This window comes from Macaca mulatta, chromosome 4 (genome assembly GCF_049350105.2).
Source record: "Macaca mulatta isolate MMU2019108-1 chromosome 4, T2T-MMU8v2.0, whole genome shotgun sequence".
NCBI lineage: Eukaryota > Metazoa > Chordata > Mammalia > Primates > Cercopithecidae > Macaca > Macaca mulatta.
The window spans coordinates 139,678,251-139,923,253 of NC_133409.1; the positions used below are offsets into that span (position 1 = coordinate 139,678,251).

At 45.9% G+C, this 245,003-nt stretch overlaps 1 protein-coding gene and 1 pseudogene across 50 annotated transcripts; both read left to right on the plus strand.

Annotated features, from left to right (window-relative positions):
- The first annotated feature begins 15,543 nt into the window (after nt 1-15,543).
- Nucleotides 15,544-243,032, plus strand: TRERF1 (transcriptional regulating factor 1). Of its 50 annotated transcripts, XM_077999930.1 has the most exons (20): nt 15,906-16,356; nt 16,769-16,853; nt 95,899-96,011; nt 108,171-108,253; nt 170,154-170,265; nt 198,897-200,590; nt 202,944-202,990; nt 203,886-204,036; nt 205,166-205,414; nt 208,836-209,217; nt 210,361-210,427; nt 211,455-211,594; nt 211,726-211,829; nt 213,929-214,004; nt 223,206-223,294; nt 225,398-225,511; nt 228,998-229,084; nt 232,706-232,909; nt 235,863-236,110; nt 240,075-243,032. In XM_077999930.1, the coding sequence occupies exons 6-20, from the start codon at nt 199,154-199,156 to the stop codon at nt 240,397-240,399; spliced, it is 3,720 nt and encodes a 1,239-aa protein (XP_077856056.1). In that variant the 5' UTR covers nt 15,906-16,356; nt 16,769-16,853; nt 95,899-96,011; nt 108,171-108,253; nt 170,154-170,265; nt 198,897-199,153; the 3' UTR covers nt 240,400-243,032. The 50 variants fall into 50 exon arrangements, with proteins under 50 accessions (XP_028703402.1, XP_077856054.1, XP_077856059.1 ...); XM_028847569.2 differs by lacking the exon at nt 95,899-96,011 and having other exon boundaries at nt 15,544-15,924; nt 205,166-205,474; XM_077999928.1 differs by lacking the exon at nt 95,899-96,011 and having other exon boundaries at nt 15,544-15,924.
- Nucleotides 57,205-57,284, plus strand: LOC114677952 (small nucleolar RNA U3; annotated as a pseudogene).
- Nucleotides 243,033-245,003: the final 1,971 nt, after the last annotated feature.

Consider the following 245,003-nt stretch of genomic DNA (forward strand, 5'->3'; position numbering starts at 1 on the left):
CACAATTATAGTTGGAGATTTCAATACTCTTCTCTCATTAATAAATGAAACTAGACAGAAAATCAGCAAGAATATAGAAAAGATGAACAACATCACCAAACAACTGAATCTAATGTACATTTGTAAAATACTCCACAAAATACACTCCAGAATATACTCCTATGTGTATTTTGAATACACATAGAAACTTCACCAAGACAGACTATATCCTGGGCCATAGAACAAAGTTTAAAAGAATTGAAATTATATAATGTATGTTCTCCACTCATAATGGAGTTGAAGTAGAAATCAATAACAGAAAGATAACTGATAGATCACCACACCCTTGGAAATTAAACAACACATATCTCAATAACCTGTGGGTCAAAGAAAAAGTCCCAAGGGATATTAGAAAATATTTTTGACTCAGCAAAAGTGAAAACACTCACATAGAAATTTGTGGGATGAGGTTAAAGCAGTGCTGCTATGGTTTGAATGTATGTGTCTCTCCAAAATTCATACATTGGAGCTTAAACCCCAAGGTGACAGTATTGAGAGTTGGGGCCTTTGGGAGTTGATTAAGCCAAGAGGATGGGACTAGTGTCCTTATAAAAGGGATTGAAGAATTTTTTGCCCTTGTTGCTTTCCTCCATGAGGACACCGCAAGAAGGTGCCATCTTGGGAGCAGAGAGCAAGCCCTTACCAAACACCAAAGCTGCTGGTGCCCTGATCTTGGACTTCCCAGCCTCTAGAACTGTGAGAATACACATCTATTATTTATATATTATCTAGTCTGAGGTATTTTGTTATAGCAGCAGGCATGGACTAAGGAATTGGTACTATAACAAGTACCTGAAAATATGGAAGTGAAGTGGCTTTACAACTGGGTAATGGGTAGAGGCTTGAAGAACTTGGAGGTTCATGCTAGGAAAAGCCTGGATTGCCATGAACAGAGCATTAAGAGCAATTCTGGAGAGGGTGCAGAAGAGAACTGTAGGGAGAACCTAAATCTTAGACATTATCTAAGTGGTTGTAAATAGAATATTGGTAAACGGCAAATGGCAATTCCACTGAGGTCTCAGACAGAAATAAGTTATTGAGAACTGGCGGAAAGGCCATCCTTGATATAAAATGGCAAAAAACTTGGCTGAATTTTGTCCATGTCCTAGTGCTTTGTGGAAGGCAGAACTTACAAGTGATGACCTAGGATACTTGGCAGAAGAAATCCCTAAGCAAAGTGTTGAAGGGGTGGCATGGCTTCTTTTGTCTGCTTACAGCAAAATGTGAGAATAGAGGAACAAATTAAAGACAAAATTTAAAATGAGAAGAGAAGCAGAACTTAAAGAGTTGGAAAATTCTCAGCCTGGCCAGCTGAAGAATAAGAAAGCATGCTCCAGAGAGAACACCAAGAGTGTGGCCAAATGACCTTTGATAAGGGGATTAGTATGGGTAGAAGGAAGTCAGATGCTATTCTCAAGATAATGGAAGAATAAGCCAGGTATGGTGGCTCATGCCTATAATCCCAGCACTTTGGGAGGACAAGGCAGGTAGACAGCTTGAGCTCAGGAGTTCAAGACCAACTTGGACAACATGGTGAGACCTTGTCTCTACAATAAATATAAAAATTAGCCATGTGTGGTGGTGGCATGCACCTGTAGTTTCAGCTACTCAGGAGGCTAAGGTGGGAGGATCACTTGAGCTCAGGAGGTTGAGTCTACAGTGAGCCATGATCATGCCACTGCACTCCAGCCTGGGTGACAGAGCAAGACCCTGTCTCAAAAACAAACAAATGAACAAATGAAACAATAATGGAAGAAGGACTCTGAAAGCATTTTGGAGTCCATCAGGGCTGCCACTCCCATCACAGGCCCAGAGTGTCAGGACCTGGAGAGCAGAATGACTTCAAAGAAGAGGATCAGGGCACCCTTGGGAGCTTAGACTTGCTGCCCAGGGCCACTTTACATTTCTGTTCCAAGCATTCCAATGCAGTGTTCTTTAGTCACCACAGCTATGGCTCAAGCTAGCTACCTTGTTCCTCAAGGTATTTTGTTAAAGCAGCAGGAACAGACTAAGACAAGCATTTAATGGAAAGTTTGTACCATTAAAATGTTTACATTAAGAGAAAAGAAAGGTCTAGGCCGGGCATGGTGGCTCACACCTGTGATCCCAGCACTTCGGGAGGCTGAGGTGGGTGTATTGCTTGAGATCAGGAGTTCAAGACTCAGCCTGGCCAACACAGTGAAACCCCGTGTCTACTAAAAACACAAAAATCAGAAGAGTGTGGTGGCTCATGCCTGTAATTGCAGCTACTTGGGAGGATGAGGTGGAAGAATCACTGGAACTTGGGAGGCTGAGATCGCAGGGAGCTGAGATCAAGTTACTGCACTCCAGCCTGGGCGACAGAGTGAAATTCTGTCAAGGAAGGAAGGAAAGGAAGGAAGGAAGGAAGGAAGGAAGGAAGGAAGGAAGGAAGGAAGGAAGGAAGGACAGACAGACTAACAAAAAGAAGAGCAAAATAAAACCCAATGCAAGCAGAAGGAAGGAAATAATAAAGAGGAGAAATCAATAACATTGATCACAGAAAAACAATAGAGAATATCAATAAAATAAAAAGATCTCCAAGCTCAGATAGGTTCACTGGTGAATTTCCATGAAACTTTTAATCAACAAATAGCACCAGTTCTACACAATCTTTTGCAGAAAATAGAAGAGAAATGAACACTTCCCAGTTCATATTATGAGGCTAGACAAAGACAGTCCAGGAAAACTATAGACCAATATCCCTCGTGAACAGTACACAAAAATTTTCATGAAAAATTAGGAAATTGAATCCAGCAATATATAAAAAGAATAACATTTGGCCAGGTGCAGTGGCTCACACCTGTAATTCCAGCACTGTAGGAGGGTGAGGTGGGTAGATCACAAGATCAGGAGTTCGAGACCAGCCTGAACAACATGGTAAAACCCTGTCTCTACTAAAAATACAAAAATTAGCCAGGCATGATGGTGTGTGTCTGTAATTCCAGCTACTCAGGAGACTGAGGCAGGAGAATCGCTTGAACCCAGGAGGCAGAGGTTTCAGTGAGCCGAGACTGCGCTACTGCACTCTAACCTGGGCAACAGAGTGAGACTCCATCTCAAAAAAAGAAAAGAAAAAAAAACAACATTTCATGACCACGTGGGGTTTATCCTAGATCCTAGGAATGCAAGGCTGGTTCCATATTCAAAAATCAATTATTATAATTCACCATATTAAAAAACCAGAGAGTAAAAATGACAAGAGCATATCAAACAATGCAAAAAGAAAGCATTTCAAAAAACCCAGCATCCCTTAATGGTAAAAACCCTCAGCAATCTAGAAATAAAAAAGAATTTCCTTTATTTGATAATTTACAAAATACCAAAGTGAACATCATACTTAATGGTAAAAGACTGAATAATTTCCCCTAGGATAGAAAACAAGGCAGGGATATTCACTTTCACCTCTCCTATTCGATATGGTACTGGAAGTCCTAGCCAGTACAGTAAGGCAGAGAAAAAAAGTAAAAGGCATACAGATTAGAAAGAAAAATACTGTTCCTATTTGCAAGTGATATGATTTTCTATGTAGAAAATCCCAAGGAATATTCAAAGAAACTCCTACCCTAATTAATGAATTTATTACAGTCCCAGTATATAAAGTCAACTCAAAAAACATCTATCATGCTTCTGTATACTTTATTTTAAAATTTGGAAACTAATATTTTAAAAAATACTAATTAAAGTTTTAAAATGAGAAATACTTAGGTATAAATCTAACAAAACTTGTGCAGGATATCTGTATGCTGACAACTATGAACATTGATGAAAGAAACCAAAGAAGACATAATAAATGAGAGACGTACTGTGGGTTGGAAGATTTAATTTAGTTAAAATGTCAAATTCTACTCACATTAATCTATAGATTTAATGCAATTCCAATAAAAATTCCAATAGGACTTTTGTAAGTATATGCAAGCTGATTCTAAAAATTATTTGGAAAGGCAAAGGGTTCAAAAGAGCCAAAACAATTTTTAAAAAGAAGAATAAAGCAGGAAGAATCAGTCTACCCGATTTTAAGACTTGCTGTAAAGTAACAGTAATCTGGATAGTGTGCTATTGGCAGAGAATAGATGCACAGGCCAATTAATAAGGATAAAATGTCCAGAAATGAAGTCACAAATGTGGATTGCTGAAAAAGGTGCAAAGGCAATTAAATAGAAAAGTGACAATCTTTTAAACATGTGGTATTGGAACAACTGAACATCTGTATACAAAAATATTCCACAAAAAAAATTAAAAACAGGCTGGGAACAGTGACTTGCACTCATAATCCCAGCACTTAGGGAGGCTGAGGTGGGAGGAATGCTCAAGCCATGAGTTCGAGACCAGCCTGGGCAACATAGAGAGAGCTCATCTCTACTAAAAAAATAAAAGGAATTAGCCAGGAGTGGTAGTGCATGCCTGTAGTCCCAGCTACTTGGGAGGCTGAAGTGGGAGGATGACTTGAACCTGGGAGGTCAAGGCTGCAGTGAGCCGAGATTGTGCCAGTGCACTCCAGCCTGGGTGACAGAATAAGACCCTGTCTCAAAAACAAACAAATGAACACATAACAACAACAACAACAACAAAATTAAAAACAAAAAAATTTCATCTCAATCTCACACCTTATATAAAAATTAACTCAAAAATGCATCATAGATGTAAAAATAAAATGTAAAACTATACAGCTTTTAGAAGAAAACAGTAGAAATGTGCATGATTTGGGATTAGGGAGTGTTCTTAGAGCTAACATCAAAAGTACAACCCACAAAATGGGAAAGTAATAAATTGGATTTTATTAAAATTAAAAGCTTTGGCTTTGTGAAAGATACTGTTAAGAGAATGAAACTGTAGACTAAGGGAAAATATTTGCCAACTGCATATGCAAAGGAGTTGTATCTAGAAAAACCCCTCAAAACTCAATAGCAGGAAAACAACCAAATTAAAAATCAGGAAAACATCTTGTTAGTTTAATACCTCTCCTCTCCTCTCCTCTCCTCTCCTCTCCTCTCCTCTACTCTCCTCTACTCTCCTCTCCTCTCCTCTCCTCTCCTCTCCCCTCCCCTCCCCTCCCCTCCCCTCTCCTCTCCTCCCCCCTCCCCTCCCCTTCCCCCTCCCTCTCTTTCTTTCTTTTTCTTTCCTCCTTCCTTCCTTTTCTTTCTTTCTTTCTTTCTTTCTTTCTTTCTTTCTTTCTTTCTTTCTTTCTTTCTTTCTTTCTTTTTCTTTCTTTTTCTTTCTTTCTTTTTTTCCTTTCTTTCTCTCTCTCTTTCTTTTTTTCCTTCCTTCCTTCCTTCCTTCCTTCCTTCCTTCCTTCCTTCCTTCTTTCTCTCTCTCTTTCTCTTTCTTCTTTCTCCCTTTCTCTCTTTCTGTCTGTCTTTTATTTTTTTTTTTTCGAGGCAGAGTCTCACTCTGTCGCCCAGGCTGGAGTACAGTGGCACGATCTCGGCTCACTGCAACCTCCGCCTCCCGGGTTCAAGAGATTCTCCTGCCTCAACCTCCAGGTAGCTGGGATTATAGCCGCCCACCACCATGCCCGACTAATTTTTGTATTTTTTTAGTAGAGATGGGGTTTCACCATGTTGGCCAGGCTGGTCTTGAACTCCTGACCTCAAGTGATCCGCTGCGCCGGGCCTAGTTGAATTCCTTTTTTTTTTTTTGAGATGGAGTCTCGCTCTGTCACTCAGGCTGGAGTGGTGCAATCTCGGCTCCCTGCAATCTCCGCTTCCCGGGTTCACACCATTCTCCTGCCTCAGCCTCCCGAGTAGCTGGGACTACAGGCACCTGCCATCAAGCCCAGCTAATTTTTTTGTATTTTTAGTAGAGATGGGGTTTCACCGTATTAGCCAGGATGGTCTCGATCTCCTGACCTCGTGATCTGCCTGCCTTGGCCTCCCAAAGTGCTGGGATGACAGGTGTGAGTCATTGTGCCCAGCCTACTTTAATTCTTATAATCCTTAAAGCAAGGATTTTACATCTTGATATTAAACATCATGATAGAAAGCCAATGACCAATGACTTTGTTTCCAGTGCCTTTGTAAAAAATAGTACTTTAAAGATAATTTATGTCAGTGTACACGGGATATACAAGTAATTGAGATTTTAAATTTTACTCTGTTTAATATTATGGGAAACTTATAAGCTAGATATTTTATTCACTTTGGTTTAATGCAAGTGATTAGCTCTTTCAGAAAGTTTTCTGTGACTTTTTTTTTTTTTTTTTTTTTTGAGACCAAGTGTGGAGTTCAAGACCAGCCTGGCCAACATATTGATACCCTGTCTCTGCTAAAAATACAGAAATTAGCCAGACATGATGGTGGTGGGTGCCTGTATTCCCAGCTACTTGGGAGGCTGAGGCAGGAGAATCACTTGAACCTGGGAGGCAGAGATTGCAGTGAGCCAAGATCATGCCATTGCACTGCAGCCTGGGGAATAACAACAACAACAACAACTACTACTACTATATATATATATATCCTGAATAGGTAAATCTAGAGACAGAGGCAGATTAGTGGTTGCCAGGGGCTGAGAAGAAGAAATGAGGATTAACTGCTTTATGTGTAAAGGTTTCCTTTTAGGATGATACAAATATTTTGGAACTAGATAGAGGTGACGGCTACACAGGATTGTGAATGTACAAAATGCCACTTAATCATACACTTTAAAATGGCTAAGTTTGTGTTCTGTATACTTTACCTCAATCTGAAAAAAAAGGTTGTGTCTCTGGAATCTTGTTTACGTTTGTAGAAAAATCTTTATTTTTCGGGCAAATTATAAAGAGTCAATCTAGCTGTGCCCATTTCTGAGTTAGGAACTATGAGTGGAATCCAAATGAATCAGTGCTATGCTGTTTTTTGAAAGTGAACTGGATAGCCTAATAATGTGCTGAGGAATTGAGTGGTCAGAATGGTTACAAGTTAGCATAATGTATTCCCATTACACCGCCTTTTCAATGCTCTTCATACGTAAAAGGTACCAATAAATATATAATTAAACCAAAATCCTCTTTGTTGAAATATATTCTATTCAGCTGCTGTTGCCCAAGTGGCTCTTGCAAGTCTTGGGATGCTGTGCCTGTGAAAGCATTTTTTTATTGTGATGGTGGCCTCAGGGTGAGAGAAGTGAGGATCAAGGGGAGTGGGGTATTTGCAAAATGTGGCTCTGGGGCCTGGAATGTTTACAAAAATTTTGAAATCCCAGCCTTCTCTTTTCATTAGTGATGACTCTTTCGAACACCCAAGCCTCTTTTCTTGAAATTCTTAATCTTGTTTTTCCTTTAAAAATGTGTAAAATCCCATGCATGATACACGCCAAACGACTGTCCTTTATCATTACAATGTACAGTTCTTCACTGAAATTTGTGATATTTGTATTTTATTTACTCTTAACCATGATCCTGAAATTTTTAGGTACAAATTCTGGGCTGGAACTTCTCTGATTGCTCTTTACAGACCTACTTGCTACCTTTCTCTACTGTACTCTATGCTCTGGAAGGCTGACCTCCATCGATTGCATCAATGGGCTCCCATACCCTCTGGCTTCCTGTTAGGTTCAGCTGTGGGAGGCACAAATGGGAGATCAGAGGGTAGGAAGAGAAATAATTTGGGATATGTATTTACCCACCTCCCTCTCTGCAGGCTATGAATTGGCTGCGGTTGTGTTCTTCTACTGAAGACCACAGCTCCGTTTAGGTGGGCCTCTCTTATAGCTATACCTGTGGCCACAACTTCAGCAATCGCTCTCACTCCATTGCAGATATTTTTTTTCTTGCCGTTTCTGAACTAGGAGTGGTAAAGGCTCCATAATTGTTTTGGTCCTTTGGTGCTATACCACCTCTTGCTGGCTTCCAGTAATACTGCACACACGTAATTTGTGGGGCCAGTGCAATGCAGGGTCCTTTACTGAAAAATTACAAAGGTCGGGCAGAGTGGTTCACGCTTGTAATCCCAGCACTTCAGGATGCCGAGGCAGGAGGATTGCTTGAGGCCAGGAGCTTAAGACCAGCCAGGGCAAAATAGCCAGACTCTTCCATTTCTATATACATGTTTAAAATTCCAAAGAATTTCAAGATGGGGATTGCAAAGCATTAAACTAGTGTGTGGCCCCTCTAAGTCTGAGGTCCAGTTGCACAGGTTGCACACCCATGGAGCTTGGCCCTGCCTGCACTGTATTGTAAATACTACTTACCTTAAATGATCTGCAGTTATCTATTGAGAATACCGCCTGTTTCCTGCCAGAATTATTTCGATACAAGGTCGCATGTGTTCTCTCTCCCACTTAAAAAGAATTGTGGCTCCATTAGGGAATCTGGAAAACTAGCTGTAATCTATACTCACTGTGCAATTTAAAACTTTAGTAGATTTGCATCTGCAGTAGGAAATTAACTAATTCTCTTTTTTCCTCACCCTCACAGCTAACAAAGCCACTCATTTGGGACTAGCTTGAAGCTGGGAACTATTGTGGGCCACCATAGCCCTTGCATGCCACCTACTATTGCCATAGGTGAAATGTGTGACTCCCAAGCACGCCTCCTGGGCAGGTGCAGGAAGTTTTAGAGTTACCCAAACCAGTTGATCACTTTCAGTTTTTGTATTGGATACAGAATCTACTAAATAGCTTAATTTAAAAAAAAATGGCTTAAACTGAGAACCTTCTCATATCCTGGAACCTATTTTTCTCTCTGGCTAGAAACTTACCCTAGATAGCAATCTCTTAGTATTACTAAACAAATATCAGTTAGGCCTCTGGTCTTGAGTAAGGCCAGCTCTCTCAATACCATCCTTAACAGAATTGAGGGTTGAAGTAATTACAATAAATTATGCTGCTTTGTTGGTTTCAAATGGGAGTTCCGTAAACCCTCCTGTGCCTCCATTTTCTGTTTTTGTTTTCATTGTTTTGGTTGCTGCAGATTCAAGGATGGCAAAGAAACAAGGGTTTGAGAAACACCCTACAACCCTATTGTTCCATTGCTTTCATTTGCCACTGAAAGTGAACGACTCACCTACCTCTGGATCACTGGGACTGCTTCAACAACTGCATGAATTATATCCATCACTCATCCCTAAAGCACACACTTGATTTGTGCTATCCCCTTTGGTCCTGTTGCCTCTCTGAGCCTTCATTCTGCAGCAGTGGGTAGAAAGGCAACAGAGGTGGTATTTCTCCCTCCTTGCTCTTGTCTATTTTTCCATGCCTGCAGTTTGTCCAGTTTTTAAGAAGCTCTCCCAAAGCTCCACCTTTAATATAAAGGGAAATATTTTATAGAAGGGTTCACTTATTTGAAGAGTTACAAAATATGTTGTCTTATCTTTTCCCCAAAATGTACACTTTCTCTTAAAGAGGACAAACTTTCATTTCAAAACGAGGTCATATGTAAAAATCATTCCAGCTGCTTAAATCCAGAGCATGGAAAAATTACTCCAAAAACAATACACAAGTGCTCACTGGGCCTAAAACGTTTCGTTTGATTATGAACTGGATACATTTCCATTCAGCTCTGATTTGTTCCTGAGATAGGCAAATAACAAGTGTAGCCTCAGAAATGATCATTCTCTTGGGAAAGCCAGCAGCATTGTGGATAGTCTAGACAACTGGAAGGAGCCAGAGAGGTCTAGCATCCAAACTGCAAACGAGGGAAGTCAGTCACAGTTCTGGACTGGGTGGTAGAACTGTAAGCAGAGTTGAGAATTTCACCCAGTGCATCTGATTCCACGTCCATGCATTCTTGAGGCGTCTCTGCAGTGATGCACATTTTCAGGGAAAACCAGCCTCTAACTTTAATTTGCCTGTTCCTGTCACCCAGTCCTTCTGCCATTTATCTTCCTATATGCTGTCCTCTGTGGGATTAAATGAGTCCTTAACAATTACCTGTCTACCTTGCTCTTTTCAGGGCTCAGGTCTGACTTACATGCTACCCTGAATGGCTCATGGTGACAAAAAATGCCATTTCTGGATGCCTATTATGTACTAACACTGTGTTTTGTTAATTTAAAAAATGTTAGGCTGGGTGCAGTAACTCATGCCTATAATCCCAGCACTTTGAGAGGCTGAGGTGGGAGGATCGCTTGAGCCCAGGACTTTAAGACCAGTGTGGGCAAAATCGTAAAACCCGTCTCTACAAAAAAGAAAAATTTAGCCAGGCACGGTGGTGCACAACTGTAGTCCCAGCTACTTGGGAGGCAGATGTGCAAGGATCACCTGAGTCTGGGAGTTCGAGGCCGCAGTGAGCTGTGATCGTGCCACTGCACTGCAGCCTGGGTGAAAGAGCAAGAGCATACCTATATTTCAAAAATATATGTATGTAATTATTTATAACAATAATAATTCAACAAGCCTCATAATTTTTAATTTTAATGCTTAAAAGGGTTATATTTATTTTACTTTGAAATTTATTTCATTATTTTTCAACCTGATCATCTCAGACAATAAATTTATTTCAAATGTATTCGAAACATGTCAAATATTCAACAGCAGTAGGGAAACTAGTATGAAAAGTTCCGTATGGGAAACAGAATAATGAATAACTTCAACAATTTTCCATATTTTACTAACCTTGTTTTATTTATTTAGTGTTTTGGTGGGGAGGGGATGGAGTATTGGAAAGCAAATCCCAGATATATTTTCACTCAAAATGCCTCATTATGTATCTGTAATAGATAAGAACTTAAAAAAACTGCAATGCCATTATGTCTGAAAAAATGATTAATTTCTTAATATCTGATAGTAAGTCATTTTGTCTCAAAAATGTCTTTTAAAAAAATCTAATTTATTTATTCAAATCAAATCCACACAATATCTAAATATTGTATTTATTTGTTACTAACATTTTAGAATGTTATTTATTTTAGAAGTCATTTATTTACATGCATTTAACCTTCATATTAAACCAATGCAGAAGGTATGGTCCCAGCTCAGAGAGGTTAAGAAACCTTACAGAAGTCTCATTGCTGGCAGGCACCGGACACATAATTTGAATTAAATCTGCTTAACTCCAAAGCCTCCATGCCACTCCTTCTGATGTGGGCTACCAGAATTTTTCCTGTGTTGCAGAGAGGCAAAAAGGCCACTATTTAAGAGACAGGGTCTGGGTGTGGCGGCTCACGGGTGTAATCCCAGCACTTTTTGAGGCCAAGGCAGGCAGATCGCTTGAGTCCAGGAGTTTGAAACCAGTCTGGGCAAGATGGTGGAACCTCATTTCTACAAAAAAATACAAAAATTAGCTGGGGGTAGTGGTGCACACTTGTAGTCCCAGCTACTGGGGAGGCTGAGGTGGAAGGATCACTTGAGCCTGAGAGGTTGAGGCCGCGGTGAGCTGACTGCTAACCCTGATTGCCTTCCTAGATTGTGCCACTGCATGCCATCTTAGGTGACAAGAGTGAGACCCTGTTTAGAAAAAAAAAGGAAAGAAAAAAATAAAAAAGGATAGGGTTTAGGTTCAGGTTGGCCTGGATGCAAATTGGTGCAAATTACACAATCTCTCTGAACTTTCATTTCTGTCTGCATCTGTAAATAAGGATAATTATGAAGATTTGGGGCAGATTAAATAAGAATATGCATGTCTAGTATTCAGCACAGTGCGTGGCACATGGAAAGCACTTGATAAATGTTAGCAATTAATGTAGAGGAGGAGAAAGAACCACAAAGTATTTCATCATTTGCTTTTGTTAGTAGCTCAAGGAAATGGTGGCTCATCATTGTTAATAGAGCCTGCTCAGGATTGAGGCTGAAGAGGGGAAGGGTGGGAGTGGGGATAGGATAGGGGAGTGGCTCTACCTGGATTGGAGAAAGGAGTCCTAGACATAAAGATTTAAATTGGTGTCCAGGGAGTTCTCACGAGGCCTCGGCTGGAAAACAGTTAAACGTGTCTTCTGACCACTAACCCAGGTTTCCTCCAGAGAAGGAAAACCAAGTGGGTGGCAGACAGGGTGGGAGGGAGACTTCTTGCTGTTTATTTGAATTTGGAACCATGTGAATGCATTCAACCTATTCCAAAAGAATAAATTACATTTAAAAATGATCTTTTGCTATGGGGATAAGTGCTGAGAATGGTAAGACTAGGATCTAATGATAGTAATAATAATAATAGTAATTCCATTATACTTTGTGCAGCCCTAGGAGGGCTTCAGTCATGCAGGACAGGTTTTGAACTAAGATTGGGACTTTTTCAGCCTGACTCTGATTTCAAAGATCCAAGCTAATATTTTAATTTCAGTCACCATCCTTCTGACCCTGTTTTTAGAAACAGTACAGACCCAGTGCTCATGGACTTGGTTTATTCAACCTGTGGATTGGCTTCAAGAGTATGCATTGTTGGAAGTCAAGTCTATTGGTAAAATCAGGGATGCATTGTCTGTGCATCTGCCGGTGCTTTCCCAGTCCTTTAGGTGCTCTCTCTCTCTCCCCCCATATATCTATCTATCTATCTATCTATCTATCTATCTATGTATCTATCTATCTATAATTTTATTTTTTGAGACAGAGTCTTGCTCTGTTACCCAGGCTGGAGTGCAGTGGGGCAATCTGATCACTGCAGCCTCAACCCCATCATCCTCCTGTCTTAGCCTTCTCAGTAGCTGGGACCACAGGCATGCACCACCATGCCTGGCTAATTTTTTATTTTTTAATAATAAACGTGGAGAGGGTCTCTCCACGATGCTCAGGCTGGTCTCAAACTCCTCAGCTCAAGTGATCTGCCTGCCTCATCCGCCCTAAGTGCTGGGATTACAGGTGTGAGCCACTCTGCATGGCCCCACAGATTTTTTTTTTTTTTTTTTTTTTTTTTTTTTAATGCTTCAATCAGCTAAGACTCTGGGACTCTGGCGATCTGTTTTTCCAGAGTCCTTTGGAAGGTGGGGGGAGGGTACACAACCCTATTCACAAATATTAGTAACTTGCTTTAAACTCTGTTCTAAGGCCTTACATAAAATAACTAATTTAAACCTCACAATAACACTATACTGAAGATATGAATACTGTCATTCCCATTTTACAGGCAAAGAAACTGAACCAAGTGGTTAAGTAATTTGCCTAAGGTCAGAGCCTGCAGAGCTAACCATCTGGCATTACTATCCCTCTGCTGGCAATGAACAGAGTGGGCCAAGAGTGTAGGGTGTAAGGGGTCCTTTGAAGATGACAAAAACGTCCTTGGCTATGTAGCCGCAAATTCCAAATCCCTCCTTCTCTGCAGCTTCCGGCTTAGGAGCTGGAAAGACAGGCTGTGAATTTCCACATTGACCTGGGGCAACTAACTTACTCTCCCGAATAGGTTCCTTATCTGCCTCGGGGAGGAGTTTTAGATTAAAAGGGTGTGTGTGTGTGTGCTGGGTGTGGGAGGTGGAGGGGCCGAGTTTTCTGGGCGGTGCGATTTTCCCAGGTCTCGTTTTGAGGTTTTGTCCTAGCCAGCTCCCGCTCAGGTCCCCGGGCGGTGATGGTGGTCAAGCTTAGCTTGGCTGGTCCTTCTCCGCTTGGAAAAAGGCCGCCACTGGGGCCATCTCCGGCCACAGCGCTGCAGCCAGGAGACCTATCGTAGGTCTTTTCCCCTGAGGTAGTTAGAGACCTGGGTGTACCCTCAGGAAGGCATCTTGAAGTTACTGACAGTTGAGTCAAATCTTGAAGGTCCAGCAGGAGTTAGTAAGAACAGGTGGAAGGGGAAAGGTTAGGCTCCCCTTCCTCCACCCCTCGAACAAAGAAAGCTCGACGGGGCTTACAACATCCGAGGAAGAGCTGGCCGGGTGAAGAGGTCTGTAGAGGCGAAATCACAACTTGGCTTTATTCTAAGGGCAATGGAGTAGGGTTTTGAAGGCTTTAAAAGAATGTCAATAGGAGTTTTAGGAAGACCCCCTCTAGTCGCTTGGGAGGAATGGGTCGGAGGGGGACAGGAAGCTATCGCAGAAAGCAGCCCACTTGGAAGATGACCGAGGACTGAGGAAAGAGGGCGGGGGACGTCGAGCATCTGAAGTCTTTCCCAGTCGCCGCCAACACTGTGCGCTGTCCCTCAGCTTTGCTTATGTGGAAGGGCTCCATAAAGGGCTGGGCACGCGCCAAACGCTCATTAAGCGAAATAGCCCAGGTCCCCTCCTCTTTCAGGGACTCTCTGGTCCACGTGCCCCAGAATTGGTAGGGTAGGCGGGAGGACTTTCCACTGCTGAAGATGGAGAACCGTTACCCCTCAAAAAACACAAAAACCTCGGGTGCTTTTGGCAGCAGTCTCCTCCGCCCATGACCTCATGCTTTAAGCTCCCATATAGCCTCCCTCCGCCCAATCCACACCCAGCGCCCGGGTGGGGGTGGGGTGGGGGACACTGGCGAAGGTCTGGGTTGCGGGAGGTCATTCTTCTTGCGCGAGATTTTGGGGGAAGGGGCGCAACGATTTCCCCCATGGAAAAAAAAAATGGATGGTGTAACTTTCTGTAGTGCAAAAAATACTGTCTTGCCCTCGAGACAGATGCCTCGAACCCGGCTCGAGGTGGTCTGTTTAGCTGAACTACCTTTGGCTCACGTTTCCACTGACCAGGAAAGAAGCTTGGAAATGCAGGGATATCAGGCCAGGTTCCCTGGCACCTGGGCCGACCACTGCCACGCCTTCGCGGGACCTGGGGGCAGTCCTGCTGTTGCCCTCCACCCCCGGCCCGCACCGCCAAGGTTTGAACCTTTGGCTCGCCTTTCAGCCCGCGCCCTGCCCCCTCCTCGCAGCTGCTCCCGGTTTGGGTGCAGCGGTTTCCCCCGCAGAGGAGGAGGAGGCAAGAGCGACGGAGCGACTCCGGGCTCGGGTTTCCGCACCAATGCCGAGCAGCCCCGGGCGGCCCCCGGCGGCCTTCCCTCCTCCCCGGCACCACGTTCCACAGTCATGGCGCGCGAGGAGGGGCGAGCGCGCGCGGCGGCTGCACCCGCGCCCCCTCTCCTCCCCTCCCCTCCGCCGCCCGGCCCCTCTCCTAGGCAACCTCCCTCCCTGGCCTGCTGCGCCCGCCGCGGCGATGGAGACCCCTCCCCAGAGAGCTGCTCTTCCAGCGCGGTCTACTGCACCCCTTCCCCGCCCCCATCGGGGCGGAGGGATGGAGACGCGCGCTTCGCGAACCTCCAGCCCCTTCTCCGGAGCCCCAGCCCTCTCCCAGCCCCACCGAGGCCAGGGTGCAGTGGGGGTGGGCGCGGACCGTCTCCTCGCAGCCCGCCTCGACCTCGGCATCTTTGCAGACCCTTAGAAAAATAAACAAACCCCCTCCCAAACCCCAGTCGTTTGCTTGCAAAGCGCGTTACAATAACCGGGACGGCTACGCAGGAAGCAATCCTGCACTGGTCTGGGTTTAAGGCGGCAGCTTCCCGGCCACGCTGCCTTCTCCCCGGCCTCGATTTTCCGGCCACGCCGGAGAGTCCGCTGCACCTCGGGGCTGACAGGTCCCGCTCGCGCAGGGCCGCAACTGGGCCCGTGTCCCCCGTCCCATCCTCGTCCAGAGACTCGCCAGCCTACAAAAGGTGCAACCTCACGCACACGCAAAGCGCACAAATAAAGTCAGCAGCGCACCGCCGCGAAGGCTGCGAACAATGCGCCGGGCTGCCCGCGCCCGCCGGAGCGCTGCGCCCCGGGGGAAAGGGGACGCGGGCGGGGGCCGCGGCGGAGGACCAGCCGGCCGCGGCGCTGGACACCTTACTTCCTGCTTCCCCGCCCGCGGCCAGACCCAGCTCTGCGGAGGGATATCTCTCCCCTCCTCGGTCCCTCTCCCTCCCTTCCCCCGCCCTCCCCCCTTTTTGCTCCTGCTCCCCCCCCCACCCCGCCTTTCTCCTTTTGCAAGAAAATAATTTGACAGTCGATTTGCTGACAGGGGAGGAATTTGCATCCTGGATTTAAAAAAAAAAAAAAAAAGGCCGAGAGGAGCTTGGGAACGGTTGCTAGGGGTGGGTAATGGGTGAAAAAAGGGGGGTACCGGGGAGCGGATAAGGAGGGTTAAGGGAGGGGGCGAGGATGGGGAGCAATGCAAAGGTAAGGCCAGGTTACCGCGGCTCGGCCCCGAGTGGGCTGCGGCCGGGGGAGGGGCGAGAGATACATATGTATTTCTGTCTCCCCAGCACACCCCCTTCCCTCTAAGCGATGGCTGAGAGGCGGTGCATGCAGATGGGGAGTAAGTTTCCTGAAGGGGAGGGTGGATGCACGCGCGCAGCCCGGCGCTGCAAATTTCCACCGGGGAGGGAGAACGGCTGGATGCGGAGAGTTTGGAGTTGCTTGCGGCGGAGGGCAGGAAGGGGAACAGGGCTGGGAAAGGGGGCTGGCGGGCGCTATATCTGGGAGTAAGTTTCCAGCATCAGGAGAGCCTGCACGCTTGCTCACTAGTAAGTTTCTGGCCGGGGAGGGCGCATGGGGAGGAGGAGAGGGAGGGGTGCATGTATATAGAAGGGGGGAGGGGGGGAGCAGATTTCCTGCGGGGAGGCTGAATGCATATGGAGAGTAGATTTCCTGAAGGGAGGGTGGAGGCGTAGACGGACCGAGTAAGTTTCTTGCTGGGGTGGTGGAGGAGGTGGTGGGTTGGTGCTTTGGAAACCCAAAGCTTCCTACCCCGGGTGGGGGAGCACACTCTTGCGGCGGGGCGAGGGGCCAGGTTCCCTGCTGGGGAGAGGGGCTTGCATCTGGGGAGTATGTTTCCTGGCGGAGCGATATTTGTTTACAGGCTGAGGGCAGTACTGTAAGTGAGTAGCGCTGAGAGAAGGCGGCTGACATAAATTAATATTGAAATTACTCCATCAGCTCTGCTCGCCCCCCATCTCACCCCCCAAGCGGAGACTGGTCTTCTCGTCGGATTGCCCATGCACTTGTTGCAGAAACAGCCAAGGTAGGCAAGAAGCTTATTAAGTTTCATTTTTAAAAAATTAGTTTGGGGATGCTCCTCTAGAAGACGGGGGTGGGGCGGAGTGGGGAGGGAAGAGTGGGGAGACAGAGAAGGAGAAGTCTCCCCCCCTTTACTTTCACTATGCAAGCAGGGCCTTCTCCCTTCTTCCCTTCTTCCCTCTCCTCTCTCTGGGCTGCACAGCATCCCAGCAAAGGGGGAGGGATGAGATGGGCGCTATAACTGGCAACCCTGGCTTAAAGGTAGTGATGGTGGGCTTGCATTTGAGATTGTGATGTTATAAAGGCTTCATTCTCCAGCTCAGAAACCGCAGGACTCTGCCTTTTGGGGTTTTTGACATGATGCATATGTGTATGTATACGCGCCTGCGGGCTCTGTGGGGGCTGGGTACTCCCCAGAAGTTAGTGTGGCCACCCAGATGGGAGCAGCGTGTAAGGGGGTAAACCTGTTCCTTCATTCCCCAACTTCAGTTTGGGAAACTGGGAAGTTACTGCCGGTGGTCTTAAGAAACAGATACTAAAAACCAAACCAAACCACTCATTCACTGGCGGAGGCCGAGAGCACCTGGCAGGCAGCCTCTGGGCAGCACTGGACTGGAGCATGTGCGCCTGCCATCCTTAGCTTACAAGAAAACGCTTTCTGGTTCCTCCGTGTGCCTTCCACTGGCCTGTTAGAGCCAGCTTTGTGGAAACTCTTCCCCAGACTGGAGGCAGCTTTGGCAACTGCCGGTGCTGAAGGGGGTGTCTTCAAGTCAGCGTGGCCTGGGCTGTCTTGTGAAGTGCGTGGAAGTCGTGCTTAGGAATGACTGCCCGGGAGTGGCTGAAGAGTTCATTAAAAAATGTCTCCCGAAAACCGGTCCAGGTGCACTTTTCAGCAGGTCACGGAGGAGAGCTTTAAGAAGGGGAGTTTTAAGTTGTCCCAGTTAGCACCCACCTTCTGCATCACTGACCCTTTTAAGAAAGGAGTTTGGCTATAGGAAGTGTGGTGTTGATGCTCACTAACTGGAGAGGATAACAGCAGGAGTCCTCAGCGCTTAACTAGTTAACCAGCAGCCTTTGCCTCTCCTTCCCTCTGTTTTCTTGGTCCTCAGCCTACTGGTGTCTGCAGAATAGTTGTAGGTCTTGGCTGTCAGCTACCTTGATGATGCTGGGAGTTTTAACTTTGCTAGGATAATTTTAGCATCTGAGGTCCAACCCAGAGACGTTTAGTAGGGTTAGGGAGTAGCCACTAGGCAGTGGGGTTAACTAAGGTTGGTTAAGCTTTCTGCAATTCTGCAGACAGGCTCTGTTCTAGCAGGGTCGAGAAAAATGGGTTTTAAAAAACTCACTACACATTGCTGATGGAGAGTGCTTTTTTTCTTTCCTAACTGTCGTCAGATTTCCAGATTGAGGGTTGATACTTGGCAGTTTGAGAGTTGAGTTAGTTGGGAATTAAATATTATTGCTGCTTATCAAATGTTCCTAACTAGGCATTAGTTAAACAAATTAGCTATTATTTTTACCTGATGAAAATCTGAGTCTGGTTGTTGTATTTGCTGGGAGGGTAAACAAAATCTTTATGTATGTTCATTCCAGGGTGGAATTATTTACATGCCTAGCCTCAGAGCCAAGAGCAGTCATTCAGGTTTTTTTCCTTATATTTATGAGATTTATTTTATTGTCTTGCTTTGGCCATTAATCAAGTCACAGTAGGTTTTTTTTTTTCTCTTCTACCGAGAATGTTCTTGTGGTAATAAAGGTTTGAAGGCCCATGAATCATAATTCATTCTTTTTAAAATATTGTGGTGATTGTCAGGATCTGATTTATAGGAATTGATACCCAGAGTGACACACCTTTCTGGGCTCCGCCCTTTTAGGCATGTCCGTTTTCGCCAAAGGATTGTTTAGAAGCCAGCTTGACATCCCAAAAAGAGCATTTCCCTTCTGCTGTAGGAGAAGATTAATTTTGCAGGTTCCATAGTAAACATGGGTCTTTTCACAGCTTGGTAAGCAGGCTTCCACATAGCAGGCATGTGTTATTATCACATAGCATTTATGTGAGCTTGCTGTGAAAACAGTTGTTCTATGAACTGTGTGGAAAGTACTCAGTTTTGCCTCCTTTAACCGGCTTGGGCCTGTGGTTTTTGTTGAGTTAGGAACTTAAAGTGTAAAAGAGGAGACAGACTAGTGTTTTTTGCTGCTTATGTAATAAAATGTGTGGTCACAAAAAATAAAGCTTGTTTATAATTTTCTTTTTCTCCTTCTTTAATGGGTGGGTTGGTCATAATAACCGAAAGCGGTTTTTTTGTTTGTTTGTTTGTTTTTTGTTTTTTGGCAAATGTAAGGATTCTCCTTGAAGTTGATTAGCCAGGAAGTGTTAAAATTGTCTTGTGTTCAATAGTTGGCTCAAGTTTACAGTATTTGGAAAGTGACAAAGAACTTAAACGTGGTTCATGCTCAAGACTGGGGAAACATCACTGGAAGGAAAGGTGGGGAAAGTACCAATTTGTAGCCATTTCTGGGCTTTGGATTTTTTATCTTAAAAGTGCGTGGTTTGATCCGTGAGTTCCCTTCCGGCTCTGAAATTCTGTGTCTTGTAAACGAGGTCTCCAGAGGTCTTGACAGTCTCTTCCTGAGCCAACGGCCAATTGCTTCATGGACTTGGGTGAGCTGACTAACTTCTGTTTTTGTCTTTTCATGGAGAAAGTGGATTTGATCCTTGGTATTCCAGAAAGGATTCTTGAGTGGCCTGGTGATCTTGACCATCAAACACAAGGAAATAGTTGTGAATAAAGTATTTTTGACAATGCCAGTCAAAAAAAAAAAAAAATGCCAGTGTCTTGGACAAAAAAAAATCCCAATTCTATGCACTAACAGAGAGTAGAGCATGTATATATCCTTGGCACCAAAAATAATTTCTGTTCATCTTAGAAGTTTCTTCTCCAGCCAGCTGGTTAACTTGTCTAAGGTCAAGTCTAAGGTTAACTGAGTTCTTATTCCCGGGCAGCAGGAGGAGGTAGCTTTGGGGATAAGCGGGAGACCAGAAAGCCCAGTGTGCCTTTGCCTGCTTTCTGTGGGTAATTGGGATTTGGCTGAATATTTGTGATAAGGTTCATAATAATGATATAGTATCATTTTTTATCACCAGGATTCTCTGTATTTCACTGTGGGCATTTTTGGGAGAAGCTCTTGATGTTTTTATTGATTTTGGACATTGACATGGAAAGTAAGGATTTAGGGCTGGGTGCGGTGGCTCATGCCTGTAATCCCAGCACTTTGGGAGGCTGAGGCAGGCGGATCACCTGGCCAACATGGTGAAACCCTGTCTGTACAAAAATGCAAAAATTAGCCGGGCATGATGGTGGGTGTCTGTAATCCCAGCCACTTGGGAGACTGAGGCATGAGAAGCACTTGAACGTGGGAGGCAGAGGTTGCAGTGAGCCGAGATCACGCCATTGCACTCCAGCCTGGGTGACAGAGTGAGACTCTGTCTCAAAAAAACAAAAACAAAAACAAACAACAAAAAAAAGAAAAGTAAGGATCTAGGCAAGTGGCTCATGCCCAGGTGGTATAAGTGGGTGCTTGTGGTCCTACTCTAAAGGCAGTTGAATTCAGCTTATTTTATTTCTGACCTCATAAAACCGTGTGGCTGAGGGAGGAGGGAGGATTAAAATCATCTGGGATCTTGTGGATGAATGATATTTCTGAATTTGCATGTTGGAGGGAAACCAATGAAATAAAGGAGAACTAACATATAGTTGATTTCTTTTGTGGAGAGAGGAGGACAAGAACAACTGGATTCTAGTTACTGGCGTGCGTTGCCGCAAGGGTGCTGTGGGCATTTTTAAGGAATAGTATAGTCTCAGTAACATGAGTTTGACCCCAGGGCTCTCTTAATAAATCTTTTCTTCTGGGCTAAAGAAAACACACAACAAAAAGCCTCTGTGGTATTTTCTAAGAATTTTAAGTTCTCAGAGTAGCTGCTTGTAGTAATTTGGTTTACTGAAGAAACAGATGATTCTTGGTTTTTCGTCATGGAAGACAATGAGTTGGCAAGGAGTAGCATATGCTGAGCTGTTGGGGTATTGGTTTAGCAACATAAACATTTCTTTTTAAATGTTTGATAGGCCGGGCGCGGTGGCTCAAGCCTGTAATCCCAGCACTTTGGGAGGCCGAGACGGGCGGATCAGGAGGTCAGGAGATCGAGACCATCCTGGCTAACACGGTGAAACCCCGTCTCTACTAAAAAATACAAAAAACTAGCCGGGCGAGGTGGCGGGCGCCTGTAGTCCCAGCTACTGGGGAGGCTGAGGCAGGAGAATGGCGGGAACCCGGGAGGCGGAGCTTGCAGTGAGCTGAGATCCGGCCACAGCACTCCAGCCTGGGCGACAGAGCGAGACTCTGTCTCAAAAAAAAAAAAAATGTTTGATAGAGCGGGAAGGGGACAAAGAACCCATGTGCCTAAATAACAGTGATAACTCTGGGCTCAAAGAACGAGGGTTTTATTCATTTGTTTGTTTGTTTGTTTGAGACAGCGTCTCACTCTCTCACTCAGGCTGGAGTGCAGTGGCTCAATCTCAGCTCACTGCAACCTCTGCCTCTTGGGTCCAAGTGAACCTCCTGCCTCAGCCTCCCAGGTAGCTGGGATTACAGGCGTGCGCCACCATGCCCAGCTATTTTTTATTTCATTTTAGTAGAGACAGGGTTTCACCATGTTGGCCAGGCTGTCTTGAACTCCTAGCCTCAAGTGATCCACCCACCTTAGCCTCCCAAAGTGCTGGGATGACAGGCATGAGGCACCACACGTGGCCATGGAACAAGGTTTTTTTTAATGCCATAAGCAGCCCTGGTTTCTTTCATACATGCGGCAGCTTCTTATTGAGGACTTACTATTTACCAGGCACTATGTTAAAGCTCCAGAAATATACTGATAATTAAAAGAGACATAATCATCTCCTTCTACCCATACCCCTACCCTTACCACCTCACTTACAGTCCAGAGGCAGCCATATAAAGAAATACAGCTTGCTAGTTGTGGTCAGTGCTCTGATGAAACCACAAGTCCAGTGACTTGGATGGATTTCATTAGAGTAGCCTGGAAAGGCCTCTCTGAGGTTTGGGGGTGGCGGGAGACAGCACATGAAGCAGAGGAGAGCCTGTGCAGAAGGACTTTGGTTTTGAGGAGAACTCAAAGAGGCACAGGTGGTCAAGGATGAAGGAGAGAGGGTGGCATGAGATGATTGTGCGGGACTCTCTGGGCTTTGAAAAGGTTTATATTTCATTTGAAGTGTAGTGGGAAGCCACTGAAAGTTTGGAGTGGGGTTGGGCACGGTGGCTCACACCTGTAATCCTAGCACTTTGGGAGGCCGAGGGGGGCAGATAGCCTGAGGTCAGGAGTTCCAGACCAGCCTGGCCAACATGGTGAAACCCTGTCTTTACTAAAAATACAAAAATTAGACTGTGTGGTGGCGGGCGCCTGTGATCCCAGCTCCTTGGGAGGCTGAGGCAGGAGAATCACTTGAGCCCAGGAGGCGGAGGTTGCAGTGAGTGGAGATCACGCCACTGCACTCCAGCCTGGGTGACAGAATGAGACTTCATCTCAAAAACAACAACAACAAAAAACCAAACAAACAAAAGAAAGTTTAGAGTGGGAAGCAACAGCCCCTAACTCATGTTAAAGAAGATTGCATTGGTGGAGAAGAAAACAGAGAAAGGCAGAGCACAGTAAAGAGGCAGGCTGAGGAGGAGGCGAAGGAGGTGCATGGAGAGGAGTGGGTGGGTGTGAGATACTCATTAGGAGTAGAATGGGCAGGGCTGCTGTGGGGTGGGGAGAAGTATCAAGAACTCCGAGGTTTCTGACTTGTGCAGTTGAGTAGATGGTGCTGCTGTTCGCTGATACAAAGATTGGGAGAGGGAGGTGGGCAAGATATTTTTGTTGGGGCACCGCTAAGTTTGAGGTGCCTGATAGACTCAAAGTGGAGATGTTAAGTAGGATAATCTGATCTACCACCTAGCCTGAGATAAAAATATGGGAGCCATCAGCATGGAGAGAGCATTTAAATGCAGGAGAGTGGACAGAATGCACGAAGGAGCCCATAGAGAGAGAAGGACAGGTAGTGTGAAGGGGGTTTGTGCTGTGTGTGCATGTGCGTGTGTGTGTGTGTGTGTGTGTGTGTGTGTAGTGTTTCATGAGGCTGATAAGGCCAGAAAAGTCACCATTGGATTTGTTTCTTTTTTTTTTTTTTCTTTTTTTTTTTTTTTTGAGATGGAGTCTTACTCTATTGTCCAGGCTAGAGTGCAGTGGTGCAATCTCAGCTCACTGCAACCTCTGCCTCCCAGGTTCAAGCGATTCTCTTGCCTCAGCCTCCCGAGTAGCTGGGACTACAGGCATGCGTCCCACGCCTGGCTGGTTTTTGTATTTTTAGTAGAGATGGTGTTTCAACATGTTGGCCAAGCTGGTCTCAAACTCCTGACCTCAGGTGATCCACCCGCCTTGGCCTCCCCAAGTGCTGGATTACAGGCGTGAGCCACTGCGCCAGGCCCTGGATTTGGCAAAATGGAATCTGTCTGTGACTTGTGAAGAGCAGTTTCAGTGGAGTGAAGGATTGGCTAGGACCACGATTGGAGAGGGTTGGGAGGGGATCGTGAGTGAGGAGCTGCGGACAGCATTTGTAGTCAACTCTTTGGCAAAATTTGATGAAAGGCGAGGAGCAGAGAAATGGAGTGCGAGCTGGAAGGATGTGCACAAGGGAAAGAGGTTTTTTGGAAGGGTTGGTAATTTGTGTGCTGATGGGAAAGATCAGTGGAGAGGGAGGGAGTGATCAAGAGAAACGAGTTGGGTCAGTTGAGCAAAAAGCCCGTGAGAAGGTCTGAGGGGAAGATCTGGCCTTTGTAAGGGGGTGGGGGATACTTCAGGGACTTGCTTCATCATGACAGGGGAGAAAAACTGATAAGGGGGCAGATGCTAAGGAGTGGGCAGGCAGGGGACTGTGTGGAGGGCCGAGATGTTCTGCCTCCCCAGGCTGAGGCCGCCCTGTCCCTGGGAAGGAGTTTGGGCTTAGGACTTGACACCAGCCAGAGACTCAAGGGTTAAGACTGCATCAGAAATGGTACTGAATTTTTCTGAACATTTGACTGCGTTACTGAGCAGCACAGAGGAAAGAGTGAATTCTTTAGCTTGGAGAAAAGAGTCTTCAGTTAAAATAATTAGGGCCTCGCATTAAATTTATTTGAAAACTATGATTAGAAAAAAGACTTCTGTGATTTTCAGCCCTGTTCAGAGTTGGTGGGTACTGTCATAGGTTTTGAGCAAGAAGCTCAAAAGAAAAAAAAAAAAAAAAAAAAAAGGCAAAGGCTGCCTCTTGTTTAGGTTGTCTTTTACAAAAAATGTCCCATGGACTGCCAGCCTCGGTGGCTCCCAGCTGTGGGGTCTGCAAGGGAGGTGGGTGAAAGAGGAGAGAGTCAGATCTGGATTGAGATCCAGCTCTACACCAAGGTTCTGAATGAGTCGACCTCTGAGCCTGTCTGTATCTGTAAAAAGAGGGCTGGTACCATCTTCACCTCTCCTCTTCCAGTTGTGAGGGGGAATCAGATCATGTATGGAAAGTGCGATGTCAACGGTAAGAGGCATAGAACACAGGCAGCAGCAAGGCGGCTTGATCTTCAGCCAGGTCTCCTTTTAAGATAGAAAATCTGACAGCTAGCGAAACATTTCCCTTGTCCACTCCCACTGTTGTTCCCTACATGTAACTGCCTTCTATTTGGGGTTTTCAAGTTCTCTGTGATCCCTTTAGCGAAACTGCTCTTCTTGTCGGAAGGCTGCCCTCAGAAATGCTGGCCGTGCAGTGCCAGTCTATATAGGTTCAAATTCTGATTCCATATTCAGAATCTGGGACCTGCTCACCCAAAGGGCCAAATAAACTTGGTTTGCTCTGCAAAGAATCATGTGAACTGGGTGCAGGGGAACCTTGAACCTACCCCCAAGAAACCCGACTGAGGTTCTGCAGTCTTGGCCATCTTCATTTGCATTCAGTGTTTGTTTTGCAAATAAGGATTGTGCTATAAAGCTGAGTCTACCTAAAAGCTGTCATTAGCCCTTAGTCTTACTGTGTATGCTGGAAAGTCAATTCTCATTTTAAAAAGATATCCAGTGCTTTTCACTAATCGGGCTTCTGGCCTCTGCCTAAGAAGGTGAAGCTTTATTTATTTATTTATTTAAAAATTATCTTTATTATGAAAAATCTTTAAACATACACAAAAGCAGAAGGACTAGTATAATTAACTCCCTTGTACTCATCACCTAGATTTAGCAATTATTGAGATTTTGCTACACCCATGGATAATGGGGCTTCTTCCTGTATTTGTATAATAAATATGTGTTGTTGATTTTGAAAAGCAGTAGAACTGATACCAATTTAGTTTCATAGAGAGAAGGAAGAAATCAACGAAAAATCAGAGAGAGAGGAAATGGAGGCCATCACTGAAATAACTCGCATTTTATAGTTCCAAAGCCTCTTCGACATGTCTTATTCGTGTCCTGCAACAACCAGAGAAGGTAGACATCCTCATTTTGCAGCTGAGGAAACTGAGGCTCGAGAAGTAAAATTGAAAAGTAAAAATAAATGATCAACTAAGAGTCACCTGTTCAGCCAGCATCCAAAGCCCTGATTTAATGCCACAATTTGAATGGTGTCCAAATTTTGTGCGCTCTTGAAATAGATAATGCTATACAGCGTTAAGTAAAAGAATGTGGTACAGAATATATGTAAAAGATCGTGGAAACCAGAAAGATCATCTGGGTGTTTTGGGCTTACAACTCCAATGAGCGTAGTTGGAAATACTCAGATGATTTAAGCATGTTTTTGGCATGACATTTTTGAAAACTTAAATTGTCTGCCTCCATTATTCTGGAGCACAAAGCTTTAAGGCTGCCTTATAATGAAGGCCAAGACTTGACTTTAACACATGGGGCAGCTATTTGCCATCAGTCTCCTACTGTCAGCTCTGTCCCTTCTGTGGGGCCCCTCAGCAGAGGGACCTGGGTGGTCTAGTGGTCATTTCTAGATGGTGCGGCCTCTAGCCCCTGGGCTCTGACTTTGGAGATAACAGGGCCCTGGACAGCTTGCTCCCTCAGAAGGAATCCTTCCTCAGGGCCCCAGGGGTCTTTGTCATTACAGAGGCTGCTCCTAGGGCCTCTCTTGGTCTTTGGGAAACTGCCCCCAATCTAACTCCTTTGAAAGTTTTTTTTCTTAAAGAAAAAGAGAAAAAGCTGGAGTTGATGCCCAAGGAGTTTTAATAGGAGTGTCGTTTGAGTTCCCTCTGTTGTCATTACAATAGGAGATACCAAGCTCCCTTAAATTCAACTGAAGGACACAGTAATGAGGCTGATTCTGAAGTATTGGGGCTTGAGTTCGCTTTTCTTTGTTAATTGGGTGAATACATGCGAGTTGAGGGGTTTTCAGGGGGAGCCACAGTAGGTAAGGACATTTAGGGGCCTCTTTCCTTTTGAAGAGTCTGAGCTTCTTTAGAAGGCAGTATGGAATTCAAACCTCGCAAACGCTCATTCCTTAAGTCTTTCCTGATGGCTCTGTGTGCCTGGGCCTGGCCAGGGCAGTGGGTGGGCTAGAAGGGGCCATTCCTGGGCTCCTGCTGCCCTTGGTTTATAAGGCTGCTGCTGTCATGCTTATGGTGGGACGTGTCTTTCACCTCTCCGGACTGGTAGCTTGGGGAAGGCAGAACTGGGTCATCACTCATTTCTGTACCCCCCAGCCTCTAGCACAGAGCCTGATACTAGTTAGTGCTGTAAAAACGCTTACTTAAGAATCAGCTGGGTTTTGGGGTTTTTTTTTTTTTGTGTGTGTGTGTGTGTGTGTCTGTGTGTGTGTTTTAAACCTCTGGTTTTCTCCCCATTGGTTCTTGATGGAAGGAGAAATCCAGGCTTCTCTGCTACCAGGCCCAGTCCTTGCAGCCACTGAAGAAGACCAGACCTGAGAAATATTTTCTTCCCCCTTGCCTTGCCTTGGCCTTGCAGCCTTTAGCTGGGGTGGTTTAACTGAGCTCTCGAATGCAAATGCTGTCCCATCCCCCATTCCTTTTAATAAGTGACATTTTGTTAAATCAGTTATTCAAGGCCTTATCTATATTTCTGTCTGTGCTGGCTTAGTCAAAATAGGAAAGAGACTGAATATTAGATTTCTTCACCCACCCCCTCCTCCTTCCCCTTTGAGCAACTCTACGTAAGATTTCTGATAGAGGCGGGGTGATGTGTCCTTGAAGAAGTAAATGCTGCGTGCAGAAAAAAATGTAGAGGGCTTTGACTTGTAGCAAATGCTGTTTTTCAGCAGCTGTGATTTTTCCATTTTTCTTTTTCTTTCTGTTTTGATTAGTGGAACTCATTGTGCTCCAGGGTTGGGATTGCGTTGGGGGAGGGTGCAGAGGGAACAGCATTTACTGGGAGAGCTCGAGTTGGGGAGGGGAAAGGAGAGAAGGGATTTATTGAAAATATATGTCTACTTCTGCTATGATAAAGCGGCAGGCATGTAAAAATGCAACCGGGAAATCATTATTGTGGTAATGTAGGCAGAGCTCGGCTTTCTCATTAACAGAGCTTAGCCCACGTGGAGGAGGGGGCTGCTAGGCTACTTTGAGAGTTGGGGTATTCAATAATAGCAGAAACTCAGGGGATTGTCTCCATCCCCCTTTCTCACCCCCTCCAGCTGCCTTCTCCTTTCTTTCTTCAATCAGTTCGTAACCTTTTAAAAGCTGCTTGTTGGATTTTGTGGTCTTCTTCCTCACCCCTGCCACCCCAAAATGCTGTAAGAACTGTTTAATTTTTAAAGTCAGAGGGAATTAAAATACGTTTTCTCTTGGGAATTCGAGGAGAATTTTGGCAACATATTGTGAGTCAGAGATTGGATGTCTTTTGCCTCCCAGAGTACACCAAAAAGAGCCTATTTAGGGGCTCAGGAATTTGCATAGGCCGTGGGGTATCAGAATTAGGGCTCCAGATCGCTTTAGTAGTAGTAACTGCTATATATAGAAAGCTTACTATGTGCCTGGCCTCGTGTGGATATTTTAGTCATTTCATTCTCCTACAATTGCAAGAAGCAGATGTGATACCCACTTTACACTTGAGGAAACTGAGGCTCGGGGGGTTTCAGCAACTTGTTTAAGGACAGGTGCTGCATGGCAGAGCTAGTATCCAAAGTCAGGACCCGCTCCAAAGACTGGCTCCTGATCCTTAGACTATGCTGCCTTTAGAAATTGCCTAGTCACTGTATGCTTGCTATGTACAGACCTCTAGACTCTAAGAACCTCAGCAAAATATCTAGAGCTGCCAATGAGGCCTGCCGTTGACAGCTACGGGTAGAGTGCTCAGGATGTTTAAGAGAATCTTTCCTGAGTTCCTGGAGTGAGCTGTTATTCTAAGGAAGGTCAAGGGTCTCATAGCCTTGTTAGAAGAGATGAGTGCCCTGCCCCCATCCCCTGCCAGGCCACGGTGGGTGGCTTTGCTGACAACTTGTTCATCAAGCATTTATTGAGTGCCTGCCGTATATCAGGATTGTCCCAATGGCTGGAAATGCCAGGACAAATAAGAGGAGCTCAGAGTCTAGCGAAGGACGGTCATGTGAACATGGAAATATGACACACCGTGATGCCTACCAGAAAAAGGCAGAATTTCTGAAGAAGTTCACAGGACATACTGTCTGGAGCAGCTAGGCTTATCCCTCTGTCTTTGTTTGGGCTACTATAACAAAAATATAATAGACTGAGTGGCTCAAACAACAAACTTTTATTTCTAACAGTTCAGAAGGCCAGGAGGTCTAAGAACAAGGCAGGGGCAGATTTGGTCTTAGATGGTCATCTTCTCGCTGGGTCCTCACATGGCGGAATGGGCCAGGGCGCCCTCAGAGTCCCTTTGTTTGTTTGTTTTGGAGTCTTGTTTGTTTATTTATTTATTTCTTTATGAGATGGAGTATTGCTCTGTCGCCCAGGCTGGAGTGCAGTGGTGTGATCTCAGCTCACTGCAACCTCTGCCTCCCAGGCTCAAGTGATTCTCCTGCCTCAGCCTCCCGAGTAGCTGGGACTACAGGCTCCCGCCCCCCCCAATCCATGCCCAGCTAATTTTTGTATTTTTAGTAGAGACCGGGTTTTGTCATGTTGGCCAGGCTGGTTTCAAACTCCTGACCTCAGGTGATCCGCCCCATGTCTCTGCCTCCCAAAGTGCTGGGATTACAGGCATGAGCCACCACGCCCAGCCAACTTCCAGCTTCTTAAGGGTATACCATGTCTTATTTATTGTGTCCTCAGCACCCATCCTGGGGCCTGGCACGTACTGTCTCACAGACAGTTGCCAGATGATGAGACTGGAGAAGTGAGCAGGGATTGGGCAGGGAGAACCTGATGTCATGTTACGGAGTGTAGTCCTGACCCTGCAGGCAGTAGGGGAGTCACTGAAGGTTTTGGAGTTAGGAAGTATGTGTCGGGGAATGGGGTCCAGTCTGGAGGGGTTGAGTCTGCAGGCCAGGAGATCACTTAGGAAAGTGTTGGAAACACAGAGGCAAGTGGCAGTGATGTTGAAGGAGAAGCATTGCCATCTTTCTACGGCACGGCCTGCCATTTCTCTCTCCATCTTGCCTGCTCTTTTTCAGTTTCTAAGAGGCACTTTCACTTCTGTGTCTGTCCCCTTTTCTTCCTTGAGGCCCCTGGCCATGTACTCTGTGACACTCCCTTTCCACTCTCCACTCTTTTGGTGGGCTGCCCTCCTTCCCCTCTCCTCCCATCCTGTGCTTACCTGTGTGATTCCCTTCAGGGCAGGCCGTATGCTGTGTCCTCCCCGTATCTTAACCCTCTGGTCTAATCTGCACAGAAGCACAGAACACAGAGCCTGGGGTCTCAGCCTTCTGTCCTCCTCAACTCGTATCTGCTCCTTCTGTGAGGACACTTTTAGGGGCTTAAATTTAAAAGCTTGGAAAGAGTTTTAAAAAGGCAAGTAGCTGAGATGAATCTAGCCTTAACCAGGATGGCAGAAATTGGAAAAGCATACGGGGTTATTTTCTTTCTTTCTCTTTCTCTCTTTCTCTCTTTCTTTCTTTTCTTTCTTTTCTTTTTTTTTTTTTTTTTTTTTTTGAGACGGAGTCTCGCTCTGTCACCCAGGCTGGAGTGCAGTGGCCGGATCTCAGCTCACTGCAAGCTCCGCCTCCCGGGTTCACGCCATTCTCCTGCCTCAGCCTCCCGAGTAGCTGGGACTACAGGCGCCCGCCACCGCGCCCGGCTAGTTTTTTGTATTTTTTAGTAGAGACGGGGTTTCACCGTTTTAGCCAGGATGGTCTCGATCTCCTGACCTCATGATCCGCCCATCTCGGCCTCCCAAAGTGCTGGAATTACAGGCTTGAGCCACCGCGCCCGGCCTCTTTCTTTTCTTTTTGACAGAGTCTTGCTCTCTTGCCCAGGCTGGAGTGCAGTGGTGTAATCTCGGCTCACTACAACCTCCACCTCCCAGATTCAAGCAATTCTCCTGCCTCAGCTTCCCAAGAAGCTGGTACTACAGGTGTATACCACCGCGCCTGGCTAATTTTTGTATTTTTAGTAGAGGCGGGGTTTTGCCATATTTCCCAGGCTGGTCTTGAACTCTTGACCTCAGGTGGTCCACCTGCCTCAGCCTCCCAAAGTGCTGGGATTACAGGTGTGAGCCACCGCACCTGGCCAGGGGATTGTTTTCTTTAGGAAGGTGAGGCAATGTGCTCTGGCCATGGCGACCTCACCTTGTATATGTTGGGGGACAGGATACATTTTAAAAAGTAATAGCTGCAGCTGCTTACCTGCTCACAGTGACTCACTCTTGTAATCCCAGCACTTTGGGAGGCCGAGGTGAGCAGATCACTTGAGGTCAGGAGTTTGAGATCAGCCTGACCAACATGGTGAAACTCCATCTCTACTAAAAATACAAAAATTATCCAGGTGTGGTGGTGGGCACCTGTAATCTCCAGCTGCTCGGGAGGCTGGGGCAGGAGGATCGCTTGAATCTGGGAGGCGAAGGTTGCAGTGAGCCGAGATCATGCCATTGCACTTGAACCTGGGTGACAGAGTAAGACACTCCGTCTCAAAAATAAATAAATAAATAAACAAACAAATTAAATAAATAAATAACAGCTGCCTAGTGCAGATGCACACCATCATTTTAGGTCTGTTACCCCATTTAACCCTCAGAGCAACTGCATGAGGAAGGCATTCTTATCCTTATTATACAGGTGGGGAAATGGAGGCACAAAGAGATGCAGAAGCTCTTTCAAGGTTGTATGGCTAGTAAATTGCAGGGCAGGGATCCAGACTCAGGAACTCAGACCTGGGTGACTGTAAAATCAGATTCTTTTCCCCCTTGCTTATCCTACCTCCCATTTCGCCTTACCAGACAGCATGGCCTGAGTTTCCTTCAAAAATATGACTATGATAATATGGTGGAAGGAACACCACGCCAACCCTCTGGGGCTATTCGTGGATAGCAGTCTAACTCTTGGAGCCTCATTTTCCTTGTCCTCTCAGTACCTTTGTTTTACTGACTGAAAAGGTTTATTTTGAGAGTAAAATGAGATTTAAAAAAATGCAAAAGTGCTTTGAGAACTGTGAAGCCATATTCTTTACTCTTCTGCATAATCATTTACTGAGGGGGTGAAACTCTGTGAGGGTGGGATCTCAATGCCGTCCCTGGGCTTTGGGCACGATGGGTGTGTGGTTCACACACGTTGTTAGCTTCCAGAAGTGTTTGGGGCTGAATGGGCTCTCAGGTCTGCCCCAAATTGTTCCACATGATTTGGGGGAACCGTTGGTGGCTGGGCTGCAAGTGGGAGAACCTCCAGCCAGAGCTGGAGTGCCCTTGTGTGTCCTTAGGAGGATCACTTCACCTTCCTGAACTCTGTTTCCTGAGGTGGTCACATCTACTTGGTTATTAGGAAGATTAACTAGCAGAATGTGTGTAACAATCCACACCTGCTAAGCAAGATGGTGATGACATATTTGTGGAACAGAAATCATGGGCTCTGTAGTCTCTGGATCAGGCTCATCAGCCTTCCCTGGTCAGAATGTTCTGCCTCACATTTACACCATAGTCTCCTGCTTCTAAGGCCTGGAGCAGACATAATTGAAAGCTTTGTTAGCATTAAGACTTTTTCACTGAAATTGTATAAATGGTAAGTGAAAGTAGTTCATGTGTGTGTATGTGTATATATATGTATGTATATATATGTGTATATATATGTATGTGTGTGTATATATATATATAGTAGAGGGAGATTGCAAATAATTCATAGTGATTATAGAGAATTTGGAAAATACTGACACAGATAAGGAATAAAATAAAAATGGGCTTTAATTCCTCCCTGTTAACATTTTAATATATTTCCTTCCAGTATTTTTTCTAGGCAGTAAAGTCTAGTGATTAAGAATTTAAGCACTGGGCTGGGCGCAGTGGCTCACACCTGTAATCCCAGCACTTCGGGAGGCTGAGGCGGGCGGATCACGAGGTCAGGAGATCGAGACCATCCTGGGTAACAAGGTGAAACCCCGTCTCTACTAAAAATACAAGAAAAAATTAGCCAGACGTGGTGGCGGGCGCCTGTAGTCCCAGCTACATGGGAGGCTGAGGCAGGAGAGTGGCGTGAACCTGGGGGAGGACGGAGCTTGCAGTGAGCCGAGATCGCGTCACTGCACTCCAGCCTGGGCAACAGAGCGAGACTCCGTCTCAAAAAAAAAAAAAAAAAAGAGAATTTAAGCACTACAGTCAGACTGCCTGGGGCTGTGCTTAGCAGATAGTAAGTTCTTAATAAATATTAGCTATGATATTATGTTTTCAAAATCATATTAGGGTTCTTTTGAATGTGATTTAATATTTACTCATTAAATATTTCTTGGAAACTTTAAAAAAATTGCTTATTATCCTTTTTTTTTTTTGAGACGGAGTCTCGCTCTGTCACCCAGGCTGGAGTGCAGTGGTGTGATCTCGGCTCACTGCAAGCTCCGCCTCCTGGGTTCACGCCATTCTCCTGCCTCAGCCTCCTGAGTAGCTGGGACTACAGGTGCGTGCCACCACGCCCAGCTAATTTTTTTGTATTTTAGTAGAGACAGAGTTTCACCGTGTTAGCCAGGATGGTCTCGATCTCCTGATCTCGTGATCCATTTGCCTTGACCTCCCAAAATGCTGGGATTACAGGCATGAGCCACCATGCCCTGCCGCTTATTATCCTTTCATATGGACTCTATGTTCAACAGATACTTATGGAGCACCTACTGTTTACAGGGCACTGGGTCCCATAACTTATTTTATTTATTTATTTATTTATTTATTTATTTATTTATTTATGAGACAGAGTCTTACACTGTTGCCTGGGCTGGAGTGCAGTGGTACAATCTCAGCTCACTGCAACCTCCGCCTCCCAGGTTCAAACAATTCTCCTGCCTCAGCCTCCTGAGTAGTTGGGATTACAAGTGCCCCCCCACCGCCCCACGCCCAGCTAACTTTTGTAATTTTTTTTTTAGTAGAGATGGGGTTTCACCATGTTGGCCAGGATGATCTCGATCTCTTGACCTCATGATCTGCCCGCCTCAGCCTCCCAAAGTGCTGGGGTTACAGGTGTGAGCCACCATGCTTGGCCTCCATAACTTATTTAACTAATCCCTACTATTGGGAATTTGCCTTCTTTATCATTTTTTAACTATTATAAATAATGCTTTGATAAATATCCTTGTACATAAATCTTTGAGTACATCTTAGATTCTTTTTTGGGGGTAAATTCCTAGAAAGGAATATTACTCTGTCGCCCAGGCTGGAGTGCAGTGGTGTGATCACAGCTTACTATAGCTTCTACCTCCTAGGCTCAAGCAATCCTCCCACCTCAGCCTCCTGAGTAGCTGGCACTACAGGAGTGCACCACCATGCCTGGCTAAGTTTTTGTATTTTTTGAGGAGATGCACCCGGCTCTGTATACATGCCAGCCATGTCTCCTCAAAAAATACAAAAACTTTTAAAGAGCTTAACCTTAATTAATATTTTCACCATTTTCTGGACAATTCAGGCCACTTACAACACTTAGGCTCTTTTTACCTCCCTTATGCCTTTTGAAGTCTTGTGTGTCTTACTTCTCTCTCTATTAAACCCCAGAAGACATTATTTTCTTATTTGTTTGGTTGGTTTTCTTTCTTTCTTTCTTTCTTTCTTTTTTTTTTTTGAGACAGAGTTTCGCTCTTTTTGCCCAGGCTGGAGTGCAATGGCATGATCTCGGCTCACTGCAACCTCCACCTCCTGGGTTCAAGTGATTCTACTGCCTCAGCCTCCTGAAGTAGCTGGGATTACAGGCACCCGCCACCACACCCAGCTCAGCTAACTTTTTTGTAGTTTTAGTTGAGACAGGGTTTCACCATGTTGGCCAGGCTGGTCTTGAACTCCTGACCTCAGGTGATCCACCCACCTTGGCCTCCCAAAGTGCTGGGATTACAAGCGTGAGCCACCATGCTCAGCCCATTGTTTTATATAGACAATAATAATTTAGATTAATCCACATACGTACTCTTTTTGCTGTTCTTCATTTCTTTCCATTTAAGCATGCTTCTCTCTCAGCTTAATTTCCTTCTACCTGAATAACTCCTATTAGATGTGTGTGTGTATGAGTGTGTGTAATATGTGTGTGTGTGTGTGGTGGAGGGTGTCCAGTTCTCTCAGTTTTTGTTTGCCTGAAAATGCCTTTTATTCACCTTCATATATGGGAGATTTTTTTTCCCCTGTATATAGACTTTGGGCTTGTTTTATTTTCTTTCAGTCCTTTGGAAATGTCATTCCATTGTCTTCTGGCTTCCTTCATTTCTGTTAAAAAGTCATCTGTCAGTTTTATTGTAGTTTTTCTGAAAGTAACATATCCTTTTTTCCTCTTTGGCTTTGTTTTTTTAGCAATTTGACTATGACGTGCATAGGTGTGGTTCTCTTTGTATGGATCCCCTGTGGAGTTTGGACTGCTTCTGTAAATCATGGCTCTGTGTTTTTGGTCAGTTTTAGAAAATTCTTGGAGCATTCTCTTCCAATATTGCTTTTGCCCTTTAATCCTGTCCTCCCCTTCTCAGACTCCCGCACATGTTAGACCCTTTCATGGTATCCTACATGTCTCTGCAACTCATTTCTGTATTTTCTGTGCCTTTATATATTTTTTTCTGCTGACCCATCTTCCACAACATCAGCCATTTCTTCTACTATTCCTTTTTGTTGTCAAGCCCATCTATTCAGTTCTCTCTTTTTTGAAAAACAGAGACAGGGTCTTGCTCACTCTGTTGCCTAAGCTGGAGTACAGTGGTACAAACTTGGCTTACTGCACTCCCAAACTCGTGGGCCCAAGTGATCCTCCTGCCTCAGCCTCCCGTAGCTGGGGCTATAGGTGTGCTCCACCATGCTTGGCTAATTAAAAAAAAATTTTTTTTTTTTTTAGAGATGGGGTCTTGCTTTGTTACCCAGGCTGGTGTTGAACTCCTGACCTCAAGTAATCCTCCTGCTTTGGCCTCCCAAAGTGCTGGGATTATGAATGTGAGCCACCATGTCTGGCCCTTGTAATTTTAAAGTTCTGGCCGACAACTTCAATATTTGGATACCTTCTGAGGTTTGTCTTTATTGACTATATTTTTTTTCTTGGTTTGGTCCTATTTCCTGACATGCTTGGTGATTGTTGTTTGAGTGCTGGGCATTTTACCATGGAAAATGTAGAGGCTCAGTTAAGGCTGGTGTATTTGTTATTTGCCCTTACTTGTACAATGGTACAAGGAGGCCTTGGTAGGCCCTGATTTCAGAGTTTTGTCTGCCTGCCACTGTAAAACTACCAACATCTCTGCTTAATGCTGCATTAGTGTTTTAATAGCTTTTTTTTTTTTTTTTTTTTTTTTCTGTTTGGATTCCTAGGTTTTAGCTCTGTACACAGAAGACTTAGGTGTGTGTCAGTGCCTTGAGGAGAAATCGCTTACGGAACATTGTACTCATTTCTTTGGGGTTCACTTTTTTATCTGGTATCTTGGTCTCCTAAATCTTGGATATTTTCATAGCCCTGAACTCCAGTTTTTGTCTTTTCAGCCCAGGAAGAAAGCTGCTGAAAGCTTTCATTTACTGCTTTCTGTTTTACCTCTGTGTTCCTTGCACCAAATTAGCAAGTGTCCTGAGGGAAAACAGTAGCTACTAATACATAGCTCACCTCTCTGCATTTCCCTTTCCTCTAGGAGACTGGTCCCTCAAGTCCTAACTGCCTTGTTGTATTTCCACACCTTCAAAACGTTATTGTTATAATTATCTTGTATTTTATCTATCTTATGTAGCCATTCTGTACCAGAGGACTAGTTTAATATTCACTGCCCCATAATACCTGAAAGTGAAGTCTAATTTTGTATTCTTTATTATTTAACTTTAGAAGAATTTTCCATGTCTTTAAAAATTCTTCTTTAGGTGACTTTTTTTTTTTGAGACAGAGTCTCACTCTGTCTCCCAGACTGGAGTGCAGTGGCATGATTTCTGCTCACTGCAACCTCCACTTCCTGGGTTCAAGTGATTCTCCTGCTTCAGCCTCCTGAGTAGCTGGGACTACAGGCGCCTGCCACCATGCCTGGCTAATTTTTTTTCTTTAGTGGGGACAGGGTTTCACCATATTGGCCAGGCTGGTCTCGAACTCCTGACCTCAAGTTATCCACCCACCTCGGCCTCCCAAAGTGCTGGGATTACAGGTATGAGCCACTGTGCCTGGCCCATCATGTGATTTTTAATATTTGTACATAACTCCCTGTTATGGCTTTTATGATCATCTCACATTTTCTTCAGTTGTCAGATACTTAGGTCATTTCCCACAGTTTGCTTTTATGAATAATACCACCACAAATGTCTTTGTATGTTTTTGCCAAAGCATTTTATTCATATTTTTAAAGTGTGGAGTAGAAATGATCAGAGTTGAAAATACCAATCAGTAGTGATTGTTTTTATGCATATAGCATGTACAAAAATAAAACTATAGACCTTTTCTCTCTTGGATGGTTCAGAAAGAAGCTTTCCTTTTTAAAAACTATTTTTATTTCTTGAGAAATATTCATATAATGCTCACCACGTGCCAGACATTCTTTTACATGCTGTATAATACTGACTTTAATTCTCCCAGGAGCCCTAGGACACAGGTATTATTACGGGTCCTCTTTTTCAAGAAGAGGAATCTGAAGCATGAGGGAATAGGTCGCTTGCCCACGGTACAGTTGTCAGTGGCAGAGCTGAGCCATGCATTCTGACCTTAGAGCCTGTACTGTTAACTGCTATAGTATACTACCATGAGCTCATCGTTCTAATTTATTATTACTTTCTTTCTAACCATTTTAGCTTATTTCAGGGCTTCCTCAGTCTTCTCTTAGTTGGGCTTTTTTTTCTTTCTCGGGTTGGGGGATGGGCATGAAGGTGGGGACAATTTGGGACAGAAGGTTCTATTGACAGAAGGCGCATTTGGGACCTGGTCTCAGACGGGGCGGCTCACTTCTTAGCTTGAGCAGGTAAGGTTGCCTAGTGGCTTATATTGTATCTGTTGTGGGGTGGGGGGCATAGTGGGGGGTCCCTGGTGTGTATTTCGTGACAAGGGAATTTCTGCTGCCACCTCTGGCTTGACCGGCTAGTGTTGGCTGGGCCACTGCCTTTGCAGTTTAGACATGAAGAGTAATTTAATCTGTCTCTTCCCTCCCTTCCTCCAGTTCTACTTAGCGTAAGGATAAAGAGGTGTAAATAGAGGGCCCACTAATTGGAGTATCAGGGCAGCCACAGGGCAGTAGGGAATGAAAGGATTAAGCGCTGGTGCTTTGGACCTAATAAACTGCAGGGAGTGAATGAAGAGTAAGAAACCTCAGACCCTGTGTAACTTCAGTTCCTTTTTCTTTCTGCCTCTCTGTTTGGAGGCTTCTGTACTTTTCCACATATATCTCTGTGTTCCTCTCTGTATTTGTCATTCTATTTTCCACTCTTGTCTTTCTACCTACCCACCTTCCCTTTTTTTCTCCATCTCTCGCTTTCCTCCTTTCTATTAATTGCTAGTTATATATATGTTAAGTAGCCTGTATTTTAAAATGTCTTCTACTTATTGAATACTTTTTTCCATTTTTAGTCTAAAAACAAGCTTTTTAGCTTTTGCCCTCTCAAGAAAAAATTTGCTGAATGAGATTACTCTTCCCTTGTCTTTAGTTATTAATTAACATTTTCTTTTTTGGGGGGGGTCGTGGAGTCTTGCTCTGTCATCAGGCTGGGGTGCAGTGGTGCAATCTCAGCTCAAAGCAACCTCCACCTCCCAGGTTCAAGCCATTCTCCTGCCTCAGTCTCCCGAGTATCTGGGATTCAGGCACCTGCCACAACACCCGGCTAATTTTTTTTTTTTTTTTTTTTTTGAGATGGGGTCTTGCTCTGTTGCCAGGCTGGAGTGCAGTGGTGCAATCTTGGCTCACTGCAACCTTCGCCTCCTGGGTTCAACCAGTTCCTCTGCTTAGCCTACCAAGTAGCTGGAACTATAGGCACGCACCACCACGCCTGGCTAATTTTTTGTATTTTGGTAGAGACGGGGTTTCACCATGTTGGCCAGGATGGTCTCAATCTTCTGACCTTGTGATCCACCCACCTTGGCCTCCCAAAGTGCTGGGATTACAGGCGTGAGCCACCACACTCAGCCAACACCCAGCTAATTTTTGTATTTTTAGTAGAAAGGGGGTTTCACCATGTTGTCCAGGCTGGTCTCAAACTCCTGACTTCAAGCGATCTGCCCGTCTCGACCTCTCAAGATGCTGGGATTACAGGCATGAGCCATAGTGCCTGGCTTATTAATTAACAATTTCTATTTCTTCTCTGGGTCAGCAGCTCTTAATAGAAAAAAGATTCAACTCCTTGCTTTTTGGAGTGAGGGAAGATGGTCTAATATTGATTTAGGGGAGCAGTAGGTGTGGGACTTGCCAGTTTTCTTAAGGTTGTTTGAGTTTATAACTCATCGCGAGAAGTCAGAGAGGGCTTTGAGCCATATTTATTAAATGATATCAAGGGAGATTACCAGGAAGAATGATGGGATGGGGTGGCAGAGAATGACAAGGAAACCTGTCTCTCTCCTGCTTACAAACCATCAGCGGCCCCCGTCAGGCGGTACAAGCCAGAGTCCCTACAGTGGTCCGGAGCCCCCCTGAGGCCCTGTCTTTCTACGGCTCTCCTCCTCATTCCTCCTCTCTAGCCCCACACCTGGTATGCGCTTGCCTCCGGGCCTTTGCACAGCCGTCCTCTCTGCTGGGGTTGCTCTTCCAGAACCTAGATACCCATCTGCAATGCTCCCTCCCTGCCCTCTTTCAAGTCTTTGCTCAGAAGTCTGTCTCTTTCTCAACAGGGCTTTCCTCACCTCCCCAGTTAGCACTGCCCTGGGCCTTCGCCCGAATGCCCCATCCCCTTTACCTGCTCTGTTGTTCCTTTTCTCCCAAAAAGCTTCAGCCTGTTCGCATCCTCTGTAATTTGCTCGTTCGTTTTCTTTGTTGCCTGTCCTCCCTCTCCTAGAATGGGTTTGTTCACTGCTGCATCCGAAGCCCTCGGAAGAGTGCCCAGCACACAGTAGGCGCTCCGTAAATGTATGTCCAGTGCTGTGTCCTTGGGGGCTCGGGAGGGCGCCTAACTCAACAGACTTTTATCACATCTCAGGATCTGGATAATCTCTTTGCCTGTAGGAATTTTTTTTAATTAAGATTTTTGTCATTGTCATCCCCTTCCCCCTTCCAGTTCATTTAAGACTGTTATGAAACAAAACTCATTATGCTTCAAAATCTGACAGAGCTAAGGCCCTGGGGAAAGTGAGAGGAGGCGGTAGCAGGGGGTGCTTCCTTCCATTTCCCCCCCTCCGTGGTTTTCTCCTGTGGTTGGTTCACTTAGGATGGCCTGGAGCTTACTGGGTTAGGTGAGTAGGGCTTCCCAGACCTCGCAGGGTCCATCCACAGGAAAGTCTGTTGTCAGCCAGAGAAGAGAATGCTACCTTCCCAGGGTAGGGGTTTCTCCAGACACCAGTGCTCAGGATGGAAAAAAAAGGAAGCAGACTGGAGAGGAGAGGAGAGAGAAGTGAGGTGTGTTTTGCATGCCTCAGCTGGAGGAATAATGTCACTAGAGAAATTAGGACTGTGGTCCTCCTTGGGTGTGACTTAGTTTTCACTTAAAATAATGAGTGGCTTTCATTCATTTGTTCAATAACATTCACCCAGTGCCTGCTGGGCACAGAGGGGTTGAAGGGCCTGTGGGCCTGGGACCTGAGTCAAGTCTCCAACCACAGCTCAGCCTGCTGCGAGAGGGACAGTGCCAGGGGACCTTGGGTGTGACCCAGGGCTCAGAGCCAATGTATTGGACTTCTCTATCTGTGGGTTCCTGGGAAGTGGGAAGGCCTGCTGGGAATAATTAATGTGTGGAAAGGAGGGAGAGGAAGGCAGGGCTCCATGAGGAAGTGGCTTAGACTCCTCCCAGCATTCTTTTCTAAACATTTCCCTAAATGAATCCATCCTCAGGCTTTTCGGAGTCTGGGTGGACCTGTCTTCTGACTTCTCCAGGCCAAGGGTTGGTTCTAGGCCTCAAGGCTTCAACTGTTAATCTCCTTTGGAGTTTTGGTTTTTCCATATGAACAAAGGAAGGGAGCTTAGTGATAGTCTTGGATCACTATAGGGATAGGCCAGTATCACAGAATTATTTACAGACTGTCAGTGTGCTGTGATGTAAGATGTGTGAGTCTGATAAAAGCTGCCTGAAGAGAGCCTCAGCTCTGGAAACCTGGGGTTTCACCCTTTAGCACCCCCTCCACCCCAATCTTGATGTCTCATCTGCTAATAAAGTAGCAACGCCCACTGATTTGAGTTTCACCTCCTTTCATTTCCTCTCTCCTGTCTTCGGGTGCTCGGGCCATAATGAGCTTCAAAAAACCAACAGCTGAATGATCAGCCTCTGAATAATCAAGTCTGCAGAACTAAAAATATTCAGTTACATTATAATGCAGATGGTACTGATAAATTAAGGGGAACATCATTGAGCCTACAATTGTTTTCCGATGCATTGTCCCTACCAGAAGTTACATAGAAAATAAATGAAATGATTTCACCTTAGTCAGCCTGGGCCTGTAGCTTAGTTGCTTAGAATATAAGGCTCAGGAGGCCAAAATCCTACTTTGAGCCCCACTTGGGATTATTACAGCATTTTGATTGGTTACCCAGACTTGACTCCTATTTCTGGCCCTAGATGTCATGCCAAGTTCTTATCAGCTGTTTCCCACTGCAAGCAGTGGCTGCATGATACTTACCCTAGCTCTAGGGTGTACATGACTTGGTGTAATCTGTCTCTGCCATGGAATAAATTGTTCAAGGCATACATACCTCCTAATGATGGTGTCAAGAGCCTGATTTTTTTTTTTTAAATATTAAAAAGAATGTGCTGGGTGTGGTGGTTCATGCCTATAATCCCAACATTTTGGGAGGCTGAAGCGGGAGGATCATTTGAGCCTAGGAGTTCAAGACCAGTCTGGGCAACATAGGGAGACCTTGTCGCTACAAAAAATACAAAGATTAGCTGGGTGTGGTGGCACACGCCTGTAGTCCCAGCTACTCAGGAGGCTGAGGTGGAAGGATTGCTTGAGCCTGGCAGGTGGAGGCTGCGGTGAGCTGAGATGGTGCTATCACACTCCAGCCTGGGTGACAGAATGAGACTTTGTCTCAAAAAAAAAAAAAAAAAAAGAAAAGAAAAGAAAAGAAAAAAAAGTAAGGAAGGGCAAGGTGGCTCACACCTATAATCCCAGTGCTTTCAAAGATGGAGGCAGGAGGATCGCTTGAGCCCAGGAGTTCAAAACCAGCCTGGGCAACATAGTGAGACCCTGTCTCTACAAAAAAGTTAGCTGGGCATGGTGGTGCATGTCTATAGTCCTAGCTACTTGGGAGGCTGAAGTGGGAGAATTTCTTGAGCCTAGCTGTTTTGAGGCTGCAGTGAGCTATGATTGCATCACTGCATTTCAGCTGGGTGGTAGAGTGAGACCTTGTCTCTATCAAAATTTAACAAACAATAAACAAAAGAACGTATTTCTCATTCACTACACATATATGTGCCCTAGGTGAATAAACCTTAGTTCTTTTTTTTTTTTTTTTAAAGAATGTATTTATTTATTTTTTATAGAGATGGGTTCTTGCTCTGTGGACCAGGCTGGTCTCGAACTTCTGGCCTCAAGTGATCCTCCCATCTCAGCCTCCCAAAGTGCTAGGATTATAGGTGTGAGTCACTGTGCCCAGTCCTTAGTTCTTATATATTACCTTGGTTTAGGTTAATTGAAGTCAATAAACCTAATAATAATTTCATGTAAGGTTTTAAATTTATATAATACATTCATAAGTTAGTTTATTAATTCAATAAGTATTATTCCACTATATGCAGAATTCCAGGCTAAGCATTAGATCAAAGATTGGCAAACTTTCTATAAAGAGCTAGAGAGTAGATATTTTTACTTTGTGGGCAGTATCTCTGTCCTAACTACTCAACTCTGCTGTTGTAGCACAAAAGCAGTCATAGATCACTCATAAATGAATGAGCGTGTCTGTGTTCCAATCATACTTTATTCACAAAACCAGGTGTTTGGCCAGGTTTAGCAGCAGGCCATAGTTGCTGATCCCGCGTCTGATGGCTTCAACCTCTGCATTGGAGAGACAGCTGTGAACAAAATAGATGTGATCATGACCCACATGGAGTTTTCATTCTTGTTGGGAATAATTCTTTGTAGCATTGCTTTGAAACCACACCTGTTATAAATAGTTGACAAGTAGCTCCTGGGGGACATTGGAACTCTAGGTAACTTTCCTGAAGAAAGATTGTCATGAACACCCATTTCTATTTCTATTATCCAGTGGTGTCTGGGTGGGGGTACTGTGTTTACTCACATCTGGCATGGAGCTACTATTTTTGAGTTGCTTTCTTTTCACTTCACAGAATTTCATGTATATTTACATGTGTTGATCTGGATTATATAATTTTAGTGGCTACATACTATTTTTTGCTGAGTTAAGACATGTCGTGTGCCCGGTGTGTAGTAGGCATTTGCTAGATGTTTACTTCCAGTTTGCAGTAAAAGCCTTTCAGAGTTGGAAAGGGATTGGTTTCTGCAGAACTGAAGGGGAAACCTTTGACTTGGGAGAACCCTAGGAGAGACAGGCCTGGACGATGTCTCCTTGCCAACTTGTTGGGTGACACCTAGCATCTTGCAGCCAGGGAACTGTCAGGTAATTATGTCAGTGCAAATGTTAGGGACAGACTGGAGGGTGACCTTGTACTCCAGAGCACTGCTCCCCATGTGCAGGGAAAGTCTTTGTGGGATGTGGAGCAAAACTTGGAGCCTGGGGAGGTTTGTGGGGGCGGGTGGGGAGGAAAAGCACCCCCATGCAGAGAAGATAAAAAGCCCAGGGGGCCGGTGGGGCACTGGCTCACGCCTGTAATCACAGCACTTTGGGAGGCCGAGGTGGGCGGATCACGAGGTCAGGAGTTTGAGACCAGCCTGGCCAACATAGTGAAACCCCGTTTCTACTAAAAATACAATACATTAGCTGGGTGTGGTGACTGGTACCTGTAATCCCAGCTACTTGGGAGGCTGAAGCAGGAGAATTGCTTGAACCTGGGAGGTGGAGGTTGCAGTGAGCCGAGATCGCACCATTGCACTCTAGCCCTGACGACAGTGTGCGACTACCTCTCAAAAAAAAAAAAAAAAAAAAAGCCTGGGGGCCAAGTCGGTTTAGGTATGTGAAAGGGGCATGGGCTCTGGGGCCAGACTGGACTTGATTTGACTCTGACTCTGGGTTTGCCCTTTATGTGCTCTGTGACTGGGCACTTTCTTTGCCTCTCTGAGCTTCCATTTTCTGTGCTGTAAAATGTGGGTGGGGGGGTGTCATATTCATTCCATAGAGATGTTGTGAGGATCAGATGAATAATCCAGTAAGTGACAGCATGCTGTGTAAATGGTAGCTTTTATTAGTCAGTGTGAAGTATGTGACCCATGCTTAGCTTGCAATTCACTAAAGCAGTTGTTTTTTTACTATTACTGTTTTTGAGGAGGCATGGCTAATCACCCTGGTTCCAGAGTGGACTTTGCTCCCATCCTCTCTGGGCCCTTCCCTCTCTTCAGTCCAGTCACTTTTACCTCCATGATAACTCAGCTGGGGAGGTCAAACCCTGAGTCATGAACCTGGGCTTTTAATAAAATCAGGTCAGAGCCTGAAGACTAACTGAATAGCCTCATGTACTGGGTTACCGGTGCATTCATTAATTCAACAGATACACAGAGGCTCTACTTTGTGCCACTTGTGCAGTATGCCGTGGTGAAGAAAATAGTGATGGGCTTTCATCAGTTAATCCCACAAATGTTTAATTATGGATGACAATATGAGCATGAAAGAAAAGTATAGGGAGTTAGGTTGGGAGAGGATCTCTTTTTATGATGAGACACTTAATTTCATTAGTAATCAGGGAATACAAATCACAGTGACATTCCATTTCATCCCTGTTTGATGGGCAGATGTGAAGAAGCTGTGCAGCAGCAAGCATTGAAGATGAAGAGGAGTTAGGACATTATGGTCATTTAGGAGCTGCTGGTAGGAGTGTAACTTGATGCAGTTGCTTTGGAAAACAGTTTGGTAGTACAGATTGAGGATCCCTTATCCAAAATTCTTGGGACCGATTTTGGAATATTTGAGATACTATAATGCACTTGTTATATATAAACAAATGCATAAAATAATTTTATGTATGAAACAAAGCCTTGATCGCATTTCGATGCAACATGTCATGAGATTGAGGTCAAGTGTGGAATTTTCCACTTGTGGTATCATGTTGGCATTCAAGAAATTTATGATTTTGGAACATTTCAAGTTTTCAGGTTTTCAGCTTAGGGATGTTCAACCTGTATCTTGTAATGTTGTACATTCACATGCAGCATGTCCTGGCATTTTCACTCCTAGGTATATAATCATCGTGAGAAACTTGCTTATGTGGGCAGCATGTATACATAACATATACTAAGAATATTTCTAGTAGCACTGTTCATGATGGCAAAACACTGGAAACCCAAATGCCCATCAGCTGGAGAATGGGTACATACATTATTGTCATGTGATAGATTGTTATACAGCAGCAAAATGAATGAACAACATCTATATGTAATGGTTTGAGTGAATTTTAGTAATATAATTTTGAATTTAGAAAAACAAGACTTTGAATATTCCATACAGCATGATATCTTTTTATTACATTTTAAGGTCAATAAAAACATAAAACTATATTGTCTAGGGATACAGATTATCTAAGAAAGCCATAAATGTTGGGGGGCAGGTTGTCAAAGGTTCCTCTTGTGAGAACCACTCCCTTAAATGTGTTTGTGACAAACTCCTCAAGTACAATGATACAGATGGGATCAAGGAGGAGTCAGCTTGGGTTTTGAAGGCAGAGTAGACATTTTTGTCATTGCTTTGGAAATGTTTTTAAAAAAATAACCCAAATTACAAAATGTTAGCAATTGGAGTATGATATTAGGTGCATGTGTGTGCATATTATTTTTTCTTATTACCACGGATGTATTTTTTGATCACTACAAATACAGATAGGATATGGGAAACTGTGGCTGCATCTGATATCTATGGTTTCCTGCCCATGCAAGGTGGTGCTGGGAGATCTCAGCTCTGAAAGGCTGCGTTTGCAGCCAGGTGTGCGATTCCTTGTCTCGGGGCCGCTTTCACCGTAAGGGGGACATAGATGTGGCTGGGTGGTGGGGCTTTCTTGGTTTGGTTCCAGGGTTAGCAGGCAGAGCTAGTTTAGAAATGAGTAAGAAGGGGGCACTTTCTGGTTGTAGGTTTTGGCTCAAATATGCGTACTAAAATTCTTCCTCACTTTCGCTTTTCTTATTTGATGAGCCCCAAAGGCATCCTAATTTGTGGAAGGACAAAGAAGGAACACATTTATATGAGAGAACCAGCTTTCCAAGTAGAGTTACGGATGGGCTGGAAGAAACCAAGATGAGTTCCTCTGGAGATGGATAAAGCATCCTGCATGAAGGTTCAAAAAGTTGCCCATGGCCGAGCACTGTAGCTCACGCCTGTAATCCCAGCACTTTGGGAGGCTGAGGCAGGCGGATCACCTGAGGTCAGGAGTTCGAGACCAGCCTAACATGGAGAAAACCTGTCTCTACTAAAAATACAAAATTAGCCAGGCATGGTGGCACACGCCTGTAATTCCAGCTACTCGGGAGGCTGAGGCAGGAGAATTGCTTGAACCTGGGAGGCGGAGGTTGTGGTGAGCCGAGACCATGCCATTGCACTCCAGCCTGGTCAACAAGAGCGAAACTCATTCTCAAAAAAAAAAGAAAAAAAAAGATGCTCACGCCAGGCTGCTTGAGCTGAGGCTGTGGAGAGGCCATGGGAGAAGCAGGGCAGCTGCTAGAAGATCACGGCCATCCTGGATGGCAGTGATGGAAGAGGCACAGAGTGCAGGGGAAGGAAGGAGTTGGGCAGAAAAGGATGGAGCGAAGGTGGATTGGGCAGCCCCATCTCATGAAATGACTGCTTGACAGAATGAAGAATGTTTCATATGTGAAAGTCTGAGGTGGAAGATGGAGCAGAGTAGATCTGTGTGGTTCCAGAAGGTAAAGTGAAAGGTGGAAGGTATGGCAGGAGATTCTTTTTTTTTTTTTTTTTTTTTTTTTTTGAGAAAGGGTTTGGCTCTGCTGCCCAGGCGAGATCTTGGCTCACTGCAACCTTTGTCTCCTGGGCACAAGTGATTCTCCCACCTCAGCCTTCTGAATAGCTGGAGCTACAGACATATGCCACCATACTTGGCTAACTTTTTTTATTTTTTTGTAGACACAGGGTTTCATCATGTTGGCCAGGCTGTTCTTGAACTCCTGAGCTCAAGCAATCTGCCTGTCTTGGCCTCCCAAAGTGCCATGGTGCCCAGCTAGGAGGAGAGATTTGGTCTTAGTATAAGTCAGTGTTATTCTTTTCTTTTCTTTCTTTTTTTTTTTCTTTTCATTTGTTTTCTTTTCTTCTTTTTTTTTTTTTTTTTTAATGAGATGGAGTCTCTGTCACCCAGGCTGGAGTGCAGCGGCACGATCTCGGCTCACTGCAACCTCCATCTCCTGGGTTCAAGCAATTCTCCTGCTTTAGCCTCCCACATAGCTGGGACTACAGGTGCACGCCACCACGCCTGGCTAATTTTTTTTGTATTTTCAGTAGAGACAGGGTTTCACCATGTTGGCCAGGTTGGTCTCAAACTCCTGACCTCAAGTGATCTGCCTGCCTCAGCCTCCCAAAGTGCTGGGATTATAGGTGTGAGCCACCGCATTCAGCCAGTGTTTTTCAAACTGTGATTTGCAATCTGTTTGTCAGTTGTGCGATCAAGTTAGTGATCAAGACTAGCAGTTTTAATTAATTAATTAATTAATTTTGAGACAGCATTGCTCTGTCGCCCAGGCTGGAGTGTAATTGCACCATCTCAGTTTACTGCAACCTCTGCCTCTGGGGTTCAAGCAATTCTCCTGCCTCAGCCTCCCGAGTAGGTGGGACTACAGGCCTGCGCCACCATGCCCGGCTAACTTTTTGTATTTTAGTAGAGACGGGGTCTTGCTATTTTGCCTAGGTTGGTCTTGAACTCCTGAGTTCAGGCAATCCACCTGCCTGGGCCTCCCAAAGTGTTAGGATTACAGGCGTGAGCCACTGTGCCCAGCCAAGACCAGCAGTTTTTTGTTTTTTTTTTTGTTTGTTTTTGAGCCGGAGTCTCGCTCTGTTGCCCAGGCTGGAGTTCAGTGGCCCGATCTCTGCTCACTGCAAGCTCCACCTCCCAGGTTCGCGCCATTCTCCTGCCTCAGCCTCTGGAGTAGCTGGGATTACAGGCGCTCGCCACCACGCCCGACTAATTTTTTGTGCTTTTAGTAGAGACGGGGTTTCACCGTGAAGACCAGCAGTTTTTAAAAAGGAAGTGAATAGAAAGGAGAGGAAAGTAGGAAAAAAAAGTCTGAGTGGACCAAATGAACATGGGTCAGCATTTGTTTCTTGAAAATATTTGTCTAGTTTGATATATTTATGTGTATATAGAGATATTTTATGTGCTGGGTCATGATATAAAGTGTAATTAATTGGTGAGAGTAAGAATGGAAAAAGTTTGAAAGCCATTGTTCCAAGCTACCATTTAATAATAATACCTGCTGTTTATTGATCACTTAGACTACTGTGGAAGGCACTTTGCCAAGTGCACGCTAGACATTTTCTCATTGAAATCTCACAGCGACCCAATGAGGCAGGCATTATTGTTACCATTACAGAGATGAGGAAATTCAAGTTCAAAGAGGCTGAATGACTTTCCTAGGGTCATGGAGCATGTAAGAGGCTGAACCTGGAATTGAACCTGAGCCCAACTTTCTCAAAAGCCTGTGCTTATTCACTACCTTCTGCTGTAGGAAGAACCGTGGATGGAGCTGTCCTCCAAGATGGCCTGGGCTGTCTGGAGAAGGGCTGAAAAAGCAGGAAGTGTTCAGGTAGAGGCTGGGTGGCCCCCTGTCAGGGACAGTGGAAACAGAATTCTTGCCTACCTTCTTCTACCTCAGTGGGAGATTGGATTGGATCATAGTAATCCCCCCATGACTTACATGACAGTGTCCAAGACTCATCCTGTACAGTCACTCTAAAGTCAATCCCAACTCCTGGGTTTCTTTGATTCTTGATTGAAATATGATTTAATTAAATATATTTAGATTTGTTTATAGGTAAGATTTTCTTTTAATAAGTTTCCTGATTTTTCTGTAACCAATGACATTTATTTTATGATTTTAAGTTATTAAAAATAAAATGTTTTCTGATTCTCTCTAATGAGCATGAACTAACTATAATTTCTATAATTTAAAAAAGTCATTGAAAATAAAATACCGCAATGCAACAAAAAACCTCTAATTAAGAATTCTTCCTGGCAAGTTTTTGAGAGGCTGCTGGCAGCATTCTGTTCCTCCTCTTGTGTGGGCTGGGGAAGCTCTGGGTGGACCATGGGAGGCGATTGGTGGACGGGTTCTTTGTGGACTGGAGCTTCTTATCAGGTGTGTAGACCAGCCCATCCTCCCTGCACAGACCAGGATGAGGCAGGGGCCATAGTTTAGGGAGCCTCTTTTCTGTTTTACCTACAAAGTGAAGTGCCTATTGATTCTGCTTAAAGCTGGAAAGGATCGGGCCAGGCGCGGTGGCTCACTCCTGTAATCCCAGCACTTTGTGAGGCCGAGACGGGCGGATCACGAGGTCATGAGATCGAGACCATCCTGGCTAACACGGTGAAACCCCGTCTCTCCTAAAAATACGAAAAATTAGCCGGGCGTGATGGCGGGCGCCTGTAGTCCCAGCTACTCGGGAGGCTGAGGCAGGAGAATGGCGGGAACCCGGGAGGTGGAGCTTGCAGTGAGCCGAGATCGCGCCGCTGCTCTCCAGCCTGAGCAACAGAGCGAGACTCCGACTCAAAAAAAAAAAAAAAAAAAAAAAGCTGGAAAGGATCTGAGAAAGTATCTCCACTAACCCCTTCATTTAGGGAAAAGGAAACGAAGCCCTTGGAAGGGAGGTGACTTTACTTTGCTGTCCTCCCGTCTCATGGATAGCAGCAGAACAGGAGCAACTCCTAGGTGGGTTAAATCACGTTGAGGGTGCTGGAGGTTGGTTGAAGTTGTGGGGAGAATAAAGAGCAAATAAAAGGCAAACCTAATGCTAATTTCATTGAGGAATTCCAAAATGGAGGAGAGGGGAGTGGGAGTGTAATTTAGTGGAAAGAACCTCTGCTTGGCAGTTGGGAGACCTGAGCTGTGGTTTCAGCATTAATACCCAGCGTGTAATCTCAAGTGAGTTACCCACCTGTGGCCATTGTAGGACAGGTTAATTCTTGTTCCTCACATTCTGCCCAGTCAACACCACGGCAGGAGTGCTTACCCTGAGCAGGGCACATCCTCAGCCTTGTTTCCTTCCAGAGCCAATGACCTAATCCCCACCATGGAGTTGTCATTAGTTATGTGCTGTAGAACTGGGGGCCCAATATAGGACATTCTCCACATCGGTGGGTACCAGCCACTGGGGACCTTAAGGTTTGGTTGCTACATAAGCTTGGGGTGCTGTATCTCCCCTTGTAGCAGCCTCTCAAGTTCAGGGATTATGTCTTGTGAATCCCCCCAGTGTATAGTAAGGTGCTGAGGTTCTGTACACTTTAGAACCCTGATTTGTTGGCACGTGTGGGGGGATGTGTAGGGGGTTTAATTTTGTGGATCGCATGGAGGTGAGGTCCAGGTCTGCCTTCGGACATGCAGGCCACAGGCATGCGCTTGAAACACAGGCTACCTGATTTCAGAATCAAGCCATGATGGGGAGCACTGTGATTTGTGAGGGGGGTTGATCTGAATGGGTCACTGTGCATAAGCAGGTGACCTGAGTGAGGAGAGGGGAAGATGGGGGAAGGGGGAAGGGGGGAGGGGGGAGGGGGAGGGGGGAGGGGGGAGGGGGGAGGGGGCGGGGTGCGGGGGCTGGGAAGTGGAAGCTTCTTCCAGGTTTTGATTTATCTAAGGAGATGGAGACAGGAAAGAAGTCTCTGGGATTGTGGCAGGTCATATCAGTTTCCAGAATCTCCTCAAATAGTTCGTTTAAAAAGCTACTACTTTTCTCTGGCATGGCCCATCCTGGATATGGGATTCTCACTGGTTAAGTGCATTTTCCCTTGACCTGGGTTGTACAGTAAACGTTAGCTTGACTGATGGCCTCAGCTGGGAGAAGTGAATGCATTGTTGTTCAGGTTTGTTTTACACTCTGTTATCAAGGCTAATAATATGATGCTTTAAGGCTTTACGACTTGATTAGTGGCATCAGTACTTGAAAGAGCTGGCTTAGGGCTCTGTGAGAGGTTACATGAAGGTAATTAGACAGCAGTTGTGAAATGCAGGGGGTGGTTTCCATTTACTAATGGCTTTAAGGCAGCCCTGCCTGTTACTGAACCCCCAGCGTGAATCTTTTGAATAGAAAATGAGTTGATTAGTTTGGGTGCTCTGCCGCAGGCCACAGGCAGCCCCCAGTTCTCTCTCTGCCTGTGGTTAATGCCCTTAATCAGCTGCCTGCGAGCCCACTACAGCCTTAGTATAATCTAGTACTCAAAGCATGGCCCCTGCACCAGCAGCATCACCTGCGAGCTGCCTAGAAATAAACGCAGGGCCAGGTGTGGTGGCTCACACCTGTAACCCCAGCACTTTGGGAGGCTGAGGCGGGTGGATCACCTGATGTCAGGAGTTTGAGACCAGCCTTGCAAACATGATGAAACCCCATGTCTACTGAAAATACAAAAAATTAGCCGGGCATGGTGGCATGTGCTTGTAATCCCAGCTACTCAGGAGGCTGAGGCAGGAGAATCGCTTGAACCCGGGAGGCAGAGGTTGCAGTGAGCTGAGATCGCGCCATTGTACTCCAGCCGGGGCTACAAGAGCAAAACTCCATCAAAAAATAAAAAAGAAAGAAAGAAAGGAAAGAGAGAGAGAAAGAAAAGAAAGAAAGAAAGAAAGAGAAAGAAATGCAGAACCTCTGGTCCCATCCACAGTTGTGGAATCAGAATCTGCAGTTTTAACAAGACCTTCAGGTGATTGGGTGCACGTCAAGTTTGAGAAGTGCTGGGCTAGCACAGATGCCCCCTGAGGTTAGAGATTTGTGGCAATGTGGTTTTTATTGTGTAGTGCAATAAATGATTTAAGCCCTAGTGCTGTGGTATGATTCCAGTCTGCTCTCTGTCATTAGAGCCTGGAATTGTGTGTGTGTGTTCATTGTCACTTGTGGCATCAGCGTAGGGTTGTGGTTTATTCACCCCCTGCAGCTCACCGAGTTCTTGGCACAGCTAGCCATTTCTTTGAATGCAAGTCTGGCATCATAGACTGTTGGTGTGACAAAAACACCACTTTCTTCCTGTTACTCCCTGGAGCCCATAGGGGCTCTGGTTGTCTGTCCAAACCTCTTGCTGGGGCTTCAGGGCCCATGTGTTCCAGGTTTATTTATCTGGCCCCTGCTCTGGCCAGGCAGATGCTGGTCTTCAGCCTTGCCCTCTGTCTCTTGCTGGATGTGGGTTTCCTGGCCAGCCAGTCGTTCCTCATCTTTACACCCCGGGATCACTCTCTGCTGCACTGTTTAGTGCCTGGTCATTCTGGGCTGCTTCCTGAGGGACTTATTGTTAGTTGTGGACAGGTCTTCACCCTTCATTCGGGTAACACACTCTTAGAGGGCAGGACCTGTGTATAGCAGGTACTCTAGCCTCTGCCGGGTGCCTGGTGGACAGGCATACACATGGATCCCTTCATACTGTGCGTAGGAGGCAGAGGATTTGGAGTGAGTGGAGTGGGGTGGGCTGCTGGCTTCAGCCATGGGGTAGGGGCTGGTGAAGGCTCAGAAAAAGAAGCCCACACAAAATTGAAAGGACCTCTACTGAGAGGGGAATGGGCCATTTGGCTACATGAGAGAAAGTAAGGCGAGTTTCAGCAGTCCTTCCCTGATGGCACTGGAGGTGGGGTGGACAGGGGTAGCCCCTATGTTGCTGTGGATTGTATTTCTAGTTTGTTGCAAACCTGTCTGTCCTCTTTTTTTGTGAATCTGTTGGTGAGAAAAGATGAGGCCTTAAACAGGGCAGAGAGGAGGGGTGCAGCAGCTAGGAACCAGGCTGGTTGGGCGTTGTCCTGGTAAGGTTTGGGGTGGAGACTATATTTACTTCTTATAGTGATGCTGGTAGGATCTTTTTCTATGTTTAGAAATAGTTTATATAACATGAAAGTATGTGTTCTTAAAAAAACACACACAAAAAACCCAGACACTAGAATAGAATAAAATTTAAACAGACCAATTACCATAGAAGAAATGGAGAAAGTTATCAAAGAGCTATTTCTTAAAATAGTCCCAGAACCAGATGGTTTCACAGGTGAATGTTTTCAAATATTGAAGGTACAGGTGATTTTAATGCAATTTACATTGTCCTAGAGTAGAGAAAGAGCGCTTAAATTCTTTTTATGAAGCTAGTGTAACAAAATGTGACAAAAAAACAGGTGTGCACACAGAGCCACGAAGTGGTCTCCGTTTTGAACACTGAAGATGCAACATTCTAATAACATAATTAGAACCCAGCAGCCCATTGAAAGAACTCCATGGTCACGGGAGTTCCAGAACAGGAAGATAAGGATAGGTTAACTTTAGGATTTCTGTTAATAAAAATTCATTGTATTAAAGGATCTAAGGAGAAAATAAGATGCTGAAAAGGTTTATGAAAAATTAGACATCTGTTTCTAATAAAAACTGCTATAGGAATAATTGGATACCTCCTCAACATGGGAAAATACATTTTTGTCAAGCAAGTAGCCAAAATTTTGCTTAGTATTAAAACGGTGAATGCTAGATGCATTCCCATTAAAATCTCGATTAAGCACCATAATTACATAACCTTGTTCTGGTGGGGAGAAGCTGGTATAATTAGATAAGAGGTATAAAACCTAGAAGGAAAAGGCAAAACTAAAAGACAAACAAGAGAATTCAGTAAGGTAGTTTGGTGCATAATTAATGCACAAAAATGAGTAGTACTCCCCCATAAATATCCAGCTAGAAAATATGATGGAAGAAAAAAAAATCCCACTTGTATAAGCAACAAAAGAGATAAAATATCTAGTTATAAGCTTAATAAAATTATATTAATATATAACCTCAGCACTACCAAGGGGCATAAAAGACTTAAAGAGAAAGATAATGTAATCTTGGCTAGAAAGGGTCAGTGTTATAAAAATGTCACTTTTCCTATACATGTAAAGTGTGATCACAATAAAATTACCACTAGGATTATTTTGGGTGTAGAAAAGCTGGTTCTAAGTTCATATGGAAAAATTAGCATGCATGAAAAATATGAAAAAGAAAAAGTTCTAGTTCTGATATATAGTAAGCATTTAAAAAAACTACAGTAACTAAGATCACTTGGTACTAATTGGCTGAACAAGTGATGGGACAGAATAGCGAACCCGAAATAAATAAGGGCATGTGTATGTGTGTGTGTATTTTGTGATAAAGGCACTATTTCAAATGTATGGAGAAATATAGGATCTTCACAACCAGATAGCTATCTGGGAGATAAGAAAGAGCAGGATCCTAATTTGTGCTTTAGACAAGAATAAGCCTATCAAACATAAGTCAAATGGTTAAATAAAGAATGAAAGTATAAAAGCCATAGAAGAATTTTTCTGTTATCTTGGGAGTAGAGAGACCTTCCTAAGTTTGACACAAATCCCAGAAGCTATAACATAAAAGATTGATACATTTGACAACATCAAAATGAGAACCACTTCATGAGAGTACCACCATAAACAAAGTCAAAAGATACATGATAATCTGAGAAAAATAATTTGGAAAAAATATGATAAAAGGAGTTACTTTTCTTCATATACAAAGAGCCTTTAAAAATAAATAAAAAGTGTTATTAATTGAAAAATGGGCAAAAGGACATGGATAGAAATTCACAGAAAAGAAGTGTAAGTGGCTCTTAAATATATGAAAAGACCCACAACCCTCTTATAATAAAAAGTACAAATCAGAGCCACAATAAGAAGGCATTTGTAATCTATCAGATTGGAAGAGATCAAAATATTTAATAATACACTGATTTCGTGACAGTGTAAAGAAATATTACTTTCATACATTGCTGGCGAGAGTAAATGGATATAATTGCTTTGGAAGGCAATTTTGTGATATTTATCTAAATTATAAATGCCCATCTCTTAGAACCCAGCAGTTCCACTAATAGGTATCTGTCCTAGAGAAACATTCACATGTACAATGTTCATTGGACATTATAGTAATCGTAGAAAATTGAAGACAACAATGTAAATATCCATCAGTGGGAGATGAGCTAAATAAAACCTGAGTTGTTCAGATCTTTAGTGGGTCAATAAAATACCTTAGTGGGTTTTGACACTGTGTGAAACAAAAGAATAGAAGATAATGGAGTGCATTGCACATAATGTGGCTGAATATTTGGTGAGCTTTTGTTTCAGTTTTGTGTATTCACAAATGCGAACTGGATTACAATATAAAGTGTATTTCTTACTGTGTGATTCAGTCAAAAAAGTTGGAAAACACTGCAAGAGTAGTTAAAAGGAATACATTCAGTTAGTAACTAGTCGTAAGACTAGATCTCAGAAACGTAATTTTGAGTGAAAAAAGCAGGTTGCAGAGTGATAGGTACAGGGTGACACTGTTTTTGAAAAAGAAAACACACAAAACAATATCATATTTTTGACAGTATAATATTTTTAATGGAATCACTTATTCATACAAAAGAGGCCTGAAAGCTGTGAACCAGGCTTGTAACAGAGGTTTCCTCTGGGGACAGAGTGGTGTTCAGAGAGGCCTATGCTTTATGGCACATTTTTAAAAAATGTGAATGTTTTGCCTGTATAAGTGGCTAAAAAATGTTTACACATTATTGAAAGACTCTCCAAGGATGCTTTAAGTCCAGGTGTTTTCCCCTTGGTTGTTTTTCACTTACTCTAATTTGTCTTCTGTTGCTGCTCAGTTTGTGTCTTTCCTTTTGCTTTCATTTGGGTGTCTTGTAAATTTGTAAGTACCACCCTGTTGATTTTGCCTTTCAAAGTTATTATCTGAAGATTGCACATAAAATTCCTTGTATCAGTGGCTTTTATTGGGTCTTTGTGTTTCTTTTTTAACTTTTCCAGTTTATTCCTTTGAAATAAATTGGGCCCATGGTTTATTAATTTCATGAAAAACTTTTTTCCCCACAGGGCCCACTTTTGGCTTTCCTTCTCTTCCCTGACATTTGCTCACATTCTTGTTACTTGTATTTTCACTTGTAATTTTTCTTTTATCTTTCATTTTTTCTTCTGTAAATTTTGGCCAACGCAAGTGCAGCAGTACTTCTTAAACTTCAAGGTGCACATGAATCTCCTTGGGTCTAGAACTCTTGTTAAAACACAGATTTTGGGCCAGCCGTGGTGGCCCACGCCTATAATCCCAACACTTCGGGAGGCCGAGGCGGGCGGATCACGATATCAAGAGATCAAGACCATCCTGGACAACATGGTGAAACCCTGTCTCTACTAAAAATACAAAAACTAGCTGGGCGTGGTGGCACGCACCTATAGTCCCAGCTACTCAGGAGGCTGAGGCAGAAGAATCACTTGAACCCGGGAGGCGGAGGTTGCAGTGAGCTGAGATCGTGCCTCTGCATTCCAGCCTGGGTGACAGAGGGAGACTCTGTCTCAAAAAAAAAAAAAAAAAAAAAAAAATGCAGATTCTGATCCAGCAAGTGTGAGTGAGGCCCCAGATGCATTTCTAACCAGCTCCAGGTGGGGCCTGCCTTTGGGGAGTGGGAAAGTAGAGGAAATGACACCTGTTCCTCCATTGATATTAGGGCACTAAGTACCCAAGTATCCAGTATCGAATGAATCCACCAAACTGTTGTAAAGATGATCTTCTATTGCAATGAAATTCATCCTGTTTTCTATTGAAGTAGTGAAGATGAGATGCCCAGACCCACCCAATCACTTTTTTGGCTTCATTAGTGGCCATATCCTTTCTAGATGGTCCAAGAGGGTAGAAGAGGGTTTGTGGCTACACAATTTCTTTGGGCACATTTGGTCAGTTGAGCTGACTGCTATGGCTAAACATTGCTGTCCTAGCCTCCACTGATTTAGCTGAGTTGTTTTTTCATTTTTTTTATTTTTGACACAGGGCCCCACCCTGTCGCCCAGATTGGAGTACAGTGGCACAGCCATAGTTCACTGACTCAGACTCCTCACAGCTTCAAACTTCTGGGTTCAAGTGATCCTCCCACCTCAGCCTCCCTAGTAGCTGGGACGACAGACACATGGCTGTCATGTCCGGCTACTTTTTTGTAATTAGTTTTTTTTTTTTTTTTTTTTTGGAGAGACAGGCATCTCACCATGTTTCCCAGGCTGATCTTGAACTCCTGGCCTCAAGTGATCCTCCTGCCTCAGCTTCCCAAAGTGCTGGGATTACAGACATGAGCCATCATGCCCCATCACTGAGCTGACTTTGTAGGTCCATTTGGATCAGTTAGTTATTCTTAACATTTTTGGTGGCTGACAGACGTCTTTGGGAATATGATGGAAGCCATGGACTTTCCCTTCAGAAACATTCCCCACTTCTGTATTCATGCACACCAAACTCCCAGTTTTTATTTTGCCTGTGTGAGCTGCAAGCCTCCTAAAGCCTAGCTAGCTATGACCATACATAGGACCCCTGATTTAAATGGTGCTATTAAGACTGTACTTTCAGGAATCATTTCTATAGTTCACTACTAAAGAAATTTCTCTGAACATGTAGAGCACCAGGAAATATTTTAAAAGATTTTTTTTAGGCGGGGTGCGGTGGCTCATGCCTGTAATCCCAGCACTTTGGGAGGCTGAAGTGGGCAGATCACCTGAGGTTGGGAGTTCGAGACCAGCCTGACTAACATCTGTCTCTACTAAAAATACCAAAATTAGCTAGTCGTGGTGGTACGTGCCTGTAATCCCAGCTACTTGGGAGGCTGAAGCAGGAGAATCGTTTGAACCTGGGAGGTGGAGGTTGTGGTGAGCCGAGATCGCACCGTTGCACTCCAGCCTGGGCAACAAGAGCAAAACTCTGTCTCAAAAAAGAAAAAAAAGATTTTTTAAAAAAATTCAAATAAATAGTGTTGTTAAGACAAAGAATCCCCAAATGAGAAACAGAATCCATAGTGTCTGCAGAAGTCATCTGGTCCAGCCCTGTTTATTTACAGATAAGGAAACCAAAGGCCAAGATTTTCAGACATTTATTCAAAGTCAGATTCTCCATGTTCCACAGCCTCCCTCCCATTCTGAGTGCAGCTGATGTCGTAGTGGGAAGCCTGTGTGACTACACGTTGGTTCTCTGTGGGGTCTGTTGGGCTGAGTGGTGTACACCCATCCAGACCTTGCCTGCCTCATCTTTGGTAAGGGCAGCTCCATGGGTTACTTCCTTCAGCCAAGCCCTGCCCTCAGCTCTTATAGTCATGTCTGGTCTGAGGAAATGGAGACTCAGATCCCTTCTGGTTAGGATTCTGGGCTCAGACACTATTCTGGCTTTGACACCGCAGGGCCTCCTGCCTCGTTACTGTGTCCCGTTTCCTTCTCTGAGTCTCAGTTCTTCTAAGAGGCTTCTGTGTTAGTTCCTGTTCTGCTAATGTGCCTGATATCCGGGTCCCGAATTGGGACCGAGACCTTGTCCTGTCCATTTGTTAGTGATAACCAGGTGTGGTGGGGAGACATGGGTTTGAATTCCAGCTCATGTCCTTACTGGCTGTGTAACTTTGGGTAAATTGTTTAACCCTCCCGGGCCTCAGTTTCTTTATGTATAAGACAGGAGTCTCATAGATATATACCTGACAGGGTGGTCATAGAACTGGTTTTTGATAACTAGTGTTAACACAGTGTTTATTGATAAGTAGTAGCCAGCATCACTAGTCCTAGGGGTTGGAGTCTTGCCCAGTCCAGCCAGATGGATGGAGCCTTAGTAACCTTCAATAGATGTCCTGATGCCTGAGTTGCAGAGGGTTGCCCATCCTGACCTCCCCCATCATAGAGCTTTGCCCACTTGTTGGGACTATTCATAATTTTATTCTAGGCTGTCCCCTTCCCCACAGCCCCTGTGAGCCCAGCCAGCTGGAGATTGCCAGCATCTCTCCAGACAGGAAGCCTGCCCACTGGACCACAGCTTCTCTGTGTGTGCTTGGAACTGAGTGGACTTGTCCATGCCCTGCTCATCCCAAGAAGGAAATTACAGATCAATTTCATGTAAACACACAGCTGCAGAAGTTATCAGTGGAATAAATAAATAGGTGAATGACCTAACTAGGAAATGTCTATTGCACATCTACCATCCAGTAGCCATAGTAGTTAGCCCTGGTGATATACCATGTCTCTGTCCTCAGGGCACTGAGTCTTGAGGGGAATCAGACACGTGGCCATTGATTGACTGCATTACAGTCCCTGTGATAAATGAATGTGGTGATGGAGGGAGGGGGGACTGTGGAGCCTCTAACTCTACTTCAGAAAGGCAAGGGTAAAAAAATAAAAGTGAGGTTTGGGAAGGCTTCACACAGGAGGTGATGTTTGATTTGGGTTTTGGAGGTTGATATCTCAGTACTCTTTATTAATTTTTCCAGATGAATTTTATGATCACTGAATGGGCTCTTTAAAAAAAGGAGTCTTGAGATCGGGTGCAGTGGCTCACACCCATAATCCCAACATTTTGGGAACCTGACAGGGGAGGATTGCTTGAGCCCAGGAGTTCTAGACTAGCCTGGGCAACATAGTGAGACCCCATCTCTACAGAGAGTTAAAAAAAAAAATTAGCCGGGCACAGTGGTGCATACCTGTGATCCCAGCTACTTGGGAGGGATTGCATGGTGGGAGGATTGCTTGAGCCCTGGAGGCTGAGACTCTGTGAGCCCTGATCATGCCACAGCACTCCAGCTTGGGTGACAGAGTGAGACCCTGTCTCAAAAAATGAGTCTTGAAAAATTACCAAGCAAGGCTCATCTCAGGAATGTAAGTCTGATTCAACACAGAGAGACCAATATTAATAGAAAGAAATCATAAAAATCAGAATACCTATTATTTAGCACAGTGCCTAACATATAATCAGTCAACAAATATTTGATGGATGAATGAATTTGGTCTCAGTGGATGTAGAAAAATACTGGAAATAATTACATATGCATTATAAAGCATCAGAAGAGTAAAAAATAGGTGTGTTGGGGGATTTATCCTTATGTAGGATAAAGAGCCTGCTTGTGTATAACCATGTAGCAATCCTTACACAGGGGCTGCAGATACAGAGTGGGGAAATACTAGAAGTGTGCCCTGAAAAACAGGAACTAAACCAAAATGCCCCTTATCTCTACTCTTATTTAACATAGTTTAACAGATGCTTGTCATAACAATATAGGAACAAAGAGAAACTAGAGGGATTGGTATAGGGAAGGAAGAGATAAAAATATCGCTGTTTGCAAATGACACAATTTCTATTCAAAGAAAATTACAAAATCCTACATGGCTGCTTCTGATCAGAAATTAAAGCATTAAAGGGTCAGCATTCCAAAGTTTATGCCTAGATTTCATGCCCTTTTGGCAGTTAAAATTCCAATGAAATACTTCATAATGAAGGAACATGATAACTATAATAATAGTCAGGAAAAATTGGTGGACATGCATATCAAAGGATGTTTTGAATATCTTTTAGGAGCAGGACTTCTCTAAGCAAACAAGGCAGGCAAGCAGTAGTTATTAAAATAGTACAATAGTAGGATAAAGCAGGAAAATGGAAGATCAGTACAATAAACAGATCTAAATAAATGGAAGACATTTATTTATTTATTTTGAGACTGGGTCTCACTGCACCCAGGCTGGAGTGCAGTGGCGTGATCACGGCTCACTGTGGCCTCAACTTCCTGGACTCAGGCAATCTTCCCACCTCAGCCTCTTGAGTAGCTGGGACTACAGGCGTGCACCACCATGCCCAGCTAATTTTTTGTATTTTTTTTGTAGAGACAGGGTTTTGTCATTTTGTTTTGTCATGTTGTCTGGGATGGTCTTGAACTCCTGGGCTCAAGTGATCTTCCTGCTTCAGCCTCCCGAATTGTTGGGATTATAGGCATGAACCACCACGCCTGGCCTGGAAGACATTTATATATGACAAATTTGGAGAGGCAAATAATAGTGAAAGAAATAATTTTACAGTAAATGGCTCTTGGGAAAAACTAGATAACAATGTGGAGAAAATGAACTCAGATTTATATCTCACATCATATATTATATATTTTAGGTGTATTAAAAAGTTTTACAAACTCTTAAAACTCAGAGGAAGCAGATGGTATTTTTATCCTCGAGATCAAATGTGTTTGAAAATTCCATAAAAATGATCATTAATGGAATGAGATGTGTTCAACTATAAAGGAATAAAATCTATAAGATAAAAATAATAAAATCATGTTAAAAGATGTCAGGGTGCGGTGGCTCATGCCTGTAATCCCAGCACTTTGGGAGGCCAAGGTGGGTGGATCACCTGAAATCAGGAGTTGGAGATCAGCCTGGCCAACATTGCAAAACCCCATCTCTACTAAAAATACAAAATTAGTCAGGTGTGGTGGCACGCATCTATAAATCCCAGCTACTTGGAAGGCTGAGGCAGGAAAATCGCTTGAACCTGGGGAGCAGAGGTTGCAGTGAGCCGAGTTTGCACCACTGCACTCCAGCCTGGGCAACAGAGTGAGACTCTCTCTCAAAATAATAATAATAATAATAAATATATATATACACATATAGCGAAGTTAATGGAAGAGGGAAACAGTTGTAATAAACCAATGGATAAGACATGTTATCAAAGTTAAGCACAGAACTGATGAAGATCTTTAAGCAAATACTTAGACTATATTGGTGAAAAACCCAGGCATAGGAACACATCATTTTGTATGAAGCCTGGATCATAAACTGAGAGATACAAAGGTGTTTCACTTTCTTTTATTTTTTATTTATTTATTTATTTGTTTTTGAGACAGGGTCTTGCTCTGTCACCCAGGCTGGAGTGCAGTGGTGTAATCATGGCTTACTGCAGCCTCAACCTCCTGGGCTCAAGCAGTCCTCTGGCTTCAGCCTCCCAAGTAGCTGGAACTTACCATGGTGCCTGGATAATTTTTGACTTTTTTGACTTTTGCAGAGATAGGGGTCTTGATGTGTTGCCCAGGCTGGTCTTGAACTCCTGGACACAAGTGATCCTCCTGCCTTGGCCTCCCAAGATGCTAGAATTACAGGCATGAGAGACCACACCCAGCCAAAGTGTTTAGCTATCTCAACACAAAAGAAATGTAGGTTAAGCCGGCTCTAAGGTGACACTTCAGTTTGCTTGTCATGTTAGCCAGAAATGGATTACATTTATAAAGCCCACTCTTGAGGCCTGTGAGAAGGAAAACAGAGTACCACTAACGTTGCTGTGCGTGGAGCTGGTTTTCTGGAGAGCATTGTGATGCCGGACAAATGGGCCACAGGAGCCGTGGTCCTGTTCCTACCTTTTTACCAGCGTTTTTACTTTAAGAATAAGTCCCACAGAAATAATCCCAAGAGGAAGGAAAGCCACTTATCCAAAGATGGCAAAAAAAAAAAAAAAAAAAAAAAGACAGAAACAAACCCCGGAAATAATCCAAATGCAGGTAATTAGGGAATAGTTAGGCAAATGCTGTGAAAACAGTACAGTGGAGAACTTAAACACTTGATACGAGATAGACAGAGCAAGGTTAAGTGGGACAAGAATATGGAATTGCTTACCTGTGCTGATGATGACCTGGTAAATATCAGTGCACACACGTCCATAAGGATCTGGACAGGTGTAGGGCTTATTTGATGTACTTTTGATTAGGTTTTTTTCTTTGTCAAATTCTTAATATGTCATGGAATGCTGGTTTTTAAAAGAAGAAAGGGGGGGGAGCTTCTGGTAGTAAAAAGAGGAAATGTGTTGCGGTGGAGAGACAGCACTGGGAAGTCATCCACATGGAGCTGGATTTGAGTCACTACGTTGCCATGTAGTTTTGGACAAGTCACATCTCTCTTCTCAAGCTCCCAGTCTCCACCCTGAGAGGAGGTAATGGTGACACCCACAAATTAGATCACAGGAGTTTTTGGCTTCTGAGCAAGCACTCTCTTTGTCGAGCCGGTTTTACAGAGTCCTGGAGCCCCTTGTCCGCTCTCCCTCGTTTTGTCCCATCTCTGCAGAATGTCTGTAGTTGGGGGGCAGATCCAGGGCTAGCGTGACAACAGACACGGGCAGGCAGACAAACACAGCCCCAAACAGGGCAGCCAACAGAGTCACTGCGAATAACAGTGAAAAGAGAATGCAACCTCCAGCAAATAAATATGTGCCCCTTCCATTTCAGATCTGGAGATGTGGCCTAAGAGGAGAAGACAGAGACTTAAAGAGAACATTTTGTTGAGCAGACTTAGATTTACCGTGCAGTTGAAACTTTTTGTAAGCCTGGTTTGTGGAAAAAGCAGAAAGGAAAGGAGGCCAGCCACTTATCTGGTGTGTTTAGGACACTTTGGGGCATAACTAATGAATTCTAGTATTGAGCTCCTTTACTTGGGAGCAAGATGACCTTGAGTTTCTTAGTCCAAGCCCCAGTTTCCTCATGTTGAAATGGGAGTAACCTCTGTGTCTCCCTGGTTTGTTGTGAGAATGACTTAAGATGTCATGCTTAAATGTTCTTTGTGCTTTTCAGTTACTATTTCTCAAGGTTTCCCCTGGATGCATGCCAAAACAGACACAATGCAGGATCCCATAGGGGATGTGGATTATTGTCCCTGCCTTTGGGGAGCTTGTACATCCAGAGGGAGTGGTTACACAAATCCCTGCAGAGGCTGAGGAGTAGGGTGTATGGGAGGTAAGTGTCATGAGAAGGCAGCAAGGCCAGGGATGCTGTTTTTAAGACAAGGGACATTGGGGCCACTCAGGGCAAGGGGCTAGTGACTGGGCAAGATACAGTATAGGGGATGCCTGAGAGAGGCGGCATTTGTTGAGGAAGGTTCCAGAAGGCATTAGGTAGATTTGAACAGTCATCTAGGATATATTGGACATACCCATGTCTGTTACCTCATTGGTGCCTGATTGCAACCTGTGAGCTGAGGGAACTGGAGTGTGCAGGGACTTGGGTGTGAGCTCCTTTCTGGACTGACTTGGGTCCAGGACAGAGGCCTCTGCCTGCTCTGCCTGTGATCCTTCCTCTGTACCAATGCCCTTTCAACAAGAGGAGTCATGGGCACTGGCCAGAGTTCATCTTCTGTGGAGTGAGGAGAGGGGCAGAAGAGAAGAGGGTGAAGGGCAAGAAGATTCTGAGATGAGGAGGGAAGAGGAAGGTCAGGAACCAGGAAGGGGGCCTGCCTGATTTTCAGGAAGCAGTTGATAGGATGTGGGACCTGGAGTTAGTCACCTGGGGCCAGGTCCCAGCTTTACAGCTGCCAGCCTCCATAACTGTGACCAAGTCAGCCAACTTTTCTGAGCCTCAGTTTCTCCCTCTGTAAAATGAGGATGACTAACTTACCTCCTAGGGATATGGGGAGGACTAACTGAGTTGTATCTGGAAACTGCTTGGAACTTTCCAAGTCTTCTATACACACTAGCTGTTGCTCTTGTTATTTTTGTGATCACAAGGGATTCATGCACAGGGGCAGGGCACTGCTTCCCCCTCTGCCTGCTTCTCTCTGTCTTGATCTTATTCTGTCCCTTCCCCCCCCTTTTTTTTTTTTTCCCAAGACAAGGTCTGGCTCTATCGCCCAGGCTGGAATGCAATGGTGTGATCTCAGGTCACTGCAACTTCTGCCTCCCAGGCTCAAGCAGTCCTCCCACCTCAGCCTCCCTAGTAGCTGGGACTACAGGTGTGCACCACCACGCCTGGCTAATTTTTGTATTTGTTTGAGAGACAGGGTTTCATCATGTTGCCCAGGCTGGTCTTGAACTCCTGACCTCAGGTGATCTGCCCACCTCGGCCACCCAAAGTGCTGGAATTACAGGTGTGAGCCACCATGCAGGACCCGTCTATTTTCAATTTGAAGCAGCTTATCTTTATTACACACCTTCTGTGTGCCAGGCATTTTGCTCTGTAATTTAACATACATCATCTCATTTAAATCCTCCCAATAACTCTTGTGGGTGGGGCTAATCATTCTTGTTTTTCAGATAAGGAAATGGAGGCCTAAAGAGTCCTATAGGAGGAGATTCAAATTCTGTCTCCATCCCTGAGCACACATCAGTATAACCCTGTGTGCTGGGGCCTCACATCTTAAGGCTGTGTGAACCAAATTCCCTCCCTTCCTTGTAAGTGACCTCACTGGAACACAGCTGGGATGGTTCTTAATTGCTGCCTTTTCCCTTCCCAATTGTAAGACTTTGAGTCAGAGTACTTAACCCCTTAATGCCTCACTCTTCTGTCTATAAAGTGGCAGTGATAACAGCACCTAGTTTGGTAGGGTTACCACGACGATTAAATAATACCCAAAGTTTTGGAGCACAGCTGTTAAGTGGTGGTTGCTGTTACATTGGTCTGCAACTTTGAGCACTATCCAACCCCCTGAGAAACTGACCTATCTGCTGACTGTAGCCTGGGGGTGTGGGTATATTAGCTTTGACTAAATATGTAAAACTTTTAGTGACCCTCCAATCTCCCTGTCCCACCCTTGGGCAAGAGGAATTCTCTTAATCCTGCAAATGAGAACGTTCTCCACTTTGGATGAATACAAAGAAAACCCAAAGCGAGAGTTTCCTAGTAAGAGAAAGCAGCAGCCCTAAGGTATTAGCTCCTTAGGGCCTTAGATTCTGCACTTGCTTAGCTCTGATAGGAAGCAGGAATCAAAGCACACAGAGCAGTTAGAGGGTAGGATCAAGATGTAGGAGGAGTGTATCCTGCCGGGGTGAGAGGATAAGGAAATGAGGTTGGGTGGGGCTGCTGACGGGGTTAAGGCCAGTGAATCACCAGAGGCCCTTACGCTGGGTGCACTGGGGCTGGAGGTAGCTTTTCTGAAAGCCGTGCTTCTTGGAGTCAGCATTGGCTTCGCAATCAAGATGACTGGATTGGGGTGGGGGTAGGGGAGAAAAGGGAGAGTCTTAGAGGAATGAAAATGCATCATGTGGCCACAGCAAGAATCCGGAGAGGAAATGATGGGAATTGTGCTATGGAGTGAAAAAGGGGGACTAGAATGGAGAGAGAATTTTGTAGTTCCCTGGATGTGGAGGTGTGCAGGGGAGTCTACGCTGACCCCCAGCTTTTAGCATGTTACTGGATGCTTGGTGGCACCACTGACAAAGATGAGGGGGAACCCAAGAGATGTAAGGGGAAAGATGTTGAGCTGAGATTACCTTTTGACATGTTGAGCTTGAGAAACCCATGAGAACTACAGTTTAGAGGCATCTGCTCAGAAGAATGTCCTGGCTGGAGTCGGGCACCATCTGCAAACAGATTCTGGTACTTGAGTCTAGTACTCAAGACTCCCAAGCACAACATGTTCCCTCTTGCAGGTGGGGTGGGGTCGGGCAGAGTGGTGAGTGGCTGGAGAGGCACTCACGGAGTGTCCCGTACATGCCTGGCGCTAAGCTGGGAGCTAGGTTCTCTGCAAGCCGGCTCTGTGGCAGGGCCTGGGAGGTCTCATGGAATTTCAAATCTGTCAGTGCGGATGAGCCCAGCAAGAAGAATGTGGGCAGGGAAAGCATGGACAGTGGACAGTGAAGCCCTGGAGGACACTAACTGTTCTCAGACTGGAGGCCATAGATTTGAAGGATATAAGCTCCAGTTACAAAATGCGCCTTGGGATGTATCCCATTCTGCTGCTTATAATCTGCCCCACACCTGCAGGGTGGAGTGCAGACTCCTTCACACAGTGTGCATAGCCTCCTGGAGCTTGCCTTGTCTTAGGTTTCTAGGGCTGCTGAAACAAAGTACTACAGACTGGATGACTCAAAGCAACAGAAATGTCTGCTCTTGCGGTTCTGGAAGTTTGAAATCAAGGTGTTGGCAAGGTTGGTTCCATCCAGGGGCTCTGAGGGAGAAACTGCTCCATGCCTCTCTCTGGCTCCTGGTGGCTGCTGGCGATTCCGGGTGTTTCTTGGCTTGTGGCAACATCACTGCAATCCCTGTCTCCATTGTCACGTGGCATTCTCCGTGAGTGAGTGAGTGTGTGTGCGTGCGTGTATCGCTATTTTCTCTTTTTATAAATAAGGGCACCAGTCATTGGATTAGGTGAGCTTACGATGAGTATAACCTCATCTTAACTAATTATGTCTGCAAAGACCCTATTTCCAAATAAAATCACATTCTAAGGTTCCGGGTGGCCATGAATTTTTGGGAGACAGCCTAGCACCAGCCTCATTTTTACCTGCTTTTCTGGACCTTGTTTCCCTACCACTTTCTTTTTTTTTTCTTTTTTTTTTTTTTTTTTTTGAGACGGAGTCTCGCTCTGCTGCCCAGGCTGGAGTGCAGTGGCCAGATCTCAGCTCACTGCAAGCTCCGCCTCCCGGGTTTACGCCATTCTCCTGCCTCAGCCTCCCAAGTAGCTGGGACTACAGGCGCCCGCCACCTCGCCCGGCTAGTTTTTTGTATTTTTTTAGTAGAGACGGGGTTTCACCGTGTTAGCCAGGATGGTCTCGATCTCCCAACCTCGTGATCCGCCCGTCTCGGCCTCCCAAAGTGCTGGGATTACAGGCTTGAGCCACCGCGCCCGGCCTTCCCTACCACTTTCATGGCCTCTTTTGGGGAAGATGTCCAGAATCCTACCCTAGCTGAGGTTTGCTGTCTCTGTCTCGTGAGCCTCTCCCTCTCTGCGAGCACCCCAGTACTTTCTTTTTTCACCCCAATATTTTCTTCATTGTCCCTGTCCTAACTAGGCTCCAGCTTCCTCAGAACGGGACTGGACCTTGCTCCTCTCTCTGTCAGTAACTTGGTGGCTGAGAGCCTCAGCTTCAGGGTGCCACAGAAGTGGGTGTGAGTCCAGGCTCTCCACTTAATTAATGTGCGACCCTGGGTGACTTCCCTGACCTCTCCTAGCCTCAGTTTTCCCATCTGTAAGATGGATCTATTCAATGAGAAAAGGTATGTAAAGCAGCTAGTCTGGACTTAGAATCTCCATGAGGGCAGCATTCTAGCTTGTTTTGCACACCCTTGTGTATCTGGCACTTAGCGTAGTGTCTGATGTAGTAGGTACTCCGTTAATATTTGTTGAATCAGTGACCACATGGGGAGACTTAGCTTGATAAGAAATGACTTTATAAGAATTCAGAAGGGTAGACATTTGGTAATAACCAAATAAACAACAATAACAAAAGAAATGACTTATAAGAAGTGAGTTCTGTGTTTATGGATGTGACCCTTCCTTAGAAACCCCCCTTCCCCCTGCCTTCAGTCCCGAAGAGCTGGGTAATTACAGTTTGAATTGCAGCTAGATGCTGACGAGTAGCGGTGAACAGGGGTCTCAGTTTGAGTCAGACTCACAGCCCTGCACCCAGTGTTTCTCTTTCATGTGGATGGAACAAACTTCGGCTTATTACATTAGCAGTACATATGGTGGCTGCAGTAGATGAGTCACCATTTACTGTAAAGCTTTCAGATGCCCGGCAGATGCATGCCAGTTGGGACTGACAGGGCCCTCTCTGCAATACAGGCAACCCAGCCTCAGGGGTCTAAAAAGACACAGAAAATCCTTTTTGTGGCCCCAAGTAGTACCGAGGTCTTGGGTGAGGGTCCATAGCCATCTTAACTTCTTCATTCCTAAATTTACTACTGGAAGTTAATTTTGGTCTCCAAACAGTGGAAGGCACATTTTGGAGCCAACTAAACAAGTCTGTGCAAATTGGTGTTTACTTGCTTCTAGACTGGAGGTTTATGTTGTGTCTGTTTTGTTTTTATGTAAAATATTAATTTTTAATAAAAGGACCTACCCTATTTCTTCATTATCGGCCACTGAGAGGAATGCTTCAAAGCCCGATACCTTTTTCCTTAAGTAGAAATGTAGTTGGCTCCTCTCTGCCTGCAGGTGATCGTTTTCTTTTCAAGAAATGAATCTGTGAAATTCCATTTGGTCTCCAGTGGTACACAGGGCTTGGGGCATTTCAGTCTTTGGGAATGAACTCAGTTGTGAAGAACTGAAAAGACAAGACTCCCAGGCACAGCACGTTCCCTCTTGCAGGTGGGGCGGGGTCGGGTAGGGGGTAGAGAGTGGTAAGTGGCTGGAGAGGTGCCCACGGAGTGCCCCGTACACGCTGGCACCAAGCTGGGAGCTAAGTTCTCCACAAGCGGGCTCCGTGGCAGGGCCTGGGGGTGGGTCTCATGGAGTTTCAAGTCTGGTGGGGTGGATAGAATGTTTTTGTGCATGTCTGTATGCTTATCTGTGCCTTGGAGCTCTGGTTAAGTTATGTGGCCTCTCAGCCTCAGTTAGCTCATCTGTAAAATGGGGAGAATAACAATTTTCCTCAATTGGGTGGTTTTAAGGATTTGGTGAGATATTTAAAGTACCTAGTGTAGGCCTACAGCATAGTAGGGCTGAAAAGGTGGTAGTTGTAATGATGAGAAGTGTTGTGAATCTTTTATTCTGAGAGCACGGATGGTGGAGGGAGCCTTTGGTGAAAAGAAGGTTGTTGAGATATTCCTTCTGGGTAACTGGTAGTTGACGGCCTGTTTTTTTATGGTAATTAATTCAGTATCTCAGATTGGCTTCTGTACTCATTTGGCTGGTTGCTGCCTCTCCACAGAGGTATTTGCTGCTGGCCCCCATAGAATACCTGCCCTTCCCACCCTCTGTGGCCTGTGCCCTCCTCTTGGGCTTCTCGAATGATTGGCCCCAGATGCTTTGACAGGGTGGTGCTTTTCTGGTGCGTTGGGAGGATGGCCAGGGGCCCCTGCAGTTTACTTCACACCCCTCCACCTTTCTCTGGCCAGTGAAGCAGAGGAGGTGGTGAATTCTGTCCTTTCCAAGGCCCCAGTTGGGACTCGGGTCTCCTAGACAATCTTGTGTCTTCCTTGGGAGCAAGACCTGTCAAGAACATCTATCTTAGATTCTGAAGTGTGGTGCTGTCTGGGACACAGCCAGTGTTTATGGGAGTGGTGGTGACAGACTATTTGACATTGGGACTTTGGGGACATTCAGGATAATGGTCGCCATGGAAGGACACCCTTTAAGCCTGCCTCCTTCTTTATTGCTGGTGTCTTCTCCATGAGTCCTCATCTCTTCCCATCCCCAGCTTTCTGGGGAGGTGATTGTCCTAGAGTAGAGCCCCCTTGCTTCTGGAACCCACAGTCTCACAAGGATGCTGCTGTTCCTCCAGCTAGTGTTTACTGCCCTTCTAAGGGCACAGGCCCTGGTGGTGGTGGGTGACTGGGGGGTGGGGAGAAGGTTGTGTTTTGTTTGCAGCTTTGTCCCCAGGCATACCCCCAATAAGCAAGCCAGTGTCAAGCAATCGTGAATGAATGAAGTGCCAAAGGAAAGCCCCTCGCAATGAGACAGGGTGAAACTGCAGCCCCTACCCCACCCCACAGGATAGTTATATTTGTTATTCTCTAGCTGTCATTTGGGTTGTATCACATGGAGCTGTACGAGACCCCTGTGCTTGGTTCTCCATTGTGTAGTAGTGGTGCTTCATTTAGGGTGTAGCTGGCTGAGGTTAGGTTATGCTCTGTGACTGGGACCAGGAGTATTTTTCTCCACACAAAAGATGCAGGTCCTGTGACTCCTGTTTGGATACGACTGGATACAGTGAAAGCAGGCTTTCCTCTGGGGTGCGTTCCATTGAGTAACAATCAGGATTCTCACACAATTCTGATTCCAAAGAGTATGTTCTTCGCACAGCCTCACACTGACTCCTGGAATACCAGAATGTTCTAATACAATAATTCTATCTATTTGAGGTCCTGTGGGACCCTCTTGGAGGACAGAAAGAGTGTGGATTAGTGGTGGGCCACAAAAGTGACTTTCTGCATTCACTACCACACCATAGAGGATCTGACCATGGGAGAGGGATAGGAATCAGAAACTAGGGTAGAGAAGCTGGCCTCTGTTCCCAGAGCATTCAGTTACCACCAGACATGTTAAGAATGCCACAGTTCTAGTCTCAATGACCCACTGGAGTTCTTCTCTCCTCCCTACTTCCCGTTCGTCCCCATGGTCAAGTTCTGGTTACTTCAGATCAGCATTAGGCCTGGAACAGACGACAGCAATGCATGTGACTTTTCTAAAGCGTTAAAACTGGAAGAACTTGCTTGCTCCAGTGTTTTAGATACAAAGCTACATTAGGATTGCATTGACCAGGGACCCCAGCGCTGCAGCCACTCCAAGGGCTGGGTTCTTTCCTGGTTGTGTGCTGGCATTCGGATATTGGCTTCCATTCAGGAGTGCGTCTTCCTTTCATGCAAGCAGATACCTGAAGAAACCCAGGTCCCTCGCTTGGTAGTCAGGAAAGATTAGACCTCACTTTCAGGGGAACTCTGGGGTAGAATTTAGTGTGGTGGGGCCTATACTTTCTCTTTGATCATTTCAGGTTTAATATGTTTTTGTCTGTAAAGGGAATGATAGCTCGAGCTCATTACTATAATTTGACTACGGTATTGGTTTAATGAGAAACTTACGAGAGGGCCCTACTTCCTTCTGATTTTTGTTTTATTTTTAAAAAATTCTGTACATTCTGTTTCATTTCTCTTCCTCTAGAGTTTTCTTTTTAAAAGTCACCAAACAACAAAACCATTTAGAAAATAAAACTGGACCCTGGGGACTATGTCGCATTTTTCTCTCCATGCTGCCTGCCTTCCTTCCATCTGGTTAAGTCTCTCTCTCTGTTTTCCAGGCGGCAGGAAGTGAGATGAACAAACTGAGGCCCATAGAGGGGATGGGAACTTATTGAAGTACCCACTGGATCAGGGCTTGAATCAGGCCTACACAGCGTAGGCTCCAGGCCAGTATTTCTGCTACTCCCCAGAGTATTGGTGTTACATGTGGGATGGTCTCCCTAGCAGTGCATGACCTTCTTGTAGTTTCATTGGCTTACTTAAAATGAGCTCTCACTACAGAATTGCTTTGACCATGCATTTTTATATGGTATCAGGACAATCTTGAATGGATTCTTTCCCCATACATTCGTCCATCCGTCCACCCATCCATCTATCTATCTATCCATTTATTCATCCATTCATCCAAAATCTTTCTTGATTTGCCAAGCACAAGGCAATGTGCCAGGCCCAGAAGGTTTGGGGGATGAGAGAGACAAGATCCCATTTCTGAAGAGTCTTTTCTTTGGAGTTGGAGGGGCAGAACCATAACATAACTGTAATACCCAGGAGAACAAAGTAAGCACTGTAATAAGCATACAGGCAAAATGGAGTAGTGGAAGTGGGGGTTAATTTTTGTTGAGAGATGCAAATATGGCATTGGATCTGAGTTTTGAAGGATGAACAGAATTTTGGCACTGGGCAAATTATGGAAAGGTGCTTAGGAAAATAGGGACCAAGGGCATGTGATGGCCATACTCTGGATTCCTTATTACCATACTGCACAAACACAGAGGTGATTCTTTCCTGGGTTTAAACGGTACTTGCCCTATAATGGTTTTACAAAATATTCAGACCTGCTTCACTTTGGGGGTAGGGTTGGAGATAGAAGGAAGGCATTAGGAGAGGGCTGGTATTTATTGAATATTTTGTGTACATTTATCCAGTCTGCATACATCATCTAATCAAGAGCACACAGCTAGCAAGTGCTGGAGCTGGGCTTTGAACTCAGGACTCTGAATTCGGGGCCCCTGCCCTTCCCATCCTGCTAGCCTTATCACCTTCCTGGGGATCACTGATACTAAACAGTCATTCCTAAATAATAATATAGGACTCAGGTTGCAAAGTGGAATTGGCTTCTGACCAGCGGGAATGTTTGTTAAAATATTTTGCTATCTTAACTCACATCACTCAGACTTTCTGTGATGAGTGGAAGGAATATTCTATTTTGGCCATGCTTTCTGGAGGACCCTCCACAGTGCCACTCCTCTGTAATATTGGTCTTTGGCTGGTTTATCAGACGATTGCTATATATATTATTTCTCTAAGAGCAGGTATCTTCTGACCTATGACCTGCCCAAACTAGCAAGTCATACACTTTTTTTGTGTGGGTTGTTAATGCATTTCTGATGGAGACAAGCTTCTGAGCTGGCACAATTGGCTGGGTGTCCTTCTGTTTAATGGAGTGGGGTTTTTATTGGTAAACAAATGCTGTTCATGAAACCTGAAAGGACAAACAACGAGGATGAATGAGGTGAAGAGTGGTGGCTGAATAGGAGGTGGCATTTCCTGGGGCAAAGGCATTGGGCATTTTGGATCTATTTTCTCAGAAGAAGTCTTGGGACATAGGGGATTTAGTCAGGCAGGTGAAAGCCATTCAGGGAGTAGGGTGAGTGTTTGAATCTTAATAATTTAATATTAAATAATATCTTAACATTAATCAATAATATAATATTGTCATTCTACAGTACATCCGACAGTGCCTGTGTGCTGTCATTTGACCCCTCTATCCAGGGGTTTGTATAGAGGACACTTTCTGGGGAAAGTGCCTGAGGCTGTTGGTTTTTGTCTCACAAATGAGATGTAATCCTCACGAGGTCCCAACCCAGTTACACATCAAATTTCTTGTCTCCATACTCGGATGATGCCCTCTGTCTCCTTCCTCTCCTTTCTTTCTCCCCGTTCTCTGCTACAGTGTAATTTTAGTTTGTAAGTTTCTTCCAGGGCTGCAGATCAGTTAATCTTAGAATCCACTGCTCTGAGAGCATCTTGCCTTTTATCTCTGTTCTCTATATTGGGGTCTGTGATTCTGCTGCTAAAAAAAGTTTGAAAACCAAATGCTTGGATCATTTCTGCAGTGTTCCTTGTCTGCAAGGGTGGCCCAAGGGGATTTGTGGGTGAGGGCCACAGCGCCTGCTGCAGTGTGTGGGTATGGGTGTATACAGGGGCCTAGATATGGTAGGGGACTGATGTGTCTGTCTTGTTGTTCTTACTCTGCTTCTGAAATCTGGGTCCTTCTAGTTCTTGGGGTACTTGTAATTTTCCTCCTACCATCCCAGGCTGCTGAAGAAAACAGTTTGTGGGTTTCATTGTGGAAATGAATGAATAAATCCCAAGTTATATATGTTCTCTCTTATAATACACTGTGTACAGACTAGAAATCTCAAAGAGGTTGAGTAACTTGCCTGAGGTCACACAGCTACTAAGTGAGAGGGTCTATATTTGAATCCAGATCCTGATTTCAGAGTTCATGATCTTCACTACTATCTGCATCAGCCATACTTTTACAGTAAAATACTTTTTTAAAAAGTATTTTTTAAATATTTAAATACTTTTTAAAAAAGTATTTTACTGTAAAAGTACTGTATTTACTTTCACAATAAAAGTATTTATTATTCTCTATCATTTCCCCCTCTTGGGAAGATGGGCTGGGTAAATTTAGCACTGTGTAAATTAGTATAATATGCATATCTCACTTTTATTTGCCTTCAAAGTACTACCTTTGGAGGGTGGGGCATTCTGGGCTTTGAGTTGGCCATGGTGGGAGGAGGGGTGGGGCCCAGATTTGGGGCTCTTGTTTCAGTCAGTCAGAGCAAGGGGAGAGGTCTGGGAGGTTGTTTCTCAGCTCCTGAAGCAGAATAGTAAAGTCACACATCTGAGAGCTTCCGAGCACGGAAGCCATCAGTTTCCCTCCACTTTCCTCTACGTCTCCTTTTTCTGACCCTTTCTGATTTTCTGCTGGATTCTGATGGAGTCCTTAGAGGGTGGCTCCAGAAGATGAGGAACTGGGAACAGACCTGCTTGGGACATTCCAGGTGTGAAGCGGGGCAGGGCCTGGGGAAGACCAGAATTGTGTGTGTGCGCACACATACATGTGTGCATGGCCATTGATCAGATGACAGTTGCTCGTCCACTGATTGCAGGAATTGGAATCACATGTTGGTTGAACAGCGCGGTTAATCCACAGGTCTCGAGAGCATGAGGTAGTTTGATGGCATCTGTAGTATGGAGATGTGAACTATGCATTTGTTAAGGCCGTGCTTCTCCTTGAGTTGTAAATGGTAATTGTATTCCCCTTTTCCAGGGTGTCCCATTCCTCTGCTTGAGGGGTGATTATGGACCTACTGGAAGGGCTTAGACACGTTCATGAAACACTGGAAGAGAACCTTGGAAAAAAATCCATGGACTGGGTTGCTGGAAGAAAAATCCAGCTAGCTTGTGGTCTCCTCAAGCCTCAGTTTCATCCAGAAAACTGGGGAGAGTGTTCGTTAGCTAGTAGCTTCTCTCTTTGGTCTCTTCTCTGACCCGATCACACTTACAAAGCCAGGTATGTCATCAGGGACTCAGTTTGTTGAGTCCCAGTGGGCAAAATCTCTCCGATCTTGCCTGAATGGGACCAAAGGGTGGCCACAGAGCCTTCATTGCCAAAGTCTTCCTTCGGGCTCAATCCTCTGTCCCCCTCCTGTTGCCAGAGATTTCCTGAGAACTGAATACTGCAAGAGCCAGAGCTTAAGAATGACAGCAGCCCCAGGTCACACCACCAAATTTAGCCCTGCTCCACCCACATCTTGGGTTGCTGCTCATTCTCTGGGTGTTGGGAGTTTAGCCATAGAGCTGTACATTTAGTTGGGCCTTAGCGCTCCTTTTAGTTAGTCCACCCTGACTTCGTAGAGGGGAAGTTGGCTGTCACAAGGTCACACAGCCCCATGTGGGCTGAGCCTGGTCACGGAACCAACTCTTTGCAAAGGGCTCTTCCGAGGCACGGCCCGGACTCCCCAGAAGGATGCCAGCCCTGTCTACCCCACCTGTCCTGTTTTCCTGGGAACAAGTGCCGGTGTTACAGATGAGAATTTTATGACTTCATTTCAGAGAATGCGGCTGGGTACAGTTTGCCTGGTGGGTGCCTAAATTTAAACGAAGTGGGTTGTAGTGGGCGGTAGTGAAGAAGATTGGCTTGGTGCTTTCATTAAAGCACAATGTGTTGGGGGGAGGTTGGGTTTTTATTTTTACTTCACTGAATGAGGGTTGAGCACAGAGCTAAGGTTACCCCCCCCTTTCCTTTTCTTTCCTTTAGAACTATTAAATATCTGTATTTTTATATTCTCAAATCAGGACTGGTGGTGCACTTTCAGCCTAAGTGTAAATGAAAAGTTGAATTGAAATGTTTTTTGCATTGGTATTGCTATATTATTAGTATTTTGCATTTCCTAATGGCCAAGTGCAGTTGTTGGGCAAGCCTCTTAAGCATCTGTAGACCAATTCTGGTTAGACTTGGTTTTTATTCCCAATCCTGGGCACTCGCTTGGCTAAATGAGCCTGGATATTGTTTCTGAACTTCAGTCTCCTCCCTGGAAAGTGTTGGAAGCAATGACAAGGTATTAGAATGAATGTGTACATCTATAGTCCCATGTGTGAAGCCCCAGCGTACTGCACAGCACACGGAAGGTGCTCATGAATTACTGGCTGTGCCTGGCTTCTCTGCTGTGCCTTCCAAGCCTTGCCCCCCACCGAGGTGGGCGTTGATCAGGGGAGGGTGTAGACAGGATAGCCTCTTGACAGAGGGAGCACGGGGATGGTATGGAGGGATGTGCTGTTGTTAGTGTAATGTCGGGGGAGAGTTGCAGTTTGGGGGTGACCTGGCTTGTCTCTTTGGGGTATACGGGGAAAGTATCAGAGGCTTGAACACCTGGACCTTCACCCTAGAGGGGTGTCTTCCTGGGCGTCACCTTACTGACTCTTTGTAGTTAGTCTTCTCAGGCTTTGAAAATCCAGATTTAAAAATCTAGTCTGTTTACTGTTTTATGGTCATAAAACCAACCTGTTATAGAAATAAGTTGGAACATATAGAAAATCATAGAGAAGAAAATAAAAACATCCATCCTTCTGGAAGAAACCAGTGTGAGGATTTGGAAGTTTACATCCCAGTCTTTTTTTTTTTTTCCTGCATATATACATTGGAGAGTTTGCCTGCTTGTTCATTTTTACAGAACTGGAATCATACTGCACATATTGTTATATAATGTGCTTTAAAAACTCTATTGTAAGGATTTCCTAGTTGTACACTGCTCTTTTAAAACCTGACTTTCTGTGGTGGCACAGCATTCTATTATGCGGAAGTTCGATAACTTATTTAACCAGCCCCCCTATATTTAGTCATCTAAATTGCCTTCCATTTCTTTTGCTCGTTCACCTAACACTGCAGTGGATTTGGGAATGCAGATTTTAATAGCTAGGTCACTGTTTTAGGAAAGAAATTCTCTGGTGAAGCACACTGAACCTAAATGGTTGCATTAGTTTCTGGTTTTGCCAGGCCTTGCACACTCCCGTGACCTTTGCACTCTGCAGTGAATTCACCATCTGGATAAGCGCTGTACCTCTCCCGAATCTCTGTTCTGCCCTTTACTTAATTCTCATCATCCTTCAACCACTTCTCTGAGAAGCCCCCCTTCTCAGTGGCAGAGGGGATGACTAGAGGCCTTGGCTGCCCCAGAAGATACTGGTTCAAGTCCTGACAATGTCACTTGCAGAATGACAGTGAAAAATTTGTGGTACTTTTTTGAAACCCAGTTTATTTATCTGCAAGATGAGGGCAGGAATGCCTTTCTGGCCAGATGGTGAGGATGAAATACAGTAATGACCTCTGATGTGCTTTGTAACCTGAAGTACTACAAAGATGCTGGTTGTTAGCACTGACCACTTGGTCCATAGCCCTTGACCTCTTTGAGAGATGATTGACAATAGGACCTAGACCAGTGGTGTGTGTGGAAGCTGGCTCACACCAGCTTATGGGAGTTGACTGTGCACTTCTCTTCCCAACTCCACGTCCAGTGGCCCTCGCATCGACAACTTAAAACGCCATAGTGGGAGTATTTATACCATGGAAATTGACCACCGCATTATGTGTGTGTGTGGGTGTGTGTGTGTGTGAGAGAGAGAGAGAGAGAGAGAGAGAGAGAGCTGCTTGTTAAACATTCACCTTACCAGCATTTCTCAGGACTTCGTCTCCAGTGTACTCATTTGACATTTGACATATGTTGTCTTGAGTTTGAATTTATAGTTCTCCTTTCATATGTTAATGTCTCATTTCCCCCAGCTGGACTGTAAGCTCTTGAGGACAGGAATCAGGTATTTGAAGACTTTAATTGCTGGGATGATGCTATCAGAGACCCATAAAGCAGCCTTTGCGCAAATGAGCTTATCACTTTCAGGGACATGAAAAGATTTTCTGCTAAGACTGATGCTCTGAGGGACCCATAGTATCTATGCAGTCCCATGGCTCAGACCTCTCTTAATGATCCTTTCTAGGTAGGTCTTACACACACAGAATTTCAGTTAGCCTAAAAACTGCCCAGGGTATAATGAAGAGGCTTTATTTCTCTCTGTTTCCATCAGTGACTATAATAATAATAATGGCTAACAAGTAATAGCTAACGTTTATCGATGGTTTGCTGTGTGCCAGGTACCTCCTAAATGCTCTTATGATCATTTTCTTGTTTAATGCTCACTCCAGTCACATAAAGAATATGTGATTATTATCTTTGTTTTGTAAATAAGGAAACTTAAAGATGTTAAGTGACTTGGTCGTGATTGAGGCACATCCAGGATCGACTCCTCATTCATTCACTCATTCATTTCTTCATTAATTTAGCAGGCATCACACCCCTGTCATGTGCCAGGCACTGCCTTGGCTCCCAGGATAGACAAAGCCAGCCCCTGCCCTCATGGAGCATTCCTTCCAAAGAGCAAGACAGATAATAAGTAAACGTGTACACATCTACTACAATGTCAGGTGTCGATGAGGTCTGCGAAGAAAATCAGTCATGGGAAGGAGATAGAGGCTGATGGGGTGAGGCTGGACTTTGGCTGTTTGGATTCCAACTCTGGATGTCTTTCTCCCAGTCCTTGAGACACAGCCCAGCCTGACCCTGGCCAAGCACCTTGCCCATACAGGCCTTCATCACATTTTAAGTTTTATTTTATTTTGGGAGCAAAGCTTTACTCTATGGGAAGGATTCCAGAAGACACTTTGAGAGCTCATGGTAAACTCGAATTAGGTACAAATGTACATAGAACCCTCCAACCCACTGCTCCATGTTCTGAGGGCCCACAGATGTCCTAGGCAGGTAGAGTAGGCGAGAAGGCTGAGGGTGAAGGTAGGGGCAGAAGAACGAGCTCTGTGGTGGCCAGCAGACGGGAGAGTATAGGCTCTTAGGATCCGAGACCCATAGGACCAGCGGCTTTTTAGAGATCATGTTCAAAGGGTACACGTGGATGCAGGAAGGCATGGGGGAGGGTGGGGTGGGGTGCAGGAGGACTCCCTGAGGCCATCTGCTGAGACTCTGTTCATCAGAGGCTGGAGCCCAGCTTTTCATTCCCTGCCCTGTGCCTTGTACGACATCACCCTATCTCCCAGAATTGTTCCCACCGACTGGGAAATAATGGCAGATGGGTGCAGCAATGTAGCTTAGGGACCTGTTGAAGGGCAGTCCTTAACCCTAGGCATTTAAGAGCCAGAGCAGATTACAAGGACAGGCTACTCTAACCCCCAAAATATCTTCTAGAAGATGGGACCTCCTGGTATCAAACAGACAAAAAGTATTTTAAGGTTGCCCTCTCTGCCCCCCATGCATTGCAGTCCAGTGTAGCTGAGCCAACATTTATTGAGCACCTGCCCCATGTAATTTGAGAAGATCTTGAAAAGCCCTGTCCTGGGAGATGGGAGAACTGGGATCCAGTACCTGGTCTCCCGTGAGTAAATTAGCTTTGTGATAACAGCTCTTGGTCCTGGTGTTCTCTGTAACAGGAAGGGGCTGGCCAAATGGTGTCCAGGTCCCCCTTTTGTTCTGACCTCTGTTCTAAGCTGGAGATAAGACAGGGTCCCACTCACAAAGCATTTCAGTCTTTCAGTTCCTTTTCCCAGTGGATCTCTCCCTGGAGTGCGGGACTTGGGCAGGTGTTTGGAGAGGCCCGAGTAACCTGCAGAGCCGGCTCGTGTCTCCTCCAGGGTATTTCTTGGTCTGTGGGTGTCAAATGTTTTTTCCCCTTGTTCCCAGCTGTAAGCCACTTGGTACTAACTAGTGGTTAAGTGACCATTGCCCACACAGTGCGCTCCCCACAAAGTAAAGCTTGCCCACAACTGTTTTCCTAGCACCCCCACGTTGACGGGAGCAGTGAAATTTTGGCTGTACTTTCCTGAGGGCCGGGCGGTTGTGATTTCTGTCTTTCGTACAGTCCTGTGTGTCTCAGAACAGTACAGAGCCTCCTCATCCTGGTCTCTCCGACGGCCTCCCACTGAAACCTTACAGTGATACCAGTGTGAACGCATAGGCTTCAAAAATAAAAAGTTACGAGGTGAGGAAGCAACAGGAAGTGGGGAAGCGAGTAGAACAAAGCTTGTGATATGTACTCAGAACGCTGTTGACCTTTTTTTTTTTTTTTTTCTCTTTTTAAAATCACATAGCTCTCTCAAATGGTTGGGGTAGAAGTTCTTGTTTGTTTTAAATGGTTGTGCCTCTTACGAGGCCTGTGGAGAGAGTGAGTAGTGAGTGTGAAACAAGTTTAGGGAAGATGTAACTCCCCCTCCACACACACAGAACTTGGCAAAGGGTATGCAAATTCGTGTCAGAGGCTGTTGATCCTTTCACTCTACTTTGCTTAATTAAAGGCTGGGAAAGTTATTTAAATTGTCCCTCTTGTATACCTTCCTTTGTATGACTAGATTAGCTCCTGGACTTGAAGACGTGGGGAAAGCAGAATTCTCCCCCGACACTTTTTCCTTCTTTGCCTCTACCTCAGTTTTTCATTTCCACCTGATGACTTGAAAAAGGAGAAGCAATTCAATAATTAGTTTCAAAGACTGTAAAGAGCCCACATATATTAACTTTAACAAAACCCCGTCAAACTTAAAATGCCTCTTGTCGGGGAAGGCACATTTCACACATACAAGGGACAAGTCACTGGCTGGCCAGATGGAGAGAGAGATTGTTCCTTTAGACAACTAGCTTTTCATTTGAAGAGCAAACGTGGTCCTGAGAAATGAAGCTTCTGATAGGCACTCCCTCTTGGTAGGACTCTTTGTAGGACTAGATTAGCTCTTGGACTTGAAGACGTGGGAAAGTAGAATTCTCCCCCGACACTTTTTCTTTCTCTGCCTCTACCTCCATTTTTCATTTCCAACTGATGACTTGAAAAAGGAGATCACTTAGCTCACTTAGCTCAGGTTGAGTTAGTTCTGTAGGGGCTTTGAGTGGGTTTGAGCTCACAGTAATAGCTGTGCTAATGATAAGAGCTATGTGTTTGTGTGGGCTTCACCTGAATTGCCTCATTTTCCCTTCCTATCAAGCATTTGGGAGGGAAGGCATTATAGGTGCTTAATCAGTGATGGCTGGATAATATTAATAATGAAAGAATGAAAACAGGAATGGTGAGCCCATGCTTGCTGGGCACATTCTTTGGGGTTCAGAGTCTCTGTGCTAGGTCACTGGTCTGGTCTTATTTAACGCCAAGGGATGCCAATGGAGAGATGGGCAGTGGAGGCCTCCAGCAGTGACCCGAAGTGATGGAGCAGTGTCCTTCCCCTTAGTTCACTCGTATCACAGCCTGCGTCTCCCACGTTGCCTTCACTGGCATCAGTTTCTGAGAGGGCTGTGCTTGGGGTGTGGTCTGTAGCCTGGCAATAGAATGTCTCTCTAGGGCCAGCTTTTCCTTGTCCAGGACACATCCTGACCCGGCATCCTCCAGCTTTGCTGATGGATAGGCAGACTGGCCACTGACACACAGAGGTGCACCTCGCTTCCTGCCTGTGCCATAGCCTTGCAGATTTCAGTGTCAACTGTATTCTACTGGAAGTGCACCAGGGAGTGGGCTGTTTTAAAGAAAAGCTAATGGTTTGTCTCGATTTTTTCTTTTTTAAGTACCTCCTCTCCCCATTTCTATCTTATGTCTGTGGTATTTTGGCTTTGTCATTCTCAGATTGTGTTTAAGGCCTGCTCTGGGTGTCTAGGTTCCAGTCTTGGTGGAAGGATTCAGTAACAGAGGCTGTTTTCACCTGCAGGACCCTCTAGACACACAGTGCATCCAGACTGATCCACACTGGGGCCCATGACTTGGATACCTGCCTGCCTCCCTGTGGTTTCATTTCTGTTTTGTTTTGTTTTGTTTTGTTTTTTTGTTTTCCTCTAATCTTGTTTGGTGGAGGCATGGAAGCCATAAGCTGGACTGTCTGCTAATTCAGTGAAGTTGTACATGATGAATGGAACACGCAGGACATGAGACTGAAACCTTTTTTAAAAACCAAGTGGATTGCCTCCAGTGGCTGTTTGACACTCCTGGGCTAATTCTGGGAGTTCTAATCAACTTACTAACGGCATCCCCACCTTCTGAAATACCCAAGCCTTAGGTGTCTCTTACTCTGGCAGTGCCACCAAGCTGCTTAAAGGTGTGCTAGGTGATGGTAACTGGCATTTTTCAGGTGGATGAAACTTGGGGATATGCTTTCAGGCATATCTTATGGCAGTCTGATTTTCAGCTTTCTATGGAAGCTGTACCAACTTGACTGTGGTTGGTGGCCACTGTGCGGACTTGCTGCCAGGCCAGCCAGCACTGAGTTGAGACTGTGTAGGTGTGCTAAGCTCATATTTTTCCTGCTCTTCTGGTTTTGAAGGTTGGACATCTCTACCTGCATGATAGATAATTAAAAACAGATGAAAAATAATTCGAACCCAGCCTCACTTTAGTATTTCCCATCCTGTTCCAGTCCTGCCTGAATAAAGTTGCCTTAAAAAAAACCCACAATGAAATCAAAACTGCATCTTTTAACAACATTTATTTGAGTTCAGCCCAGGTTCTCTTATCTCCAAATTGGTTTTGATGCCCTGATAGCCAGGCAGCTCCCTGGCTAGAATCTTTCGTGTTAAATGTAGTGTCTTGGGCTGGGTGCAGTGGCTTACGCCTGTAATCCCAGCACTTTGGGAGGCGGAGGTGGGAAGATCCCCAGTCTGGGCAACAGAGTGAGACCCTGTCTTTACTAAAAATGTAAAAATGAGCCAAGCGTGGTGGCATGTACCTGTGATCCCAGCTACCTGGGAGGCTAGATGGGAGGATGGCTTGAGACTGGGAGGCAGAAGTTGCAGTGAGCTGAGATTGCGCCACTGCACTCTCGCCTATACCACAGAGCCAGACCCTGTCTCAAAAAATAAATACATAAATAAATAAAGGTAGCATCTTGGTTTACTGATGTAAAAATTCTTGTGGGAAATGTGGCCCCGAATGTGAACATATGAAATTGGCTTTTTTCCCCCCAATTAAAAAGTGATTCACTATCTTTGTTTGATTATTGAAGTACTATAATGAATTCAGTGTTCAGCACTGGGGAGGCGTTGCCTCCCACACTCACCCATGAACAGAGCGAGTGCATTTGAACATAAAATTAATAGAGTTTGTGGCTTAGAAAACCACCTTGTCATTAACCACCAGTGCATGCCAGCCCGAAAGATGTTCTTGTGCCAGAGTAAACCACAAGGTTGTGGAAAAACGTAAAGGAAATGGGGGGTAACTTAGTAGTGAAAGGTAAAGGCTGGTAGGTAGGGGATATGTTGGAGGGGCTGCAGAGTAGAGAAAGAAGGAAGGAAAGCTAATTCTGGCTGGAGCTTCTCGGCCCTTAGGCAGGCTTGGACTTCACTAGTGAGAGGTTTGCAGCATGTGAGCTAAATATTGATGTTCTAGTTTCTGCATTTCCTTAGATTTGTATTTTGAAACTTCTCAGAAAAGGCAGTGAAAAGGAAATAGATTATGTTTGTTGGGGCAGAGTGGGTTTACCCTCAGTGACCCACCTTTGTTAAATTAGACTTAATTCTTAGATCCTGTGTAAAAAACAACAACAGAATTGTTTTTAAAGCCCCCAAAATAAATAAAAATTTAGACTTAATTCATCTAGGACAGTAGTTCTGAAGTCGAAGTGGTTTTGCCTTCAGGGGACATTTGGCAATGTCTGGAGACATTTTTGGGTGTCATAATTGGTGATGGTGGTGATGATGGTAGGGAGTGCTGGCAAGTGATAGATAAAGGCCAGGGATGCTGCTAAACATCCTACATGTGCAGGAACCCCCTCCCCAACAAAGAATGATCAGCCTGAATGTCAATAGTTGTGAAGTCTTGACCTAAGAGCTTACTTGCTGCCCATCTCATCCTCAGAGAGAGCAGTGTCTCAGCACTGGGCTGTGAGAGGAACATCCTTCTGCTGAAATGCAACCCCCAGCCCTGGAGAGCTTCCCGCTCCGAAGATCCGGAGGGCTCCCAGGAGTTGGCTTCTTGATCCATCTGTGATAATTTTGCAGCTTAGAGGTGTTTCCACCTTTTCCTTCTAACATTTTTCCGTCATGTCTTGTTGCTACACAGACCTGTCCCCAGCATTAATTCTCTAATCCAGTGCTTTTTGTCCATGCTCCACGCCAAGTGCTACAATTTGGTTTTTTCTTGCTTTTCTATCTATTCCACCCATTGGAGAAGTCTTTGGTCCTCTTTAGGGAATCTGCTTTTTTCTTTCTTTTCTTTTCTGTTTTGTTTTGTTTTGTTTTTTGTTTTTTGGGTTTTTTTTGAAACGGGGTCTCGCTGTGTCACCCAGGCTGGAGTGCAGTGGCATGATCTCGGCTCACTGCAACCTTTGCCTCTTGGGTTCAAGCGATTCTCTTGCCTCAGTCCCCGAGTAGCTGGGACTACAGGCACCTGCCATCAAGCACTTTACTAGTCTTTACTAAAAATACAGTCACTGTATGTCAGAACCTGAGACATTTGAACTGGTAACATGGCAAAACCCTGTCTCTACTAAAAATACAGTGCCTGACACAGGGTTTCGCCACATTGACCTCAAACTCCCGACCTCAGGTGATTTGCTCACCTCGGCCTCCCAAAATGCTGGGATTATAGGTGTGAGCCACCACACCTGGTGAGAATCTGCTTTTTTTCTATCCCAAAACAGAGGTTAATGAATCTCTGAATTGTTATTCTGCATAGGACATGCTCTGTGTGCCATTTCCCACCATATAGAGAATTAGAACTGTGAACTATTTAATAAACTATAGGCTTACCGCCAGTATGTGTAAAACACTTACCTCTTTCAGGTCACTTTTTGACAAGTTTCAGGTAAGAATGATAGCATATTAAATTATTAGGCAGTTTTATGACTGTGCAGAGAAGATTTATCCTTTGATGAATAAATATTGCCGTAGCCCAATTTAGAACTTGACAAATGCTGATTTACAGCTTAAAATATAAGGGTTATTTTATGATGAATTGGCAGTGGTGGTGGGGTAGGTTTAAAAGTGATGTCAGTGGCGCCTTTGAGTAATATGCCATTAAAACACTGCCACAGGCAGAGCTGCAGGGAGGATTCTCAGGTGACTTCTAGGGGTGCCTGCCGCTCCTGATAGGTTTCGGGGTTCAGGTCACTTTGTGATGTACGGTCTCAGCTGATAGTACTTGGAGGCATTATTGAAAGCGTGAGTGCCCCTGCGTCCCTGGCAGTTGTTATTACAGTGCACCTTTTAAAGGGTTCTGCCTGCCTGTCCACGTAACTTCAGGGTGGTGGTGGCCCCAGTGTCAGTACATTTTTCAGATGATGGGAAGGTAATTTTGAGGAAGAACATTTTCAAAACCCTGTTAAGAAGAGAATCTGGTGAGCTCCTTGTGTGTTCTTGTTGTGTTGATCATCCTACTTTTGAATCAGAAAACCAGGACCAGGTCGGGTACAGTGGCTCACACCTGTAACCTCAGCACTTTGGTAGGCCGAGACAGGCAGATCACTTGAGGTCAGGAGTTTGAGACCAGCCTGGACAACATGGCAAAACCCCGTCTCTACTAAAAATACAAAAATTAGCCGGGCGTGGTGGCACACCCTGTAATCCCAGCTACTCAGGAGGCTAAGGCAGGAGAATCGCTTGAACCTGGGAGGCGGAGGTTGCAGTGAGCCGAGATCACACCACTGCACTCCAGCCTGGGCAACAAGGACATGGTGAAACCCTGTCTTTACCAAAAATAGAAAAAACTAGCTAAGCATGGTACCAAATGTTTGTAGTCCCAGCTACTCAAGAAGCTGAAGTGGGAGAATTGCTTGAACCCAGGAGGTCGAGGCTGCAGTGAGCCAAGACTGCACCACTACACTCCAGCCTTGTTGACAGAGTGAGACCCTGTCTCAAAAAACAACAACAAAAAAACAAACAAACAAAAAACTGAAACATTTGAACTGATGAGTATGGATACTTATAGGAATAGAGGATTTAAAATTATAGCTGGCCGTAATGTGTGTTGCATGCATGCACACATGGTGATGGTAGAATTACATCAGTTACTTAGAAACTTTTTCCTTTTGCTTGCTTCCTATTGATTGATTTAATAGTTGAGGTGTGTACATGATATAAAATTTGCAAGTTATGAAGAGTCTAAAGTGGGTTAAATAATTCTTTCTGCCCCCAGCTACCCATTTCTCCTCTCTATAGGTAACCACTTTTATTAGCTTTTGGGATATCTTTTCAAAGATAATCTATGCATATAAATGTGTATATGAATACATACTATTTTTCAACAACTGTTGGCATACTGTTCATGTTATTCTGTGGCTTGCTTGTGTTACCTAGCAATATACATTGAAAATTATTCCATATTATGACATAGAGGATATAGAGGATGCCCTCATTTTTTTTTTTTTTTTTTTTTTTTTTTTTTTTAGACAGAGTCTCTGTCTCTGTCGCCCAGGCTGGAGTGCAGTGGCGCAGTCTTGGCTCACTGCAAGCTCTGCCTCTGGGGTTCACGCCATTCTCCTGCCTCAGCCTCCTGAGTAGCTGGGGCTACAGGTGCCCGCCACCACGCCCGGCTAATATTTTGTATTTTTAGTACAGATGGAGTTTCACCATGTTAGCCAGGATGGTCTCAATCTCCTGACCTCATGATCCGCCTGCCTCAGCCTCCCAAAGTGCTGGGATTACAGGCATGAGCCACCGTGCCCAGCTGCCCTCATTCTTTTAAATTTTTTTTTCCTTTTTTCTTTTTTATAGCTGCATAACATTCCATTTTACAGAAGAATCACAAGTTATTAAAGCAGCCCTCCAAACTGGATATTGTAGTTATTTCCAATCTTTTGTCATAAATCCCACTGCAGTGAGTATCCTTGTATATGCTTTATTTTGCATATATAGGCGTATGTCTGTAGGATAAATTCCTAGAAGTCGAATTGCTGGTAAAAGCATCTCTACATTTGTGATATTGATAGACATACTAAGTATCCTTTCAAGGAGGTTGTAGCAATTTACACTGAAACCATCAATGAATGAGACATTCTCACCACTTGTTGGTGAGGATGTCTCATTCATTGATGAGTTACCAGTAAGTTGTCAGACTTTTTTTATCTTTGCCTATCTGATGGATGAAAATTGGTATCTCAGTTTTAATTTGTATTTCTTTTATGAGTATGGTTGAGCGTCTCACAAGTTTAAGATTCATTTGTATTTTCTTTTGATTCATAGTCTGCCCATGTTTCTGTTGAGTTGTTGGTCTTTCCAAGTCTTTCAGATTTGGTATCTCTTTGACCCATTTCTGTATTTGGTGTAGCCCACTCTGGGGACTGAGGCAGGCTGTGCATTCGAACGAGGCTTTGGTGAGTGGGATGGATCAACTGTCTGGTGATGAAAAGGAGTCCATTTTCTTGGGTGTGGCCATTGCTGTATTGGAGGCTGCTGGGGGCTCCAAGCTTGGTGGTTTCTGGTCCTCGCCCCTGCAGTGCTCATCAGAGCGGGGAGCTGTCTTACTCACATGGAGAGCAAATGCCTCCTGGTGGGTTGAACACGTGAGGAAGGGTTGGTGAGGAGATGGACATAAATGAGACTAGGAAAGCCAGGGCTGGGAGGACGAAGGGGGTGTTGGGGGGTATCCAGAGCACGGAGTATTGGCATTTAGGCAGATTCATAGGAAAGAGGCATGATAGTGACACTGGAGATTTTCAAATACACAGTGTCCAGGAAGTCGGGAGGGTAGGATACATTTGGATTTAAACAGTATGTGAGTTACATTTTCAAAACTATGCTGGATATGTTGTTTTGTTTTGTTTTGTTTTGTTTTGTTTTCAAGACAAGGTCTCACTTGGTCAACCAGGCTGGAGTGCAGTGGAGTGCAGTGACAGAATCTCAGCTCACTGTAGCCTTGACCTCCTAAGCTAAAGCGATCCTCCTACTTCAGCCTCCCTAGTAGCTGGGACTACAGGCGTGTACCATCACACTCAGCTAATTTTTTATTTTTTGGAGAGCCAGGGTCTTGCTATCAATATGTTTTTTCTCCCCAACGTCCAGACAACTTTTGAGATGTTTAGCTAAACACAAAGCAGTGGTTCTCAACTGGGAGTGATTTTGCTCCATACCCACTCTACCCCCCAAGCCCCAAGAGGCATTTGGCAATGTCTGGAGACATTTCAGTTGTTGTGTTTTGGGAGAGATGGAGAGGAAGGAGAATGCTACTGGCATCTAGTGGGTGGTGGCCAAGGATGCTACTAAACATCCTGCAGTGCAGAGGACAGCTCCCTATTTTACCCCAAATCCCATGTTCAAGACATGAAAGCCCTGATGTAAAGCAAATGGGGTCTGGTTGTTAATATGGAAAAAAAAAAAAAGCATCACGAATCCACTGTTTCCTTCTGTTTTCAGACATTTTGGACACTCTTTTATGGCACAGTGGGACTCACTGATTTACATTCAGAAAAACTTCACCTGAAAAGGCGTGGAGGCCTAGGAAAAACATGGAGAATTTTAGTTGAAAGTGCAACCAGCACACTGTTCTTAAAATAAGTCAGTACCCTGTGTCCTAACTTTTCAGACTGTGAGAGCTGAGACCTGTCAGTGACCACTGGCTCCACCCTACTGCCTTCTGCTTGGCAGCTTTTTTTTTTTTTTTTTTTTTGGTCATGTCTTTGAGAAGGCTTTTGCTAAGAGGATCACTCTTTCTCTTAAGGATACTCTGGACACAGGAGATGGGATTTTTTAACCTGAGGCTGAAAGGGTCTGAAAGCGTCATTGATGCATCAGGTGGCATTTTCAGTGTGTCCGTGCTCCCCACATGGTAGACCCTGCTGTGCTATGAGTCTCCTGTGCCCTCAGGATGCCCGTCTCTGGGTGGCCTTCCATGTTCAACCCTGGAGACTCAGAGGAACCGTAGAAATACCCAAGGGTTTGGGCACCACACTCGGGAACCACACTGCAGGGTTGAAATCTTCACTCCTCACTCCTCACCTGTTCATTATTTTGGGCAGGCCTCCGTTGCCTTGTCTGTAAAATGGGAATAGTATTAGTACTGTAATGAGGATTAACTGAGTGTGGGAAGGTGCTTAGAATGGCACCAGTAAGTGTTAGCTATTATAATTGTGATGATGATGATTATTGGTTGCAGCCACTGGCAGTTCCAGCCTTCTTGCCCCTCCTCTTCAGTCCTGTGGAAACCCTTTGCCAAGATCAGCCAGCACACTAGATTCCAGGGGAGCCTCTGATGGCATCCCTGAGCCCTGCTGTGCTTGAATACTTCTCCCCGAGTCCGGGATGGGCTCTGCTTTTCCCAGGATGAAGCTTGTGCTGAGCCAGTTCCCCTCCCTCCTCGCCCACCCTTCCCTCCTCGCCCACCCTTCCCTCCTCCACTGAGGAAGGAGTGGCCCCGCCTCTCTTGAGATGGGCTTCTTATCCCGCAACCTAAGAGGATGGTTGTAGAACCCAGCTTCAATCAGGGCTGGGCTGGCGGGCTCCTTGCTCTTGGTCCTCAAGGTGCATTTCAGCTCAGTCTCACCACAGTCACCAGAAAGGGCTATTTATAAAACGAGGACAGCCTTTGGTCCGACCCTATAAACAGTCTTGCTAGGAAGTCATTAGGTGAAGCTGATTTTTCATTTCTTTTCATTCAGCTTGGAGCTTCATACTCAGATAGGTTAATGGCTAGGGATCACAGGGTCTTATGCCTGGGTGGGTGGTCCAATCCCTGTATTTGGTGGTTTCTTAAAACAAGGCGCTGGTTGAACCAGCACCTTGTTTTAAGAAACCACCAAATACTGAGACACCTTATGAGATGCAGCGAGGTGACAGAGGGAAAGAGGCAGATAAACCCTGTCTCCGGGGAGCTTGTAGTCCAATGGGGGCAGCACAGCCCCTGCCAACAGGGACTCCCAATCTGTTAGGGAGACACAGCCTCTGTCCTCAGGGAGCCCCCGTCTGAGGGGGAAGGCATAGGAGGAGGTGCAGGATGAATTCAGACTGATGGTGAAACAGTTCATGTTCTTCAGGAGCTCCCAGTCTGATGGGGGAGAGACAGACCCTGCTCATCCAGCCTGATGGAGGATACTTGAGTCTTGCTTTCTAACTCAGTTTGATGATGTGTGATACAAAGAGAATCCTCATGGAAATGGATGTTTCCATTCTTAAACCCCTAACTTACTTTCTCCCAGGACGGAAGTGGAGGAGGCAGGAGAGAGTGTGGCAGCCTGGGCAGAAGAGATGTAGTGGTGCCTGCTGATGTGGCCCCTCTATGGGCCCAACCCCCCTCTGGAGCCCATGCAGAGGCTGTGCTATCTTTAGTGGTTGCCCTTTGTAATCTTTAGAGGACATTGCTGACGTGGCTCTTTCCTGGGTTGGACCTTTTCCCCTAGAGAGCCATGCCCTTTGGGGAGTGAGAAATTGCTATACAGTGGGGTGGGCGCTGGGGAATTGTTGGGGGCTTCTCGAACTTGGCTGCTGTTCCCTACTTTCTCTCAAGTCAGGGGGTGAGACTTTTAGACCCTTTGGGCAATCTGTCTTAGGGTCAGAAAAGAAGACTTTTGAAGAAGAGATACAAAGTATCATCTAGCCTGACCTTCTCATGTCACAGAGGAGAATATGGAGGCCCAGAGAAGGGAAGGGTTTTTATCAGCATTACACACTGCTTAGAGGCTGTGTCCTGGGCTTCAGCCTGGCTCCTGAGTCTATCGCTGTCATTGGCGTGCCTCACACAGGCTGCCTGGTAATAGCAGTGGTCAGGGAAGTCCTGTTGAGGCTTGGTCAGGTCAGTTATTCCCTAGCTCAGAGTCCTGCATGCTCCATCTCCCCCAGAGAAAAGGCCAAGGGCCTAACTGGCCTCAGGGCCGGTCTGCCCTGGCTCTCACTGCCCCTGCCCACCCCTCACATTGCTAACCTGCCCGCTCCTCCTCACTCTTACCACACTGAACTCCTGGTTGTTCCTGAGATTCCCACCTCAGGGCCTTTTGCACTTGCTGATCCTCTGCCTGGAATATCTCCCCCCAGGTATCTGCATGGCTGACTCTGCTCCTCCTGCAGAGACCCCTGCCCCGACCATCCTAGATAAAACACCCTCCTTCCTCACCATTCTCTATCCCTCTTCTCCTGTATTCCTTTTCTCTAGAGCCTTTATCATCATCTGGCATGGCATATATTTATTTAACTCTTTCTTTCTTTCCTCCCTGTGGAATGTAAACACCAAAACTTGTTCTGTTTTGTTCACTACTCTGTCCCCGGCACCTAGAATATGCCTGGCGCAGGCTGGGCATGGTGGCTCACACCTTTAATCCCATGTCATCCCAGCACTTTAGGAGGCCAAGGCAGGTGGATTGCTTAGGCTCAGGATTTCAAGACCAGCCTGGGCAACATGGCAAAACTCTGTCTCTACCAAAAATACAAAAATTTTCCAGGTGTGGTGGTGCACGTCTGTGGTCCCAGCTACTTGGGAGGCTGAGGTAGGAGGATCACTGATGCCTGGAAAGTCAAGGCTGCAGTGAGCTGTGATTGCACCACTGCACTCCAGGCTGGGTGACAGAGCAAAACCCTGTCAAATAAATAAATAAATAAATAAATAAACATGCCTGACACATAGTAAGTGTCCAGTATCTATCTGTTAAAAGAAGGAAGGGAGCAAAGGTTGCGGGGAGGGAGGAAAGATAAACACAAATGGAAATGAAAGGCCTCCAGGCACTTGGTATTAAGGATGGTTTGATTTGGTTAGTCTCGTCTATAGGAAAAGGACACAATGGGCTGGGGTGGTGGAGACTCCATAGCTTTCCAGTGGCCATCTGGATCCATCTCTTTGGCATAGTAGGCTGGCAGCATTTTCTGTCGACCCTGATCTCCATTCATCGTGCATGGTCCTTGTACCTACCATGCCTAGACTCCCTTTTCTGGCAAGGAAAAGGCATGTAGTAGAAGATGAGCTGAGGATCCAGGGAAAGACTGTGGGGGACAGTACACACAAAATATATTAAAAAAAATTTTTTTTGAGATAGGCCCTTACTCTGTCACCCAGGCTAGAGTGCAGTGGTGCCATCATGGCTTACTGCAGACTCTACCTGCTGGGCTCAGTTGATCTCCCACCTCAGCCTTCCGAGTAGCTGGGACTGCAAGTGCATGCCACCATGCCTGCCTTTTTTTTTTTTTTTTAATGTTTAGTAGAGACAGTGTCTCACTATGTTGTCCAGGCTAGTCTCGAACTCCTGGACTCAAGCGATCTGCCTGCCTTGGCCTCTCAAAGTGCTGAGATTAGAGGTATGAGCCACGGGCCCAGCCTACAATATATAAATTTTGATTGTGTTCATAAAATTGGGAGGTTGGGAGGGGAAGCTGAAAGCTCCCAGGTTTAGGTCCTGCCCCTTTTTTTGTGGGTGGCCTTGGACAGTTACTTCCCCTCTCTCAGCCCCAGCTTCCTCATGTATAAATGAGAATTGGACTAGGCATCGACTCTCCTAGGGATCCATGCAGATGGGCTTTGGGGGTCTTTGTCTCAGAAGGGCCAGTGATCTAGGTTGTTCCCGAGGTCCCTTCTAGTACTGACATCCGTGTAGACGTCTGCATTTGAAACTCTGCCCTCTTTGGATTGAATATCAGCTTTTTGATGAAACCATGACTTTCTTGATAAGCTGAAAATAAAGGTGACAGTTAAAAAAAATAAATGTTTAAAAAGTTTTCTCAGTGCTGGTTACTTTAGTAAATGTGGGGTTTTTTTTTTTTTCTTTTTTCTTCTTGGTCTTAACCTATAAGCAATCACAAGATCAAACAAGTTTCAGTTTGAGTTCATTCTGCTTGACAGTCTGAGCCTGTATCGCCTTGACTTATCAAGTTTGCTTTCAGCTAGTCTGGCTGTTTTGGGGAGGCCTTATCAGCCAAGTGTTCAGCCCTCAGAGTAGGAAGATGTGGTCTTGGGCTTTCTTTGGAAGCTGGTACCCCTCACCCACTTATCTCCACCTCCCCTCAACCCTTCACCTGCCCCTCAACCTGGCCAATGAGCTGCTATAACACAGTAGTAACAGTCCTACTAACTTTGGAAAGATCATCAAATTCTTCCCCCTTCCCAAACCCTTCCCCCTTACCCAGAACTAGATACGTAATTTACTGGGCCCAGTGCAAATGAAAATGTGAGGCCTCTTGATTAAAAATCATTAAGACTTTTAAGATGGTGACAACAGCACATTCAGCAAGCGTTGGGTCCTGTGAGACTGCACAGGCCACACGTCCCTAAAGCCAGTGCTGCCCTTGCCACTTTCATCTTAGGTTACCAGGACCAACCATGGAGATGTATATAACACAATTTGAGAGGCACTGAACATTCCCTCAGAAGGAATTTGAGTTATTTCTGTCATGGCCTGTGTGATTCAGGGCTGCTATCCTGAGCCACTGTGTGTTTGGAAAATCCGTACAACTGGGTAGGGAGGATTTGGATGGTGCCCATGAGTCCTGGTAGAAGGGGCAGAGAAGGATGATTTATAAATGTTTATACTGCCCAAGCAGCCCCACGGGTGCTGAGAGCATCATTTGTTCTGTCCTTTAAAAAGTATTTTCATAGATAAATGAAATGTGGTATATCCATACAATGGAATATTATTCATCCATAAAAGTGGTTAGAGTACAATACATGCTACAACATGCATGAACCTTGAAGACATTATGCTGAGTGAAAGAAGCCAGACACAAAAGACCACCTATTATATGATTCCATTTGTATGAAATGTCCAGAATGGGCAAATCCATAGAGATAAAAAAGCAGCTGTCAGGAGAAGAGAGGAAAAGAGAGTGACTGCAAATGGGTGTGGGGTTTCTTTAGGATGATAAGAATGTCCTGAAATTAAGTAGTCACAGTAATAGTTGTACCACCTTGTGACTATGCTAAAAATCAGTGAATTGTACACCTTAAAAGAGAGTGAAGTTTTTATTATGCTGATTCAATTTTGATTTTTAGCCCTGGCACAGTGGCTCATGCCTGTAATCCCAGCACTTTGGGAGGCTGAGATAGGTGGATCACCTGAGGTCAGGATTTTGAGACCAGCCTGACTGACGTGACCCCATCTCTACTAAAAATACGAAAATTAGCCAGTTGTGGTGGCTCACACCTGTAGTCCCAGCTACTTGAGAGGCCGAGGAAGGAGAATCGCTTGAACCCGGGAGGCAGATGTTGTAGTAAGCTCAGATTGTGCCACTGCACTCCAGCCTGAATGACAAGAGCAAAACTCCGTCTCAAAAAAAAAAAAAAAATTGTTTTTATTTTTTAAAAATTACCTAGAGGAGGCCAGGTGCGGTGGCTCATGTCTGTAATCCCAGCACTTTGGGAGGCTGAGGTGGGCAGATCATGATGTCAAGAGATCGAGACCATCCAGGCCAAGATGGTAAAACCATGTCTCTACTAAAAATACAAAAATTAGCTGGGCATGATGGCGCATGCCTGTAATCCCAGCTACTCGGGAGACTGAGGAAGGAGAATCACTTGAACCCGAGAGGCCGAGGTTGCAGTGAGCTGAGATCACGCCACTGTACTCCAGCCTGGTGACAGAACAAGACTCCGTCTCAAAAAAAAAAAAAAAAAAAAAAAATTAGCTAGACGAAAAGTCGTGAACATTTAACCCTCTGCCCTTCTGGGTGTTGATTCAGCACAGGAGCGGCCTTCTGCCTTCCATGTGTATCTCCCTCTTACTCCTGTCTCTCCCCTACCCCAGCCACAGATCATCTCTCAGACATCCCTCACACAAAGCCTGTTTTCCAGGAAGATCCTCTAGAAGCTTTCATGCTAAGCGGATATGTGGCTGCTAAGACTTAGCTTCTCCAAGGCATTTGCATATTAACTTGTAAAAGGAGAAACCTTTTAGGTGAGAGGAATGAATGTTTAATTTTAGAATTCCAAGTAAGAGCAAGCATGTGTGAAAGGTTTTTATTTTGTTTGGGGTAGTGCCCTGGAACTGGGGGTGGCCAGGCCCCCTTCACACTGATTGGGCTGACCCCAAGACTTGAGGAGCTTGGTGGTGAGCAGCAGGCTGAGAAATATCCTCTTCAGGACAAGCAGTTTCCCCCAGACCCAGCCACACGGCCTTCACATTTTCCAAAGGGGGGACATTGTGACTTTTGAGGCTGCTGGAGGAGACAGCTTCTCATCAGGTTTCATTTCTTCCCTGTTTAATGTGCTTGGTTTTTGAATCAAGGGGACCCTATTTGAGACAAGATAAGAACCCCTTGCTTGGTTCTTATCTGCTTTGGACCCTGTGAAGTTCACTTCTGCTTGCCCTTGCCCAGGAGTTCGCCAGGCTCCCACTTCCCTCTTTACACCTCCTGCACCTTCCCCCTCCTTCCCCATCGTGATAGTGATCAGAGCCCCCCATAGTAATCACAGCCACAGTCTTCAAGACCAGTTTAGTTCAGGCTTCTTCACCTGTCTTTGAGAATCCTCTTTGTTCAGTGTGTAACCGTAACCTTCCTCCTTCGTATTCTTTGTGGTCCCTGGACGCTGAGACTTTTGTCTTAATCACCTTTGGACTTTAGTGCCTGGCATGGTGCTTGGACACAGTAGGCACTTAATAAATGCTTTTGGACTGCACAAAACCAAGGCTGTGTTTGGCCCTGTGAGAGCTTGGGGAGCAGCGAAATCAGCAAGAGAGGTGGCGAGGCAGCTGTCAGCCTCGGGCATTTCTTGCTAAGAGAGGAGGAAATAGCATTTGCGTGGATAAAGAAGAGGCCCCTCAGAGCTTCGTGTGTGTGGGATGATGAGCAAAAGGTGGCTCCAGAGCTGCCCCACAGAGCGGTGGCTTTCATGGAGTATCCTGTTCTGCAGGATCTCTTGGGTTTTGGGCTTGCATCTTCAGCCAGAAGGCATCTTCATGAACAGGTGTTTATGAAGTGCCTACCATATGCCAGGCACCCATCTAGAGCCTGTGACTTTGTTGGCACCCCATTGTGTGACGGACTTGGAAGAACACAGAGGGCCCTTCCTGGGCTGGGACAGTCGCTTTCCCCTGAGCTTCCTGGGTTTCTTCCAGCTTCCGAGGGGTGTTAAGTTCCCATATGATTGCTTTTGGGCAAAACACATTGGTACTTATGTCTTTTTTTTTTTTTTTCTTTTTCTTTTTTGACAGAATCTTGCTCTGTTGCCCAGGCTGGAGTGGTGCAATCTTGGCTCACTGCAACCTCCACCTCCCAGGTTCAAGCAATTCTCATGCCTCGGCCTCCTGAATAGCTGGGACCACAGGTGCGCGCCACCACACCCGGCTAATTTTTTGTATTTTTTTTAGTAGAGACAGGGTTTTACCACGTTGCCCAGAGTGGCCTCAAACTCCTTAGCTCAGGCAATCCGCCCATGTCAGCCTCTCAAAGTGCTGGGATTGCAGGTGTGAGCCACCACAGCTGGCCAGGTGCTTATGTCTTAAACACTGCCATTCACATTTCTACCTCTGAGGAGATGCAGGGGGTGAGGGCAGGACCAGGCCGTCCTCTCAGCCCCATTTATCTGGTAGGTGGGTGTAGGTCTTGCTCTGTCAGTCAGAGCTCTGGCAGGAAATGACTGGTGCACACAGAGGGTTTAACTGGGAGGACTATTTACAGATGTGTGGGCATGGTGAGGGAAACCATCCAAGGCTGGTGAGGCTCCCCAGAGCTGACAACAGTAGGAAGCTGTTACCTTCCCTAGGCCAGAAGGAAGGAGCCCCAGGGATGGGTAGAAAGGGCCTCGACAACAGCTGTGATGGTGGTGAGACACAACCACTGCCAAACTGGGGTTAAGAGGAGGAAGGGGGAATAAATGCTCTCACTTTAACTAAATCCAGCTGGAAGCCCAGGGAGCCCAACTGATGTAGCCAGTGGTCCAGGAAGGGCAGAGAACAGAGTGTGTGGGGGCAAGCTGCGCACACCCACCCTGGCTGCCTGGGCATTCTAAGGCTTGGCAGCCTCTTCCCCTTCTTCTTCTTCTTCTTTTTTTAAAGACAGAGTCTCGCTCTGTTGCCAGGCTGGAGTGCTGTGGCACCATCTTGGCTCACTGCAACCTCTGACTCCTGGGTTCAAGCAATTCTCCTGCCTCAGCCTCCTGAGTAGCTGGGACTACAGGCACATGCCACCACACCCAGCTAATTTTTGTATTTTTAGTAGAGACAGGGTTTCACCATGTTGGCCAGGATGGTCTCGATCTCCTGACCTTGTAATCTGCCTGCCTCAGCCTCCCAAAGTGCTGGGATTACAGGTGTGAGCCACTGTGCCCGGCTTTTTTTTTTTTGGGGGGGGGGGTGGGGACAGAGTTTTGCTCTAACTGTTGCCCAAGCTGGAATGCGATGGTGCGATCTCGGCTCACCGCAACCTCTGCCTCCCAGGTTCAAGCGATTCTCCTGACTCAGCCTCCCGAGTAGCTGGGATTATAGGCAGGTGCCACCATGCCCCACTAATTTTGTTTTGTTTTGTTTTGTTTTGTGTTTTGAGATGGAGTCTCACTGTGTCGCCCAGGCTGGAGTGCACTGGTGCAATCTTGGCTCACTGCAAGCTCTGCCGCTGGGGTTCACGCCATTCTCCTGCCTCAGCCTCCCGAGTAGCTGGGACTACAGGTGCCCGCCACCACGCCTGGCTAATTTTTTATATTTTTAATAGAGATGGGGTTTCACCGTGTTAGCCAGGATGGTCTCGATCTCCTGACCTTGTGATCCGCCCACCTCGGCTTCCCAAAGTGTTGGGATTACAGGTGTGAGCCACTGCACCCGGCCTAATTTTGTATTTTTAGTAGAGACGAGATTTCTCCATGTTGGTCAGGCTGGTCTTGAACTCCCTACCTCAGGTGATCCTCCTGCCTGGGCCTCCCAAAGTGCTAGGATTACAGGCCTGAGCCACCACGCCCGGCCTCTTCCCCTTCTTAGGTGACTCAGGATGTGCCCAGTCCACCAGCACTCCCTTCTTCACAACACTGTGGCTGTTAGAAAGAAGAAAGTGCCCCAGCCACACCAGCAGGATGACCACTGGTATTTTGACTATAGCAAGAATAACAAATTATGTTTATTGACGGCATTTTATATGCATCCTCTCATTAAATCTTTACAACAACTGTAGCATGGGTACCCTGATTATCCTTGTCTTCATCTTGTTACTAAGGAAGAATGCAGGGCTGAGAGAGGTTAGCAAGCTGCCCGGTCACTCAGCTAGCCAGAGGCAGAGTTCAGCTCAGACCAATTCCGACTGACTCCCGAACATACACTCTTACCCTTTGCCTGCCTCACGGTCTCATTCCTCTGTAGTGGGGCCCCACCCACCCTGTGGTCAGTGCCATGTGTGTGCTGGCCCACTGCTTGGGATGGTCTTCCTACTTCCTCTCCAGTTGACCCCACTGAACCCATTTCTTGAGACCCAACTCAGATCTCACTTCCTCCCTGAGACCTTCTCAGCCCTCTCCATCTCTCTATTAGGCATCAGTGGCAGGCGATTCTCAGCCATCCCTTGGGATGTTATCCGGCTGTTTTGAGTGTGCATGTCTCCAAAGTCTCCAATGAGAATCCAGCTTTCTTAGGTGCAAATCCTAGGTCCTGAGTTTTCTTTCACTCAAAAGGTTTAGTTGAAGAGACTTTTAAGTTAGGGGGAAGGGAACTAACTGGGAGGAAACAGCACCCAGGGACTGTACTGTAAGTGGTCACAGGGGAATGGTCCTGTAGGGGGAAGCCATTGCCCCTCTGAGGTCTGAAGGAACTCCATTGGAGAGAACTGTCACCGCAGCCCAGTGAGAGCCGTAGCTATTGGACAGAAGCCTCATGTAGGAGCTGATGGATTTGAGAACTGGCTTTCTACTTGGTTAGTAAGAATTCAGTGAAAGCCAACGGGGAGGGCTTTCTTTAAGGCAAGTGAAGAAGCAGAAGCTAGAGCTGACTCTAGTAGGAGCTTACAGTCTAGTTGAGGGGTTTTTGTTTTTGTTTTTGTTTTTGTTTTTTGAGACCGAGTCTTGCTCTGTCACCCAGGCTGGAGTGCAGTGGCACAATCTTGGCTCACTGCAACCTCTGGCTCCCGGGTTCAAGTGATTCTCATGCCTCAGCCTCCTGAGTAGCTAGGATTACAGGCACCCACCACCATGCCCGGCTAATTTTTGTATTTTTAGTAGAGAGAGGGTTTCACCGTGTTGGCAAGGCTGGTCTGGAACTCTTGACCTCAAGCGATCAACCCTCCTTGGCCTCCCAAAATGCTGAGATTACAGGCATGAGCCACTGTGCCTGGCCTTAGTTGAGATTTTGAGGGAGGGAAGACAGGCACATACCACCTACTTAAACAGAACAGCACTTCTACAGGGCAAGATTTTCCCCTGAACAGATGAGGTTGCCATATGCAGGCACAATGGAGGGGAACATTTAAGGAGACAGAACTGCCAATGGCTTCCTTCTTATAGGACAGGCGCTGAATGCTAGTCCAGCTCTGTAGGGTTCCCCAGAAGGCCTCACACAGGTCACAGATGCATCTGGTTGAGCACGCCAATCTGTGTTTTGGCACTCTTGAAGTCTCAAAGTTCTTTAAAAAGCTTCTTTGAGAGCCCCAGAAGTTTGGATACATTGCAAATGTCCTTCGCCTTTGGAGCTGATGCTAAGGACAGGGTTGAGCATCAGGTCTCCCGGCCTTGGGAACCGCTGCACTGGGAGGACCTCAGGCCGCCTCCTGTGTGGAGCTGCTTAATCTCGTTCCTTTTTTCTCTATTCCTATTTTACCACCCACTCCTTTTGGCCTAGATCCTCCTAGACACTGGAAGGATAGCTCAAGTGAGGAAGCATTTGGAAGGAGACACAACAGATGAAAGGTTGAGAACTCTTTATTTAGGCCCTTCTTTGCTGGCCCTTGTGAATTTTGATAAGTTTCCTTGGAGTTTTCTCTCTGCTAGGCCTGGGACATGCTCAGAGACACTCCAGTTATCCTGAATGCCTTTTACTTCCCTAAACACATCACCTACCCTCTGACCTCCATGCCTTTGAACTCTCAGTTCTGTTCTTGCTACCTAGAGCACTCCGCCACCCCTCTTCTCTGCCTTGTAAAACATTACGGAGCCATGGGGACTGTGGAGAATCCCACGGTTTGCACTCCATCTAGAGTTTCTGGGCTCCTGATTTACAGGTTGTGGGCCTGAGGGTTACTTGGATTGTCTGTGGCTGCTCCCCTTTGCAGAGACTCAGAAAGGCTTGGGGAGCATAGCCTGGGGAAAACATAGAGGAAAACAGAGAAAACCAGGGCTCAGAGGAGACACTCAGGAGAGGATAATGGATCCTCCTCAGGGGCCAGGGAGAGCTGGTGGGGGTTGACCTGAGGAGGCCAGAGAGGCTCTGGAAGGGGCTTTACACCTATGCGAGGACATCTCTTCTACATCTGTTCTTGGGGGCTGGCAGGGCCAAGGGGTAGCTTGGGGTCAATGGCAGTGGTAGACTCAGGAACCAGGCCGGGCACAGAAGCCAGGAGGGCCTGGCTGGGAAAGACCCTTCATTTTACAGAAAAGAGATAGTTCTCTATGCCAGTCTGTGACCTGCTCTGGTGCCTTTGCTTTTTAATACTATGTAGGTTTCAGACATCAGATGATGCCTTGGTTCATGGTTTTGGTTTTGTTTTAGGAGATGGGATCTTGCTATGTTGCCCAGGCTGGACTCAAACTCAGCTGATTCTCTTGCCTCAGCCTCCCAAGTAGCTGAGACTATAGGCGTGCGTCACCATGCCCAGCTCTGGTTCAGATTTTAAACTATTATTTTTTCTTTATTTTGAAAATAAAACATAATAAAGATAACAAAGAGGAAAGGGAAATGAAAGTAATGTCACCCATAATCCCACCAATCAGATATCATTTACATTTAGAACCTGGGCATGTATACTTCCCAGACAATTTTCTGTGTTTTTATAAATACAGAAGCAAATAAAAATGCATTTTGTAACCTGCTCTGTGTATATGTGATTTGTGTCCATTGGAAAGAATACATGCTTGTCCCAAATTTGAATGGTAGGATATAAAGAGACCCCCCACCTTCCCCTGCCTCCATCATTTACCCCCTAATTCTGCTCCTCAGAGGCAGCCTCTTCGACTAGTTGCTGGTATATCATTGATAAGGGAGACATTTAGAAGGGATAATGTGTGTGGAATAGCAAAACTGTTAGTATGGCTTATACAGATGTTGTCATGTGGAGGTTAGGAGGAGGTGAAGGGTAGGTTTAGAGGGACTGGGAAGTAGTTTGTGGTTAGAGAAGAGACTTTGAGAAACTGGAGACTTCTCTAACTGGAGTTAGAGAAGGAGGAGATGGAGAAGTTTTTAGGACTGGGTTTTGATTGGATTTGTCATAAGGAGCAGGGTGAGTGAAGGTGAATGCAACAGTGGGTGGGGCCAAATATTGTGAAATTTTACCTCCTGGGTGGAGACTGGACTAGAGGGGGCAGCAGATATGCAAATGGGCAAGAGACACATCAGGAAGTGGTGATAGTATGATAACTGGTAGATATTTGTAAAATACCTTTGCTTGACAAAACAAAAGTTGGCAGCCCTAGTTAGTCCCCTCTTTTTTTGTTTGTTTGTTTTAAAAAAAAGTTTTAGCAAATCTGTGAATACCAAAAACCTGAGCAAAAGTGTAGAACCGGACTGGGCGAGGGGTGCAGATTTTAGATTCAGTTCTGGTTTTGGGTCTGACTGACTGTGCAGTTTTGGACTCCTCGGTTTGTTTGTTTATTTGTTTGTATTTTTTGAATCGGAGTCTCCCTCTGTTGCCCAGGCTGGAGGGCAGTGGCTTGATCTTGGCTCATTGCAACCTCTGCCTCCCAGGTTCAAGCGATTCTCCTGCCTCAGCTTCCTGAGTAGCTGGGTGGCACCTGCCACCATGCTGGCTAACTTTTGTATTTTTAGTAGAGACGGGGTTCACCATGTTGGCCAGGCTGGTCTGGAACTCTTGACCTCAAGTGATCCACCCGCCTCGGCCTCCCAAAGTGCTAGGATTATAGATGAGAGCCACAGTGCCTGGCCTCCTCAGTTCTTTTAGATCCCAGCCTTCTTATCTGCAGATAAGTGGTTCTCAACCCTGTAGGCACATTAAAATCACTGGGAAGCTTATAAAAGAAAACAGTTGATGTCAGAGCCCCACTTCAGACGGAATGTGTCAGAATCTGGGGGAGCCTGGGAATTTTTTCAGAAATGCAGCTAACATTGGGAACCCCTGGATTTGGGTCATCTTAATGGCTCATTTTAGCCCTGAAATGTTACGATTCTCTGTATTGTATCATATAATTTCATTCCTTTCAGATACTGTGCACAAATGTCATAAGCTTCTTACATACCAAGAAGTCATTTTTTAATGAAAAACTCCCCATAATTCTCATTAGGCCTGTGATATAATGCCTATGTCCTGCAATCGATAAATTAGACTCATAAACATAGTAAAACATCAAATAATTACTTTTTTGACCCAGAAGTTCAAAGCATGGACTTTAATCTCTAATTTCTCATTCCCTCATTTTGCAAAAACTACTGCCTGGAGTCCTGGGGCCATCTTTATTTGTAAAGAAGACGCTGAAATATTGAGACATTACTGGAAGCGTCTTTGCTAGAAGAATTGTGTATACCGTAAGTTCCAAATTAGGAGGTCCAGTTTGGGGAAGCTGTATCGGATCTAAATTCTACATGGAGTGGGAGGTGTTTAGAGTCTTGGTGCTTGCCGTTTTATCTTTACCATTGAAGTTCTTGGTTTTGTCTCTTCCTAAATGAGTCATTTTTTTAAAAAGGAACCTAACTTGGGGGGGGCGAGGAAACCACTGCGGGAGGTGCTGAATGTGGGGGCGCTGAGGAGCCAACCATCAGGAGACCGAGTTTACAGCTGGGCCCTCCACTCAGGAGGGGTGGAGGGACCCGTTCTTGCTGAGGGTGACTCAGAGACAAGTGGGACATAACCTGGTTGGGGAGGCGCAATAGGGAGGTATTGATGTTGTTTATTAATCTACCGAGTATTTACTGGAGCACAGCCACCAAATATACTGCCTGGACGAAGGGCCAATTCCACAGGTGCTTGGGAGATTGTGAACAAAAGGGAAGGAGCTTCCTAGTTTGTCCTCTACTTGAGATGAGACACAGATTGTGTCCACATTTGCCTGCACTTTCAGATAAATGAACTGAAGTTATCGAGCCCCATCCTGGTGTGAACAATGCGAGTAAAAATGTTAGGGCCAGGCAGGATGTCAAAGGGGAAGGAGATGGCAGCTGAAGACCCCGTTGTGGAATGCTGAAGGGCCCGATGATACAGACGCTGGCCGGGCAGCCAGATGGAGATCAGATTGAGGACGGGAGCTCTGCGGGACCTCTGTGTGTCACTTCCCCTTTCTGTGTTAAGATCTCCCAGCTGAAAAAATGGTCCCCCCGCTAAACACCTCAGTCACTAGGCCCCTGCCAGCTGTTGGGAGTGTTTGATGTCCTAGATGCCTGAGTGGGTAGAGGTGGGAGAGAGAGCAGGAGGGGGTGAGCAGAGCCTGGCTTTGGAAACCGGAGCAGCTCCGCACATTTTGGCCCAAATCCCTCCCATGCTTGGGGTGAGGAGAAGCCCAGGGTAAGGGTGTCTCCTAGAGCCAGGAAGATCTTGGTGCGGTGGGAGTGTCGGGTCCGCACGCTCCTCCTCCACACAGGGCCCCCAGCAGGGCCGGATTTCATCTTTTCTCAGTGGCGTGCAGCCTCTTGCCACTGTGCATGCGTGTTTTCTAAGTTTGTCACAAACTTCCTGTTTAGGTGCGATAAGAGGCTCGGAGCTTTTTGTGTTTTGAAACCCGGGCATTCACCGAGGTCCGGCGCTTCTCTCTTACCAGCAGTGGGGTGGCCTGTTTGTTCCTTTGCGGACTTCTGCCGTCCTTCTTTGGAAACCTTCTTGCTGGGAAATGCTCTGTGGCCTCTGTGCTTGTTTCTGTTAGTAAGAGTAGAGAGAGCTGTGAGGTCTGAAGGCTGGAAACGGGGAGGGGAGCACGACTGAGGAAGCCCCTTATGTAAGGCCAGGCACTGTGCTAGATATTATACTTCCATACACTTATTTAGTTAGTTAGTTAGTTAGTTAGTTAGTTAGTTTGTTTGTTTGTTTGAGACAGACTCTTGCTCTGTCACCCAGGCTGCAGTGCAGTGGCGCGATCTCGGCTCACTGCAAGCTCCGCCTGCCAGGTTCACACCATTCTCTCCGGCCTCCCGAGTAGCTGGGGCTACAGGCGCCCGCCACCACGCCGGGCTAATTTTCTGTATTTTTAGTAGAGACAGGGTTTCACCATTCACAGGATAGTCTCAATCTCCTCACCTCGTGATCTGCCCACCTCGGCCTCCCAAAGTGCTGGGATTACAGGCGTGAGCCACCGCGCCCAGCCTACACTTATTTAGGCATCACAGTCACTTATGCAGAGCCAGACTCCAAGAGGTGAAGGCTGACCTGGCTGATGAAGTTAGGATTTGATCCCAGGCCTGACTCCAGTGCTCCTATGACTTCAGCTAAGTCCTGAGGAGTAGTACACTGCCCCTTTGGTTGCCCCTGGCTTGGGTAGATCCTGATTTCTTATAGGGCATCTTGGTGACAGTATCCCCTTGAAACCTATGGTTTTCTCTCAGCCCCTTGTTACCCAGATCTGCCCATCTGTCTGCCTGGGGTGATTGGATGGCCTTTGAGTGCTTTGCTGATTTTCACTTTTCCCGGGCATCTTCCTCTTGTGGCTCTGGGAATCCCAGAATTGTTAGATGGTGGTCCGTAGCCAGTGATTGAAGTGGATCAGTCCAACTTCTCATTTCCCAGAAAAAGAATATTCTTTTTCCTGCTTCTGGGCGCCCAGCCCTGACTGTTCTGCCAGTCACCATGAGCTTCTCCATACAGCTGGATTTCTCACATTTCAAGCTCTCCCTTGAAGCAGGAAGAAGAGGGTATATCTATCTATGTCTACAAAAGCATGTGAAAGGGTGGCAAAGGAAGGACACCAAGACCTTGAATATGCAGGTGCAGGAAGAGGAGGGAGGAGCCAAATCCAGCCGTCCTCCTCCCCGTTAGAGTGGATGTTAGGAGGTGCTGGACTCCGGTGCCTCCTAAACAGGAAGAATAGGTATTCCTCCCAGCTTCAAGAAGGCCCCATGTCCGTTCACTTGGCCATCCCGGTTCCCCTGTATTTTCTGAAAAACTTCTGGAATCATATTGCCTGAGCATCAGGATTGTTCTGTAGATCAAATAACTGAGACACTGTGTTGAGCAGCAGGCAGTTGCAAGCATTTTCAATAGACGATTCATTGCCCTCAAGAGGCTTGCAGTCCACATGAGCACAGGGAACTCTTGCCCAGAGAAGCTAGATGCAGTGAGCTCAGAAGAGCCAGGAGAGCTTGGTAAGCTGGGTTGGTGCCGCCCAGCAGACTGCAGGAGAGGGCTGGAGCTGGGTGGCCAGACGGCAGAGCTGCAGGGGAGGAATGTGCTGGGTGTTGGGACCTTGATGGGGTGCATGGACTGGGCAGGGGATTACAGATGGGGTGAGCAGAGGTACGCATGGGAAGGAAGATTGAAGAAGGAGATGTGCACCATTTATGAAGGATCCCAAGGGGTGGCTGTGGAGCTTGGAATGTTCCTGTATTGAGGAGCCTCCAAAGCCAAAGCATGGGGCCGGGATTGGTAAATGCAGTGCTGTAAGAAGATCCGTCTCAATTTGTGAACTGTAAATGGGCAGTCCTGGGAGGTAACTTAGGAGACATTTGTCATGTCAAGTGTTAGGAATGAAATGTTGAGGACTTGGACTAGGGTGGTGGTAGTATATGTAGAAAAGACGAGAGGGAAGTGGAAAGTTTCAAATCTCAGCTCTGCCACTTGCTACCTGTGTGACCTTGAGCAAATTCCTTCATCTCTTTCAACCTGTTTTGTCATCTATAAATAGTGGCTAAAAACACTTCACAGGACTCTTGTTTGAGGATTTTAACTTGTAACACACCCAGTACTTAGTAGGTACTCAAGGAATAATGAACCTTCTCATGCAGGAAGAGGCATCATTTTGTGACTGGGAGGATTTAAGGGAGTGGAGTATGAGGTTCTGGGTCTGGGAGCCCGGGAGAATGATGAACCCTTCATAGAAAGAGATGGACCTGCTTGGGGCTTTGAATTCAGCTTTAGGAACTTCTCCTCCTAAACCCTGGCTACTGAGGGCTGTCACAGAAAACCCCACATCCATGCAGATTGTGCCTCTATGAAACCACGGCCTCTGGTTAGAGCAGGGCCCTCCTGGATGCTGGCCAGCAGCTGGCTGTCTCAGTCAGGGTGTGGACTAGGGTGAGAGAGTGAGCTACCTAGGGCACAAACGTCAGGAGGTGCTGGGTTTCAGGGCCACGCCTGCACTTGATACCCACAGTGGGACATGCATCCCAGCCTCCTCTCCTATCTGCCCTTCTCCACTCAGGAGACAACCTGGCTTCTCTGTTCACTGAAAATGTTACTCCACGACTAGCCCACTCAGGTTCCCGCCTGCCCTCCTGGGTGCTGACCTGCATCTGGGCTCATTCCCACCTGATTTCCTTGCACTCAGAGAAAGAAACATCCTTCCTCCTGGCCAGAGAGAACCGTCTCCGTGTACAGGGGTCCCCCTGCTTCCTACAGCCCCTGGGACCTCACGCCTCAGTCTTGCAACCCAACTTCCTCAGACCTTCACACCCCTCAGCCTCACCTTCTCTTTTCTCCACCCCTCACAGATGGATGTATGGAAATAAGCTGCCCTCGCTAACACAGCCCATGCAGGCTGGCCTCCACCGGTGGGGGCTTGTACCTGGTCCAGGGCAGGGAGCTGGTGGGTTTGCTGCAGAGGCCTCCCGCCTTCTGCAGGGGCTGCTCTCTCTAAGGTCACCCGCGGCCTCCATGTTGCCACACACAACGGACACTTCAGTCCTTATCTGTCTGGGCTCTTTGCTGCTTTTGACACTGTGGACAGCTTCCTCCTTCTTGCAACTTTCTTTTCTTTGGCTTATTTGATTCCATCATACAGAGTCTTTCAACAGCTATTTCTTGAGCACCTACTATGTGCCAGGCTCTGGGCACACCATAATACGATGTCCCTGCTCTCAGGGAGTTTACAATTTAAGGGAAGTGGGGAAAGGGGGACGAAAAAAATAAATAAATGTCAGGTGGTGATAAGAGTTGTAAAGAGAAATACAACAGGGAAGGAGGCTAGGAAGGGGGCCGGGGTTGGACGTGGGCCTCACTGCAAAGGACATGAGAGCAGAAACCTATAGGAAGTGACAAATGCCTGGGAGATGAATGCTGCAAGGATGGGGAAGAGCAAGTGCAGAGGGTTGAGGCAGGAGCCTTCCTGAATGTTTGAGGAAGCCATTGTGGCTGGAGGAAATGGAGGAAGGGCAGAGTAGGAGGAGAAGGGGTCAGGTGTCTCAGTCCATCAGGGAAGACGCCCAGCCAAGTCATTTGGACTGTGGCCATTTCAAGGACTTTGGCTTTTACTTTGATACAGATGAAATACTATAGGAGTGTTCTGAGCAGAAGAGTGATTTTTAAATGATCACTTAGGCTGCTCTGGGGAGCATGCTGTATTTGTTAGCTTGAGCTGCCATAACCAAGTACTACACACTGGATGGCTTAAACCACGAATTTATTGTCTCACAGCTCTAGAGGCTGCGAGTCCAAGATCAAGGTGTTGGCTGGAGACTCCAGGGACGGGTCTGTTTTGGGCCCTTCTCCAACTCTGGGTAGCTTCTTGGCTTGTGGCAGAAAACCTCCAATCTTCCAAATGTCCCCTTTTTATAAAGATACCAGAGTCATTTTGGATTAGGAACCCCCATTCTACTTTAGTAGAACCTCATCTTAACTTTTATATCATCAATGACCCTGTTTCCTAATATGACATCTTCAATGACCCTGTTTCCTAATATGCCACATTCTGAGATCCGAGGGATCAGAATTTCAACATAGGAATCTTGGAGAGACACTGTTCAACCTCCAAGACATGGTTATAGAAAGGTAAGGGGAGGAGTGGGACAACTAATTAGGGGGTTATCACAGTAACCTAATGAGAGATGCTGCTCACTTGGACCAAAGTGGTACCAGTGGAGGTGTTGAGAAATGGTGAGGGTCTGGATATTACTTTACGTTCAAGCTGGCGTCCTTTGCTGATGGATTAGACATGGGGTGTGAGGGAAAGAGGAAAGCCATGATGACTTGGGTTTAGAGCCTGAATAACCAGAGTGAAGTTGGACGTCTTGGTCTCCTAAGTCCTCTTCTCCCCTGGGGACCTTCCTCAGCAGCCTTTGCTGGGTCCTCCTCCTGGGTGGGCCCATCAGCTGCTGGGTTCTTCAGGGTTTTATCCCGGGTCAGTCCTTCAGTCTCTTCCTGATCAATACTTACTGTTCCCATGCTGAAGCCAGATGTCCTGACTGTGCTCTTTGGGTCACTCCTGCAGGCCCTGGCTGTGGAGGATGCTGAAGGAAGAAGACGCAGAAGCAGGACAACCCTGAAAGATTCAGCCTCTTCATCCTCAAACAGGTAGCTTCTTGGGTATTGTTGGTGTTGGAACATTTTATAGCAAAGCAGTCGTAAGACCATTTCTTGGACCCACATATTGTGGAGAACGCCCCAGGAAGCGGAGGAGGGCTGCTCTGGGCCTGGACGTCCATTGATTTCTAGAAAATTTTCTTTGGGAAATGGTCAGGGATTGTGGATTCACATAATGGTTTTTGGCAGCGTCTGGAATGGGGTGGAGGGCGTCTTGTCTCTCTTGATTTCGCAGAGTTGTAAATAGTTGAGGATCCAATGGACGTCCACGGATGGTAGTTCTAGAAGTGTTTAGAAGGACTTAAAAATGTCTGGGATGCATCTCTGGAGAGTGGTGGTGTAGAAGGCTGCTGTGGGAAGCTCCACAGAGAATGCCAGAGGCGGATTCCTGGATTCAGGAGCCTTAGCTGGCCCTGGGGCATTCCTTGTGTTTTTATCAGCTCTGGCCTTAAGATCCCTTCCATTCTCAGTTTGTCCCTCCATAAAATGGGCATACAGCTATGATTCCTCTGCCGGGCCTCCCACAAGCTGTTTCAAGGGTCAGTAGTTTGTGCATAAATAGAATGTTAAGCTTTTATTTCAGGTGTAAACCCTGATCCAGCAGGAGATGGCTCCGTCCTCCACACATTCTTGGTGACAGTGGGGAAGGGGGTGGTGGTATCTGATTTGATTATTTCAGTGTGTGTGGTTTTGTTTTCTTGGCATGTGCCAAACTTTCCATTCCTCCTATGTGAGGCTCAGAGTTGATTGCTTCGGTTTCTTTTTTATTGTGCCTAATTCTGATTTAATTTTAAAGCCATTGTATCTCAGGGTTCCAGTCGGAAACATGTGGCTCATGCAAATGGGGTAATTGAAGAGCCTTTACTGAAGGGAGTATTTATAAGGATGCAGGCAGAGTTAAGAGAAGCCAACAAGGGATGCTGAAGCACCCAGGGTCAGCAGTGGCAGGGAGCTGTTACTGTGCCTAGGCCTGGAAGGAAGAGGGAGGGATTGGCTGTCAGGATGGGAAACAGGAGCTAGAGAGGTGTCCCTGGTAGAGGAATGTAATCAACCTACAGCAGCATGGCCAGGAAAGAGCCAAGAAAATAAATATCCTCATTGAACCCCTGAGATCTCCCGTCTCCTGATGCCGGTGCCTCCCATTAGGTAGCCTCAGTCAGAGCCAGAAGGCAAGGAAACTGGGTGGGTGCTGTCCACGGAGGGCAGAGCCTCTGTAGGGCAGAGCTGTGTGGAGGGGGATGGAGGGTGGATCTGCGGAGCAAATGGGAACAGTCTCACAGAGTCAAGAGTTGAAGGTCACTTGGATTACAAGGATGTTTCTACTTTAGACCAAAAGAAGCTTTTGTGTATGTTTGAGTGAAACTTTGCATTGTGAGGTCAGCACAATGAACTGATTAATCAGCTCATGTACCTGCCATGTGCAGGGATAGGGTGGACTGCAGGGTGGGCGTGAACCAGCAGCTCAGCAGTATCCTAAACCATCCAAGTTTTTTTTTTTTTTTTTTTTTAATCTCGCTGCTCCTTCCTCCCTGGGTCAGTTCATCCTCAGGCTGGCTTCTGCACCAAACTGGCTTCTGCACCAGGCTGTGGGGACACTGGGGGTGTGTAGAGTTCTGGACACTGTCAGGGGAGGAGGAAAATAGATCTTGGGAGCCATAGCTGACATCCATCATACTGTACCACCGGTAGAAGTAGAATAATAACCTTACTAACTTGGACCAGTCATTGGGGATAATAGTGAGAGGACACTCAACCTTAACTAGTAAAAGTTTGAATCTTCCAGTGTTTTAATGTGGTATAGTGTCAAGCAGAACCTTCCCAAACACATCCTGTTAGAAGCAGGTAGCATCTGTTCTTCAGTGTGTCTTAAAACGTAGGACCGTCTAGCAGGCTAAATATACCTTCTGAAATCCCGTTTAATTTCTCATTTGCTTATTCAACCTTTTAATAGCCAGAGTAAACACTGAACTCAAATTCTGGGTTGGTGAAGATTAAATTACAGTAATGAGGTTCCTCATTTATAACCTCATCTATAAAATGGAAATAAGAATAGCACCTACTTTATAGGTTTGCTGTAAGGATTAACTGAGGTGATCCATCCGAGTCAAGCGCTTAGCCCAGTGGCTAGCCCAATAAATGTTACCTTTATTAGTGTCATATATTGCCAAATATTGTCACCTTTATGTTTTTATGTACATGGTTAATCTAGAAAATTAACTCTCTTCACAACAAATATATTATCTGCTGCTGATTAGTTCTGTTAGAGAAAAGGTAAATAAAGGTATTAAAATATTTAGTGTTTGTGGATTCTTTTTTTTACTGAAGTGTTTTTTGTTTGTTTGTTTGTTTGTTTTCTGTTAGAATTCATTTTGGAGGAAGCCTAAATAGAGAGAAGTTTAAGGAGCATACAATTAAAAATAGATATAACCTCTAGAATATAGAGATTTTAAAATTTTATGGCAATATGTTCTTATATTCTTAGTTGAAAAATCTCTTAAATAGTTGATGGCCTGTCATGACCTGTGCCAGCTGATTTTTTTTTTTTTTTTTTTTTTTTTTTGAGATGGAGTCTTGCTGTGTCGCCAGACTGAAGTGTTGAGGCACCAACTTGGCTCACTGCAATCTCCGCCTCCCAGGTTCAAGCGATTCCCCTGCCTCAGCCTCCCGAGTAGCTGGGACTACAGGCACGCGCCACCATGCCTGGCTAATTTTTGTATTTTTAGTAGAGATGGAGTTTCACCATGTTGGCCAGGATGGTCTCAATCTCCTGACCTCATAATTCACTCACCTTGGTGTCCCAAAGTGCTGGCATTACAGGTGTGAGCCACTGAGCCTGGCGATTTTTTTCCTTATTCTCAGTTTGGAGGCTCTGGAGGGATGAGTGACCCCCCTTGCCTTTGGTTTCCTGAACCAGCTGTCCTGGGAGGATGGATGGATTTTCGGATCACTGGGATTGAGTGAGATGCCGCAGTACTGAGAAGCTAGTCTCGGGCATACACTTTAGTAGAATTTCAGCTGACGATATGGTGAATCATTCCCGAAAGCCTCTGGTGCCACAGGGCTGACCTCTCAGAATCCCAGGAGGGTCAAGCATCTTGATTTGGGTTTCCCAGATTAATGGTGGGGAGAGCACAGGTTGGCACAGGGCCTCCAAAAGCTTTACCACCTGTTTCAGAACCAGGAGGAGGAGGCTTTGACGATGGAGGGCTGAGCATGTAGGGTGCAGCAGGAGAACAGTGTTCCAGAATGACCAGGAGCTTTGAAGACTACATTCTTCATCCCCACTCCCCTGAGTGTTGACTAAAGTTAGCCTTCTGTTTTCTGTAGGTTGTTAGTTGCACTTGGGGCTTGCCACCATTTTGATACCTAGATGAGCACTGATTGACTCCAAATTCCTTGGCTCAGAGAGTGCTGTAAACTAGTGGTTCTCAAATGAAGATTGCCTGGACCAAGAAAGCACTAGGAGAGAGAGAGAGAGAAAAAAAAAAAAAAAAAAAAAAAAAAAAAGCTTTAGGGCATTGGCCTAGGACTCCCAGTCTTTTTTATTTTGCCAAGTTAGGACATTTTAAAAACTCTTAACACTCATCACCAAGCTTTTATGAAAAAACCATCTTAATGCCAAAGTAGTAGGAAAAGATAATATAAGAACAAAACAAAAATCTTTAAATTGAAAACGCTCAGCTTTAGGAATAATTTACTACATTGTTCTTATTTTTCTGACATCACCTGTGAAAAGTACACCAAGGGAGGGTGGGCACTGCCCTGCATTTGCCCTCCAGGTGTTGGGCGCTCACCCGGTGATGTGGAGTTAGCTCCTGAATGCGCAACTGTAGGGAAATACACCCTACTTTTTGAAGCCTCACTTGGAGCCTAAGAGTTCTCTAGAGTCATATCTTGATTGGATTTATAAGTCAAAGTTGGGAGAAAATCCATTTTAATACAAGTTTTGGTAAATCCAATTTATTTTATAAAGAAGGAACCGTTTACCCTCCAGTCATTAACTTAGAATTGTTAGTTTAATTTTCCACCAGCAGGAAGAAAATCTTACAATACCTAAGTAGTTCAAATTAGAAAGTGTGTCAACAGTTTTTCCTTTTCCACCATTTAACCCTAAAATTGATAAATGTCTTCAATTTGATCTGGCTTTCAGCTGTATGGTATGCCTCTGCAGGTGGGAAAGGGTGTGTGTGCCACCTCCCCACCCCCCCACAAATATGCAGAAAGCTTGGTTTGATCCCTGGAGCTCCAGAAAGGAAGGGGTGCTTGTGAGAAATGTTGCTGGTAAGTGCTAGTATTAATACTTGTAGCAGTCACTTGCTGGTGTTAGTACTTGTAGCAAAAGTTGCATCTCAGAAGTGCCAAAATAGTGTGACTTTTTAAGACGCCTTTTGGAGTCATTAAAAATCCCCAAACATACACCCAACCACCCCTGCCATCCAGAAGCTTAACTAAACATTACTCATTCTGCTTTCATTACACGTCTGCCTGGCTTTGCCACAAACACACTTTGCCTTCCAGCCAGGATTAAGCTTCTGTGTTAGGCCATGACTGGTGTGAAAGCAACTCCTCTATCCTTGTTGACCAGGACAGAAAGACTGCTTGCTCGCCCGTGTGAAATTATGAATGGAATCATGAAATCCTGGAGCCAAAGCAAGTTTGTTGCCTTCCTGCAGGACTGTCCTAACACTCATCACCTTGACTGGCAAAAGGTGTCCTAATTCTAACATTTCATGGGTCTCCTGTAAACAAGGACGTGATCTCAGATGTGTCTTTCTCAATAAAAAGACCATTCTGTGGCACTCTAACACCTACAGTTATTGCCTGTTAACCGCATTCCTGGGCAAAGCATTACCATTTGAGTCCTTCTAGTATCCTCATCTGTGCTCATATGCTTTTATGGCACAGTTCTTGCACGTTCTAGCAAACACTGGATTTTTTTTTTTTTTTTGAGACAGAGTCTTACTTTGTCACCCAGGCTGGAGTGCATTGGCACAGTCTTGGCTCACTCCAACGTCTTCCTCCTGGGATCAAGCAATTCTCCTGCCTCAGCCTCCTGAGTAGCTGGGATTACAGGCACACACCACCAAGCCTGGCTAATTTTTGTATTTTTAGTAGAAACGGGGTTTCACTATGTTGGTCAGGCTGGTCTGGAACTCCTGACCTCGTGATCCACCCGCCTTGGCCTCCCAAAGTGCTGGGATTACAGGCGTGAGCCACTGCACCCGGCTGACATTGAATCTTAATTTGTTCAGACCCCTTACCACTGGTTTCACTTAAGGCATATCTTACTCCACGGCAGATGACATTGTACTTTTTGACAGACATTACCACAACATTTTTGTCTTAGCTCAGGCTGCCATAACAAAATACCATAAAGTGGGTTGATTAAACAATAGAAATTTATGGGCCGGGCGCAGTGGCTCACACCTGTAATCCCAGCACTTTGGGAGGTTGAGGTGAGTGGATCATGAGGTCAGGAGTTTGAGACCAGCCTGGCCAACATGGCAAAACCATGTCTCTAAAAATACAGAAAAATTAGCCAGGTGTGGTGGCAGGCACCTGTAATCCCATCTACTCGGGGGGCTGAGGCAGGAGAATCATTGAACCCGGCAGGCGAAGGTTGCAGTAAGCCAAGCTTGTGCCACTGCACTCCAGCCTGGGTGACAAAAGAGCAAGACTCCATCTAAAAAAAAAAAAAAGAAATTTATTTTTCACAGCTCTGGAGGCTGGGAAGCCCAAGATCAAGGTGCTCAGCAAGGTAAGTTTTATTCTGAAGCCTCTTCTCTTGGCTTGTGAGTGAGAGCCATCTTGCTGTGTGCTCACCTGATCTCTTCCTTGTGCACCCAGAGACAGGAATCTCCTCTTCCTCTTCTTATAAAATCACCCATCCCATCGTGAGAGCTTCACTCTCATCACCTTACCTAAACTTAATTATCTCTCAAAGACCTCATCTCCGAATGGCATCCCATTGGGGTTTAGGGCTTCAACATAGGAGTTTGGGGGAAGATAAACATTCAGTCCAAAACAACTCTGAGCCTTTATTTGTGGTGCCTGTGAAGTGCTTGTAGGGTCACTGGTCCAGGGGCCCTGCAGTACAGAAAGCCTTAGAGTGACAAGTGTTTATTGCAGTGGAAGAGGGGAAGCATCCTAGGCTGGAGATGACACAATAAAATGGGAAGTTGGAAGACCTTTACCACAGAGCTGGAGGTGACCTGGGGCTAGACAGAGGTTCTCCTTGTCTCTCCAGGTCTTAGCTTTTCTAGTTCCGAATGTCAGTGGTCAAGTTGTGGTTGCCAAACTTGGTCAGCCTCAATGAAATTTGAATGGTTCAACACATCCAATATACCATGATCACCTTCTATAACCTTCATGTGCCTCTTAAAAGGAGGCTCTTGGAACCAAAGCCTGGGAAAATGCGTTTTTTTCTCAACACTTTATCATCTTGGGCATTTACTCCCTTTTCTTGGGGGAAAGAACGGCCATAAATTATAATAGAGTTGTTCCATTTGAGATCAGTATCTTACATGTCATTCTAAATGTATACTAACATGGTAATGTCCACATGGACACACACACGCTCATACACCCCTGTGCCAGGTGGAATATTTTAAGATATAAAAAAGCCTTTGAAAATCCTTTTAAACTCTCAAGGAACAGATAATTCCTATGTTATATAAACTGTTCTGGGATTGAGAAAAAAGATGGAAAACTTCCAGATCCTTCTTTCAAGCAAGCATGGCCCTGATATCAAAACAGGCAAGTCCCCAAAGGGAGGATCTATACCAGTCTCACTTAGGAATGTAAAAGTTTTAGACATGCCGGGCGCGGTGGCTCAAGCCTGTAATCCCAGCACTTTGGGAGGCCGAGACGGGCGGATCACGAGGTCAGGAGATCGAGACCATCCTGGCTAACACGGTGAAACCCCGTCTCTACTAAAAATACAAGAAAATTAGCCGGGCGAGGTGGCGGGCGCCTGTAGTCCCAGCTACTCGGGAGGCTGAGGCAGGAGAATGGCGTGAACCCGGGGGGGGGCGGAGCTTGCAGTGAGCTGAGATCGCGCCACTGCACTCCAGCCTGGGGCACAGAGCAAGACTCCGTCTCAAAAAAAAAAAAAAAGAAAAAAAAAAAGAAAGTTTTAGACAAAATTCTGGTGAGTAGATTTCCACAATAGAGAATGTGAATGTTCTACCATAACCAAATAGATTATATTCCTGGAATGCAAGAATGGCTTCATATACATATATTTCCCTATGGTTCACGTAAGTTGTTTAAATAAAAATATGTAATAACCTCATTAATTCCAAAAGTGTATTCAATCAGTTTTTAAGTTTTTACATACCACTTTAAGAGTGATATATAAAGTGACCAATCTTTAACATTATAAGATCAGGTTCATGCAGCCTACTGCCACTGTACTTACTGGTGAAACACTAAAGGCATCACTGGTTACCTCTTCAAGTTTTAGTCAATGCAGAGAGTCATAAAATAGTAACTTGGAGAATAAATATTATAAAGAAAAATGATAACGTTATTATTAACTACAGATTGCCTAGTTGTAGATGAAGAAGACTTAAAGAGTTTAACTAAAACCCTATTTCTAGATGATGAACTTGAAATTAAGGATTTAGATTCTTCTGAAATTAGTTCATGAGTCTAATGCCATTCCTCTGAAAGTCCCATCAGGATGTTTTAAATTTCACAAGATGTTTCTATGTCTGCTTGGAAAAATAAATAGATAAGAACATCGGGGGAATTCTGAAAGTGGTTTTGGGGGAAGGGAGTCAGATCTATTGGATATTAAAATATATAGCACTACCAGGTATTAAGATGCAATATAGGCCGGGCGCGGTGGCTCAAGCCTGTAATCCCAGCACTTTGGGAGGCCGAGATGGGCGGATCACGAGGTCAGGAGATCGAGACCATCCTGGCTAACACGGTGAAACCCCGTCTCTACTAAGAAATACAAAAAAAATAGCCGGGCGAGGTGGCGGGCGCCTGTAGTCCCAGCTACTCGGGAGGCTGAGGCCGGAGAATGGCGTGAACCCGGGAGGCGGAGCTTGCAGTGAGCTGAGATCCGGCCACTGCACTCCAGCCTGGGCTATAGAGCGAGAGACTCCGTCTCAAAAAAAAAAAAAAAAAAAAAGATGCAATATAAAGCCTTTGTAATTAAAATACTATGGTGCTGTCATAAAAGGAGAAAGCAGATTAGTGAACTAGGATAGTTCAGAAATAGACCCTTGCATAAATAATTTAATAAATCATAAAGCAGTCATCACAAATCAGTGGGGAAGGGAAAATTATTCAATAAATAATTCTGATGCCTCATTAGCAATTTGGGAAAAATCATTTTGGCTTCACCAAAATGAATTACAGATGGATTAAACGATTAAAGTGCAAAATGTAGAGGCATAGGAAATCTGTAGCATTGAATATTGCTTAGAAACAAAGGAAAGCATTCAAAAAGGAAAAGAATAGTCAATCAAACTACAGGAAAATGAAGCGTTTATGTAAAAAAAAACACAGGGAAACAGATTGGGGAAAGACTGGCAATAATATGACAGCATTAATCTTTATACTGTGAAGTGCTCAAATTAAAAAGAAAAGTACTAAACCTCGTTAGAACACTTGAATAGATAACTAAATACAACACTAAACAAATATATAGAAAATGTACAAATTCAGTAGTAATAAGAAATATGCCCTCTCATGGCTTTGCAGGCTGCATCTGGACCCTTCCCCCAAGCACTGACACAAGCACCCTCCAAGGCAGCTGGATCCACACCCGGATCCCATCCATGCCTCACAAAGGGCCTCTGGCCACATTCCAGCTCTTACACCAAGACCCCTGAAGATCTTCATCCAAGCTGGTGATAGGTACATATATTCTAGCTACTTTTGTGTACATTTGAAATTTTTCACAATAAAACATAAAAAAATTAAAGTAATACATGTCCATTGTTGAAAGCTTATAAAATATAGCAAATATGTAATTCCACAACTACCATCACCATTTTGATTGAAATCCTCCCATAATCTTTTCTTATGCATTTATAACGTGTTTATATATATATGTATATACACACACTTTTTTTAAACAATAAAGAAATCATACTACTTGAATTGCTTTATATCCTGCTTTTTTACCTTATGAGCGTTTTTATGCTTTGTTCATTCAGATATTCAGCATAATTTTAATGGCTATAAATTGTTTCAATACATGAATACACATACACACATGTATCATAATGTATTTAACCAGCTCCTTACAGATAGAGTTTGTTTGTTTGTTTGTTTTTTGAGGTGGAGTTTCGCTTTTGTTGCCCAGGCTGGAGTGCAATGGCGTGACCTTGGCTCACTGGAACCTCCACCTCCCGGGTTCAAGCGATTCTCCTGCCTCAACCTCTTAAGTAGCTGGGATTACAGGCACCCGCCACCACGCCTGGCTAATTTTTTGTATTTTTACTAGAGACAGGTTTCACCATGTTGGCCAGGCTGGTCTCAAACTCCTGACCTTAGATGATCCACCCTCCTTGGCCTTAGTGCTGGGGTTACAGGAGTGAGCCACCACACCCGGCCCTGAGGTTTTTTTTTTTTTCATCTTCCTATTCAAACAACTCTGATGCATAGTTTGCATATTGTTTAATTATTTCTTTCAACAAATATCTAGAAAGTCAAACAGGTTGTGGTTGTTTTTTGTTTGTATTTTTTGAAAGGGAGTCTCACTCTGTCGCCCAGGCTGAGGTGCAATGGTGTGATCACAGCTCACTGCAGCCTCGAACTCCTGGGCTCAAGCCCAGCCTCCTGATTAGCTAGTACTACAAAGTGATGAGTTTACAGGTGTGAGTCACTGCACCCGGCCTGGGAAAGCTAAGGCATTTTTTTCCTGTTGTCATACCATATTACTCATTGAAATTATGATACAATTTTCAACTCCTTTTTTCAGTGTATATGATTACCCATTTCATGATAATCTTAGCAATGTTGGATCCTGTATTCATAATATTTTAAATGTATAAATCTGATAAAGAGATAAAGACTATCTCATTTTCATTTGCATGTATTTGATTATTAGTGAGTTTGAAAATCTTTTTATATGTGTATGTCATTTACATTTCATATTTTGTAACTAAGTGGTTATGTCTTTTTCCCCAGTTATTATATTTAACTCTCACTTAACTGGCTCACAAGGGCTCTTTACATATTAAAGGATTCTAACCTTGGTTCATTTTTGGACAATTCATTTGTCCAGAATTGTTTAAGTAGATCTTGCTAAAAGGTCGTACGTCTAGATTTTTTTCCCTTTGAGCTCTTGTAATTTTCTACTTTTTTTTTTTTTTTTTTTTTTTTTTGAGACGGAGTCTCGCTCTGGCTCCCAGGCTGGAGAGCAGTGGCGTGATCTCAGCTCACTGCAAGCTCCGCCTCCCAGGTTCCCGCCATTTTCCTGCCTCAGCCTCCCGAGCCCCTGGGACTACGGGTGCCCGCCACCGAGCCCGGCTAATTTTTTTTGTATTTTTTTAGTAGAGATGGGGTTTCACCGTGTTAGCCAGGATGATATCGATCTCCTGACCTCGTGATCCACCAGCCTTGGCCGCCCAAAGTGCTGGGATTACAGGCGTGAGCCACCGCACCTGGCCATAATTTTCTACATTTTAATGTTTGTAACCACATTCACTATTTTAAGATTTCACCATATAACACTGCTACCTAAAGTCTGCTTTTTAATTTCAGTAACTTTTGGTTATCAAATAAGACATGTTTGTGGTCAAATCAAATAAATCTAAAAAATATACCTATAATTTGACTAACATACAGTGCATCAGATAAAATTTGGTAGATTTCCTTTTAGTAGTTTTTCTGTGTGTGCATATTAAGGTAACACTAGCTGAAGAAACCATTAAAGCACCAAATTATGAGACTGGATGCAGTGACTCACGCCTGTAATCCGAGCACTTTGGGAGGTCGAGGCTAGAGGATGGCTTGAGCCCAAGAGTTCAAGACCAGCCTGGGCAACAGGGCAAAACCCTATCTCCATAAAAAATTAGCCAGGCACGGTTGTGTGCCTGTGGTCCCAGCTACCCAGGAGGCTGAGGTGGGAGGATCACCTGAGCCTGGGAGGTTGAGGCCACAGGGAGCCGTGATCATGCCACTGTATTCCAGCCTGGGTGACAGAGTTGGGACCCTGTCTCAAAAACAACAACAACAACACCCACACCAAATTATGGCTTAACACAATAGAGTTTATTTCTCACTCGGTCCAACATGGGTGTTTCGGATTGGTGGTCACTCCACCGGTGGAGCCCTCCCCTGAGCGATTCAGCAGCCCAGGCCCCTTCCATTGGTTGCTCTTCCATTCCCTAGGGTCTTGGAGTCTCCTGTGTCCGTTTGGCAGATGGAGGAAGAGAGCACGGAGAAGGCACATCACTTTCCACCTCCCTCAGCCTAGAAGTGCTCAAATCACTTTCCATTCCATTGGTGGGAGTAGTTACATGGCACCACCTAGATACAGGGGGTGCTGGGGCATGTAGCCCCTGGCTGAGCAGCTGCTTCTCGCCGAAAATCCCACACTCTGGAAAGAGAAGCATAAATATTTGTTGGACATTTAGCTGAATCTGCCACAAGATACTATATTTATAATGCACATGATATATATAATGTATATGCTGTATGTTTTTCCTTCACAAAATAGAACCATCCTATTAATAGCTTTGAGTTTTAGCATAATTTTGTGAGCATTTCCCTGTGTCTTTAAATCTTTTTCAAAAACATGAGTTTTAAAGCTGACATAGCATTCCTTGTATTGATGTATCATTTATTTAACTATTTTTCTATTATGGTACCATTGGATTTTTCTAGATTTTTATTAGTATGAATATTGCTGCTATAAATGTCTTTGCACATAAATCTTGGAGTATTCCTCTGATTATTTCATCAGGGAATATTCTTGGGAGTGAACTCAGTATTAAGGCTAGTGATCCATATCACCAGATGGCCCTTCAGAAATGTGGACTAATTTACAGTCATCAGTAGCATCTGAGGATTTCTATTTCAGAGCATCCTTGACTATCGTGAACAGTATAGTTGTTTCAGTTTTTGCCAATTTGATCGTTGAAAATAGTATCGTGTTGTTTCAGTTTGCAAACTTTGCTTACTAATGGATTTGAACATTTTTCATGAGGCCATCAGTAATCTGCATGTGTGTGTGTGTGTGTGTGTGTGTGTGTGTGAGAGAGAGAGAGAGAGAGAGAGAGAGAGAGAGAGAGAGAATTGCCTCTTTGGGTCTTTTCTCATTTTTATTTTGCAGTGTTCCATCTTTTGAAAAATCATTTACAGGGGATTTTTATGCGGTGTGTGTATTCACTTGTCACATGTTGCAAGTGTTCTTATCTAGCTTCTTATTTTCATGTTTTTGCTTCATAACCTCATTTTCTTAAGTTAAACTCTGCAGTTGCAACCCCGATGTGTGGTGTTACACCCATTGAGTCTTGCCCAGTTAACAGTACTCCTGAGATTAAGAACATTTTAAAAAGCAAACCAGACTCTTTTTCCTGGCCTGTCATAGGGTTTGAATGTCCTTAATGTGAATGTTTGTTATCTGAGAGTGAGGAGGTTTAAACTCGTCATCAAGAAAATGGACTTGACAGGAAGGATTTGGGGCACTGGTCTAAGTTATCCATGGAGATAGTGAGATCAGCTTCTCCATGCTCCTTCCCTTCCCTGGGAACTTCAGAGAGGGAGAGAGGCAGGCTGAGAGATGGCATCTGATGACTCCATGCTTTAACCAAGTGAGTAACAGTGGGGACTCAGGGTCCATCTGGCCATTTTTTGTGTTAGAGCTTATAAAGAACACACGTGTTAGAGCATCAGGGACACAAACTGTGGCACAGGGAAGTTAAATGTAGTTTTAGCTCTGTCACTAACTAACAGACTATGTGACCTGGAGCAAGTCGCTTGTCTACTCTGGACCTCGTTTACTCATCTGCAAAACATGAGGGTTTGTTCTAGGTGGATGTGTTGGGTTAGTGAATTCCAGAGCTGTGTGGTGGGCTTCTCAGTGAGGCCTCTCTTGCATTCACTGGCTGCACTGACCTGTGTCAGGTGGTTGGTCAAGGAGCAGGGAGAAGTCTAGTCCCTTTGGTCTCCCAAATGATTTATGAAGGAAATCAATCTAGTATGTATCTGTTCCAGATAGAATGCGATCTAAATATGATAGTCCACTAATAAGATTAGATGAATCTAATACGATTTTCCTCTAAAACACAAATACTGTACCACTTTTAATTGTAGTAGCCAAATTAAATTACTCATCCTAAATTAGATTTTCAGCAAACTTAATTTGAACATGAGCTCAGTACTGCAGGCCCTGAGTAATTTTTTAAGATATAAAATAAATCAGTGGGATACTGGTATTGTTCCTCTGGGCTCTTCGGCAGTTACCATGAAAGGGAATAGGTAAACATCTGGAGAAAACAGGCAGAAATAGAGCTGAGATGGACACTAATTCTTTGGCTTACCATTGAAGGGTTTTACCCCCTCCATCACTGTGACCCTCCCTGGTCTTAGAAGACAGGAAGCAAATAAAGGCAGACCCAGTAATCACTTTGGTTTTATTGCTTATGATTGTCTTTCTTCTTTTTGTTCCTTGAATGATCTTTTTCACCTCTTCACCCACTTCAGGACACCAGGTAGGAAATGGTTCACTGGGTAGCTTATGGAGCCACAGGTTTAGTGAGGAGTTAGAAGTTACCTGAAAACCAACCCAGACTGGTTCAAGCAAAAGAAGAAAATGTATTGGCCTATGTGGTTGAACAATCTAGGGGTAGATTCTAGCATCAGGTGAGGCTTTACCCAGGGCTCAGCTGAGATGCCCCGAAACCAGTTTTTCCAGTGGAAAAAAAAACAAGACAGCTTCCTTGATGGGCTACCCAAAGGTCTGGAATTGAGTTTAGTTGCCCCTGACTGGGTTCCCTTGGCTCCTGTGCTCCCCTAAAACAGATACTGTCTGAGAGGATTGGACAAATTGAGAGATTCAGAAGACTCTTGGGAAAGTAGACAGGGTAGTTAGTGAAGCTGGGGAAGTAGGTCCCTCCAAACCCTCATGGTGCATTATACAGAGCCTTCGGCAGTTCCAAGCACTTAGGCTTACACTGTCTCATTTCAACTCTAAATGACCCTAAGAGATAGATAGGACATGTTCATGGATGCAGAAGTAAAGGTGGGATCAACTTACCCAAGACCTTGCAGTGGTAGAACTGGGACCAGACTCTATCTCGTGAGTCTTCCGTTTCTTTTCACTGTATCCTGCCTTCCTTCTAACTTATCTTTCCCACTGCCCCCTCCCTTCCATTCCTTTTAGCACCATCGCAGTGTTCTTCATTAAATAGACAGTCAATGGTTGTTAACTTGTTATTGAGTGACCAGTGTACCATTAGACCAAAGGTGGCCTTTTTGCTCATACTTAGTGAATATCATTATAGCAAAAACCAATGTGGTCGATTCCCAGTTATTAATCTGTAGATCGTCCCCGGTAATTCAGTTTCTCTTTCTCTGAATTATGGAGTGTTCTTCTAACAGAAGGATGAAATTTGTTTAGCTTGAGGGTAGACCTGTAAAGAGGAGCCAGGGAGGCCGGGCGTGGTGGCTCACGCCTGTAATCGCAGCACTTTGGGAGGCAGAGGCAGGTGTATCACCTGAGGTTGAGAGTTCGGGACCAGCCTGGCCAACATGGTGAAACCCTGTCTCTACTAAAAGTAAAAAATTAGCTTGGCATGGTGGTGCATGGCTGTAATCCCAGCTACTCGGGAGGCTGAGGCAGAAGAATCGCTTGAACCTGGGAGATGAAGGTTGTAGTGAGCCGAGATCGCCACTGCACTCCAGCCTGGGTGACAGAGTGAGACTCCATCTCAAAAAAGAAAAGAAAAGAAAAAAAAAGCCAGGGAAATTTGGGTATGTGTTTATACAGACATGCACACTGACTTTCATTACAGGGTTAAGTATGTTTCAATTCCCCACCTTCATAGTGTGGACAGCTGAAGTCAGATTTGATGCCCATCTTTCTATTCCAGTGTAACTCACATTTGTGAAGGTCACTATTGGCAAGTTTCCTATTTACTCAAGCCAAAGACGTGTGGATAGGTGTGCCATTTAGAAACACTTTCAGTAATAACTATACATTCATCTTTGATTTTTGAGAAAAATCACACAGATACCTGCTATGTTCTTCCTGCCCGGAAAATGCTCCCCGTTTGGTATTACTTCTCAGGTTTTATTTCTGCTCCCTCTGGGGAACTCTGCGGACTTTGTCCAGCTTTGTTGCTCCTTGTGCTGAAATTCTGTGTTCCACAGTTAGCTCTTCCCCATACCTGGTGGTTCGCAGATTGGTTTATCTGTGAGGGTTTTATCTCCTTGATCATTTGGCTCACTCTTTGAGGTCAGGGCTTGGTCTTACCACTTTTCTTTTGTTTTTAGTCCTCCACAGCACATACTGCCATGTGAAGGAGAAGCGGTGATCCGTTGGTATTTGCCTCGGTGGCTGGGGCGGTTGCTGTCCTGAGGTCTCCCGCATGACCAGCATTTATACATGATTTTGCAGTTGTTCCGTTACTTATCTACATTCTCACAGTACAGTTCTTGGCACATCTTAAGGGGAAAGTAAATATGTGTTGAATAATTGAACGATTCTCACCTCTACACCATCCCTGCCTGCACATCCACTCCCTCTCCCTGACTGAACCATCAGTTCTCAGAAGGCACAGACTGTGTCTTATTGTGCTTTGTGTTCTGAATCTTGCCTAACAAACTTTCTGCCACATAGTAAATGCTCAGTAAATCCTTGTTGAATGAACAGATTATGTGGGTGGAGTAATCTCTTAGAACCTGCCTTTGGGAGAGGTGGGTGGGAACTGAAGCTCTAAGAGGGAAGAGGGAGATGGAGAATGAATGGGGATGGCTTCAAGATTGAGTGCGCCAGCCTCTCCAGCTTCTTCTGATTTCCAAGTTTGTTACAGATAAGGTGCTTATTTCTCCAAGAGGGATACATGGGGTCCTCTCCCAACTGGTCGGCTGATAAGCTCGTGTCTGTGAAACAGTGGAATAAAGGATAGTGGCTGTGATTCTAGGTTTTATTTTAAGAACTATAAAGAATTTTATTCTACCTCAGCCCCTTTGGAAACCTGTATGGTTGAGATGAGAGGATACAAGCCAGAAGGACCAGCAGGAAGGACACAGTAGTCACCTCCCTGGGTTGACCATTGGCCCCAGGGGTGCTAACGAGCAGTGACGGTTCCACAAAGGATGTGAGAAAGAACACCCAGTTATCAGGCAACTTCTTAGCATCCCTGAGGATGGTATGGCTGGGTTGACCAACTTGTCCTGCTTTGCTTGGGGCTGTCCTGGTTTTAGTACTGGAAGTCCTGAGTTGTAGGATGGCTGGTCTCTTTAGATGCCACTTGCTCTCTTCCCTGCCCCCTGCAAAGCTGTCTTTTGAAATTCCTTTTCCCTTTGCAGTGTCCTTGACTTGGCCTCTTTCCTCCTCTTTCTGCCTTCTCCACTGCTTCTACCCGAGCCTTGCTTGCATTTCTAATAGAGGCCTTTCTAGAGCAGTGCTCTGAATCACTGTGGATTGACCAGAGTTCTTGGAGCTGGACATAGACGCACATGCTTCTCTTCCTCTCTGGCTCTGGTTGGCTCCTGAAATCAACTGAGATGTGAAAGCTCTGTCACAGAGAGTTAGAATTCATCTGCCTTCAGGGGGAGTCGGCCCTCTGTGCAGGAGGCTGTTTGTGCACATGTGGTGCTCTGTAAGTGGGCAGCTGATTAACTGGTCAAAGCAGCACCCCCTGCCTGGAAGGCAGGGGCAGGGGAATTGGCAGTGACTGGGGTGGCTCTGCCCACAGTCCTGAGGTGACAGGCGCTGAGGTCCACCTCCTGTCTCCAGCCTCAGCACCCTGGTCTGCTGCTGGCTCAGCCTGAGCATGAGCCCGCCCTCTTCCTCGCAGCCTTCTTGCCCACATTTACCTCATTTTTCTTAGAACTCCCATTACACATATAGTAAGCGCTGTGCCGTTAAGGGAGTGCACTTGTTTTCTTCCTCGTTTCTTGTGTGTTAGTCCTTCTCTGAAGGCTGACTTTATCTTTTGTTTCCTTTTCTTCCACCTGATAGCACCTGCTGGGCCCAGAGTTGGCCCTCACTGGGTGCATATTATTGATTAATGGCACCTCGGTGATTTATGGGTGACGGGGGTGTGTAAGTCACTGGGTTGGTTTCGTATGGGCACCTGTATACAGAATATGCTGTCAGAATGGAGAAGGAGGGCAGAAATCAAGACAGTGCTCCAAGCCAGGCCCAGGATCTTGGATGGAATTCAGTTATCCTGACTTCCAGTTTAATACTGGCATGGGAGAATGAGGCTTTTAATGCAAAGTGGATTTTTAGTTGCAAAAGACTGCACTTTATATATTAGTTTAGCTTTACATTTTCTGAAACATTCTAATATAATTTAAAAACAATCACAGAGGATTAAATAATTCTGAGACTGCTCTGGAGAGGCAGTGAAATAGTTTTTGGTTTTTAGAGTTTTCCTTTTTTGGAGGAGTTCTGAAGGAGGTGCTGCTGAGTCCTAGGCCCATGTAAACCTCGTTCTGTTATTTCTCTCAGCATTGCCGGTCTGTGAGTGAAGAAGCTGCACCAGCCCGCTGTCAGGAAGGTGGATAAGCTGTCACTGGGCCTCACCTCTTGCTCGGGTCCTCTGTAACCCACGTATGCTTCTCCCGTGTGTGTGTGTGCGTGTGTGTGTGTGTGCGCGTGCGCACATGCATAAATGTGTTTGCTTTCCAGTGTAATTGCTTTACAAACTTATAGGAATAATACATGGTCTTTGTAAAACATTTAGAAAGAAGTTAAAATCGTCTTTGCTCCTACCTTTTAGAAAGAACCGCAATGAACGTTTTCATGTGTAGCTTTCTAGACTTTTTTTTCTGTCCACTCACACATGCTCAGACACACAGTAATGCTTTTACACAGATGAGATCATCATATGAGATCATCATATATAGAATTTAGAGGCAGGCCTGCCTTCTTTTGCCTAACAATATATTATGGACATTTTCTCCATGACAATATAGGTTCACTTGCTCATTCATTCAGCAAATACCAGATGCCTACCACATGTCCAGCACTGTCCTGGGTGCTGAAGATATAGCAATGAACAAAACAGAGAAGATTCCCTGCCCTCATGGAACCTATAATCTAGTTGGGCTAGACATGCAGTAACAAATAAGTACAATATGTAGAAGGTTAGAAGGTAATAAGTGTTGTGGGAAAAAAATGAGACAAAGAAGGTGGATAGGGTGCACTTTGCAGTTTTCATGCAGGTGGTCAGGTGAAGTGGCAGCCTTTGAGCAAGCATCTGGTAGGGGGCTGTGACATTTAGCAAGCAGCATGTCCTGCCAAGGTGGCTGCTTGGGTTGATCTCCAGTTGGGACTGGAGGAGATATCCTATCAGAGCCTTAGTAGCACTGGGCAGGAACTGCCCAGATGCCTTGTGGTAGAAAAGATGGCCCAGGCTTGAGCACTCAAGCATTTTCCTGTGTTAGTCATTAACAATAATGATGACCACCATTTATATATCATTATACAGTTTCCAAAGCAGCTTTTTACCTATCCTCCTGGCCCTGTTGCTTACTAGCTACACAGTTTTGGGTAAATAACTCATCTTCTCTGGGCCTCAGTTTCCTCATTTACAAAATAATAGGATTTTTATACAGCTGAAATGAGTTAATGGAAGCGATATGCATAGAGCAGTGCTGGTCAGAGCTCAGCAAGTTCAGCTGTTATTATGACTGCCTTTCCGTTACTGCTGGCACCCAACCTGCGAAGAGGACATTCTGCTCAGTTTAGAGATGAGGAAGCTGAGGCTTGGGGAGTTTAACAGCGCTAGTTAACAAGTTTGGAACAATAGTGGAGGTGTGGAGCAGGGTCTCCAGTCTGGCCTTGAGACTCCAGGCAGCTCGGTCTTTGGGAGCACCTACCTTTCTCTAGGTGAATGCAGCTCCTTCTCCTTCAGGTGGGATGCCCAGGAAGAGTTGGCCTCCAATTCTATGCAGTGCCTTCTTGCCTGCTCTGTCGGCCTGGGGCCAAGGGACGGTTGGGGCAGGAATAAGGAAGGATATGGCTGGAGCTTCCACAGGCAAGAACTGAGGCTCAGCAGCTCTGCTGGCATCCCCACACGGTCAGTTATGCCTCAGTTCATCTTCCTCCCCCTACCCTCTTAACACTGTAGGCGCCAGCTTATAAAGATCCTGCTTACAGGCTCAGAGAAGAATAAGACAATTCATGACTTTTCTAGTTTTGCATTTCTGACTTTGAGAAATACCCATGTCCTCATGTCTGTAGTAGATTGTTGAAAAAACAGCACCACCATAAACACGCACAACCAAACCCCGTACCCATTATCACTTGCCTCCTTCCAGAAGTTCTCTTGTCTGCAGCCTCACAGCTCACTCAGGCTTGTGCACGTAGGCTGTGTCCTTAGGATAACATACTTCAAAGGACCTGTGCCCTGAAGGGGGTTGGGAGGACCAGTGTCTAGAGTCAGTTCTCCTGCGAGGTCAGCAGGCACCCCCTACAACCTCACAGAGCAGTGCAACACCAGGTATACCTTTTGTGTAGTTCTCTGAAATGGATCGCAGAGTGCATGTCACCGTGGAAACCATCTTATAAATGGTGGCTACATTGAGTTAAAATAGCACCGTTAGTTTTATGCGGCAGGAACATTATGAGTTCAGAAGGCTTTTGTGGGCTGACCTGGGAGTCTAACCCTTATTTTAAATATGGTTTCTTGTGGCTACATGCTGTCAGCATTTTAAAGAAATTACTTTTAAGCAAACCTTTAGAGCAAGTTGTTTGTAACTGGGAAATTGGCACTCTGTAATTTATATTATGTTTTCTTACCATCTTGTGGGTTTCTCATATCCCAGGACTCTCCAGATGGAGTGTAAGCTCCTGGGAGGCCCAGTGACAGATGGATGGAGTTGTGGCTCAACAGTAACAGGCTCAGAAATGGCGTCAGGGTGTTGATATGAGCCAGTGTGGAGTGGGGCAGCCAGATACTATAGCAGAGTAGAGAATCCACCAGGAACAAGGTGACTGGTGTGGGAGCCATGTCTGAGTACCTGGCCCCAGAGAGGCCTTGGATGGGTCATTAGATTAGGATGACATGCCAACTTTAAATCAAATTATGTGAGTAACAGTTGGAGAAATTGGGCCTAGAAAAGAGAAGACTTGGGAGCAGTTTAATAACTGTGCTTCGTCACTTGAGGGGCCACCATGTGGTTTCCAAAAAAGAGACTGACGAGAGAGACATGTTAGTAATTTCACGGGAAGGGTTTTACAGCCAAGACTGTTGAAGACAGGAAGAACTGCTTTATGAGATAGTGAGTCCCCTATTATTAGAAGTATGCAAGGAGAGCTGGCTTGCCACTTGTGGAGAACACTGTAGAAGGGATTTAAGCACTGTATGGATGATTAGACTAGACTTTGACAGCCTTTTCTAGCCTAGAGCTTCTGTGATTCTCAGGCATAGGTAGAAAATAGATTTGATTTCCCAGGCCTCCTGTTCAGGGTGATTAACAGTGGCTGCCTGGAACAGAGGTGAGAAGGATGCAGGATTCTTGGGTCTACTAGCAATGTCTGCCATGAGTAGGGGCTGGAGTTGCAGGATACCCAGTATTTGCCATCTCCTTTACAGTAGAGATTGTCTAATGGTGACCTTTGACTCCAGGTCAAACCAAAGTATAGGTGACCAACCACCCTAGTTTGCCTAGGGCTGAGGGAGTTCCTGGGACATGGTGTTTCAACTTTAAAACCATGACAATCCCAGGAAAGCTAGGATGAACTGAATGCCCTGAGCAGAAGGGACAGTCATCAGCAACTGTATGTGTTGGGCTTCCATTTCTGCTCAGGACAGTGGGAATCTTTACCTCCTCAGAGCACTGGCATGGGCCTCTGCCCTCAGGGGGAGCCCAGTAGACACATGCAGAATAAATGAGTTGGATGTAGTTCCTGGAAAATGGTTGCAGTATTCTTGCAATTAATTAATTTGTTTAATTAATTAAAATGATTTCACTAATTATATGTACAGGAGATTGCACATTTCATTAAGCCGAGCAGATGGCTCTACTAATAATTACCAAAGCCTGGGATTGCGGGAGGGGAATGTCTATGTATCACTTGATATTGAACATGCATTATGCCATCCTTCCCACAAAGAAAGTTGAAACTCCTACCCCATCACATCCAACATGAACTGATGAAGAAATGTTTATGTTCTTGTAGTAGTGTCAATGGATTATGGTAACTTGCCCTTTGTGACTGCTGATCATTTTTTTTCATGAAACAACTGACAAGTAAAGGCTGTAAGCTCCATGGCTTTGGAAGAGGGAGCCATGCTAGGGGTAGACCTGGGGCCTTGGCATCATTCAGACCTTTGCTAACCCATTGAATTGTGATAGTAGGCCAAGTCTCCCAGAAAAACAACAGGCACCCCATCTCTGAAGGAAACATACCTTGCTGGGTTGCACTGTGCAAAACCTTGCTCTATGCCTACTCCATCCTGTTCCCAGGTCTTAGACTCCGAGGCAGACCCATGGACAGACCCACGGCAGAATGAAAATCCTGAGCAGACATACACACAGACCACCCAGTGCCTGTACTTAGGTGTGATTCAGCGTTGAATGTGATTCTTGAGTATTTTCACTATGGTGATAAGAATGATGCTTATTGATAATCGGCCAGTACTGAGCATCTTGTTTGGGCCAGAAACTTCCTACAGTTATTTGTAATCCTTGAAACACCCCTGCATGGCAGGTATTAATCTACAGATGAGATGGCCAAGGCTTGGAGGAGTTAAGTAATATGCTTAACATCACGCAGAGCGGGGTTCAAACCTAGAGCTTTCTGTCTGTCAGTCCTCTTGTTTCTTCCACTCCTTGCTCTGCTGGTAAATGATTTGAGGTCATGAAAATCCTGCATCCAAATCCAGAAGGATGTGGGGGGAACCCAGACTGTATTCTCCACTGTACACGGGGGACTATTTTGGAACCCAAGCAGAACTGATGGGCCCTTGGCCCCTTAGAACTGGCAGGGGACTTGGAGTAACTAGTTCTAAACAATTACGCAGCACCCATAGGCATGAAGATTACCCCTTAAAATCCAATCAGCTAGGGGTGTTATGGAGGAGGGAGGTACTGATCAGAGAACGTTCTAGAGAGAAATTGATCATTTCAGGAGAATCCTCTGAGAATGTTAATTTACTGCGATCTGAGAAGAATTTTCTTTTTTGCCACCGAGTGTGGTGGCACACGTCTGTAGTCCCAGCTATTCATTCAGGAGGCTGAGGTGGGAGGATCGCTTGAGACTAGGAGTTCAAAGTTGCAATGAGCCATGATTGCACCACTGCACTCTAGCCTGGTTGACAGAGCAACACTCTGTCTCAAAATAAATAAATAAAATAAAACGAGGAGTTTTCTTTTTGCCATATTTATCACTCGGGAAAGGTGACCTTTCTGAAGCTTCTTATGTGGTATGTGAAGAAGAAACAAAGCTAATACAGGGGGAAAATGCTACTTGTAAAAGAATAAATAGATTAATCTATAGGCTGATAAGTAGACGTTGAACATGGCAGCAATATTCATGTTTTGACAAATTGCCCATTGCCAGCAGAAAGAACCCTCAACTGTCTGTGGAGGGGCCTGGTGAACCCTCATCCCTCTCTCTGCCTGCCCTCCCTCCAAGGTAGGCTTGGGGGTACTTACGCATCCCTTAAAGCTGTCACTCCACACTCCTTATGAGCTAGAGCAGGAATGGGGTGGTGTGTCTGAGTCACAAAAAAAAATGTGAATCATTCTTGAAATGAGGGAGCCCTGAAAATATGAGTAATTTCTGTAGCATGTACAGGTAAAAAATGGCTGTTTGGTTGTGACTGGCAACTGCTATGCAATTTCTGATTTTGACTTGATAGCTGTTGTTTTGAGGATAGGACCAGACTTGGCCCTCGGGTGGGTGCAGGGTGGAAGGACATGGTGCCATTTGGACACAGTTCTTGCCTTTGAGCGCTTCACACCCTAAAAGAGGTCAAGACATGTTGATGGTTGCAGAAAACATGTTGGTTTGAATATATATTAAGTAGTAACCTGAAAGATAGAAATCTTAAACTTACTCAGCATTAAAATAGATTTTTCTTAATCATATATCTGATTAAATTCTGGCGGCTCCAGGGCTCAGCCACAGGTAGTGTCCAGATTCTCTCAGTCTGCCTGGGGAAGAGCACTGGGCTAATTCATACATTGTGTTTCTGTTTACACATCTGTTCTCAGGAGGAGCTGCTTGTTCACGGCCTGTTGTCTTTGTTGATCTGTCAGTCTGCATGGGTTTGGCTGAGCCTTGATACCTGCTATGAAATTCAAGGTTTGTTAAATAGAAACATAAACACACTTGTGAAATATCCTTATGATGTGCTTTTATTAGCTCATAAAAGTAATCTAAGAAGTAAAGAAACAACATAATAGAATTTGCTTATTGTTTTTTGCAGCTTTGGGTACAATTTGTAGCTATCGAATTTCCTGGGCTCAGAAGAAGTTGCTGCCTGAGAACTGATTGGACATTAAGACTTGATGTTTCGGGCCGGGCGCGGTGGCTCAAGCCTGTAATCCCAGCACTTTGGGAGGCCGAGATGGGCGGATCACGAGGTCAGGAGATCGAGACCATCCTGGCTAACACGGTGAAACCCCGTCTCTACTAAGAAATACAAAAAATAGCCGGGCGAGGTGGCAGCGCCTGTAGTCCCAGCTACTCGGGAGGCTGAGGCAGGAGAATGGCGTGAACCCGGGAGGCGGAGCTTGCAGTGAGCTGAGATCCGGCCACTGCACTCCCGCCTGGGCTACAGAGCGAGACTCCGTCTCAAAAAAAAAAAAAAAAAAAGACTTGATGTTTCAAAAGTGGGTTGGTTGTCCAACCCACTTATATTGTGAGTTGGGGATGGAGGAGATGAATAGGAAAAGATGAAGGAAAAAAGGAGCAGAGGGTGGTACAAAAACTGATGGAAACAGTAAATAGGCAAAGAGGTGAAGCAGATGGAAGGAGAGACGTGGAGGACAGGAAAGACCAGAGGCATGCTTTTGGCTGTAAGTAGCAGAAAAACAAAGGAATGGTGATGTGAGAAATGCACTTTCCCCTAAACCAGAAGTTTGGATAGAGGCGATGGTTGTGTGGTACTGACCTGCAGTTCAGCAGTGACCTCAAGGATAGATAAGAGTTTTCAGTCTTTCCGCTTTGCCCTTCTTTGCGTTTTGGCTTTTTGGCTGAGTGCTGCTGCTTTCGTCAGTCCTGGCAGTAGTATGTGTTCACCCCTAGTTGCAAGAAAGGCTGGGAAAAAGATGATTTAGCTTTTCCAGCCTCTGTAGTGGAGGTGGGCAGGAGAGGTTAGGGATTACTGGTGGGTTAGTCAGCCAACTGTCTGGCACAGACCAGTTGTGAAAAAAATACAAAGATAAACAAATATACATTGAATCACCACCACAAAAAGCTCATGCTCCTGGGAAGTTCCTGAGTGTGGGCTGTACAGAGAGTCCCATGTGGGAACCCTGGTGTTATGGTGCGGAAGGGCCTCTGGTAGGTCCCATTCTAGCCACGTGGTTGATTACTACCAAGATCTGGATGTGGGATGGCAGGCTGGGTGCAGGGAGAGCCGTCATAAATCCTGAAGGACTCCTAGGAATGGTGTGTGCGGAAGGGAGGTGGCAGAGGGAGCACCACGTGGGTCTACCTTTGATCTGGTTTCCAGCTCATAATTCTCCGATGTAACACTGCTGCTTTCCAGAGGTGAACAGAAGAGTGCTTGTTAATTTCTTTAAAAATTCCATTCTAATGAGCATATGCATTTAATTTAGTACTCACCTTCTGGTAGCAGTTCTTAGAGCCTGACACTTCTTTAGCACCATTTTGAATTTCATACCTCTGTGCGCATGCGTGTGTGTGCAGGCGTGCATCCCCTACCCACGTTCCGTGACCCAGGTCTCCTTTTCTTCTCTCTGCCTTAGAATCCCAGTCTTGTTCAGAACACTGGTTGCCCGTTTCCCTACCCCCAAGTTTCTTCTTTCGCTCTCTCCTGTGCCTGAGCCATATGGTGACCCTCCTTTCCCCACGGTGCCCAGCAGAGGCCAGCTCTGACATGTGGCCAGTGCTGCTTTTGGTTGTTTGGTGTTGTTTTGGGTCCTGCCACTTCCTCACAGCAGTGATCCAGGTGCCTTTGATCAGAAAAATGTAAGCCGGCTGATTTAAATGTAACTCCTCTGGAGCAGGACTTCCTAGACCTGCACGTGCCCACAATCACCTGGGGGCTCTGGTTAAAATCCAGACTCTGTTTCAGGAGGTCTAGGGTAGGGCTTGAGACCCTGCATCCCTAACACGCACCTAGATGTCGCTGCTGCTGCTGCAGGTCCAGGTAGCAAGGGTCTCAACCCTCAACCCTGGGGAACTTTTAATAAATATCAATGTTTGGACCTTATCCCAGATCAGTTGCCTGAGAATCTCTGGCTGATGGGGCCTGGGCATCAGCCTGTGAAAGCTCCCCGGGTCGTTTTCATATCCCAAGGTTGAGAACCATTGATCTGCGGCTTTCCCACCTCCATGCCTTTGCTTATGCTATCCCTCCTGCTTAAGCCCCTCCCCTGCTTCCCCATTAGAAGGCTGTGTGTCCTTCAAGGCTCTGCTCAGAGGCCATGTCTCCTTGAAGCCATCTTGATGCCCACTGTTGATGTCACTCCCCCTCCTCTGAGCTCTCACGTCACGTGGGCCTGTCTGTGGCTTATTTTGCCTCCAGATAGGTGTGAGCATGGCTGCCTTTCCCAGTAGACTTGGTGGGCCTTGAAGATGGGGATCACGCCTGCTCATCTGCAGGGGGGTACTCAATAAATAGGAGCAGAGCAGATTGTTCCTGAACCCAGAGACAAACCGCAGGGACCTCAGACCTGCTCCAGCTAATCTCCTTGAGGATCAGGAGCGGAATTAGAACTTGAGCCTGGCTTTTCTAAGGGTATAAGGCCAAGTGGAAAGAGATGCTTCAGCTGTTGGAGAAGATGGAGGGTGTTACAGTTCCTGCTCCCTGGCCCTTGGGCTGCACACAGCTGGTCCAGCCCCACTCTGAGAGGGGTCTTATGGCCCCTACCCATTGCCCTTCCCTGACCAGCTGCCTCCCTGCTGGGTCTTGGGCAGCATGCAGGGTGTGTCCAGCTCCTTCCTGCTCCCACTGCCACCAAGCAGCTCGGGGTGCCCATGGACATTCCTCAGTGACCAGAGTCTCTCTGCATCCTCCTGCCTCCTTTGCTTCCCACCCCATTCCAAATGCCCACTCTCCTGCACGCACCCCCCGCCCCCTGCAGCTCCTATCAGCTGTTCTCTCTGGTGCTTGCTAAAGCCAGGGCTCCACTGAGCCGGAGCCACGATCACCCTGTCCTCCGCTGCAGCCCCAGTGCCCCCACACACAGCCTGGACATGGCCGGAGCTTAATAAATATGAGCTGAACAAACACTGAGCAGCAACCGTGAGATAGGCCTGTAAGGCTTCACCAGGTTCCCTGATGCGTTAGTGGCAGAACTAGAATTTGACCCAAGGCTGCTGACTCCCCAGTCCAGGGTGCTGTGAGTTTTCCTAGAGCCACCGTTTCCTTACTTAGTTCATGCTCCTCCACCAAGTTGGGAGGTGAGCAGTCTGATGGGATGAATCTACATTTGCTGGTTAAGTTATGTGCAGAGCTTAGAGTGGGGAAAGAGGGATCATCCCTCTCTTGGGACATATAATCTCTTAAGATTATTTAAACAGGGGATGATAGCTTGTTTACCCCGGTGTATCTTCAATAGGTGAAATAAGGCAGTCTGCAGAAGACATACCTCCTGACCAAGGTGGAGAGGTAGAAATGGGCATTTATGGCTCCTGGCTCTATGATGATCTCAGAAGCTGTAAAGGTAGAGCAGCAGGGAGCTCCTCCAGGGAACCTCTCAAGACCCAGGGGATGAGGCGTGTGATGGTCGGGGATGGTGGTGCATGGCAGGTTAGTGGGGCAGTGCAGAAAGAACAGGAAAGAAGAGCGGGTGCTCCTGTATCCTGCTTCTTACTTCATCATCAACTTCCCTCTCATGTGTTCTTCCATTCATTCTTCCATTCATTCCGCATTCATTTATTTCATAAATGTTTATTGCATTCTTCTGATCCTGCTAGTCCCTGGGGATATTGCAGCACAAGACAGGCCCTCGTGGGGATTAGGCCTGCGCTGTCCCATGTGGTAGCCACATGTGGCTATTTAAATTTAAATTCACTACAATGAAATACAACTTGAAATTCAGTTTCTCAGTCACACCAGCCAGACTGCAAGTACTCAACAGCGGCAAGTGGCTAGTGGCTACCAAGTTGAACAGCACAAATGTAAAATATCCCCATTGTTGTGGAAAGTTCTGCTGTTCAGCACTGGCTTAGAGTCTTAGAGTCAGGCTTAGGCTTAGAGTCAGGGAGAGAAGCGTTTATCAGATAAACAGGCAAGCAAATAATGTCAAGCCATGAGAAGCAACAGGAAGATGGAGTAGAGGAAGCTATGTCAGCATGTAATGGAAGTTAGACCTTGTTTTGGAGAGTCAGAGAAGGTGCCCTTGAGGAAGGGATGGTTGAGCTAGAGTTGGACCAGGTGCTGACCAGGTTGGCAGGACTGTTGAGGAGGAGGGTAGAAGAGAGAGAATTCCAAAGTTAATGCACGTGAATAAGTGCCTAGACTTGGTGCATCAGTGGCATTCAATAAATGGCATGCCCCATCCGCACTCACATTGACTAATCCAGAACCGTGTGGAAGTACAGGCCCTGGCTAACCCTGCCCGAGCACAGACGCTAGATCCAGATGGCCTGGGTTCAAAACCGGCTTCTTAAACCTTTAGTGCGTCAGTTTCCTCATCTGTAAAATGGGCATTAAAATATGTCCATGGCAGAATTGTCTTGTGGCGTTACTAAATGAGTTGATATATGTAAGGGACCTGGGAGTGCCTGGCACGCTGTGAGCACTAGTAAGTGTGGTTGGCTGCTGCTGTTATTGTTGCCATGCCCCTGCCTTGTCAGCAGAGGGGATGTCCTACCTCAAGCTATTGGTAGAATTAAGGAATACCTCGTGCTAGCCCCCAGCATCTGAGAGCAAGGCTTTCAGGCTCTTGGCTGTCATTTCCAGGTGAGCCAAGAGTTCTGGCCTGCTGGTATCCCCTTCTCACTCTGCCCAGTTCCTTTTTCTCTGCTTTACTCTCCATAGCTGATCCCATAAATACTTAGTTTTGCTGTGCAGAAGGCACAGCACTCAAAGCCACTTCTGTGGCCTGTGTGCCACGTAGCCTGATAACGATCCAGCAGGGTCATTTCTGGGGCTAATATGCCGATTCATGTTGGTATGGATGTTAGGACTCTAGAGATGGAAGGGACCGTCTGGGCCAACTCCCATCACTTCACCAAAGATAAAGCTGAGTGAGCCAGGAGGGAACCATCAGGCTGGAACCCCAGTGCCGATTCCTGTCCCCTAGTGCCTCACTCAAGCACACATGGAGCTCCTTGGTGCTCTGCCGCTCACTCAGAGCTTTGAAACATCAGAGGGAGCATCCTCCCTTCCCTGTTTCACCTTTATGGCTCCTGGGCCTGTGGCTGTGACCTCCCTTGCCTGGGTGGGGCCTTGGAGTTTAATTCTCTTACCCATGAGGGAGTTGGGGCCATAAGCAGAGCCATGCCATGTTCCACTCAGCCCCTGTCACAGGTCCACCCTGTTCCCTGCTCAGAACCAGCTATTTCCATCACAGAGTAACCACTCTAAGGGACAGGCCTAGATAGAGGATTTGCTGTGTAGAATTAGTCCCAGAGACACTTTTTTTGCTAACCAAATCAAAATATCACCACGACTTGGCCCATACAAGCAATTCTTTCTTGTAATGAGATTTGATCAATGACATTGGCCTGTGTAATACTGTTAGGTCATACAATTGTTGAGACTATTAGAGTTGGGACTTCAGTTGCTTTACAACTTTGGAACAGGGTAGTAATGGTGGAAGTTGTTGCAGAGCCTGAGATGTCAGCTGTTCTGGAAGGAGGAGTGTCTCAGTGGCTGCTACAGGCAGATCTCCTGGGGTTCCTGTCTTAAGCTTTCCATAACCCTGACATAACTCAGCTACCTTCAGGTCACTGGGTGCCAGGTCCCACTTGCCTTCCCAAAGTTTTCTTTGTTTTATTTTTAGATTTCCACGTTTATCCCACCAGGGTGGCTTATGTATAAGATACACACACACACACATATATATTCATGTGTATGTGTATGTGTACATATACATATATATGTACATACATGTACATATATATTTATATATAGAGAGAGAGTATGTGTGTGGTCTTTTTTTTCCTAATGGCCTCAGCTGAAAGCTCACCTAGGACTACCAGTCTAAGGGAAAAAATATCTTGGCTGCATCCTTGAAATTTTCCATTTCTTGATGACCAGGAGGTGGTCGGATGTGGCCGTTGGGATTCGTCACTGCCCTGGGCCTCAGTGTCTTTGTATCCGTTGGTGGAGTCTGTGGGGCAATTTCCTCCTCAAGTTAAGTAAGCACTCGAGGGGCCCATGTGGCCCTCGGAGGCTCCTGTATTTTCCTCCCGTGGAGGCTGAAGTTAGTCACGGGGCCCCTTTTGGATCTTACAGTTATTTTCCACCCCTGCGCCTGTTAGAATGGGGGCAGTCCCTTTACCTACCAGTGGTGGGAACCCTGCATCCTTGTCCAGAGACCAGAGGTCAGTTCTCAGGCCAAACAGAAGCCTTTCTTCAGCTGCGCAGGGTGCAGGGCAGCCTCTGACGGATGCGGCCACCACAGGTTTATGTCAGGCGCAGTGAGCAGCCACAGGGAAGAGGTCCAGTGAGTCAGGCGCCTGATAGGACAACATTCCAGGTCCTTTGGATAACAAAGGGAAACATCCCCTGGGACGTCCAACTCACGTCTCACGAAGAGGCTTGTAACTTACTCTTTCAAGTAAACTCTTAAGCCTTGAGAACAGTTGTGAACACCCTAAAACATCACTTGACCCAAGCTCTCCAATTTATTTGAAATCCCAGAAAAGTGAAAGTGATTCATATGAAATGAACTTCTGAAAATTGAGATACATTTTCATTTACTGATGATTTTAATCAGGAACCATCTCAGTTAACACCAACCAGCAACCAATTCATCTCTATTAAGGAACAAGACCTTAAGCGATGAGTGTGTGCTTTTGCCACGAGCTATTGAATGCTGGCTCATTCTGCTGACTCACACACTCAACTTCTGTACTAACCTCCAACCCATCACTTAGTAGGCTCTTCTTACGGGTAAGGATTGGTTCTTTTACCTTCCAACAGTCCCTGGAATAGCATGGGAGCTCCCTATATAATTTTTTGGGAAAATGACCCATAAAAGTAGGCCATTTTCCTCTCCTTTCCTCTCAGCTCAGAAGGGCGTGGCATTTCTGCTCTGTAGAAGACCCTCCTCCGTAGAAGACCTTCCTCATACCCAGCTGAAAACATTGGCCGTTCATCATCTCAATCTTAATGGCCAGAATGCAGCCTGCTGGAATTCTTAGAAAAAGTAAGCACATGACAGGAAAATACTGACTGTCCCAAAGAAACCAGTGGAAGAAGTCTTCTTTAAACAGGCCCTAAGTAACCATGAGGGTCCTTTGGGCACATTTACAGAGGTGAAGGTTACAGTGGTGGGAAGAGAGGTCCTATTACAGAAAAGGTGCAAGGGCTATCTCGTTCCTTTAGAGGGGACCATCCCTTCCATCAAGGAGTAGAGACTGCTGCCCAAGGAAGCCACTCCTCAGCCCCAGCCATGGGAGGTTGCTCTCCCTTTCATTGCTGCTTGCAGCCCAGGAAGGTGAGTTGGCTTTGCCCCCAGCTCCATCTCCGAGAGAGCCTTGACTGTCCAAGGGACCTTTGTAATGGTTAGTCTGCTTTCTGAGTTGTTTTCTGTCTATAGGGATCTAAGGAAATGTTGGAGTGGGCACCGTGTCCTTGGGCTTGGCCCCGCGTGATACACCTCACCTTGTCTCTCTCAGGGCCTCTTGTTTGCAAGGCTGTCACGGCTGGTTTAGAATGTTTGCCCGCTGGGCGCCGTGGCTCATGCCTGTAATACCAGCACTTTGGGAGACCAAGGTGGGCAGATCACCTGAGGTCAGCAGTTCGAGATCAGCCTGGCCAACATGGCGAAACCCTGTCTCTACTAAAAATACAAAAAGTAGCTGGGCGTGGTGGCACATGCCTATAATCTCAGCTACTCAGGAGGCTGAGGAAGGAGAATCGCTTGAACCCAGAAGGCAGAGGTTGCAGTGAGCCAAGATCACGCCACTTTACTCTAACCTGGGCGACAGAGTGAGACTCCATCTCAAAAAGAAAAAAAGAATATTTCCTGATTTTTCAGGGCAAGAATGGCCGGTGACACATATTTTACAAACTCCTCATTCCTAACTCTTTGGGGGCAGAGCTCAAGGGAAAGAGAGGCTGGGGGTGGAGGGGCCAGCCACATGGCCCGTGTGGGCCTGGGGTGTGTGTGCCCCTGGCAGCGCTGCTAGGCCAGCTTCACCTGGAACTCAGTGGCACAGAATGTCAGAGCTAGAAGGAGCAGCACCCGGCACCCAGCCCTGTGGCTCACGGGGTGCCCTCCCCTCACTAATTAATGTCTGATTTTGCCCCAGCCACTGAATCCCAGCTTCTCCCCTGCTTAGGGATCTGCAGCACCCAGTGGCCCTTCATTCTGTGGGATATGTACCTCCAAACCCTCTGACTTAGTGGTTATCAGGTGGGTGATCCCCAGGGAAGGGGCTGATACTCGGGGTGACCTAGTTGCCAGTCAGTTAATCCCGAGAAGGAACCTCCACTCACACATCTGCAAAGTGCAGGCAGGTGGAGGGAGGGAGAGTCTCTGCAGGTCTCAGTCTCCTGCCTTCTGACTTTCAGTTAGTCCCATCTCTAGCCTCATCTCAGTCCGCACCCTGCACTCCCCTGGCTTCCTTGCTGCTTCTCTTACTCTCTGGACTTCACCGAGCAGATCACATCCTTCTTATGCACATCCTTCTCTGTGAGTGTCCTGTCCTGCTGCCTCAGTTACTGCTCCCATCCATTCATGGTCTCCCTATAATTTGTTGCTAATTGCCTCTCTCCTGTAAACCGTCATTTTAGTGGAATCTGAGAAAGGAAAGGAGATAAAGACATGCTTCAATCCACCATCTTTGAATCAGCAGTCCTGCAGCATACTTTGGAGGAGCTTTGTCGTATTCCATTCTATTCCTGTGCCTTCTATTTACCCAGTCTCATATTTTGCACACTTAGATTGTTCCTCCCTACAGCTTCCCCATTAAAAAAACATTTGGTGGGTGCAGTGGCTCACACCTGTAATCCCAGCACTTTGGGAGGCCAAGGCGGGAGGATCTCTTGAGCCCAGGAGTTACAGACCAGCCTGGCCAACATGGTGAAACCCCATTTCTACTAAAAATACAAAAATAAATAAATAAATAAATTAGCTGGGCACCGTGGCATGCACCAGCAGTCCCAGCTACTCAGGAGGCTGAGGTGGGAGGATCACTTGAGCCGAGGAGGTTGAAGCTGCAGTGAGCCAAGATGATGCCACTGCACTCCAGCCTAAGCAAAGAATGAGACTTGTCTCAAAAAAATAAAAACTAAAACAATGTTTGCATAAGTATCCTTGCAGCTAAATCTTTAGACATATTCCTACAGGTGAATTTCTGTAAGAATTTCTGGGTCAAAGGATATGCAAAACGTTAAGATGTTTCTGGTGCATATTGCTAAAATTCTCTTTATAAATATGATACTATTTTGCATTCCCATTAGCAATAAATGTGTCCACTTCTTTCCACCTTTGTCAATACTGAATATCTTTGAACATATGTTTTTGTGTATATAATGTGAACATTCTGCAGTCTTGACTCCAGGGTCAGAGGGCATGCATATTGAAATTTTGATAGATACTGGTGAGTTTACCAGGTTTTTCCCCCCAGCCAGCATATTAGCATACATTTTTCCTCCACATTCTTGCCAACGCTGCAGTATGATTTTAAATTCTTTTCCAATTTGACAGGCTATTTTAATCTGCATTTTATTGATGTCTCCTGAGGTTGACTATTTCTTGTGTGTTCATGCCATTTGTATTTCTTCTCTTGTGGGTTGCCTGTAACCCATTTTTTTCCCTCGTGTGGTTATTGTTTTCTTATTGATTTTAAAGCTGTCTTTATATATTAAGGATATTAATATGCAGAGGGAAATTTATTTTTTCATTTTGTTGACATTTAATTTATTTACCCCTTTTTGTTTGTTCATACATAGAATCAATACTTTTTTTTTTCCCCCCGAGACGAAGTCTTGCTCTGTTGCCTAGGCTGGAGTGCAATGGCACAATCTCGGGTCACTGCAACCTCCGCCTCCCGGGTTCAAGCAATTCTCCTGCCTCAGCCTCCTGACTAGCTGGGATTACAGGTGCCCTCCCCCACCACGCCCAGCTAATTTTTTGCATTTTTAGGAGAGACAGGGTTTCACCATGTTGGCTAGGCTGGTCTCGAACTCCTGACCTCATGATCCGCCCACCTCAGCCTCCCAAACTGCTGGGATTACAGCCGTGAGCCACCATGCCCGGCTGAATCAATACATTTTCAATTGTAAAATGTCTCAGTCTTTTTCCTGTGTAGTGTGCTTCCAGAATTACCTGTTCCCGAACTTCCTTTATATCTTCATTCACTGGGCCTGAGGGATGGGCTGGCCGCAAATGCATCTGTGACTGAGTTCCAGGTTGTGATCCTCGGTTCCTTCAGAAGACAGTGGACAGTTCCTCTGGGGGCTGCTTAGGCACAGTGGCAGCTGGAGGTGGGAGGTTGTTCCGGGGAAGAGGCAGTCCCCACGTGAGCCTTCACATTATTGACCTGGGAACTGCTGGCTGAAGCGTTCCAAGACCCACCTTGAACTGGGGCGATTCAGAGGCAGAGAGTGAACGTCAGGAGGGGCACGATAGGGATGAGCATGGCTGTCATCTCAGCAAGCCCCCACCCCACCCTGGCCACTGACATCTGGCCTCAGGGAGCAGTGCTGGCCACTAGGGCCATGGGAACCAAGCTGGTGTCAAGAGGAGGGGTATTCCTGCCCAAGTCCGTTCTGACCGATTGAGCCTAAGTGGGAGTGAGGACAAGACAAGTTGGACCACCTGACTTGACTCAATGCTGATTTGGATAAAGCATTGAATCAAGTCAGGTGGTCCAACTTGTCTTGTCCTCACTGTGATAACAGCACAAAATAGCCTCAAATGGCACAGGACAGTGTTGTTTCAAGGCAGGGCCTTACCTTCCAATGTGTGTTTCTCCCAGTGCTTGCTGTATAGATTCGCCTCTTCCCCCCTCGCCCTGCCCCCCCCCCCCCGCCCCACTTATCATAGTGACTTCCCGGAGACCTGGTCAGGGAGGAGGCTGACTGGGGTGGATGCTGGGAAATGTCTCTCAGCTGCTGTTGCTGAGCATGAGCTGGGGCCTTCCAGGATCAGGGTGAATTGGAGCCTCATTTTCCCCAGCCGGTTGCCCATGGCCTAGAAAGTAAACTCAGTTTTAGAAATGTGTGAACAGTGCTGTAGGGATTTTTTTAACTTTCAGCAGAGCAGATTCTTCAGCCCTATTTAAGATGCTCTGAACAAACCTTCAGAGTGGCCCTTAGACTCTGCGTAGTATGGCGTTGCTGTTCAGAGAGACAACTCCACATTTTCCTCCCAAAAATTAGGGATAGGAACCAAATACCACATGTTCTCACATGAAAGTGAGAGCTAAGTGATGAGAACTCATGGACACAAAGAGGAACAACAGACACTGGGGCCTGCTTGAGGGTGGAGGCTGGGAGGAGGGAGAGGAGCAGAAAAAATAACTATTGCCTCCTAGGCTTAGTGCCTGGGTGATGAAATAATCTGTACAACAAACCCACGTGACACCAGTTTACCCATATAACAAACCTGTAGAGGTACCCCTGAGCCTAAAATAAAAGGTTTTTTTGGTGGTTTTTTTTGTTGTTGTTTTTTGTTTTTGTTTTTTTTGAGACGGAGTTTCACTCTTGTTGCCCAGGCTGGAGTGCAGTGGCATGGTCTCGGCTCACTGCAACCTCCGCCTCCCAGATTCAAGCGATTCTCCTTCCTCAGCCTCCCAAGTAGCTGGGATTACAGGCATGAGCCACCACGCCTGGCTAATTTTGTATTTAGTAGAGACTGGATTTCTACATGTTGGTCAGACTGGTCTTGAACTCCCGACCTCAGGTGATCCACCAGCCTTGGCCCCTACAAAGTGCTGGGATTACAGGTGTGAGCCACTGCGCCCTGCAAATTTTTTTTTTTTTTTTAATTAGGCATAGTTGGCTGGGCACAGTGGCTCATGCCTGTAATCTTAGCACTCTGTAAGGCAGAGGCGGGCAGATCACTTGAGGCAAGGAGTTCGAGACCAGCCTGGCCAACACAGTGAAACCCCATCTTTACCAAAAAACACAAAAATTAGCCGGGCATGGTAACATGCACCTGTAGTCTGAGCTACTCGGGAGGCTGAAGTACATGAGAATCGCTTGAACCCGGGGGGCGGAGGTTGCAGTGAGCCAAGATTGTACCACTGCCCTCCAGCCTGAACGACAGAGTGAGAGAGGTGCATCCTCAGAAGAGTCTTCCAAAACAACCGTTCTCTCTCATCTTACTCTGTTTTCTTAGCAGTTACAACCTCAGCAATAATAGTACCAACTATGTTCCAGACAGTGTTGTAAAAGCTTTTTGTGTGTGAATGCATTTGATCCTCATGTTAACCTTACAAAAGAAGACTGTTACTCCACAGACAAAGAAACTGAGTCCTAAGGGAGGCTAATGGGATAGCTGGGCACTGGGAGTTATCTATTCAGTAAACGTTTATTGGGCCCTCATTATGGACTAGGCTCTGTGCTAGGATCTGGGGATACAGAAGTCATCATCTTTGCATTCCAGTCATCAGCAGACCAATGTTCCAAGACCATATTGGGTCAGTGACTCCTCTCTGAGACCCTGGACAAGTTGCTTACACAGCTACCTGTGCTTTATTTTACCCATCTGTAAAAGGGAGTTAAAGTGATGACCCCCAGATCCTCTGGGTTGGTTCTTGTGAGATACATGGGTGAAACCATTTTGAGACATGCACAGTGGGGCACAGATGCAGGATATCACTGGGTATACTTATTCTGGGACCAGGAAACAACAAGCACATCCCCCTCCTCTTACCTGGATGAAGGAATGGTGGAGAATCAGCCACTATTGATCTCTATCCTGGTGGTACTAAGTTTATCAGATTGCCCCCATCTCCTGCCCTTACTCGTGGGCATTGTATAACATCAGAGGATTCTTAAATGTCTCAAGGATTCCGGCTAGAATCTCAAAATCATTTTTTGGCCTGCTGCTAGAAGAGATGGTGTGCTTCTATACCTGGCCAGTAGGATTATGGCATTTGAGGCTGCAGTCCCATATGATTGGAAGTGGTTGGTTATATTGTTTGGAAGAGGTGACCACTGAAAAGTCCCTTGCCTGTTGATGGCACCTTTTGAGGAAACTGTTCTGATTCATTATTAGGCTGCCAGTCTGGCTGTTTTAATTCCAACAGTTCCAACAGCTGTTGTTATTCTGGAACCTAATACAAAAGCACTGTTTTGCTTTCTATCATTTTTGCCAAAATCATTAGTTAAAAACAAGCTTGTGGTAATAGATGATACATGGGTGCATGGTGGAGAAACAGCCCCATGAAAAAGGAGTCTCACTCCTTGTCACCCTCCTGAGATGGGCTATAAAGAATGGGATGATCAAACCTTAGAGCAAAGCAAGCCAGGGTGTCTGGCCCCATCCTCCTGGATTGTATGTCAGGGGAGGCTTTGGTCTCCAGTTCTTGCCCTGGGCCCCACCCGCCTTTCTGTCATTCTGTTTTGTTTCCTGTGTCTAATTTGTTGCACGATCTGTTAATAACCAAACATGCCCTCACAAGTTGGGAAATATTTGCAGAGTGATAAAGCAATTGTGTTATAATCTCCCACTTTCCAACAGAGACAGGCGTCAGACCTGCATACTCTGAGAAGCATCCAGGCTTTGGAACCTACTGATTCTGCATTTAATTTGATTCATTTGCATTGCTACCACCCTCATACGGCCCCTGTCACCCCTTCCATCCAGCCCGCCACCTGGCAAGCCAGTTGCCTGGCCAGTGTTGCACTGAATTTTTTTTTATTTTAATTTTTCTTCTAGATTTGAGAGTACATGTGCAGGTTTGTTACAAGGGTATATTGTGTGATGCTGAGGTTTGGGTTTCAGTTGAACTCATTACCCAGGTAGTGAACATAGTACCCAATAGGAAGTTTTTCAACCTTTGCCACCCTCCCCCATTTTGGAGTCCCCTGCGTCTGTCCTCATCCATGTGTACCCCTGTGTTTAGCTCCCACTCATAAGTGAGAACATGTGGTATTTGTTTTTCTACTTCTGTGTTCATTCATTTAAGATAATGGCCTCCAGCTGCATCCATGTTGTTCCATGTTGCTGTGAAGGACGTGATTTCATTGCTCTGTGGCCCCAGGCTGGAGTGCAGTGGTGCTATCACATCACAGCTCACAGCAGCCTCGAACTCCTGGATTCAATCCATCTTCCCACCTCAGCCTCCTTAGTATCTGGGACTGGGACTACAGGTGCACACCACCACAGCCAGCTAATATTAGTATTTTTTTTTTTTTTTGGAGAGGCAGGGTTTCATCACCTTCTCCTGCCTGGTCTCAAGCTCCTGGGTTCAAATGATTCCCCCTGCTTCAGCCTCCCAAAGTTCTGGGATTACAGGTGTGAGTCACCAAACCCAGCTTTTTTTTTTTTTTTTTTTTTAATTATTTGTGGAGACAGGTTCTCAATATGTTGCCTAAGCTGGTCTTGAACTCCTGGGCTCAAATAATTCTCCCACCTTGGCCTCCCAAATGCTGGGATTATAGACATAAGCCACCACACCCAGCCAATTTCTTTTTTGTTTGTTTGTTTGTTTGAGATGGAGTCTCGCTCTGTTGCCCAGGCTGGAGTGCAGTGGCGCAATCTCGGTTCACTGTAAGCTCCGCCTCCCAGTTTCACGCCATTCTTCTGCCTCAGCCTCTCTAGTAGCTGGGACTACAGGCACCCACCACCACGCCTGGCTAATTTTTTTTTTTTTTTTTTTTTTTAGTAGAGACGGGATTTCACCGTGTTAGCCAGGATGGTCTCAATCTCCTGACCTTGTGATCCGCCCGCCTCGGCCTCCCAAAGTGCTGGGATTACAGGTGTGAGCCACTGAATCTGGTCCAGTTTCATTCTTTTTTATGGCTGCATAGCATTCCATGGCATATATGTGCCACATTTTCTTTATCCAGTCTACTGTTGATGGGCATCTAGGTTGATTCCATGTCTTTGCTATTGTGAATAGTGCTGCAGTGAACATATGAGTGCATGTGTCTTTTGGTGGAATGATTTATTTTCTTTTGGGTATATATCCAGTAATGGGATTGCTGAGTTGAATCGTAGTTCTATTTTTAGTTCTTTGAGAAGTCTCCAAACTGCTTTCCACGGTGGCTGAAATAATTTACACTCCCACCAACAGTATATAAGCATTCCCTTTTCCCCACAGCCTCACCAACATCTGTTATTTTTTGACTTTTTAATAATAGCCATTTGGACTGGTGTGGCATGGTATCTCATTATAGCTTTGATGTGCATTTCTCTGGTGATTAGTGATGTTGAGCATTTTTTCCATATACTTTTTGACCACTTGTATGTCTTCTTTTGAGAAGTGTTTGTTCATGTCCTTTGCCCACTTTTTAGTGGGGTTATTTTTTTTTTCTTGTTGATTTATTTAAGTTCCTTATAGAGTCTGGATATTAGACCTTTGTCAGATGCAGAGTTTGCAAACATTTTAACCCGTTCTGTAGGTTGTCTGTTCACTCTGTTGATAGTTTCTTTTGTTGTGCAGAAAGTCTTTAGTTTAATTAGGTCGCACTTGTCAATTTTCATTTTTGTTGCAATTGCTGTTGAGGATTTGGTCATAAATTTTTTTCCAAGGCTGACGTCCAGGTGACTATTTCCTAGGTTTTCTTCTAGGATTTTTATAGTTTTAAGTCTTACATTTAAGCCTTTAATCCGTCTTGAGTTAATTTTTATGTATAGTGATAAATAGGGGTCCAGTTTTAATCTTCTGCATATGGTTAGCTAGTTTTCCAAGCACTGTTTATTGAATAGGGAGTTCTTTCCCCATTGTTATTTTTGTCGATTTTGTTGAAGATCAGTTGGTTGTAGGTGTGTGGCTTTATTTATGGGTTTTCTCTTCTCTTCCATTGATCTACGTATCTGTTTTTGTACCAGTACCACGTTGGTTTGGTTACTATAGCCTTGTAGTATAGTTTGAAGTAAGGTAATGTGATACCTTCAGCTTTGTTCTTTTTGCTTAGGATTGCTTTGGCTCTTTGGGCTCATTTTGATTCCATATGAATTTTACAATAATTTTTTCAAATTGTGTGAAAAATGATGTTGGCCATTTAGGTAGTATGGACATTTTAAGGATATTGATTCTTCTGATCCAAGAGCATGGAATGGTTTTTCATTTGTTTGTGTCATCTATAATTTTGTTGAGCAGTGTTTTGTAGTTCTTGTAGAGATATTTCACCTCCTTTGTTAGATGTATTCCTGGGTATTTGGGCGGGTAGGCTGTTGTAAATGGGATTGCATTCTTGATTTGGCTCTTTCTGAGCACTAATTATGGACCAGACCCTATGCTAGGCTGTGGGAATACCAAGATTAGCAAGTCTTCCACTTTATGTCTCCACCTTCTCTTTGATGTTGGTTCAACAAATGCCAAGCACATCCCATCCATGTAATGTCCCTGTTGCCTCAGACATGTCACTTGATCAGAACACTTTGGCAACAATCTGTTCTGAAATAAAGTTCCAACTCCTGAGCCTGGCATTTAGATCTCCCCATTGCACTGCCCTGGCCTGGCAAACAGCCCATCTCTCACTCCTCCTATTACCAGGTAGACCTGCTCACTGTCCCTAAACATGTCTCACTGGCTGCCTTCTCCTGTCTAGTTCCACTCAACCTTTGGGGCCGACCAAGGCTCACCTGCTTAGGAAAACCTGGCAAGACATGTTGCCTCCTGGTTTGGGACTTGGAGGCACCTATGATTGCACTTTTCACTGGGTGCTCATCATGCTACCTTGTATCCTGGTCTTTCTCCATGGTTGTCTCACCTTCCCTATTGTCAAGTTGCTGGGATTCTTGCTTCATTGGTATCTTTCCTCTCCCATGACAGAATGAAGGGCTGACCTATGGAAGTTATCCATCAGTATCCCTAATGAAAACCCGGGGAGGCCAGGCGCGGTGGCTCACACCTGTAATCCCAGCACTTTGGGAGGCTGAGGCGGGGGGAATCACAAGGTCAGGAGACCAGCCTGGCCAGTATGGTTAAACCCCATCTCTACTAAAAACACAAAAATTAGCCGGGCGTGGTGGTGCATGCCTGTATTCCCAGCTACTTGGGAGGCTGAGGCAGAAGAATCAGTTGAACCCAGGAGGTAGAGGTTGCAGTGAGCCGAGATCATGCCACTGCACTCCAGCCTGGGTGACAGAGTCAGATTCCATCTCAAAAAAAAAAAAAACAAAACAACTGGGAGAAAGTTGCACCTCCTTTATCACCTCTTCCTGACAGTTCCTTAGTTCTGCTGCTGAACTAGAGAAGGTCAGAATTTACCACTCTTAGACAAATACCTGTTTTGTTGAATCCCTATTTTTTCATTCAGATAGGCCATGGAGAGGGCCGGGTAATGGAGAGTGTGAGAACAGGTGCTCCTTATCCTCTGCTTGCCCCCCTCCTCCCAGTGCCATTCTCTGCCCTGCTGTGGCCTGGGAGACCAACCCCAGTGAATTGTGTCAACTAGGCTCCTTTACTTTACCTTCCAGGTGTGGTTGGGTTTGGCCAGTAGGAGGCACCAGTAGGCGATCCAAGAACAAGAGGAAAGCAGGAAGCATTAATCCCCCTGCTTCCTCTCAGCCTCATCAGTTTTCTGGCAATGGCTATCTTTTACAGCTACAGCCCCCTTCCAGTCCTCCAGACACACTGGGCTACAGTAACACTGTTCTGCCTTCTTGCCCTTCACATTTAGCATTTAGCATCTGCGTGCTGCACCATATATTGCTGGTTGCCTTAATCCTCCCCACACCTCTCTAACTTGTTCATTTATTAAATTATTTTTATTTAAATTCTTTTGATCATTATCGATAGTATCTGAGAGTCAAACTTACAGGCTTAGTTATCTGTCCCAATATACAACCCCATGAACTGATCTATGTTATTTTCTTGAAAAGGGCATTTTGCTTTATTTGGGGCAGGGGGGTTGCATTCAGAAGAATTTATAATAAAAATTTGTCTCCTGGTCCCTTCCCTTCCTAACCCAGATCCACTCCTTGGAGGCACTTTTAACTCAATTTTATTTTATTTTATTTTATTTGACATTTGCCTCCATATTTTCAATAATGTGCTTTAATTTGACTCCTATTTTAGAAATTACCTGTTGACTTTCTGTTATGATAGATAACAATTTAACTCCCTTATACCATCCCTCTACCTCTCCTCCCCACATCCTCACAACAAAGTTATATTATTATTTATAGTTCCTCTGCTTAGTTACCTTTGTAAGTAAGATCCTTACTATCATATTTCTTGTTTCTTAACAACGGTACTTCCTGCGTCCCTGTGCAGTAAAATGGCAGTATTTGCGTTCTTACCTAATTTGCCTTCCACGTTCCAACTTCTGTCATCTCTGCTTTTACTTTTACATTGTTAAGATTGATAACATTTATATTTTTATTTTGCAGCTGCCATTCAGTCTTTTATGCTTTATCTACAGGTTGATCTTAAAGGCTGAAAAACTAGGAGATAGGGCTTATGTTATTGTGATTGCATAAATGACAAGTTGCACATTGACAATCCACCGTTGGACATACTTGTTTGATGTGCCCAGTGATTTTTTTTTTAGGCTTACAGCCAACATTTAAAAATTGGTAGAGTTTTTTATAAAAGATCTAGAGTTTGGGGTTTTGTTTTAAAAATTGGAAGTTCTGGCACATATGGTCTGACTTCCCACATATAGTAACACTCTGCTGGAGTCTGTCCCCTTTGGAACAGGCATTCCTACTCCAGTTTGCCACAGTTCCCACCACTCACAGCATATGCAAGTGTTCCAATACCTGACTTGCTCATGTATTTACTTACTTACCTGCCCCTGAAGGCATTTAAGTGTGTGGCCCTGATGCTTGATGTGTTATTCTCTTCGGAGCCAAGTAATATACTATGGATACTTTAACAGCTTTAATTTTTCTAAGAGTTTCTCCTTGCCTTTTTTAAAAAACTATTTGCTGTTATTATATCCTCATTATTTTCTGTCAAACTCTCTAACCAGTTGGGTATTTTATGTATTCCCCTTTCTCCCAGGGTCTTCTATTCTTCTCAAATTTGATTTCATTCTAGGTCTGCTACAGAGCTGTCACCTGAGATTTCTTTGACTACTTTACTAGATTGGTTCTACTGCTTCCTGGATCTCAAATTTTTTTTCAGGGTGGGGTTTGAGGGGGTCTCAGGGTTGGGGGTGGTCAGTTTAGTTTCTCCAGAGAAGGAAATTCCCTTTTTTTTTTCTTTTTTTTGACTTGGAAGAATAGATAACCTGGCTGCCTCATGAGCTACCTATGAAGGGCGCAAATCTTCTGACTTCAGATTTTTTAAAATTCCCCCCTTTTCAGCCACCTATCTGATTCCTGCCCTCCATTGTTCTGGCATCTCTGAGTCATGAGCCTCTGGCCATTTTGCCAGGCTAATGGAATCTCATAATATTTGAATGCTGGAGCTCAGGCTTCCTGTGCTTGCATCATTAGTTTCTAATCTTCCATATTCTGTCTGTTTTCCACAAAGTTGTCCCAGTCTCTGTCCTGGGTAGCCCTCACCTGTTCCCTTTATTGTTGAAGTTATGCCTTTTTAAAAACATTCTTAGGCTGGGTGCGGTGCCTCACGCCTGTAATCTCAGCACTTTGGGAGGCCGAGGCAGGTGGATCACCTGAGGTCAGGAGTTTAAGACCAGCCTGGCCAACATGGTGAAATCCCATCTGTACTAAAAAATAAAAAAGTTAGCCGGACGTTGTGGCAGGCACCTGTAATCCCAGCTACTCAGGAGGCTGAGGCAGGGAGAATTGCTTGAACCTGGGAGGAGGAGGTTGCAGTGAGCCAAGATCACGCCACTGCACTCCAGCCTGGGCGAAAGAGCGAGACTTTGTCTCAAAAAAAAAAAAAAAAAAAAAAAAAAATTCTTTCACTTTTGTTTTGGTGGTGATGTGTTCACATGGAGAGGATATAAATGAATGCAGTTAATGTATTCGTCTTTAATAGGTTGTGCTCAGAATTGATCTCAACCCTTCTTGAATCTGTTTAAATTGTTGGCCTATCTCAGTGTAAGAGCCAATAGGCTAAACGCTCCACCACCTAAAGTGGGAACTTTTAATCCTAAATTTACCCCTTTAGGATTTAGGACAGGTTTCATAAATCCTAAAGGGGTAAATTTAGGATTAAAAGGGGTAAATTTAGGATTATAATATAATATATTATATTATAATAATATAATATAATTTAGTTATGGCCCGGCACGGTGGCTCATGCCTGTAATCACAGTACTTTGGGAGGCCGAGGCAGGTGGATCATTTGAGGTCAGGAGTTTGAGACCAGCCTGGCCAACATGGTGAAACTCCATCTCTACTAAAATACAAAAATTAGTTGGGCATGGTGGTGGGTGTCTGTGATCCCAGCCACTCTGGAGGCTGAAGCAGAAGAATTGCTTGAACCCAGGAGGCAGAGGTTGCAGTGAACTGAGATCATGCCATTGCACTCCAGCCTGGGAGACAGAGTGAGACTCCATCTCAAAACAAAAACAAATAATAATAATATAATGTAATATAATATATAATATATTCTATTATTATATGTCTATTGAATCCACCTTTTTTTTTTTTTTTTTTTTTTTTTTTGAGACACGGTCTCACTCTGTCACCCAGGCTGTAGTACAGTGGCACGATCATGGCCTTGACCTCCAGGCTCAAGCAGTCCTTCCACCTCAGCCTCCCAGGTAGCTGGGACCACAGGCACACACCATCACACCCAGCTAATTTTTAAATTTTTTTGTAGACATGGGGTTTCCCTATGTTGTCCAGGCTGGTTTCGAACTCCTGGGCTCAAGTGATCCTCCTGCCTTAACCTCCCAAAATGCTAGGATCACAGGCATGAGCCCGTGTGCCCGGCTCATACTTTTTTTTAACAATCAAATTAAGAGCTTGTATTGGTTAGGGCAACATTAGCTGCTGTAATCATCTCCCACATTTCAGGAGTTTAACATGAAGGAAGTTTATTTCTTGCCCTTGTAACAGTCAATGCAAGTGTTTCTGGTTGTAACTGGCTTTCCTCTACAAGGTAATTTAGGGATCTACATGCCTTGTCTCTGTCACTCTGCTATACTCTGGAGCATGCATCTTCAAATGGGGGCAGTATCATGCCCAAGGGGGCAAAGGAGGCTGAAAAATCTTATATTTTGATGCATAAATCACAGACATCTACATGGTACATAAGCAGATATAGAGTATATCTGTGGTGTGAAAATGTCATGGAGGAAAGTGATTAGGAAAAAAAATGTCTAAAAAGGTCCCTTAGGAGGGCAACAATGAAGAAAAGGTGGAGAAACACTGCCACAGGCCTATGAGGACTCTTCATTCAGGTGGAAGGGAAACAGAAGATGGAGAAGGCTCACCCGCTTCTTAACCACCTTGACCCAAAAGCGACACAGGTTACTTGGCCCACATTTCATTGGAGAGAACTAGTCAGGGAGTTCCACCTTGCTGCAGGAGGAGCTCGGAAATGTAGTCTCTGGCTGGCCACACTTCAGAGTACATCTAAGTGAGGACTCTTAGCCAAAGAAGGGAGAGCATCAATTTTGGAGGATGGTTGGCCTCCCAATACAGGAATCAACCAATGTTGTCTTAAAGGACGAGGTACTACATATTTTGGGCTTGCAGCCATGGTATCTATTGTAACTACTAAACTCTGCTCATTGCAGCTAAAAGCAGCTGTAGATAAATAATACTGAAATGAATGGGCATGGCTGTGTTCTAATAAAGCTTTATTTACATAAACAGGCAGCTGATTGGCCTGCAGGCTGTAGTTGTCCAGCCCCTGAGTATCCATTCTGGAGCCTTTCAGTTGTCTCCATTACCTCTGCTTCTTGGGACCTAACCCGCATTTCCTTTATTCCAGTGCCTAACTGGAGCCTAGAGCTTCCTCTCAACTGAATAAAGGTTTTGTCTTGGCTGTTTCACTGAAAACAGTGGAATATGACCCTGTACCAAGTGAAGTGACCCTTTCCCAAGACTGCAGAAAAGAAAGAAATTTTGTCTGTGTCAGTCCAGTGTTAGCTGTCCTCACAGCCACCCAACATGGTAGGGGTAGAGTGCCTGGCACTCAGTAGTAAGTGCTCAGAAATTTCCCGTATTCAGTGTTGAACATTGGCTTAAAACTACCTGCATTCGGTGAAATAAGACCTTGGAGAATATGGACCTCTATTTCTTGTAGCATTAGAGTGGATTATTATTCAATGGTTAACACTAGTATTTACAAAGAACTTTTTTTGTTTGTTTGTTTGTTTTTGGAGACAGAGTCTCGTCCTGTCACTCAGGCTAGAGTGTAGTGGTGCGATCTCGGCTCACTGCAGCTTCCAAGCGATTCTCCTGCCTCAGCCTCCCGAGTAGCTGGGATTACAGGCGCCTGCCACCACGCCCAGCTAATTTTTGTATTTTTAGTAGAGACAGGGTTTCACCATGCTGGCCAGGCTGGTCTTGAAACTCCTGACCTCAGGTGATCCGCCTGCCTCGGCCTCCTGACGTTCTGGGATTACAGGCGTAAGCCACTGCACCTAGCCTAGAACTTTTAGTAACATGACAAAATGCTTATTTTATAAGCAGGATTCAAAATTATGTATACAATATAATCTCAACTATATCTTAAAAAGTTCAGCAAAAAAAAATTCTCAACAAGTGATGGAGTTTTTCTTCTTTTTATTTTGTATCTGTTTTCTAAAATTTTTACAGTGAACATGTTTTATATGTGGAGAAGAATGTTATTTTAAAAATTATTGAGGTCTGGGAGCTAACGCTTGTAATCCCAGCACTTCAGGAGGTCAAGGCAGGAGGCTTGCTTGAGCCCAGGAGTTCAAGAGCAGCCTGGGCAACAAAATGAGACCCTGTCTCTATGAATTTTTTTTTAATTAGCCAGGGATGATGGTGCGCACCTCTAGTCCCAGCTTCTTGGGAGGTTGAGGTGGGAGGATTGCTTGAGCCTGGGAGGTTGAGGCTGCAGCAAGCCATGGTCATGCCACTGCACTCCAGCCTGGGCAACAGAGCAAGACTCTGCCTCAAAACAAACAAAAACTACTGAGGAGGAAATTAGTGCTGAGTGAGGGTATAATTATCCAACAGGTTCTTCCTTCCTGCTTCACAGACAAAACTAATTCACTGAGACCACAGTATTGCAGTAGACAAAGAGTTTAAGGCAGAGCCAGCCAAGCAGAAAGACTGGAGTTATTACTCAAATTGGTCTCCCAGAGAACTCAGAGGCTAGGGTGTTCTATGGATAATTTTGTGGACAGGGGAATGGGTGCTGCTGATTGGTGAGGGTTGAAATCATAGGGCTGTGGAAAATGGTACTTGTGCGCTGAGTCAGCCTCTACATTAGGGGGCCACAGGACAGGTTGTCATGAGTCCCAGGTCCTGGTAGAGTCAGTTGGTTGCCAGAATGCAAAAGTCTGAAAAGCATCTCAAAAGACCCATCTTAGGTTCTACAGTAGTGATGTTATCTATAGGAGCAATTGGGGAAGTCACAAATCTTGTGACCTCTGGCCACATGACTGCTGAGTAGCAAAGGATTATAAAAAGGCAAGTTGGGCGGGGGGGGGGGGGGGGGGGGGGGGGGGGGTAGCTGGTTATCCTTTAGCTACACCTACATGTTAGCAGAATTCAGGCCCCTCCCATAATCCTAATCTTGTGGCCTTTGATTACTATTACAAAGGCCATTTTGGTCCCTGAGCAAGGAGGGGGTTCATTTCAGGGAGGGACTATTATCATCCTTGCTTCAAAGTTAGAACGATAAACTAAATTCCTCCCATGGTTAGCTTGGTCTACACCCAGGAATGAGGGAGGACAGCTGGCTTGAGGGGAAAGAGGCAAGATGGAGAGAGCCATGCTAGACTCCTCTCACTGTCATAATCTTTGCAAAGGTGTTTTCAAGAGTATTAATGAAGGTGTCTGCCTGCTTGTGCACACGTAAGCATGCACCTGAAAATGCCATCCAAAATTTTGTTAGAACAAAGTCACTATGAGGCAACCCCCTTTATCTATCCTCCCCAAGTTAGAAAAGCTTCTTTGGATAGTGACCAGGAAGGGTTCTGAACTGCTTCTGCACTGAGGCATTCTTCTCATTTCTTAGTAATGAGACCCTCACCTAGATTTTCTTTCTACTGAGGCAGGCCGGCCTCTCTGGATGAATCATCAAGATTAGCAATGCGGGGAGGAGGCGGTGTATGCTTGGGGTTAACTGCATGCCAGAGTCATTGGTCATCACAGCCACTTCCCCAGACCCATGGACTTTCTTGACTTTGGGGGAGAAATGAAATAGCTTGTGACTTGAAATGCCATTTGTGTAGACCCATTAGCGAGGCAGCCTGACGTCCAGGTGCCCCCACCCCCAGTGGAGCAGAGAACAACTCATTCTGCAGGAGGAACCAAATCTGAGATCATCCCAAAACAGCCTCTTATTTTCTAGGCCTCCCTTGGGTCCTCACGTGTATCTTCCAGGTACCGTGAGGATAGGTGTGGGTGTCCTCTCCCCTGAAAGGAGAACACCCCCACCCAAGTCCTTCCTGTTCAGCCTCTGCCTGTGTTTCTGCTGATGATGTCCTTCTTGAGCCTTGAGCTGTCTGCACACTGGTCCCAGCCTGTGCCTTCCACACTGCTCAGACCTGCAGCGTTCTCCAGCCCTCAGCTACTTTGCTATGACGTCGAGGGGTGGCGGGGGGGGGGGGGGTGGTGTTCCTCTCCCCAACCCTGACCCAGGGGTCCCACCTGGTCTCTTGAAGGACATCAGCTGCTGGGAGACAGCCCAATGGCCCCCCTTCATTTGACCTCCTTTGTCTCTACTCCAGGAGCTCCCTCTTAGCTCCAAGTTAGGTTAGGGTGACCTCGTCCCAGCCTCTTTGCCTCTACCCCTGCTTCTGTGTTCTGAGCGCCGATCCTAGAGCCCTTCTCTTTCATCCCAACGTGGGTACTCTAGACCTGGATGTGCCACGTGTAAGGATCACACTCCAGCAGGCACGAGGCATTAGAAAGTCCTTGGTGTGTGCTTCTGTGAGCACCCAGACTTCTTAGTGTGACTTGTGAGGCCCTGCATCAGGGTTTGTCAACCTTAGTGCTATTGATATGTGGAACTAGAGAATTCTGTCTTGAAAGGGACTGTCCTGCACATTGTAAGATGTTTAGCAGCATCCCTGCCCACCAGGTGCCAATAGCACTTCCCTAGTCGTGAAACAGAAACGTCTCTAGACACTGCCAAATGTCCTCTGGAAGGCAAAATCACTCCAGGTGGAGACCACTACCCTCCATAATGGAGACCCCCTCCTACCACGCTGCCTCATCCCACCAACTGCACACCTGCCACACGCATGCTCATCCCTACCAGGGTCACTGCACTCACTGTCCCCACTGCTCTGAACGTTCTCTCCTCACATCTTCATGCTCTGCTCATTTAGGTCTCAGCTCAACTGACACCTCCTTACCTTGGCCTTTCCTAAGCTCCCTATGCAGCCAACCCATTCACTCCATCAAGTGCATACTTCTGTTTTGTTTTAAAATCACGTTTAGAATCTCTGACCTTGTTCCTACCGCTTTCCTCCTGGTTTTCACTGTCCCAGCCACACCTTTCTAATTCCTCAGTCACATCCGGCATGTACCCACCAACAGGGTTCTTGCTGTTCCTCCTCCTAGAATGCTCTTTCCCCAGATCTCATTGTTCTTGTTCCTTCAGGCCTTTGCTCAGATATCACCTTCTCAGAGAGGGCTTCCCTGGCTATTTCGTATTTCATTGTTTCCCGTAGCATCTACAGCCATCTAATACACTATACACTTTAATTATAATGATTTTTATTTTCTGTTTCTCCCTATTAAAATGAAATCTCCATGAGGGCAGGGAGTTTTGTCTTCTTTGTTCACTGTTGCATGCCAGTCACGGAGAACAATGCCTCGCGTTGAGGCACTCGGCCAGTATTTTTTTAGATGCATGAGCTTAATTTTGCAAGGCTTGCTGGGACCTCTGCCCTAGTTTAACTGTGCACATTTGAACGCATCGGGTGAGCTTGGCTTCTTGTTGTAAAACAAGGGATTTATGTTGATGAAGAGTTCTGTCAGGGTAGACTCATACTCTAAAGCATGTTTTCTTGTGAATAGAGATGTTTACAAAGCACAAAGCAGTGAATTTGCTAATAGTTCTTTTTATTGGCATCAGCTAGAGTTCTGAATTTAGCTGAAGCTTATACTTACCATGCCATGGTAGAGATTTTCATTTCCTAATATGTACATGCACTTGTCTAAAAGTAATTAGTCTTCAATTATGAGCCACAAGAGGTCAGGACCACCACTATGGCACCTCTCCAGAAGGGGCCCTGCCTGATAAGCGCAAAAAAAAACCTTTAGGGCCGCACCTCCGGCTGTTCCCTGTTTACCGGGATCTTGTTTATTTCTCATCTCTCCTGGATCCCGGCTTATTCCTTTGCTTTTTGTCTTACTAGGCCCTCATCCTTGTCTCAAAATCCCTGTCCTTACCTCCATGATCCATGAAGACCGTGGCTGTCAGAAGGCAGCATAGAAGTGAATCTGCAGCACCTCCCAGCTTGGAGCCCAGGAAGTCCTGAATATGACCAGGAGAGTTCCCAAGGCCCACATCTCCTAACATGTTGAAATCCAAGGTCTTTCAAGGAAGCCCCACCACATATGCCTTCAGGGACCTGGCCAACCCTGCCAGCCTCTCCCATAGATTCTCCCTCATATGGTCACAGTGCCAGAAATCCCAACCCCTGGGGCTCAGTGAAGGCCCTTGGGTCTTCAAGGGAATTCCCTGTTCTGGGGCCCACATCCCAGGAGAGGGCACAACTTGAGCATGTTTGCATCCTGGTAAGGGTTACTGGGAAGGCTCAGATTTACAGGCGACAGATGGAGAGGGGCTGGTGGGAGAGTTAGGATGTTGCAGAGAAGACCCCTTTTCCAACTTATGTAATCGCTCCAAGGAAAGAGAGAGAAACAGAGAGAGAGAGATGGAGCTTAGCAAGTGAGTTCCTGGCTGCTTGTCATATGAAGAAAACTGATGTGAACGACACTTTCCTCCTCTGCTTCCTGCCCTGCTTTTTTGTTCTTTGTATCGTGAATAATATGAATACAGGAGCCTCATACTTAGAGTTATTTTTACAAGGTCTCCTCTCTGGTTCAGATGACTCAGAGCCAGAGCCTTCTCTTGAAGACGTTCCTTGGGAAGCACCAGAGAGATGCCGAACCCCAGGCAATCTCAGGGTCACAAGTGGGTGTCCTGGAAGTGTGGTCTGGAAGGAAAGCCTTATTGATGGCAAGCCTTCTGCTGGTTCCCCTCTCTGCCCAGCCGGCCCTGCCTTTCTCTCACCATCTTTTCCTGCTTCAGCAGAAACAATCAGGCCCGCTTGCCAGTCTGGAGATGAGCAGAGGGCACTGCCCCAGGGTCGAGCCTGTAAGCTGTGGGTAGATGAGGGGAATCTGTAGGCCCCAAAAGACTGGGTGGCTCTAGTCTGAAGGCAAGAAAACTATTTGGGCAACCAGGCACTGAAGGAGAAGGAAGATTGGTAGAACCTATTTCGTGTCTGTCTCCCACACTGCCCTCTGTGTCCCACACTGCCCTTGTGTTCCTGGAGAGTGGGGACTGCCTCTGACCGTTCTTCCAAACATGACACCCAGCACTAAGACCCAGTGCATGTGTGTGGACTCGATGAATTAATGAAAGGGAAGCCCCTTTCCATGGGTAAAGCCAAATTACCCGGATGCGAGTACAACGCAAACCCGCGTGCCTGAGGAGGATGGAGCATCTGTATCTGCTCCCGAAGGTGCGGATGCCCAGACCTCGGCACACCCAGCACCAGCATTGTCTGCTTTGACCCATCATAACCACTCTGAGAGGCCACGGAGGTTGTTTCCATTTTACAGAGGGGAATGCCGAGGGTCAGAGAGATTGGGTGACGTGCCTGTTGTGCATTTTGTAAGCGGCACAAGGGGATTCTTCTGCCCCACTTCTACCGACTCCATGATCCAGTGCTGCCTTGAATCCTCAGAAACTCCAAAGTAGGGGCTTCCTGCTTCTGAGAAAGACTCCATAGCTCTCTTTTGGACACAGCTGCAGTGCCATCCTTCTGGGAGAGCCAGCCTGGAGCAAGACAGCTGGGACTCATCTATCTGCTGCCCAACAAACCTTGGAAGGAGTGTGATAGGAAAGTTCCATTCAGACCGCTGTTCTCTGTGGCTCTGGGGAAAAGGCATGATGGGGGAGATGCCCTTTTTCCTCCTGTTAATCTGCCCTCATCCCTGACTCCCTTTCCTGCTGTCTTCTATCCGACCACACAGTCCCCAGCTTAAAACCAAGGTGGATGGAAAAGGCTTCAAGTTGATCATGAAACTCAGAATGCATTTTCCTGTAGAAGTAGCTGGAATGCGATGCTTGGTCTGCCCATGATATATCTGAAATAGAAGAGTAATAGCATTGGCCCCGTAGAGAATTAGTATTAATGTTGATGATTTAATTAATGAATTAAAGAGAGCTGTTGAGCTCTCTCCACTCTTGTCCTCTTATAGTTTGTTCTCCACGTGAAAAGTGAATCAGACCCCCATCACTCCTCTGCTCATAGCCCTCCATGATCTCTTACGCCTACAGCCTGGCCTCCTCCCTCACTGACCGCACCTGCCGGCTCCCTTCACCAAGCTCATTCCACCAAAGAGTGGAAGGACACAGCTGCTGTGTCCTCTGCCTGGGACTCTCTTCCTTCCCTGATTCACCTGGTTCAGTCAGTTCATTCAGGCCTATGCCCAGATGTCACCTCTTCAGGTAACCATGGATAGGCCCCACCCATGCTCATCATTCCTCTGACCCTTACCCTGCTTTATTTCCCTTCATAACACTCATCATATCTGCCATGACATTGCACATGTGCCTGCTTACTTGTATATTATTATTCTCCTCCACTAGAATATCAGCTCCACAAGGGCAGGGACCTTTTATTTGTTTCCTGCTGTGTTTCGAACACTAAAAGAGTACCCAGCATATAGTAGGTGCTCAATAAATATTTATAAATAAATAGATGAATGGACAGCTGAATGAGTGATATATCTCTACGCCTAACCAACAGCAGATTGTGGTTTCTATGCAGAATTTATCACACATTTCAAACATCAATGCCATAAAGGAATTTTTTCCTTTCCTTGCCCTCGGGATTGGAAGTGCAGGGACTTCATTTTAGTAATGAGTTATAGATTTTTCTGGAAACCAGAACTTCTTATTCTGCATTTTTGGCAAAAATAGACACCTGCTTTCTTGGTGAGTAGCTTCTCAGAGTTCTGAAGGCTTCTTGGGGTTTGGCAAATGGCTGGGGGTAGGTACTCTTTGGTCTCCTTAGCCTCCTGCTACCAGTTCTGCTGAGACTGGCAGTGTTCTCTTGATTACTCTAGAGCAGGGTTTCTCCTACTAACATTTTAGACCAGATCGTTCTTTATTGGGGACTGTCCTGTGCCTTCCAGGATGTTTAACAGCATCCCTGGCCTCTATGCATTAGATATTAGTAGAACTCCCCCAACTGTGACAACCAACAATGTCTCTGGACATTGCCAAGTATCCCTTGAGGAGTAAAATCACTCCCTGTTGAGAACTACTGCTCTGCCGTGTTCAGAAAGCCCCACCCACAACAAAGAATTATCCAACCCACAGAGTCACAAATGCCAAAGTTTAGCTATGCTGCTCTGAGGGCTCTGTCTGATAGGACTCTCTGCATTGAGGGAAATCTTCTATTTGGTGCTGTCTAATATGGTAGCCACTAGCCACATATGGCTGTTGAGCATCTTAAAATGTATAGGCCGGGGCGTGGTGGCTCATGCCTGTACTCCTAGCACTTTGGGAGGCTGAGGCAGGAGGATCACCTGAGCCCAGAAGTTAGAGGCTGCAGTGAGCTGTGAGCAAGCCACTGCACTCTAGCCTGGGTGACAGAGTGAGGCCCTGTTTCTTAAAAAAGAAAAAAAAAAAAAAGTAGTTAGTGCAACTGAAAAGCTGAGTTAAGTTTAATTTTAGGCTGGGTGCGGTGACTTATGCTTGTAATCCCAGCACTTTGGGAGGCAAGGCAGGCAGATTGCTTGAGCCTAGGAGTTGGAGACTAGCCTGGGCAACATGGCAAAAACCTGTCTCTGCTAAAGGAGACCCCTGGTGGCACATGCTTGTAGTCCCAGGTACTTGGAAGGTTGAGGTGGGAGGATCACTTGAGCCCAGGAAGTTGAGGCTGCAGTGAGCCCTGATCGTGCCACTGTACTCCAGCCTGGGTGACAGAGTGAGACCCTGTCTCAATAAATAAAACAGAATAATAAAATAAAGTAAATTTTTAAGTTTATTTTATTTTAATTAATATTCATTTAAATATCCACTTACAGCTAGTAGTAGCTGCCATATTGGACAGCACAGCTATAGAAAGGCCAGTGCTGCTCACACTTCAATGTACATATGAATTATCCGGTGATAGCAAAGTCCAATTCAGCAAACTTGAGGTGAGGACTGAGAGTCTATAAATTCCCAGGGATGCTAAGGCTTCAGGTCTAAAGACCACACCTTGGAGTAAGATGGTCTAAGTCTGGGACATAAAGAGCATTTTGTACGTATAACACAGAGATGATATTCCTGCTGCCTAAAAGAGCTTGTTGAAGAACACAGTGGCATAGAGTAAGGAGAGAGAAAAAATATGGTCTGTGGAGTCAGACAGATACTGATTTGAATCCATTGTTAGCTCTGTGCCCTTAGCCTCGCTGAGCCTCCATCTTCTTAGCTACAAATAAAAGAGATCATTTCTCCCTTGCAGTGTGATTCTGAGATAGTGCATTTAAAAGCACCAAACCCAGTGCCTAGCAGATACTTGGCACTCAGTAGGTAAATAGTATCAGTCATTATGGATTCATCCAAAGAAAAGGCATTGTTTACACAAATCGGCCCTGCATTGTAGGCTGTGTTTGGGGACCACCCATCTCAGAGTCACCCAGGATGTTCTTTTAAAAAATAGGTCCCTGGGCCCAGCCCAGACCTAATGAGTTAAAGTCTCTAATGGTAGGGCTCAGGAAGCTTTTTTTAAAAAAAAGAAAAAATATGTATGAGGCAAAATTCACCTAACACAAAATTAACCATCGGTCATTTTTTTTTCATGTAAAAAATTTTTAGCTTTTATTTTATGTTCGGGGATACATGTGAAGGTTTGTTACAGAGGTAAACTTATGTCACGGGAGTTTGTTATACAGATTATTTCGTCACCCAGGAATTAAGCCCGGTACCCAATTGTAATTTTTCTGCTCCTCTCCCTCCTCCCGCCCTGCCCACTCAAGTAGATCCAGTGTCTGTTGTGTTTCCTTCTTTGTGTTCATAAGTTCTCATCATTTAGCTCCCACTTATAAGTAAGAACATGGGATGTTTGGTCTTCTATTACTGCGTTAGTTTGCTGAGGACAGTGGTCTCCAGCTCCACCCATGTTCCCGCAAAAGACATGATCTTGTTTTTCTTTATGGTGGCACGGCCATTTTAAAGTATACAAGTCATTGGCATTTCCTGCATTCACAATGTTGGGCAACCTCACCTCTGTCTAGTTCCAAGGCATTTTTGTCATCCCAGAAGGAAACCCTGTACCCACTCACCATTCTCCCCTCCCCAGCCCCTTGCAACCACTAACCTGCTTTCTGTTTCCATGCATCGGCTTATTCTGGATGTTCCAGATAAAAGGAACCATATAGTATGTGACCTTTTGTGTTTGACGTCTTTCACTTAACACCCTGTTTTTGAGGTTCATCCATGTCATTGCATGTATTAGTGTTTAATTCCTTTTTATTGGTGAATAATATTCCATTGTATGAATATAATGGATGAGTTTGGAATATAATGGATAAACACGTTTGTTTATCCACTCATCAGTTGATGGACATTTGGGTTCTTTCCACCTTTTTGGCTCTGTGAATAATGTTTCTGGGAACATTTGTGTGCAAGTTTCTGTTGGAGTACCCGTTTTCAGTGATGTGGGTTATATACCTAGAAGCAGAATTCCTGGGTCATATGGTAATTCCATGTTTAAATGTGTTGAGAAACCGCCTGAACTGCCCTCCACAGTGGCTACACCATTTTCCATCCCTACTGGCAATGCATAGGGTGCCAGTGTCTCCACTTGCAGGTCAACACTTGTGATTTGGTTTTTTTGGTTATGGCCAACCTGGTGGGTGTGAAGGGAATCTTCGTTCTTCACAAGTTCCCAGGATGGTTCGTGTGGACCCAAATGTTGGAGAACCACGGCTTTGATGAGAGCTCCTCTTTCGGCGAGTTCAGTCAGAGTCTCCTGCTCCCATGTCCTGGGACTCCCTGCAGCAGTGCCTTTGTTGGGCTGGGGCAGCTCATCAGGGAATTGGAATTGTTACTTTGTGTGCTGTTGTAATAGCGATTGGATCTTTTATATACACACACACACACACACACACACACACACACACCCACACACACACACACCCCTTACCCTCTCCCCTTTAGTAAGCACAACTGCGTAGAGAAGAACAGTTTGCCATTGACTTGTCCTGGGAAAGCCGGATCAGCACAGATGACCCACCCCCTGGTGTCCCCTGGGTGAGTTTCTGCAAACACCTCTACCTATCCACCTGAGGCTGGCCTGGAGGGCCCGTTCCAACATGAAATGGCCTTGAACTCTCCTGTTTTAATAAAGTTTAATGTGGAATTTTATATTCTACTGTGTAATATAGCTGGGCCTGTTTTAACTAAAAATTAAAGGATTTTACTCCAAATATTTAAGTGTGTTTCAGAAACACATCAAGTTAATCCTGTGGCCCTTAGGATGAAGGTGATAAACCCGGGTAAGGGGACAGAGGAGTGTCGGGGAGGAGGCCGTGTGGGGGAGCACTTAATGAAAGGAATAGTATTCCTCTTTAACAATGAGGGTTTTGTTTTCTTCTTCTGGAATTTCCTCAAAATCAATCTCTAGGTGGAACACATTTAAGTGATACATTGTATACGCAAGCAAAGGGAGCAAGGTCCTACCGTTAGTATAACTGCCTGCACCGCTTCAAAATTGTTCTAGGACATAAGCCAAGGTCTTCTTCTTCAAGTCGTCGGTCTCAGCCTTGGCCACATATCACAGCCACCTGGCAAGCTTTACACGCTCTTGTTTAACAAGGTGTTCAACAAGAGCCCACGTGGAACCCAGGCATCCCAGGTTTCTAAAGCTCCAGGTGATTCTGATGTGCAATCAGGATTGGCCGCTGTGCCAGGCCATTAGACACAACCCATGCCCTGATAGAGCTAATGGTCTGACTGGGGAGACCAACTCATTAATCACATAATTGAGTAATTACAACTCTGATAAATGCTGTTGCCCCATTAAATTTCAAAGGGTTGGAGACACCTTCCCGAAGCTACAGCCTGACAGACGATTAGATGCTAATGAGGGGAGAGCTGCATCCCAGGCAGAGGGACTGGCACATGCAAAGGCCCGGGGGTAGAAAAGAGCTTGGTGTGTCTGAGGACTTGAAAGACACGCTGGTTGGAGCTGTGAGCAAGGAGGGTGGGCAGCCTGAGGTTGGGGAGCAGATGGTAGCCTGTCAGCCATGTTGGCCTGTGGTGAGTCCACCTTATATGCTGTCAGTGTTTGAGCTGCTCTGATATTGGTGTGAAAGGCCCAAGCTTCTGTGCTCTGGAATGAGCAGATACACGAGGGCCTGATTAAGTGATCATGGTCTGGGCAGGATCACCTTCCTCCAGTGTGTGAAAATTATTTACTCAGCCTCCATGGAGAGAGAGGAAGGGCATCAAAAGAAGGGAGAGATTGGCCAGGCGTGGTGGCTCACACCTGTAATCCCAGCACTTTGGGAGGCTGAGGCAAGTGGATCATTTGAGGTCAGGAGTTCGAGACCAGCCTGGCCAATATGGCAAAACCTCCTCTCTCTCTCTCCTCTTAGCCGGGCATGGTGGCGCACGCCTGTAATCCCAGCTACTCAAGAGGCTAGGGCAGGAGAATCTTGAACCTGGGAGACAGAGGTTGCAGTGAACCGAGATCGTGCCACTGCACTGCAGCCTGGGCGACAGAGTGAGTGAGACTCTGTCAAAAAAAGGAGAGATGTTTGGAGAGAGAATGGGAGTTTTCCTCATATCTGAAACGTTTCTGGGCCTCACTTGAAAATTACATCTCCTATAGCATCTCCACATAGAACTCATTTGACAGAACGGTGGGTCCCTAGGTGACTGGAGCCTGGGATCTCATTGCAGTGATTCCTCTCTGCGCTGTTTCTCAGATGCTCTGTGGAGCCTGTCTCACGTTTAATTCCTCTTCCTCCCCATTTTCCTCCATCCCCCTCCCCCTGCTCCTTTTTCTTCTTTTTAAAATCTGCGCCAATTTCTAATGAATTGTGGGTGGCATGGAGGGAATTCTTCACACTTCATTTGGTCCTGCTTCATAGTTTATATCCTGTGTCCCTCCCTTCCCCTGGCTGAAAACCCCGTCCCCGGTCTGGTAGACATAAGCTGTTCTTTTCTTTTCAACAGCCTTGTGGCTGCAGAGAACCCCTCTTTGATTTGGGCTTTTAGATACTCATTTAAAGTGTTTGTTTCTGCATATTAATTTCTTCCTTCCCTAAGACTCCTCATCTTCACTCTCCCTTAACTCCAACAGCAGTGTGGCGTGTGACGTGGCATTTGTCACCCCCATTGCACAGAAGGGAAACTGAGATTCTGATAGCAGTGTGGGGCTGTGGGAAGATTCTGGCCTTGCTGGGTGGCATGATGAATGTGACAGGTCCTTGGAAAGTCACAGAACCCTCCAGGGCTGCCTCTTTACTGGTCATATGGGAAGGAGATAAGATTTCTACCCCTGTAAGGAGGTAGGGTGATGGGGTAAAGAGGATGGGATTTGGCCCTTAAATGGCATGATCTCGGCTCACTGCAGCCTCCACCTCCCAGGTTCAAGTGGTCCTGCCACCTTAGCCTCCCAAGTAGCTGGGACTACAAACATAAGCCACCACACCTGGCTAATGTTTGTATTTTTTTATAGAGACAGGGTTTCGCCATGTTGCCCAGGTTTTGTCTCGAACTCCTGGGCTCAAGCGATCCACCCGCCTTGGCCTTCCAAAATGCTGGGATTACAGGTGTGACCCACTGTACGCAGCCAAATCTGTACATCTTTAATGCCTGTCTTGAATGCCGCAGTGGTTGGAGCACAGTGTGAAGTTAAGAAACAGTGCAATCCTGATTAAGAGCCTTCTCTCCGAGTTAGAGTACACCATGCTCTGTCGTGTCACAGGACCTTTGCACAGGCTACTCTGGGGACCAGCAGCACCTTTGCTCTCTGTCTTTCCCCTGCTTTCCTCTCTACTTTGCTTCAGTAATTTATTCTTAGGGTTCATATTAAAGACTAATTCCTTAAGAAAGCACTTCTGCCCCATGTCCATGCTAGTCCACCTTCTGGCATATGCTATTATGCATTAGCTATGCTTCTTTAGGAGACCACTATTATAGTTATATCTAATTTGTTAATGTTGGTTTCCTTCTTCCACTTGATTGTAAGCTCCATGAAAGTAGGGAACACATTGGTCTCACTCAGCTCTCGTATGCCAAGTGCCTTGCATTTGCCTAGTACATGCTAGGCACCAGCCAACATTGGATGGGTGAATGGATAGTTGGACGAATGGATTGAGCTAGTTAATTTCATTTCCTTTCCCTTAACTCCAGTCAATAATCTCTTCTTAGGGAATTGTAATTATCTGTTTATATGTCTCTCTTGAGCCTCTTTGAAGAAGAACCTATCTTTAGAAGCTCTGAGTCTAGCTCCATGCCTGACATATAGTAGATGGCTAATAAAAGTTGACCATATGGTTGTCTAAGACAAACTCTTGCCCATAAGACAAGCAGTTCCAAGAGCTCATGCTGTTGCAGAGAGGACCCTAGAGAGTTATTTTCACACATAGAGGATAAGGATGGTGAATTTATTCATAGAAACAGAATGAAGTGCATTCCTGCTTCCCACCCGTGCCATGCTTAGCTCCTCGGTAAGGTCTGCTATTCAGGTTGCCAGTTACTGTACTGACTTATTTGTACATAAACAGTTATTCCCCATAACCTTCCCTTCGCCAACATTCAGAGATAATGATATACAATCTTTGTAACATTACAGATGTTGCTTCAAAAACACTCTGTTGCTATAGGAATGTTTGTGATGTGCTTATCGCTAGAATTTCATAAGCAACAAACTCCAAAATTGCAGATGATTTAACATTTGAAGCAGGGAGTGAGAGTGTATGTGTGTTTGCATTTAAAAAAAAAAAAAGGCTTTGAAAAAGGAAGTTTTCTTCTGCAGAGTTATCTTCTTCTAAAGCTTAAAATAAAAACTACTTAAAAGCAGTGAATTTAGAAGAATGAGCACTTTCTCTTAAACATTCAAATGGGTGAAAATGACTTGTAATGCCTCCCTCAAGTATTAAGGAAATAGGCAGTTAAAGGTTTTTTTTTGGAGCTGGCTGTCACAGACAAAGGATTTCTCATTTAAAAAAAAAAATCATTTTATAGCATTAAATAGTAGGAATGCATACCAGCAGCCCTTTTGACATTTTGAAAATGATTTATTTTCTGAAATGTCCCAGTCCATTTTAATAGATGACTCTTTGTTCTTCTCATTCAGGGAGGGAGCTTCGGGTGGGGTTGCCATAGTTAGGGTTGGGAAGTTCAGGGTGGAGGCAGACAGGGCTCCAGGAACAGCTTTCCGTGAGCCTCACACTTTGTTACCTGAACACAGCAGGTGGGTGCCACCACCTATCTCCAGACAGCATGGAGCCACACTTTCCCAAAGCTCCTGCTGTGGTTCTCCTTCCCAAAGAGAGACTCTCTGAACTAACTTTTTATAGTCCAGAGAGTGAATTTGAAATCATTTCTCTTTCTAGCCTCCCTCTCTGAACCAAGATATCAGCTAGACATCTTAGGGAAGGTGTGCAACGTGGAGGTCTCTACCATCGCAATGCTACTACTCAGCTGTGGCTCAGGAGTGGTGCTCTCTGCAAACTCTTTTTTTTTTTTTTTTTTTTTTTTTTTGAGGCGGAGTCTCGCTCTGTCACCCAGGCTGGAGTGCAGTGGCCGGATCTCAGCTCACTGCAAGCTCCGCCTCCTGGGTTCACTCCATTCTCCGGCCTCAGCCTCCCAAGTAGCTGGGACTACAGGCGCCCGCCACCTCGCCCGGCTAGTTTTTTGTATTTAATAGAGACGGGGTTTCACCGTCTTTGCCAGGATGGTCTCGATCTCCTGACCTCGTGATCCGCCCGTCTCGGCCTCCCAAAGTGCTGGGATTACAGGCTTGAGCCACCGCGCCCGGCCCTCCTCTGCAAACTCTTTAGCAGTCCGTGAGATAAGTTCACAAACTGAGAGTTGGTGCTTAGTAACTTTCATGCCGATTTGACGGAATAATCTGTTGAATCAGAGAACTTAAAAGTGAGCTTGCACTTTGTATTGGTATCTTTTCATTTCCTTTTTCTAGCAGTTCATTTTTACTGTATTTTATTAAAGTAGTCAGTGTGGAAATTTTTTTAAAAACTGGTCCTTCGGTTGGGCGCGGTGGCTCACACCTGTAGTCTCAGCACTTTGGAAGGCCGAGGTGGGCAGATCGTGAGGTCAGGAGTTCAAGACCAGCCTGGCCAATATGGTGAAGCCCCGTCTCTACTAAAAATACAAAAATTAGCCAGGTATGGTGGTGGGCACCTGTAATCCCAGCTACTTGGGAGGCTGAGGCATGAGAATTGCTTGAACCTGGGAGGCAGAGGTTGCAGTGAGCCGAGATCGCGCCATTGCACTCCAGCCTGGGCGACAGAGTGAGACTCTGTCTCAGGGGAAAAAAAAAAAAGAAAAACTGTTTCTTCATGACAAATAACTTGAGAAGCTCTATGCCAAGGCACCTGTAAGCTGCTGTCGCTCCCCCATAAGGAAAGTCAGCTGTTGAATGGATTTGGGGAATCGCAGCACTTAGCAAATGATGTTATAATGAGACTCAGGTCTCTCTCTGTCTCTCTCTCTCTCTCTCTCTCTCTCTCTCTTTCTCTCTCTGTCTCTCTTTCTGACTGTTTCCTAAGTGCAGAGACTCCATGCAGTTCATCTCCATGGCCTCATTCCTCAGTGCCCCGCCTGGCACATTGCAGACTTTTGGAAATGTTTGTTGAATGCATGCCTGTCTGCTTTCTTGTTACCTAAGAGTGGGTGAGGACAGCCTCAGGAATTTCCCTGGGATTTCTGGTAGTGTCTTCTGTAGGATGGTGATGGAGAGCTAGGAGCAAATGATGAGGAAATGACCTTTCCTTCTTCCTTTCCCCATAGGACCAGGCCTCCTCTTCCCGCCTGTCCAGCAGCATGAAAGCAGCATGACTGGCCGACCGCAGGAGAAGCCCCCAGAACCAGGCCCCCAACTCAGCCATCTGTGGAGGTCAAGGTAAGCTCACTTTCCTTCTTCTGGAAGGCTAAGGAATTTTCATTTTAGTACATTCTGTATGCGTTTGTAATCCCTTGCTGTGTGCTAGAAGAATGAGGTTTCCTGGGATGAGGGTAGACTTAGAAAGTGTGTGTCAGCCTTACAGGTTAAAGCGTGCTCATTTTGGTTAAAGGAGAGCCCAATATGGAGCAGAAAGGACTGAGCTGAGTGTCTAGAATACAGCTCTTCTTATTCTTCCACCACTTCCTGAATCTGGGACCTTGGACAGGGTCTTTCAGGATGGGGTATCCAGGGAATTTTGAATGAAAAAATCTCTGAGACAGGATAGAATGAGAAAGACTACTCAGTCCACGACCTGAGAGTCCCAGTACCTGCCACACGGACTTCCGTCCCACTCAGAGTTGTAAGGGGCCTTAGACAATCAGTCAGGCCAGTTTCCAGCCAGTGTTGGACAGTTGTTAGAAAGTTCTGTCTGCTGGCCTCTGCTCTGCCATTAGGAACCACAAAGACTTGGCTTTCAAAGACTCTTCCACATGCCTCTCTCATTCTGTTTGAAGATTTGAAGATTTGGCTGTCATGACTCCATCTTTCCTTTTTTGGTATAAATTCTCCCTAGGGACTGGTGCCAGTCACCTTGTCCTCTCATCCCCTCCATCCTGGAAAGGGCTTTAGTTATCTCCAGTGTCTGCCTTGCTGGTTGCTCATGCAACCTGCACCATCTTCAGTAGAGAATCATTCATTCACCATTCATTCTTCAGTGGCTATTTACAGCCTCCTTTGTGACAGGCACTGTGCTAGACTCTGGAGATATCTCAGTGAAGAAGAAAGACAGGGTCTCTGTCTTTAAAGACAAAATAGGTTTAGATTCTTAGAGAGAGTTTGAAATATGCATCGAACTACTTCCGTGTGCTCCTTGTTTACATTTTTATCTCTGCAACTTTTTTCTTAGATGTCCCATAAGTGCTTGAAAAAAATCTTCAAATATTGGATATAGTTTTCTATATACCATCATTGAAAAATAAGTTAGTTTCTTGTGCAGCTCAAATCATCTATAGTATATCCTTTTCTGATTTTGTCTGATTATCTATCAATTATTGAGAGAGGTTTTTAGTTAAAGCCTCCCACTGGATTTGTCAGTTGCTCCTTGGCAATGCTGAAATTTTTGCTTTATATGTTTTGAGGCAATGCTGTTTGGTGCATAGATGTTTAGAACTGGTGTATTTTATTGATGAATTGGGATTTATTTCTACCATCTTTATATACATTTAATTTTTTCTGCTCTTTCTTTTAGGTTGAGGTATTTTCCCCCCTCATTCCATTTTCCATCTTCTTATTTGGAATTTACACACTCTATGTCTGTTATTTCTGGGGTTACCCAGCTAACTACCTGGATAGATGATTGATTGATTGATTGATAGATAGATAGACAGACAGACAGACAGATAGATAGTTTTAGAGACAGGGTCTTGCTCTGTTGCCCAGGCTAGCTTCAAACTCCTGGGCTTAAGTGATACTCTCACCTCAGGCTCCCAAGTAGCTACCTTAACTTTTTTTGTTTGTTTACTTGTTTGTTTTGTTTTGTTTTTGAGACAGAATCTCTCTCTCTCCCAGTCTGAGGTGCAGTGGCACAGTCTCGGCTTACTGCAATCTGCATCTCCTGGGCTCAAGCAATTCTCCTGCCTCAGCCTCCCAAGTAGCTGGAACTACAGGCGTTCACTATCATGCCTGGCTAGTTTTTGTATTTTTAGTAGAGATGGGATTTCACCATGTTGGCCAGGCTGGTCTCAAATTCCTGACCTCACGTGATCCGCCCATCTCGGCCTCTCAAAGTGCTGGAATTACAGGCATGAGACGCTGTGCCCGACCAATTTTTGTATTTTAAGTAGAAATGGGGTTTTACCCTGTTGGCCAGGCTGGTATCAAACTCGTGACCTCCAGTGATCCACCCACTTCAGCCTTCCAAAGTGCTGGCATTACAGGCGTGAGTCACCGCCCTCAAACCTATTTTACACTTTTCATCTCTTCGTCTCTCTGTGCTGAACTCTGAATAATTTATTCAAATCTATCTTCTGGCTGGGGGAATGGGTCATGCCTGTAATCCCAGCACTTTGGGAGGCTGAGGCAGGTGGATCACCTGAAATCAGAAGTTCAAGACCAGCCTGGCCAACATGGTGAAACCCCATCTCTACTAAAATTACAAAAATTAGCCTGGTGTGGTGGCGTGCACCTGTAATCCCAGCTACTCTGGAGGCTGAGGCACAAGAATCACTTGAACCCTGGAGGTGGAGGTTGCTGTGAGCTGAGATCACACCACTGCACTCCAGCCTGGGCGACAGAGCCAGATTTTGTCTCAAAAAACAAAAAAAAACTATCTTCTATTTAACTAATATATTATGTGTGTTAAAGGCTGTTTAACCCATTCATTGGATTTTTTTCTTTTTGCTTTCTTTATTTGTCATTTCTAGAAGTTCTGTTTGGTGATTTTTGTGGTCTCTCATTTCTTGCTCATATTTGAAGATGTTTATTTCTTTAAAATATTAAATTTGGTATTTAGAAATTTTATAATTTTGTGTCTTGTAATTCCCAAATCTGAAGTCTTTGTAGGTCTGGTTCTGCCACTTGCTGTTTCTGCTGGCTGGTGTTCGTAATGCCTTATTTCCTGTGAATTGCTCATTTTTTCTTGGCACTTTATCTTTGGGAATTATCTGAGGTGTGGGTTGAGTTGTCTTTGCCAGAGAGGATTTGCGTTAACTTCTGCTAGTTGTCTGGTGGGCACTACCAATAAAAATCACTTTAAATTAATTTTCTAGTTAAGGCTTTTCTGGCTACCCAAGTAATATACTTCAGGCTACAAACCTATGTGAAGTCCAGCTATGGTTACACATTTTCAGGAGAGAGTTTTTCCCCCCATTCCCTGCTCAGCCCAAGGTCCAGTTTTCTTGCAGTCTCTTTCTGTGATGTGCATTTATTTCTCATTCACCAAGTCGAATGAATTTTGTGGAGTGGGGCCATTTGAAGTCCCAACTTTGTGGAGGGGTCTCCCTAGGCTGTTAACCCTGTGCTGCTGTCATTGGGAAACTTAGAATCTCCAGGTTTCAGCAGAAACCCTCAGGGCAAAAGCCAGCTTTGATGCTAGCTCACCTCCCAAGGTTCCTGCTTTGGGTTTGTTTTGGTCTTTTCGTTTGTACTATCTCAGCAATGTGTATTCAGTCTTCATATCTAAAATTGTATCCAGCATATTAGTTCTTTCCATTAGGAGGGGCAGGTAAGGTATCTGGTCTGCCATCTTGCCAAAACTATATCTTTTTCTTCTCCACAATAGTCCTGTTGGGCAGGAATTTCTATTTCTTCACAGAAGAGTGACCTGAAGCTCAGAGGGGGTATAGTCATAGGCCTAGCAGGTGAAAGGCTGGGAGAGAATATGTCCCACTCCTCTTCTCTCTCCCCACCTTCCCTCTCCCCAAGGTAACTGTTGACCATTGGCGAGGACAAACTTTAGTCTCACAAAGAATATGAGTTGCTACGAAAATGTTTTAACTAGCTGAACAGCTTTGTATACTTTGTTTATGAATCTATTGTTTATCTTCCTTGAGGGAGGAAATGGCTTCTGCATATTTTGTGGTTTGTCTGGCAGTCACCAACAGCTCTCCTGCTTCATTCCCATTCTTCAGAAAGTCTTCTGAACCTGAAGCCAGATCCCATGGGCTTCTCATCCAGACCCTGGCTTCCTTTCCTCCTTATGCTACTCTCTCCTTCTTCTCACCTTCTTCGCTTCCCTCTGCCTCTTCTTCCTTTTCCCCTCTCCCCATCCTTCCTGCGACTGGTTTTTCTTTTTCATGGTGGTGTGCCTTTCATTGGAGGGGAGTCTACAGAGCCAGTGGTTTGGCTTTTGGGCTTTGAGGGGCAGGGAGAAAGAGCTGAGTTTGAACCTAGCTCTGCCACTTAATTACTGAATCTCTCTAAGCTTCCGTTTCTTCATTGGTCACATGGGGACAGTGGATAGAGCTGTTCAAGGACTTAATGAAACGATGCCTGTAGAGCTTGTAACACAGAGCTTGGACATCATCAGCACTTGGTCAGTGGTGGTTCATATAACTATGACTGAGAACAGACCACTTCAAGGCCAGTGCTCTTGCTGGTGATGCTTTTAAATTGACAAAGCCGGTTTATAAAATAGGGTGAAAATGGAGGCAGAAATCTAATGTAAGTGTGGGAATCCCTGCCTCGCTATGATGTTCTTTGAACTGCAGTGTTTTTAAAAATAATCTGAGGGAAGATAGAACGCACTGGTCTGGCCAGTGTTTGTGGAAGATGTAAACCAGGGGTTCTGAAAATGGGGCCTAGACCTCTAGACTCCAGATCTTGGCCTTCCTGCTGAGCTGTGCCCTGTGTCCTGGTACCGCGGTGGGGCTGGGGCTGTGTGGATTCACTGTGGAGGTTCCCCTTGCAGGGCCCCCAGATCAAGGGATTGCGTTACTACTCTGAGGACGCATTTTCAGCAGTGGTGGGGCTGGGGGAGAAGGGTCGTCAATGTCCTTTAGCTCTATTCTTACACCTGGCATGAGACTTCACTTTTAACGCCCTCTTCTAATAAATGCCTTTACATTACACCTAGACATGTGTTGTTTCCTGATTTGATATCTATCAGGCAACAAGTCTTTTTTCAAAGCCTGCTATTTATAGTGACTCTGGGCTTTGTACAGTGGGCAAGTACTATAAAAGAATGCATAAAGTTGCTGTGAATCTAAAACTACTCTAAAATTAAAGTCCGTTAATCGCAAGAGGACTTTATAACCAAAAAAATGCATAAAGTCTAAAACATCTTCATAAGATCGTTAGGTACTCAGAGTGGATATCCAAGAGGGAAAAGCACGGTGCCCTTGAATGGTCAGCGAGGGCTTCCTGGATGAGGCTGGATGGTGATTTGAGCTGGTCTTATGGGGCAGCCAAGGTGAGCTGCTGGAGAAGGAGCCTCATGCATCCTGGGTGTAGAAGTGGTAGGAACTGGGGTTTAGAAAGCCCCACAGATGGCCTTGTGTTCCCTCTTGGAGCGCCATCTCCCATTATCAAAAGCGCTCAGAAGTCCTGCAGCTGACATTTGACAACAGGTTTCCCAAGTGTGTTTGACTACTCGTAGCTGATGAGCATGGAGGTCTTGAATGGGTTTCCACATGGCTTCTGTCTCTTTGACTAATGCTTCAGCTCATCTGGGCTACCACCTCACTTCTGTAAAACAGGGATTGGCAACTTTAAAAGTTTAGCCTCTTGGGAGCACCAAAACATTATTTGAAGTTCACCTCTTATCTCTTTCCAAGCATTGCTCAAATATTTAGAAGGGTGAAGGTTTCTAGGGGGACTAAGCAGGGACATTGTTAGAGTTAGGGAGGGGGCTTCTTTGTTATCCCAGTCTCCCAAGATGATTGGGCATTTCCAACCCAGCCGAGTGGCCAAGCCTGTTTGCCTGGAGTTAAATGCCCAGCCCTACCCCACCCCTTGTCCCCCGCAGCAAACCTCAAAGTCTGTTAACAGCCTCTGTCCTGATCATGATTCATCCTTCCTGCCCCTTCTGTATTCTGGTTACTCAGAGCTGTGAACCAAGATTGATTACTAACACCATCTAACTGACCTTGCCCATGGAGAGCTTACCTGGTAGATTAAACATTCTTCATCAGATGACACCTCAGGTTGAGTTCTGTTGTTGGCTAGCTCTGTACAGTGCAACAAGGGATTGTCCTAGATGCAGATGGAGACCCTTTTCAGGACCAGGAAGCCAGGGGACACATTATCTGAGGAGTTTGGGGTGCCAGAGTTATTGCGAGTATAGAGGCAGGAGGTGCCCCAGGCCAAGAGCTCTGTGCTTAAAGAGCCACATAAAAGTGGTGGAAATGTGCTCTACATCAAATCTTCACATGCTGCCCTGGAGATTGGCTATCAGCCCCTTCTCACTGTTGGGTGGAACCCTTCTAAAAATATTTCAGTATGTATTATGCCAGTCATATCCATTATTCTATTTTTTAAAATTACAACATTAAGACCGGGTGCCGTGGCTCACACCTGTAATCCCAGCACTTTGGGAGTCTGAAGCAGGCAGATCATGAGATCAGGAGTTTGAGACCAGCCTGGCCAATATGGCAAAACCATGTCTCTACTAAAATACAAAAAAAAAATTAACCGGCCGTGGTGGTACATACCTGTAATCCCAGCTACTCAGAAAGCTGAGGCAGGAGAATTGCTTGAACCCAGTAGGCAGAGGTCGCAGTGAGCTGAGATCGCACCACTGCACTCCAGCCTAGGAGACAGAGCGAGACTCTGTCTCACAAAAAAAAAAGAAAAAAAAAAAAAAATATATATATATATATATATATCTAGAGCTTGAGTTCACTCTAATTCCTACCCCTGCTCACTCTCTTCCCTTTCCCAAAATATGGCAGAACTGAGACTGAAATCCATATATCCTGACTTCTAGCACTGTTTCCCTGAAAGGCTCAGATCCTTAGGGATCAGGTGTCATTGGTGGGAAACCCTACTATCTTAATATCCTGGCCCAAGATTGTTCAGTGTCCTGGACAGGCCAGGCAGGGTCTCAGGAGGTTCGTCCAACAGAGGCTTGGGGCTCCTCAGGTCCAACTTTATTCTGCAGAAGCTGAGTCTGAGGTGCAGGGAGGGGAAGTCATTTGCTCAACCAGGTCACAGGGCACATCTCTTTTTCTGTTTGGTCCGGGTTATCTTTATATTGGGTTTGCATTTCCTGAATACACAGCAACAGGGTGGGGGGTGGGTGGAGGACAAGGGAAGTGGGCTTAAAAGAACCCCATCTGAAAATGTTTAGATTTCCTGTGACTGTCCCGTGAAGAGGGAGATAATCTGTGTTCACGGAACTAAGAGGAGAGGGAGAGATTTGGTTCAGGTCCAGGAGGCCAAGAGTGCAGAGAAAAAGGAGGACAACATGAGAGCTATTCAGAGAAAGCTGTGACATTTTTATGGATGAAATAGAAACAAATAGGAGTTTGTTTCTTTGCACTTCAGTGATGCCTTCTTGTTTGTATTTTTGGACAACACTCAAGCCATGTGGAGGCTCTGGCCTCGTTCTAGTAGCAGTGGTTTGTGGTCTTCGGAGGCTCTTTGGCCTGGGACTGGGAGCCTTTGATTCTCATCTCCCTTGAGTTGGCTTCTACCAGGATGTGTGATCCTTTGGAAATCTCTCTTCCTCCCTCAGAGCTTCCATAGTTTATCTCAAGATGGAGATAAAACCTCCTGCTGGGCCTGCCTCACAGAGAAATAATGGGTACGAGAGTGTCCCCCACAAACTGTCAGGGTTAGCTTGGCCTCATTTTTTGTTTTTCCATGTCTGTGAGGCTGGCATGAGCTCTGAGGGAGTCAGGAGCTTCTACCAGGGAAGGCCCATGTGCCCATCGGATCAGGTGGCACATGTGGCCACAGAGGTCACTCCAGACCCGATTTCCTGGGACAGCCCTTCCAGGCAGTGTGTCCCCAGTTCCTTAAAGGGGAATGTCATTTAAGCAGGAAAGGCTGTAACTAAAAGTAAGAAAATGGTAAATATGGACAGAGTTACTGCTAATTTTCTGGAATTGGAGAGCTGGGTACCCTCTTGAAACAGAAAAAGAAGTAGAGTATCACTTTATCTGGTATTATAGAGGAACTGAAATGACTCTAGCTAACAGAGGCCACCCTTTCTAACTTTTTTAGATGGCGATACCAGGTGAAGTGATATTCTGCTGCATACAATTAAGCTTTAGATTGCCACTAAATAATTACATCTCATTTCCTCTTCTGGGGTCTTGAACTGCTTGAGAACCATATCCCAGAAAGTAGAACACCACCTTCGTTATGAGTAACGCCCAGTTGGAGAACTCAGCCTGACCCGTGGCCACACCAATTCCCTCTTTTGCACCCCTTGAATTGCACTGACCAGTGTAGACTTGTAGGCCTCTCTCTCTCGGACTTCCTGCAAGGATGAGCCAGTCATGTGCATGTTTGCATTCTGTTTCCTGCTGTCAGTGAACAATTCTACTGAATGAACTATGGCCTTTCCTTGATGGCTCTGGATCATGATTGTGGATAAAACAAATGTGCCCTGGACACAGGCGCTTTCAGGGGATGTTAGAGTAAGCGAGGTCATTGGTCCCTATCCCAAAGGGCCCAGGCTGCCCTTCTCTCTTCCCTCCTGTGTCCACTCCTGGCAGTTTCTGCCCCTGAGCACCATTCTGCTGACTGAAACAAAAGGAGGGCTGAAGGTTGCCCAGGAAACAAATAACCAAACCAACTCAATCAAGCCTCAGTCTTTGAGCCTGGTATAAACTGTAACCCATGTCAAAACAAAACAACAGAAACCCCACCCCAGGCAATGAGACTGCTTGAGTCCTCCCTGGGAGCACATGTGTCCTGTACCTTCTCTTGTTTAATCTTCTCAGAAACCCAGAACAGCAGGTATTATTATTACTGTTTCACAGATGTCAAAATTGAGGCTCAAAAGCAAAGTTAGATAGGCCTGCTGGAGGGACTCACTTTGCCAGTGGAACATTGAGATTTGAACCCCAATCTTTGACCCCAGAAGCAGTGTTCTTGGTGCTTCCGTGAGGAAAATACTTGTCATATAATCCGTTTGTTTCTCTCCAGTGAGATATTTCTGATGAGTAAAAACTTGTCAGATAGGGCCGGGTGCGGTGGCTCACACCTGTAATCCCAGCACTTTGGGAGGCCGAGGCGGGCGGATCACGAGGTCAGGAGATCAAGATCATCCTGGTGAAACCCTGTCTCTACTAAAAAATACAAAAAAAAATTAGCTGGGCCTGGTGGCGGGCGCCTGTAGTCCCAGCTACTCGGGAGACTGAGGCAGGAGAATGGCATGAACTCAGGAAGCGGAGCTTGCAGTGAGCTGAGATCGCGCCACTGCACTCCAGCCTGGGTGACAGAGCGAGACTCTGTCTCAAAAACAAACAAAAAAAAAAAAAAAAAAGAAGAAGAAAAAGAAAAGCCAAACAAACAAAAAAACTTGTCCAGATAACTGGAGCTTTTAAGCGTAGAACTTTTTTTTTTAGTGTAAAGTGCATCAGCTTCTTTTTCACACTTCCAAGTTCGTGGCTAAACACTAGAGCATTGAAGTTTGCTGACAGCCAGATTCATGGGACATGCCTGTACTATGGCATAAACTTTCTCCTTGGCCCTTCAAAAACCTATGATAAAAGCTGGAAGCATCCAGCAAGGAGGAAGTAGCTTCATGCTGAACAGATTTGCAATGGGAGGACAAGAGGCACCACAGAATATCAGAGGAAGCCTCGTCCTTTGGCAGGAGAGGGTTGGGGGCTTAGCCCTTCATCACTAATCGTGCACCCTTGGGAAGCTCATCCCCTGCATGTTAATTTCCTCCTTTCAAATAGAGAAGACAGTTTTGACCTCACAGGTTTGTTGTGACCTCATAGAACAAAATAGTATCTGTCCATTCGTTTTGCAATATTTTCAAGAACGTTATTATGAAATAGTTTCTAGAATGTTAGTATTGGCCATGAGGACATGCACACCCTTTCACAAAATCTTTGGTGTCCTTCTCAGAGACTTTACACCGAGCCAGAGGGTTCGTGACTGTGGCCCAGGGAGACTGGTCTCCAAGCCGGGGGCTCCACTGATGTTAAGCGAACACACCATGTGGTCACTGGAGCAGGCCACCCCACATCCTAGCACTGACTTCCCCATCCCAGGGCTGTTACAGAGATGCAATTATGAGCCTTTTACTCTTCTGTACAAAAACAAAATAGGAAAGAAATGGAAAAAAGGATAAATTAATTTTCTTTAACCTGTGGCTTTTTTTTTCCTTCCTCTCTCCTTGCTGTGAGATTGCCACTTAACTTATTTTAATTAAAAAAATGATGTTCTGGGTGATGGGACATAATGTTTAGACATGTTGAGCTGACAGTTGATGAGTGTGTTGTCAATACACCATCACCACAAATCATGTTCCCAGGGTTGATCGGAAGGAGATTTGTGTGCAAATGTGTGTGTGCTCACACACTTGGATGATTTAGAGTGATTGGGGAAGGGTCCAGTGGCCCTTCTCAAAAGCAGTTGCTAGGGAGGGCTGGCCACAGGCGAGGGGCAACTGACCAGGGCAAGAGGAGGAAATCGGCTTCTATTGTGAATTGAGGTGATTGCTCTGAGTTTGCTGTGGAAGCAAAAGCCTCCACTTCCTCCTCCCTCCCTGCCTTCCTCTGTCATGTCCTTAGCACCCAGTGGGTGCAAGGTATTCTACTGACCATGAGGCACTCCTTAGAAGCAGTCTCAGTTTGATGGAGGAGACAGAAGAAACAGTTTGAAGCAGTGTGCTGAATGGTGTGAGGAAGACGTGCCCCCCGAGCACTGGGCCTGTGCTCACCGGCGCGCTGGCCGCCCTTCCTCGTGTTCCTGCCTCCAGTGACTGCCCATTCTCAGGGGCCTCACAAATCTGTCTGGGCCTTGGAACCTCAGTCCAGCTGCCTCAGTGACAGCTCCTGTTGAGGTCTCCATGTGAAACAGCTCTCCCAGTGCTCCAAGCTTCATAGATGTGAACCTGACATCTAGGTCACATCTGACTCCCCCTGCTATACCTCCATAGGTCCCTTCTATCACTAAGCCTGTCAGGTTCAGCCCACAGCACCCCTCCATCACCCTCATCCAAGCTATCTGGCCTGGACCATGGCAAACCTAAGTTGCCCCATGTCCTCATTCACCTTCCTCCAGTCCATTGTCTGCATTGGGGGTCAGCAAACTACAGTCCAGGAGCCAAATCTAGCCACTGCCTGGTCGATTTCATGCAGTCTGTGAGCTGTTTTTACAGATGAGCATTTGATGATATGGGAATACTGACTTTCCTTCCCTTTGAAGGGGAAGTGTTATCTCTCCAAAAAACAATTCTATTCTTCTCATTAGAGGATCGGTATTATAAAAATTTACACTCACTCAATTATCATTATATTTTCAGTGTTCTCAAAAATGTGTAGAATTTTCTTTCTTATTATGTAAGTACTACATAATAGCCTGTATTTGCCTCTCGGTGGCAAAGCCCGGAATATGTATCATCTGGCCTTGAACAGAAAAACTTAGCTGACCCTTTGTCTCTACTGTGGCCAGAGCAAGATTTTTTTGTTGTGATGTTTTTGTTTTTTGAGACAGGGTCTCACTCTGTAACCCAGGCTGGAGTGCAGTGGCATGATGTCGGCTCACTGCAACCTCCTCCTTCTGGGTTCAAGCAATTCTTGTACCTCAGCCTCCTGAGTAGCTGGGATTACAGGTATATGCCACCACACCCAGCTCATTGTTTTGTATTTTTAGTGGAGATGGGGTTGTACCATGTTGGCCAGGCTGATCTTGAACTCCTGACCTCAAATGATCCACCTGCCTTGGCCTCCCAAAGTGCTGGGATTATAGGCATGAGCCCCCATTCCTGGCCCAGAGCAAACTTTTCAAAATAGAAATATGATCAGTTACATGTGCCTGGTCACACACACATACACACACACACACAGTTCAAGATACTTTAATGGTTCCCCATGCTCTTCAGGGGAGCCATTAAGATGAGGATCCTTAGCCTCAAGAGTCTTGGATGGTCTTGCCCTTGCCCCTGTCCAGTTTCATCACAGTGTTCCTTTGTCCTCCACGCTGGCCTTCTTTTAGTTCTTTACATCCACCTTGTTCCCACCTGCCACAGGGCCTTTGCCCATACTGTCCTTGATGCTGTCTGGAATACAGCTTTCTGCACCCTTGTTCCCCTCCCTATGTCCTTCTCATCTTTAGATCACAGCATCACCGTGACTTTCTCAGAGGATCCTTCCCTGACTTTTCTGCCAAGGTCACAGCCCTGTCTCTTTTCTTTTGGTTTTGGTTTTAAGATGGAGTTTCGCTCTTGTTGCCCAGGCTGGAGTGCAGTGGCACCATCTTGGCTCACTGCAACCTCCGCCTCCTGGATTCAAGCGATTCTCCTGCCTCAGCCTCCTGAGTAGCTGAGATTACAGGCGAGTGCCACCATGCCTGGCTAATTATGTATTTTTAGTGGAGATGAGGTTTCACCATGTTGGCCAGGCTGGTCTCAAACTCCTGACCTCAGGTGACCTGCCCACCTCAGCCTCCCAAAGTGCTGAGATCACAGGAGTGAGCCACGGTGCCCGGCCCTCGGCCCTGTCTTATATCTCCTCATGACACATGTAAAATTGCACTTGTCTCTGGCTGACATGCACACCCCCAGACAGCAAGCCCCAGAGAACTGACACCATCTCTGTTCCCACCTCCATTATATCCACTGTACCTGGTATATAGTGAGCATGCAATAAATGTTTTGTTATGATGAGGGGCTGAGGATCAGGGAAGACTTCGTGAAAGACATTAGGTTTGAAAAGGAACTTGTAGGCTGAGAAGGTGAAGAATGGGAGAAAGAGCTTTCAAGCAGAAGGACCAGCATTCTGGAAGCCTTGTGTGGCTTCATAGGACAGGTGCTCAGGCTGTGTCTGAGTGGGTGGGGAAATCACTGGAAAAGTGAGTGAGGCCAGATCGCGAGGGCCTTCTGAGCCCAGCTGAGCTGTTTGGACACTTACCTGTTGGCAGAGGGAGCACTGGAGGTTTTAAAGGAGAGGGGTGCTGTGGCAGGGCTGGAGGGGGCGAGACCCGACCAGAGGAGCATGGATTAGGGAATGAGAGAAGATGGCCAGGGAAAAGCTGTGCAGGAGAAGTGGGCAGGGATTGATCATCTCTTGGAAGTGAGTGGGAATAGGGAGGTGGTGGGCCCTTGGGGTCCCAGTTTCTGGTTCAGGATCCTGGGTAAAGGGTCACCAGTTGTTTCAGATAAGTGAAGAGGAAGGAGTTAGGGCAGGGAGGAGGTGTGAAAATTTGTTTGGCGGGAGGAGGTGGAGAGAGCAAAGGCTGGCAGCTCCCATTCTCTGTGAAGCAGGGGTCAGGGTCATCTGCCGAGACAGAGGCATTTTGACTTCAGGTCATGGACTTGGGCCTCTTCCCCCTTTACAAGCAGAGGGTTCCACATTGTCTCTAAACAGTTGAGGGATTCGCCTCAGCCTAGGGCACTGGGGGCCAACAGGGGATTTAATCCCAGACACTTTAGGAGATCTTACAGACTTGCCCTTCCCCATCCCTTTCCTAAACCGTGAAGTCTAAATGTCAGCTTTGTCGGAAATCTTACCTTGAAGACCTTTGAAAAAAGAAAAAAGGTCTGCTCACTTCAGAAAATGTTTTCAGAGTGGCTGCCCCATGACAGCTTGGCTCTGATCACCACGGGGACCCCAGCACTCTGCCTGAGGAGCGTGTGCCTGACCTGTACATACTTACTTGACATTTGAATGCATGAAGCACGATGTCAGGAGGCATAGTTCAGAGACATCTAGCATGCTCCTCATGTTAAGGTTAGCAAGTCACACTCACATGCAGGTGGAACTGTCTTTAACCAGCCTCTACGTAACTGAGTGGCAGCTGGCCTTCTCCACAACTTGCTAGAGCTCCCCCAAACAGAGTACCCACTCCCACAAATGTAGTCAGGGGCTGTGTTGGTCCCCAAACCTGCTTGTGCTAGTTGTCCTTGTAATTGTAATTATGTAAATTAGTTAAATGTGATATAAGCTGACGAACTATAAATGCAAAAAAGAAAGAGAAGTGCTATTTCAATGAAAAGTAAGAGTCACCTTGTTCTACCTCAGCTGAGAATGTGTGACCGGCGACACATTTTTCACTGTTGAATGCTTTGGAAAGAAGTGATAAAAGCAAGCCACCAAAAGAGAATTGCTGCCAAATTAGGTGTGAGCAAGACAACTATTAAAGACTGGCACTGCAGTGCCGTGGCTCACATCTGTGATCCCAACACTTTGGAAGGCCAAGGCATGAGGATTGCTTGAGGCCAGAAGTTCAAGACCAGCCTGGGAAACAGCAGCACCCTGTCTCTACAAAAAAAAAATTAAAAATTATAAAGATTGGCACTAGAGGGAGAGGAAAATAAAAGCATGTCAGAGGATGCAGCACTACAGTTCCTTTACCAGGCTTCTCTACTTCTGGCTCCTTTTTAAGGAAACCAAACTGAAAAAGTATAGATTATGCATCATCAGTGGTTTATGCATAAAAGGTAAATACAGAGCTCTATTCCACAGATCTATGAGCAAAGAAAAGTCCTGGACCCTGCCTCAAAAGACCAGTAAGATATTTGTGTTTTAAGTTAAAATAAATTCATAAGGCATTAATGTACTGCAAATTTAAGTGCACATAAAGGTTTTTTCGGCTGGGGCACAGTGACTCATACCTATAATCCCAGCACTTTGGGATGCCGAGGCAGGCAGATCACCTGAGGTTGGGACTTCGAGACCAGCCTGACCAACATGGAGAAACCCCATCTCTACTGAAAATACAAAATTAGCCAGGCGTGGTGGTGCATGCCTGTAATCCCAACTACTCGGGAAGCTGAGGCAGGAGAATCACTTGAACCCGGGAGGCGGAAGTTGTGGTGAGCCAAGATTACGCCATTTCACTCTAGCCTAGGCAGCAAGAGCAAAACTCCGTCTCAAAAAAAAAAAAAAAAAAAAAAAGAAGGTTTTTTTCATGTTTTATTATATCTGAGTTTTTTTGTAAGTAATATATTCACATGGTTCAAAAACACAGAAAAATATAACAAGTTATAAAATGAATAATCTCCCTCCTGCTCTTTTCCCCAGTTAGCCCAGTTTCCACCACCTCCCTGCAGACAACTATTATTAGTTTCTTGGATCCTTCCAGATTTTCTTTATGAATATATATCAATTATAAATACATAGTTGACCCTTATTATTCACAAATTCCGTATTTGCAGATTCTCTACTCTCTAAACTTATTTGCAACCACAGAACCAATGTTCGGTACTTTCTTGATCATTTGAGGACATGCACAGAGCAGTGAAAGTTTTGAGTCGCCCGATGCATGTTCCCAAGCTGAGTTTGAACAAGACAACTCCGCCTTCTTATTTCAGCTCTCCTGCTGGACACAAGTGTCCTTTTTGTGGTGTATTTAGTGTGGCATTTTTCATATTTTTGTGGTTTTTGTTGTTGGTTTCACTGTTTAAAATGGCTCCCAAGTGTAATGCTGAAGTGTTGCCTGCTGTTCTCAGCACAAGAAGGCTGTGATTTGTCTTACAGAGAAAATGGGTGAATTAGATAAGCTCCTTTCAGGCATTAGTTGTAGTACTGTTGGCTGTGAGGTCAACGTTAATGAATGAAAAAAATAGATGTTAAATAAGATATCCTTTAAGCAGACACATATGAAACAAGGTTATATATACTGATCAGTTGACAAAAATGTTGCAACCAGGGGCTTGCAGGAACCTAACCTTGTATTTCTCTTAGGAGCAGTGGCTCAGTATTCACTAATTCAGTGATCATAGAGACTTTATAGGATGTAACTACCACAACTAACAGAAATCAACTATCTATATACCTCCATACATATATGTTCTATTTTAACCATTTCTTTACACAAAAGAGAGCATATTGAACATACTTTCTGCATCTTTCTTTTTCACTTAACCTTGGACATCTTTCCATATCATTTCATAGAGAGTTTCCTTGTTGTTCTTTTGGATTTTTGTTTTGGTTTGGTTTGTTTGTTTGGGACAGGGTCTCACTCTGTCACCCAGGCTGGAATGCAATGGTGCCATCATGGCTCACTGTAGCCTCAACCCTCTGGGCTCAATTGATCCTCCCACTTCAGCTTCCCAAGTAGCTGGGACTACAAGCGTGCACCACCACACCTGGCTGATTTTTGTTATTTTTTGTAAAGGCAGGATTTCACCATGTTGCCCAGACTGGTCTTAACTCCTGGGCTGAAACAATCCTCCTGCGTCATCCTCCCAAAGCGCTGGGATTACAGGCATAAGCCACCGCACCCAGTCTCCTTGTTACTTTTAACAACTGCATAGTATCCCATCCTGCGGTTATTCCATGATTTCCTTCAATTGATCCCTTATGGTTAGGCATTTGGGTTGTTTTCAGTCTTTGGCTTTTCTAGCAATACCGCAGCATACACACTTGTCTACATGTCATTTTCTATGAGTCTCTGCTTTAACCAACTCCCTAGAAAGGGAATTCTGAGGGCAGTAGTTCAGCCTGGCCAAATTGACACATAAAAAGCATCACACCTTCCTCTACTCCTGGGTATGTATCCTAAAGAAATTCTCACAGATGTTCCTAAGGGGATGCATCTGAGAATGGTCATTGCAAGGTGTCATTGGGAGGTTGGTAAGGTAGTTAAGGTGATGGATGCGCTTACCACCTTGTGGGATTATTGGGAGGGGCTTCTAAGGGACTTGGCACTGTGCCCGGCCCGGGGTTAGCGCCCAGCGCACGTTAGCCATCTTTGCTGTTCTTCCTTCCTGTTTGTGTAGCAGCATCTTAGTCCAGCTCATCGGCACCAGGCTGGGTGTCCCTCCTACAGCCGTCCCTCTGTGACCCGCCTCCACACAGGGCTGGAGGATGCTGGCAGAGTCCAGGCACTCTTAAGCAGGCATCCTAGATGTAACTCTGGACCACCTCAGCTGGTCTGGAGAAGGGGATTGGCTCCTTCACTCTCTAATAGTTTACCATGCACACACCGTTGATGTTTGACAAACTTATTTGCTGTATTCCATAAACAATGAGTGAATCTGCTTTGGTCAAACACTGCTCGTGGCACAGTGGAGAGAGAGGGAGAGGTTTTAAAAAACAGAGCTATTAAACACAATTCTGTTTCTGTGGAACTGGAAGTCTAGTATTGTTTGAAAAATAAAGTACCTAAGGTGACTGAGCTTGGTGGGGTAATGTTTCCAACAAACAGAAGTATGTGTGTCTGGGCGTGTAAAACCTTTAGCTAGGATTTGGTCCTCATGCTCTCCCTGCGGCCCAGGCTCCGGGGCCGCATTCCTGCCTTCTTGGTTCAGCTGCAGGGGTCCCCTAGCAGCAAAGGGAAGTTGTTTTGGCAAGAAATTGGGACTGTGAGATAATGGGGGCCAGTGACCAACAGGATATCTGCCTTGAGCAGGTCCAGACAGGTTTGGGGGCTTTCCAGGGGAGCGTGAAGATTACCAGAGGAGGAGCAAACCCAGAAAGGGTTTGCTCTTTTTCCCCTGAGGCCTCTCAGTCACCAGAAGCCAACCTTCATCATCCCTGCCACCATCCACATACAAAGCACCAGACAGTGGGAATCTCAGGTGAGGGGGAATTTCACTTCCAGCTTTATTCCATAACACTGAATTCTTAGCAGTATTTGTGAATTAAAACATACTGCTTTTCTTCATTGTGGCATGCTGTGATTTGGAACAAATTTGGAACCAGATCCTCCTGACAGACTTTCTCTACAGCTCCCATGGACTTGCCTCTCAAGGACATCTTCCCGACTGGCTTCCAGGCCACCTCCCTCACTCCTTCCTTTCCCCTCCCTCAGCAAGCCACCAAAAGAGAATTGCTGCCAAATTAGGTGTGAGCAAGACAACTATTAAAGACTGGCACTGCGGTCTTTAGTGCTCTGGCACTGGTAGGCAAGAGCCTGCATCTGGGTGCCATGAGAGTAAGGCTCCCCCTGGACCCTCAGAGGAGGAGGCTTGCCCATCTGCCTGGGAAGGCCACCTCCCGTAGGCCAGCCTCCCGTAGCACACAGGGGAGACGTCGCCAGGCACAGCCAAGTGGCTGGGCTGAACCCCGAGGGCTACAGGGCATAGAGGCTTCTTCCTGGCTGCCCTGGGTCAGTGCCTGCTGAGCACTCACTCACACTGTCAGGCGGGGGCATGGCTGAGTCCCGGAGACGAGTGAGCGAGCGAACCAGGGCTCCCCCTGCCCTCCCTCAGAGCCCAAGCCTGCTGGGAGATGGGTGCCTGAGTGAGGCTCACCATCCCCCAGGGCTTCTAGAAGGAGGCCAGAACCGGATCCTCGGAGGCCTGGAGGAGGGAGCGACTCAGGAAGTCCCACTGGAAGGCCTCCAGCCCCAGTCACCAGAGGTCCCCTCGGGTTTGTTTGTTGACTCCCAGAATTCCCCAAAAGACCTTAGAACTCTGAGCCAAAGGGACTGTGGAGATTGCTTGTCCGAGCCCCCTTATCTTAAAAGTGAAAAGCTTGGGACGGTGGCACTGCCCAGGATGTAGTTCAGTGTCGCCGCCGGTGTTTACAGAATGCTCCCACGTGGCACCGACGTCGTAACCTGGGATACCCTGGGCTTCCACAAGGGCTTTTTGTCTGAAACGCAGGCAGGAGACCCAGAGGGGACCCACGACAACCCAAACACAAGAACACTATTGCACGGTTATTTTACATACTGACTTTGTACATCACTGACATTTACTGTGTGAGCTGTTTTCCAGACAGAAGGGAAGTGGTTGTCCCCCAAGATAATCCCCCCATTTCTGGAGCCCTGGGTGACCCTTTGGTTTTTTTATACGGTCTGATGTCTTGGAAGACCACACACCAAAGCCACACCAGCTGATCCGCTTGGGAGTATAGCTCACACACACACAGGCCTGGAGAGTCTGTGGGTATGGTACCATCTCAATGTGCGTGGCCAGGATGTGGTGACAGCACCAGCCACCTCCCTCCCTATCGTCCCTTACAGAGGAAGCTGGTCTGTGGTGCCCACCTCCCGGAGGCTGTTCTGGCCGCTTGGCCCCATGACGCTAGGTGTGGAGCTTGAGTGATAGCAACAGAGCCTGCAGGTGCTTGACTTGTGTTTTCTTCTATTAATAATTCACTCTGCGGCTGTAGGTAGGGCCAAGGGGGTCAGATCTCCCTGCCAGCCCACTTCCCCTCCAGCTTTATCCCCACTCTTGCCAGGGCCTCATCAGAGCAGCCGGAGGGAAATCTCCTGCCATTCTCCCAGCCCTGCCCTGCCCTGCCCAGGACAGCTGCAGGGCCGGGGATCCTTTGTTTGGCTGAAGTCCCAGGTGCTGATTCAGAAGGCCCCACGCCCCAAGTCCTCGGGGGCAGGAGTGGAGGATCCTTCCTGTGGGCCCTGGGCCCAGACCCCTTCAGCCGAGTGCCCTGTAGAGACCTTCCCGGAGTCCCCCACAGCAAGGGTCTGCCCACTGCACCTCCTGGGCCCTGGCCGGAGTGACCTTATCCTTCTGTGAGGCCCAAGCCGCATATTGTGGCTCCCACCCTGCGAGGGCTGGGGTAACCAATTGTTCTTCTCTGCCTTCCCCTTGTGACATTCCTTGGGGTCCTTTGGAAGCCTCCTCCTCCCCAGATTACAATCTTAAAGACACAGGTTTGTCCCATAGTGGCCCTGCCATAGAGGGTCTTCAGTGTGAGTTGGTATAAAAGACTGTAAAGGATGACAGAGCACAGGTGCTGGTCTGAGCCATGAGGGCCTCAGTTCATGTAACTGTAAACCTCATGAAGCCAGAGGCCCTCCTGACCTCTCATCTCTCCTGGCACATAGCAGGTCTTCAATCTGATTGATGATTAATTCTGAAATTTTCTTAGCAGCTCCTCCTTAGGGGACACATGTGATCATGAAAGCATTTGGGTCACTCAGGGAATCACGTGTGAATTGTTTTGGTGCTCCTCTGTCCCATCTTCTTTCTACAGACCTTTCAGCTGGATCATCTGTCAACCTCACCACCATCAGGTGATGGGGGATGGTGTCAACTGTGGGTTGGGAGGAAGCTTCCTGGGGAGCCAGGCAAGCTGGAGTGGTCCTCGTCCCTGGCATGCCCTGCTCAGAGCCTATTGCACCTCTCCCTTTAGGCTGAAAGGTGCGGTAAGTGTGGGTCGTAAGTTTGCTAAGGATCTCTGCATTTGTATCTGCTACTTTCTCCTTGGAACCGTAGACTGTAGCTGACTTTACCAGTACTGATGTTACAGATGTTAATCCCAGGTAACTGTGTTGGAGCTTGTCCCATTCTAGTCTCCCAGAGCAGTTTGCCATACAGGAAGTGCTCAGCCATGTCAGTTACATCAATTTAACATCTCCTCCCCTCCCTAGCTTCTGTGTGTCATAAAAGGAGAGGTGGAGACCACATTGGCCTCTACACTGTGTGCATTTGCCCCCTAAACGGTCATCAGATCTATGCAGTGAATACCAGCTGGATCCAGAACCCTGAATTCGTCTCTACAGGTGAGGTTAAGATGAGGGAGAGATTGTATGGATTTTATTCAGGCTCTCTTTCTAGAAAAACTTTGCTTCAATTATCTGGATATAGAGAAAGCCAGGGCTGAAGTCCAGAGAGGGCAAATGACTTGCCCAGGGTCACATGGAGTCAGTAGAGCTTCTTCTTCTTTTTCTTCTTCTTCTTTTTCCTTCTTTCTTCTTCTTTTTATTTATTTTTTAATTTTTATTTATTTATTTATTTATTTATTTTTGAGACAGAGTCTCTCTCTGTCTGCAATCTCGGGAAAGCTCCGCCTCCCAGGTTTAGGCAATTCTCCTGCCTCAGCCTCCCAAGTAGCTGGGATTACAGGCGCCCAGCACCACACCTGGCTAATTTCGGGTTTGTTGGTTTGTTTGTTTGTGTTTGTAGTTTTAGTAGAGACGGAGTTCCACCATGTTAGCCAGGATGGTCTCGATCTCCTGACCTCGTGATCCGCCCGCCTTGGCCTCTCAAAGTGCTGGGATTGCAGGCATGAGCCACCACACCAGGCCAATTTTTTTTTTTTTTTTTTTTTTTGAGATAGGGCTCGCGTGCAGTGGTACAGTCACCACTCACTGCAGCCTCAACTTCCCAGGCTCAGGTGATCCTCCAGCCTCAGCCTCCCAAGTAGCTGGGACTACAGGCGCACGCCACTACACCTGGCTAATTGTTTGTAGAAATGGGGTCTCACTATGTTGCCTAGACTTATCTTAAATTCCTGGGTTCAAGTGATCTGTGGGCCTCGGCCTCCCAAAGTGCTGGGATTACAGGCATGAGCCACGGCTCCCAGCTTCTTCCAGTGCTTTTCTAACTACACCATATTCACAGAGCCAATGCCCATGTTCCTAATCTCCCTACAATCCTAGCCATGTCAGGACTGCCGCAGGACAAACCTGTGTCTTTAAGCTCACAGTCTGAAGGAGGAGGCTTCAAAAAGGCCCCAAAGAATGTCACAAGCAGAAGGCAGAAAAGGACAACTGGCAACCCCAGGCCTCACAGGGTGGGAGCCACAATATGGGGCTCAAGCCACACAGGAGGGTGAGGTCATCCCAGCCAGGGCCCTGGAGGTGGAGCAGGCAGACCCCTGCTGTTGGATACTTAGGGAAGGTAGTATGAAACAAATGTGTCTAGGAATACAACAACAAGGCCTACTCAGACCTTGGCTGCCTCCTCCAGGAAGTTACCCTAGACTCCTGCAGCCCCTTCTTTCCCCATGTCCTTAGTTTCCATACCAATCCATGGCAGCTAGGGAGAGAAAGAAGTGGCATATGGTAATCACAGGGGAGAGACGATGTTCAAGTCCCTGGTAAAGAACTACAGCCAGCCCAGAGGAAAGATGGCAGTGACAGTGACAACCAAAAAGTGAAATGGCTCCAATCTCTATTTCCTAATGAGGAGCCACCTGCAGGAAGCACAATCCAAACCCTCCATTCTGCAGGTTCCTGGGCTATGCGTTCGGCTTCTTACTGATCCCCAGGGGTTGGAGGGAGCAACTGATGCTACAGGGTGAGACCTGAGGGTGGAGAAATGAATGTTTCTTGCTGCCCAAAGGGAGCCTTGAAAATCCTCCCACAGCCCAGAGTCAGCAGGAAAGCCAGGGCTGTGAGGGAGTAAGAGCGAACCATTCACTGCGCAGAGGAAGATTTAGGTGCTAACCGCCGTCATTGGCAGCACATGTCCACGATAATCGGGTAACTGGATTATAAAATACCCACTGGAATTATTTAGAAGACTAATCAGAAAGCATTTAGAACAACAACGGTGCTAAAAAGAAGACGGCAAACTGCGGCCCACGTCCTGGAGAGCCGCCCTTGGCTCCTGCCTGCTTGGGGGAGCTGGGAGTGAGCTGGAGTAAGAGGAGCCCCCAGGGGAGTCAAGTGAAGCTTCCTTGACAGAGCCCAGAGGAAGGCTGGACTAAAACACAAGCCAAAGCATTTGGAGAATTGTGTATACAGTCTGTAACTGACGGCCCAGGGTCAGAAAAAGGAAAATCTTTTTGGTTTTTCTTCCTCAAACAAGCAATGGTGGTCTGGCCGGAGCAGGGTGTTACCCCTTCTGAATTGTAAGCAAACAAGTTCTGCGGAGACCTTGGCCAAAGTCAACTTCCTCTCCTGATGTATCTCTCTGTCTGTCTCTCTGGTTCAAAGGGTGGCCCTTAGGACAGATATCCTCCTTGCAGACTGCGGCCTTGTCTCCTGGTGCCCCAGGGCAGGGGGTGGGGTGTGGAGAGACTTTGATGCTCTAGAACAGGGGTCAAGCAAACCATGGGTCAGGCCAGATCCAGCCCACACCTATTCTTCTACTGCCTGTGAGTGAAGAAGGATTTTTACATTTTTAATTGGTTGAAGAAAAATCAAAAGAAGAACAGCATTTGGCATGTGAAAATTATATAAAATTCAAGTTTCAGTGTCCATAAATAAAGTTGTATTGGAACACAGCCACGCCCATTCGTTTATATATGGTCTGTGGCCGCTTTCACGCTACCGTGGCAGCGTTGTGACAGAAACCATCTGCATGGGCCCCAAAGCTGAAAATATTTACTAGTTGGCCCTGTATAGAAAAAGTGTGCTGGGAGGTCTCTGTAGAGTCTTGTTATTTTCTACAGCACTCCATAAATTTGGTGCTTTAGGGCACTATGCCCTCAACAGAAACTAGTAAATTCTGTCTCTCAGTCCATGTCAGAGGCATGGGACCTGCAGAGGGGAACAAGCCACTCTAGGTCTCCTTTGCCTGGCACAGTGTTGCAGTTCAGTGAGCGTTTGTTGAGCATCTGCTATGTCCCAGTCCCTGAGGACACCACATGGGCAGGCTGCTGTCCCTGCGTCACAGTGACTGGGCAGCCAGTCGGGAGATAGGCATGGAAGTGGGTCGCCTGACTGTGACATGGTCAGTGCAGAGGAAAGGCGGACACAGGCTCTGTGGGAGTGTAGAGTGGCACCTTAAGTTCTGAGTGGGCATTTCTTTGTTGAGCCCACCCTGGAGTCCTGCTCTAAGGAAGAAACTGACTGAAGAAATGGGAAAGTAGCAGTTCTGTTAATTAGTTCATGAATGAAAAAGCTCCTGGTACAAATTACCCAGTAGGAATTGTTACACATAATGAGCAAAACGGTTACCTTGTTAGAAAAATAATAGAGACTTGAATCCTGAGTTGGTATTATAAGAATTCTGGGAGATTGACTAATCCACCAAGAACAACAGTTTCCAGGTTTTAAATGATATGTTTAAAATAGCCTTTTGGCAAGATGCTAAACCACGGCCTAGCACGCTACCATCTGTATAAGAGGGGCTGTGCACCAGTATTCTTCTATGAGCATAAAGTGTCTCTGGGAGGATATATAAGAACCTAATTCACTGTCCCAGAAGGGGTGCTGGGTGGCTAGGGATGGGGGTGGAGGGAGACTTTTCACATATGCTTTTATTTTTACAATTTGCATGATTTTCACTTTATTTACAAGCATTTGTTTGGGATAATTTTTGCTGTTTTGCATATCCATTTTAACCTTTTGAATTTTGAACCATGTGAACCTAGTACCTATTCAAAAAATATTACATTTAATGTAAAATAAAAAGCACATGGTTTTGCCATTATCTCCCTACGGTGTTTTAGGAAAAATCATTTTCTCTCTTTTTTTTAATTTTATTTATTTATTTATTTATTTATTTTTATTTTTATTTATTTATTTATTTATTTTGAGACAGAGTCTCTGTTGTACAATGGCTTGATCTCAGCTTACTGCAACCTTCACCTCCAGGGTTCAAGCGATTCTTGTGCCTTAGCCTCCCAAGTAGCTGGGACTATAGGCATGCACCACCACGCCTGGCTAATTTTTGTGTTCTTTTTTTTAGTAGAGACAGGGTTTTGCCATGTTTGCCAGGCTGTTCTCGAACTCCTGGCCTCAAGTAATCCGCTCGCCTTGGCCTCCCAAAGTGCTAGGATTACAGGCTTGAGCCCAGCCATTTTCCCCTTCTTTCATTGAACAAATGAGGCTTGATTGCCTACCATCAGCAAGGCACTGCTCTGGGCCCAGAAATTACATCTCTGGGCCTCTGTTTCTTCCTCTGTAACATGGAGAGACCAGATCATCTCTGGGGCAGTGGTCTTCAACTTGAGTGTGCATCGGACTCACCAAGAGGGCTCATTAAAACACAGACTGCTGAGCCCCAGTCTGTTTCTGATTTAGGGGGTCTGGATGGGGCCTAAGAATTAGTATTTATTATTTCCCAGGTGATGCTGGGGCTGCTAGCCCAAGAACCACACTTTGGGAACCCACCTAGGGTTCCATCTAGGGTTCTGTGCTTCTAAATAAACTACATTCCAGTTCCGGAAATGTCAACAAATAAAAAATAGCCTCCTGCAACTGAGAATGGGAAGTAATCCCTTTCCCTAGCAGTTTGGGAAGACTTAACAAAGCAAACATGTCAACAGAAATTCAATTATCTAGCTTCCATTCTACCCACAGGGCCACAGGAGAGAGACATGAAATCAATAGTGCTCAAAGTCGGGTGAGTTTCAACAAGTAGTTCTTTCTGGGTGTGGTGACTTTGTGTAAGCCTTTTAAGGAAGGTTGAGTGGAGAGGTTTAAGCCTGGTAGAGCATTCTGAAATAGCCAGGCCTAATGCCCAAAGGATAATACTGTCGGATGTCACTTTAAGGCCCACTACAACTTATCCCTTTCTTACAAATTTAGCCTGATCATTGGTGAGTTCTGGACAAGGACATGATGTCCCAGTGTGAACTCCTGAACCTGACTCCATGCCTTTCTTCATGCTGTTCCCTGTCCAGAATACCCTTCCTGGTCCTCTCCACCTCTGTAAGCCCTATTTGTCTATCAGGACCAAGGTGCAGTCTGACTATTCTTCATGAGAACTTAAGAACTTCTTCATCTATACTGAGTATCTTTTTCTGCCTGTCTCAGCTCACTGGGATATTTGATCATTGTTTTCTAATTTTTTCTCATTTGTTGATCTATTCATTCAATAAATGCTGCCCTAATTCAGCAAATCCTTATTGGAGTCCTGCAATGTGCTGGGCATTATTGTAGGTTTGAGGAAGAAACTCCTAGGTAAAAATAGACCTGGTTCCTGCTCTAATAGAGAAAGATCCATTAACGAAATAATTGCACTGGTGGAAGTACAATTACAAGCGGAGGAGAGTAGTCTAAAGGAAAGGAATATGGTTTTATGAGAACATATAAGAAAGGAATCTGATGTAGACTTGGGGATTGGGGTCAGAGTCAACTCTCTGAGAATGTGTAATTTGAGCTGAGATCTGAAGGATACCGTGTTGGGGAGGAGGGGAAGAGCTCTCCAAATGGTGAGGGGGCATCATGTACAAAGGCCCTGCAGTGGAAGAGAGCATGGCAGGTTCAAGGAAAGAGCTCCTTGAAAACAGCATCGAGTTTGGGAGAGATGATGTTGAATTGCCTTTGAATGTGGACGTGGTGATGTAGAGTAGGGAGCTGATCAGGATCTCAGACCATCTGAGCTGGGGGCAGTCATGATATTGCTTAAAATCAATAAGGGGTCAGAAAGGATGGGTGGTGGATGAGGCTGTCAAAGGAGAGAATATGTGTGAGGAAAGGAGTGGATGTCTCAGACTGGGTCCTAAGCCCCAGAGGGCCAGAGTGTTTCAAGGAAGGAGAGTGGCTTCCCACTGGCACACAGGGAATGTTTCTCTTATTCCTCCCTCGCTCCCTGCTCACTGTCTTCTGAGTTCTGGTCTTAGTTATGCCTCACCTGGATGCAGCGAGAGTCTGCTAAATCAGTGCTTCTCCAATTTTAATGTGCACATGGGGGTGGGGATCATCTCAATAAAATACAGATTCTGACTCAATAGATCTCAACTGGAGCCTGAGATTCTGCATTTCTAGCCAGCTCCCAGGTGACCTGGAACACCGTTTGAGCAGCGAGGTTCATTAGTCTCCTTGCCTCTGAAGCTCAGCATCCTCATGCCCAGCATCCTTTCACTGCTGCAGCCATCCTTGGCCAGCCTCCCCTTCCACCCACGGCTGGCCTTCCTCCACCCTTCCCTCTACCAAATGCAACCCTTCATCTGAAGTTTTCCGTCTCTTCCTCTCATAATTCAGAAAGGGACAGACCAACTCAGCTCACTCACAGGTAGAGGGGGACGACTGCAGTGGTCTTCAAACTTTTCTGTTTCAAATCCTCCCTAAAATAATCTTTTAAAACTCTTTGCCCCTTCATACAGTTTTAAGTTTACACCCACATTTTTTTATCATACATTTGCTGAAGATACAATTTCCAGTATGTTGTAAACATTGATATTTTTAAGCAAAACTATTACATCACTGTTTTAAATTTATCCAGTGGAATCTAAACACCATAGCAATTTAATACCTCCCGTCATCCATTTTAAAAATGCATGAACACCCTCTTTAATAGTCAGTGTTCCTTTTTCTTCTGGAAATTGTATTTTCATTTCACTTGCTCTGTGGAATTTTATCCTAATGTGATATGTGTAATATATTTTCATGCTTGGAACTTTTTCACTTGTTTCCTTACCATATTTTTCTGTAACAATTTTGTAGAAAGTTGAAACTTTTAATTTCCTAAAATCAAAAGATCTAAGTATTAAAATGTTCTTCTGGCTTGAGTTATCACAATTATTAATAGTACACAGTTGATCAAAATAACATTAAATGTGTTACTAATTTTGATAAATAGTAAACATAAATAGTTAAATTATATTGAAAATGCATCTTTAAATGAAATGGTGGTACTGGGTAACTTCGTTGGGGGGGTGACTTTTTAAAATAAACTTTTTTAAATTGACACACAGCATATATACCTTTATGTATATGACCAGGTCATAGCGTATAGCTTGAATTACAGCAGAGTGAGAATGACCATGCAGTTCCCACCAAGGTCTAGAAATAAAACATTGCTGGTGCTAAGCTATATTTTCAATTTCATTATCCATGGAAGAATATTAGTTATTGCTAGCATGAGACAAGGATCAGCATTTATTATGTTTCCATTTTTCATTCTTCCTGATGCAGTACATGAGAAGTTTGCCCTTCTTTTTGTAAAGAAGGGTGATCAGGAAAGAGAACGCCTAAAAGGACAGCTTGTACCTCTGCCACCCATGAGTTCTAGAAAGAATTTCTGTAGAAGTTGAGGGTCTAGGAATTGAACCTTTTTTTTTTTTTTTTTTTTTTTTGAGATGGAGTTTTGCTCTTGTCACTGAGGCTAGAGTGCAGTGGCACAATCTCGGCTCACTGCAACCTCTGCCTCCCGGGTTCAAGTGAATCTCCTGCCTCAGCCTCCCAAGTAGCTGGGATTACAAGTGCCTGCCACCATGCCCAGATAATTTTTGTATTTGTGGTAGAGACAGGCGGATCATGAGGTCAGGAGATCGAGACCATCCTGGCCAACATGGTGAAACCCCGTCTCTACTAAAAATACAAAAAATAGTTGGGTGTGGTGGCAGGCACCTGTAGTCCCAGCAACTCGGGAGGCTGAGGCAGGAGAATCGCTTGAACTCAGGAGGCGGAGGTTGCAGTGAGCCAAGATCGCACCATTGCCCTCCAGCTTGGGTGACAGAGCGAGACTCCATCTCAAAAAAAAAAAAGAGATGAGGTCTTGCTTACTATGTTGCCCAGGCTAGTCTTGAACTCGTTAGCTCAAGCAATCCTCACCTCATAGGTGGGGGTACAGGTGCATGCCATCACACCCTGCTTCTCTTATTTTTACCTTTTGATTACATGTATCTTTTTCCCCTTTGTAATTATTCATGCAACTCATCACCTTTTCTGACTACATGCTTGAGAGCAGGCCTATGTCTTAGTCATTTCTCAGCATTGTGCCTTAACAGTTAATAGGTGTCTGATAAATATGTGTTGAACAGATAACTTGATTAATGCATATCTTAAACCTCTTTATATTTCCCACAGGTCCTAGAATAGTGTTGGGCTTTCAATAGCAGGGTCTCAGAAGAATGGATGAATTAATCAATGAACAAAACAATGAATTAACAAATCAATGAACTACTGAGCCATTGAACAATGGCTCGAAAGTAAGAGTTTGCATCTCATGTGAGAATTAAGATCTGCAGACTCAGTGAAAAGGGTGTGGAGTGCAGTGCATGACACTGGCTATTTCTAATTGAGTCTCCTGTTTCATATATATATATATATGAATACATATATATACATGTATATGTATGTATATATTTTAGAGATAGGGTTTCACTCTGTCATCTAAGCTACAGTGCAGTGGTGCAGTCGTAACTCAGTGCAGCCTTAAACTTCTGGTCCCAAGTGATCCTCCTTCCTCAGCCTCCTGAGCAGCTGGGACTACAGGCGCATGCCACCACACCCAGCTAACCTAAAAACATTTTTGAGACGGGATCTCCCTATGTTGCCCAGGCTGGTCTCAAACGAACCTCAAGTCTCAGCCTCCCAGGTAGCTGGGATTATATATTTATTTTTATCACTGGTCATGGTAGATATCAATTGCTCATCACAAAACATCCAAATAAATCCTTTCCTGTGTTTTGCCTCTTGCCTTGCAGGTGTGAGCGCCGTCTCCTCACCGCAGTGCTGTGTGGTCCGTACCTCAGCCAGGGAGAGGATGTGAAACCCCCCGCCCTGCACATGAGTGGTACAGGCCGACAGGAACACCTGGCTCCAGCCACGTTCACAGACATGTCAGCCGTGGAGTAGTGCCGACACTTTCTCTCAGCTTCTCAGGGTTTCAGTCCTTTTGGGTTTGTTTTATTTACCTTTTTTATGGTTTTGTGGCTGGACGTTCACAACCAAGGCAGACAGCATGGGTGACCAGCAACTGTACAAGACCAACCACGTGGCCCACGGTAGTGAGAACCTTTTCTACCAACAGCCACCACTTGGCGTTCACGGCGGGCTGAACCACAACTATGGGAATGCAGTAACAGGGGGCGGAATGGATGCCCCTCAGGCCTCGCCCATCTCCCCCCACTTCCCTCAAGAAACGCGGGATGGTCTGGGCTTGCCTGTTGGCTCCAAAAACCTTGGCCAAATGGATACCTCGAGGCAGGGAGGGTGGGGAAGTCATGCAGGGCCTGGAAACCATGTCCAGCTACGTGGAAACCTGGCCAACTCAAACATGATGTGGGGGGCACCGGCCCAGGCTGAGCCCACTGATGGCTACCAATATACCTACTCCCAGGCCAGCGAGATCCGGACCCAGAAGCTTACCAGCGGTGTCTTACACAAGCTGGACTCTTTCACCCAGGTGTTTGCCAACCAAAACCTGCGAATTCAGGTCAACAATATGGCCCAGGTGCTGCACACTCAGTCAGCAGTGATGGATGGAGCCCCTGACAGTGCCCTCCGCCAGCTGCTGTCTCAGAAGCCCATGGAGCCCCCAGCACCGGCTATCCCTTCCCGCTACCAGCAGGTGTCCCAGCAGCCTCACCCTGGTTTCACTGGTGGGCTGTCCAAACCAGCCCTTCAGGTCGGGCAGCACCCTACCCAAGGGCACCTGTATTATGACTACCAGCAGCCACTGGCTCAGGTGCCAGTGCAGGGAGGACAGCCACTGCAGGCCCCACAGATGCTGTCACAGCACATGCAACAGATGCAGCAGCACCAGTATTACCCACCGCAGCAACAGCAGCAAGCCGGGCAACAGCGTATCTCCATGCAAGAAATACAGACGCAGCCGCAACAAATTCGCCCATCACAACCACAGCCGCCGCCACCGCCGCCGCAGCAGCAGCAGCTACAGCTGCAGCAGCGGCAGGGTTCAATGCAGATACCTCAGTATTATCAGCCCCAACCCATGATGCAGCACTTGCAAGAGCAGCAGCAGCAACAGATGCACCTGCAGCCCCCTTCTTATCACAGGGACCCTCACCAGTATACCCCAGAGCAGACACACACTGTCCAGCTGATTCCCCTGGGCTCCATGTCCCAGTACTACTACCAGGAGCCCCAGCAGCCCTACAGCCACCCCCTCTACCAGCAGAGCCACCTGCCTCAGCACCAGCAGCGTGAGGACAGTCAGCTGAAGACCTACTCTAGCGACAGACAGGCCCAGGCCATGCTGAGCTCCCATGGGGACTTGGGGCCTCCTGACGCAGGAATGGGAGACCCAGCGAGCTCGGATCTGACCCGGGTCGGCAGCGCCCTCCCCCATCGCCCCCTCCTATCCCCCAGTGGGATCCACCTCAACAACATGGGGCCTCAGCATCAGCAGCTATCTCCTAGTGCCATGTGGCCCCAGGTATTCTCCCACTGGAAGTTTCTCTCTATACCCAGTGTGCTACAGGGTCAGCCAGGGCTGAGTCTGCAGTGCTCAATCCTCTCTCCAAGCCTCCTCAACCCTTTTGTTCTTTATTCATTCCCCAAACATTAACCTACATGTGTCACACACTGTCTGTGCCAAGCACTTGGAATACAAAATCAATCTCTGTTAAGTCCTTTGGCCATGGAGCTTATAATCTACTAAGGAGATGGCCAGAGTACCATATCATGCCCTAAATGATTCACGTAATGGTCAAGACCTTGAGTAGGGTGCCAGGGGACCACACAGTGGTGGTGTCTCAGTTCCCTTGGATCTGTGTGCTCAGGATATGCTCTGTGACATTGGTCCCCGTTTGGGAGGGAGACCACGTTATGACAGCATTTCTCAAAGTATATTGCTCAGAACAGTCGTTCCACAGTGTTTAATGGATATTGCTGGGGAAACAGTGGGTTCTCTGGATAAACTAGGGGGTTCTTTTTTTTTTTTTTTTTTTTTTTTGAGACGGAGTCTCGCCCTGTCGCCCAGGTTGGAGTGCAATGGCACAATCTTGGCTCACTGCAACCTCCGCCTCCTGGGTTCAAGTGATTCTCCTGCCTCAGCCTCCCAAGTAGCTGGAATTCCAGGTGCGCACCACCACACCTGGTAAGTTTTTGTATTTTTAGTGGAGACAGGGTTTCACCATGTTGGTCAGGCTGGTCTCGAACTCCTGACCTCGTGATGCGCCTGCCTCACCCTCTCAAAGTGCTGGGATTACAGGCGTGAGCCACTGTGCCTGGCCCGTTTTTCTTTTTAGAGACAGGGTCTTGCTCTGTCACCCAGGCTGGAGTGCAGTGATGCAATCATAGCTCACTGCAGCCTTGAACTCCTGGGCTCAAATGATCCTCCCACTTCACCCTCCCACATAGCTAGGACTACAGGTGCATGCCACCATGCCTGGGTACTTTCTTTGGTTTGGTTTTGTTTTGTAGAGACAGGTCTCCCTATGTTGCCCAGACTGCTCTTGAACTCCTGGCCTCAGACGATCCTCCTGCTATAGCCTCCCAAAGTGAAACAGGTTGCTGTACTGCAGGACTTTTTGTGGTCTTTAATATGGTAATGCATTGTGAGTCTCCCACACACCATGTGTGATTGCGGAGATGAAAACCTTAGCTGCCCACATGATCCAGGCTGGGAAAGTAAATAAGCAAAACTGTCTGGTATGAGACCTTAGGGAGTGGTGGTGACTGGGGACTAGAGAGCAGATACCCCATCCCATAGCATTCTCATTAAGGATTTTTAAAAAACAGTCTAGCCAAACAAACATGTCTGCAGGCCGGTTCAGCCTATGCACCATGATTAACCCTTGATTAGTTCCCAAAAGTATTTGACCAGAAAACAGCCTACTATGTGCTGGGCACTTTTCATGCCGTGGCTTATTCCAAGTGCTGCAGTCGGATGACAGCCGTGTCTGAGGAGAAGGCGACCCCAAATGGGAACTGGTTGGGTAGAGAGAAGGTTCTGATGGAGGTTGAAGGCCAGAGATGAACTTCCCCTTGAGTTTGCTTTGTCTGGGGCTCAGAAACAGTAGTAACTGAGAGCCTTTGTAAATATAGGAATGAGATGATTTAGATGATTTGGCTAAGGCTTTTTAAGAAGAATTCCAGGGCCAGGTATGGTGGCTCACACCTATAATCCAAGCACTTTGGAAGGCCAATACAGGAGGATCGCTTGAGCCCAGGAGTTCAAGACCAGCCTAAGCAACAGAGCAAGACCTTGCCTCTACAAAAAATCAAAAATTTAGCTGGGTGTTGTGGCGCACACCTGTAGTCCCAGCTACTTGGGAGGCTGAGGCAGGAGGATTGCTTAAGCCCAGGTGGTAGAGGCTGCAGTGAGCCATGATCATGCTACTGCACTACAGCCTGGGTGACAGAGCAAGACCCTGTCTCAAAAAAAAAAGGGGGGAGGAATTCCATCAGGAGGTCTCCTGGCATAGTGCTGTGTCTTCCAACTCTCTTCTGTGTCCTTTATGGGAATGGAGCCTATCTGTGCACAGAGTGGGTGCCCTGGGAGAACAGGAAAGAACACGGTGGGGGGTTGCGTCTTGGTGGGCTTGTTGTGGCTGGCAGCAGCTCCAGGAGTGGGGGCGGTGGTCCCAAGTCAAGGAGCAATTCAGGGACAGATGTCAAATGCAGAAGAGCGAGGGCATGAGTGGACATGAATGGGGTCAGCACAAGGCAGACGGCAGAAAGAGTCCTGGAAGAGTACCTGATGTTCCCACTGCTCGAGGACTTCTCCCTTCAGAACACGTTTTTTTCTCTTCTTTTTTTCGGTGTCCTGTTTGGCTCAAAATTAGATGCACCTACCTGATGGGAGAGCCCAGCCAGGGTCCCCTGAGTCAAGGTAGGATGAGTGGAGCCTTGTTGGTATTTTGGGAGACTGGGAGGATTTTCTGGGGTGTCTCTCATGATTCATTTCTAAATTCCATGTCATTCCTCAAAGAAGTGCGTAGAAATAATAATAGCAGCTGCTGTGTTTGAGTGCATACTATGTGCTAAGCACTAGGCATTGTGTGTAGTAAAGTAACCCGTGAGAGTGGGTATGATGATGATGTGCCTATACTCAGTAAGCACTCAATAATTGTTAGCTAGTATGATTGTTACTTTACAAATAAGAAAACTGAGGCTCAAAGAGCTTAAGGTTACACATCAAGTAACAGTGCTGGGATTGACTGCAAAGCCCATGTTCTGTCCACTGTGCATTCATTCAGTATTTATTGAGTATCTACTGTGTGCCAAGCATAGAGCTAGGCTTTGAGAATGCAGCAGTGAACAGTACAGACTGGCTTCCTCATCTCATGGGCATGGTCAATAAAGATTTAGCCAAACCTGATAAACTGCTAAAGTGTGCAATACAGAGGCTGCCCCAGGAACTTGCACAAGTGTCTGTAAGCGGGGAGGCTTTTGGAAGAGCTGGGCTCAGGCCGACCCTTGAAGGGTAATAAGCTATTGTTCCCAAGTCAAGATCCATTGCCAGAAGTCCTGACGTGAAGAAGGACGTTTTGTTCAATTCTTGCATGAGTTTGAGAAGGACTTTTCCCATTCTGAGCCTCAGCTTTTTATCTGTAAATTGGACTTTGTTCTCTAAAGGGCATTGGGCTGATACAAGTGGTGCCATGGACAATGGGATCATTGGATGAATGATATGGGTTTGTGGTGGGTATGAGGTCTTGTGGCAAGTCACTGTTTCGCCTTCCTCAACATATGTGTCCTCTCCATTTGGCTCTACCCTTGAGCAGTGGCCAACCCAAAGGAGTGTTTGGGGAGCAGTTTGATGCCAAGAACAAGCTGACATGCTCCATCTGCCTGAAGGAGTTCAAGAACCTGCCTGCCCTGAACGGCCACATGCGGTCCCACGGGGGAATGAGGGCCTCCCCCAACCTCAAACAGGTTAGCAGGAGTCAGTTCCCGGTCCTTTCTAGGCCGTGTGCTGCTTGCTTTGCTTTGCTGCCATCAGACAGAGAGTGATGTGAGCCCCATGCGGGACCTGGCGAGGCACAGTCCTCCCTTGACAGGAATGCTTAGGCTTTGACGCTGGGAGCCAGCCAGGTCAAGCAGCCCCACTTCCCCAGCTTTATGATGAGTAAGGGTCAAAAACAGAGGCTCTAGAAAGCCTTTTAGGTCATCCCAGCCTCTCTCTGCCTCCTGGAGAAGACAGCAAAGGAACACATGTAAATGCAATATTATTTTTAAACTTCTGCTGCTTGACACACCCAAGACCAGGCCCACTGGGGCCTTCCAGATTAATGGTCAATGGCGAGAGAAAGCTAATATAATCATCAGGCTCTCAGCCAGAATTTTCTGTTTACTGATGCAGTGGTGTTTGGCTCAACATCCAAAGATCCTTAAATACCCTCTGGATTATCCAGGTAGGATATCCAGATAGTAAACTATCCACAAATTTTAGAGTTAGATTAAAATCAAAAAGTTTTCTCAGAATTCTTTTAATATTGTTACTCTGAATTTAAATCTATGGGATTAAATCTCTGTTGACCAGAATTTTTGATTACCCAGATCACTCCATCTCCTGGCCATGCCAGATTATGTTTTTTAAAAAAGCTTTTGTCTTTACTTGTTAAAAGTACATGTTTTGTATCTCCAGTGTGGTTTCCTGACCTGAATAAAATATAGGATGGAATGCCTATTTCCATTTTGACAAATGAGTAAACTAAGGCCCATAGAATTAGAAACTCCTACACAAGATCATACCTTTTTTTGGACTGATTACAAGTCCATGTCCTTTTCTTTAAAAGCTGACACAATTTTTAAAAAATAGTTTAATATACAAGTAATGCATGGTCAAGATTTTTTAACTGTAGAAAATGGAGTCCATGGCTGCCTCTACCATCAGCTGGCATCACTCCAGCCAAGGGACTCAGGATTGCAGGAAGGAAATCACCCTGCAGTGGTTCTCTATCACCCATACCTGATGTCCTGGAGCCTTTCAGGAAAAGCAAAGTGCATCCCCCTTGTGAGAGCTGCTCTCAGCCCAGGATCAAAGCCTTTATTGTCTGTGTAGGAGGAAGGAGAGAAGGTCCTGCCGCCTCAGCCCCAGCCGCCACTGCCGCCTCCGCCTCCGCCTCCGCCGCCGCCACAGCTCCCTCCCGAGGCAGAAAGCCTCACGCCTATGGTCATGCCCGTGTCTGTCCCTGTCAAGCTTCTCCCGCCCAAGCCCAGCTCTCAGGGGTTCACCAACAGCACCGTTGCCGCCCCCTCCGCCAGAGACAAGCCAGCCAGCTCGATGTCGGACGACGAGATGCCTGTGCTCGTGAGGATGACCCTCTCTCCCCCACACTCACCCCAAGGGGCTGTCCCCCGCACGCCTGCTGTGAGTTGCTGCTCTGCCCCACCTGCCTGGGTGGGGACTTCCCTTTGCTTTCTTGGAGATGGGGCAGCCCTTCCAGAGTCACTGACCTGAGCTCAGACATGGCTTGGTCTCTCAGGGCTGAACCCCCATGGCCACATTGGGAACCCCATCCTTGTTCACACTGCCTGCTGCCCATTAAATGCCAGACTAATGGCCTGGGTTAGATTCTGAGAGACCCGAAAGTGTTCCCAGGTTTAAACAGAGATGATCATTCAGCTGGGAATCACTGGGACAATCATAGCCATTATTGAAATATGGAAGTACTCTATCCCAGAAAGTAAGCAGCTGTTGCCCCAGGCCCTGGCCCCTTCCCCAGGATCTCCAGATCTCCCAAATCCACAACCAAAGAGGTAAACACTGTCGCAGCAGGCTTCCAGGCAATAGCCCTGGCATCCATTCTGACAATCAGCCTTACCAGATGCTTAATATTTTGTCTGCTTAAATACCCTGGAAAACCTAATTCGTTAAAGTTCCCAAAGTAGTTCCACTGAGAGCCTAATCTCAGGAAAGCAAAGAGATTTGTTTTTCTCACTCACTGTTGTCCTTTCTCTAATTCTAAGTGCTTCACTCAAACAGCTTAACTTGGCTCTGGGAAGGGTTTGTCTCTCTGTCTGTCTGTCTCTCTCTCTCTCTGTCTCTCTCTCGGCCCCTAGGGAATTTGTGACCTGTGTGGTTGGGAATATCAAACCTACCCCCTCCCCACAAAGTGGTATGTTGGGTCATATTTGTCCTTAGGAATAGGCAGCTGCTGAGAATCCAGGAGGCATAAGGGTAGGCTGGGCCAGGATAGAGGGAGAGAAGATAATGAAAAGAACTAGAAAAGTCCAGAAAAAAGCCTTTATGGTTATCTATGTAACACCAAGTCCTCAAAAGAAAAGAAACTGATGGAGAACTGAGGGGAAGATTCTCATAAGCTGTCAGGGCTTGGGGGTCAGCAACAGGCAGAGATGAAATGACACATCCAAGCTCCTTCTTTGCCCAGGGAAGTTCCTGATTTGGTGGGAGAAACAGTGTCTCCTTGGGGAAACAGTTCCCTTGGGGAACTCTGAATTAAGGGTTCATAGTCACATGGGAGTCAGAGTCCCAGGCACACACCCCACCCACCTACCCATTCAAGATGGTAAGAGAAAGACAGGGGCAGACAAGAAATGGATGCCTCAGGTGTGACTGGATGAGAACACACCAGGGTAGCCAAAGTCATTAGGGACTGGGGAGGGGCAAGGGAGTTTGCTCAGGAGATCATCATTAGAGTTCTGAGCAGGGTTTTGAAGGAAGGGATGACCTTGGCTTAATGGAAGGGTGAGAGAGACCTTGTTGGTGGGGGCGATAGGCTGAAGTGGAAGCATGTAGGTGAGACTGAATACATGTGAACAAGGCCCTGGCACTTGATGTAAAGCAATTAAAACATCCAGGAAGGAGCCCCGAGTGCCCATCTCAGCTTGGCTCCTAGCCAGCTGGGATGAAGACAGCTGGGACCTGCCCCCACTCAGAGCCTCAGTTTACTCCCCTGACCTTGGTGGGGTTGGACTCATCAGTGGTTCTCAGCCTTCTCTGTGGGCAGCTTTTTAAAGTTTTCAGTTGTTGGCCTCACCCCCAAAGTGTCCAAATAGCTTGGTGAAATGGAACACTGTAAGTGCTTCCTCTCAATTGACAACCAGACTTGACATCCTGGGTGGCTTCTCTGGCCCAGTGGCTCAGAGCCTTGCCTGGAGGATTGGAAAATCCAGGTTTAGAGCTGGAGTAACAGGACAAGAAGCTGGAGGAGAAGGAGCCCAAAAGGGACCTCTGGCCCTGTGATCAGAGGTCTGGATTGCAGTGCCGTGTTGAGATCGTATGAGGTCTGCATGTTCTTGGATGACTTTATCTGTTACCCGGGAACAGGGTGTATCTTCGGGCTGCTCCCCTTGTGAGGGGCACAAGTCTCCTTCCCCCATTCTCCCCAGCCCCTCTCTCGCCTCAGCCTCAGGCGCTGAGGAGCCCTCTGGTGGAGAGAGGAGGCAGTTGAGCGCGCTGGCCTAAGGAGGGCCCCCTGGGGGTGAGCCGGGGTGGGGACGGGGGTTAGGAACCTCACTCTGGAGCCGGGAGCCTGGGACCCTCTGCCCGCTCCTCCTTTCCCCACTCTCTGCCTCCCTAGACTCCCCTCCTAGAGGCCAGGATGGCACCATGGAAGGCAGAGAAGCTGAGGGAGAAACGTAAGGGGGCAGAGCCTGAAGCTCTGGAGAGAGAGGAGTCCAGAGCAGAGGAGCCCATGGGGCAGGTCACATGACCGTGGTCAGCCCTTCCCATCACCCCCTGCTGCTTCCTACCCAGGCGCCACCCTGGGCTCAGGAGTCTCCAGGACCTGCAGCTGTGACTGGTCCCTGGCCTGCAGGGCCTGAGAGGGCACCCAAGACTGCCCAGAACCTTCCCTCAGGTATCCCCGTGGCCCCTCCCAACCACACCGCCTCTGCAGCCACACCCAGCTCTCGACTTTTCTGGGCTGATGCTACCACACAACCCGAGTCTGTTTCTGTTTGGCTTTGGCATGCCCTGCTCATCTGTTTACGTGCCTATGTTTACTTATTAGTATATATGTATCCATGTGGCAGATCCTCCTTCCAGACTATGCTTGGTTCCGCTGCCATTAAAATAAACTAACTCTCCTGACAGGAAGCCAACCTCAGAGAAGAGTTTGCTACAAATAAGCTACGAGTTCTGGGAGCAATAGTGAGGGTGGTGACGGGGGAGGTTAACCAGATCCGTTTTTAGGTGAGCACATGGAAGGGCCCTTAGAGGTCATCGAGGGCGCTCCCCCGTGCTGAAAGTGACCCAGGAGAGCCCGGTGTGGGTCGCTGGCCTTGGGAACCTTGGCTAGGCTTGAACCCCCACTTCCTGCCTCACAGGTCTCGGTCCCAGCTTCCCTGAAGAGATTATTCAGTCCCCTTCTCGGAACATGTGGTATCTGTTCCTGATGTCCGTCCCTGGGGAGCAGTGGGGGAATTAAAGAGCCCACTCAGCTGGATTCCATTCAAACAGATGGGAATGTAGTAATAAGCAATAAAGAATTTGAATTTATTATTTCTTGCCCACCCACTATTCCTACCACCCCCAGCTCTTTCAGAAATTGGGGATTTCTTCCAAAACCTTAGTTTTCTCCTGAGTCTAGCAACCAGAACTCGCTTTCCCTGAAATGGATGTGGTCAGTGTGGGGGCGTGGGGGGGGGCGGTGGTCAAGCAGAAGGGCTCTCTGCTTAGACGGTAGAAGGCCCTCTTCCCTGAACCTGGGGAAATGGCCTGCGGGGCAAGCTGAAGTATTCGAATCAGATCGTTGTTCCCGTTTTAGGAAATCCCCAGGAAGCATCAGCCCAGCGTGCCCAAAGCCGAGGAGCCCCTCAAGACCGTGCAGGAGAAGAAAAAGTTCCGGCACCGGCCGGAACCACTCTTCATCCCGCCGCCGCCCTCCTACAACCCGAACCCCGCCGCCTCCTACTCGGGCGCCACCCTGTACCAGAGCCAGCTGCGCTCCCCGCGCGTCCTCGGGGATCACCTGCTCCTGGACCCCACCCACGAGCTGCCCCCTTACACGCCCCCACCCATGCTGAGCCCGGTGCGCCAGGGCTCAGGGCTCTTCAGCAATGTCATCTCCGGCCACGGCCCTGGCGCCCACCCGCAGCTGCCCCTGACGCCCCTGACGCCCACGCCACGGGTGCTGCTGTGTCGCTCCAGTGAGTCACCCCTTTAGCGTCCTCCTGGGCTCTGGGTGCTGGGTAGAGTCCTGGGAGACCTCGTTTTCTTTAGCTTTCCCATTTATCCCACAGACTTTTGCGGAGTATTGACTGTATGTAGCACACACTGCTGGGTGTTAAGAAAGACTTGGAATACATAGCCCTTATCCTCAAGGGAATCGCAGTCTAATTGGGAGACAGATGCATAAACTGATCACTACAGTCTCTGGGATAAGGAAACAGTTGAAATGTTCACCCACTTTCTAAGACTGCCAGCAATGATCGTGCAAGAGAGAAAAAAATGAGGCCGGGCGCGGTGATTCACGCCTGTGATCCCAGTGCTTTTGGAGGCCAAAGCGGGTGGATCACTTGAGGCGGGAGTTGGACACCAGCCTAGCCAACATGGTGAAACCCCGTCTCTACTAAAAATATAAAAATTAGCCAGGAATGGTGGCGCGCGCCTGTAATCCCAGCTACTTGGGAAGCTGAGGCAGGAGAATCGCTTAAACCTGGGAGGCAGAGGTTGCAGTGAGCCGAGATCAAGCTACTGCGCTCTAGCCTGGGGGAGGAGAGCAAAACTCCGTCTCAAAAAAAAAAAAAAAAAAAACGGGATGTGGTGGCAGGCACCTGTAGTTCCAGCTACTCAGGAGGCTAAGGCAGGAGAATCTCTTGAACCTGAGAAGCAGAGGCTGCAGTGAGCCAATATCGCGCCACGGCACTCCTGCCTGGGCAAAGAAGCCAGACATCTCAAAAAAAAAAAAAAGAAAGAAAATGTACTCAGTAGATGTACAAATAAGATTAGGTATTACATGCAAGATCAAGCCTTGACATTTTAGCATGCTTTATGAAAATCAAGCATAGAGAGGATAGACTCTCTTTCTGAAGAAAGAATAATTGCATAGAAATCGTACCGCTTAGCAGACCATTGTGGGACAGCTGGCTTCTCCTCACCCTGTGTGAGCAATGGGTAATCGTAAGTTATTTAGCACCATACTCCACCCAGCTCCCTGGAAACTGTCAGGGGTAACTCTGGCAGGAGTTGGGTAGGAGAGGAGCTCTGTTATGGCTGGTTAGGTAACTGCTCATTTGCTTTAGTCTTTTTCAACTTTCCTTCCCTGTTGACCTCTGATTTTTGTGTTTTAGACAGCATCGATGGCAGCAACGTGACGGTCACCCCAGGGCCTGGAGAGCAGACTGTAGATGTTGAACCGTAAGGAAAAGTCAATTACTCTTTCGAACAGAAGCTTCAGCTTCTTGAGAAGTGTAGTTAATACTTTTGTAGTCAGAGGATTACACTGAGAGAGCAGTTGTAGAAATTGTAGGATTGTGGTTATTTCTTGAGTACTGTTGTTTCCCTACACAATGGTGCCAGTATTTTAAGGCCTTTGCCAAAGACTAGATACATGGTCAAAGCATGAAGCCCTGTATTCAGAGAGCCTAGCGTCCCTATGTCTGGCTCCACAGGCAGTGCTTTCTCATCCCCAGTGATACAGGCATCTCCCTCATTCTTTAAGAGGCACCTTCTGAATGTCCTCACTTCCCCCTCCCCATCCATTCTTGGCCCATCCTCCAAATGGGCTTGTTAAGTACTTTAATTTTGCATAGGCAGTGGGTGGTATTAGGAGAGGCAAAGGTGGTTATCTTCATGAATAGGCACAGAAAAGAGGCCAGGTGGTAGAGTGATGAGTAGATTGAGTCAGGAATCAGAACACCTGAGTTCCAACACCATTTTGTAATTTGATCTTGATCCAGTTAACCTTTCTAGGCTTTAGTGGACTCGTCAAATGGGAGTAATTATTACAGCTTGCTTACGTCGCAGATCTCTGTGAGGTTCGGATGGGATAATGTCTGTGAAAGTGATCTGAAAGAGACAAAAAAATGAAATGAATGCTTTGTATTTGTCCCCTTTTTTGTGTGGTTAAATGGCACCATTGGCCATGCTCTGGGAAACTGTTCTCTTGGAATTAATCACCCTCCCTCTCCCAGTTACGGGGAGCCGTAAAAGCCCCAGGCCAACTGCCTTCTTGCTCCTAAAATATTTCTCCCTAATCTTAAAGCTGTTCCTTATCCCAGCAAAAAAGCCGTGTGTGGAATCTTAGGGTCACACTCTGAGGAAATGCCCCTGCATTCTTGTAGAAAGAACTAGTTTCCTTCTTTTTCAAGTTCCTGACAGTTGCCCTTGGCCTGAGCCATCAACTTGAAGACCACATTGTTGTTTTTCTTCTTGTCATTTAAAGACGCATCAACATTGGCTTGAGATTCCAAGCAGAAATCCCTGAACTCCAAGATATCTCTGCCCTGGCCCAGGACACACACAAGGCCACACTGGTATGGAAGCCCTGGCCAGAACTAGAAAACCATGACCTCCAGCAAAGAGGTATTGGCCTATGGGAAGAGCTGGGTGGGAGAGGTTTGATTCTCTCACTGGGATCACTGGCTCTGGGATTGGTGTGTTTTCCATTACACTTAGCTCTCTCTGATGCACTGGCTTCTCCTTATTCCCAACAGTGGAGAATCTTCTGCATTTGTGCTGTTCCAGTGCATTGCCAGGTGGAGGGACCAATTCTGAATTTGCTTTGCACTCTCTGTTTGAGGCCAAAGGTGATGTAATGGTAAGGAACCATGAAAAAGAGGCTTTACAAATTCCTGAAGAATATTTTCTCAAGTTTCAATATTGTCTCATGTACCATACAACCAATTTGTAATGGCCAGTCAGCGTGTGATGACCAATCAGCATGCCTCCCTATTCCTTCCCTCAGTGAGTAAGTCAGGATGTTAAAGCCTATAGAAAAAAATCTCCAACTGGACTTCTGTTTCCACATCTGTTCCTAAAGTTAGAACTGTGGGTATATCTGTCCTAGGACATTAGAATTTCTTTTCCTCGTCTTGTATTTCACTTCAGAAAACTGAGTCTCTCCAGTGATGGAGGTAGAAGGCTTTACTGAAACAGAAGTTGGTCTAAAATAGCCTATCATACTCTGCTGATTATTCTTCCCTACTATGGAAATCAGCCAAAGTTTGATGTTTATAGAACTCTTTTCTCATCTAACCAAAATGAAGTGTTTACTGTTCACCAACTGGTTCCATTCTTCCACTTTTAACACAGTTCTGCAGATGTTCCCAAACCCAGGCCTTAGTGCTGTCTTCCTAAAATCAGAGCTAATGGTTGACCTGCTCAACCTGGACTTCCTTTTTTTTTTTTTTTTTTGAGACAGAGTTTCACTCTTGTTGCCCAGGCTGGAGTGCAATGGCACGATCTCAGCTCACCACAACCTCCACCTCCCAGGTTCAAGCAATTCTCCTGCCTCAGCCTCCCGAGTAGCTGGGATTACAGGCATGCACCACCACGCCCGACTAATTTTGTATTTTTAGTAGAGACGGGGGTTTCTCCACGTTGAGTCTGGTCTCGAACTTCTGACCTCAGGTGATCCACCCACCTTGGCCTCCCAGAGTGCTGGGATTACAGGTGTGAGCCACTGCGCCCGGCCTTTTTTTAAAGGTGGAGTCTCGCTCTAACACCCAGGCTGGAGTGCAGTGGCACGATCTCAGCTCACCACAACCTCTGCCTCCCGGGTTCAAGCGATTCTTCCTCAGCCTTGCTAGTAGCTGGGATTACTGGTGCATGCCACCATGCCTGGTTAGTTTTTGTATTTTCAGTAGAGATGGGGTTTCATCATGTTGGCCAGGCTGGTCTCGAACTCCTGACCTCAGGTGATCCTCCCACCTTGGCCTCCCAAAGTGCTGGGATTACAGGCATGGGCCACCGCACCCAGCCTCAACCTGGACTTCTGACCAGATCACTCAATCACTAACCTCTGTTTCCCCTTTATATAAATACATGGTAGTAGATCTAGCTTCCTGCATTTTGATTTTATGAAAATGTGAAAGTAAATGTCCCAATACTATGATACCCTTCAAGTATTTCCTAGAATGCTGGAGAACCGTCCTTAAGACTTTCAGATCAGTGTGGCAGAACAGCACTTCTCAAACTTTTAATGTGCGTATACAGCACCTGGGGAATCTTGTTAAAAATACAGATTCTGATTCAGAGGCTTGGGAGTAGGGCCCAGCTCTGCCTTTCTGACTAGCTCCCAGGTGAGGGAGGTACTCCTGTTCTATGGACCACACTTGGAGTAGCAAGATTCTAGGCCCTGCTCTGCCCGGAACCTATCTGCTGTTCAACTCTGCCTGTGGCATCTTTTAAAAAGCTACTAAGGCTGAAGAAGGCTGATTTGAAACAGTTTATTTAGCTAGGCTCTCTGGACGGATGGTGTGTGCATAGTACAGTTGTTACTGATGCAGCTGTTTATGTTCAGCTGTAATGAAACATGATTTTTCTGTAAAACAGTTACAGATCACCCACTCATTTCCTCGGAACCCTTGCCCAAAGACTCAGCCTCCAGTCAGAGGAGGCCCCACCCATCTCTGGGGCTGGTGGGATTTTACCAAGGAAGAGTCAGGTCTTTCTGTTTTCCTGTGACATGAACAACTGGCTTCAGGCCTGGATGGGGAGGGTGTTAGAATGAGAGTCTTACTGGCTGCTGAACAGACATGAAACCCTAGTTAGGGTAGTCTCCCTCTGGGTTTCCTTCCAGTGCCCCCACCCCTGGCCTCCACAGTGCTAACTCCATTTCCCCTTTGAGTGGCTGGTCTCCGTAAGACACACAGACCTATTACTGACTCTTGACTTTTCTCTCCCCCGGGTCTGCAGGTTGCTCTGGAAATGCTGCTGCTGCGGAAGCCGGTCAGGTTAAAATGTCATCCTTTAGCAAATTACCACTATGCCGGTAGGTTGCCAGGAGCCCTGTGCCCTGTTGCCTCCTGACAGTGGGTTGCTTGCATGTTTGGTTGTGTCACTTTTTGGTAATGGATAACACCGGTTCTGTCCTAATCACACTTGTGATCTCAAGGCCTCCTAAGGCAGAGCTATGTCTGTTGCTTTGGCACTGTTGGCATTTTGTCTGTTGGCATAAGTTCCTGCCCCTTGTGGGTGTGCCAAGACCTGGGTGATAGTGGCCAGTGCCTGCACATGTGGCAAGGAGACTAGTGCATGAGACCAGAGAGAGCCACAGAAGGTACAATCAGCAGCCCCCTGATTTTGGAATCAGTAGCCATGGGTTCAGATTCTACTGTACCCCTTGGCCAAGTACCGTGGTCTTCTGCAGCCTTGGTTTTCTCACCTGTAAAATGAGACTTGTATTCCATCCCTCATAGTGTTTTTGTGAGATTAGAGATGGTATATGTAGCCCAATGCCTGGCACATCCTAATAGCATTTATTACTCATTTATCCAACAATTATTTTTTGAACACTTACTGTGTACAAGGGACTTGCTAAACACTGAAATGCGTCAGTGACTATGACAGACATGGACAGAGTCCCATGTTGCACAGCTTAGAGGCTCTGAGGAGGAGGCAATTATTAAATAATGGATCACACTGACAGGAAAGACTTCATACACGCAGGGTTTTGTATGTGAATTAATGACAATACCACAAAAAGAGGGAAGTAGAAGACACCTTCAAGATTGAAATGGACTGAGAATTGTGAAGAGTGAAGGAAATAGGTTGGAGAGCCTAAGAAGTGACCAGTGACACTGAGGTCAACATTTTCATTTCCATGTACTAACTGTTCCTTCTGAGGGTCTCCACGAACCTACACTGGTTCTTTATTTTGGAGGGGGCTGAATTTTCAGTGCCTCTTGATTTTTAATCACTTGAGGGTTTCTTTGGTGCTCTGGGCAGACCCTGCCTAGGCAGGTGCCAAATATGTGGGCTTGGGGACCTAGCTATACCTTTTCCAGTCTTTGGTCCGGGCAGCCCAGTGAGGGCTTCTGTACAAATACTAGCTTGCTTTCTCCACCAATATTTGCCTCACCTACTGTGCTCCTCCTCTTTCATGAACGAGCCTTCCTGCCTGTCATCACAAGGTAGACCTCAAAGCCCTTCTTCCGAGGACAGTAAGCCCAAGATGTCTGCCTGTAGGTCACTCCTGGAACTAGGCCAGTACAGAGTAGATGTATGGAATAAGAAATTCATCGCTTCTCCAGTGGCCTAAAGGAGCCAGCTTCTTAATGTTGTCTCCATCATTTCCTGCTTGGTGTCTGTCCCAAGTGTGGGTAGAAAGATTTAGGAGTTCTCGGCCGGGCGCGGTGGCTCAAGCCTGTAATCCCAGCACTTTGGGAGGCCGAGACGGGCGGATCACGAGGTCAGGAGATCGAGACCATCCTGGCTAACTTGGTGAAACCCCGTCTCTACTAAAAAAAATACAAAAAATGTCCGGGCGCGGTGGCTCAAGCCTGTAATCCCAGCACTTTGGGAGGCCGAGATGGGCGGATCATGAGGTCAGGAGATCGAGACCATCCTGGCTAATACGGTGAAACCCCGTCTCTACTAAAAAATACAAAAAACTAGCCGGGCGAAGTGGCGGGTGCCTGTAGTCCCAGCTACTCGGGAGGCTGAGGCAGGAGAATGGCGTGAACCCGAGAGGAGGAGCTTGCAGTGAGCTGAGATCCGGCCACTGCACTCCAGCCTGGGTGACAGAGCGAGACTCCGTCTCAAAAAAAAAAAAAAAAAAAAAAAACAAAAAACTAGCCGGGCGAGATGGCGGGCGCCTGTAGTCCCAGCTACTTGGGGGGCTGAGGCAGGAGAATGGCGTGAACCCAGGAGGCGGAGCTTGCAGTGAGCTGAGATCCGGCCACTGCACTCCAGCCTGGGCCACAGAGCCAGACTCCGTCTCCAAAAAAAAAAAAAAAAAAAAAAGAAAGAAAGATTTAGGAGTTCTCCCTAATCTGCCATGGAAACAGTTCAGTCCTCTCAATTTCCAGCATCATCTGCTGCCCATTGAACCCTGAGAGGCTGTCCAGCCTCCTGGAGCCTGTCTCAAGCTTCTTTGCATGATGGTGGGCCAGTGGATTGGCTAAAAGGAGTTTCCCAACCATGTGCTGTGAGATGCTGCTGCCCTCAGCCCTCAGAGTGGCTGGGGTCACCGGAGCCTCTGGGCTGGTTAGCGCCAGCTGTGAGCAGCTTCATCTGGGATACAGTTCTCCTCTGGTTTTTCCAAGTGTACCAAACAAGTATTTTACGTGTATCATGACATTAAAAAGGTCAGAAAGCTGTGTACTAGGAACACCACACACCCCAGTCAAAACAAAATAAAAACACTAAAATGTTACCAAAAACTTTGAAACAAAAAGGCCCTAAACTCTGCAACAATTAATTGATCTCCTGAGATTAGGGGATTCTAGCTGATTCCTTGCCTGTCCCTTGCCCCCTTCCCCAGCCGGCAGACCAGGAAGGACTCTGCTGTTTTCTGCAATCATTTCAATCCTTGGAGGCAAAAGAGGTAGAGCTAAGCTGTGAAGGATTGATGTCTCCAAGAGAAGTGTACTCGTCTATGTTTGCCAGTCACTTGCCTTCTCTGGGAAGTGATGATAGACTGGGACCCAGATAATTTTCTAGAAGTATGAGCAAAAAGGGCAGAGGTCACTGGTCTCTAAAGTCTGACCCAAAACAATCTCCTTAACAGTTTCCTTCTAAGCCACAGGGGAGGCAGCAGAGTCTTCCCCATCACATGCCCCAGCCACCACCTCCTTCCCCCACTGCTGAACCCCCTCATTTGCTTCCTAGGTGTCCGCAAATCCCATCTCTATGGCCACATTCTGCTTTGGCCTTTGTGCTGAGCCCTGTTGGGTTGCTCCCCAGTAGTGACTGCCTGTTGGCTTAATTGCCACCTTGCTGGGACCCTATCTTCTGGATCTCCTTTGGCTCCTGACTCTGTGGCTGTGACCAGTGTCACCCATCCTGAGTCCCAGCCCCAAATTTTCTCTCCAGGCTCCTAGTTATCTGGAGAGGGAGTTCAGGTTTCCCAAGCCTGCCTGAGCCTGTCCATGTCAGGGAGGGAGGCTGTAAGTTTGGGGAGAAAGACAAAGACACAGGCCTATGAAAATCACTTCTTTACTTTACTCATTATCTTCCCTTTCCCACCCATTCCAAGCCATTCATTAAGAAAAGGAAGAAGTGACTTGTGCTGGCACCCAGGAGAGATGTGCTATAGGGGAAGGACTGATGTGGTGGGCAATTCGCCCAAAGCTGCTTGCTAAGGCCACATGAACCCTGTACAGGATCCTCAGAGGAAGGTTCTGTTGCGGTGGCTCCTGGCGCTCAACCCCCACCACGATGCACAGTCCAGCCCTCTGTTGCTCTCAGCACCCTCCCACCCATGTGTGGTTAGCAGTTGTGTGCAGTGGTTCCCAATTAGCACTTGGGTTGGGAAGGGCCAAGCATGGGGGAGTCAGGGTGGAGAGGAAGCCTGGTTGTGATTCGATGCATTGCAGCGTGCTTGACTTTTTTCATTGAACTGGTCATTACTGCAGATGGGTGAAGAGTGGAGGGGTGTTAGAACTGACCCTGGCTTCTTGGCAAGTGTTCAACAGAGTCTATTTATTGGCCCTGAGCATAGCCCAAACACCTATTGAGTCCTGAAACCCTGACCTGAGTTGTGGAGATAGAGGAGACCTGGAGGAATTACTCATTCTGTTGGAGAGGACTGGTCTCTTCTGCCTTGGAAGCTGCTCCAGTTAAATGAAGAGACAGAATTACACGCTCAAAAGAGTAATTTGCAAGAAGCACAGCTGTGATTTCATTTCCCAGGCATCCTTAGCCTATGTCTGTAGCTAGACAGTGGTCCCCTCAAGGGTAGGACTGAGTTAATACTCTTTTACCTTGCCTAACATGGCACTAGTTTAAATTTAAAAAAAAAAAAAAAAATTGCCTAGTGGACAAGCTCAAATTCTGGATTCAGATTGAGGCTTCCCGCTTTTTACCCACAGAGAAAACTTTGGTAGCAGCCTTCTTCACCTTGCACCCCCCAAAAACTTACTCAACCTTCACCCGCTATTGAAAACCCTGTGTGGAAATGAAAATCTGGTGTAAAAACAGTCCTCCTTTTTCTACAATGAATATGTCTGTCTTGTGTAACTACAAAACATTATCAATGGGTCCAGGAATGGTGGCTCATGCCTGTAATCCCAGCACTTTGGGAGGCTAGGGCAGGCAGATCACTTAAGTTCAGGAGTTCGAGACCAGCCTGGCAAACATAGTGAACCCACATCTCTACTAAAAATACAAAAATTAGCCGGGCATAGTGGTGCATGCCTGTAATCCCAGCTACTTGGGTGGATGAGCAAGAGAGTTACCTGAACCCGAGAGGCATAGGCTCTAGTGAACGGAGATCACACCACTGCACTCCAGCCTGGGTGACAGAGTGAGACCCTGTCTCAAAAAAAAAAAGAGAAGAAAAAAATTATTAATGGAAGTTTTAAGAAAGAAAGTCCCTCTAAAAGATACTGTGTCCAAACTTTCTCTCACCCCTCCATGTCTCTTTTTAATTGCCCGGGTTCACTGTAGATTGTCCCCAAATTAACCACAGTCCAGAGCCTGTTTCCCAGCAACCGAAGGTCAGAACAGTTTTCCTCTGGATACTGTTCCAGCACCGTTTCATCCAGTTAATTAGGTTCTTTGTAATTAGCCTTAATCGTCTTGTTAGGGGCCCCTGCTGGTAATAGCCCAATAGCCAGGAATCCCCAGGTAGAACAAATGAGTGCGGGGGGATTCTCAACCCACGAATCCTGTGTGCATGCTGAGTGGGCAGCAGGGATCCTAGAGAGAAGGGAGGGTGTGGGAGGGTAGTTGAAGGATAGGGGAGGATTTGAGGCAACCCCCTGCCTCGGTTTTGTATTTTATCCTGGACTTTGTCCAAGATGCAAGATCTAAGAAGGGCCGGCTTAGAACCTTGTCTAAGAATGAGGAACTTGTCCCTGTCAGACTCCAGGAAAGAGAGACATCTGAGCCTTTCCTTAACTTCAGATTACAGAGGGATTTTGGAGGCAGGAAGGAGAAGACTATGGATATAATAAGCAGCCAGGAGTGAGACTGTGGATAAGAAATACACAGAACAAGAAACAGGTGGTCTTGGATGCCACTGTCACGTATCAGCAGGGGCGGCATATGTCTCATAGCCCTGGGCTGATTTGGAATCTGCTCTCCAGGTGCCCAGTGAAGGTTCAAAACATGTATCAGACACTTAGGACCAAACCTGTCAGTCACGGAGTGACTGCCACCCTCCCCATGTCACGTGAGGAAACTGAGACTCAGAGAAGTTAAGTAGGCTTGCCTGGGATCACAGAAGGAGTAAGTAGCAGAACCAGGTTCACAACCTAAGGTGACTAAAATCACCCTTTTTATCACAGTTCAGTGATATTATTTGGGGAAAACACATTCATATGTTACTTATCTGTCCGAGGCTTTAGCCTGGGAATTCAATCCAAGAGCCCAGGGATGGACTCTCAGCCTCAGTGGGCAATCCTGTGACCAGGAAGCCAGCTCTAGTGTGAGAATGGATTTGTTGCCCGGCCAAGCCTCTGTCCCTCAATTTGTGAACATCCTGTTGAGCAGACACTAACACATGCACACACACAGCACTGTCATTTGCACCAAAGCACAGACCTTAGGACTATGCAGAAGAGCCACCTGTTACTCTCTTAAGAGAGTACTCCCTGACCCAGCCCTGTATCCCTTGGAATGGGAGAGTCACATAGAGGGGCAGGGAGAACATGCAGCCCACTCCAGCTCAGTACGAGTTGTACAGAATGCACATTCCAGAATCAGGAAGCCACCAAATCCAGTGTCAGAGCAGCAGTCTTAAAAACCACCAGGAGTCAACAGGGAGAAGGTCTCCTTCCCCCATGAGGTTTGGGGATCCCTCCTAACAGATGGGCAGGAAGTTACTTCACCTGTGGAGTTGCAAGCAATTTGGAAACATGAAGGGACATGCTGCTCAGAAATCAACAGGCCAGGGAACGGAACACTGCTTTTGGGGCCAGAAATCAGGTAATGAGTCCTGGCAGGTAGAAAAAAAAATATCCATCCTGGCTAACATGGTGAAACCCCGTCTCTACTAAAAATACAAAAAACTAGCCGGGCGAGGTGGCGGGCGCCTGTAGTCCCAGCTACTTGGGAGGCTGAGGCAGGAGAATGGCGTAAACCCGGGAGGCGGAGCTTGCAGTGAGCCGAGATCGCGCCACTGCACCCCAGCCTGGGTGACAGAGCGAGACTCCGTCTCAAAAAAAAAAAAAGAAAAAAAAATATCCACTGCAGAGACTGGCTGAGAAGGCTAGATGGCCCCGTTAGTGTCTTGTCATGTCTTAGAGCTACACTCTAACTTAGGAAACTGATGATCTGGCTGAGGTTGGAAAGAATTTCATTGATCTAGTTGAGGGTTTCATCAGCAAAATGTCTCCTGATTCCCCATCAGAGATGCAACTGAGGGCCACACAGATTCTGGACCTGCAGCAGGGCAGCAGAGCAACCTCTGTGTAAGCTCGCGTAAGTCAGCTGGTATGACAGACTGCCATTGTGGTCTTTCTTCCATCATTATCTTTCTGACTCCTCTTACCCGTTTGCTCTTTTGGTGGATACCTAAAAGGAACCATGATTGTTGTTTGGTTGTTGAGCTGAATTGTTGGTTATTCCTTTCTGTGTCCCTCTTTCTGCCTCTGTTCCTGGGTAAGGGGACCCCAAGGCTTTGAATGTTGGACAGAATTTGAAGAATGGTGATGGACGTGCTATAAAGCCTCAAATCCCACCAACCCCCTGTGCTCACATGCACTCCGGCAAGGATTCTCCAAACGCACAGCCGCCCTGAGGCTCCCTGTTACTGTGGTCTGCACAGCCAGAGCTGTCCAATCCTCTGGAACCCATGGAAGATGACTTCCTTCTGCTGAGGATTCATGAGAAGGCTGCTTTCCTTCTAGAAGTAAAGAGATAAGTTTGCAGCTGGGCACAGTGGTGCACATCTGTAATCCCAGCACTTTGAGAGGCCGAGGCAGGCAGATCACTTGAGGTCAGGAGCTCAAGACCAGCCTGGCCAACTTGGTGAATCTCCGTCTTTGCTAAAAATACAAAAATTAGCCAGGTGTGGTGGCACGCACCTGTAATCTCAGCTACTCAGGAGGCTGAGGCAAGAGAATCACTTGAGCCCAAGAGGCAGAGGTTGCAGTGAGCTGAGATCTTTTCACTGCACTCCAACCTGGGTGACAGAGCAAGACTCCATCTCAAATAAATAAATAAATAAATAAATTTGCAAACCAAATAAATTGGGTGGTCGCCCTGCTTTTGTAGACATCTGACCCCGCCCAGCTGTGGAAAGCATATTCTGAGTCTGGAGCCAAAGCTCCTGGCTTGAGGACCCATCAAAGAGCTGCACAGGGAAGTTGTTTATTTCAGAAATGTGAGTTTACGCCACTGAGCCATATATTTTCCTAAGGACCCTAGGCTCCCCACCTGGAGTCTACAGGAGGCCGCTGCCTGCCCAGAGCATTTTCACCTGATTCACTTATTTTGGCCAAACCCTGCAAGGGAAGAGGTGATTAGGGTTTCCTGTACTGCAGCCCCATCAGTTGACCATAGCAAAATGGAAACCTTGGACTTGCCTTGAAAGGGAGGAAAGATACTATGGTTTGGGGTACTAGTGTACCCCACTAATGAAGTATAGTGAGGTGGGGTACTAGTGTACCCCACTGATGAAGTGTAATGAAAGATACGGTTTGGGGTACTAGTGTATGCCACTAATGAAGTCTAGAGGAGTGTAGTGAGATCAGAGCCTTGGCCGAATACCATCCAAAGAATCAGAGATGTGGAGAATTCAGCAGGCCAGAAGAACAAGACTGAGTTTTCTCTGGACCAGCCGCAGTGGTGGAACCTTCCCTAGAGCCTCCAGAAATAGGAATCCCCTTAGAAGTAGACCTTATTTCTTGCCCCAAACAAGCCAATACCATTTTATATTATTATCTGCGTATTCTGCTTTCTTTCGTGGAGGAAAAAGACGTAAATATCAGGTTTAGCCAGTAAGGCAGATGCACCAGTCCAGCAGTGAAGCCTCTCCCTCTTCGGTCAGCAAATCTATCAAGAACTGGCTCCACTCACCTCTCCAGCCTCATCTGCTTCTGCTGGAACAGTATACTTGAACCAGATTAGATTACTAGTCATTCTTTGGAAACCTCCATTTCCTCATCTGTCAAATGGGATCATCATCATAACAATCTTACAGGATTGTTAATAGAACCTGATGATGAATAACTGAAGTACTTAGAACCTGCCACATAGTAAGCACTTAGAAATGTTAAGCTATTTTTCCTAGCACAGCATCTTGCCTGTAATATACACCTAATAAATATCTGTTGAATGAATGACTGAAGTGCATGACTTCACTCTTGCCTCTGACTTTGCATATCCTGCTTCCTCTCACCAGAATACTCTTCCATCTCCTTATTGCCTGACTTGCTTCTATATGACCTTTAAAACTCAACTCAGATGTTTTCTCTACCTGGAAGCCCTCCTGGCTGCCCTGGCCCTAACCTGAGTGTGGTGTTTCTCCTTCGTGCCCTAATGACACCTCACCTTTACCTGAATAGTTACAGTTACCACCTTGAACGTCATGACCTACTTGTTTGTCTCCCCAGTAGATTGTGCGCATCTCGAGGGTAGAGGGTGAATCCAGCCACACCCTGAAGGGTACTTGCTACGTGAATGCTTGCACTTGTGAATATGATAATTACATTAAAACTGTCCCTAAAATGTGTTGAATGCTCTTTGTTTCCCAGTGATGATGCTGGGCACTTTTTGTGCATTATCTTCTTTAAGTTTCACAAAAATCCTAATCAGTGGAGGCAATTATAATTATTCCCAATTGTAGGTAACAAAACAGGCTTAGGATGAGTAACTTGCCAAGGTCAAGGCCATAGCTGAGACTTGAACCCAGGTGTCAGAGCTCCTAACCATTATATCACACTATCTTTTTGTTCAAATGGGAATTTGATATGTATTATATCACTTGGTCTGTCGTTGTATTTTGTAACTTGACTAAATGAACCAGCAACTAAAAGCAAGGGGAACTGTGAGATGTTCTTATGAGGTTTGTGTTTTGTTGTAGGTTCGGACAAGTGGACCTCTCTAGAAAGAAAACTGTTTAACAAAGCACTAGCCACTTACAGCAAAGACTTTATTTTTGTACAGAAGATGGTAAGCGTGATTTTTCCCATTGTCCCGTTGAAATTAAACTTGGGAAATTGTACACAAAAATATTTAGAAATATTTGGATACTGGTTTAAGATACTTACAAAAAGGATGTCTTCCACACTCGCTGGTGAGGATGGTAGTGGATATAGGGGTGGTATGGCCCCAGTGTTAGGACTGTGGGAGGGAGAGGACAGGGCATAGATTATCTGGACACTGCAGTGGTGCGGTGTTATTTTCTATCTTAATAAAAATGTAGAATTCATAATTCTATCAGAATAATGAGAATTGGGCTCCTGGTTCATAATTTACATAATTTATTTTATTTATTTATTTTTTATTTTTCAAGACAGTTTCACTCTGTCGCCCAGGCTGGAGTGCGGTGGCATGATCTTGACTCACTGCAGCTTCCACCTCCCAGGTTCAAGCGATTCTCCTGCCTCAGCTTCTAGAGTAACTGGGATTACAGGCACACAGCACCACTCCTGGCTAATTTTTGTATTTTTAGTAGAGACGGAGTTTTACTATGTTGGCCAGGCTGGTCTCGAACTCCTGACCTCAAGTGATCCACCTCCCTCAGCCTCCCAAAGCATTGGGATTACCAGCATGAGCCACTGTGCCTGGTCATACATAATTTATGTATATTTGACAGATCTACCACATTTCTGACAGAGTTTTTTTCTGGGTAACTGGGGAGAGGAGAACATGTGGCCTCCCTCTACCCAGTAGCATGGTTTCTGGTGTTGAACTCCTATTTTTAACGACAGTAATAATAAAAATACCTTGCATATACAACATTCTAAAGCAAAATAAAACTTTCCATAGATGAAATAGCACTTTATACAACAGATACATTTATTGACTTTATTGGCTGAGAGATGGTTTAGCATAAAAAATTAAAACCATTCAAAGAGTGTTTCAACAAACTGATGAATGATGGAGCCATATTGTGTTAAAGCCATTTAAGACTGTTTGGGTACACAGAGAACAGGGCCACAGGTGACAGCACCCACTGGCCCCTGGCTGAGACAGATGGTCCTCAGAGGTGTCCCAGCATGGCATGTCTCCTGTCATCAGTCTAGGGCCTTGCCTGGGCAAGTGTGAGAAACAGGAGGACTTTCTCTCTAACTTGCCTCCGCCTCCATGTCTGCATTTGCTCCTGCCTTGCCCATGCCCTTGCTGCCCCGTGTGCCCAGCAGCCCTCATGCTGCATCTTTCTTGAGTCACCCTCCCCCCCAGGACTGGCCTGGCACAGACCTCAATCCTTTAGGCCCCACACTTTCAACAGATGATGGATTGTATATTGAGCTTACCAGGCAACATGAGTTTTAACCCAGGGCTCTCTGGGACGGACACTATCCTCACTCCCTCAGGTGATTCTAGTGTGGAAATTCCAGGTGTCGGGATGAGAAGGAGGCAACTTTGAGGAGACAGGACTTCATCTCACCATGTAGGTGGCCTTGTTCCCACCGTCAGGGGTAAGGCCAGCCTTTAATCTGCCACCAGCAAACCGACATTATTACACCTCATCTGATCGTAGAGCATATGAACTAAAGAAAGGAATGTTTTTGCCTTAAGATGCATAGACCTGGCCGGGCGCGGTGGCTCATCGCCTGTAATCCCAGCACTTTGGGAGGCCGAGGTGGGCGGATCACGAGGCCAGGAGATCGAGACTATCCTGGCTAACACAGTGAAACCCCGTCTCTACTAAAAATACAAAAAATTAGCCAGGCGTGGTGGCAGGCACCTGTAGTCTCAGCTACTCAGGAGGCTGAGGCAGGAGAATGGCGTGAACCCAGGAGGCGGAGCTTGCAGTGAGCCGAGATTGTGCCACTGCACTCCAGCCTGGGCGACAGAGTGAGACTCCCATCTCAAAAAAAAAAAAAAAATCTGGAATGATACCCAAAGAAAGTAATGCAAGGGGCTACCTGTGTTGCAGGGTGAGGGGTAAGGACAGGTGTGGGAAGGAGGCCTTTCACTGCGTACATTTTTTTCTTGAACTATACAAACTTGTTTATTACCTATTACAAAATTAAATATTCAAAAATGCTTGCTGCCTTTGCTGTCTGCCCATTGCTGGAGCTAACCTTGATCTCGCTTTCCCGGCAGGTGAAGTCCAAGACAGTGGCTCAGTGCGTGGAGTACTACTACACATGGAAAAAGATCATGCGACTGGGGCGGAAACACCGGACACGCCTGGCAGAAATCATCGACGATTGTGTGGTGAGTGAAGCTGCTAGGTTGTTGCTTGTGCTGGCACAGCTCCCACCCCAGGCCCAGGTTAGTAAGTAGCTGGTGTTCGGTTTGGCTTTGCTGCCAAGATAGCAGGAGGAAGGAGGTGACAACAGCCCAGCTCCCCTGCAGGATTCAGGACCTGCCCTCCTGAGTAGGTAGAGGAAAGACGTCCATAGGTTTGGCCTGTAGCTCAGTGTTCAGATACAGAGGTGAGGGCTGGTGCCCGCTTCAAGGCAGCTAGGAGCCGGAAGAGTTAAACCAAGGATGGTCCCAGCCTTGGGTTTGTTGGTTTATGATTGAGTGGTGTCCTGACCCCCTGGAATATTGTTTTCTGATCTGTCCATGTCACAGATGCTACTGAACTGAGCCCATAACATGCCTCAGAAAGTGTCCCTGGGATTGCCACAGTCTGTAAAGCATGAGCAAGAGGAGCTTTGACCTCTAGGTAGTGCCAGGAACCCTCCATCACTGAGGAACTTAATTTGCTGCATGTGGATGATTCTAATCCTTACATCACCATTTATCCCTGGTATTGATTTCCTTCATTAGCAGACAGTCCACAGTCAACTGCACATTAAGTATGTACCAAAGACACAACAAGACCTAAATAGTCTCTGAACCCTGTGTGTGTTGCTTTGGTGATTATTATCACTTGTGATCCTTGCAATTAACTCTCCACCCTGCATCCATAGCCACGGGAAAGCTCCTTCTCACACTCTGTGGAAAACATTACCTACAGTGTATGTGTATATAAAAATTATGTATTACATTACTGAGCTCTAGCTTGTGTCACCATCAGTGAAAGTATTGGGAATTCATGAATTATGTAAATATTTGAAATTATATTTTCATTCCCAATTGTGCCCCCGTTGTAAGGGTTAGCACATGTATGTGTGTTATTTTCTTTAACAGACAATGAAATAGCAGTTTTCGTGTGCTAGGCGTTGTGTTAGGGACTTTATAAATATTGACTCATTTAATCCAATGTAATTCATTTAATACCAATTCTATGCGGTAGGAAACTGAGGCACAGAGCTTAAGTAAATTGGCCATAGTCACACAGCTGCTGAGTATGTTGTTGAGCCTGATTCCCTTGTGTAGGTAAGAGCAGTGATATGCAAATTTTCTTTTGTTTGTTTGAGACAGGATCTCACTTTGTCGCCCAGGCTAGTGTGCAGTGGCACAATCATAGCTCACTACAGCCTCAACTTCCTGGGCTCAAGTAGTCCTCCCACCTCGTCCACCGGAGTAGCCGGGACTACAGGCACACACCACAACGCCCCACTCATTTTTTAATTTTTTGTAGAGGCAACGTCTCACTGTGTTGTCCAGGCTGGTCTCGGACTCCTGAGCTTAAGCAATCCTCCTGCCTTGGCCTCCCAAAGTGCTGGGATTACAGGCTCACCCCTGTAATCTCAGGCCACTGCACCTGGCCACACATTTTCTTAAAGAAGTATAAAAAATTTGGACTTGGCCAGGCACAGTGGCTCAAGCCTGTAATCCCAGCAGTTTGGGAGGCCAAGGTGGGCAGATTACCTGAGGTCAGGAGTTCAAGACCAGCCTGGCCAACATGGTGAAACCTATTTCTAATAAAAATACAAAAAATTAGCCAGGTGTGGTGGCACACACCTGTAATCCCAGCTACTCAGGAGGCTGAGGCAGGAGAATTGGTTGAACCCGGGAAGCAGAAGTTGCAGTGAGCTGAGATCACACCATTGCACTCCAGCTTAGGCAACAAGAGCAAAACTCCGTCTAAAAAAAAGAAATTTAGGCCGGGCGCGGTGACTCACGCCTGTAATCCCAGCACTTTGGGAGGCCAAGACAGGCGGATCATGAGGTCAGGAGATCAAGACCATCCTGGCTAACACGGTGAAACCCTGTCTCTAATAAAAATACAAAAAATTAGCCGGGCATGGTGGCAGGCACCTGTAGTCCCAGCTACTCGGGAGGCTGAGGCAGGAGAATGGTGTGAACCCGGGAGGCGGAGCTTGCAGTGAGTCGAGATTGTGCCCCTGTACTCCAGCCTGGGCGACAGAGCGAGACTCGGTCTCAAAAAAAAAAAAAAAACTTTTGGACTCATTATTGCATCAAAGCCTATGCTTCTAACTAATAATTGATCCTCACTATGAAATATACATACATATATACATTTATGTTAGAGCCCAAATATCAGAGAAAATAGAAATCTGTAGAATAGAATGGTATTGCCATTTTTTCAATCAGAGATGGCAGTATTCTATATTCAGGATTTCTTGTGACCAGGGCTTTGGTTTGACTCATTTAAGTAGTGATGTATGATATCAGAATAAGTAGTGATGTATGATATCAGAATAAGTAGTGATGTATGATATCAGAATAGTCTTTTGCTCGTCTGTGGCCTAATGTTTAAAAAAAGTGTGATCACCCAGGCACTGTGGCTCACACCTGTAATCCCAGCACTTTGGGAGACCAAGGCGGGCGGATCACGAGGTCAGGAGATCAAGACCACCCTGGCCAACATGGTGAAACCCCATCTGTACTAAAATACAAAAAATTAACTGGACGTGGTAGTGCACGCCTGTAGTCCCCGCTACTCAGGAGGCTGAGGCAGGAGAATTGCCTGAACCCGGGAGGTGGAGGTTGCAGTGAGCAGAGATTGCACCACTGCACCCCAGCCTGGGCAACAGAGTGAGACTACATCTAAATTAAAAAAAAAAAAAAAGAAAAAGAAAACAATATGATCTCCTCCAGTTCAGTCAACTAAAAGCAGTTGAACTCCCACAATGTAAACAGCAATGTGTATGTAGTGCTGTGGGCAACCCGAGGATGTTAAATGACCCCTCCCTTCTCTCCCCCCACCACACAGAACATATGTCCTTGTTGGGAAGATACAACATGTGTAAGTGGAAATACACCACGAACCCCAAGAGTGTTGAAAAGCAGTATGCAGTGAGAACCAGGAAGTCTTAGATGGAGCCTTAAGGACTCTTTCACCCAATTTCACCATTTTACAGGCAGAAAGTTGAGACCCCGAGAGGGGAAGGGGCTTGCCCCAGGTCACACAGAGCATTGCTTTCCAAATGAATAGAAGAGACAGTAAACAAGGAAGCACAAAGATTCCTGCCTTGAAGACCTAGGCTTGCTAGCCTGTAAAATGGCCAGATGATTTAAATGATTTAGAAAGTCCTTTCCAATTCTGGAATGTTCTGGGCTCTGTCAGTGCCATGTTTTGGAAGAGGGGCAAAATCAGAGAATATGGTCTTCCGAGGTAAATTGGTACATCTTAGGCTTGGGCGTTATCAAGTGCCTAGGACAGAGCCTGGCATAATACAGTCACTCAGTAAATGTTCGTTAAATGAATGGGTGAATATTTTTCAAAGATAGGAGTTGCTCTGATTCATAAACATTCCTTCTGTGAATTCACTGGAGGGAGATGGAATGAACAAGGGGATGCTGAGCAGAGGAGTGATGCTAACAAAGATGTTTCCACACAAGGCAGAGGCACCGTCTTGGACTGCGTGGGCTTTGAAGATGGGTAGGAAGGCCCAGGCCAGCATGAAGCTTCAGATGAAGGAGGAGAGGGTAAGAGGGTGCCCGAGGGGCCACACCCTCGGGTTTATTCACCAGGAGCCAGTATTAGGCTGGGCCAGGAGTGTCCACACCCTGGTTACTTGTGAGCTTAGGGAAAGCAAAAGGCTTATGTGCAAAGATGACTCAGGCCCACAAAAAAAAAACAAGAAAATCTTGATTAAAGGCCAGTATGGCAGCTCACAGGGGCTTTGTGGGCACTATGTGCACAGTCAGCCTTCTAAGCATAGTTTGCCAAGTGGAGATGAAAAACTGGGATCATGGGGATCCCGGGGAGGGTGCACCTGGGGAGGGTGTGCAAGGCACACTCCTAGGATGTGGTCCTACTCTTTGTCCTCGGGGCCTGTCTGGGACACCTGGGATAGCTCTTCTGATCATGTGTCTTCAATGTTTTACGAAAGGGCGGGTGACCATTTCCCTGCAGATGGAACATGAAGGAACATGCTCAGGTGGTTCAGGGATTATTGAGGACTTGAGAGAGGGGGAAAGAAGGAGGTTTGAAAGGAATGATTGCCCTTTAGCTAAGTAACCGGGAGGTCAACAGAGCACAGCTGCTCACTCCGCAGGGGCAGGGTGACTGGAAGCAGAGGAAGGGAGCCAAGATGGGTTCTGTTAATGAGGTGAGAGGAGAAGGTGTTGGCCACACCTTCCTGTCCCCTGCCTGTGCTCATGCTCCCCAACTCAGGACAAATATATGGGGCTGGCCGTGACCAAAAATTAGCACAATTCAAGAAACCAACTGAGGCAGTTAACTGACTGTGGAAAACAGCAATCAGGGCTCCAAGGGCAAAGGTAGAACTCACAATGATGTCAGCACAGTTACCTACAGCACAGTCCATTGACAAGGGCCTTGGGAAACATCCTCCTTCCCTTTGACATTTCAAAGCAGCTGGTTCCAATGATACTGAGAGGTTTAGGATCTCTAAGCTATTTCCAGATAGACAAATATGCACCTGTGGACATTTGCAGCCAGACCAAGGAGTGAAGAAGGTTGAAGTTTTGGAATAAGATAAGGCCAGGTTTTGAATCTCAGTTAAACTTTTTTACCAGCTGTGTGACCTTGAGAAACATATTTCTTGGGTCGATTTCCTCATTTGTTTAAAAATGAAAAAATTTTACAGTGTTATGAGAACTAGAAATTGTGTGTGTGTGTGTGTGTGTATGTTTGTGTGTGTGAAATGCATGATTTTCAGCAGGCATTCAATATTGTCATCATCATCATCATTATTATTAGCGACTGTTACACACAAATTTGTGTCTTTGAGCAGATTTGGGTTGTTGAGCATTTGTATTCTGACTTACCAATTTCTCATAATATGAATTCCATTTGCATGTCTGAGAAATAAAAATATCATCCTCCTCAAGAAACTCTTACTGTGGACACTCGAGGTTCTGAGCACCATGTTAAATGTATAGCCTCCTCCCCACCCCCATATTTGCCCGCCTTCTAATTTTGGAATATACTAAATGTTTTGTTTCACAATATATCATAAAATGACCAACTTGTTGATACAAAGTTCTACATGTTAAGATTTCTGTTCTTGTATCTTTGTATCTCTTAGTCACTTTGGTGAGCCATATGGCTTGATGATAAATCATTTTGTGATTTATAGATTGCCAGTTGAAATAAAACCTATCTAAATTCTGGAGACATACATAATCATGGTACAGTGTAATTTATAATGTTGTGGCTATATGGAACATTTCTTCTAAGAATGTTTAAGCCAAACAATGGCATTGTGAGAAAATTGTCATTATAACAAATACAAATACCATGAAACAAATGGCATTGTCATTTGTTGTGTGTAATTATTTTTAAGTGCCAAACTGTAGACCATGGGCTACTTAATGTTTGAGGCCACAAAGTCCCAGTTTGACATAACAATGTTTTGCCTGAAACTCTTTGGGACAGAAAGATGGTGGAGTCCTACAGGAATAAGACCACCTAAGTGAAATCAACCTGTATATTCTATGCTAGTAAGAGGCTGGCTGCTTCGATCATAAACCACTTTGTCAAATGTACTAGGCCTACATCAGTGTTCACTGAGGTCTTCTAACAAATGTGATCATTACTAATTAATCCTGTTTACCAATGGAAACTGGAGCCATTTCTTAAATACACCCTGTTCCTACTGCATCGCAAGTGTACATGTATGTGATATTAAATAAGGACAATACTGAAACAGTGAGGGGCCACTAAATGCCACACACATACTGGCATTGTCTCTCTCTCTCTCGCACACACACACACCCCAAATCCAAACTGCAGAGAGGAAGCTTGTGTTTTCTGGGTCCTAGGGTATCATTACTTTCAGAAATCTGTATCTTTCTTAGAAAGTCTTGCTTCTGGGCTTTAAGAATCATAGACTCCCCAGAGTTCCATCACTGTCGGGGTAGAGTAGACTGGAGTCCACGTGCATTAAGTGATGAGTTATGCAGAGAGCCTGGCAGAGACAAATGACTTGCCAGGTCAGGGGCAGCTGGACATGCCTTTTGCTTCCTCGTTTGTAAAATGAGAGGACTGTTTGCAGCCTATTCGGTGGCATGGTAAATGTGAAAGCACTTTGTAAACTGTAAAATGAAAGCTGAAATGAGGCTGATTGGTCCTCAGCCCTTTCGGGGCCTGCAGGAGCCAGCAACCCTCACCCCTACCCTGGGAAGGATGGAAAGAGCAGAATATAGTTAAGCAAGGGGAGAATGAGAGCCTCCTGGATCCCCGCCCTTCCATCCCAGCACACCCAGGCCACCCACTCCAAGCTATTCCAGTAACTTACTATTCTGTTAACCTTGAGGAGAGCAGGGACCTTCTGCTTAATTCTCCCCATGGCTGCTGTTCTGAAGTGGGGAGAGGGGCCATAGAAGCAGAGGAGATCATTATTCATAAGAAATGTTTTTCTTGTTCTTTTTCATTAAATGCCTCTGGTAGGGGAAAATGAATAAATAGAAACATTGAATACACTGCTTTTTCTAAGCCCATGGTCAGAGACAAAAGGAAAAGCACATGATAAATAAAAGGGAATTTCCCCTTCCATATTCTCTCCTTTCATTCTATTTTCTGACAAGACCAGAGTGGAGCGCCCCTTCTGTCACGTGCTTTCTGCCCGCCACAGGTCAAATCCAGCATCTTGCAGAGTGGTGTTATAAAGCCTCCAAAACACATCAGCACAGGTCCTTCTTTAGTCTCTCTCCAAGGGGGATTCCATGGTATTGTATTGCTGGAAAACCCTCTTCACCACTGTGAGGAGACAGAGCTACTCACAGGCAGGGTGCAGCCTGTGTTTTAGTCATTTTAAGATCTAATGGTCTTGAACAAGGCAGGGAATCCTTGCATGTAGAAATTGCTCCTTTCTGCCTCACCATATCTTTGTATAAGTGATGAGGGTCCCAAAATGGGGCAGGGGACTTACTTCCTTGACCTCAAAGTCCTAAGCATCCTGAGACCACCCTTTCTGGGATCACGCCTAGCAGGCTCTGTCCGCCATTCCTTATGCAGAAAGAAAGGAGCACAGTGCCAGCATCCAGCCCCTCTCTCTTCTGTTGATCTGTGAGTTCTGTTCATCACTAAGAATGCCATTTGGGGATTTTCCCCTCTTGCTTTTATTACCTTAACACTAGACAAGTGAAGAAGAAGAAGAGTTAGAGGAGGAGGAGGAGGACCCGGAAGAAGATAGGAAATCCACAAAAGAAGAAGAGAGTGAGGTGCCGAAGTCCCCGGAGCCGCCACCCGTCCCCGTCCTGGCTCCCACGGAGGGGCCGCCCCTGCAGGCCCTGGGCCAGCCCTCAGGCTCCTTCATCTGTGAAATGCCCAACTGTGGGGCTGTAAGTGTGTCTGTGTCGTCTGGGGATCTGGGACAAGCGAGGGCCATATAGCTGTGCCTGGCTTTAAGAGATGTTGTATTTTCGAGAGTGCTCTTCCAACAATCACAGTTTGGCAGAGGGTGTTCCATGTTGCCATTGTTTTCTTCTTCATTTGGCCAACAGGTATTTACAGAGTGTGTGTTCTGTGTCAAGCACAATGCTGCGTGTTGGAGAACACGGAGAAGGCCCCTGTGCCCAGAAGTGTGTGATTCCAAGCTCTGCAGCGAGTGTTGGCCTCCAGAACATAATTCCACATTTCCTGGAGCCTCTGCACTCCCCTGGGCTGTGTGTCACACAAGCTTGTGCCCTGTCAACATGCATTTAAATGTACTTGGAGAGCCTGCTGACAAAGATCATCCTTTTATGACATAATTACTTGACCCACCTCCTGCAATTTTTACCTGTTAGAAGGTTTTGCATTTCACATTTCATAAAGTGTTACTAATTGAAATGTCACTAATTTAAAATGGAGAATATTGTTACAAAGATTTAACTAAAGTTTATGTTTGTACTCTATAGTGGAGAAAAAAGGATTTACTAAAAGTAAATTAATCATAAAAACAGGCTGAAAGGGAATGTGTGTTAAGTACTGAGGCCAGTACTTTTCAAGAATATTGGAAGCATAATTTAGCTAAAATAAAACAAGTTCACCATTTGGTCATTCTTAGCACTAAAGAAAGACCTTATGGTATCTGTGCTGGCCTCGTCTAAGGCTCCATGTGTATTTTAACGGATATTTTTAAAGGTTATTTCTCAATCTCCCACTGGTCCCCCACTAGTCTGAATTGGTGAGCTTTTTCCAAATCAGATTTCTTAAGGCCAGGCACACCTGTATAGGCAAGTTCTAGAGGGATTACCCCTCAAAATAATGTTGCCCCTTCCACAGGAAGCCCGTTTTCCTCAAGTCAGTATGCTTTTCTTTGCTCGTACATGACATAGGACGGCGCTGTTCTCCAGAGTGCACTGAATGCTGCTTATTAAGCCTGTCGCTCAGATGGAGAAAGCAACAGTCTTTAAGATATTTAGATCCTAAAGCAGAAATTCATTTGATTTAAAAAATCAAATGATTTAAAAAAATAAAATGATTTAAAAAAATGAAATTGTTTTTTAAAAAAACAAAGATATATACATTTTGCATTCACTTTAGAGAGAACAGAAGAAATTGCTGACTTGTTTTCCATCTTTGATGTTTAATGACCTGGCCGTTTTGTATAGAGTGTTCGGTGCAGCATGATTACGATAATGACTTTAAGTGATGGTATTTCTTGGTGAATTTGTTCAGAAATCAGACGCCTCCTCAAATCATAGCTCTATGTACAGTAAGTTGTGTACCAAATGGGAAGTTATCTTTTACTTTTTCCAATCAAATGCTCAGCAAGGTAGATATTTTTCTGTTCCAATTTTTATTTACATAAAAAAGAAGATATTTTTTTAATGACTTTTAAAAATCACAGTGGAAAAAGCATGCTGGTTTTATTTTATTCCTTGCCTAACGATGGAGGCTTTGGTTGCCAAGTCAGCAATAGGTTTTTTCCTAGGTAAGAAAATAAACAGAGCTTGACCGGGCGCAGTGGCTCACGCCTGTAATCCCAGCACTTTGGGAGGCCAAGGTGGGCAGATCACAAGGTCAAAAGATCAAGACCATCCTGGCGAATATGGTGAAACCCCGTCTCTACTAAAAATACAAAAATTAGCTGGGCGTGGTGGCGCGCGCCTGTAGTCCCAACTACTCAGGAGGCTGAGGCAGGAGAATCGCTTGAACCCAGGAGGCGTAGGTTGCGGTGAACTGAGATCATGCCACTGCACTCCAGCCTGGAGACAGAGTGAGACTCCATCTGAAAACAAAAACAAAAAAGCAAACAAACAAAACACAGAGCTCATAAACTTAACACAGCAACTACTACAGCTAGACAGCCCAGTAGGTACTCCCCTTAGCTGATGAGTTTAACAGGCTGGGAGCCAGGACTCTTGGGATTCAGGGATATGGATTTACATCCCTTTATAGCGGTGGTTCTGAACTGGGCATGATTTATTCCCCAAGAACATTTGGCAAGCAATGTCTGACCAAAGATGTTGCTAAACATCCTGTAAAACAGAGCCCCCCACCCATCACACCAAATAATTATCCAACCCAAAATGATAGTAGTGCTGATGTTAAGAAACCCAGCTTTATGGCAGTATCTTAAAATTCTGCCCAGATCCTTCCTGTTTTTATCATTCTGTATTAAAATTTGGGGGTCTTAAATATTGATTCAACAATGGGCTACTGATTAAGACTATATATAACGTAGAATATGTCAGAAAACCTAATCATTGTCTTTCAAACTGGGTTCCTTAGGGTACTAGGGCTTCCTGGGGGTAGATAGAGCTGAGCAAACAGGCCCAATTCTGGGGCGCTGTCTCCATTCTAGCCAGAGCACCTCTGCTTTTAACTTGAGCCTCAGTTTTTTGAGTAAGACCTGATTTCTTAAAAAAAAAAAAAAAAAAAGGAGGGAGGGAAAGAGGAAGGAAGGAAGAAAAATGGGAGGGAGAGAAGGAGGTAATTACCGGCTTTAAAAAAATTTGAAAGCTGGTCCAGCCCCCTCATTTTTCAGATGTAAAAAAATAAAGTATAAAGAAGGGAAATCGCCCAGCAGCTTTAGTTACAGTAGAGCTGGGTCCAAACCCCTGACGTCTTGACTTCTAGACAGTAGCTTTGTTGTTCATCCTGTGCCACATCGCTTCTTCTCTTCTGATTGTAGCAGTGATGAGGTTTTGATTGGCACAGCATTTATGGTTGTGGTATTTGATCTTTACCTTTTGTAGCATATGCCCAAAGTGTGCTTATATAAAACCCTTGTGCCCTGTCATTAAGACAGTTTCAAGTATTCCATGTTTACCACTGAGTAACTAATAACCCTAATTTCCTTTTCAGGACTGTAGATGTCATGTCACTCCCTTTCTTCCCCAGGTGTTCAGCTCCCGACAGGCACTGAATGGCCATGCCCGCATCCACGGGGGCACCAACCAGGTGACCAAGGCCCGAGGTGCCGTCCCCTCTGGGAAGCAGAAGCCTGGTGGCACCCAGAGTGGGTACTGTTCGGTGAAGAGCTCACCCTCTCACAGCACCACCAGCGGCGAGACAGACCCCACCACCATCTTCCCCTGCAAGGAGTGTGGCAAGTAGGTGCAGGGGACTAGGGACTGGATCTGAGTTCATGAGGATAGTTGCTGTATGGGGACTGGGCCAGGATGGCCTAAGGTTTCTTCAATCAGAAAAAAGAACTTAGAATTCAAAATTCTTCTTCATACCATCTTTGGGATGGGTATGTAGGCCTTGTCGCAGACTCAGAATATGGCCATTCTGTTATCTTAGAGCCTTGTAAGGATGGATATCTTCAGAGAGTGAACCTCTAAGTTACAAAACTTCCCTCTTTCCCAGGAATGGCAGGCGGGACTCTGGTTCCCACTCCTTCCCTTCACACCCAATCTATGTTCACTAGCATTACTCTGTTTGCATCCCCACTGAATGATTTGAGAATGGCTCTAGAACACCTAATCAGGAACTCTCTATAACACAGATGGCTCATACAGGGTATTCCTACCACCTTCGCTTACTTCTGTGCCTAGGGCAGACATCACTAATCAATCACCACACTCTTTGCTATCACTTTAAGACAAAGCCTCAAATACTTTTCATTGTCATGCTTCAAGCTGCACAATCAATCAGAGTTGACACATGAAATAAAACATATTTGTTATCCTCCCCTTTTAGGTATAATTAAAAAAACAACAACAACAACAACTAAAGTAACATGAGATAGTAATTATAATAGCTAACATTTACTGAGCACTTATTTTGGTACATGCTTTATGTGTATGAGCTCATTTAATCCTCACATAGAAACTCCATGTGATACAGATACTGTTTTTTTATACTTGTTTTACAAATAAGAGTTTAAAAATTAGGTAAAATGACTTGCCCTAAGTCACACTGCCAGTAAAGAGCAGAACTGAGATTTGAACCCAGTCTTGTCCGAATGCAGACCTGGGCTCCTGACCACTGCTCTGTCCTTTTGGTTTACTTTGTTTTTTGCTTTAGGTAGAAAATGCCATTGGTGGTAAGATGGGTGATTCCCTCCCACAGCCTCCAGTAGAGAATTCCAGTGTACTTCTCAATAAGTCCACCTGACTGGAAGGGTACTACATTGTTACGAATTACATCCTTTAGGAGCCTTGCTGAGTTCCTCTTCCCATAATTCCTAGTGCCTCAAGCATGAAGAGGAGTGTTACCTGGGAGAGATGCTGCCCAGGTGGTTTCTGAAACTCTACCAGGAAAACATCCACAGTTACATAAGCAAGGCCAGGTGGGACCTCATAGAGTAGAGCAGGCAACTTAATAGTAACTGCTGTTTATCAGGTACTCACTATGTGCCTGGCACTGTTTTAAAGGATTTTTTACATGTTTTAGTCTGTTTTGTGTTGCTACAACAGAATATCACTGACTGGATAATTTATAAAGAAAAGAAATTTATTTCTTATAGTTCTGGAGGCTGGGAAGTTGAAGGTCAAGGGGCCTGCATCCAGCAAGGGCCTTCTTGCTAAGTCATCCCATTGTGGAAGGGCAAAGAGAGGGGAGAGAGAGCAAAAGGTTGAACTTGCAGCCTCATACCCTATAATAATCGGCATGAATCCACTCATGAGGGTGAGGCCCTCATCACTGAAACGCCTCCCATTAGGCCACACCTTCCAACACAGCTGCATTAGGGATTCAGTTTTCAACGTGTGCTGTTTGGGGGACACATTCAACCCATAGCACATGTACTGATTAATCTTTAGCCCTGTGAGGCGGGTACTTTTAGGAGCTTCTTTTTTTACAGGCAGAAACTGAGGCACAGAAAGGTGAAGCCCCTGTTGCAGTTCACAGCGAGCAGCCTAGTGGGGATTCAAATCAGGCGGGCAGGCCTGGCCTTGTGCTCCTGGCTCTATGCCATGCTGCCTCTGATTAAGCCCAGCTTGGCAGCACCCACCAAAGTGAACTGGAACTAGCAGATCCCTTCCTCCTGTGAAGCACAGGGATGGGAGAGGTGGGATTCAGTGTGGGTCTCCTCCACACCCTGCCGTCCTTCCAAGCTGGCCATGATGTCATTTTCACATCACCACCCACCACATACTGGTGCACCATGGGAGAAATGGGCCCCTGGATTGATCTTAAGGCTTTTTTAATAGAAATAATGATGGAACCACCCTCAGCTGACTCTCAGTGATCTCTTACTTATTTGTCCTGGAGTGGCAGCATCAGGGTATCAGGGTCTTACCAGTTTTCCCGAGAGGAGCCAGCACCTCCCACTCATTAGGCTCAAACAGGCTACAACGCTACATTCCACCAGGTGGAGACAGAGGATGATTTAACTAACAAAAGTCAGCATTTCGTGTTTCCCGGCCATGTCTCAGTGGCATCTATTAAATGGTTTTTTGGAGTCTTAGGTTGCTGGGGAACTTTTTTCCACCAGAAATCCAGTTATGACTTTCTGGAAAATACAAATGGTTTATGTGGCTTTTCCTAACTCAGAATAACATTAGGCAAATGTTCACAAAATACCTCTTAGAGCTGCTGAAATTATGTTTGTTACATGGAACCATTTTCAGTGTGTCCAGGTAGAATTGTGATTTATCAGCCCTGTTGGACTCAGGCCTTAGAAACCAGGTGTTTTGTGATTTTTTTTTTTTTTCCTTCATGAGCTCAGGAGTGACTAAAGAGTATTATGCCACGCCCTGTCCATAAACAGTCTCACTCCTGGACACACTTCTTCTGAAAAAGGTCCAGATAGTTAATATTTGAGGCTTTGTGGGCCGTTTACTGTCTTTATCATAACTGCTCAGCTTTGCCACTGCAACACAGAAGCGGCCATCAACATTACATAGACATGGCTATGTGCCAATAAAACTGATTCCCAAAACAGTCAGGATTTGGCCCACTGACCATAGTTTGCAGACCTCTCATCTGAAGAATTAACCCCAGCAATGTATCCTTTTATCCCAGGGTTTCTCAACCTCAGCACTATTGGCATTTCGAGTCTGCTAATTCCTTGCTTGGGGAAGAGGGGGTGTCCTGTGTTGTAGGATATATAGCCATTATGGTAATATCTTGGCCACAAAGCAGGGGCCTTAAGTGAAAGGGAGTAGTAGATGCAGCTCAGAAGTCAAGTACAATAAAGACAGGGGCCACTGAATTTGGCCACACAGAGTTACCGATGACATCGAGAAGAGCAATTGGGTTGACAAGGAGGGGACAACAGTCCACTTGGAGAGGAAGGAGGAGAGAAAAAAGAGATCCACCAAATGCATGTGGGCAGATCTGTCGAGAATTTTGACCGTGGGTTGGGCGCAGTGGTTCACACGTGTAATCACAACACTTTGGGAGGCCAAGGTAGGAGGATCACTTGAGGCCAGGAGTTCGAGGCCAGTGTGGGCAACATAGCAAGACTCCCTCTCTACAAAATATTTAAAAATTAACCAGGCGTGGTGGTGTGTGCCTGTAGTCCTAGCTAATCAAGAGGCTGAGGTGGGAGCCTTGGAGTCCCACCTCACTTGAGCCCAGGAGTTCAAGGTTATAGTGAGCTGTGATCACACCACTGCACTCCAGCCTGGGCAACAGAGAGACACCCTGTGTCTATTAAAAAAAAAAAAAACACCAACAACTTTCTACTGTGGAGGAACAGGGACAGAGGCCAGAGGCAGATGGTGGGTTGTTTCATGATGGGGACTATCAGGGCTTGTTAGCATTATTTAGAAGCTTCTCCAGTGGAGAGGGCATGGTCAGTGATGAGGAGAAGGAGGAGGCTGAAGGCGGAGAAAGGGCCTGTGCTCCAGACTCCAGGTGGACAGGAGGCCTTTGAGAATTCCTCCTCCATTGTCACAGGAAGGAAGCCTGAGGCACAGTCAGTGTGTTCTGCCCCATCCCTTTCCTTGTAATGCTTGGAGAGGAAGGAAGGGAGGTGACAGGTCACAGGGGAAGGAGGTCCTAGAAGCTGAGCAGCCAGGGACTCTGTCAGACCACGCACCCCTATTCCCCCTAGGACACCCGGATTTCCAAGAACTCAGATCTCCTTCTAAATTCTACACACCTCTCTTTCTTTATTTTTAGGGTCTTCTTCAAGATCAAAAGCCGAAATGCGCACATGAAAACTCACAGGCAGCAGGAGGAACAGCAGAGGCAAAAGGCTCAGAAGGCGGCTTTTGCAGCTGAGATGGCAGCCACGATCGAGAGGACTACGGGGCCCGTGGGGGCGCCAGGGCTGCTGCCCCTGGACCAGCTGAGTCTGATAAAACCCATCAAGGACGTGGACATCCTCGACGACGACGTCGTCCAGCAGTTGGGAGGTGTCATGGAAGAGGCTGAAGTCGTGGACACCGATCTTCTCTTGGATGATCAAGATTCAGTCTTGCTTCAGGGTGACGCAGAACTATAAAGCCCTGTGTGTCACTTAAAGACAGTGAAAACCCATGGCCTCCGTCTTCATTAATCAGGAAACCTGGACTGCCTGCTTGTTTTGTAACCCTTTTAAACTACCTGTTTTAAAAGTGGTCATTTTATTCAGGTTTAGAAAAAAAAATCCCATTTCTTTTCCTTTTATTTAAAAAAAAATTGTTTTTGTGGGGGGTTGGGGGAATAAATAATTGGCACAACTATCTTTAAGAGGTGTTTCATCTGGGCTACCTTCTCATGAAATCATTCCTGGTAGGGACTGAAGCTGACCTTCATGTTTCATTGCATTCAGATGTCAACCATCCCGGTTGCCTTTTATCCCAAAGCTTGCTGTGAGTGTGTGTGTGTGAGAGGCAGGCGACCCTCTTAGTACTGGGGTCTTGGGGCCAACTTTTCCCATCAAGCGTTACTTTGATTCTGTTCTGACCTCATTCCGTAGTTTGCAGTAAGCATGGCATCTTCGCCTGGAGATACTATGCTAGGGGCAGCTCTCCAGGGGCAAAGCAAGCCCTGCTGTTACACAGCTCTCCTCCAGCACACGCGACATGTGAGGAGATGACCAAATGTGAAAATAGGTTTCCCCTGTGTTGCCTGTCATCCTTTGGGCCGTTTGCAGGAATGGAGTACTGTATAATTTTAGGCTTTCATTCCCAGCAGTGTTTACTGAGGACCTGGTTTTCTACAGCAGGTGCGTCCTGTCCTCTTCTGTGTTCCCTGGGGGCTGGTCAGCTCCAAGTTGTGGGTCGCAGAACTGTGTTTCAGCATGAACTGACTGGAGACCCATCTGGAGGCAAATATTAAGTTGCCAGGACTGCTTTCACTTTAGGGTGATTGAAGGACACATATTGAAGTACCTAGAATGCCAGAAAGTGTTCTATTGCCCAAAAAACAAATCAGAAAAGCCTATTCTTTTTTGCAACACTGTTAATGATTAGTGGAGTTCTGAAATTACTTTATGCCACTTGGAAGTACTGTGAAACCGCATTCACTGGGATTTTGCTATAATTCACATCCGCTGGACTGAAGTTTACCTTGATGTTAGCTATAAGAAATAGTTTTCTAACACATATGATAGCAAATACAAGACAAATAGCATTGAAGGCCAACCAGTATGGCTTCGGATACACCTTAGCTATAATGTTTGCATTCAAACAATGAATGTATTCATTACAAGTCACTTACCAAAGTACTTCTAGACTTCTCCAACCTTCATGACTTTGCTCTGCTTCCTCCTGTCCCTGTCAGCAGGGTTGCTGTTTGTACTTGAAGGTAATAAACCTGTAATCCTTCAAAAATGCCATTCAGCCCCAGGCTTCTGAACTGAGTCAGACTGACCCATCCCACCGTTAGGGCAAAAGTCAGGCTGGGACACAGCCCCAGTACAGAGAGGATCCTGCTTCACACAACTCCCCTTTCGGAGTTAATGCAGCGTGATTTCCCGGGCCGGTGTTTTCAGGCATCGCCCACCCCAGGTATGCTGGTTCCCAGCTCCACATAAATGTGCCTATCACGCTGGGCCACTTTGCTGACACATTCATAGCTTGACATGAGAGAGAATATCAGCAGAAGCATGAGAGTAGGACCTGACGTCTTTGACTCTGCAAAAGCGTTTAGCACACACTCATGGCGGGGAACCGGCTGTGAGCCACAGCAGCCCCACACAGGCAGTGGTCTCTGAACTTCAGGAAAGTCATGAACAGAAGAAAAACTAAAATTCTTTTCCATCCTATTTTCAAAGAAGAGGTCTTGGCGTTTTCCTACATCTTTTGTTTAGAGGGGAAAAAAAAGTTTCATTTGCTGCCATTTCAGAAAGGTTATGCTATCCTGTTTTATCCAAGCAGTCGTGAGTCAAGAACTGCCTGGGCAGTGTGCATCAACTTTGTGGCCGAGCCATTACAGCTGTCATATCCTTGGCTGATCGTCTCTCCCGGGGACTACTGCCCTCCACTTAGTGTCTGAGGGTGAGCCTAGAAGGGTGCTGCTATTGGGTCTGTGGAGCAAACATCCAGAAAAGTGTTTATAAAGCAAATGTATTGCCTCTGTTTAGAGATTTGCCCAGCTGTTCCAATTTTAAACATTAAAAAATAAACTCAGTTGCCATGGCAAAAATAGAATGCACAGCTTACTTTTAATTTTCCATGCAGTATAGCATAAGGATTTTTGACTTGAAACAACCAAAGAACTCCTCCATAACGAGACAGTTCAAATTCCTGAATTAGTATTTCTTGACTATCAACTTAAAGAATGGACTTCCTAGGACAATGTTGCACTTTTTTTTTTTTTTCTGAAATAATTCTGCCTGCATGTGTGTGTTGTGTTTTAGCTTCTCCCCTTACCCCACCCCAAAGAACTTTTCTTCCTAATGGTTAATGTCTCAACTCGGTTACTGTTTACTATCAGATGGTTTTTCATTAGTGAATTTAGACCTCTTTGAGAAAGCTTGTATATAAAAAGTTAACAGATATATTTTATGGAAAAACCCATCTTATTTTCAAATATATTTAACTGCTGTTATATTTTATTAGAGGAAGGTTGTAAATATTTTCTAGGAGTTCTATTGTAAAGAAAAGTATTTTTGAAAAAAATTAATGTAATAAAAAGGAAAACATTTTTAAATAGTGGTTGTGATTGCTTCCTGTTCTGGCTTCGTTATGTTCTATTCTCAGCAGATGAATTGCATGCCTTCCATATCAGGATGTAATTTATTCAGGTTTGCACTATTATAAGTTGACATCATAATATCTAGTGTGCTTAACTGTATTTTCCTGGAATGCAAGTCCCTTGGTCCATATTAAAGCACTATGTATAGCATATTCATAATTTTTCTTTTGTAATGTGTGTATTTTTAATAAGGATTTTATGTAACATTTTGGCAAAAAGAGGACAGTATTTTCTAGTGAATTTTATAATAACATTTTGCTAAAAATGTTTCTTCCTAGGTCAGTTTTTGTTAAGGTGAACCAAAAGTCTTATTTTACCAGGGGTTTAAAAAAAGTTTGAAGCTTGAAAGCAAAGTTATATTTAAACATCATATGTAACAAATAAATAAAGATGTTTTATAGACTTGTCCTAAAAAGGTGCATTCCTTAAAAAAAAAAAAGAAAGAAAGAAACTGGGGCATTCTAGGTTGTTTCCCCTCCAAGTGATAAGCTTTTTTTTGTTTTTTTTTAATTGTCACAATGCTTCTTCAGAAAGGGAACCAGGGAAATTTTATTTAACACATTCTAATCATTAGCCTTCTCAGAAAGTTATTACAGTTCCTATAGACGGGCATTCATCAAATGGAGATGTAACCAAATAGACACTGTCATATTTATTTGTGAAAACCTGATTCAATATTGCATCAGCTGCTCTGAAAATAAAATATTATCTTTTTGCGTTTCGTTTGGCTTAAATATTTCTTCTTTCTAGCCACTGCAATGACTTCTCAATGCTGGATAAATGCTAGTTTACCTGCTAATTGGTTTCTGTAGACGACAAGTTTAACTCTGCTGATCAAATTTAATGCTCATTATTAAAGTGTCCCCCATCTCCGGAGACCAAGACATACATTTCTGCTATTCAAGCAGTGGATGAACCACTTGGGGACTTGGTGGTCTCTAAACCTTATGACTCAAACTGCGATTCAAGGGAGCGCACTGTGACACACAGGTGTCTTACACTAAATCCTCCACAAAGTCTAAGTCCACCCCGATTTATTTGCATTTTAAATCTGCATTTCCAAATTTCAGTAAGTATGTTTACTTTTTTTTTTTTTTTTTTTTTTTTTTTTTGAGACAGTCTTGCTTTGTTCCCCAGCCTGGAGTGCAGTGGCATGATCTGGGCTCACTGAAGCCCTGAAGCCTCCACTTCTAGGTTCAAGCAATTCTCACGGGTCAGCCTCCTCTAAGTCCACCCCAATTTATTTGCATTTTAAATCTGCATTTTCAAATTTGAGTAAGTATGTTTACTTTTTTTTTTGAGACAGAGTCTTGCTTTGTTCCCCAGCCTGGAGTGAGTGGCACGATCTTGGCTCACTGAAGCCTCTACTCCTGGGTTCAAGCAGTTCTCACAGGTCAGCCTCCCAAGTCGTTGGGATTACACAGGTCATGCATCACCACACCTGGCTAATTTTTGTATTTTTAGTAGAGGCGAGGTTTCGCCATGTTAGCCAGGCTGGTCTCAAACTCCTGGCCTCAAGCGATCTGTCCAAGGCCTGCCTCGGCCTCCCAAAGTGCTAGGATTACAGGTGTGAGCCACTGCACCTGGCTGTGTGTTTACTCCCCCCCCCCAAGACTCTCACTGTCGCCCAGGCTGGAGTGCAGTGGCGCAATCTCAGCTCACTGCAAGCTCCGCCTCCCGGGTTCACGCCATTCTCCTGTCCCAGCCTCCCAAACAGCTGGGACTACAGGCACCCACCACCACGCCTAGCTAATTTTTTGTATTTTTAGTAGAGACGGGGTTTCACCTTGTTAGCCAGGATGGTCTTGATCTCCTGACCTCGGGATCCACCCGCCTCGGCCTCCCAAAGTGATGGGATTACAGGCGTGATGTATGTTTACTTTTTTGTGGTCAACAGAAAACTACAGAAGAACTGAAATTCTGGAT

Excerpts from the sequence above, each read along its gene's own strand:
- TRERF1 (XM_028847569.2), top strand. The coding sequence starts at position 199,154 with ATGGGTGACCAGCAACTGTACAAGACCAACCACGTGGCCCACGGTAGT. Across the intron at positions 204,037-205,165 it reads CCTCCCCCAACCTCAAACAG|GAGGAAGGAGAGAAGGTCCT; the intron begins GTTAGCAGGAGT and ends TTGTCTGTGTAG. Across the intron at positions 223,295-225,397 it reads TTATTTTTGTACAGAAGATG|GTGAAGTCCAAGACAGTGGC; the intron begins GTAAGCGTGATT and ends CTTTCCCGGCAG.